The sequence below is a fragment of the Alternaria incomplexa genome, assembly GCF_024043165.1.
Source record: "Alternaria incomplexa strain BMP 0042 chromosome Unknown scaffold_3, whole genome shotgun sequence".
In the NCBI taxonomy this organism is placed as follows: Eukaryota; Fungi; Ascomycota; class Dothideomycetes; order Pleosporales; family Pleosporaceae; genus Alternaria; species Alternaria incomplexa.
The window spans coordinates 769,946-1,013,738 of NW_026249852.1; the positions used below are offsets into that span (position 1 = coordinate 769,946).

At 53.0% G+C, this 243,793-nt stretch overlaps 90 protein-coding genes and 1 non-coding gene across 91 annotated transcripts in view; 47 read left to right on the forward strand and 44 right to left on the reverse strand.

The window, feature by feature from the left end:
- The window catches only part of J4E90_002638 (uncharacterized protein), a gene marked incomplete at both ends in the record, with an annotated part of 1,355 nt that extends 1,230 nt beyond the window's left edge, over nt 1-125 (forward strand). The window contains one exon of the mRNA XM_051432215.1: nt 1-125. This exon is cut by the window's left edge and continues 474 nt beyond it. Within this exon, the coding sequence (XP_051293637.1) occupies nt 1-125 (125 nt within the window).
- Nucleotides 126-915: 790 nt separating this feature from the next.
- Nucleotides 916-2,454, reverse strand: J4E90_002639 (uncharacterized protein; the record flags this gene model as incomplete). Its single annotated transcript, XM_051432216.1, has 1 exon — nt 916-2,454. The coding sequence occupies one exon, from the start codon at nt 2,452-2,454 to the stop codon at nt 916-918; it is 1,539 nt and encodes a 512-aa protein (XP_051293638.1).
- Nucleotides 2,455-5,772: 3,318 nt separating this feature from the next.
- Nucleotides 5,773-6,969, reverse strand: J4E90_002640 (uncharacterized protein; the record flags this gene model as incomplete). The annotated part of the gene is made up of 1 exon (XM_051432217.1): nt 5,773-6,969. The coding sequence occupies one exon, from the start codon at nt 6,967-6,969 to the stop codon at nt 5,773-5,775; it is 1,197 nt and encodes a 398-aa protein (XP_051293639.1).
- An 8,893-nt stretch (nt 6,970-15,862) lies between these two features.
- On the reverse strand, nt 15,863-16,160 carry J4E90_002641 (uncharacterized protein; the record flags this gene model as incomplete). The annotated part of the gene is made up of 2 exons (XM_051432218.1): nt 15,863-16,016; nt 16,120-16,160. 2 exons carry the CDS (start codon nt 16,158-16,160, stop codon nt 15,863-15,865), a joined length of 195 nt encoding a protein of 64 aa, XP_051293640.1.
- A 438-nt stretch (nt 16,161-16,598) lies between these two features.
- On the forward strand, nt 16,599-18,273 carry J4E90_002642 (uncharacterized protein; the record flags this gene model as incomplete). Its single annotated transcript, XM_051432219.1, has 2 exons — nt 16,599-17,066; nt 17,236-18,273. The coding sequence occupies 2 exons, from the start codon at nt 16,599-16,601 to the stop codon at nt 18,271-18,273; spliced, it is 1,506 nt and encodes a 501-aa protein (XP_051293641.1).
- Nucleotides 18,274-18,976: 703 nt separating this feature from the next.
- On the reverse strand, nt 18,977-20,347 carry J4E90_002643 (uncharacterized protein; the record flags this gene model as incomplete). The annotated part of the gene is made up of 2 exons (XM_051432220.1): nt 18,977-19,091; nt 19,152-20,347. 2 exons carry the CDS (start codon nt 20,345-20,347, stop codon nt 18,977-18,979), a joined length of 1,311 nt encoding a protein of 436 aa, XP_051293642.1.
- A 457-nt stretch (nt 20,348-20,804) lies between these two features.
- GRS1 (Glycine--tRNA ligase 1, mitochondrial) lies at nt 20,805-22,931 on the forward strand (the record flags this gene model as incomplete). Its single annotated transcript, XM_051432221.1, has 4 exons — nt 20,805-20,873; nt 20,927-22,396; nt 22,446-22,664; nt 22,716-22,931. 4 exons carry the CDS (start codon nt 20,805-20,807, stop codon nt 22,929-22,931), a joined length of 1,974 nt encoding a protein of 657 aa, XP_051293643.1.
- Nucleotides 22,932-24,607: 1,676 nt separating this feature from the next.
- On the forward strand, nt 24,608-26,082 carry J4E90_002645 (uncharacterized protein; the record flags this gene model as incomplete). The annotated part of the gene is made up of 2 exons (XM_051432222.1): nt 24,608-24,637; nt 25,021-26,082. 2 exons carry the CDS (start codon nt 24,608-24,610, stop codon nt 26,080-26,082), a joined length of 1,092 nt encoding a protein of 363 aa, XP_051293644.1.
- Nucleotides 26,083-26,478: 396 nt separating this feature from the next.
- J4E90_002646 (uncharacterized protein) lies at nt 26,479-27,412 on the forward strand (the record flags this gene model as incomplete). The annotated part of the gene is made up of 2 exons (XM_051432223.1): nt 26,479-26,554; nt 26,604-27,412. The coding sequence occupies 2 exons, from the start codon at nt 26,479-26,481 to the stop codon at nt 27,410-27,412; spliced, it is 885 nt and encodes a 294-aa protein (XP_051293645.1).
- Nucleotides 27,413-27,834: 422 nt separating this feature from the next.
- J4E90_002647 (uncharacterized protein) lies at nt 27,835-28,723 on the forward strand (the record flags this gene model as incomplete). Its single annotated transcript, XM_051432224.1, has 2 exons — nt 27,835-27,840; nt 27,923-28,723. The coding sequence occupies 2 exons, from the start codon at nt 27,835-27,837 to the stop codon at nt 28,721-28,723; spliced, it is 807 nt and encodes a 268-aa protein (XP_051293646.1).
- Nucleotides 28,724-32,244: 3,521 nt separating this feature from the next.
- On the reverse strand, nt 32,245-35,765 carry J4E90_002648 (uncharacterized protein; the record flags this gene model as incomplete). The annotated part of the gene is made up of 2 exons (XM_051432225.1): nt 32,245-33,349; nt 33,400-35,765. The coding sequence occupies 2 exons, from the start codon at nt 35,763-35,765 to the stop codon at nt 32,245-32,247; spliced, it is 3,471 nt and encodes a 1,156-aa protein (XP_051293647.1).
- Nucleotides 35,766-37,804: 2,039 nt separating this feature from the next.
- Nucleotides 37,805-38,668, forward strand: J4E90_002649 (uncharacterized protein; the record flags this gene model as incomplete). The annotated part of the gene is made up of 1 exon (XM_051432226.1): nt 37,805-38,668. The coding sequence occupies one exon, from the start codon at nt 37,805-37,807 to the stop codon at nt 38,666-38,668; it is 864 nt and encodes a 287-aa protein (XP_051293648.1).
- A 719-nt stretch (nt 38,669-39,387) lies between these two features.
- On the reverse strand, nt 39,388-41,120 carry J4E90_002650 (uncharacterized protein; the record flags this gene model as incomplete). Its single annotated transcript, XM_051432227.1, has 5 exons — nt 39,388-39,414; nt 39,516-40,054; nt 40,109-40,214; nt 40,269-40,906; nt 40,976-41,120. 5 exons carry the CDS (start codon nt 41,118-41,120, stop codon nt 39,388-39,390), a joined length of 1,455 nt encoding a protein of 484 aa, XP_051293649.1.
- A 554-nt stretch (nt 41,121-41,674) lies between these two features.
- Nucleotides 41,675-42,357, forward strand: J4E90_002651 (uncharacterized protein; the record flags this gene model as incomplete). Its single annotated transcript, XM_051432228.1, has 3 exons — nt 41,675-41,840; nt 41,892-41,933; nt 42,158-42,357. 3 exons carry the CDS (start codon nt 41,675-41,677, stop codon nt 42,355-42,357), a joined length of 408 nt encoding a protein of 135 aa, XP_051293650.1.
- A 392-nt stretch (nt 42,358-42,749) lies between these two features.
- J4E90_002652 (uncharacterized protein) lies at nt 42,750-43,571 on the forward strand (the record flags this gene model as incomplete). The annotated part of the gene is made up of 1 exon (XM_051432229.1): nt 42,750-43,571. The coding sequence occupies one exon, from the start codon at nt 42,750-42,752 to the stop codon at nt 43,569-43,571; it is 822 nt and encodes a 273-aa protein (XP_051293651.1).
- Nucleotides 43,572-43,748: 177 nt separating this feature from the next.
- Nucleotides 43,749-45,890, reverse strand: J4E90_002653 (uncharacterized protein; the record flags this gene model as incomplete). The annotated part of the gene is made up of 2 exons (XM_051432230.1): nt 43,749-45,509; nt 45,807-45,890. The coding sequence occupies 2 exons, from the start codon at nt 45,888-45,890 to the stop codon at nt 43,749-43,751; spliced, it is 1,845 nt and encodes a 614-aa protein (XP_051293652.1).
- Nucleotides 45,891-46,484: 594 nt separating this feature from the next.
- On the reverse strand, nt 46,485-47,331 carry J4E90_002654 (uncharacterized protein; the record flags this gene model as incomplete). The annotated part of the gene is made up of 4 exons (XM_051432231.1): nt 46,485-46,863; nt 46,915-47,129; nt 47,178-47,248; nt 47,298-47,331. The coding sequence occupies 4 exons, from the start codon at nt 47,329-47,331 to the stop codon at nt 46,485-46,487; spliced, it is 699 nt and encodes a 232-aa protein (XP_051293653.1).
- Nucleotides 47,332-48,308: 977 nt separating this feature from the next.
- J4E90_002655 lies at nt 48,309-48,380 on the reverse strand. Its single transcript has one exon. It is a non-coding gene; the product is annotated as a tRNA-Ala (tRNA).
- A 943-nt stretch (nt 48,381-49,323) lies between these two features.
- On the reverse strand, nt 49,324-50,228 carry J4E90_002656 (uncharacterized protein; the record flags this gene model as incomplete). Its single annotated transcript, XM_051432232.1, has 2 exons — nt 49,324-50,124; nt 50,220-50,228. 2 exons carry the CDS (start codon nt 50,226-50,228, stop codon nt 49,324-49,326), a joined length of 810 nt encoding a protein of 269 aa, XP_051293654.1.
- A 2,961-nt stretch (nt 50,229-53,189) lies between these two features.
- On the forward strand, nt 53,190-54,559 carry J4E90_002657 (uncharacterized protein; the record flags this gene model as incomplete). Its single annotated transcript, XM_051432233.1, has 2 exons — nt 53,190-53,726; nt 53,780-54,559. 2 exons carry the CDS (start codon nt 53,190-53,192, stop codon nt 54,557-54,559), a joined length of 1,317 nt encoding a protein of 438 aa, XP_051293655.1.
- A 1,176-nt stretch (nt 54,560-55,735) lies between these two features.
- J4E90_002658 (uncharacterized protein) lies at nt 55,736-58,331 on the reverse strand (the record flags this gene model as incomplete). The annotated part of the gene is made up of 4 exons (XM_051432234.1): nt 55,736-55,932; nt 55,993-57,335; nt 57,382-57,696; nt 57,742-58,331. The coding sequence occupies 4 exons, from the start codon at nt 58,329-58,331 to the stop codon at nt 55,736-55,738; spliced, it is 2,445 nt and encodes an 814-aa protein (XP_051293656.1).
- Nucleotides 58,332-59,128: 797 nt separating this feature from the next.
- Nucleotides 59,129-59,952, forward strand: YOP1 (ER membrane protein DP1/Yop1; the record flags this gene model as incomplete). Its single annotated transcript, XM_051432235.1, has 5 exons — nt 59,129-59,179; nt 59,301-59,516; nt 59,608-59,671; nt 59,719-59,776; nt 59,826-59,952. 5 exons carry the CDS (start codon nt 59,129-59,131, stop codon nt 59,950-59,952), a joined length of 516 nt encoding a protein of 171 aa, XP_051293657.1.
- A 1,604-nt stretch (nt 59,953-61,556) lies between these two features.
- On the forward strand, nt 61,557-62,666 carry J4E90_002660 (uncharacterized protein; the record flags this gene model as incomplete). Its single annotated transcript, XM_051432236.1, has 1 exon — nt 61,557-62,666. The coding sequence occupies one exon, from the start codon at nt 61,557-61,559 to the stop codon at nt 62,664-62,666; it is 1,110 nt and encodes a 369-aa protein (XP_051293658.1).
- A 1,763-nt stretch (nt 62,667-64,429) lies between these two features.
- Nucleotides 64,430-65,524, forward strand: J4E90_002661 (uncharacterized protein; the record flags this gene model as incomplete). The annotated part of the gene is made up of 2 exons (XM_051432237.1): nt 64,430-64,826; nt 64,920-65,524. 2 exons carry the CDS (start codon nt 64,430-64,432, stop codon nt 65,522-65,524), a joined length of 1,002 nt encoding a protein of 333 aa, XP_051293659.1.
- A 1,392-nt stretch (nt 65,525-66,916) lies between these two features.
- Nucleotides 66,917-67,836, reverse strand: HOB3 (BAR adaptor protein Hob3; the record flags this gene model as incomplete). The annotated part of the gene is made up of 3 exons (XM_051432238.1): nt 66,917-67,592; nt 67,675-67,771; nt 67,824-67,836. 3 exons carry the CDS (start codon nt 67,834-67,836, stop codon nt 66,917-66,919), a joined length of 786 nt encoding a protein of 261 aa, XP_051293660.1.
- A 250-nt stretch (nt 67,837-68,086) lies between these two features.
- J4E90_002663 (uncharacterized protein) lies at nt 68,087-69,305 on the forward strand (the record flags this gene model as incomplete). The annotated part of the gene is made up of 2 exons (XM_051432239.1): nt 68,087-68,542; nt 68,595-69,305. 2 exons carry the CDS (start codon nt 68,087-68,089, stop codon nt 69,303-69,305), a joined length of 1,167 nt encoding a protein of 388 aa, XP_051293661.1.
- Nucleotides 69,306-70,690: 1,385 nt separating this feature from the next.
- Nucleotides 70,691-71,553, reverse strand: J4E90_002664 (uncharacterized protein; the record flags this gene model as incomplete). The annotated part of the gene is made up of 3 exons (XM_051432240.1): nt 70,691-71,199; nt 71,276-71,402; nt 71,479-71,553. The coding sequence occupies 3 exons, from the start codon at nt 71,551-71,553 to the stop codon at nt 70,691-70,693; spliced, it is 711 nt and encodes a 236-aa protein (XP_051293662.1).
- Nucleotides 71,554-72,628: 1,075 nt separating this feature from the next.
- On the reverse strand, nt 72,629-74,593 carry J4E90_002665 (uncharacterized protein; the record flags this gene model as incomplete). The annotated part of the gene is made up of 1 exon (XM_051432241.1): nt 72,629-74,593. The coding sequence occupies one exon, from the start codon at nt 74,591-74,593 to the stop codon at nt 72,629-72,631; it is 1,965 nt and encodes a 654-aa protein (XP_051293663.1).
- Nucleotides 74,594-75,710: 1,117 nt separating this feature from the next.
- Nucleotides 75,711-76,121, forward strand: J4E90_002666 (uncharacterized protein; the record flags this gene model as incomplete). The annotated part of the gene is made up of 3 exons (XM_051432242.1): nt 75,711-75,761; nt 75,815-75,874; nt 75,924-76,121. The coding sequence occupies 3 exons, from the start codon at nt 75,711-75,713 to the stop codon at nt 76,119-76,121; spliced, it is 309 nt and encodes a 102-aa protein (XP_051293664.1).
- Nucleotides 76,122-76,330: 209 nt separating this feature from the next.
- On the reverse strand, nt 76,331-76,780 carry ROC1A (RING-box protein 1A; the record flags this gene model as incomplete). The annotated part of the gene is made up of 3 exons (XM_051432243.1): nt 76,331-76,429; nt 76,477-76,626; nt 76,682-76,780. 3 exons carry the CDS (start codon nt 76,778-76,780, stop codon nt 76,331-76,333), a joined length of 348 nt encoding a protein of 115 aa, XP_051293665.1.
- A 761-nt stretch (nt 76,781-77,541) lies between these two features.
- On the forward strand, nt 77,542-79,188 carry J4E90_002668 (uncharacterized protein; the record flags this gene model as incomplete). Its single annotated transcript, XM_051432244.1, has 1 exon — nt 77,542-79,188. The coding sequence occupies one exon, from the start codon at nt 77,542-77,544 to the stop codon at nt 79,186-79,188; it is 1,647 nt and encodes a 548-aa protein (XP_051293666.1).
- A 989-nt stretch (nt 79,189-80,177) lies between these two features.
- Nucleotides 80,178-81,596, forward strand: J4E90_002669 (uncharacterized protein; the record flags this gene model as incomplete). Its single annotated transcript, XM_051432245.1, has 3 exons — nt 80,178-80,199; nt 80,291-80,404; nt 80,455-81,596. 3 exons carry the CDS (start codon nt 80,178-80,180, stop codon nt 81,594-81,596), a joined length of 1,278 nt encoding a protein of 425 aa, XP_051293667.1.
- Nucleotides 81,597-82,025: 429 nt separating this feature from the next.
- On the forward strand, nt 82,026-82,796 carry J4E90_002670 (uncharacterized protein; the record flags this gene model as incomplete). The annotated part of the gene is made up of 1 exon (XM_051432246.1): nt 82,026-82,796. The coding sequence occupies one exon, from the start codon at nt 82,026-82,028 to the stop codon at nt 82,794-82,796; it is 771 nt and encodes a 256-aa protein (XP_051293668.1).
- A 1,155-nt stretch (nt 82,797-83,951) lies between these two features.
- Nucleotides 83,952-85,097, forward strand: J4E90_002671 (uncharacterized protein; the record flags this gene model as incomplete). Its single annotated transcript, XM_051432247.1, has 1 exon — nt 83,952-85,097. One exon carries the CDS (start codon nt 83,952-83,954, stop codon nt 85,095-85,097), a length of 1,146 nt encoding a protein of 381 aa, XP_051293669.1.
- A 375-nt stretch (nt 85,098-85,472) lies between these two features.
- On the reverse strand, nt 85,473-87,759 carry J4E90_002672 (uncharacterized protein; the record flags this gene model as incomplete). Its single annotated transcript, XM_051432248.1, has 3 exons — nt 85,473-86,493; nt 86,559-87,547; nt 87,604-87,759. 3 exons carry the CDS (start codon nt 87,757-87,759, stop codon nt 85,473-85,475), a joined length of 2,166 nt encoding a protein of 721 aa, XP_051293670.1.
- A 1,914-nt stretch (nt 87,760-89,673) lies between these two features.
- On the forward strand, nt 89,674-91,917 carry J4E90_002673 (uncharacterized protein; the record flags this gene model as incomplete). The annotated part of the gene is made up of 7 exons (XM_051432249.1): nt 89,674-89,806; nt 89,948-90,029; nt 90,113-90,426; nt 90,480-91,048; nt 91,099-91,702; nt 91,756-91,831; nt 91,893-91,917. The coding sequence occupies 7 exons, from the start codon at nt 89,674-89,676 to the stop codon at nt 91,915-91,917; spliced, it is 1,803 nt and encodes a 600-aa protein (XP_051293671.1).
- A 447-nt stretch (nt 91,918-92,364) lies between these two features.
- On the reverse strand, nt 92,365-94,730 carry J4E90_002674 (uncharacterized protein; the record flags this gene model as incomplete). Its single annotated transcript, XM_051432250.1, has 5 exons — nt 92,365-93,449; nt 93,500-94,156; nt 94,388-94,537; nt 94,596-94,625; nt 94,688-94,730. The coding sequence occupies 5 exons, from the start codon at nt 94,728-94,730 to the stop codon at nt 92,365-92,367; spliced, it is 1,965 nt and encodes a 654-aa protein (XP_051293672.1).
- A 952-nt stretch (nt 94,731-95,682) lies between these two features.
- Nucleotides 95,683-97,816, forward strand: J4E90_002675 (uncharacterized protein; the record flags this gene model as incomplete). The annotated part of the gene is made up of 2 exons (XM_051432251.1): nt 95,683-96,072; nt 96,221-97,816. The coding sequence occupies 2 exons, from the start codon at nt 95,683-95,685 to the stop codon at nt 97,814-97,816; spliced, it is 1,986 nt and encodes a 661-aa protein (XP_051293673.1).
- Nucleotides 97,817-98,516: 700 nt separating this feature from the next.
- CEL6C (1,4-beta-D-glucan cellobiohydrolase cel6c) lies at nt 98,517-99,855 on the reverse strand (the record flags this gene model as incomplete). Its single annotated transcript, XM_051432252.1, has 4 exons — nt 98,517-99,034; nt 99,090-99,317; nt 99,367-99,539; nt 99,587-99,855. 4 exons carry the CDS (start codon nt 99,853-99,855, stop codon nt 98,517-98,519), a joined length of 1,188 nt encoding a protein of 395 aa, XP_051293674.1.
- Nucleotides 99,856-102,605: 2,750 nt separating this feature from the next.
- On the reverse strand, nt 102,606-103,636 carry J4E90_002677 (uncharacterized protein; the record flags this gene model as incomplete). The annotated part of the gene is made up of 2 exons (XM_051432253.1): nt 102,606-103,158; nt 103,209-103,636. 2 exons carry the CDS (start codon nt 103,634-103,636, stop codon nt 102,606-102,608), a joined length of 981 nt encoding a protein of 326 aa, XP_051293675.1.
- Nucleotides 103,637-105,387: 1,751 nt separating this feature from the next.
- J4E90_002678 (uncharacterized protein) lies at nt 105,388-107,194 on the forward strand (the record flags this gene model as incomplete). The annotated part of the gene is made up of 5 exons (XM_051432254.1): nt 105,388-105,546; nt 105,599-105,669; nt 105,720-105,916; nt 105,971-106,461; nt 106,523-107,194. 5 exons carry the CDS (start codon nt 105,388-105,390, stop codon nt 107,192-107,194), a joined length of 1,590 nt encoding a protein of 529 aa, XP_051293676.1.
- A 645-nt stretch (nt 107,195-107,839) lies between these two features.
- On the forward strand, nt 107,840-109,739 carry J4E90_002679 (uncharacterized protein; the record flags this gene model as incomplete). The annotated part of the gene is made up of 2 exons (XM_051432255.1): nt 107,840-108,121; nt 108,174-109,739. 2 exons carry the CDS (start codon nt 107,840-107,842, stop codon nt 109,737-109,739), a joined length of 1,848 nt encoding a protein of 615 aa, XP_051293677.1.
- Nucleotides 109,740-109,853: 114 nt separating this feature from the next.
- Nucleotides 109,854-111,309, reverse strand: J4E90_002680 (uncharacterized protein; the record flags this gene model as incomplete). The annotated part of the gene is made up of 4 exons (XM_051432256.1): nt 109,854-110,259; nt 110,308-110,753; nt 110,805-111,048; nt 111,104-111,309. 4 exons carry the CDS (start codon nt 111,307-111,309, stop codon nt 109,854-109,856), a joined length of 1,302 nt encoding a protein of 433 aa, XP_051293678.1.
- A 657-nt stretch (nt 111,310-111,966) lies between these two features.
- On the forward strand, nt 111,967-113,283 carry J4E90_002681 (uncharacterized protein; the record flags this gene model as incomplete). The annotated part of the gene is made up of 1 exon (XM_051432257.1): nt 111,967-113,283. The coding sequence occupies one exon, from the start codon at nt 111,967-111,969 to the stop codon at nt 113,281-113,283; it is 1,317 nt and encodes a 438-aa protein (XP_051293679.1).
- Nucleotides 113,284-114,166: 883 nt separating this feature from the next.
- Nucleotides 114,167-115,111, reverse strand: J4E90_002682 (uncharacterized protein; the record flags this gene model as incomplete). The annotated part of the gene is made up of 1 exon (XM_051432258.1): nt 114,167-115,111. One exon carries the CDS (start codon nt 115,109-115,111, stop codon nt 114,167-114,169), a length of 945 nt encoding a protein of 314 aa, XP_051293680.1.
- Nucleotides 115,112-116,163: 1,052 nt separating this feature from the next.
- J4E90_002683 (uncharacterized protein) lies at nt 116,164-117,039 on the forward strand (the record flags this gene model as incomplete). Its single annotated transcript, XM_051432259.1, has 2 exons — nt 116,164-116,350; nt 116,405-117,039. 2 exons carry the CDS (start codon nt 116,164-116,166, stop codon nt 117,037-117,039), a joined length of 822 nt encoding a protein of 273 aa, XP_051293681.1.
- A 918-nt stretch (nt 117,040-117,957) lies between these two features.
- J4E90_002684 (uncharacterized protein) lies at nt 117,958-118,791 on the reverse strand (the record flags this gene model as incomplete). The annotated part of the gene is made up of 1 exon (XM_051432260.1): nt 117,958-118,791. The coding sequence occupies one exon, from the start codon at nt 118,789-118,791 to the stop codon at nt 117,958-117,960; it is 834 nt and encodes a 277-aa protein (XP_051293682.1).
- Nucleotides 118,792-120,190: 1,399 nt separating this feature from the next.
- J4E90_002685 (uncharacterized protein) lies at nt 120,191-121,309 on the reverse strand (the record flags this gene model as incomplete). Its single annotated transcript, XM_051432261.1, has 1 exon — nt 120,191-121,309. One exon carries the CDS (start codon nt 121,307-121,309, stop codon nt 120,191-120,193), a length of 1,119 nt encoding a protein of 372 aa, XP_051293683.1.
- A 350-nt stretch (nt 121,310-121,659) lies between these two features.
- ZEB1 (Zinc finger E-box-binding homeobox 1) lies at nt 121,660-123,391 on the reverse strand (the record flags this gene model as incomplete). Its single annotated transcript, XM_051432262.1, has 2 exons — nt 121,660-123,097; nt 123,147-123,391. 2 exons carry the CDS (start codon nt 123,389-123,391, stop codon nt 121,660-121,662), a joined length of 1,683 nt encoding a protein of 560 aa, XP_051293684.1.
- Nucleotides 123,392-124,507: 1,116 nt separating this feature from the next.
- On the forward strand, nt 124,508-125,883 carry J4E90_002687 (uncharacterized protein; the record flags this gene model as incomplete). Its single annotated transcript, XM_051432263.1, has 7 exons — nt 124,508-124,655; nt 124,712-124,737; nt 124,787-124,823; nt 124,876-124,946; nt 124,996-125,018; nt 125,073-125,336; nt 125,382-125,883. The coding sequence occupies 7 exons, from the start codon at nt 124,508-124,510 to the stop codon at nt 125,881-125,883; spliced, it is 1,071 nt and encodes a 356-aa protein (XP_051293685.1).
- Nucleotides 125,884-127,603: 1,720 nt separating this feature from the next.
- Nucleotides 127,604-128,485, reverse strand: J4E90_002688 (uncharacterized protein; the record flags this gene model as incomplete). Its single annotated transcript, XM_051432264.1, has 2 exons — nt 127,604-128,115; nt 128,167-128,485. 2 exons carry the CDS (start codon nt 128,483-128,485, stop codon nt 127,604-127,606), a joined length of 831 nt encoding a protein of 276 aa, XP_051293686.1.
- Nucleotides 128,486-130,357: 1,872 nt separating this feature from the next.
- Nucleotides 130,358-131,379, forward strand: J4E90_002689 (uncharacterized protein; the record flags this gene model as incomplete). The annotated part of the gene is made up of 2 exons (XM_051432265.1): nt 130,358-131,092; nt 131,152-131,379. The coding sequence occupies 2 exons, from the start codon at nt 130,358-130,360 to the stop codon at nt 131,377-131,379; spliced, it is 963 nt and encodes a 320-aa protein (XP_051293687.1).
- Nucleotides 131,380-132,277: 898 nt separating this feature from the next.
- On the forward strand, nt 132,278-133,406 carry J4E90_002690 (uncharacterized protein; the record flags this gene model as incomplete). The annotated part of the gene is made up of 3 exons (XM_051432266.1): nt 132,278-132,427; nt 132,519-132,805; nt 132,866-133,406. 3 exons carry the CDS (start codon nt 132,278-132,280, stop codon nt 133,404-133,406), a joined length of 978 nt encoding a protein of 325 aa, XP_051293688.1.
- Nucleotides 133,407-133,674: 268 nt separating this feature from the next.
- On the reverse strand, nt 133,675-134,684 carry J4E90_002691 (uncharacterized protein; the record flags this gene model as incomplete). Its single annotated transcript, XM_051432267.1, has 2 exons — nt 133,675-133,789; nt 133,855-134,684. 2 exons carry the CDS (start codon nt 134,682-134,684, stop codon nt 133,675-133,677), a joined length of 945 nt encoding a protein of 314 aa, XP_051293689.1.
- Nucleotides 134,685-135,325: 641 nt separating this feature from the next.
- J4E90_002692 (uncharacterized protein) lies at nt 135,326-136,213 on the forward strand (the record flags this gene model as incomplete). Its single annotated transcript, XM_051432268.1, has 1 exon — nt 135,326-136,213. One exon carries the CDS (start codon nt 135,326-135,328, stop codon nt 136,211-136,213), a length of 888 nt encoding a protein of 295 aa, XP_051293690.1.
- Nucleotides 136,214-136,415: 202 nt separating this feature from the next.
- Nucleotides 136,416-138,322, reverse strand: J4E90_002693 (uncharacterized protein; the record flags this gene model as incomplete). The annotated part of the gene is made up of 5 exons (XM_051432269.1): nt 136,416-136,555; nt 136,614-136,977; nt 137,029-138,033; nt 138,090-138,179; nt 138,230-138,322. 5 exons carry the CDS (start codon nt 138,320-138,322, stop codon nt 136,416-136,418), a joined length of 1,692 nt encoding a protein of 563 aa, XP_051293691.1.
- A 3,906-nt stretch (nt 138,323-142,228) lies between these two features.
- J4E90_002694 (uncharacterized protein) lies at nt 142,229-142,873 on the forward strand (the record flags this gene model as incomplete). Its single annotated transcript, XM_051432270.1, has 2 exons — nt 142,229-142,277; nt 142,332-142,873. 2 exons carry the CDS (start codon nt 142,229-142,231, stop codon nt 142,871-142,873), a joined length of 591 nt encoding a protein of 196 aa, XP_051293692.1.
- A 515-nt stretch (nt 142,874-143,388) lies between these two features.
- Nucleotides 143,389-144,020, forward strand: J4E90_002695 (uncharacterized protein; the record flags this gene model as incomplete). The annotated part of the gene is made up of 2 exons (XM_051432271.1): nt 143,389-143,789; nt 143,840-144,020. 2 exons carry the CDS (start codon nt 143,389-143,391, stop codon nt 144,018-144,020), a joined length of 582 nt encoding a protein of 193 aa, XP_051293693.1.
- A 2,179-nt stretch (nt 144,021-146,199) lies between these two features.
- On the reverse strand, nt 146,200-148,073 carry INDA1 (Amino-acid permease inda1; the record flags this gene model as incomplete). The annotated part of the gene is made up of 4 exons (XM_051432272.1): nt 146,200-146,454; nt 146,508-147,631; nt 147,688-147,745; nt 147,798-148,073. 4 exons carry the CDS (start codon nt 148,071-148,073, stop codon nt 146,200-146,202), a joined length of 1,713 nt encoding a protein of 570 aa, XP_051293694.1.
- A 4,416-nt stretch (nt 148,074-152,489) lies between these two features.
- J4E90_002697 (uncharacterized protein) lies at nt 152,490-153,270 on the forward strand (the record flags this gene model as incomplete). The annotated part of the gene is made up of 2 exons (XM_051432273.1): nt 152,490-153,026; nt 153,082-153,270. 2 exons carry the CDS (start codon nt 152,490-152,492, stop codon nt 153,268-153,270), a joined length of 726 nt encoding a protein of 241 aa, XP_051293695.1.
- A 418-nt stretch (nt 153,271-153,688) lies between these two features.
- J4E90_002698 (uncharacterized protein) lies at nt 153,689-154,812 on the reverse strand (the record flags this gene model as incomplete). The annotated part of the gene is made up of 2 exons (XM_051432274.1): nt 153,689-154,647; nt 154,788-154,812. The coding sequence occupies 2 exons, from the start codon at nt 154,810-154,812 to the stop codon at nt 153,689-153,691; spliced, it is 984 nt and encodes a 327-aa protein (XP_051293696.1).
- A 672-nt stretch (nt 154,813-155,484) lies between these two features.
- CYP51B (Sterol 14-alpha demethylase) lies at nt 155,485-157,165 on the reverse strand (the record flags this gene model as incomplete). The annotated part of the gene is made up of 3 exons (XM_051432275.1): nt 155,485-156,624; nt 156,674-156,871; nt 156,920-157,165. 3 exons carry the CDS (start codon nt 157,163-157,165, stop codon nt 155,485-155,487), a joined length of 1,584 nt encoding a protein of 527 aa, XP_051293697.1.
- A 1,712-nt stretch (nt 157,166-158,877) lies between these two features.
- J4E90_002700 (uncharacterized protein) lies at nt 158,878-161,071 on the reverse strand (the record flags this gene model as incomplete). The annotated part of the gene is made up of 5 exons (XM_051432276.1): nt 158,878-159,566; nt 159,613-159,760; nt 159,806-160,398; nt 160,451-160,964; nt 161,030-161,071. 5 exons carry the CDS (start codon nt 161,069-161,071, stop codon nt 158,878-158,880), a joined length of 1,986 nt encoding a protein of 661 aa, XP_051293698.1.
- Nucleotides 161,072-162,273: 1,202 nt separating this feature from the next.
- On the reverse strand, nt 162,274-163,758 carry J4E90_002701 (uncharacterized protein; the record flags this gene model as incomplete). Its single annotated transcript, XM_051432277.1, has 2 exons — nt 162,274-163,073; nt 163,122-163,758. 2 exons carry the CDS (start codon nt 163,756-163,758, stop codon nt 162,274-162,276), a joined length of 1,437 nt encoding a protein of 478 aa, XP_051293699.1.
- A 180-nt stretch (nt 163,759-163,938) lies between these two features.
- J4E90_002702 (uncharacterized protein) lies at nt 163,939-164,687 on the forward strand (the record flags this gene model as incomplete). Its single annotated transcript, XM_051432278.1, has 2 exons — nt 163,939-164,087; nt 164,141-164,687. 2 exons carry the CDS (start codon nt 163,939-163,941, stop codon nt 164,685-164,687), a joined length of 696 nt encoding a protein of 231 aa, XP_051293700.1.
- Nucleotides 164,688-165,047: 360 nt separating this feature from the next.
- J4E90_002703 (uncharacterized protein) lies at nt 165,048-166,801 on the reverse strand (the record flags this gene model as incomplete). The annotated part of the gene is made up of 5 exons (XM_051432279.1): nt 165,048-165,391; nt 165,446-165,953; nt 166,013-166,219; nt 166,278-166,595; nt 166,649-166,801. 5 exons carry the CDS (start codon nt 166,799-166,801, stop codon nt 165,048-165,050), a joined length of 1,530 nt encoding a protein of 509 aa, XP_051293701.1.
- Nucleotides 166,802-168,064: 1,263 nt separating this feature from the next.
- J4E90_002704 (uncharacterized protein) lies at nt 168,065-169,471 on the reverse strand (the record flags this gene model as incomplete). Its single annotated transcript, XM_051432280.1, has 4 exons — nt 168,065-168,267; nt 168,344-168,909; nt 168,955-169,284; nt 169,332-169,471. The coding sequence occupies 4 exons, from the start codon at nt 169,469-169,471 to the stop codon at nt 168,065-168,067; spliced, it is 1,239 nt and encodes a 412-aa protein (XP_051293702.1).
- A 1,538-nt stretch (nt 169,472-171,009) lies between these two features.
- Nucleotides 171,010-173,901, forward strand: J4E90_002705 (uncharacterized protein; the record flags this gene model as incomplete). Its single annotated transcript, XM_051432281.1, has 1 exon — nt 171,010-173,901. The coding sequence occupies one exon, from the start codon at nt 171,010-171,012 to the stop codon at nt 173,899-173,901; it is 2,892 nt and encodes a 963-aa protein (XP_051293703.1).
- Nucleotides 173,902-179,274: 5,373 nt separating this feature from the next.
- J4E90_002706 (uncharacterized protein) lies at nt 179,275-181,143 on the forward strand (the record flags this gene model as incomplete). The annotated part of the gene is made up of 1 exon (XM_051432282.1): nt 179,275-181,143. The coding sequence occupies one exon, from the start codon at nt 179,275-179,277 to the stop codon at nt 181,141-181,143; it is 1,869 nt and encodes a 622-aa protein (XP_051293704.1).
- Nucleotides 181,144-182,036: 893 nt separating this feature from the next.
- On the forward strand, nt 182,037-184,775 carry J4E90_002707 (uncharacterized protein; the record flags this gene model as incomplete). The annotated part of the gene is made up of 1 exon (XM_051432283.1): nt 182,037-184,775. One exon carries the CDS (start codon nt 182,037-182,039, stop codon nt 184,773-184,775), a length of 2,739 nt encoding a protein of 912 aa, XP_051293705.1.
- A 1,103-nt stretch (nt 184,776-185,878) lies between these two features.
- On the forward strand, nt 185,879-188,181 carry J4E90_002708 (uncharacterized protein; the record flags this gene model as incomplete). Its single annotated transcript, XM_051432284.1, has 2 exons — nt 185,879-186,293; nt 186,344-188,181. The coding sequence occupies 2 exons, from the start codon at nt 185,879-185,881 to the stop codon at nt 188,179-188,181; spliced, it is 2,253 nt and encodes a 750-aa protein (XP_051293706.1).
- Nucleotides 188,182-188,580: 399 nt separating this feature from the next.
- Nucleotides 188,581-194,457, forward strand: J4E90_002709 (uncharacterized protein; the record flags this gene model as incomplete). The annotated part of the gene is made up of 3 exons (XM_051432285.1): nt 188,581-188,585; nt 188,640-192,711; nt 192,757-194,457. The coding sequence occupies 3 exons, from the start codon at nt 188,581-188,583 to the stop codon at nt 194,455-194,457; spliced, it is 5,778 nt and encodes a 1,925-aa protein (XP_051293707.1).
- A 728-nt stretch (nt 194,458-195,185) lies between these two features.
- On the forward strand, nt 195,186-197,130 carry J4E90_002710 (uncharacterized protein; the record flags this gene model as incomplete). The annotated part of the gene is made up of 4 exons (XM_051432286.1): nt 195,186-195,356; nt 195,458-195,814; nt 195,871-195,961; nt 196,085-197,130. 4 exons carry the CDS (start codon nt 195,186-195,188, stop codon nt 197,128-197,130), a joined length of 1,665 nt encoding a protein of 554 aa, XP_051293708.1.
- Nucleotides 197,131-201,746: 4,616 nt separating this feature from the next.
- On the reverse strand, nt 201,747-202,965 carry J4E90_002711 (uncharacterized protein; the record flags this gene model as incomplete). Its single annotated transcript, XM_051432287.1, has 3 exons — nt 201,747-202,279; nt 202,331-202,742; nt 202,813-202,965. 3 exons carry the CDS (start codon nt 202,963-202,965, stop codon nt 201,747-201,749), a joined length of 1,098 nt encoding a protein of 365 aa, XP_051293709.1.
- Nucleotides 202,966-205,329: 2,364 nt separating this feature from the next.
- J4E90_002712 (uncharacterized protein) lies at nt 205,330-206,761 on the forward strand (the record flags this gene model as incomplete). The annotated part of the gene is made up of 4 exons (XM_051432288.1): nt 205,330-205,707; nt 205,781-206,023; nt 206,079-206,600; nt 206,651-206,761. The coding sequence occupies 4 exons, from the start codon at nt 205,330-205,332 to the stop codon at nt 206,759-206,761; spliced, it is 1,254 nt and encodes a 417-aa protein (XP_051293710.1).
- A 471-nt stretch (nt 206,762-207,232) lies between these two features.
- Nucleotides 207,233-207,526, forward strand: J4E90_002713 (uncharacterized protein; the record flags this gene model as incomplete). The annotated part of the gene is made up of 2 exons (XM_051432289.1): nt 207,233-207,263; nt 207,315-207,526. The coding sequence occupies 2 exons, from the start codon at nt 207,233-207,235 to the stop codon at nt 207,524-207,526; spliced, it is 243 nt and encodes an 80-aa protein (XP_051293711.1).
- Nucleotides 207,527-208,169: 643 nt separating this feature from the next.
- Nucleotides 208,170-208,748, forward strand: J4E90_002714 (uncharacterized protein; the record flags this gene model as incomplete). The annotated part of the gene is made up of 1 exon (XM_051432290.1): nt 208,170-208,748. One exon carries the CDS (start codon nt 208,170-208,172, stop codon nt 208,746-208,748), a length of 579 nt encoding a protein of 192 aa, XP_051293712.1.
- Nucleotides 208,749-210,165: 1,417 nt separating this feature from the next.
- HIS1 (ATP phosphoribosyltransferase (ATP-PRTase) (ATP-PRT)) lies at nt 210,166-211,311 on the reverse strand (the record flags this gene model as incomplete). Its single annotated transcript, XM_051432291.1, has 3 exons — nt 210,166-210,404; nt 210,454-211,113; nt 211,167-211,311. The coding sequence occupies 3 exons, from the start codon at nt 211,309-211,311 to the stop codon at nt 210,166-210,168; spliced, it is 1,044 nt and encodes a 347-aa protein (XP_051293713.1).
- A 1,074-nt stretch (nt 211,312-212,385) lies between these two features.
- Nucleotides 212,386-213,354, reverse strand: J4E90_002716 (uncharacterized protein; the record flags this gene model as incomplete). The annotated part of the gene is made up of 3 exons (XM_051432292.1): nt 212,386-213,087; nt 213,167-213,261; nt 213,336-213,354. The coding sequence occupies 3 exons, from the start codon at nt 213,352-213,354 to the stop codon at nt 212,386-212,388; spliced, it is 816 nt and encodes a 271-aa protein (XP_051293714.1).
- A 598-nt stretch (nt 213,355-213,952) lies between these two features.
- J4E90_002717 (uncharacterized protein) lies at nt 213,953-215,753 on the reverse strand (the record flags this gene model as incomplete). The annotated part of the gene is made up of 3 exons (XM_051432293.1): nt 213,953-215,374; nt 215,424-215,653; nt 215,708-215,753. The coding sequence occupies 3 exons, from the start codon at nt 215,751-215,753 to the stop codon at nt 213,953-213,955; spliced, it is 1,698 nt and encodes a 565-aa protein (XP_051293715.1).
- A 777-nt stretch (nt 215,754-216,530) lies between these two features.
- Nucleotides 216,531-217,724, reverse strand: PXR1 (telomerase inhibitor; the record flags this gene model as incomplete). Its single annotated transcript, XM_051432294.1, has 3 exons — nt 216,531-216,557; nt 216,609-217,647; nt 217,702-217,724. The coding sequence occupies 3 exons, from the start codon at nt 217,722-217,724 to the stop codon at nt 216,531-216,533; spliced, it is 1,089 nt and encodes a 362-aa protein (XP_051293716.1).
- A 286-nt stretch (nt 217,725-218,010) lies between these two features.
- On the forward strand, nt 218,011-218,695 carry J4E90_002719 (uncharacterized protein; the record flags this gene model as incomplete). Its single annotated transcript, XM_051432295.1, has 3 exons — nt 218,011-218,247; nt 218,361-218,473; nt 218,527-218,695. The coding sequence occupies 3 exons, from the start codon at nt 218,011-218,013 to the stop codon at nt 218,693-218,695; spliced, it is 519 nt and encodes a 172-aa protein (XP_051293717.1).
- Nucleotides 218,696-219,037: 342 nt separating this feature from the next.
- On the reverse strand, nt 219,038-221,644 carry J4E90_002720 (uncharacterized protein; the record flags this gene model as incomplete). Its single annotated transcript, XM_051432296.1, has 2 exons — nt 219,038-221,125; nt 221,177-221,644. 2 exons carry the CDS (start codon nt 221,642-221,644, stop codon nt 219,038-219,040), a joined length of 2,556 nt encoding a protein of 851 aa, XP_051293718.1.
- A 1,997-nt stretch (nt 221,645-223,641) lies between these two features.
- J4E90_002721 (uncharacterized protein) lies at nt 223,642-224,595 on the forward strand (the record flags this gene model as incomplete). Its single annotated transcript, XM_051432297.1, has 1 exon — nt 223,642-224,595. One exon carries the CDS (start codon nt 223,642-223,644, stop codon nt 224,593-224,595), a length of 954 nt encoding a protein of 317 aa, XP_051293719.1.
- Nucleotides 224,596-225,136: 541 nt separating this feature from the next.
- Nucleotides 225,137-226,878, forward strand: J4E90_002722 (uncharacterized protein; the record flags this gene model as incomplete). The annotated part of the gene is made up of 2 exons (XM_051432298.1): nt 225,137-225,444; nt 225,501-226,878. The coding sequence occupies 2 exons, from the start codon at nt 225,137-225,139 to the stop codon at nt 226,876-226,878; spliced, it is 1,686 nt and encodes a 561-aa protein (XP_051293720.1).
- Nucleotides 226,879-230,031: 3,153 nt separating this feature from the next.
- Nucleotides 230,032-232,305, forward strand: J4E90_002723 (uncharacterized protein; the record flags this gene model as incomplete). The annotated part of the gene is made up of 1 exon (XM_051432299.1): nt 230,032-232,305. One exon carries the CDS (start codon nt 230,032-230,034, stop codon nt 232,303-232,305), a length of 2,274 nt encoding a protein of 757 aa, XP_051293721.1.
- A 1,794-nt stretch (nt 232,306-234,099) lies between these two features.
- Nucleotides 234,100-235,494, reverse strand: J4E90_002724 (uncharacterized protein; the record flags this gene model as incomplete). The annotated part of the gene is made up of 1 exon (XM_051432300.1): nt 234,100-235,494. One exon carries the CDS (start codon nt 235,492-235,494, stop codon nt 234,100-234,102), a length of 1,395 nt encoding a protein of 464 aa, XP_051293722.1.
- A 317-nt stretch (nt 235,495-235,811) lies between these two features.
- Nucleotides 235,812-236,198, reverse strand: J4E90_002725 (uncharacterized protein; the record flags this gene model as incomplete). The annotated part of the gene is made up of 1 exon (XM_051432301.1): nt 235,812-236,198. One exon carries the CDS (start codon nt 236,196-236,198, stop codon nt 235,812-235,814), a length of 387 nt encoding a protein of 128 aa, XP_051293723.1.
- A 3,510-nt stretch (nt 236,199-239,708) lies between these two features.
- CWF14 (G10 protein) lies at nt 239,709-240,215 on the reverse strand (the record flags this gene model as incomplete). The annotated part of the gene is made up of 2 exons (XM_051432302.1): nt 239,709-239,852; nt 239,910-240,215. The coding sequence occupies 2 exons, from the start codon at nt 240,213-240,215 to the stop codon at nt 239,709-239,711; spliced, it is 450 nt and encodes a 149-aa protein (XP_051293724.1).
- A 1,120-nt stretch (nt 240,216-241,335) lies between these two features.
- RPC19 (RNA polymerase subunit AC19) lies at nt 241,336-241,884 on the reverse strand (the record flags this gene model as incomplete). Its single annotated transcript, XM_051432303.1, has 4 exons — nt 241,336-241,457; nt 241,509-241,585; nt 241,638-241,729; nt 241,780-241,884. 4 exons carry the CDS (start codon nt 241,882-241,884, stop codon nt 241,336-241,338), a joined length of 396 nt encoding a protein of 131 aa, XP_051293725.1.
- Nucleotides 241,885-242,220: 336 nt separating this feature from the next.
- Nucleotides 242,221-242,925, forward strand: J4E90_002728 (uncharacterized protein; the record flags this gene model as incomplete). Its single annotated transcript, XM_051432304.1, has 1 exon — nt 242,221-242,925. The coding sequence occupies one exon, from the start codon at nt 242,221-242,223 to the stop codon at nt 242,923-242,925; it is 705 nt and encodes a 234-aa protein (XP_051293726.1).
- Between the last annotated feature and the right edge of the window lie 868 nt (nt 242,926-243,793).

Sequence of the window (243,793 nt, forward strand, 5' to 3'; positions counted from 1 at the left end):
ATCAGAGTTTCATGATGGTAAAGGCGGATGTGAGTTGTAAAAGATTAGAGAAACCCGAGAAGAAGAAGAAACAGCAGCCTAGGTCAAGAGGTGGCAGTAAGGGCTTTGGGCTGTGGGGGAAGTGAAACTAATGGATGTATGAGATGAATATTAACACACCACTCCGCTTTGAACACATGACCCTAGCGCTTGAACATCCGTAATGAAAACACAGGTGGGCTGCTTTACAATCTACTCAGTCAACTACTACTTCAACCTCAATACCAGACTCTCCCTCCTACTAATACCCAAGATTCAATCTAGTCTCTGTCCCGAGATCATGAATCGTTTTATCGAAAAGCCACGGTCTCGTACTTCGAACAACGAGACGGTCCAGCCATTCCGGCTACTTGGTCTCCCGACCGAGATACGTTTCATGATATATGAGCACCTCAGTGAGTGCTTTGTTCCCATTACTAGTTCCCTCACCAACTCATCAAAAGTTGTAGTTGAGTATCACAGTACTGATAATTCGCTACCACTGCGCAATTCGATTGGAATTTGGGTTCGGATTGATCAAGGTATCTTGCGCACGTGTCGCCTTGTTGAGGCTGAGGCATCACCCGTGGTAAAGCGATTGTACGCACAGGCGCAGCTGGTGAATATGCGCCTGATGGCTGAAAAGCGTGGTTGGGATGCCTCGAGGACTACAGTGCATCACTTTGCCTGCCAGTGGTATGAATTGTTTTTTCTTCGCTTCTATTGATGGTTAAGTGGAAGAACGTCTACGGAGAGCTTAGGGAATGGACGGTCATTGGTATAGGTAATCTACCATGGAGACAGAGTGGATCAGCTTAAGGCTTGGTACCGCACAAAGAGGTGGATAAAGCATGTTTACTTGCTGTAATATTATAGTGTTACAAAAAGATGCGCAGCCTACTCCGACTTCGGAACAGTGTGAACCTCCCAGTCAGCGCCGTCCGGGCCCTGGACTTTACCATGTGGTTTATCGTGTGTGAAAGGCCCTCCAGCGTTCGTGACACCACTCTCCAAAACCCCCTTCTTCTCGCCCGTCCGCAGGTATTCTAAGAAGGCGACCGAGGCGTCGATGTACTCCTTGAGAGCAACCTTGCTACTTAGCGTCGTACCGGTGACCATCTTCATGATCCAAGGAACGATAAGAGGCGCATCGGTACAAGAGGGGTGAGCGGTACCCAACAAGGTCATGAACCACCCCTCCTTAACGTTATCGATGATATTCTTCACGGCCTCAAAGTGCCATCCTTCGTCGTAGAAAGCCGTCTGCTTTTCTGTCCATTCTCCGCTCTGCATGACCAGTATCGGTACGTCGATGTCCTTGTTCAGGGGTCCAGATCCCTTGCCGGGGTCTAAGGCAATACCACCATTGATAGGCATTGTCTTTGAGCCAGCAGATTTCAGTGCTTGCATAGCCCCCGTCGCGCCGTATGAGTGACCTCCGACTGTGACTGCTGACAGGTTGAGGCGGTTCTTGAAACCAGGCAAAGCATTCCGCGGTGAGTCGGGCTTGAGGTTCACGACCGGTGCGTCACCTGCATTGAGTTGCGCAAAGAGTTTGATGGTTTCGCTGATCTCAGCTTCACGGAAGTTGAGCTGTGCGGCCTTGAGGTCGAGGTCGGTCATCGGCGGATCGGCTTCTAGGTCCTTGAGCTTCATGTGCCAGACTTTTCGCTCCGTACCATCAGGATGGTGGACGATGGTACCGGGTCCGCTACCGTCACGGTGTTCGACGGCAGCGACTACGTAGCCGTGGCTTGCAATGCTTCCCAGGTAGTGTGCATAACTCTGACTCATTCCTGCCATGCCATGCGTAAAGACAACGCAGGGCAAACTTCCAAGACCGTCGCCTCGTTTTAACTCTTTATGTTCTTGCTCTGCTGCGCTCATGATCTTTCCAAATTCGCCTGCACCACTACCATCTTCGCCCAGAATTTGCTCAGCACTGGAAAGGATTGGTGCATCAACGACACCTGGAATGACTGTGCTTGAACCAAGGAGCCAGAGACCGAAGGTGAAGACCGAAGATAATTTCGACACTCCGGCAAGACGAGCATAGCCTTCGCCAATAAGCGAGACAGGTTGAGGAAGCCACGGTCGTGCCCATGGTCGCTGGCTAGGCGACGCTAGAGGCAGAGAGGATGGGTAATATAAGGTGATGGCCAGCGTATCCAGTTGGAAAGCCTTCTCCCCAGTCGCTTTCAGTATCGCGTCATGGATGGTTCTCTTTTGGACCTCTGTCTCAACATCCAGTATGCCAACCTCATGGGGTCCGGTATAAGGCGGAAGCGGCGAGGTAATTGGGGTCAAGCTAAAGAACAAGAACCAGAAAAGTACGCCCGCAGATGTGATGAACAAAAGACGCCGCGGTGTGAGGCGTGAAGGCCTGGGTACAAAGCGGGCAGGCCCGGGTACAAAGCGGCTCATCCGGAAGGCCATGATGCGCGGCTTGTATTGCAGTCTACCAAAGAACTTGAGAGGGCGTGCAAGGTCTAATGAAGGGCGCGAACTGTGACCAGAAGTGATATTTGGGGTTCCAGATATATCAAGTAGTAGGCGCGGTCCACATGGCAAGGCGTATGAAAGTAGAGTGTCGCGTCGCGAAAGTGTTGGCCACTGATGACGTATGCGACATCGGAGATAAGACCGCCCAGACGCAGCACGCAACTAGTTGACACTTAGATCTTTCTGACACTCACGATACACGTCTTTGAGAAGCTGAACGACATCCCGCCGGCTACCTTACGACGTGTTCCGCTATCTTTGAATAAGACTCATCGATCCGAATCTGTCGAAAGTTGGGTCGATTGTTGATGACAAGCGCTGATGTCTGCGTACCTAGGTAAGGTTCGCAGTGCGACATATCTACCTAGGTATTTCTTCCAGGATTGCCTCAAACCCTCACCTTATTAGACGAAAAGGAATGACGATAAGACTGAGTTGTGTAGAGACGGGTCTACTAGCGAGGATGAACCTACGAGCCCGACTTGAACAACGCAAAGAAAGCACGACTGCAGGCTCATACTGTGGTGTAGTACTCGAGGAAATATTAGAACGAACGCCCCATCGATGTTATCACCTTGGAAGGCTGTCATGATAAGTTGGCGTATAGATGTTTCTAGTACAGCATGCTGTATCGGCAGGTCATTGAGTATCAATCGCAGTAACTCTACTATTATACTGCGGCACAGCTGCGCGGCCTTGATGTTAGGATCTTTGTTACTTAATCATTACAACTTAACGTGTAACTATTGTACAGAAGCTGCTTTAAGCTGGACTAATATCTAAATTGACACTAAAGCTAGCTGGAAGTTAGAGAGACATACAGAAGTTGTTGGAACTGGTGCGATCGTCATGGTTGCCCTGGGCGAAGACAACTCATCAGATGCAATGCAAGTCAAGGTACTTACTCTTCTGGAGATGGACATGGAAAATGCAGCAGCTGTCGATCAAAAGAGTAACCGGCGAAGTCCATACACCTCGCATAGGCTGAATGAATGCCTCAGGAAGCCTCACAAACGTTCCACCGCACATGAAACAGCATCTCGAACGATATTCAGGCTAGTCGTTCCGTCTCTTTGTGGACGATCACCGCGCTCCTACCCTCGATTCGTCACAATGTCATCCTGAAGTCGCTTACACGTGCATATGCATGCGCACGCTTACTGATGCGTGCGGAGCACATAAAACACAGGTCCCATGTAAGAGCACAACCGACTTCGCTTCGAGCACGTTCAGCGGCACGGGTAATTCCAAACGACTTCTCTATTACCCGAGCCACACACTCTCTACGCCTTGGCCCATAGTAGGACCTATAACGAACGTCCCGCTCCGTGTGTATGCCCTGGTAGTTGACTTGCATGTGGCCGGGGTCTCTGAAGACCTTTACCCGGACGATCGTCTTCGGTTCGGTATCGCTATGGACTTGCGCGCATTTCATTCCGGGGTTCGGATGGAGGACGATGTGGTTCCTGCATTTGCAATCTGTTGGTATTAGGCGCGGTTGGTTGCGCATAGAGCGGCAGTATAGGTAGAGGACCGGATCGAGTCTATGCTCCGGTGAGCAGAAGTTCGTCAGTACTCATCTTCAAAATGGATGCTTTGGTGGAGCTGCCATGTGGATAGAGTGGATCGTTCCCGGACTGCTTCCTATTTCAGGATCCTTACTATTACCACCCCAACATTAAGGACATGGTATTTGTCAGATCAGTATGTGCGCTTTGCTGCTCGCCTCCCCAGTTTCTGCGATACGCGGGTGCATAGGCGAACAGAGTGCAGGGTAAAAGCCCTTGACGCCGCGGCCATCGTAACCATTTTTAACATGCTTTCCCAAACGGTCGCGTGTCCGCGGTGGACTGACTATCTGATCGATCTGATGGCTTCCAAAACCGTCAAAGGTCCTTAGAGGGCTAGACGCCGATGACCCACCAACAGCTAAGTCACCTCCGATACCAACACAAAAATCTCCACTGCATGTGTCTGTCGTTAGTCATTCGGTACCACGACACCGGTCTCTTTGGGCGACTTCATTGCGAAAAGTCCGCCTCGAGGCATCGGCCCCGTAACCAATTGAGACGGGAAACCCACTTGTTTACATCCCCTTCAGGACGACGCGCTGCGTCTCGCCACATGCGCCTATACGCTGCAGCCGCCAACATTAATTGCGGCGTTGCGTCAATCTGCACCATTTCGTAGCCAAATGAGTTTCTGGGTAACACGGCATAGATGGAAAGCACGCGACAAAAGGCTGGAGAACGGGTCCCGTTGCGCAGTTCACGTTAGACCAGTTCAAACCCATGCTCTATCAAGGGAACAGGTGTTGAACTATCCGGACTACACTGCACGTCTTCTCGCGGCTATGTGAAACTCTCGTGTTGCTCATTCAGGCTTGCGCGCGTTCATATTGATGACGTGACGTCGCGTCGCGCTCAAGTGACGGTATTGCTTCCAAGGTTTTCCCTGAGTTCCCGTCCAACCTGCATGTACTACGCCAATGGCGCGGGCGGACAAGCTCATGCAGGGCGGGCCTGCGAATCCGATGGAGAGCTGCGGCGCGGATCGTAAGGGTCGGATCTGTGGATCGTCGAAACGGTGGCGACGAAATCACAGGGAGTTGCGTATGTCAGGGTGACGCACCATGTACGTACTTGGTCCAGCGCAGCTGAGTATAGGCAAATGACAGGCAGAAGCGTTGAATATCACAAATGTAAAAGTGTTGAATTGTTTGATTTGATTTGTACTGCAACGCTCGCAAGCATCTTTCAAAAAGAGAGCAAGATCGACTGTGACAACTGTCGAGTGTGATGATTCCAAAAACAGCTAGTAATTACTTCTCGCGCTCTTTGCGAAAGTTTCCTCTCCTCTGTAACATAGGAGATAATTTGTGCGCGGATATGGCAAGATAGGTCTATGTAATGAGACAAAGGTGCGCCGAAAAATGCATGCTATCGAGCTGGTGAAAAGCTGACGCAAAGGGACCCGAAATGCGCGAAACTAAAAAGAGACCTTCCGACTTTTAGTCTTCCGTCAATGATGGGACTGCTAGTAGATATGTAAGATGGGAGAGAGCATGACTCGTCAATATGTACATCGAATGCAATTGTGTGTCGTTGATAGCGTGACATGAAGCATAGCCAGCCATGCTTCATGAGCCTCCTGGGCTTCGATTCAGGGACGCGGGGTGGATGGAGTTATTACTGTGTGCGTCGTGGGTGAGGTCGCTGATGGTCATGGCTTGATTTACATCTGCGAAGTATTTTATATGTTGCGTGGGGGTGTCGGGAAGAGAGACAACATAGGGGAGCGAGACTGCGCGGTGGTCGCTGCGCGGTTACGTGGCTTGGTTGGTTGATCCTCCTTCGGAGCAGAGACGGAAAGGAACTTGGCGGCACCTTCAGACAGGGCGGGTTTGTGCTGGCGCGCTGGTGCACGGGTGGAACGCTGCGACCCTTGGCGCGCAAGGTCGAGCGACGACTTGAGCTCCTCTTCGACAGTAGAGTGATTGGCACGCTGTGAGCCACGTCGAGCCAAATCAAGAGAGGCTCTGAGCTCGGTCTCAATGGAGCTGCGAGATTGCTCCTCATCTTGAGGCGCTTCGTCGTCTGAAGCGAAGAATGTTCGCCCTTCCAGGGTACGCCCTGGTGGCGTAATGTCATCGTCCTCTTTGTCTTCGTTAAGGAACGCAATCTGCTCTGAAAACTGATCAGCTGCAAGACTGAAGCCAAGCGACTTGCGGCTACGACGGGACGGAATCAGCTCTGGGACACTGCCGGCAGAGCTTGCCGAGCGCCTCACAGGGGAGCTCCAAAGACCGCAGCTCTGAGAAGAGGACATGAGGCTGCTGTCATAAGAGCTTCGCCTACTTAGTCGGACGTGACTGCTACGCGCCGAGCTCGTCGTACTTCGACCGGCGTCGAGCATTGGAAAGTGCCGGTCGGACGCGGCGTACTCGTCAAGCAAGTCCTCATATGTGACTTCTCGTGTTTCCTTGTATTCCTGCGGGACAAGAAGGGACGGGCTTAGCATGAAGCCAGTGTCGCCGCTAAAACGGTTGGCATGGAAGAATCCTGAGGGTGTCGGTGGCAGGCCAGTGCTGAGGGTGGATGTGGATATCGCAGAAGTCGGAACAAGTTCTGGCACACTCGATGTGCTGGGAACCAGCAAAGATGAGCGGAAATTGTCAGAGGCGAAACGCTCTCGATCAGCGGAGGTGATTCTGGAGTTGCGACGATTGGCTTGCTCAGCAGAAGGAGTGTCGCAACAGCGAACACCGTCATCAGATACTCGATCCCATTCGAAGTCACAGTCAGCTTCTAGAGCGTTGTCGTAGATATAGTCGACATCTTCTTCCCATGACTCCTCTATTGCGCGCCATGTATTTGACTGGCGACGCTGATAAGGTTTTCGAATAGACATCCTCCTCGGCATGCCAAATGAGCCCAGCGTGTCAGACATTTGCGATGAGGGTCGTGAAGCTGAAGGCTCTGCCCTTGGTGAAGCAGGAGACTGACCTCTACCCTGTGATCTAGAGGTAACGGGAGATCGCGGATTTTGAAAGGAAAACGATCCAAAGTAAGGCGATCTCGGCGAAGTCGGGGACTTCATTGGGGGCTGTGGTGCAGGTCTTGGGCTGACGAATCTTTCTGGTTCCTCGACAACATCTGCGAGACTAGGACTGAAGGATGGCGGTGTGGTTGCGTGAATGGCTGAATCATCAGGCGTCGTGACTGCATGGCCAAAGTACGAATCTTCTGATATCTCAGGTAGTATGTCCGGGGTGGACACAGCAGAGAGAGCAAATGAGTCCCAGATACCCGACTCTCGCTTCGACCGCGACAACCTACGCGGACCAGAAGTAGGCTCTTCGTACGCGAACTCAGGTGTACCGAAGGCGGGTCCCAAGGGAAGATGAGGCGACTGTATCGACGATGTGTGCGTATGTTTCCGAGGGCTAGGTTGGGAGAAGCTCTCTATAGATCGGGCTAGGCGAAGGGGTCGTCGCGATATTGGGAAGTGGGGGACAGTTTCGGAATCGTGACGAGGTTCTGGGCTACGAGGGGGAGATGTGAAGCCTAGAGCAGACGTGGATCTCTCTTCTCCATTTGCCAGGTTTTCAGAAGAGAAGTTCCTGAAATGGACGTCATCGGATGGTGTGACGGGCAACTGCTGTTCGAGAGCAGCTATTTGATGTCGGTCGGTGTGAGAAAGGTGCTGGAAGTCGAATGGGCTCGAGATACGGCTAATCAGACTCGTACCTATTGTCACGATAAGCAGAGGGCCTTGGACCAGGGAAGATATCACTTACTAGCATCCTCGCTTCTTTTGCCCTTCCGTAGGATTGATGATCGTCTTTCGCTGACGTCCCCTTCAAACTCATCGACGTTTATCATGGGCGTCTCGCTCAGCCTCTTGCCCTTCTTCCCGCGGAACAACGACCTCCTAGATCCGGTAGACTCTTTATGACTCTTGTTGCTGGTGTGTCGATGTCCAGGTGGTGAGCCATGCCAAGAAGCTTCATGATCAGCCATCTCGGAATGGCTGAGAGACAACAGCGAAGGGGTCATAGATGTCGCAGTATTGCTTCTAGACCGTAGATTGAACACGGAACTTCGTCTAGCCGGATGGGCTCTGTGTTGCTCGGGCGAATGCATGCCAGGATGAGTTGAATGTGTGGAGTACTGCTCTGACCAAAAGTCTGAACTTGCGGTAGGAATGGTAGGCCCAATGGCCTGAGAGTCGACGGATGACTGTCGAGACCGGGAGGCATCGGTTTTATGGAACGAAAACATGGCTTGGGAGCCTGAACGAACCCCAGAAAAATAAAGCCTAACGCAAGCAACGCGAACCGAGCAATGCTAGTATGGCGTGTGCAGGTCCCCACAAGTGGCCGGCAGATGTAGTTATGGCAACAACCATTGAAGTTGATGAGATGATCTGGGGAAACCTGTCTCGCGCACGCGAGCTCGGATGTTGTGAGTTCAGATGCCCGGGTTATACGCCTGCTGGAGGCGTTAGTGATGTATGCGAACGACTTGCCATTGGTACACAAGACCTGAGTTGGAGGGATCGAGGTTGGACGAGGCGAGATGACTGAACTTGGGCCAAGGCTAGGATCCAGGCGTGCCAAATGAGGGTAAAGGTATAGTTGAGATGCAATAGCAACCAAAGTAATATATGCGTACCTGGTCAAGTAGACAACTTATTTGCAGGGGAGGAGAGAACGTAAGAGCCTGAACACGGACCACTGCAGGGCAACGGCTGATGAAGGGGTTCTGCCCTCCGTGTGGGAATAACACGAGGATGCGGTCAAGGAGTTAGGGTCGAGTAAAGGTTGGCGAACTGCACAGACCGAAGTGAGACAAGCGGTGGTTGCGAATGAGAGGGAGTGGTGGACGGTCCAGGTAGCCGAGCAAAGATTCGAGTAAGGATTGTAGTTGCTGGAGAGCGATCATTGGCATATGCCGCAGTATTGCATGCCGTGACACGGGAACAAGAAGCTTTGTGGCCGGCAAAGTAACAGCAAATGTAGGGATGATCTCACTATGTAGGAACATGGCCGGCTTGGACGAGCAGCGGAGAGTATGTGGAGAAGATGGAAGGTGCTCAGTGTGCTCCACCAGGTTAGTGACATCCAGGACGAGCCAGGACAGGGCTCGCTGCGCGCCAGCAGGAGAGAAAGACATGGGTATCTGCCGCTGAGCGACGGCGCCTGAGCATCTGTTAGTGGCTGGGGGATGACGGAAACAGGGGTGCAGGAGACGGGGGATGCCCGACTTCATAAGGCTTGTGAGCCACTGACGATGAGCGCGCAAGTGAACGCGGCCCGACAGGTCGGCCTGCGCAATATAACGTTGCAGGGGCAGATATAGCGGGCGCTGATTGGACGTTGCAGCGAAATAAACGGTTAAATCTGCTGCATATCTGCTCTGACCACGTCCAGGCCCGCTATGCTACGAGGCCGTGAGGTCCAATTTGCTTGGAATGTCGGCCGTATGTTGTTGTGCATCCGAGAGGATTTGGCAACGCGTCGAAAGACGTGTCGTGGCTGGGAAGGTAAGCTCTCGCTGCTGTGTTCGCGGACAACGAAGCTTTCGTAGCACAGCACGCGTAAGATTGTGCTGACAATACGAGCGGGTATCCTCAGTCGGGGAGAGTATGATTTTGGCAGCTACGTACAGCATTTGTGCTGTTAGTGCCGAGTATGCCGGTTCGCGATTTCAGGCGGGCACGGCGCAAATGCGTGCAGGGTTAGGCCTGGTGCTGGGGGCACATGGGTACGCATAAGGCCTAAGCATCAACATGTCTGCCACTTTGGACTGGATCTGTGGCTAAGCTTGTCGACAAGAAGCGCAACTCTAAGTATTGACGCATGTCGTCGTCGTGTGCTGGCGCGGAACAATCAAACTGTCAGAAAGGGATCGCGATAAGCGTCCGAGCAGAAGACGAGAGGCTAGAGCATCGTCCCATCTGCAGATCTTCGCTCGTGAGACGGCGGAACCTGAAACAACCGAAGAGAGCCCCTACCATGGCCGACGATGTGTCCAAGGACTCGATACCCCGCCTCACTCAGACGTCTCAATCTACACAGGGCTCGTGGGCGGATCGATCTGAAATCGCGAACAGCCCTCGTCGAGGTCAAAGTCCATGTGGTGATGTCTCGGGCCCGGTAAGTTCCAAACATGTTTCAGAGCCCCACGACAGCGATGACCGGGTGCTGGCTATCGTGAGTTGTGAGACCCCTCTGATGTGCCTTCCTGGCTGTCCCCAAGAGACTCAGCATGCACAGAGCGCCACCTTGGCGCAGTCGCACCGCCAGCGTAGCATAGCCTTGAGCTTGCGACGGTTCTGGGTACGGCGGTGTTGTAACACGGTCCTTCTGCTCGTATCATGCTGTGATGCAGTCGCGTACAACAGCAGTAAGGGCTGTAGGCCCTCGCATCAGCCGCTGTACCACGGCTCCATCCAAGATTTCCACAAACATGTGTGACGAGCGCCTATCTCTACGCTTTCTTCTTCTTGGGAAATGCGCCTGTAATGAGATCCAATACTTGAGGCGTGAGCCGTGTGGGGGTGGTGGGCCGTCAGCTACTACACCAGCTGCATGGACGCAATGTGAGCACACCGACTGATGTCAAAATGTCCGATGATGGTGTTACCGTCGTTGAGGTTCTTGTGCAGATGCATGAGGGTAGCCGGTCGTCGGCTTGTGATTTCCCCGAGGCTGGAGGTGAAAGCGTGCTCACGTGTGCTGTTGTGCCAAGGCTGCCTACCTGAGTAGGCCCATGGACTGGAAAGAACGCCCGCAGGTCCTCGGGAACATCCTCCACCATCACCACAGCTGTGCACACGACTGTGCACGCCAACTCCCACCGACGCCGGAGCTGAACACGTCTCTAGTCTCGATAGTCCCAGTGGTTCCTGGCCGCTGCGTGGTTCCCCTTGTTCCTGCAGTGGTCGCTGGCGGCTGGCCACAGATCGGCGAGAACTACTCGGTACCTCCACCTTGCTGCTGCTCCCACGCACCGGCGGCCCACGTCTTACGCACCACACCTCTGCGCTCCAACGAGCTGCTCCTATCAGTCGCCTCCCCGTTGTGTAGATGACGTTGGCTGCATAACAACTGCGCTACTCCTCACGAGAACCTCTCTAGCGGGCTCCTATGTGCTAGGCTCGGCGCCCGAACCTCCGGACACAATCTTCACCGGTGTATCCACACGCCCAGGTGGCTATCCATGCGCCGTAGTCCGCTTTCATGGAGACCGTTTGCACACAGGAATTACCTCATCGAGTCCAATTATAGGTGTTCGTCTTCGCTCCACTTTCTATTCGTTTCGAGGCATTGGGCAGTGAATTCGAGCTTCTCCAGGAACATGCTGGCATTCCCAAAGATCAATGACGGTACAACTCGTACCTCTTCTGCGACGTGTTCAGGTTTGCATCTTCCGGAGGTCTGTCCATGCTAGAACCTTGTTTCCTGTACCTGCAGGTCGCAATTCTTGCCGTCTAACCCTTTTCGTCCCACCGGCAGACTTTAGCTGAGCCCCACCTAGTTGTCTTGCCCAATTCAACTTTAACTAGGGCAATTTGCAAGCTGAAGAACATCTGCTACAAAGCCGAATGCGGGTTCAACAAAGCCGATGCACACAGCAACTCGGAAGCCCTCCGGATCCGCCCTCGCTAGGCTTTAGACTTTGGTTTCACCATTAAGGCGTACGGGATGCAACGGCTATTGACAGCGGTAGCCACGGTCTCGCTGTACTGAAATTCCAACAACTGTAGGAGATCGATCCGGAACCTTAGGCTTTCCCTGACGGTATCGCGTTTCATATCTGCCTGTAACGTCTGGAGCCGGTTCTTGAAAGACTTTGACAGATGATTCAGCAACTCTTGTTGCATGTTCAATGTTTTAGACCATCTGTACCAATGTTTTCTTTACAACTGCTGATGTTGTCTGTAGTGGATAACTCCGAAATGAGAACCATCCCACCAATGGAGTGAATGTGGCGTCTTCGCTTGCCCACCTTGGCAACTGGCGGATATACTATCCCTCCATCCCGGTGGTTCGAGGCGGGCAAACGCAGCCACAGTCGTACCCTTCTCAACAAGAGACGCTCTCGCCTTTTCATGCAACGGGACACTGGCGGATCTATCGAACTTTATCTCACATTTTGTGGAGATAGCAGCGGATGCAAAAGTACGAGCACCTGTCCCATCAGCCTGATAGGTCAACCGGCGAGTACTTCAAAACGCGGTCAAGCTCCGGTCGGGACGTAAGATTCGCTTAACTCTAAGAAAGTCCTTGCAGGTAGAACTACCTAGGTACCTGGTTGTCGGTTGAAGAGCAACTCCCACATCTGGTAAGCGACCACTGCTTAGGTACAGCAGTCTATCGATAATCCTCACTTTAGCCTCTCTATGGTGTGAGCGTGGACTGAATCTGAGGTCCAGACAACCGTCAGCTTCGAATCTTGAATGGAGGCGTCAAGCTCACCATGCAAGAATGCTCCCAACGGCCTATCTAAGTTCCGGCCCGCAGTCCTGAACCTTACGCAACATCAGAATTTTCTTTGATACATGGATTCGCAGTGCTACCACGGCATGTCTTACATATCGTCTCGTCATACACGTACTCTGAAGTCAACAACTTATGGGTGGATCATTTCGAGTACTCATGCAGCTCTTCATTTTGTTTCTCCATGGGCGACTTGCAAAAAAAGAGGGGTAATATGCATGGACGGGAACTCCACCACTGCTCAACAAAGCTCCAGCCTGGGTTCAGGAGATCAGGACCCTTTTTTACCTTCTCATTGACGCCTAGATTTTAGGCTTTTGAGCAAGTTCGGATGCAAACAGTCTCTGAGAGCCATAGTATGCCATTGGGGACGTGAACAGCTGGACAAGAGCGGGGGAATCTTGAAAACGAACACTCTTGTGTTCATACGCCGGATCAGATCGTACGTGTGCTTTGCAGCACTAATGGGTCATGTGGTGGTGAGAATTGACAGAGAATGCGCCAGCCGACACCGAGTGCGTACCATTGGCGCCTCATTGGCTATCTTCCAATTGCTATTATTCCGTCTCGCTCTTCACCATAGTACCGACAGAGAGAGAGCAACGACATCTTCTCTGTGCCAGGCTCATCTCTTAGGGGTGCGCTGGTGGCTCACGGGCCGTGAAACATGGATTAGAATCCTTCGGCTGGCGATCGAAGGGCCACCAACACCACTATGAGCCGCCCCGTGGCGTGAACTGCAAATTTCATCACTGGTCAAAGCGTTAGACGCACAGCGGTCCCATGATGCACATTCCTCTTCGGCTGGTCCCTCGAAGGGGCAGGTGAGGGAGGGGCCAAAAGGGTCATCTTTCATAACCCTGGAAACCATGTGGGTATAGACGCCATGCGTGTCGCGCACACCGAATAACACAATACTGTAGTCGAACTGGGCTGAAGTGCCGACCGCCTTTTGCTTGTTTAGTTCATTCCGTCGAATAGGCCATACATTGGGATGCTGAAGTCAAAATCCGATCACACTTGACATCGTCGTCCAACAGAATTGAATACGAAAACCATAACGTGTGCATCTTCGAACAGATCCTATGACGGATCAGCGCTCCTTCTAGTTCGCAAGGATCGAGACTAGTTTACTAATGTTGTTGCAATGCCTACAACTGCCGGTGGTCAATGCAGTAGAGAAAAGCAAATATATACAACAAGCCACCATACGAGCCTAATCTCGTTTGCGAACAAGGCAAGCATCGCAACATGCACGATGGTAATCTCAAGCTGCAGGTACGATCGAAATGCTGGCACACCGTGTCCAGGCCAGTCTGTGTCGGCGGAAAGAATAAGCAAAATGGCCCGGATGGTTTTGCTTTACATATCGAAATCAGGTGACTTGCATGCCAGCGCATGTATCTTTACATGAGAGAATGATAGAACTGTGGATTTGGTAGAAGAAGCATCATAGAAGACGGTTCCAGAACACCGATTCCACCCTGCGCTCCGCCCATACTAGGAGGTTTTTCATCAACTTTGTTTTGCCGCCACTGTATCACTGAGACAGATAGTCTAGACAACACAATGGAGTACACCTCGCGCCGAGAACGCAGTCTGCTTGTTCATCAACTTGTTGCACGAACCAGGGCCAAGCGGTAAGCTTGTAGCGCTGAAACCGTGAGTCGGCGTGAGTGGTGGTCAAGCCAAGAAGTGAACAGCCATACCCTACAATTCGGCCGAAGACCACACCACCCCTAACCTCCGCACACGCTCTGAAGAGAGCCCATCATGCCATGTTACAACTCCGTGTATGCCTGCCGCGCCGATCACGGCACATCCCAAGCACCACGTCGCAACCATACTTCCGCAAACGGGCTGACCCCCCCAATCAAGCAACAGATCTACGACCTAAACATTACCCCAATCGAACACACGGCTAGATGAAGCCGTTCCCCAAGGCCGAAAAAGTGACAGAAGTGACAGCACGCATGTACAAAAACGTGCGCGCCGTTGCGCGAGTCCGCGTGCACCGAAGAGAAGCCGTGGTATTACACCGACTGGATGATCGCTTTCGCTCCGTTTTCTCGACGTTGACACGAACCCTCGCCTCCCCCTACCTGCCCTACCCCTCCCCTGTCGTGAACATATCTCCCGTGTCCCGAGTGTGTGGTGAGTTTGAGATCAGAGCGCTGAGGGCTTACGAGTTCGATATGGTTTTGAGATGCAAGTTCTAGATGTATGACGAGGCGCCGAGTGGTGAGTCTGGCCGTCTGAGACACTGGCGGGGATGCGGCAGGTTCCAGTTGGGTATACTTACGTCTTCGGTGTGCGTACCTCGTATGTCGTTGTTGCTTACCCACGCAGGGAACCTGAGGGGCTGCCGGGAAGTGGAGGACGAGCTGACGACCATCTTCTTGTTGGGACGAACAGGCCGGGGAGACGATGGCTCGCTTGCTGCTGGCGCTCGTGATCGCCTTGCTGTGGGCAAGCGAGTGAGGCCGTGGTTTCTTCGCACTGATGGTCCTTCGAACCCGGAGTGGTGATCTTCGGATACTAAGACCGAATGTGAACGCAGGGTGGAAAGTAAGGCTGACGTGCTCGTTGGGGAAACTTCGGGCTATAGGTGATATGTCATGAGTGTATCAATGCGCACAATATACCACATTCTTTGATAAGGGTAAGTCGTGAGCTCCGTTTCGAAGACGACTCCCTTGCTGCGATAGAAAAGGGGAGAGGACTAGTCGTACACATCGATCGCCGATTGAGGAGTAACATCAAAATAACGCGGTTACTACTGAGACCACTAGATTGGAAAATATGGCGGTTTTCGTATATATGATTCTTCGCGTAAGGTCCAGGATATCTGCAGCGTTTTGCTTCCACGACATTTCCAGAATTCGGCAAGCTCTCGCGTACTTGCAGTTACGAATCGCGCGATCGATAGCCTTGGAGCAGATGTTCGTTTGATAACTCAGCGTCCATCCTGCGATTGTTAGCGCGTTGTCCCAGTCCTGTAAATTGGCCGAGTGGGAGTACGCTTCCGTGGGCTTCACCAAAACTGCGGAACATAGACGAGCTGATGAGATCAGTTTGGTTCGTATCTTTATCCATGCCTTGTTGTGATATCTCCTGCGAAGATTTCCAGGCAGCTGAACATGTTGTGGAGCCCAAACCTCACTGGCATCTGTCGCCGTCCATCAGCGATCCAGCAGCTCAACAGGGTAACCGTAGATGATGAAAGTTTTTGTTTGCTCGTTCTGTGTGATATTCCATATATACAATCCCGCAGTAACGAAGCCTGAAGCAACCGGTACGCCCTCGTCTATATGCGCTTCCTTTCAACACCACCTCTTAATGTCCCTCCTCGTGGTGGCCCTTATCCTCGAAGAACAGTTGTTCGGCAACGAGATATCCAGCGAATGCAACTGTGGCTATGCCGAGGCCGGGGAAGGAGCCCTTGAAGCGGTTGAAGCGGGTGAAGGGTCCGGTGTATCGCCATTGCTCACTGGGAAGGTAAGTGTGTGTGGGATGGGGCATGTCCGTGGTATAAAGCGTACTATCGTGCCCATGGGTCGCCCTTGATACCGTTCGCAGAGGCAGCGGCGAACTTCTTGGGGTCGAAGCCGGTGATGGAGGGGCGTGGTGCCATGGTGATGGAGCTGGCATAGTCAGCAATTGTTGCGCGCAGGGAAGAACATATCAATTGAGCGCGTGTTGTTTGCTTACGTACTCTATGAGCCTCGTGAGCAGCTGGTGTGAGGCAAGGCGGTTGTGGGAGCTGGCGTCGGTGGTTCCTGGACCATCGTCAGTCGCATCTCGACATGTCTTGGCGGCGAGCGATCATACGCACGGCCTCCGCACGTCGTCAACTGCGGTTGCTCTCCCCACACACCATTCACACATCGCCCGCACCCCATCGCTATCACCACCCCAGACGCGTTCGTACAGCCCGAGGATACCCACGACTCTCGCGAGCTTCATCTAGGCATCCAAGAAGATCCATCGTTCCGTCACCTGCACGAACATCCACGGGATTCACCTTACCCACGCACACGCGAATCGTCGCAACCACTACAGCAGCTTCACAATGCCGCCTCACGGGGGCCGCTTCCCCGGTCACAACCTCTCGAATCCCTTCGCGCATCTCTCGGGCCCAATACCACAGCAGCAGCAACAACCGCTGCACCAGCAACACCAGCAGCAGAACATGCAACATGGAGGCTTCGGCGGCGGCAACCAGGCACACAATCTGAACCTCTTCGGCCAACATCAGGGCGGCTTCCAATCAAATGCACCGCTGGGTGGTGGACTGGGCGGAGCCGGGCTCGGGGCAGCAGCAGCAATTGGCGGGGCAGGCGGAGGCACAGGACTCGACGGGCATGAAGCGCGTATGAGATTTGCCCACGGCGCGCAAATACAAGAGAATGCTGCTCGTGGTCAGGACGGCGCTAAAGGCATTGCAGGACAGCGGATACGAGAGGTCTGGCGGTCGAATCTGCACCAGGAGATGGACATGCTGCGCTCGCTCATCGACCAGTACCCCTACATCAGCATGGTCAGTATGCCATTTTCCTACCAGCCGGTCGGACAGCTCTTGCTTGGGAGCTTTGTCTGATGCGTGTAAAGTCAGCCGTCAACGGTGGCGCAACGTCTTCTTTCGATGGGGTAGTTTCCATTCTACCTCTCCCTCTCCTTCATGGACTTCATGCTCACTCTCTGAATAGGACACCGAGTTCCCCGGTGTTGTCGCGCGGCCTATCGGAGACTTCAACTCGAAAGCCTCATATCACTACCAGACCGTGCGCTGCAACGTCGACTTGCTCAAGATCATCCAACTCGGCGTCACCCTCTTCAACGTACAAGGCGACATCCCGCCATCGCATCTCGACATTACAGACCTAAACTACAAGCCAAAATCGTTGCAGCGACATGCAAACAACATCGTCGTCTGCCCATGCACATGGTCCTTCAACTTCCAGTTCTCCCTCGAAGATGACATGTACAACGAGGAGTCAATACAGATGCTTAAGAAGTCTGGCGCCGATTTCGAAAAGCACAAGGAGCTAGGTATCGACCCTGTCGAGTTCGGGTCATTACTCACCACATCGGGCATGACTCTGTCGGAAGATGTCAACTGGATATCGTTTCATAGTGGTTACGACTTCGCATACATGCTCAAGATGCTAACCTCACAATCGCTACCCGAGGATGAGGATACGTACCGCAAGCTCGTCAATGTCTTCTTCCCCAAGTTACTCGATGTCAAGTACCTTTGGCGACATGCGAACAACCTTGTTCGGCGCGGTGTTATCGGATCGACTGCGACCAATATACTCAACAATCTAGGCACAAAGTCCGGCCTTCAAGATCTCGCCGATGAGCTCGGCTGCCAGCGTGTGGGCAACTCACACACAGCAGGATCCGACGCATGGCTGACAGGAGTCGTTTTCTGGGACATGAAAAAGAAGATATTTGACGGAACCATTCCCGACGAGATGAGCGGCCATATGTGGGGTCTTACTGGTGTCGGACCACCAGCCAGCGCAACAGCGCAACAAGCTGTAATTGCCGCACAGGGGGCTTCGCAAGGCTTGACAGGCTTCCAGCAGGGTGTCAACAACACCTTCTATCCCGGAAACGCAAGGCACGGTGTCGACGGCCCAAGCACACCCACAAACCACCCAGCTGGTCTGGCGTCGAATACTCCTGGACCCACAGGCATGATGACCCCGGGCGGATACGGCGGCTACGGCAACAAGTAGGATAGTGGCCATTTGCGGAATGAAGGAGAGTCTTCCAAATCTCCCCTTCTGAGCCCAGGCCGTGGTGACTTGTCATACAGCGAGTTTCTGCCAGGCAAGAATTCGCATGGTGCCGGTGGCCATTGGCATCTTGAAAGATAGTATCCCGAATGTTCCTTTCTAAAGCCGGCTCTTGCTCGTCAGCGACACGATCGCTCATCTGGTGGCCATTGGTATGAGGGATATTTTTATCCCGAAAACCTTTTTCTGAGCCGGCATCATCGTGGCGCATCACACAACAGTCACTCACCTGGTCCCTCTCATTATCGCGGTCGCGGACATCATTCTTGAACTGGCTATCGAGGTGGCGGCAATATGGGCGTGCCACATAGTGCTTGAACGATCAGGGTGGCTCACACGGTGGAGAGTAATTATCCTCAGCTTGGGGTGGTTTAAAAAGGGACTCGGACGGGGTGGCGTAGGATAGTATTGTACGATACCCGGGTTAGTGTGTAGCGAGTGCGGACCGTACTAGATCGTATGGTCAATGTTATTCTTGCATTCATTGACCACTTGTATATAAAAGCGCGTGGCTGATATTGAGTATCCTCGATTTTCAGGAGGGTGCCGGCAAAGATACGAAAAACAAATTGTGAAAAATGGTTTAGTATTTGCTTGCAACAAAGCAAGAAAGGTGTTGCAGACATTCTCCAATGTGAGACATCTACATGTTGAACCTCGTCCTCTGCTTCTCCATGCGGCCCTTCCACTGCCACTCCTGGCCACTCTTGAATTGGATACCGCGATCTATCCTGCGGAGTTTGAGCGTCATTCGCGGTCTGGCCATTTACGTTAGCAGTCTAGTCCTGAGGATAGTCCAAAGATATAGCAAAACTTACCCAATCTCCTGCATACCCACTTTAACATCCTCCACACCCGGAAGCGGCTTGCCATCCGACCCCACGATAGGTTTCTCAGTCTCGCGCTTATCCCTAAACACATAGCGATGTCTCCTCACAAAGATGTAATCGCGCTGATTGTGCAGCGTGAGGACCTGGCGCCCTTCCAACTCTGGTTTCGCAGGGAACATGTTCTGGAAGAGGTGGGCTGTGAGGATACCGAGGGGAGTTTTAAATTGGTTCAGGATGAGTTCGGGGTAGTGTCCTGTGTCGTTTGCGTGGCGGGGCAGCTTCTTTCCCTCGACCCAGTTTGTGAGGGAGAAGTGGAAATGCGGTCCGTCGGGCAGAGTGACAATGTCGAGGCCGTCGGGCTTTTTCTCGTGCTCGGCTTGCATGAGGATTACGAGGGCTGTGTAGCCGCGTGCGCTGGCGAAACCGGCGATTTCCTTGACACTGTATTTGTGCGCGTGGACGTGCTGGGTCCGTCTTATGTAGGTGCTGTTGGGGAAGAGGGAGGTGAGGATTTCAGCTTCTTTGTGGAGCGTCGAGTTGATGCTGGTTGTGATGAGGATCTGGGGGTCGTCGGTGCGCGGGTTGAATATCGAGGGGAACTTTTGCTTGAGGAATTCGGGCGAGAGTTCGAGATTCGTTGCTGTGGATGTGGCGCTGGGACTGGAGGCGCGTTTCCCGGGTTTGGAAGAGGCGGTGTCGGAGTCTAGGTCGGAATCGTTGGAGTCGAGAGAGGGTTCGGATTCGGAGTCGTCGAGCATGCTGTCTGCTTCGTCGTCCTGGCTGTCGTCCGAGTTGTCTCCACCTGCTTTTTGGTCGCGCTTCTTCAGTTTCGCTAGTATGCCCTCGTCCTCACCGTCTTCGCCGTCCTGTTGTGCCGCTTCCTCTTGCTCCACCTTTCTCCTCTTTGCCAGTCTCTCCACATCAATGGCCCAACCCAGCGCATCTTCTTCGTCGCCGACTGGTTCATCCCATACTCGCTTGCCGTCGATGGTCGCAGGCTTGTTTTGTGCTAAGCGCTCCTCTCGTAGCGCAGGGTTCTTCTCTTCCTCGCGCTTGCGACGGAGTCTTGCGTCTCGTTTTTCTGATTCGCGCGCCTTCTTGATGGAGAGATGCGCCGCCTGTCTGCGCAGTTTGTTCTTGGGCTTGATCCCAGAGGCGACATTGGGGCTCTTGGAGAAGGCCATGTTGGAGCGGGGTCACGTTACTGATCCGTATTGGAGTGTGTGGTCTGGTGTGTGTCGCACTGGCCGTGGAGTCCGCAACACGGTGCTGCTCAACTTTTCGGTGGAGCCGCGGCCTGTGCTTTTCCGTAATCTTGGCGCGCCACACATCAGCAGAGCCTCAGGCGTGTCGAGATTCGAAGCATCGCTTTTCTTGGTTTCCGTGCCCGAAGTTTGTAGCCCGTTTGTACATTAGACCGCGTCGCTCATTAGTGTTCTCTTGTCGCATGCAAGAGAGGAGCCGTAGTATATGCGCCGCCTAATTCCAGTGCGCGTCCCCCAACTTGCTGCGCGTCTGCCTCTACGTAGGCCCGTCCAATATCGTGCCCCACCTCCGCCGACTCATCCCACCAAGCACTTCTCGTCCACACCACCCCTCTTGCGATACAAGGTCACCCTGCCCCAGCGGAAGAACGTCGCCATGCCGAGCGATACCACGACCCACAAGGGCAAGCCCTTCGAGCGCGCTGCCTTCGAGCAGCTTATGAAGGTGAGTGCGACGGCCCAAACACTGTCCAATTGTGCTAACAGCAGCCATTGTAGCACAAATACTTCTACGCGCCCTCGTTCGACATCTACGGTGGTGTCGCCGGCCTCTACGATTACGGCCCGCCCGGCTCGGCACTCACCGACAACATCGTCGACATATGGCGCGAGCACTTCGTCCTCGAGGAGGACATGCTCAAGGTCGAGCCCACCATCCTCACCACACACGAGGTCCTCAAGACCTCCGGGCACGTGGACAAGTTCGCCGACTGGATGTGCAAAGACCCCAAGACGGGTGAGATCTTCCGAGCCGATCACTTGGTCGAAGAGGTTCTCGAGGCCAGGCTGAAGGGCGACAAGGAGGCACGCGGCCAGAAGGTCGAGGCCGAGGAGGAGGACCCCAAGAAGAAAAAGAAGAAGGTCAAGAACATCTCGGCCGTCAAGCTGGAGGACTCCATGGTCAAGGAGATTGAGGAGGTGCTGGCCAAGATTGACAACTACAACGGCGAAGAGCTCGGCCTCCTCATGAAGAAGTACGACATCAAGAACCCCGCTACCAACGGCGAACTCCTTCCCCCCGTCGCATTCAACCTCATGTTCCAGACCTCCATCGGCCCCTCGTCCAATCTTCCCGCATACCTACGTCCCGAGACCGCCCAGGGTCAGTTCGTCAACTTCCAGAAGTTGCTAGACCACAACAACCAGCAAATGCCCTTCGCCTCTGCCTCCATCGGCAAGTCGTTCCGCAACGAAATTTCCCCGCGACAAGGTCTGCTACGTGTGCGAGAATTCCTCATGGCTGAGATCGAGCACTTTGTCGACCCGGAGGGCGGCAAGAAACACCCACGCTTCGAGGAGGTCAAGGATGTTGAGCTTGAGCTGCTCAATCGGGACGTACAGCTTTCAGGCAAGACTACAGTTGAGACCACCAAGATTGGCAAGGCTGTCGAGACGGGTCTGGTCGACAACGAGACACTGGGTTACTTCTTGGCCCGTATTCAGCTGTTCCTGCTCAAGCTCGGTGTCGACCCAAAGAAGATTCGGTTTAGACAGCACATGGCCAATGAAATGGCCCATTACGCCGCCGACTGCTGGGACGCTGAGCTGCTCACATCCTATGGCTGGATCGAGTGTGTCGGTTGTGCTGACCGTAGCGCATACGATCTCTCAGTCCACATGAAGAAGACCGGTGCACCTCTTATTGTCCGTGAAACACTAAAGGAGCCGAAGAAGGTTGAAGAGTGGCAATGCCAACTTGACAAGAAGAAGTTCGGTCCCACCTTCAAGAAGGATGGTAAGACTGTCGAAGCGGCCATCGAAGCACTGTCGCAAGATCTCCGTGAGAAGCTATCTCTAGACCTAGAGAAGGAGGGCAAGATCGTCATTGACGTTCCTGAAGTTGGTGATGGCAAGGTCGAGGTACCAAAGGAGCTCATCACCATATCGAAACAGACCCGAGTAGAACACACACGGGAATACACACCAAACGTCATCGAGCCGTCATTTGGTATTGGCCGCATATTCTACGTAAGTACCGATGCGTTGAGAGCTATGTATACTTTGCTGACTGAACCAGGCTCTATGTGAACACGTTTACTGGACCCGTGAGGACGACGAAGCCAAGGCTGTCCTGTCCTTCCCTCCGGCCGTCGCCCCAACCAAGGTGCTTATCGTGCCGCTCAGCTCAAACCCAGACTTCGATCCGTTTGTACGGAAACTGAAGGACAAACTGCGGAAGATTGGTGTCTCCAACCGTGTCGATGCTTCCGGTGCCTCAATCGGCAAGCGCTATGCCGTAAGTACTCCTTTTACACTGTATTCTCGATCAGAATCTAACACGCCCCAGCGTAACGATGAGCTTGGTACACCTCTCGGCATCACCGTCGATTTCCAGTCCATCAAGGACAACACATTCACACTCAGAGACCGAGACACTACTGGCCAAGTGCGCGCAAGCCTCGAGGAGATTGCTCAGGCCGTTGCGAACATCGTGAGGGGTGAAGAGACCTGGTCAGATGTTGCCGCACGGTTACCCAAGTTTGAGGGCCAAGAGGTCGACTGATTGTATAGAGCGTGTCTATAGAAGAACTGCGTCCTAATGAGAAACGTAGCCTGTGTATTAGAATTGACGTCACTTCGATATTGAATCGGAAAAACCCAGCGTATTCCGCTTGCCAATGTTTTCATTCGCTCCTTCCGTGTATCACACCGTGAGGTGTAATTCGCCCGCGCCGCAACTGTGCGTTCCATACTTTAGCACACCGCACTTCGCGCCGCCTTTCAGTCTCACCTTTTTCTCCACAGACAACTCTCCTGTTTACTCTGACCCGCTATGTAAAACTCCCCTCGGACATATGGACGCGGCACGGATGCGCATCAGAAAGAGTAGGGGGCCTGCATATCAGCCTCACTCTGGTTGCACCTCCCGGGATCCGGGTTGTCCGGCACCTTTCCCGTATACTGCAGGATCGCCCGACCGAATTCACAGCTGGAATGCTCCTTGATAGGCTGGTCGGTCATTGCTGTCTATCACTTGCTATGTATGGTTTTTGATGGAGACAAAATATAGATTACTCCTACCAGCACCAACAGCTTGATACCCTGGCATCCCTGGTCGCCAACCCGTCGATTCTCTGGTTCGTACATACATCGGGCGGCACCCGCTGCATCTGCTAGGATCAAACATGACCAGCAATGACTCGTCCGCGTCGAGCTTACTCCTCTGCGTGCTAGGTGTGAAAAGTCTCCGAGGAGGATGGTCTGGGATGAAGCAAAGCAAAAGGCCTCGAAGCAAATGTGCCCTACACATTGTGCAAAAAGCTACAAGACGGTGCATTCACTCCCGGCAGTCCGGTTGACGATCTACTGGATCCGCTCCGCTGGCGCCGGTAGCATGGCCGCACCGTCAAAAAGCCCGGCGCCAAAAGTCTGTGCCTAGAGCCCAGCTGAGACGTCTAGGACTCTGCTCTCCGCGGTAGTATCAGCAAGAGGCTGCTTCAGTCTGGTTCTGGACTTGTGCTACGACCTTTTGTGACATGCTGCAAGCCGGCAGCAGGGTCTGGGTTCCTACGCGCTAACACCTGCGAACACGTAGCACGAACCGGAGATTGCGTTGTAACATAGCGATGGACGCATTCATGTCGCCAACGGGTTGACTCAGTATCAGCGCATCCCTTCGTCAATCATCCCGCCCGAAGGTCGAACATAGATAGCCTGCTGTCTAAAGCTGGGTTGGTAATTCGTCCGTGTCAGAGCCAACATGATTAGAAGTCAGCGGGCAGCTGAGCCTGCGTACCGTTTTTGTGGCTGTTCAGAGTCTGATGAGCATCGGTCGAGGCCTAATTCTTAGCAAACAGAGGTATTGGCGGTCCTGACCACCTCTTACTAACGTGCTGCAACACGTCTACGTCGGTCGCCCGCGTACCATCAACTATCGCGTCAGTCACCCACATAGCGCGATTTCCTCTACCGCCTGCAGATCTTCTCGCCGTAAGTCGCCCGTTTCCGTTTACGGTCCAGCACATGTAGACCGTATACGCAGTACCCACGCGCCCCCAGCATCAAGCGACCATCGCTTAGCATGCAGAACCTCAGCTTTTAGCACCCGTTTGCTAGGGTACTACGGATGCAGCACATACCCAAGAGACGAATGATTTCTACTTCTTCCGTCTACCTGTCATTCTTGTCTTATTTGTTTAACGAGAACTGTTAGATCTTTTGCATCGGCTTTCCGAGACCATGGACGAGGGACAGCCACCACCCGGCGACGTGGTTGCCCCTCTCACAGGCGCTCCACTCAAACGCCGACGGGCTGACTCGGAGAGTATCTCGTCGATCGAGTCTAAGTACGTTGCTGTCTTCTGTTCTTGCAGTTATTTGCCACTCTGCGTTGTGACGTGGTCGTTGGGGCACCTGGGTAGATCCACTCGGCAGTCTCCAAGGATCAACAACGATTGCTGTAGCCTTACGGGTGATCAGCCACCACATACCATCGCACGGTGTATAAAGCTGACGCCTATCTCGACAGTCGCTCTGTCCGCACATTAGCTTCCGACGATCTAGAATATTTTCATGAAAATGGACGAACGTACGGCAATGAAACGTACTACCTACCATGCGTGTACAAGCAACATAACGACTTCGTAGAGCAGGATCGTTTGTCTCTGCAGCATGAAATCTTCGTCCGAGCACTTCATGGCAAGCTTACCACTGCGAAATTACTGCCTACTACCCGAAGAATACTCGACCTGGGCACTGGACCAGGTCACTGGGCTGTTGCCATGGCGCGTCAATACCCGCACGCAGAGGTTGTCGGAATTGACATGACGGAATGGGATATAGACACCACCGAAGCCACGTTGGGCGATGCCAGGGTGACATGGGAGCTGGACGACCTTGACGTCTGGGGAAAAGAGATGGATGTCGACCAGCTGATCAACCAGCTCGCTACTCTAGATCTAGCCAATGAGTTGGCTAATCGGACTCCCATCGACGCGCTGAGGAAGCCCAAGTCAACGGTCGATCTCAGTCAGCAAGGAAGGGAGCCTACGCCCGAGGAGCATTTGACTATTGATCTCTCAACACTTACCCCCCAGCCTGAACCTGGCTGGCACTTTAGCGACTCCTTTGAGCTCATACATTTACGGAACATGAAGGGCTCTTTTACGCACTGGGAAGACGTATATGCCGAGATCTACAAGAGCCTTTCACCCGGTGGATGTATCGAACTCGCAGATTGGGATCTCGGCCAAGTGCCTATGGGCCCAGGGGAGATCACAGCAGCAAACATACCCATGCCTACCCTACGGAAACTCTACGTGGCGTTCATGGAAGCATCGTTCAAATCTGGCCGTCCACTCGGCCTCTTCTACATGCACCACACCTATCTCGAAGAAGCAGGCTTCGAAGACGTCCAGACGACCCAAGTCAACGTGCCAGTCGGGCAATGGCCAAAGGACGAAGCGCAGCGATCGCTTGGCAAGATGATGTTTGTGCTTGGTATGGAGATGTTTGAGCCGGTTTGCTTGAGGCTGTTGACGCAGTGGGGGAGTAAGACAAGGGTTTGGACGGCGGAGGAGTTGAGAGCTGATATATTGGTCGCGCAGAAAGAGATTTATGATTATGTTGAGCGGTCGGAACGGGGGGAGGTGGAGGGCTGGTGTGCAAGCTTCAAGTGGGTTACCGCTAGGAAAAGCTGGCACGCGGAGAAGTGACCTCGGGAGTGATCGGCTGATGTGTCTGTTGATACTTGCATATTTGGGGAAGGTAGTAATGTGGATTGGATGTCGGTATAATGAGGCACGACTACTTTGCGAAAAAAATCTCCGCTACAATGCACATCGACTGATACCGCGCTTGCCCGTACTTCACCGACACAATGGGCTTTTACTTTACAGAACCCGTCCTTGAGTTTTTGAGTTTGCATCGATGAACTGCCAAGGAAGATGGAAAGGGAAGTCACCACCCATCATGCCAGCTGAGCGCGGCAAGCACGCTGGTCGTACAGAAATCATCATGTTCGGAAGGTGGAGCCGTAGCAGTGACATGTATTCAAGTAACGACGCCACAAGGCCGCATTTGCAAAGCTTCCCACCCTCGAACGTCCAAAGATGTCTACAAACCTCTCAGCCAACGAGCTCTTCAACGTCAACGGCATAGTAGCCGTCATCACAGGAGGCGGAACTGGTACCCCACCCACATACCAGACCCAACAGCACTCCTCTAACAACGCCAGGCATTGGATTGATGATGGCCAAAGCCCTAGCAGCCAACGGCGCCCACCGCATCTACATCGTAGGCCGCCGTCCAGACGTCCTCCACTCCGCCGCCAAGTGCATCAACCCAGAAACCGTCATCCCGCTACCCGGCGACGTCACGTCACGCGAATCTCTTCTCTCAATCGCAAAGCACGTCGAGACCGAAACAGGCTACATCAACCTCCTCATCTGCAACGCAGGCATCATGGGCCCTAAGCCGCTCAAAGCAGCACCAGGATGCGCCGCGCCGTCAGTCGCAGAGTACGCAGCACACGCGCTCGAGACGCCCATGGCCGACTTTACCAACACGTATGCGGTGAACAACACGGCGGTATATTATACGGCGCTGTCCTTCCTCACGCTCCTCGACGCGGGAAACAGCAGGAAAACCGCGCACGCTGATGTCCGTTCTCAAATTATAACGACATCGAGTATTGGCGGTTTCTCGCGTTTACCGGGCGCATCGTTCGCTTACAATAGCAGTAAAGCGGCTGTTACACATATGACTAAGATGCTGGCCACGGCGTTTGTGCCTTACGGTATCCGTTGTAATGTACTTGCACCGGGCATTTTCCCGTCAGAGCTCGCGATGGGTATTATAGGGTCGTTGGAGAAGGGACCTAATGGGGAGGTGGATAGGGGCGTTGTACCGGAGGGGAGGACGGGCAAGGAGGAGGATATTGCGGGCGCGGTGTTGTGGATGGCGGGAAGGGCTGGGGGGTATTTGAATGGGAGTGTGGTTGTGGTTGATGGGGGGAGGTTGGGTATGTTGGCTTCTACGTATTGATGTTGTTAGCAGGAAGGTATTGAGATGGGATGGGTTGCGTCTTGCATAGTCATTGTAGAATCCGAGATGGATATAGTCTAGGGACGGTGCATGGTGCTTACATTAGGCGTGTACCCTGAGTGACGCAAGCCGCCCCCACTAGCGCGTTTCTCCCTGCATTTGCAGAGTTGAAGACACACCTCCGAAGACGCTTGCCAAACCTCGACTGCCATGCGCGTGCTGACCACGCGACCATGCCTGCTCCAACACACAGGCTCAATTCCAATGAGCTGTTGAATTCGCCTGGTTTCCTCGGCGCGGCCGCGCGCTTCTGGCAGGTGAGCGAATTCACAATGAGGCGTGGTTTACGCATGGACAGAGATAGCTAACATACATCTGCAGCGCTCGTATGCCTCGGATTATGTTGGCATTGCCATCTTAGTATGCGGGTACATACTGGTGCGTAATCACAATACCAGAATGACCCCTCTCGGTTTCAACAAGAAAGCAAGACTGACAAACTAGGCACAGATACAATTCCTCGCCGAACCCTTCCACCGCATGTTCTTCCTCGACAACCTCGCCATCAACTACCCCCACGCAGAACACGAACGCGTTCCCGTCTCCTGGCTCTTCATATACGCCGGCGCTGTGCCCCTCGGCGTCCTCATCGCCTGGGCCCTTGTCCTGCGCCCCGGAACGCACAAAGCGCACGTTACAATTCTCGGCTGGTTCATCAGCATGATCCTCACCATGTTCATTACCGACGTGATTAAAAACGCTGTTGGTCGTCCTCGTCCCGATCTCATCGCTCGTTGCAAACCCGCTCCTGGCACGCCAGCACACCAACTAGTTACTTTTGACGTCTGCACCGAAACGAATCATCACGTTTTACACGACGGGTGGCGCAGTTTCCCAAGCGGACATAGTAGTTTCTCCTTCAGCGGCCTCGGCTACCTCGCCCTCTTCATCGCAGGCCAATGCCACGTCTACCGCCCGCGCGCCGACCTCGCCCGCGTCCTCCTCGCCCTCGCACCCCTGCTTGGCGCAGCACTTATTGCGATTTCGCGTTGTGAAGACTACAGGCATGATGTTTATGATGTTAGTGTGGGGTCGGTGCTGGGTATGGCGGTTGCGCATTACACGTATAGGAGATATTATCCTGCGCTGAGGAATCGGGGGTGTGCGGAGCCGTTTCCTAATCCCGCGGATGAGAAGGGCTGGGGGAAGGTTAAGGGGGATGAGGAGAGTTTGAGGAATGCGGAGGAGTTTGAACTGAGTGATCTGGAGGAGGGGGATGAGGAGGGGAGGATGTTGAATGGGCGGCGGTAAGGGATATGTGCAATCGTCTAAAGAAGCTATACTGGGGTCTAGAGATTTGTATTTCAATTACATTCTGTGCAAGTCGCAGGGGTGCAAGTTGCTCAAGGCACTTGTGTGCCATTCAATCCCCGCAGCTCGTCCAAAAGCTTTATCCGATCAAGCTCATATCGTTGCTTTTGTGTGTCATCCGTAGCAGATGCACCTCTTTTCTCTATCTGATCAAGCCGGCGATTTTCTGCTTGATCTAGCTGGCTGATGAGAGTAGGTATCAGCTTGGCACGAGCTTGCGACGTAGCATCGTTTGGTCTCGCTGGAGTCACTGCAGCTTGTCAGACAAAAAGACGGTGAAGAAAAGCTGGGCTTCTGCTGACCTGTACTTGCAGCGCTAGACGAAGATGCTGACTTTGAGAATGCTGGGGTACACTGTGACCGGATCGAGCTGCTCCATTCTTTGGTCTTTTTGCTCACTTTGTCGCTCGCCCGTGCAAGAGAAGCGTCCACGGAGCCTAGGTGGATAATTGGAGATATGCTGGGTACAACATCAGGCGCATCCGACATGAACTCGACGAAGCCATTCTTGAAGACATCCAAGACATCGCTTGTTCTTTCGTCCAGGAGCACGTCGAGCTGGAGGCACTCCAGAACATGGAAGCGAATCCAGTCAGGTCTCAATCCTGGCTTCGCTCTCCATTTTGACGCAGATATCGACGTCGACCTCTGTTCCCAGTGGCTGCGATCCAACACACTAATTCTGGCGTATGCGAACCCGCTGGTATATTCAAGTGAGCCATCAGCAAGCTCGAGCTCTTCGCTGCCATCTCTAATGATAAACCCGCGTCTTTTAGCATATATGCCACTGACCAAGGCGATCTCAGATCCAGTGTCCGCAGCGGCTGAGATTCTTCGCCCCTCAATGATACACGAAACTTGATTTGTCGCATTCCCCATCGAATATAAACGCAGCGAGCGCTTCCAGGTTCCGGGTAGGTCTACCATGCGTGAGGTGTACTTGGTTATGGTATCTGTGGCTCTGAGGAAGGCCATGCCGATGAGTACCGGCAAAGCCAGCTTCTCGAAAACGTTGAATCGGCATATCATAGGGGACGTATCTGATCCTACGTCTCTAGCGGACTGAACCATGATATTGACATGGCCCATAGGCTTGATGATCTTCCCGTTGGGGAGTTGGAACCAAGCATCGAGATTGGGGCTCGGCCTGACGGTACACCCCATTTCGATAGCTTTAGCATGAGATATGTGGTTTTCGTGGGTTCCAGTGTCGTAGCAGGTCATGACCTCTTTCAGTTCATCGTGAACGCTGAAGAGTAGAGGAAGACCTCTTCGATGTCCTCTTGGATGCATAGCTTTGGCAGCTAGCCTATCTGGTTCCTCTGGTATCTTTGGTGACTTCGGCAACTCTGGTTCCTCCAGTATCTCTGGTAAGTCCGGTACCTCTGGTTCCTCCAGCAGCCGATTTAGACGTGAATTTCTAATCCGTTCCCATCGCCCATCGCGGAAAATGGGCCAGATTTCGGCGTCATCCTGACGATCTTCTGGGCTTCGCGCTTGAACTTGAAGTCTTTTCGCGCGGGACTTTGGTTGTGTACGTTGGTGGGTTGGTAAGCCGATAACGGTGGTTTCATGCTAACGATCTCCAAAGTAGTTCTTTCATGTTTTCATATGAGTGTTTGTATGATAAGATTGTAAAGTGAAAGTGCCATACCAAGCGGTCATGTGAAATATTTCTCGACATGAGTACTGTATATCACTCGCGCGTTTATCCTAACAGATTAATAGCCCTTGCTTCCGAACGATGCATTCTAAGAGGACAAGAGACTCTGGGCCGAGCAGTCAAAGTAAAGCGTCCGCGCAATATGTGCGATGGCCAACATAAGAGTGAGGAGGATGCGGTAATGGTAGAGCGTGAGAAAAAACGAGAAGATCGTTATCAGTGATTTAGGAATCATGGTTGGCTCGCTGACAAGTCACTTCGCATGGGATGCGGGGTTCTTCACCGGTCTGTACTGTCAGCGAGGCAGAATCGGAACAGGCTTTTGTCGCGCGCCTCCTTCATCGCCGCAAGTCAACAAGACTATCGAAGCAAAAATGCCTACCTCACTTGTCGCTGGTGATGTAGAGCTGTGCCATGATGTCAGGCGGCCATTGGATGGCTATCCGTCACTTGCAAAAGATATCGCGAGCGACCCAGACCGGACGTCCTTAGTGTTCAGGCGTTTTGATCAGCTTGCTGTGCGTAATCTGCTTTACTTGCAAAGTGAGCTGGTTGAACTCGAGGCAATGCAAGTACGCACTTCATCAGTTCGAAGTCTTCGCGACAATCTGCTGATATTGCACCCCACCAGGAACAATTAGATAGCGAAGATCGAAGCTACGAGCATAGTGATCTCGCTACCGGAAGATGCGCCATGAACTGGGAGGCGTTCAGAGATGCTGCAAATGACCCTGCAAACATCAAACAACGGAATCGGATGGATCTAATGGAAACCATACGGAAAAAGATGGAAGAGTATAGTAATATCTCATGCCGGTCCAGACTCTCAAATAAAATGCTGAGAATGTCGAAGGAAAGGCACTGCTATCCGAAAGCCAAATGGCGCAACTTGGACCGCCTCCAATACGCACATTTGACGCTGTTCATCATGCCTCAACACGCTTCAACAAGGTTGCAAATCAGCGAGATCCAATTTTCGGGGGCCATAGTGCTACCCTGTATCAAAGAAACGATGATCTGGTTCTCCTAAAACAACCCGCACACGAGGACCGTGTCACTACATTCGTGCAGCAATATCTCCCGGTACTGTTTTTGGTGCGTATAACCCAGTCGTTGCTGCCCTAACGGCGAGCTGAAGCAGAGTGCAAAGGCAGAGAGAAGAGAAAACGGCATGGCGTACGTACCAGAAAAGAGAATCGCGAGGTTCGTAACGATCGTCAGTGTCATCATCGCGGTCGTCCTGCTCTTCGTCGCAATTCTGGTCCTGTATTATGTCGAAAACCCCACAACGAAGCTGATCATGATCGGCGTATTCATGTTGTTGTTCGCTGGAAGCGTTAGTATCTTCACTGCTGCGAAGCGATCCGAGGTCTTCGCAGCCACGGCGGCGTAAGTCTAAAGGTCTCCATCTCTTTTTCGAAAGCTAATTCTACGTCAGCTACGCAGCGGTGTTGGTGGTGTTCGTAAGTGGGAATCTTGGGTCGAGCAGTTCTGAGGTGCCACGTAGGTAGCTGCGACGGCGGGTGCCTGACTCAGTTCCGCATCGTGCATCATGATATTGGGTCGCAACAGCGTCGGTGTTTTCTGCATATCCCATCAGTGCAGATATAGATTTGTCGGAGGCGGATGTTTTGAGGTGGTGTATTGTCCTAAATCATCGTTTTGAACTTGAATTAGACGCTGTAGTAGTACAAGGACCTTCCCTACGCAATGACGCGTGCCAGGGCCGCTAGCGCGTTCCGAACGCGTTGGACCCTTCCTCGTGGTTTTCACTGCTCCTTGGAACAACCAACATCATTCAATCTTCCTCTGTCCTGCTCTGAGCGCCTCTGGCCCACACTCTATGGAGTTCCGTCGCCATTTGCGTCCCTATGTCTGATGAGAATTCTTCTTTCAGCTTCAACACGATCTGGCCCGCTGCTTCCAGTCGCGGAGACCCATATTCGAAAAAGCCACCTCCGTCATTAAATCTTTCGTCGCAACGAAACAAATTCGTCGGATCCAGGTGGTTGAAGGGCGAGCTTTCCGCATACTTGCGCGATAGACATCTCGTCAAGATCAGCCTCATACCCTCTACGGACCTTAGGTAGGCTTCGATGGCAGGCTCGAAGCAAAGCGGCCGTTGACGGGCAAATTCTAGTACTAGTCCCGCAATGCCGGCAGCGATGGGAGTGGCACAGGATGTTCCTACCATTCTCTTCCACCCCTCCTTCGGATCCTCAGAAGGAAGGTGTATAGGGTACGTGGACCTTACTGCTTCGCCCAGGGCAGTAAACCTGGCTTTGTGGCTGAGTTGTGGAGGATTGAACTTGGACGGGTTACCATGAACATCTGCTGCATCGACGGCAATAACCTCCAAAGCTCGAGCTGGATACGACATGCCGGCTTTCGTTCGGATACCTTCGTTCGAGCTCGCCGCGAAGAGTAGAACATTGCTAGCTCTAGCATGTCTAATCGCCGCTCGAAGTTCGTAATCACTGTCCTCGTTCCAGCCTAGACTCATACTGATGATGTCGACCTTCTTCTTCTCGACAGCGTCATTGATGGCCTCCGCCACGTACTTTCTGTCGATCGCTTCGTTACCTTCGCAGACCCTGTACACATACACATCTGCGTATGGACAGACAGTAAGGATTACACCAGCGGCATGGGTACCGTGGCCTTTGCTATCGCTGTTCCAGGGCAGGGCCGGATCCAGTTGCTTCCCCAGCTTTACTCGTGGACTCTTCATCAGCGGCGGGACTGGGCCTCGAGCAGTGCTCTTCGCAACTCCACTGTCGAGTACAGCGATCTTTACACGTCGCTCGGTCTTCTTCTGCTTGAAGGAGTCATCTTGGTATCTGTCTAGCAAGACGTGTGCATGATTGCGCAGGTTCTCGAACCAACTGTCGGCTATGACCTCACTATGCGTCGTTAATGAGATGTTCTACATCCAAATTATCGCAACACTTACTCTTGAGCAGTCCAATTTTTGATGGGGGTACTAAGCGATGTGGGCACGCTTCTCTTCAAATCACCAACGGATGAGGCACGCTTGTGTTTTGCGTCTCCCGTCTCTAATACTCGCAAGCTACCTTTGCTCAATAGGTCGTTGGAGCGCACTTTCCTCACTTTGGGAACGGGCCCTGGTTCATCAAAATCGCGATGCCATCCACCAGGCACGAAAGCATCTCTTCTCTCAGCCTCGAATATCTTTGCGCGGATGACTGGAACAGATTCGGATCGCACATGAGGCTCAGGTTGCGTTTCGATCGAAGGTTGAGCATCAGACGTGCTCTTTTCTCGTTTTGATCCTTCCATTAATGCAACAAACTCTGGGGTGTTTAAGGTGGGCGTTGAGGCCCACGGTGGAGTTGTTGGAACAAGCAGGTCAACAAACTGCATCGTCTGCCTACCTAACCAGGACATTGAGGTGCGGACTATGTGGTCTTTTGCAGGCATGCTCTCTGTCCCGGAAGATTGCTCCACGATTGGCTCGGATTGTGTTGTGCGTCCCAGTATCTGATTCCCAACCGGAACCTCGGACTTCGCGGTGGATTCCGGACGAATACACTCTGCTGATAGCACTGTTTGGAGGAGACATTCTCCTCCAGGTGTTGTACCTTGCTCCTCAACAGCCGTACTAGCGTTACCCAACTCTTCGTTGTTATGTGTCTCTAGCCCTTTTAGAGTTTCTGCAAGCGCATCGAGTTGTTGCAATATCGACTTGGCCTCTTCTTCCTGTTTCCTTTTGGCCGCCATCTCTCTATCGCGCGTGGCTTGCATCGCAAACTCTTCATGTTTTCTCTCGTCTTCTGCCTTGCGCGCTTGTACATTTCTTGCTTCCTCCTGTTGGGCTTCCATCTCTTTCTGGCGCGCTTTCTCAGCGGCCTCTCTCTTTGCGTCTTCGTCCTCTTGTAGTCGTTTCTCTTCCTCCTTCCTTAACCGTACTGACTCAGCCTCCTCTTGCCTGTCTTTGGCCTCTCGAGCTCGTTTCTTCTCAGCTGCTTCCTTCTTTGCAGCCTCTTTCTGTTTTCGTCTTCTCTCTTCTTCCTCTTGCAACTGTACTAATTCAACTGCCTCCCTCTTTGCGTCTTCGTCCTGTTTCCGCTTTTTCTCTTCTTCGTCTTTTACCTTGCGAGCCTGTGTTTCTTTCGCTTCCTCCTGTTGAACCTTCATAGCTTGCTCATGCGCTTCCTTAGCTGCCTGCCTCTTTGCATCTTCATCCTGTTTTCGTCTTCTTTCTTCCTCTAGTAACCGTACTCGTTCAGCCTCCTGTTGTCGGGCTTTCTCCACTCGTGACCGTTTTCGCTCGGCCTCCTCTTCCCTGGCTTTAGCCTCTCGAATTCGAATTTCCTCAACTCTCTTTATTCTGAGCTCTTCTTCTCTCCTTCTTCTCTGATCCGCTGCCGAGGCAGCCAGCTGCCGTGCTTTAGCTTGCTCCTTTTGGTCTGCAGCCTCTTGTAGACGCGTCTTCTCGGCTTCCTGGGCTTTGACCTCCTCCTCCTTCTGTCTTCTTTCTTCCGCTGCCGAGGCAGCCTGTCGTCTTGCCTTTTCTTTCTGTCGGACAACTCTGGTTTTGCAGTTCTTGAGCGAGATCTCTGCGTCTCCAAGATAATCTTGGTACTCAGGCGACGACCTGGCTTTACATGATTTCAAACGGAGGATGTCGACTACCTGGCTAAATTTCTCCAGGGCATCGTCGTACTTCTTCAGATCACGCAACTCTCGGCCCAGGTTGTATCTAACTTTTACGGACTCGATGTGGTCTTTTCCTAGACTCGCCTCCGCTCTTTGCAAGGTCGTTATATTGAGATTTATTGCTCCCATGATGTCGCGATCTGTACCAGACGCGTACATAGCCGACGCCAGATCGACTCGATCTATACATCTTTGCACCGCTGACTTCGGTGTGGTCTTATCGTCGACCACCGCTTGGAACCTTTGAACCGCATTTGGATAGTCTTTGTTTAGTAAGTAGGTCTTCGCAACTCGTCGTTGAGCCTCCAGGTGGTTTGCTTTAGCGGCCTGTGCTGGGGCGCTAATCGCACGAGAAGGGCCCTGAAGCTGCTTGTAACGCTCGAGAGTCCAGTGCTCATTTTTCAGTTCGCACGATATCGCCCTGTGGAACTTCCCTGCCTTGGTAAGGCTGTCGGCCAGGCGCTCACGTAAGTTTAAAGTCTCTTGGCCAAGATTCCCGTGGTGTTGTTCGGCGAGCTCTACTGCCTTCTCCCATATCGTGATTATATCCGGGTACAGAGTCTGACCTTCATTTTCAGCTCTGATCTCGAGTCCTTCCCCCTCAGAAATGAGTTTGTTGATTTGGTCATCCAGCGTCATTTCAGGAGAGGGGCCTTCCGCCACTCCTCCTCACTCGTCTTCGCGCCGTATCGGTTCTTGATTATTAATCCAAAGATGCGTTGTACCGTTTGACCAAAGGTGGCGACGCCGTCTACGAGTGTTCTGTCGTCGTGCGAAGTCAGGCTCGTTCGATCGAACCCCTACCTGGCGCAATACTCAAAGTGTTGGTAACTTGGCACGCAAGATAAGGAGGGAATATTTGCGTGCTTCCTCAATCCGGGCGCATTATCGATGTGCAAGAGATCTCAGCCGTTCTGCGGGCCGCACGAAGTCATCCGGGCTGCGGCGAGGTGGGGGCTGAAGGATGATGGCTCGCCTGCATACCCAACCTGGGCCAAGCGGATATGCAGATGCTCAGCGTAACGCCGGGTGTACTGACCGGTTTGAACCACGCCCCGCCTTGATTTGCGGCACAGTCGTATCTCGATAGCAGCCAGCCTTCGCATTTCGGCGCTTCTTTGTACCTTGGGCAGGCTGTGTAGCTTCAGCCTTCATCACGATGCGAACTAGGCTTCCCACATGCCCGCCCTCAAGCTTGCGCCTCAAAGACAGTCATGGTTGACAGCACAACCATTGGAATGCTCAGATCAATCGCAAGCGCACGTCGTCTGTGTGCTTGAAGCGTCTCCAGCCGTTGCTCGCCGCTGGACCCCCACCGCAGCGGCCGTCGAGGAAACTGGCCCTGTCAGCCCTACTCTTGCGCGACCATCTAGCATAGTCATTGGAGGAGCGTTCGTTGGAGCATTTCTTGGTCTACTGATATTGCTACTACTGATATGGTGTTGTTGCTGCGACCATCGTCGTGGACGTAATGGTAGTGACAAGAACTCCTCCAAGAGCTCCTCTACAAGCTCCTCGACACGCAGCCCACCGTCATCACCAAGAGCGCCGCCACCGCCACCGCCGCCTCCTGCTCCAGTTAGACCACCACCTAGTGCCCGTGGCTCAGTTCCAGTAGTAACCTCACCATCCCGTCCACCACCTGGTTCAGCACCTGGTTCAGCACCCGGTCCAACACCTGGTCCAACACCTGGCCCAACACCTGGCCCAGTACCCGGCTCATCACATGGTGTGATACGGCGTCCACCACCTGGTTCGGCACCTGGTTCAGCACCCGGTCCAACACCTGGTCCAGGACCTGGCCCAACATCTGGTCCAACATCTGGCCCATCATCTGGTTTGATACGGCGTCCACCACCTATTGCAGCGGCTCCTTCAGTTCGTTCGATAGCTACAAGATTTGGTCTTCAGGCTCCTCCTGCACCATTTAATCGGGGATATATCCCAGAACCTGCTCGACTCCAGGCCCCCGAACATGAGACAGCAGCACCACAAGTATTATACGAAGCAGTATCCTCTCAAGCAGCAGCGCAAGCAGTACCTCAGGCAGCATCCCAGGCGGCACCCCAAGAGGCATCCCAGGCATACTTTCAGGCTGCCCAGGAATATTACCAGCTTCCTGTCGAACCTTCCCGGCCTTCTAAACATCCGCATCGATCAGCAACTTTTAGAAGAGAAGAGGATGGGAACTATACGCTAAGGAAGAGTCGAGGACCACCGCGCCCTGAGAGACACCCTAGAGTAGAGCTTGATTCGATGTCTGGTTCTAGCGGCAGCCATAGGGAAAGGGTATTTTCTCCCCTCTCAGTCTCTAAATTGCACATACTAAACCACGACAGTCTGCCCCTCGCACACAAGGCATGGCGAAGATGCTATTCATGAAGCTCTGATCAGCGAAGCATCTGTTGCGACCTCTCAAAGCCGATTTTGAATTTGTGGAGTGGACACTGCTCGGTGCAGAAGTGAGCCCACCAGGATTGGACAGTAGCTGCATGCGCTGCTCAGCCCCACGGGTCATGCATCCACACGTAACCCTGCATTACCATGCATACTTCGACTCATGTCTAGTACATCTGCACCTAGCGCTTCACTATATATATGGTGCCTGGTCACCATCACGGAGTCGCCAACAGCGTCATCACGATTCAAGAGTATCTTCTCACAGTACCACACAAACCATGGCTACCCCCAAACCCACATACTTCCTCACCCCACCACGCCCTAGTCCCCCCGATGGCCCCATCCGCCTCGGTGCTATCATCCCCTCCCCATCCCAACCGGATGAACCCCTCCACCTCCCTCCCCTGCCGCCCCAAACCGACACAAGCACCTTCACGGAACATGACTGGAGCGGCACGCACACCAAATCCACATCCACCACCTTCGGCATCTGGACCTCCTTCCTCGAATGCGTCCTCGGTGTCGGCGCAGACATAAGCATCAGTAACGACAAATCCGTGTCCCAAACCTGGCAAGTCGAAAAAATGACAACGCAGACTTTCCAACCCAGTCGCGCGTTTCTGGAAGACGTGGTGAGGCATGAGGATGTTAGGGATTACATCACTCAGCACCGGTTTAGAGAGAAAATCTACATCATAACGGGTGTTATGATAGCGTCGTCAACCACGCTTTCCAGGGAACGGCTCCAGGAAAAAGGTGTCTATGTGCATGCGGGTGTGGATGCGACAGCGTGGTCTGGCGTACCGATTTCGGTGGGACCGGAGGGGAATTGGAAGAGGAAGAGCGGGACGAGCGAGCAGAGTACGAAGGCGGAGGACTTTGTTTTTGCGTATAGGATAAGGGAGGTTAAAGTGAAGAGGAAGGGAGGGGTCAAGTCGGATAGGCTGTTTGATAAGGGTGCGTTGTTTGATACGCAGGTTAGGAGGAAGGTTGAGGACAAGGGTGAGGTGGTGGTGGATGGCTTGGGGGAGGAGCCGGATGTGGATGATGTGGAGTCGGAGAGTAGGGAGGTAAGGCAGAGGGTTGGGGATGACGGGGAAGAGGAGGATGCTGTTTGTGTTTTGCCGGAACCGCTGGACTGAGTACGTAGGCGTGTATGATACGTAGGCGCAAATAGAGGAAAGTGGAAACTGCTGCCAGCACACACGGTAATACTGGTAACTGTCTATTATGGCCGAAGCCAAAAGGCGTCACTGCTACACGATCGTACATGAACCGCCACCTCCTTCCAGTCCTCTCCGCACGCGACTTCTGCTCCTTTCGTCATTGCAGAAGGTCGCTGGTATAAGCTCCCGAAATGCATGCAAGTCTCCCAAGCGGTGGTATCCTCAATGCCCCCAACCCGTGTTTTACGCCGTAGATAGATGGTCATGAAATGCAGCCTCCCCCAAACGCCTCGCGCTAAGTTTCCTTGACGAATTAGGAAAGAGATGAGTGTATGATGTAGAGAGCTTCACTTCATCAGCCTACGCAGGATGGCCGTGGCGCAACGGTCCGCAATATTGTGAACGGCCTAAGTGGATGATGTGCTACCTCGTCTGGTCCCCGTTATTCTGCCCTGCGATCCCGAGGTGGTATTAGCGGATGAACAATACTCATACATGAGTGGAAGATACAACAAGAACGCGCAACATGTAATTAAGGGGAAGAAGAGCCCAGGTAGGTAGGGTAGGAGGAAGTACCCTGTCCAGGATAGCTAGGCCGCGAAGCAGGCTGTGCTGGTCGATAGGATTGATACCCATGGCGTGGTGGAGGTGTAGATGGAGGCCGGGAGTAATCAGAACGCATGCTAGCAGACCCACTATGGTAGGTTGGTGGCAGTGGACGACTATGGGCAGAGTGACTGCCGAGGGGAGGTAAATGATACCGACGGGGCGGATCAGGAAGGCTATTGGGGGTAGTGTACGCTACCTTTTTCGTTGGTCTTACTGGCTCATCATCATCGCTCAAGGTCAGATCCACTACTTCGGATTTTCTCTTCTGGCCAGACCGGGGGGCTGTGGATGTCTCGCGAGAAGGCAGTGGAGGGGTGCTGAGCGAAGTGGGTGTCGGCGCAGCTTCGGTCTTGATAGCCTGTATACGGTAATCTGGTATCTCGATGAGGTCATCATCACTATCGTCATGATGCCCATTGTGCCCGTTTTGTTTGGGCTTCTCATCCTTTTCGGTCGACCATTGTCCGCTTGGCTGGATGGTGACCTGGTCCGTGTTCTGGGCCTTGTTGAGGATTTCCTCAACGTACTGGTCGACGGCCAAGCCTTCGTATGATATGGTCTTGCTGCATATTGGGCATGTCCATGTGGGAGCTTGCTCCTGGAGCTGCAGAAATGAGTCGGCGTCAAAGCATTGATTGTGTGTGCACACAGTCGACCTGCATGGGGTGACAATGCGCAGGGTAGAGATGGGGTCCTTGAGCGACATGACGCTGGAGCCAACTTCGATGTCGGGGTCATTGGCCTTTTTCATCACTGTTACAACATTAGTCATGTGAGAGATGTTAGCTGCCGAAGGCCACTACATACTTTCATTGAGCACAGACTGCCTCGTGATGACATGGCGCTGCTTGATGCGCTGTGTGAGCTCGTCGACCGAGAACTTCCTGACCAAGTAGACGAAGAGGTTGTACTTCTGCATTGAGAGTTAGCTCAGAGTCACGCTTGGGAAGCTGATGGGATAAGAAACCTCCGACCGACTTGCCTTCTGAGTCAGGGCGTAGGTGATGAGGATGCTGTTGCGCTGGTTGGCGACCTTGGTGCGGACGAAGTCGGTAATGTCGGCGGGGCGCGTAGAGCCTGGCTTGTTCTTCAAACCCTTGTAGTTGGCCTTTACCTCGTCGTCGTTGACCTTGACCTCAATTTGAGATGGGAATGCGATATCGAGACGCGAGAAGGGCGCCAATGGCTGTTCGAGCGCAGAGAAGAGCAGCAGGCGCAAAGATGGGTCTGTCTTTAGGCGTCCGGACTGGCTTTCGTTGAGGGTGAGGTTACGCGATATGGTGGCACGGTGGGTCGGCGAAGCGTCCAGAGACATATTACTCAGTATCAGCTCGCGAATCTCAAAGAAAGGGCTCTCCTTGAAGAAATAGGTCGGACGTGGCGGCATGGGTGGCTGCTGGGGCTGTTGGTATGGCTGGTATGCGCCGCTGTTTTGGAAGCCGTTGGCCATGCTGTACCCGTTCGCGATGGGCTGAGGGGGCTGCGAGTACGACGAGGCGACGGGGCTGCTCGTGGCTGGTGGAGGCGCTTCGCCGTGGTGTTGTACGCGGTATTGCAGTCGCCGCAGCAGGTCGGTGTCGCTCCTAGCAACGGCATTGGCGATGACTGGGGAGGGTGAAGTTAGCAGGTGAGCGGCGACAGCAAGCCGTGTTGCTGGGGAGCGGAGATACCTACGGCCAATGACCCGCGCCTGCAGTGCGGCCTTGTTGCCCGTCTGCGAGGTGCCCTCCTCTTTGAGAATCTTTTTGAGGTCGTTGTTGATGAGTGTCTTGGAGCGCTCGGTGATAGTGGCAGCCATCTGCTGCATGCTCGTCGCCATGGTTTTGTGCCGTCGCGGTGGAGAGGCTGGCGATGTTGGAGAGGGAGGTCAAGGGCTACCGGTTCAGTTTTGCTCGCGAAGGCATCTGGGGCGGGCTATCTCAGGCACTCTCTCTCGGGCGGGTGACGTAGGGCGAGGTGAAGGCAGCGAAGGGCGATATCCGGCTATCTGAGGTGCAGTCGAGTCGGACGGGCGTTGGTCGCAACTTCCCAAAGCCCCCAGCGGCGATGCAGAGCGAACAGGACAGGCGGGCGGGACAGTCGCGGAGCAGCAAACAGGCGAGCAGAGGCCGCAATGCGACTTTTCTAGTATTCGGCCGTCGAGGTAGGCGGCGGCTCTCGCGGCGAGCGCATCTCCAGCTGGGATATACCGAAGTCAGCGTCACCTGCAACTAGGCGAAGAACGCGACTAGGGCACGGGCCGGCCTGGCTTGATACGCCAAACGCCTTGCCACCAAAATTCCTCGAACTTTTCCCCACCAGCCGCCGCCGACTTGACCAAGACATACGCCCAAACACCCATTCACCCACACATTCCCCGTCACTCTCTGCACAATGGCCAAAGGCGCACGCGCAAGCAGCAAAAAGGCGAACCGCACCAAGCTGCGCGCCCGAGTTTTCGGCCCCGTCGAGCAGGCACGCGCCGAGCGCCTGCACGCCAGACTTCTCGAGACGATTGCCCAGCCCAAGCCCGAGAGGACTGAGATGGAAACCGAAGAAAGTGAGTCGCCCAACTCTCTCCCGCCATATGCACCCTCTAATCGTGCCCCAGTCAACACCACCGACGATGCCGCCAAGGAGGACTTGCCCAAAGGTTCGTCTCTGCTTACTGTCCCCATGCCACGCTCCCTGTCCGATCCCTCTGCAAGTCCACTTGGCCCCACAGAAGAGGACTGCGAACTCGGGAACCTGTGTTTTCACCTAGGCCTGTGTTCAGACATCCTGGGCTTCACCGACGACGGCCATCTCAAATTCGCCTTTGACCCGCTTCCTCCGCACTGGTAGAGTGAGAATCAAGGGCTAACTTTGACTTGCTAGATATGGACGTCGACGCAACCGCCACCTCTGCGAAGAGCTCGAGCTCGCGCAAGACCAAGGACAAGAGCCAGACCCGGAAACAACTGCGACGCAAGCCCCAGAACAAGGTCTCCTTCCCTACTTCCCGAGGCAAGGGCGCACTGAAGCCCAATGGTGGACGTCCCAGCGGCCCCGGCCGCATCGGCAAACGACGAGCATGATTTCCATCCACGTATATCGGCGTTGTTCCATTGCATTTTCCGGCGTTTAAAATATTGCTCTACAGCACAGAGCTACGGTTTTGGAGGATACCATGTCCATGAGGACTTGCTTGAACAGTTTCGAGAATGTACATTTGTACATGCAGCAATCTGTTGACTGAGATTGCAGCCAGTCTAATTTAAACTACAGTGATTCAGCTGTTAATATTCTTCCTTAATTGTGCTTGCCGTGCTGAACGTATCTATACTTTGCACCTTCCTTACGTGATGCGCTAGGCCCGATATAGTGTACCTGCTCACCTGGGCAGGGAAACATCTCATCTTTCGCGCCTGCCTCTTGATTCTTCTGTCACTGCAGTCGACCCCACCCCACTTCCACCCTCCCCTCCAGCATGGCCAATTCCACTTTCCGCTTCCTCGATCTTCCGAAAGAATTGCGCCTTATCATCTACGAATACATCCCCATTACAACACGCCATCACGTTTGGGAAGACGCGGCAAGACATACTTCTTGGGGCGAGTTCCTGTCTGGAAATACCATTACACTAGTGGTCAAATCGATATCGACCGGGATACTTCTCGTTTCTTCTTCGATCCACGACGAGTGCAAGCCAATTCTCGACCGCAAGCTCAATGCTCTCCAAGTTGAGCCACTACGTCTCATCGTCGATAAGCAGAGTCTGTTGACCCTGACGAGACACAGGAACGAGGTGGGGCCTGCCCTGAACAGCCTTCTTTGGTGTCTGAAGGACTTCATGAGATTGAAGACTGGACAGAGCCACTCACAGTGCTGGGATGAGGGAAACGTTCAATTATCGGGTGTCATGTTCAACTTCAACTTCAATGGGCGAGAACATGCGCGCCTCATCGAATTCCTAAATTTGATAACGGGATTTCGTTTGAAGCGTTTGCCTCGCTCCAGCGTTATAGCTGTACGACACAAAGGCTTCTATAACGAGAGATTGCAAGTGAGCAACGACTTTGTCAACCCTGCGCGGCGTCCAATGGTCGGGTTTCCACCGCCTACTTGGACATACTATCCTCTGAAGCAGGATATGCAGCAAGACGAGTACAATATGAGGGACGACTTTACGGAACTGATTCGCGTATGCGGCAATGACCCCCACTTGAACTTTATCAAGTTCGTTGAGCCTGGAACGCCGGAAGAATGGGCTAGAGATTGGGAGGAGGGCGAATGGGCGACCTCGACCTAGGTACTATGAGCGATATAGTGACAAACCCGAAAAGGATACCCTGGCTACACTCTTGAGGCACAGAAAGCGGCGCTATGCATTTCCAATGAGCGGGATAGCAGGAGAGAAGAGGACAAATGTGACTTGCAACATTCCTACCGTGCTTTGCAACATAGCACGTCTGGATTTTCCTTGCCTTTATATATCTACAGACAGCTCAGGGTCGAAATCCACGTCTCCCAGCCCGCCAAGCAGTCCCCCGAAAAGACCTTCATTGATGCTCTGCAGTGTCCAATCATCAAGCGCCCCCGCATCGTTCGACGAATCAAGGAACGACCACCGATTGTCCCACTCCGTGAGTGATGACTGTGTCTGGTCAGGTACCTGAGTAGACAGCATCTCCTCAGCCAACGGGATATCGGAGGCTAGCCTGCGCTGTAGGCTGATGGTACCAAAATACGGCAAGTGAAGCTGCAAGACCGCCTTCTCAGCGTCCATGAACTGGCCATCAAATTCCGTCGCCAGCCCATCGTCTGTCTCACTAGCCGAAGTGTTGTAGCCAGTCCCATTTGCCGATGCCGCTTCGGCGTCGAGAAGATACTGTATGATACTCGATAGCTTCATGGCGAGAGCATCGTCGCTCATCTCCCCCAATACCTTGACTGTTAGCTCCATCAAAGCGCGATCGCTCGGACGGCTATGATCGAAAAGTGCTTTGTGCCGAATCATAGATTGGTTCTGCGAATCGATATGGGCCAAACACAGCACCATGAGGGCGACGAAAGCCAGACAATCGACTCCTCTGCAATAATACGGACCGCGTTTCCACTTGCGAAACGCGAGATATCGACTCATGATTTCGCGGGCGGCATGCACAGCTGTCGCTTTACTTTCTTCGCACCTATCGTCGCCCGAAGAGCGAAGAACATACGGTAGATGCAGGCGTATAACGAGATAGAAGTGCGACAGCTGATACATATTCCTTACAACCTCATGCATCGGATCCGAATCGCCCCCGTCCTTGTTGCCAAAGTCTCGAATAAGCCACCAGTCCGACGGCATCAGCTCCGTCACCTCCCTGAACATGTCGTCAATTTCCCGGACCCTTTTCTCCGTAACATCGCGCGGCTCTCCTACTTTACGCGCCAAGATACGATCTCCAATGACGCATTGCAGCCTCGCGATGCGGTCCAGCGGATGGCACTTTGCTATAACTTCAGCGCTCAGCCCGACTGTCTGCAGCGAAGACTGCGGCAGCCCCAGTGTCAACGAGAGGTAGCGATCCATCTCCACAATACGACAGCACAGCTGGTCTGGATCGAGGCTCTCGCGCGTCTTGGGATCCACCACCTTGATAGAAGCTCGCTTAGCGTTACCACGATGCAGACCCAACATCTGAGCTACGGCAACGGCGCGGCGCACAGTCAGCCACGCGCGGTGTAGGTTCCCAGCGTAGTTCTGGGTAATGGCTTCGATCATGATGCATTCGACGCCTTCAACAGAGGCGGTTAGCTCGTCATTTGAGGTCACCAGCCGTGTTGCTGTATCCATGGCATGAGCCATGACTTTACTGAGATGCTCTCGCTGGCTTCTGGGTATACAGTCATCGGATAGTGCGCCCTGCACTATATTGCTGAGTAGAAGGAGTTTCCGCGCTATCAGTACTGGATGTGATCCTGGTGGTGGTAGCTGCAATATCTTTCGTGGGCTATCTGGAACCTGGTTCATCAGGTTTGCAGATGATGTCGTTAATTTCATGTGCATGTGCGTGGAGATGCTGACGGGTAGCTTGCAGATGTAGTCGAGATCTTGGGTTGTGGGCCATGCTGCGACGAGGTCTCGAGAGATGCCAGTGTATATATCGCCAAGTACTGGTTCTGGTTGTTGCGAGAGATCTGCGAGTGTTGATGTGGTTTCTGTGGAGGCGGATGATGTGATCTTGATGTTTTTTGTGTGATCCTTGTGTGTGTCAGAGATGAATGTAGGATAGACCCCAGCACGCTACACATACTATTACGCTCCTCGGTCTCTCCAGGTCTGCATCTCCCGGATACTCGTCAGCAATGTCGTGGCGCCTGTCTGTCGACGATCCAATAAGTCGCTCAAGCAACGTCTCCACCCGACCCAAACGCATCTCTAATCCAGCATCTCCTCTCTTGTTCTCATTCGGTTCATCCGCAAACTCCTGACTAACACAGTCTGTCTTGCGTCGCACGCAGTTACTACATTTGGACTTGGTAGGTGATGCCCAGATACATCGGACTTTCCGTTTCTTACACTCCCAGCAACTTTGAGTACCTTTACGTACTTTACGCCGCTTTGCCGCTCTTTCATCTTCATGGGAGTTGGTTTGAGGTGACGGGGAGGGGGACGGGTGCATATTCGATTGTGTGTTGATGGAGGTTGGGGAGGGAAGTGACAAGAGTGGCTGGTGCAGTAGGGCAGTGGTGTTCGGCCGAAACCTCGGACGAAAGCTCCGGACGGGTTACACAGTAAAGAGAGTACATTGTTCGCTATTAGAAACCTACTACTACTGCAGTTAGTCATCGCCATCGCATTACCCCGAAGACCGGCTGCGCAACATGGTTCATACGACTGCCTCATCACGGCTTTCCCTTCCACGCCTCCCGCAAGAAAGTCCTCACATCCGTGAACTCATAATCGGGCAACAATTGGTTCCATTCGTCTCCCACATCGAAGGCGCCTGTCCCGAACGCCCGAATGAAGCCAGTCACTACCATCTTCGCGAACTCCTCAGCCTTCTCTGGTGGAATGGCATTGTGTTGGAATTTCGGGTACCAGGAGGCAGTCCAATTCCCGTTCTTCAAGTCCTCATTGGAGATTCTTTCAATGGCAAAAGGCCCACCTACATAATCCTATCAGTAAAGATGATGGCAGTGGAATAGCTTATGTGAGCTCGGAAAAGACAAAATACTAACCTCTTAGCTCTTCCCCGAGAGCAATGAGCTCCTTGACTGAGATGCGCGAGCCTCGGATGCCACCTACGACCGGCCATTCGCCCTCGTAATCCACTGCGCGCGCGACCACGCCTGCAAGATCTTGCACCGTGGTCAAAGTGATGGTATCATCATCTCCACCTTCTCGCAAGATGGCCCTACGATTCTGGAAATCCCACATGACATGAAGTGGCGTGAGGTGCTCGGCTGACTTGTACGGCACGGTCAAGTAATTGGAAAAGAGACCCGGCTGGAAAAGACAGTACTCGATGACTTTCTTGTTTTTGTTGATCTCGGCCAGATATTCGCGGATGCTGATTTTGAACGAGTACCAATCCATGTGCTCTGTGGTGCGTCTGGGATTTCGTTAGGATATATCGGATTGAGCGGTGATAGTAGCAACTTACGTGACCCATTCGCTGGGCGCGAAACGCTTTACCCCGGCCCTGATCGAGGCATCGATGAGGTTCTTCTGGAAGGAAACCCCTTCTTGCAGGTCGTGCGGCGCGATGAAAGAAAGAACCACGTCTACGCCTTGTAGACGGCTAGTTAGTTCGTCTAGGTCTTTGTAGTTGGCTTTGACCGATTTGACGGGCGAGTCGGTAGTCTCGACTGGAACGTCCTGGAGAGACGTTAGTATCAAGCAAAATAAGCAACATGTAGTATTGACCTTGCGCGTGAAGATTACAATCTCGTGCTTCTTGCTGGCGAGGAGAGCAGCGATGCACTCTTGCCCTACGTCTGTGAGGATGTTAGTCCGTCCAGTCGGTACAATAAGCGCGACACCCACCTCCAGCACCGCCTGCGATTGCGATTTTGACCATGTTGGGCAATGAGGTCGCGTTTGGTGGACTGGCGTGAAATGGGTGGTGTACTGTTGATTTGGTCGAAAGTAGTTTTCTTGCTAAGTGCTTGTGATATTCTATTGACCGCGCATGTTGTTTCTCTTATACCAGAGAGAAGGCCGACTTTTCGGCCGAATGGTGTAGTGTCTCGCTGGTGCGTAGTTGGTCCCCCGAGAACTCGGTGTAATGATTGCAAGAAAAGCTAGCGACTGTATGCTACTCGTGAGTAATCAATATACTCCTAACGAGTGATAGTCGCTACGTTTTCTCGTCCGATGTTGATCAACGTCTTCCGTATCCTGGCAAACTCCCGCAACTGGAGAATTGAGAGCTTCTCTTGGACTCGGGGTTGCAACACAGTTGCTCCGATCGAAAGTTAGTCGTAGCACAATTCACTCCGAAGTCCGCTCGAGAAGCTGTGCAACCGTGGCGCTGCCAGAACCCGCTTTTGGTGGTTTGCACAGCAGCAATACCATCACAAACACGCCAATCTTCAAAGGCTAAGCCGTATGAAACACTTTGGAAGAAATCCATGGTATATTGAGCATGTTGAGGCTCCTTGCTCTCTTCAACAAGCACTTCCAAGTACCTGCACGACTGATGGCTGGCTTCCAGTCGCGCGATTTCGTTCAAACACCAATGGGCATTTGATTTCCTTGGGCGTATATTGCGTCGAAAAGATATTGGACGTGAACTCGATTGAACGTGGTACGGATTTATGTCCAACGACAGATTTAATCGATTGGTGCCGGAAGTTATGTCCCAGATCCAGAGATGGAGCGACGTATAGCGTGGGTTGTAAGACTGTGAGTAGTACTTTGCTTACTTGCTCCTCAAACCGATGATTTCGTGCACACAATCCACTTACATAGTCAAAAAAATCGAAAATTCATCTTCAGCAATCAACGCCGGCGGCATCATACAGCCACCCCGCGACGGCCACGAGCGCAAAAAGATGGACTTGCAGGGAATCGAACCCTGGACCACTCCCATGCTAAGGGAGTATTATACCACTAAACCACAAGCCCGGTTGTTGAGATGCTGCTCAAATTTGAAGCGAATTGGTGATTCGCTGATTGATGGAGGTTTGCCAAACAGGTGTGTTTATAACTCGCATCTGTGATGGTGACGTGTAAGAACGGCGGCGCCAACGGACTCGCTGGGCTATGTGGGACGAATAGGGGCATCTCTCCCATGCTACGGCATGTCCCGGTAGCGAGAACGTCGGCGATGCGTTTGCCACTGTTAAAGAAAACGACAGATACGATACTACAATCTTAGAGTTGTCATGAGCCAAAATGTTGCTCGTTGGGTACATCGCCATGGCCAATGATGTCCGAGTAGTCCTTCGTGCGGTCGAGCTGATGCCGGTTCGCCGAACTTTCGGGCAAGTGGAAACCCACTGCGCTTGGCTATTTCCAGCTGAGAACGATGCATCCCAACGCTTGCATGTCGTAATGTTTCGATAAAGTCTCCGTGTTCATAAGTAACGGTGGTCGTTCTTGCTGAGCGATCGCACTGCATCCAGCAGGTGCGCATAGCTGTTTGCGACAAAGGTCGACATTCCTTCGATATCGTATACAGCTGGCGTATTCTGGAGAGGCTGTTTGCGCGATACAACGCGCCTTGTAGTAGTCGCGTGCGACGAGCGATCGCGATTCCGATGGAGAGTAGTTGCGTGTGGGATGCAGATGGTTGGTGGACGTCGGGGAGCTAGGTGGATTGGCGTCGGTAGCTGCCTGGCACCTGCCAAGCTCCAACCTTTGAGACTCATCTTCACCACTCACACTTCACCGCCGATAAATAGGAAGCGTGTCTTATGTCAAAAGTCAAATGTAGCCATCCATGGATGTTGGCTTTATGTTCAGACGTCAGATCAACTCTGGTAGCCCATCTAGTTTTCTCTATCTATCGCATTGTCCAATTTCACATTTATTCCACACCCATTCTTTCATCCTCGATTTAATCCAACTACCCATCTGAATCTTCGCTAGACTCGTCACTCGACAGCTCCTTCTCTTCAAACACTCCGTCAAAGGTCTTGAGGCTCCATCTTGACTCCATCTCTTCCGGTTCCAGGTCTTCGCTAACCTCGAAACGCGCATCCTCGAAATCCTGAACAATGTCTTCCACATCCGCGTCAACCTCTTCTGAGCATTCAATTGTCACCGCGAACTTGGGACGATACATGCCGGAGTCGGAAACGTCCCAGCGGGGATTGATGATGTCTTCGATGGCAGAGGGGAGCAGTTCTACAAATTCCTCGCAAGCTGCGTCATGCCCAATCCAGACACCGACCTCGATTCGCTCGTTTGTCTTGAGGTATAGATTTGCGAGGCGCATCCACATCTGATACATAACTGCGCCCATCCGAGCTTGCTCGATTAGGCTTCTGCGGGTGAATACGGTATCGAAATTCTCACGCTCGTCATCTGCCAGTCCCATGTTTGGTGAAACATAGCCTTTTCGGGCATTTCGAACATCGGCAAGGACTTCAGGGACGAAGTGGAAGTAATCACAGTCTGCGATGAGCTGAGCCGGGCCACACTTCTGGGTTTCCTCGTCGATGACCTTTTCAGCTTCGTTTCGGATTGCCTTTGACACAGCGACTATAGCGCGTTCGATATAAGAGAATCTGACGACAACCACCGGTGTTCTGATCTTGTCTCGTCGCGCTATTGCGTACTTCGTGGTACAGTGGAGGTTTTTGTAGACCGCGGTGCGCAGCTCGGCTGGTAGTCTTTCGAACGGAAAAGGAGTGTTCGCCATGTCCTGGGTACTGTCAGCAATCTTTCCAGTGGCGCGCGTGTACTGAAAGTGGAGTGAGGCAAGGTTCGGTGTGTAGTAGGAAGGCGTGGGTTGCGCACATAGATCATCGAAGCCTCCGCGGTCCTTGATGAGCTCGTGCAAAGAAGAACGAATACCACTGAAGACTTACGCGCAAGGTAGAACTGATACAACAGTGGGTAAGCGCGGTAAATGCACTTGCAGTTGATCAATCTGTGTATTAGACACTCAACTTGGTCCCGGTTGGCAGGCTTGTTTATATACTCGAGCGGGGTATCGCCACGAGAGTAGACCGACGCATTGACTCCGCCATTTGGTAGGCAGTCAAGGTATAGTCGTCTTATTCATTCCTGCAGCCCTTGGTGTTCATATGTCTGTCGTGGGTTTGCTCTCCGGCCCATCGGCCGGGTCACGAGAGCGCGAGACTCCACATGATCTTGTCATCGCAAACTTTCGAGATACCGCGCGCTACACTTCTGTTCGAAAGCAGACACCGATAACTCTTTACAGTATCAGACGGGCCAATAAGCTCCCGAAATCAGTCTCTTGTACTATGAAGGAGCAGCGCAACACTGGACAGCCATGAAAAGTGGATTTAGCGTTTCGACTCATATGCCCAGATCTGGAATAAACATCCAACAATACTCTGGAATCTAGTGACAGTTCGTATACTACCTCGTTTCTTCATCTTGTTTGTTCGAGTCATTTCTTATTCATGTCAACGTTCTCCCAAGCGGACGACAAACATTTGTCTCGCACTCTTGATGGTGATGGCAAATTGAGCGCTAGTGATTATCGAAGACGTTACAGAAAGGAGACTAGCCTAGTTCAGGAGCACCACCGGACTCTTTATCGCTTGCGTTGTTCCTCGATCTAGCTCAAAATCACCACTATTGGTAGGAGATTGTGAATGAACGAAATAAGAACTACTGCTGATCTTCAGCCCCGCCAGTAGTAACAGCCTGGGAGTGTGGCAAGAAAGCTAAATAAAGCCAACCGACACCCGAAATTGATAACTCATTATGAAACTCCTGGACAAAAGGAACGATAACGTTGGCTCGATCTCAAGTATTTATAAGGGACTTTCGCAACCATCGCAGTCCGACGGCGTGAAGTGTCGTCGGATGATGCCCGACGTTTACAAATAATATTAGTTCGCTCCCTGATCGACTTCGCCATCCCCGTACCGGGTATCTGGATTACCCCAGAACACGTGGAGGGAGACCTCAAAATTCGGCTCGGTCTCGATCGGCAAAGCTCTAAGCAAAAGCAAAGTGACGTCACACAGCGCAGGAACGTCCAACCCGCTTGATTAGCCTTGCTTTCCCCGTGAAATCCACCCAAGCGCCCATCTGCAGGGGCCACCCGTGTCACTGTAAATAACTACCCTTGATGCGGCTAACGCGACGCTGCGAAAGGGTGGTATTGATACACCTGCAAATCTGCCGAGGCCAACGCTCGACATCTTTACGCCCCACAACGCGAACACGAGACCGCTGATTAACGCTAGGGGCCAACGACCATGACGATCCGGATACCTTTCCACGGAGGAGGTCCTGTAGGCGCGTGACTCTTAGACTATCTTGTTGACCGCAACAGAGGTCCGACTGGTGAAGATGACTCCTAGGCAAGTTACTCGAAACTAAAATCGTCAACCAAAGCGCGTTTGAGACTTGAGCTGATTCGAGGCAGTTGGAAGCATTCTTCCCCAGTCATGCCGTGGAAACTAACAATATGTGGCTGAAGTCAAGAACGAACGTTTCCGGACGATGCTGCAGGAAGCTTGCATATCCGGCTGACGGACGGCTTACAGCAACCGTTAAGCTGCGAATAAGGCAACCTTCCCACAGACATGGCTTGCTGAACTATGTGTTCTCCACCGTCAATACGAGACCTTTTCAGGATGCTAACGCCACAACGGCCCGCTGCGGAAGGACAGTGCCGGCGACCGAATACGATGGCTTATGGTAAGCATATGGGGTTGGTGGCAAGCAAGTCAGACGTAACCCAGTTGCGAGGCTGAGAAGAAATGATAAGTTTGGCACGTCATCACATCGCGTTAACAACATGGTCACGCCTCCAGTATGCATCTGTCCCCAGACTTCCTACCTAAATGGAGAGTAGTCGGAGGAGTCTGAACTAGCGGGGTGTGTTGACAGTTCGAGTAAGGATCCGCGCGCCGGGCCGCTTCGCAGGTCAGGGTGAAGGGCCAACTGCTCGAAAGCCTCCTGTTCTTGGACTTGTTTATTTCCGCCTCTTCTTCTGAGACCGCCTCAGTTCGGCTAAGCCCTTGCAATTTCAACGCGTCCTGCTCTCCGCGAATGGGAGTTATATCTCAGTCTCTGGCCTTCGCACTTGGGATCAGCCGAAAACATTTATTACACCTCCTTCTTCATATGGCCTAAAGTAGGTCGCTGACTGTCCAAATACTAAAATATGTTTTAGCCCCTCATACTCTCCCCGAATCTTACGAAGCTGCCATGGTGTCAGGCGGCAGGCAAACCCCCAGCCAGCGAGCCGTTTCGATCCACCTTGCAGAGAACCCGTGGCCGCCTGATCATACTAACAGTGTGCTATGCATCAACTTCACTACTACTATAACTAGTCTACACAAACGCGGACGAACGATGTGACTTCATTACATGTCCTCGTGCGACATCGTGAACGCTACCCCTGCCATACTCGACTGGCTTACAAGTTATTCGAAAGATCTTCAGACAGAAGGCTACATTTGGGGGCTAGCGACTCCGTCGACTTGAACGCGGGACCGGTGAAGTATCTCGGATTGGGTGACTGGCTTGCGCCTCTGTCGTCAGCTAGGGGCCCCTTTGGCAATTTGCCTCTTGGAGACTCACGATGCAGTGAACTACGTGCCGTCTAGTACGATCAGCTGGAGGCCCGTGAATAAGTTAAATAGTCCTCTGGTCGCACAGTGTAACAGTCAAGCAACTGGACATTCATTCCAGCAGCTCCATTCCAGGCACCCTTTTTCGTTCCAGGCTGGAAAAAGCAACTTCGTTTCTCCATCCAATCATTGCAACTCCACCATAATGAAGAGTTCGTCTCTTTTGGCTTGTTTGTTCGCGGCCGGCGCACAGGCATGGATGCCCGCGGACCGCGATCTTGCTGCCTTCAACCGCACCACCGGCGACCTGAGCAAACGTGCCCTTAATCTTCCTAGTTCGAAGATTCGAGGAGTCAACCTCGGTGGATGGCTACTCTCGGAGCCATGGTTGATGAATCAAGAGTGGTCAGAGATGGGCTGCGGTGACTCCTGCTCCGAGTTTGACTGTGTCAGCAAGCTTGGACAGTCTCAAGCGAATGATGCATTCGACGCTCATTACGCTCGCTGGATCACACCAAGCATGATTCAATCCATGCACGATGCTGGTTTGAACACCATTCGCATTCCGATTGGATATTGGAGTCTTCACAGCCTAGTGGGTAGCAGCGAGCACTTCCCCGAGATGAATCTGAAGTATCTTGACGATATTATCGACAAGGCTGCAGGACTGGGAATGTTCGTCGTTATTGACCTCCACGGCGCTCCCGGGTCGCAAAAGGTCGGCGATGCATTTACTGGACAGGTAAGCTTTCAACACTCCAATATTCCTCGACTCGACTCTAACATCCACCACAGTGTCTCCCTGAAGCGTATCTTCCAGGATTTTTTTCACAAGCCAACTATGACCGCGCAGCCAAGTGGCTTGACTGGATGACGAAGCGTATTCACAACACTCCTTCATACAAGGCCGCAGTCGGTATCATTGAAGTCGTGAACGAGCCGCAGACATCGCGTGATAAGGGCGGTATGCCCCAAGCCGAGAAAGACACTCTTACTCAAAAGTACTACCCACAAGCCCTCAAGGCTGTCCGAGACGCCGAGAAGACTCTTAACATTCCCGACGAACAGCGTCTCCACGTCCAATTCATGGACTCCCTATGGGGCGCCGGTAACCCAAAGTCCAACCTCCCATCAGACTCCAAGGTCATCTTTGACGATCACAACTACGTCGGCGGAGCTGTAACGGCGATCAACCCCGACGCCAAGCAGGGCGATTACATGTACTACACATGCCACACTGACAACCGCCTGACCGACGGCGACACCCCCAAGATCGTCCAAGAATGGAGCCTCACCGTCAACAACGAGTACAGCACCGAGTTTGACTGGAAGCTCGATTCCACAACACAATTCTACAAGGATTGGTTCATTGCCCAGCAGCGACTGTATGAGAAGACTGAGGGCTGGATCTTCTGGACGTGGAGGACACAGCTCAACGATCCACGATGGGACTACAGCTACCTGATCTACAAGAACTGGGTACCCACCTCCAAAGCAGGACTGGATGCTAGCGCCAACAAGGACGTCTGCGCGACGTGGAACCATAGGAGAAGGAGGACACGGGGCAGGCAGTAGGCAGTAGGAGTGTTGTGGTGTCTACTCATGCTCGCGGCGCCGCGCATGAAGGGGTTTAGTAAATATTCTGTTGTCTTCTAGTGCTAGTTAGCCGTACAGGCTACCGTTAGCAGGAATCTTTTCCGTGTAACGAAATCTTACATTTGTATCATACCTTACACAACAGTCCCGTCCTGTCTCCGATCATGATGCATTGCGCTCTTCGGCTGCATTTGCTAACAGTGTCCACGCGAGCACAACTGCAGTGATCTTTCCCCTATCCTAACATATCGCCACAGCACCAAAGGTAGAGACTCTATGCCAAGGTGATCGCGACTCCTGAAACCCAATGAACGAGCGGTGAGAGTCCATCGTGTGATCCATCATCGTGCGACGAACGGTCACGATCGACACACGATTTTATATCAGAGATCGAGTTCCTTCCCGTAGATCAGTGTGGTCAGGCGACTGAGGAGGTCGACGAGCCATTTTGACCGGGTTGCGTTAGCCGCGGCGGTCGTGTGCCGATGTTGACCGTTTTCAGAGGTCAGATGGTTATGTCAGCTAGTGTAACGGGAGAGGAACTACAAAGTACATGTAGGACAGACATCGGGAACAGGCGATGTAGATCTAACGGAGTAAACGGAGATGAGGTTTCTCTTGGTAGGCCGTGTGGTGTTAGCGGGGACCACATTTGTGCTGTTAGCTGACATGAAATCTCGCTGTGAGAAAGTACCTTCTAATTCCGCTGGGTCTTGACAGGACGTGATCGATCGAACTTAAAGAGGCTGGTACAGCATTATGCACTTGTTCAACCTCTCGTTTCAAAGGCGAAAGTGGTGAGCCTTAGTTTCGCGAAGCTCTTGTGGAAGGCGGTTGTGAACGTCTGTAACGATGTAACAATTCAATTCAACACTGCGCAGGGGAACCGCAGAGCTGCATCTAACACCAGACCCAGGCCATAAAGGCGGTATATCGTTCCAAACGCCTGTATTGCAAACCCAAAATGCAAAGATGGAAACGCCGAACTATTTCCGTAAACACCGGTCCGTGAGTGCGTACGCAATCCTAAAGTACAAAGAATTATGAGATATTAACAGGCCATGTCGGGCACGGTTCGTCGTTAGTCGTGACTTCAGAGGCGTCATAAACGCATGGGCAAAAGTATCAGAATATCTGAAAGACAGGGACGTCAGGCTAGCTGACGCTCTGCGAAAGAGCTGAAGATAGATGAGACGCAAACTTGGCGTCAATGCCGTCTTCCTGTACGCCGAGGCCGAGGCCTATACCACTATCGTCATGGTTTGGCTCTTGTTGGGAAGTGTTCATGTCGTACTCGTACTGAAAGCTCATGTTGTATTGTGATGATGGTTGAGTAAATCGTCCAGCATTGACTGATGATCTTGCGTTAGTCAACTACCATGTGAGGCTAAGTTGTGAATGAATAAACTCACCTTCCTGATTTGATCCATTGTCCTGGATGGTGACATGGCTAGCGTTGGAGATGAAGGATTGATCTGGTCCAAAGTCGGCTTCCAGGCTGCTATACCTGCTCTCGTTGTTGCTGCCGCTGCCACCGTTCGTCATGGCCGCATTGAGGGATTCACCCATTACAGGCGAGTAGTTGGACGAGCTCCAGTCTGGGGGCGCATGGCCTAGAAACCCACCTAGTGATGCTAACCATTGCGCCATCTCATCCACGAAGACCTTGGTGAGCCACCAACCTTGGAAACTGATTCCATTCTCGACGGTAATCTCGCGTATGGCGGCCGAACCAAGCGCACTGATGCAGTGCATGATCGTGCGAGCGTGTGCGCCAGGAAAGCGGGACGGCAATTGTGTCAAGAATGCTGCGATACGATCGATGACGGACTCTGAAGGATCTGCGGGTGGGTCGGGATATGCTGCGCGATGAATGGTACCGGAAGGCAATTGGATCTCTTGTGGTAGCGGGCCTAGCATCGAGCGGATCTCGGTAGTTAGGATGTTGTAAACCTCCTCGTGCGCACAGGAGGCGGGCAATTCGTTGGCAATGATGCGTTTGATGTTGACGTGCTCCAGCCAGTCAGCAAACATCTGGGTGCGATGGCTCTCTGCGGTGAGCATGACGGCTGCTGCGTGTGCAGCGGAATTTACACGAAGCATCTGTCGAAGAAGATGTGCGAACAATGTAGCGGGTTCCAGCTTTGCTTCGAGTACATGTATGGGTAGCGGCGCGAACTTGGCGGCAATATGTGCATGCAACGTCTTTGCAACGTTGTCGAGGAATTTTAATACTGCCGGTGGCGCTACCTGAAGGGTGAGCTGGGAAACGTTGCGAATCATCTTCTGGTACATCATCCAGTCGCACTCCTTGATCCATGGAGCCAGTTCGGGCGAAGCGAACAACTTCTGCACTGGCACAGTTAATGTCCCGTGGAAAGTACCAAAGAGGCGGAAGAATTGCTTCTCCTTGCAGTATCGCACTGAGTCGACCAGCGAAACGACATGTGAGCGGTACATGGCGACGAGATTATCGGCGGAATCGGGATCGGTACGCGCTGGTAAATAGGGTTTAATGTCTGGCAATTCGACTACGAAAGCATCTGGAGCTTCGAGGATATCTGGCGTTGGAAACTTGAGCTCGTGCTCGTACGACGTCTTGGTACGCGCGTGAGATGGGTAGAAATTGGAGGAGTAGATGTCGGTGAACAAGACGCCGCGGGACGAGGCTGGAGTGTAGTAAGTGTTCTGCGGCTCCACGCGTGCCTCTCGTGGTGGAAAATGTGCGCTGTCTGCAGGTAACCGGGGGATAGCACTGAAGCTGTTAGCAATTGACACACCAAGTTGTGGAAGTCACATACTCAAGGTTGAGTCTCGGTGTCCCAGAAGCCTGACGCTTCATAGCATGATGGGCAGCGGGGCCGTTGCTGCCCCGACGTGCCTCTTCGCCACTGTCGTTGTCGTTGATGAGTTCGAGATCGACGTAATGGTACTTGGACTCTCCGCGAACACCGAGGCGCCTGGTCTGGATGCCGGGGAAAATGACGCGAACGAGCTTGCCGAAAGATGCTGGGTTCAGGGGGATAACGCGATCGGTGCCGCAGCGCTCTGCGTACTTGGAGTAGACGCGGTTGCGCGGTACTGACGTCTTCGCAACACGGCAGACAGACTGTAACCTGGGGCGCGTTAGCACTGTTCCTGCGTGGAGGCGAAGTACCTACCATAACATGGCGAACAGTTGTTTCGACTTCTCTGCCTTGGATGTTCTGTCATTCTGGATGACCTCAGCTGCGACCTCCTTGAGGTTGCGGCCTTCGTTCTGGTTCAGCAGCTGGCGCAATTCCTTGTCGTTGGTCGCGGCACCTGAGGTCGACGGCCTTTTTTTCTTATCCTCCGTATCCATCGGCGGCGCCATGAAACTGTGTTGCTGCGAATGTTGTGAATGCTGAGAGAGGGAGTTCTGGTAGGCATGGTGATCGGGTTGTGCGGGCTGACCGTTCGGTTGAGGGTGAGACGCGGTTGGGTCGGCTGGGTAACCAAGATACTGCTGAACACTCTCCAGACTCATGTTGATAAGCTGGTCCTGCGCGCTGACCTGTTGCGCGGCTTGGAGTAATGCAGGCTGTAACGCTTCACTGGTAGTGAATGAAGCATGATACTGCGGCTGCTGGGGAAATTGGTTGGGCCGCGTTTGCTGCGGTTGTTGGAATTGCTCGAACGAATGCACGCTCGTCGTCGACGCGCGTGAAAGAGGACGATTGCTTCTCGTAGACATTGACGTATTCGATCGTGACCGGCGGATATCGGTCATGTTGCGGACGCCGGCTGGCAGATTTTCCGTATGTTTACACCAAAACAATGCGATGGCAACGGCGCTGAGGAGGCGGCAACACAGTCGGCAGAGTGTCTAAAGTACGCGACGGTAATCCCAAGAAGACCAAGGTGTCGTGAGTAGGCTGATGGCGCTGCTCGCGTGTAGCTCGAGTCTCAGCTGTTTTCGGGGCTGGCGGGTTTGTTTGTTTGGGCCAGGGACTAGCTCAACACGTTGTTCCGGCAGATAGGATGTCACCAACGTGGTAGAATGCTCCGCAGAAGAATATCCGGCTCCAGCAAGGGTCGTAGGCGTCGTCGGTCGCCCTCGAGCGGGTTTGTTGTGGGATAGGAATTGGATGTTTACGCTTCCGTCTGAACTCGGTCACGCCTGCAGCAACGGAGACTGGCCGGCGCGCTTGGACCTCAACGGTCACGTGCAAGTCGTCATAATGCCCGTGCAATCGCACTACTCTCTAATTGCCAATGTAAAGGAAAAAGAGACAGGTGAATGCGACATTACCAACTCCCGGGATATGGCTTCGTCGAACGGCTGGACCGATGCACGCGATCTTGTCTCATCGGCATGCCATTGCTGCGTTCTGGCTGGCTCGTGAAAGGCGGTGACGTATTTAGCGATGACGAGCCCACTTCCTCCATCCCACAATCTCCAGGCTCCACGTTCCTGCTCCTCTCTACCTACTGAACACATTGCAGCCCTTCTGCTTCTTCAACCACAACCCGTTGCATCCCACCCTTTTGCAACCCATCACACCCAACCTCCCAACAGCCCTCAACATGTCTGTCCAGGATAGAGCCCAGGCCCAGCTGTCGCAGCTCGACAAGGAGGTAAGCGCTCTCGCTTCTGCACAAGGCACAATTGTCAAAATACGCCTTGTCCCGACGATTCCGACAGGAAAAGCAACGGTTTTGATATGAGGCTACGTTCACTGACGATGTCGTGTTCCAGCTGTCCAAGTACCCCGCACTCAACAACTTTGAGAAGCAGACGTCGGTCCCCAAGGTCTACATGATCCTTGGTCTCGCCGGTCTCTACTTCTTCCTGATCTTCTTCAACATTGCCGGAGAGTTCCTCGTCAACATTGCTGGTTTCATCATTCCCGGTTACTACTCGCTCGAGGCTCTCTTCAGCGCCAGCAAGGTCGATGACACCCAGTGGTTGACTGTATGTTTACCCCACTTTCTCATCGCTGGCAGGACAGCTGGCCAAATTATGTCCACAACAAATCTGGGATGGGGCTAATGCGATGCCGCAGTACTGGGTTACCTTTGCCTTCTTGACCGTCTTCGAGAGCGCTGTGAACGCCGTCTACTGGTTCCGTAAGTACACCCATATCGTCTGCATGATCCGCAACTGACGTCCGCAGCCTTCTACTACACCTTCAAGTTTGTCCTTATCCTCTGGATGTCTCTTCCCCAGACTGCGTATGTAGCAGCCCCGTCGCGCACATTAATACAAGCTTACACTCCCTAGTGGTGCCCAGATCGTCTTCCGCTCATTCCTTCAGCCCGTCTTCTCGCGCTACTTCTCCGCGACAGGCTCCACCGCTGCCGACCTCCGTGCCAAGGCCGACTCAGCTGGCAAGCCTCATGCCTCGTAGAGCAGTCGCGAGCATAACACTCTTCTGACAGTCGCACGGCTAGACGATAATGATAAGGACGAAGTTCGGGATATAACCTCTGCTGTGCATGAGAGACCCAGCTTCTCAAGGTGTGCGGCTGTTGCAGCTTGGAAACGCTGTATGGACAATGGTTTACGAGCTACGGATAGCGTTCATGACAGGGTTGAAGTACGAAAGAAGAGGCAGGCATCCTTACGTTTCATGATCATTTGCCCATAAGGGAACCAATCGGGTAGGAAGTTGTGGTCTTTGGCAGTGGGTTTTGGTGAATCGCTTGCGAGCAATAATATGATGTACCGAGTCTGGCTAGCCCTCTGGCTAGAATCAGTTACATATTCATTACCATTTTCAATCAAGGTCTCATATTCATGTTTACGGAAAGGAAACTTCAGTGACTTCCCTGATGACTCAAGTACAAGAGTTGTCTAAACAACCATACGCTATAATGGATGGATCTGAAGTTGCTGGCTATCCGTAGCGACTGAGATCCCGTTATATTATCATACCCAGCAACATTACATTGCCTGCGATAATTGTTGATGGAACATACATTACTGTTGAACAACTACAGTTTGTCCCAGACGCATTTGGCTTTGGCGGCTGAAACACGTGCGGCATCCCCAGATTCCTATTCACCATGAGTCCAAGATGGCTCTAGATTAATTCGTCTTAAATGTAAACAGTAGGCCAGATCTGATAACTTCATGCCTGTTATCAAGGTGTTTGATTGAGTCGTCATGATGTCTACTATCATTATACAGACTACGACCGAATGGGCGCCAAGAGAGCATACATAGGTATAACAACCGCTCAGTCAATGGTCTCAGGCCCTCATGGCGCGCTGATGAGCCAAGATTAAGGATTTCCTCAAATTGTAGGGTCCAGAAATGTGGCTCGTGCAGGTTGGCACCAATAAGACCCGAGTAGCTCTGATTATGTAATGACCTTAGCTCGCGACAGTTGCCTGGGTTCCATCAGGAGACTTGACCGCTCCTCCTGAGACACCTAACCGCCATCCCGCAACCATGAGTGAGGATTCTACTGACGACTCGATGTCCGACAACTCGATTCCCGACGACTCGACTGCTGACGACTCGACTGCTAACAACTCGACTGCTAACTGGAACTCGATCTCCAACAACGACATCCGTTCTAGGACTGCTGCAAAAATCTCTAAGTACGCTGCAATTAGTTCTAAGAACACTGCAATTAGTTCTAAGACTGCTGCATCCCTTTCTTAGACTAATGCATCTTTTTCTTAGTCTGCTGCATCTCTTTCTTAGACAGATGTATCCCTTTCTAAGGCTAAAATATCCCTTACTTAGGATAATGCAATCTGTTCTAAGACTGCTGTTATTAGTTCTAGGATTACTACAATCCGTTCTAAGACTGCTGCAATCCGCTCTAAGACTGCTGTAATCCGCTCTAAGACTAATGCAATCCGCTCTAAGACTAATACAATCTGCTCTGAGACTAATGCAATCCGCTCTAAGACTGATGCAATCCAGTCTCAGACTGAGACTGCTGCACCAATAAGATTACCTAGTAGAAACCCTGGGAGAACCCAGCGTCATTCCCTAGCCATGAACGATACGCCTTCAACATCGTCCGACTCCGAGGAGGGTTCTACATTGGACAACTCTGAGGAGGGTTCTACATTGTCCGACTCTGAAGAGGGTTCTACATTGTCCGACTCTGAAGAGGGTTCTACATTGTCCGACTCTGAAGAGGGTTCTACCATGTCCGACTCTGGGGAAGCTTCTACGTCGTCCGACTCTAAGGAGGAAGAACACTCCGATACCTGCAGCAGCGACGACATGAACGAAGACGAACGACAGTACTACGAAGACCTTGCGCTAAACCCACGTCAGCCCCCGTCATTTGACCGCTTCCTCGATCTACCAAAGGAGCTGCGTCTTATGATCTACGAATATGCCGCGGATTGCCGACGTCGCTTTCGATTCGTGAATCGAAACGTTGCCATCACAAACTACAAATCCATAACGCCCATCCATCTCACGTGTCGAGCAATTTGTGGGGAGGCTGCACCTCTGATGAAATCTATCGTTGAAGCACAGCGAGTCCTCCCGCAAGCAATGCGAGTCCCCCGTATCATCGTTAATGGATTGAAATGCGATGGATTGGACGATAACAGTGAGGTTATCAGCAAAATTAGTAGCGTGTGCGAAGAAGCCAGATCAAAGAAAGTCAGCGTAATAGAGGTGGACATTATCATGCGGGAAAGGGATGAATGCGAATATGGTGAAACGTACTGGTCATACTACGAATACTGCGAGCGAGCATGCGAGGTCTTTGCCAACTTTGCCAACTCCGCGGCCATGTATTTCGCTCGGCACGATCATACGAACTCTCCTTCGTCATCTTTTCCCCGATTGTCCAATGATGAGGTCGTAGTGTATGTCGCGTTGGTAGATACTCCGATTGAAGAAACTTCGGTTCTCAAAGACATAGGATACGAAATGCAACAGCATGTCGGTCCGTGTATGGACTCTACCGAGGACATCCAATGGGAATACTCGGTCATTGGGCCCGAAAGATGTGACAATGAAAAGCACAGAGTCGTCCTGTATGATGTAGGGCGGGAGCCACGGGAATGGTACCAAAGTCCTCTTATTAATGTCTACTACGGTGGCGTTATTGATGAAGAAACATGGGAGCGGGACTGGACATAATGCGCTAGGGAACTATGGAAAGGATCCATTACGGTACGGATGTTGAGAAGGGGGTGTAAAAAGGTTGAACAGCGTTCAAGATGCTCGTGATACGCTTTCGATCGGTACGGACATGGGTGGCACAAACTTGCTCGTGTTTCTTTCAAGGTTGTGCCTTGTTGGTATTATATTTTTCTGCTCCAGAAAGATGCCAACGAAACCCACCCTAGGGCCTTAATAAAACTTTTGAAGATGTCATCTCCTCTTTTCCCACAGAATTCAATTTGCTCACCTATCAGTGTCTGTGCTAGATTGCTTTGCTAGGATTAGGCTCCGGAAGCTCTTCAAGCCATTTAGCGTAATAATTGGTCTCTCCTAGACCATTTTCACTGACGTCTTCCGGGATTGTGATACCCTTGGCACGATAAAGTTTCCCGACTGTTGGTATTGGCGCGCCTTCTAACAATTTGGCGTACACAGGAAATCGTGCATCACGATCAACCTCAAGATACGTGACTAAGACGGACTCGAACAAAGGCTTGATGCAAGCATAGGTGACGCGGCCCTCAAACTTTCAGCAGATGCCAGTCTTCAGACTAGCAGGTTCCGGATTCCTCGCCAGTTCGATGCTCTTGATGTCGTGGATGCTGCTGTAGAGACCGGGACTGCAGAACTTGCCGACGACTTTATACATCTTATAAAGCATGTCTGGCAACTCCTCGTACAAGGACGCAGTAGCTGAAGAGATGAAGTGGCATTTGATGGTTTCGGTCCGGGGAAAGCCACATGGCAGTATTGTGAAAGTCATCAGCCCGTCTTCGCCTTCGTCGGCCCAACATTGCTCTACTCTGACGATGGTGCCGGTGAACATTATCGTGGTCGGCAGTGAGCCTCCTATGTTGACTTGCTCAAACTCAGGGCCCACGTTCTGTGCGATTACCCTGTCCCATTTGTGATATTCCAAAAGTTCCCGTGATCATCTTGTCCCTCTACCATGAGAGCGTCCGCGATGTCATGGGGATGAATCCCCCTCTTCCGCATGGCTTCGCGCAGGGAACTAGACTGCGAGTTGAGAAAGTCATTCGATAAAGCTCTTAAGCCATCGGCTAGGTCGATCCTTGTTTCCATCATGTCTTCATTGATTAGACACCAGAGCAAATAGCTGGGGCTGGTGTCTGCGACTTGTTTGATGGTCTGGCTGCAATGCTTTCCGAAGTCGAACTCGTACACTTCGTCTGATGTGTTTGCTTCACAGGCTTGACCTGCATGTTCCAGGGAAGACTGCGATACGGTAGGTGACGCAGGTAGAATGGTAATCACCGTGACACGTTCAGGGATCCTTGCAGCACACGCTCGGGCCACGTCAGCCCCCACTTTCAAACGGCTGTCACCGCCGTGCGCATGCGAGGACGACTAGTCTCACGCTCCGCATGCGACCCTCCCGAGGTCAAATCGTGTCGCGGTAGTGTCTCCAAGTATTGACCAAAAGTTCCTTGTCGACCTCGTCTCCCATTTGCTTTCTTCAGGGCGCATCACTGTTGGTGGTTTAGCAACGCGTTGTGCAGGTGCTCTACATCGCCGACGCGTTGCGCGTAACTGCGAGCCGCGTACCCTTACTTAAGTTGCGGCAAAATTTCCTATGCATACCGTGTTCTGCGATCGAGATCCCCTCGCCTGTAGCGCTTGACTATTTCCTCTCCAGGTCCGAACTCGACTTTGCAAAATTCTCCTCTTGCCTTTCTGCGATCTCGTATTCAAGCGAACGAGTTCTTTTGATACCTACGATGAGCTCCGGCGTCAAGCGACAGCGGCAACCAGCCGCATCCTCCAATGCCGAGTCCTCCAAGAAGCGACGTACCCAGACGCGCGCAGCACCCAAGAGCCGTGGTCCCTACCGTTTCACCTTTGGCAAATACAAAGGCAAAACCATACAAGAAGTACACGATGAAGACTTTGGTTATATCGAAGACTTCATCGTCTTCGAGGGTATGATGGGTGGAAACGATATACTCAAGAAAAATCCTGCCGTTAGAACTGGTCTGCGCGACCTACCGAAATCCTGGTTGGAACAAGACTCAAGCTTAGAACGACTTCTGGACAACGACCAGCCAGGTGGCCCGAGTATATACGAGTACGAAGCCATGGTTCCGAATCAAGGCATGATGAAGATGAACGAACAGAGTAGTAGCTGCAAGTTCTGAGAAGCGACCGATCGGGCCGTTATCACCGCGTCTCATCAAAACGCACCTACTGTCAAACTTGAAGACTTCGCAGAGGCGCTGGACGATTCTCATTTCACCAAGAGATTAAGTCCGATGCACATAGCGTTCACTGCTACGGTCATACGCGTCGAGCGAAACTTTACAGACTTCGGAGTGGGAGGCTCGGACTTCGACCCTTTTAAGATACTGCCATGTGGTTGGCCATGGGAATCTCCTCTGACCACTGAAGTCAACGTCGTAATCACCGGTCAGGACACGGTGTGGGCAGAGAATCTGGAGCCTCTGGTATACGGGCACTATCGCTTCAGTGGAAGTCTTGGTACCGGATCTTCCCCTCTCACAGGCTGGCCTAAGAGTCTCGACGTTCTCAAGGATCCGGAGACTGTCGAACCGAGCAGCGGGTGCTGCTTTCGAATTGCTGGCAAGGTCAAGGAGGTGAATGGTAGGAGTGTCAAAGTGAGCGTCAAGAGGGATAAGACTCGTTATGCGAATGGCTGGGAGAAGGATGTCAGTGTGGATCTTTCGGAAGGTGTTCAGGAGCCTGAAGTTGACGCGTCATATGTGTTCAAGGGTCATCTCGAGCCGTTCACCAAGGTGTTTAAGGATATCAAGTTCATCGCAGAGACTTATAATAAGACCGGAGAAACCCAGTCTTAAATGTAGCTTCAAAAGCGTCACAGCAAATGCATTCAGCCGAACGCAGAAGTGGCTTATGACCGCATTTGCGGTGCAATACTAATTTCATTTTTGCACAATATCTAGTCTCTACATTATAACAATCTGCTTCACCTTCCCCTCCTCCTGAACTTCCATGCCATCTCGTTTGATGCTTAGACGGCAGAACGGTCAGGCCCTCCACTCCAACAGCAACTTTTCCTCTTCACCAAAATCTCCATCTTTCTCAACAATACCCAGATCCTCCAGCTCGCGCTTAAAATTCTTGGGTTTGTACTCCTTCCTTTCCAACTCTGCGACTTGCTTAGCCAGTGCATTGCGATCGTCTCTCATCTCTGCAAAGAGCAGAAACCAGGGGGTTTCGTGGCTGAGTCCCTCACACTGCAGCCGGCTTCCTTTCCCAGCCCCCGTTCCACATCTGAGAGTTGTCGTTCGCCAAGTCCACCGACATGTCGTGCATTTCCAGTATTTCCACTTCTTGGGCCGGTCACATGTGGTACATTTTTGGTCGTGAGGTCCCATGTGAATCGTCCCTACTTCATCTTCTTTAAATAGGGCTGGACAGTCGACACAATCGAAAGCTTCATCTTCTAAGATCGGGTCTCCGATATTGGATCTCGGTGGCTGTGGCGATCGATATCTCTGTCGTAAGGGCGGTGTATGATCTTCGAACGAGGGCGGTGAATATCTGTATCGTGGGGACGTTGAATACATTTCTTGTGAACGCGTCCAGCTTGCTTCTCGTGAAGGGGAGGAACATCTCCCTTGTGGAGGCGGTAGACATGACCGCAACCGTCTTGGTCTTTCGGTCGAGCGACCCTCCTGATATTCTGGTCCTCTGCCGCGGGCCATTGAAAAAGTAAATTGCGTGATACCAAATGAGGATGTTGTATCAATGATCTTAGTGCGGTGGATGTGTGTAGAATATCAATCAGAAGACCAATCCGGCAGACAATTTATATTATCAATACGTGTCAACGAAGCTGTCACGAGAGAAAGCAAGGGAGTGAGACACGTCTGTGGCGGAGGCTGACTCTTTTACTGACTCCAGACGAGGACTCAATGACTTTGAGTCAGTAAAGTTACGTTGAACAAAACCATTCCACCGTGACCTCTTGGCGTTTCCTGTCACGAAGAGTAAGTCTGGAGACTCAGCTCTGTTTGCATGTCAGTACGGCATGACGCAGTGGAAATAAACTAATCATCATGAAATCGAGCGCCTTATAAAGTCGATGGTTACAGGGAGGTGGAGGCACCGCTGAACTCCCTCGTCTGTCCTTACGCAATCCATTCAATGCCGCAAAACCAACGATTCTGACGCCACAGAAATTATCATGTACCATACACTGAGAACAAATCTTTCTTTCCCAGCTCTTAGACAGTTCCCGCAATACTCAAGTCCCGAATCTCCTGCAGCACCTCCTCCACCCGCGCATCCAGCTCGCCCTGTGCATACTGATCTCTTGTGTTCGCATCCAAATACTGCTGCACTTGCGCCATTCTTGAGTACGCTTCCGCACAGAACCTCAGCTGAATCTTGACCAGCGCCTCGAAACTAGGGTCTAGGTATGGTACTCGCAGATCGATGAGCTGGGGCAGCTCGGTTGTGAGGGTGTCATTGAGTTGATCGTACGCGGCCTTGGCGAGTTGTTCGTCCTTCTCAGCGCGCGGTAGCTTGGTGACATCCTTGTCAGGCTTGTCGGTAAGCTTCCGGACTTGCGCGCGCATGCGGTCGTAGTCCATCTGCTTGTGTTCGCGCTTTGTGATGCAGGCGTTGATGTCGGGGAAGTAAGAGCAGAATCGCTGGATGGGGTCTAGGACGGTTGTTCGGTAGGGGCCATCGAGGGCTTTTATCGTCTCGGCGTCTAGGTCGGTAACGGCTTGCTTGTAAGAGCGCGATACACCGTCTTTGGTGCCTGCGTCGCCGTAGAAGGCGTCGATGGTTTCGGCGATGCGCATTTGTGAGGCGGTCATGGCGCGCAGAGAGTCGAGGTAGCCCTTTGCTTCCTTTTGCAGCTTGTTCGCGGCGGTCTCCATAGTACGGTACCGGCTGGCGTCATGTTAGTCGTGGTACTACGGTGGGATGCCTTATTCTTGTATGAAGTATGCATCTGAAGGATTGGAGAGCCTACCGCTGCTCAGTCTCAAAGTCGCGGTCATTTGTGCGCTCGACTTGGCCAGTCTTCATAAGAACCTGCGTCGTCGCGCGATTGACGCCTTTCTTGAACCCTGCGTCTGGTGAGCCGGCGGCTTCCTGGATGATCGTCGAGGGGCTCCTTACCGGTCCAAGACATGATTGCGCTGTAGTCTCTCTACTTCCGGACGACGGTATGTATAGTGAGGTATGTGAGGCTTGGGATCGTGGGTGGTAGTCGTGGTGTTGTGGGGAGAGTAGCGTGAATGGAGAAGGAGACCGTGGTTGGGCGCAGTCGAGTGGTTGTTGGCGGGCGGCAGTGCCACAATGACGACGCTACAAGGCCCCGGCCGCGCTTTCTGGTGGCTGAGCAACCGCGACTCCGATTTTGATACAACGACCTGACTTCAATGTTTTCACTTCGACCGCTGCAGCGCGCAGCGCCCTCGCCTTTTCGTGTATGTTCAGGCTGCCTGCGGAAGTACTCCATCGCCTCGCCAGCCAGACAGAATGCCGATAAGAACCAGAAGCAGGTGATATTCTCGGGGATCCAGCCCACCGGCGTACCGCATCTTGGAAACTATCTCGGCGCACTGCGGCAATGGGTCAAGCTGCAAGACGAGGCATCTCCGGACACAACGCTTCTTTTCTCAATAGTCGATTTGCACGCGATTACGATAAAACAAGATCCGAGCGAATTGGCAAGATGGCGGAAAGAGATGCTGGCTAGTCTGCTGGCAGTAGGACTTGATCCGAAGAGATGCATCATCTTTGCGCAAAGTAGCGTAAAGCAGCATGCAGAGTTGATGTGGATCTTGAGTTGTGGTGCAAGCATGGGCTACTTGGGACGGATGACCCAGTGGAAGGTATACAACCGCGAAAGTAGACCTGGGAGGCATGATGTTGACACTGTCTTAGAGCAAGCTCTCCCTCCCATCCAATGCATCTCCTCTCGACCCCTCCAACAACAAAGACGCCCTCAAACTCGGCCTCTTTTCGTACCCGGTCCTACAAGCCGCCGACATCCTCCTCTACAACACGACCCACGTCCCAGTCGGTGAAGACCAAGCGCAGCATCTCGAGTTCACGCGCGAACTGGCCAGTGGCTTTAACCACGTCTACTCAGAGTCACAGCCTCTGTTGACTGTTCCACAAACACTTCTGAGTCCCGCGAAACGAGTCATGAGTCTGACTGAGCCAACGAAGAAGATGAGCAAGAGCGACCCCAAGCCGAAGAGTCGCATCTTGATAACAGACTCAAGAGAGGAGATACATGCCAAGTTGAAGACGGCACTGACAGACTCCATCGAGGGAGTGAGTTATGACCGCGAAAACAGGCCGGGTGTATCAAACCTTGTGGATCTGATGTATCATTTTGATGAGTCGCTCGCTGCGTCACCGGAAGATCTAGCGAGTGACTTGAGGATCCTAAGCATGCGGGCTCTGAAAGAGAAGGTCGCTGATACCGTAGATTCGGGTATCAGCGATGTAAGAGAATGTTACCAGGAATTGATGAGTGGAGATCAGAAGGAGCTTATAGGGCATGCAGAGGAAGGAGCGCAAAGAGCAGAGAAAATCGCCGAGAGAACTATTGAAAGAGTCAGAAACGCTATGGGCATCGGGTGGTGAGCCATGGAGTGTTCAGGCCATGAACAAACTGTCAGCCTCACGCACTGTCTTCTAAAAGATCAAGCTTGTAACCATCATCACTGTACAACATCCCACAGACCAATACGCCTTCGAGTCATCGCTAGTATAAACATGTATGCAACGACTTCTGAACTAGTCTTGCATACATCTAAAAACCTGCTGTGCTCTGCAAGCACCGGTCAATATCTAAATCTTCAACACACAATAACCTCCAAGTGGTCGCATGTACCCTTCTAGAGAATAACCCTTCTACACCAGCATCTTTCTCAGTCACAGGTGATACCCACAAACACTACATCAAGATGTCAAATGGATTACGGCGCAAAGAAACCGAGAAACCGCAAAAGACGTCTGAATACGAAACACAACTCGTCGTACCAGCCAAAACACCACCCGAAAAAATTTCCGACGTGGCCGACAGCATTCGCGAACACATAAGCAACAATTCGCCACCTGACCCAGGCCTCAAAGCACGGCTTGATGGAAAGGGTTGGGTCCTGGGACGAACCGCAGCCCAAAGCGGAACGTGGACGTGCAATAGTTGCAAGGAAGCACGGCCTCTGGGGGAAGTCGTGTGCGTTGCAAAACCCACTTGCAAGGGCGTCAGTGCGAAAGGCTTCTTCCAATATCTTTTCGACACGGGTTATTCTCTGGATTATGCTCCAACGGAAGAGTCATGGGGCGACGTGCTGAAGATTGTCAGTGGGGTGAAGCAGGACATCAATATTTCCTATGAAGGCGCGCAAAGTTCTGGAGAGTGATGGAGGCGCATTGATCTCACTGAGAGCGCATCACATGAGCGCTGTCACAAATGTCAGTGTGTACATAATTCATGCATTCCCTAGTCTACGGTCATTCACATGCAGCCACTGCGCCGCCAATTGCAAGCCCAAAGTAGCCATGCCACGCATGATGAAAATATGATTCAAAAACTCCGTTCCTATGCAGTGTAGATGCCGTCCTAACCGTGACCGAACCCTAGGCGTGAAAGCCCGTTGCAGGCGTAACGCCATGAATACCATGCCGAAACCGAACGCCGCGCTTATGATGAAGACGTGGAAGAAAACCGAGGAATGGAAAGTTGGGCAAGGGGGTGAGAGGGCGATGCGCAGTTCCTAGTGCGCGAGTGTCCACCATATCGTTGGACGGGGGTGAGGGGGAAATGGAGTAGGGGCTGCCGAATCGCATGATGACGAAGAGAGGAGTGTTGAGGTAGGTGATGCTATCGGTGAAGGGACAAGGATAAGGGTGTCAGAACCCGAATCCTCTTCAGACGCTGGGGACCCACCCCTAAGTAGCCCTGGCATGCGGATGTGAGACATTCGCATGATGAGGGGCTCAGAGTTGCAGTCCATGGGCAACGTCTAGCGCTTCATGGGGGTATCGGCGTCCTCATCATCTTCAGCATCATCGTCATCGCCTTCGAAGTCGGAATCCATTTCTTGGTCCTCGTCCGGGTCGCTCTCGCTGCCACCAAAGTCCAGGCTCTCGGCATCGCTGTCTTCCCAGCTCATGTCAAACTCGCCCTCGTCCTTCTCTTTCTTCCACGCTGTTTCGTGCGTTGGCATGACAAAGTCCGTGGGGATGTCTGCCTTTGACAGCTCGAGATCCTTCTTGACCATCTCTTTGTACTGTTCCGGCTTATTGCGCAGCATGACTCCCGCGTCGACGTTAGCGGGTGAGGAGACCTCGGCATCGTCCAGCAGAGAGAGGATGGATATCAGGACCGTCTCGACACGCTGCACGGGTGACCAGCGCTCGGCGGCAGTCTCGCCAGACATCTCGTCATCGCCGGGTGGGTGGAGGATGGAGATACATAAGCGGCCGTCGGGGTAGATGTTGGGGTGGTAGAGCGGGCGGATGAACTTGAAATCTGGTAAACCGTTAGCTCCTGCCCTGCGCTTCGCGACTCCTTCCGTCCCTGGATCCGCGTATTGGCAGTGACGTACCTGGCGGGCTATGCGGGTAGTTGCGAGGGAAGGTCATCTTGGCCTTGAAGTAGCCGCCGTAGTACATGGACTCTTCGTTCATGACTATCAGGGCGACACTCCACTCGAAGACGTTCTCGTTGATGAGCTGTGACGTGGTTAGCTCGGTGCTCCTGCATCGCCACTATGATTGTGACGCTGGAGGGAATGTCACCAAGACGCACCTCGATGTTTGTCCACTTCTCCTTGCTGAGCTGCTTGAACTCATTCATGAGTATCCGCTGCGCCATTTCCGCCATGTTGCCTTCTCGGTCCGGGGTCCTTGCTGAAGCGTGTAGTGTTCGTGGGGGTGCAGGAACAGTACTGTATTCGCCGAGGCGGTCGGTTGGGTGTTGTCTACGTGTAAAAGTGAGAGTGTGGGTTGAGAGAACGTCCTGGTGGTTTGTGCAAGGAGTGAGAGAGCGGCGGAAGGGCGAGAGTTTGTACTTAAGGGAGTCGGTCGGCTGAGGCGCTGCATGATCGAATGCTCTCGCCGAAACAAGGATTACTTAGTCCGCCCCTCGGCAGGAGCCTAAGTCACCGCTTCCGAACTCGCGGACAACGAGTGGAACCTTCCTTACTTGGTCCTCATGACTGCAGGGGCTCACCGTCACCACGTTTCTTTCATCGTCGGCACAGTTGCTGTTCGGCGCCTTGGATGCCGCGCATTCTGGCTTTGGCAGTGTTCCTTCCGACCTCGGAACGAATAGGAACGGTACGGAATGTCACCTTGGATGCGTCCCAAGGTTGGCTGCTCGCGTGATAGCACAGAGTTGCGGCTTATCTACGCTTCCATCTATCATCGCGTCTCTGGATGTCATGTGAGCGTATGAGCAAGGTAGTATAAACACGCGCTACCAATGCATGCCGTTTCATGTGATGTCATCATGGGCACTATCGACACCTGAAACAATACTGTAAAGCATTCTTTTGCTTTGTCTATTCGCGTACGCCAATCCCTAGCTTCATGGCTCATCGTACAGGGTATGCGCGCCTTCTTTTTTGGCTTGTCTGGTTTGCTTCTTGCTACCTTCTACCCAAAGCCATACGTAATTGTCGATCTGTGAGATCATCACATATGTGTCCAAATTCATACTCAAGCGATGTGCTGGCAGCAAAGAGCTTTGCGACGAGAACAATACTTTTCTAATCTAGAGTATATCTAATGCCGACATGATCGTGTATGACGTGACCCCCAATTATGACAACCTCCGGTACACCAGCGCTGGCGTTAATACATGTACTGAATGAAAAACCACGATACTAAACATAGGAGAAACAAAGACAGACAGTGTCCAACTGACAAAACAGGGAATTGCCAACCAACAAATTCAATCAAATGTAACGCATCCTCTTAGCAACCCCCAAGCAGACAGCAACGAAAAGGACGATAACACCAATAATGCCAAAGAACCATCCGAGGCTGCCATCCTGACCAGGAACCTTCACATTCATACCAAACAGACCACAAATCAAGTTGAGCGGAACGAGAATGGTAGCGATGACTGTAACCTTCTGAAGCGTAGCGTTGCTGTCGTTGCCTTGAATGACTTGATCAACCGAGATTTGCGCAAGGTAGTTGGAGTGTGCGCGGCTGAGCATCTTCTCGAAATGAGCCAAGTTGGACATCATAGTGACGACGTGATCCTGGATATCGCTGAGGTACATGCCCACGTCACCCCGAGGAGCAACGCTGTACGACTCGTTGCAACGCTTGGCGAAACCCTTGATGACATCTGCCTTGCCGCCCAAGAGACGCAGAAGCTGCATGACGCGCTTGCGGCAGTCGCCGATCGATCGAAGAATGGCGCGAGAATCTTCAATGCGCGCAGTGAAGACCTGATCCTCGATCGCATCTGCCTCATCTTCGATGCCCCGAATGACAGGTGCAAAGCTGTCGACAATGTCGTCGATGAGGGCGTAGCAGATCCAGTCAGCGTTGAGGTTGATGTAGTCGCGAAGACGGCTGATACGCTTGCGCACAGAAAACGTGTGTGGGCTCTCGCAGAAAGTGAAAGTTAGAATGCCCTCCTTGAACACGACAGCATAGAAGTTGACAGGCTCCAAGTATTCCTCCGATTCCTTGTCGGCTTGGAAGAAGGAACGGAAAGAGACGAAGTAGTATTGATGGAACAGCTCCACCTTTTCGCGCGGCTCCTGGACGCAGATATCCTCACGGGTAAGAGGGTGCACGCCGAAAGCCTTGGAGATGGCGAAGACTTCCTCTTCTGTAGGGTTGACCATGTCGAGCCACCAGACGCCGCCGTCTGATGGGGTGTCAAACAGATCGCGGAAGCGTTCGCCAGGCATAAGCAGGCCGCCCAGTTCGGCAGCATGGATCGTGTCGTCCAACTCAGACGAGAAGAACGTCCAGCGGTTGAGCTTCACCTCTGGCGTCGGCTTCTCCGCGAACACGTGTGACAGACCTTCCTCGGCGAGCTTCTCTTGGATCGCAGGGTCTGCATTCTTAAGACTCAAAGCGTCGCTGTCTGTCTTGGGCGTTCCTGACCGGCTGGACTTGGGGCGGAGATCGGAGAAGACCTTGGGCTTTGTCGAAAGGTTGGAAGCGGTGCTCGCCTTGTGACGCAGAGGCTGGCCGATGGGCGTCTTCTCATGAGCCTCTGCGACAAACTCCTCCAACTCTTCGTAGTCGAACCTGGTAGTCTTGCCAGTATCCTCGGCCACAGGGAAGCACACATCCTCCTCGGCAGAGCTGTGCGCAGATGCAACTTCAACGTTGTGCAGCTCATCGAGACGCTCGTCGCTGATTGTCGGACGGCGTGCAGTGCCGCGAGAAAGCGTCCTGTTCAATCCCAGCTCGAGCTCGGAACCAGCGTGGCTCTGGAGGGTGTTGGCACGGTCGCGGCGCCTAGGGCCGGCGAATGCGTCGACAGAGTTGGGAGGGGAGACGGAGCGCGAAGTGGTCGACGAAGCCCTGCTCCTAGTCAGGCGCTCGACTGCCGGGTCGCGCGGGCGCCTGAATGTCTCTCGACGGGCCTGTGGGCTGTGCGCCAGAGAACCGCGGCGGATGTAGGCATCGGGAGCCAAGTATTGGTCATCGTCTACGACGGCGCTTTCGAAATCGCGCCGAGTGATGTCTGCCTCGAGGGCCTCGTTGACTTGGAGGAGTATGTTGGGTCGGTCTTGGCCCTGGACACTTGCGAAAGTTGGTCGGCGCGACCTAGGGGGTGACGTGGCATCGGCTCGTGGGAGCGATACGGGCTGGTGGCGGTGGTCGTCGAGGTCAGACACCGGGGTGCTGAACCTTGTCTGGTTCTCGGATCTCGGAGTGTCAGTCATATTGGCGACTCAGGCGGCGATGAGTAGGACTCCGAATCAGATGTCGTATGCTTTGGTTAAGCCAGGTTGTTGGTGGATTCAGCGACTTCTTGCAGCGCAAGAACCACAGAAGCGGGCGAGTCGCTTGTGAGCGCTCACCTCTAGGGCGTGCTCAACTTGACGATGGCTTCGCGTAGGGTGGTCCCCTACACTAAGCCGATGGGAGACAGAGTCCGGTAGCCAGACTTCCACACCCTGTGGGAATAGGAAGAAATGTAGAGACGGTGATGCAGTAGCGAATGAATGTGTTTGCTGTTAGGGCGAGTTATGGTGGCTTGTGGTCGCCTCCGTATACCCAGGCCTTTGTGCCGAGCAAGGGGCGGATGAAGGAAAGCTTGTCGAGGTAGAGTCCCGCCAACTTGGTGGTTTGTATGTATATGGACGCCGTAGCGTCAGAAGGTGCGGTGTAAGGGGACGGTTGCAAAAACAAAGACCCCTTGAGCGATCAGTCGCGGTGGTGGATGGCGGTCCACGGAGATAAGAGCCGGATAGGTGGAGGGTGCGCGATCGCGACTGCTGGCAGTTGGTATCGTGAGGCGGTTGAAAGTCGATGGGAAGTGCGGTGGGTGGAAGTCCAGGGGACGGTGGGAGTGTTGTTGAAGGGACGGTGCGGGACTCAAATACCGCGATTGAGCGATGGGTCAAGGAAAAAGCTTGTGCAGCGACGGAACCTACTGGCCCGCTCTGATTGGGCAGGCGCGCTCAGAGAACGACAAACGGTCATGCATGTGACTGATCGAGAACTCGGCCGTTGTGGAGAGAGCGAGTGAAAGTGGTGCCGCATATTCCGCGGCCTAACTGACCAAGGTTCTTGTCGCACCTGGATGGCGAACCAGGTACCAAATGCTGTTGTTGCGTCAGTGTTGGGCGTAAATCAAGAGGCGTCGTTAGTGAAGGCTAGTGCGGCTGCGGACCCCTGCCTTCTAGATGTCCCGGCTCGTGGTAATGCCACCTCTCCGAGACAGTTAGGCCCGTTAGACGTTCAGTAGAGTTCCAAGTGACATCCGTTCCCGATCTTCACCAACCTAGCCTTCAAATACAACGATCACGACTCGGACATCCAGCATACCCCATCACCATGGCCGACCAGCTTCTGGAGCAGGTGCGCGATGCGGTCGAGGGCCAGATTGTATGCGACAGCGACGCCGCTATCTGACTTGATGCATGTGCTAACACGACCAGGACTTTGAGGGTCAGCGGCTTGCAGAGATGCTGAGCACTGTCCTGCTTGGTGCGGCTGGTGTATGTGTTCCTCGCCCGCCTGATACACTTCAACAAGCTGACAACACAGATCATCGCATTCATCGTTGGCTTCCTGCAGCAAGACATTCGAATGGCACTCTACATTGGCCTCGCCGGCTCCGCGCTCACATTCCTGGTTGTCGTACCCCCGTGGCCTTTCTACAACAAGAACCCCGAGGACTGGCTCCCGCCGCACAACGCGACATCACAGTACAACATCGACGTAGACGGGCAGAAAGTTGGATAGTCGCGCTGGGACACGGAAGGGAGTCGCATGGTCAGGACACTTCACGATCGTAATGGAATCTGATTCGACGATGATAACCGCCTACGCTGCTACTTCTCCATGCTCTCATAGCCCTTTTGTGAAGGCCCTACTAACGCCAGACGTCCGAATGAAACCAAGACCCATGTTTGTCCCTGCTGAAACCAATCTCTCCACGGCTTTGCGAGCGTCTATCGGCCGTACTTTTGGAACTCCCAGTCTCGGTTGTCTAGCGGGCAGACTTGTCTGGTCTTGAGCCATCGTGAAATGCAGTGGAAGTGGAAGGCGTGCTGTCATGTGTCAGTACGGGTCAGTGCAGTGTCATGATAGAGCGTACGTTGCAGATGCCCCAGGCGACTGTGCATTCTTCGCTGGTGGCGGAGGCTTGGTTGGCCTGGCACTCGATGCACAGGTCCATGATGTGGTTACGGCAAATGGCGCAGTTGTCGACGACGATATCCCAAGCCCAGAGAGCAACCGCGTTCCACTGCGTCATGTTAGCTTCAATCTCTATGTCCTGTCCTCTGTCGTGTGATGCTGACCTTCTTGACCTCGAAACGTTTCTTGTCGCCCTCTGCAGCACTGGCCTTGCCGGTCTTGGTCTTCGCCGGGGGCGCGTCTGCCATGTCGACATCCGCCATGATTATGTGATGTATCGGGGTGGTGGGGTGCGCGGGGAGTTGGTTGGAGTGGGAGCTGCTGGGGTTGACGCAGCGCGGTGGTAGGCGGTGTACGGGCGGTTGCAGTTGGAAGGGAACAACGTGCAGCTCGCAGAATTATATGGCGGTGGCGAAGTTTTGTTGCAGCGCTGCCACTGTGTTTGTAGGTGAAGGCGCAGTGTGCAGGCGTCAGGCTCCAGCTACGAGCTCCCGAATGCCAAGGCCAGGCCCTGTGTACCAACCTTGGGACGAGGTGCCAGGTGAAAGGGAATGCACATTCTTTCGCTAAGCGTCCAAATCTCCTTCGGACGAGCAAACGCCACAATGCCACCGCTCCTCGCGATTCAAAGACGGGCGCCCGACAGCCTCCCGCTTCCATCATACCCAACCCGACCTCTCAGCCCTACGCCGCCGCAACCGTCAGTGCGCCTTGCCGAGATCAGCCTCGTTGGATCACAGCCACCTCCGCGCCGTTCACCGTCGATGCGACCGACTCTGCTCACAACACCCTCACTCTTCGCCCTATCTCACCCAACGGCGCGTGCCTATCTATACCCCGCGAATCTGGATATGATCACTTCAACATCTAACCCTTGCACATTCCCACCTTATCAGACAAAGACACAGACCGCGTCATCGCGCATCCAACCCACTACCTCATCACGAACCAAGAGCGTCCGCCTGCGCCCTACCAGATAACCCACCCCCATCACAATACAACAACTCCACAGACAACGCTTCACATGTCGACAGTACAGACGACGGCCTCTCCACGCGCTCCCCGGGGCAAGCCGCAGAGCCCAGCTCAGGCAGCGCACACCAACGCCGGCCGGCAGTCGCAACGCAAACCACGAGGCAACCGCGCTCACAATGGCTACAGCCAGAACCAACACAGTGCGGCAGGAGCGTCCCCGAGCAAGATGCCTGCTGAGCTCGCCCACGCGGAAGGCGCGTCCCACTCAGGTGAGGACGCGCACATGCCCTCTGGACCGCGCAACATGAGGAAGCCCAACCAGTCCCATCCCTCCATCGACCGCGTCTTCTCTCCTCCTGAATCAGAGCCTGTTCCGATCAACTCCTCTGCTACCCCGGCTAAGATCCAGGCCGCCTATGCCGGCCCGACCTTCCATGCTTCTCCGGCTCCTTCTGCTCTGCCTATACCCAAGTTTCTTTCTCGTTCTGTGCCGGCCAAGACACGTGCTGGTCCACCAACACCTCCGCCCGAAGATAGTTCTGATTCTGCTTCTCCAAGTCCTTCTGCTTCTCCTTCCCGCGCCCCGGTGGCCGTTCCTCCTCGTAATGAACAATCTCCATTGGACCTGCTTTTCAAGGCGGATGCGGCTGAGAGAGCCAAGGGCAACCATGGACGCCCAGCCTCCCACGGACCTTTCAACCCAATGGACACTTCCAGGCCACAGCATTTGAAGCATGATTCGTCACACTCGATGAATGGCGTCTTTCCCATAGAGCTTGACGGGGAAAGCAAGCACGCACACATGTCTCCCCCACCAGCAGCCTCGCCCGCCTCGCATCGCTCCGTTACAGATCCCACCAAGATTCCACAGCTCAAGGATATGCAACAGCACGGCAACGGCAACGATGTTATGAACGACCTACTGAATCGTCTCTCAATGTCACAGAAGAAGCCTTCGGCAACACCGCCTCGACCGGATGCGCAGGGTCCACAAGGATTCATGATAGGTCAAACACCATCACCTTTCCATGACGGTCGCCCTCCCCAGAACCCTTCTGGACCCACCACACCGCAGGCACCACCGCCGAACCAAGACTCTGAATTTTTCTATGGCAACCGTAATCTTTCTCCCTTGTTCAAAGCCGCAAAGGGCGATTCTGCAAAGAAACGCAACTCTGGTCTTCGTACCGAGATCTCGGCTGAGTCTCCTATGGTCGGACCGGGCAACTTCCAGAGCTTTCCTTCTGTTCCTCCCACTCAGATGATGGACCCCAACGCCTTTTCCCGAGATCAGCCAGGCAACGGTAACTCAGGCTTTGCCAACGGGCCCCGTCCATCAGCACCCCATGTACAGCCCTACCAACAAAGTCCAAACAACCGCAGGAAGGCGCCTGGCCGGCAGCCACACCAGCCACACCAGCCTCGCCCCGACACTTACCAGAAACGAGGCAATATGGGTGGGACTGGAAATAAGGCGGCCAATGCTCCACCAGCATCTGCTCCGAAGGCCCCTACCAGCATGATGTCCTTTGTACCTTCATCAGTCGCTGCGAAACAACGCAAGACCTCAGCCCCCGCTGCCACTGCTGGTGCCTCACCCATGAAAACCGCCACCCCTTCCAATACGTTGTCTCTGGAGCAGGATCTCAAACGCTTGCTCAATCTCAGCCCGGCTGGCGAGTCCAGCGTCAGGTAGTCGTTGTTTCTACGAGACCTGCCATGTTTGGGCATGGTCTGGGCTCACTACATTCGCTTGTTTATATGGATTTTCTATTTGTTCCATGTTTATGGTTCATGATTGTATTGCCACTTCATTTGGAGTTTATGGCGTTATCAATGGCTGGTCGCCATCTTTTTCGTGGAAGTAGTGAGCATTGACGGGCATGTCGTCTCAGGTTCTTTGGTCCAGCGCAAGCGTTTCTTTTGTCACTGTTCATGAATGGATGCATGGACATGGGATTTGAAGAGCTGGAAATCAGGCGTTTTCTTGCACCATGTTTCATGTTCTGGTGCATAGGCACTTTAGGGAATGTCTCGACTGGCTATGAGAAGTGAGCTTCCTCCGACAATTCTCTGCTGTCCATGATCTGGATCCAGGCACGACTCAACTCGACTATCACTACATCACCACAAACCACAAGTAAAAATCAAGAAAAAAATATAAGGGCATGATGCTCGGCTTCGGTGTCTCCCTCGGGAGGCATGAGGTTTTCATGTCCAAACAAGGTTTCCGTTCGGCACGACTTCGTGATGGTGAGCTGCTTCCCTATATTGTTTCTTCGTTTGACTTTGATTTCCACGTCATCTGTTCTGTCTGCAAGAGAAGTATATGACCCAGACAAGAGCATGGGGTGGCATACTAATTGTTGCGCGAGCGAGGGTTCTCCCTGTGTTCGGCTCATCACGGGAGTGAACTCTCACTTTCACCATCCCATGTCACTAGCGGAACGTGCCAGTGCTGCTTGGCACTGGTCGCGGTCTACCCTGAGTGAGCACTTCCAGTGGGCGCAGGTTCATTTTCCTGTTGTTTTCTCGCGCCTGTTTACGCACCACCAATCACACCCCCGCTCGATCGCTTTGATTCTTCTTTGCAGGCAATCACGCGACCTTTGCAACACTCGCCCAACCTTAAGTACTAACACAAAATCGAATTGTCATAACTGCCAACTGCCGCAACTGGTCAGGATGAAGAGTCTTCGGAGCAAAGGTAGGCTCTTATTCTCTCCCATAGGCAGCGTTGAGCCCGGGATGGATTCACTCGCTCCACAACCGCAAAAGCTTTAGCGTTAACATATAAGTAGCGTCGCACTTCTTCAGAGATAGCCCAAGTCGTGATGAGAAGACCGCTATCGCCGACAGTTCGGACATCGACTTTGACGCCGGGATTCAGGACGCGGGTATGCGGAAAAAGCGTAAGTCACTGTCCTGCATGTAGGCGGAGACACACTAAAACCATGTGCAGCATCGCGATTCTTCGGACTCAAGAACGACAAGCTGAACAAGCCACTGCCTACTCTACCTTCCAATCCCAACTCGTCCACGCCACTTGCCCCAGTCGCTACGCGTGTCACTCTAGGACAGCACGGCGATAGCTTCGAGAACCTACCCAACTACGAGGATCTGGAAGAGGAAGAGTGTCAAACAAGCTCACCGGCTCTTCCGCCAGCTTCGCGCAGCCTCTCCGCCACTCCAGGGCACAAACACGCTCGCGGTGGAGAGCCGCTCAGATCAAAGTCGCGACCCAACTTCGCATTGCTTAGAGAAAAAGGCATGTTTTCCGCTATTCATGCACATGTCGACTCAATCTTGACTCGTATTCTAGGCTCTCGTCTCTTCGGCGGCAGCAAGAACAACGACTCCACGCAGTCACCAACCCCTCCGCCTGTTCCACAGATACCTACTAGCGTTCCTCTCCCCAAAGCACGCCTTCCTGGCCTCACACCATTGTCAACAGCACGCGCATCGCGCGCATCTCTCGTCAAGACTCAAAACCGCAGCGTCTCTATATCCCGCCCTCAGCTCATGGCACAACTCTGCAGTCCACCCATCCCAGAAGACCACGTCACGGTACCCTTTGAAAAGCGTCCCGGCCCACCACCTCCGCGCCCTCCCCGTCCTGATAGTCTCGATGAGGAGACTCTAGCCTTCATGCGCGAAAGCGGTACACGTATGGTCCTTCCCTCGAGCAACCGCGGTAGCACCAGTACAGCGACAGCCTCGACACCCCGCAGCCAGGCTAGTTCCATCGAAGCGCGTCTCGGTTTCCCCTCTGGCCACGGCACTCCACGTACTTGCTCCATTGAGTCTCCTCTCGCAGCGCGCTTCACACCCGATCCCAATCAGGCCCTTCCTGTCCGTGACAGCAGTGGCGATCTAGTGTTAAGTCGCTTTAGCGAGTATATTCGGTACCAGCAACAGCGTAGCCATGCGGTTGATGGTGTTGATGCTGAGGATAGGGAGGTTGGTCCTATTGAGCTGTGGGATCCCAGTAAAGAGGGTGATTGGACGCTGGAGAAGCGGATTAGTCAGGGTAGGGATGGGAGGCCCGGTGGTATGCTATTTCGGGATAGGTGGGGTGGGTTTCATTTTGTTGCTGATATCTAAGTTCTGGGTGATTGACAGTGGGATACATGTCGTTGTTTCGATATGAAAAGTTTGTAGCTTTTGCTTTGCACTAAACGAAGGATGGGCAAGTGTGAATGCGTCTTGGATGCATACATTGGCTATTTATTAGGCGGGTGATATTGATGCCCAGCACCGATACCCTTACTTGAAACCATGCATTCGCGACTGTAAATTTGAGGTTCCAGCACGTGGCGCACCTTCCGTTATCGTCTCTCACCATGAAGCTCGTCTCCACACGTCACTCACCGTACGCGTTAGTGGCTCCGATACTTATATCTTTATCGCGACCTAATTTCTCCTTCTCCCTCTTCTTCCAACGTCAATTTGGCCTCACTCGCACACACCTCATCTTCCACTTGCCTTCACTCTCAACAACTCCAACACTCCAGCGTTTCGCGTACGGTCGCCATGTCAGCTCCACCATTCCGCTTCCTGGATCTCCCGGCTGAGCTACGCTGTATGGTCTACGAAGCTATCGACGTGGCGACAAAGAAAGGAAAGTACAAGCCCACGAAAGAGTACGAGCCTCCCCACGTCCGCATGAATCGAAATGATGACTCTTCGAACGACAATGGTAAACTTGTCCTGTATCGACGCGTACTGCCGATGTCAATCCTGGCAACCTGTCGCCTCGTCAATCAAGAAGCTTCACCTATCATTGCTCAAAAACTCGAGAAAATGGTAAAGGAGCCAGTGCGTTTTCGCATCGACTGGACAGCTGGCAATTGGATCCAAAATGACTTGTACGACTGCTTCACCACTTCACCTGAAGAAGCGCTCGCTGGTGCCAGATCTTCCGACCCCATGTGGCAATTCGTTTACACCTGCAGCTCGTATCTTGCGGAGATCGCTCGTTTGCGCCCAGCCGACACTGTTTCTGCTGATGTCGAAGTCACCGTTGCGACATGCCAACTGGATTATCGCAGTATGGGGTGGGATCGGGAATGCATCTCAAATTTCGTTGAGGGTCTCTGCCAGGGCTTCGGCATTCGTTCTATTGTAGATTCTGGCGTCGATCTTCGTATCGATGCGATAATCAGCCCACAACCAGAGAAAGGTTTCCGGTTAGACAACTGGAGGATCGTTCCAGGACAGCCATCAAGTTACGGGAGTGACGTGGTTCACGATATGTCTAAGGGCGAATGGGAAGAGCACGTGCAGATGTTGAAAGAACTCTGATTGGGTACGTACAAGGCTCAGGAATCGAGGGAGATAATAGGAAAGCTCGTCATGGATGCAAGTCTAATACCTTTACACGGAGGAGACATCGGAGTGAGAATACGACGAGAGAGAACAAAAGCAAGCATATGAAAGATTCGAAGGTCAAATTGAGAAAGCCAAGGTCATTACAAAACTTAGCAAAGAATCTACATCAAACATACCTGGAATATCACTGAACAGAGCGATAACACATGTGATGTCTTACCCCGGCAAGATTTCGCATATTGGCTGGCTGTGACGGAACGAATAGAGTGCACCTTTGACTCAGATTGCGGTCTGGTCTTAGTTCGGGCTGGTCATTGAGATGGTACTTTGGTATAAGGTATGATTGCGATAGCTTTGATGTACTGGCTGTGACGTCGATGTTCTCGTATATTATGAGGCGGAGCTCTACGAGAAGGTGAAGCAAGCGGAACTGTCGGGTTGGATCGCGCAATATCGCTATGTTCGTACGCTTGGTTGGTTGGTTACTTAAGACGGTAGGCAGGTTAACACCTACCTAGGTAGGTAGACAGGTCTCGCCTTGGATAAGGTGCAGGAGCGCCTTCAGTATTAGACAAGGGCGACCCGCTTCGGATCTCAGGGTCTATCACCCAGTAGTCGTCTTGGGACTCAAAAGGCGCTCATGCTCAACTTCCCAAAGGGACGGGGCGTTATCTTCTATCGCCTTGTCCGGCAGTCCAGAGGGATACTCGGGCCTTCTCAGCCTTGTGCTCGCCTTGCTACGATGTCAAAGTGGAAATGAAGTGCATTTCGTATGCGGATGTGTCGCATTAGCTCACAATAAAGAGTCTGGCCTGGCGGTGTCTAACTCTTTTGGGGACAGATTTAGCGAGGCTGGATTGGTGGCTGCTCAGCCGCACCCATAGCGCGACCATCTAGAACCGAATTCGCTGGCACGAGACTTCACGATGTACTTACGCCGCATACCCCTTACGTTCGAGTACGAGATATGGCTGTTTTTCAGCTGTATTCCTTCACGTGGCGCTCGCGCAGACCGCGCGGTACCTTTATATAAGGACATCTTGTTAGGGTATCTCTTAGCTATCTCACGCTCCTTCTCTGTTTGTCGTATCGATTTATCGCTCATAGTTCGTAAACGAAATCTATATAATGCGTTCATCCTTGCATCTACTTGGCCTCGCCGGCTTCGCCCGCGCCCTCGTATCCGAACCACAGGCGGTCACGGACATTCCTGGTTACACCACCACTGCTCTAGGCAATGCCGCCATCCGAGCGCCTAACGACTGCAATGGCAAAGGCAGTTACATCAACGTCAAGACTTTTCCTGCTGATTCACTATTCGATGCACAACGCTGCGCTCAAGCCTGCAAAGAGGAGACGCAATTCAACCTGGACCACCTCAATGGCCGCGCCATCTGTCGGTTCTTCAACTCCTACCTAAGTTTGAAGAACGGAGAGCCAGTCGAACAGATCTGCGCGCTGTATACTCAGGCCTGGGATGCTTCGTATGCCGATGAGACTGGCCAATGGCGTGGTGACGACCACTACACCATCTCGAATTCCTACTCCTACGCCAGCAACACCGATGCGTTTGTCGCACCTATCTGCCCGTCCGACTTGAGCCAGCTGAGTACGCCTGAGAACCTCGACTTCTGTGCTAGCTACATCGGCTACGTTCCCCCTGTGGAAACTTCCAACATCGCCGCTACAGTCTCCACCCTTGCGCTCACCACCATTACCGAAGCCTCTACCTCTATACCACCTCCCGTGACCGTGACCAGCACCGTCATCTCCTCTGGAGAAACAACAATCATCGTGGCCACTGAGACTAGACTGGTGACCGAGACCGTCACAGCCGCTGCAAGGAAGCGAGCGCTGGAGACCCCAACCCTCGTCTCAAACTGGGCACCCGAAAAAATCTCAGCAGCATGCAGCAAAGTCGCGATCTTTACGAAGACTACTACCCTCACCACCGCCACGGAAACAGTCTACACGGCAACCGACGCTTTCACAACGACTCAGATTAGCGTTGCCCCTGCACCTACTACGACGCTTGTTATTACCTCTCCGCTCATCAATACCGTGAGTGCGACCTTGACCACTCTGGCAACTGTCACGTCCCGAGTCGCCGCACCGGCTCCTGTCTGTACGCCTTTGTGCTGCGCAAACATAGCCACCTGGTCTACGAACCCCACTGTCTGGGGCAACATCTGCGGATACTTCCCCTTGACAGGACCGATGGAATTGATAGGAGCACGATGCATTCCTAGGCCCGCTTCTGGTATGTATCTCTAATCTTTCACATCTAACGCTGGATTGAATTACCGACTAACAGATGGTTACAGGTGTATGTCCCGCTGGAACGAACAAAGCGTGCTGCAAGGGAACAGTACCTGGGCAGTGCGCACTGGGCACGAACTGTGTGAAACTGTAGATGGCTTCGGTATCGGATGAAATCTCGCAATCAAGTCAGTAGCTGCCTGTGGGGTCATGATTGATAATGTAATGTTTATTCCTAGAAGCATCCACACTTTGCTACACAACCAGCATAACCTCGTAGAACAAAAACCGTGAATTTGTGATTATCATCACAGTCTCAGACGAGAGCATTACATGGTATGCCCATCGTGCTCATCGCCCATTCATAGCGCAACCCGAAGACACTCGCAATTAGTTCGTCAAGCTCACATTGCGCACCAAGATATCCTCATCCTTCTGATATGGAATACCCGCCTTTTCCCTCGCCATATCGTTGATCCATCGGCCGTCAGGTGCGACATGCTCCCCCTTGGATAACTCATCGGCCAGATACAGCCAAGCCAGCGCATTGCCCACGGTGCTGACCTCGTCGCTAACATGCTTACTCGCATACTCCGACATAGTCGAGTGAAGTTCGGAATCGGTGAAGAGATCAAACAAGTGCTTGGCAACAGCGTCGTGATCACCAGGCTTGACCAGGAAGCCGGACTTTCCATCCTGGACCTGCAGAGGGATACCGCCAGCGAGAGTAGCGATGATAGGTGTGCCCTTGTGGAGCGCTTCGCTGACCTTGACTTCGAAGCCTTCACGGGTGGAGAGCTGGAGGGCGACGTGAGCACAGGACATGAGTGCGTTGAGCATCTGGTCGGATGGTCCGATACGCATGATGATGACGTCGTCCTTGAACTCGTTGAACTCCCCGTTGAGAGCGGTCTCGGTTTCCTTGAAGATGCGTGTAGCATCTGGATCGTCGACGGCACCATGGCCAGCTATGACGAGCTGGGGGATGTCTACGAGGGGCGTGTCTTTCATGTACACCTTGCGAAAGAGTGCGTATGATGCGAGTACATCTGGGATGCCCTTCGCTGGGTCGAAGCGAGCGATTTGAACGATGTATTTGCGATCCGGATGAGCGAGCTGACGCATACCAGCTGAAAAGCACTGGACCTTGAGCTCGTGGATGTAATACTGCTCGTCCCAGGGGTGCATGTGCTTGTTCAGGCCATCTAACCAATCAGTAGTGGCAGGCAGGTAGCCTACTTTCTCTGGTGTTACAACCTCGGGTACGAATGCTCGCACGGGATGGCTGACGAAGACATCACAATCTTTGACGTGGTTCCAGATCCAGTTCCATACCTCGGAGGTAGCGGTATCTGCTTGGTCAGCGAGGTCAGCTCGGACCTGGATGTGGCTGCGAAAAATGACTGGGCGACTAGAGGATAGAGTTAGTATAAAAAGCATCTTGGATCAGTTAGTAAGCAATTCGGGAGTACATACCTGGAGTCTCGCTCCTTCGCAATCTTGACAAGGCTCGGCATCTGAGGATCATCGACAATGATCACGTCGGCACCACCCTTCTCGCGAGATGAGAGCGGGCCGCCGTGCTCGACCCAACGACACTTGTCAGCCTCTTCGATGACCCAGTCATCAAGATCGGCCATTTTTTCCTCGGTCAAACGCTCGCCTGCTGTGGCGACACCCTGAAGAATATTATGGTTGTCTTTGGTGATCCTGAAGATGTTGGTCTTTCCGTATGGAACGTACCATTTGCAGTCGACACCGAGAAGAGCCAGATATCTCATCAGAGCGTGCCTCATGAGAGCGACACCTCCGCCTTGTGCTGTGCTGTTGAAGAAGGCAATCTTGGTCCTTCTCTTCTTGAGCGAATTGGCGTAATGCATCGTTGCAGCTCCTGTAGTGTCCATCCTGACAGTAGAATCGTAGCTTTCGCGCTCGGCGATGTGCACGTGGTTGTCGAGATCAACCAAAACCTGACGACGATGACCCATCTGAACGGGTAACTCACCCTTGACGTTGAATTGCTTCACTGTCTTTCTCGCCATGCGTTCGGCTTCTTGATCTAGGGGTATCGATGGCTCTTCCTTCTCTTTAGCGTCGGCCGGAAAGATGAATGGTATGATGTCTAGTTCAGTCCATAGGCGTACGGCCAGGTGTGGACTCAAGGTAGCCAGTTGTGTGGTCAGAGTAGCACCCATGGGCTTGGAAAGATTCTCCTCGCGGTAGTCGTTGAGAAATCCGATGAAGGCTTTTGACAGAGCTTCGGAAACATCTCCTACAGACATGGGTGTGGAGACCCCTGATCCAACTCGCGATGATTCGTTCGATGAGTTGCCTCCGCCTGCGTCTCCGGACAGCTCCAGAGATTTGCTCTCGCAGTTAATGGTGTAGGTTCCATCATGCAACGCAATGCAGTAGCGAAAGTCGCCATCGTCAGACTGAGCGACAGCAAAGCCTGCGTAAAGGGGCTGCCATGTCCACATGTTAATCAAAAGGTTTGCAATTGAAGAATGGTAGTACTGACCTCGACAGCAGCCTCAAGAGTACCCTTCTGTTCCTTGAGTTTGTAGAGTGAATCCGAGGACTTGAACGCCCCAATGCTGATCTGACGTCGCTCGGCAGTCGCTAGACGTCGGTAAGTGGGCCGCTGCTCGGCAATCTCATCACCCTGTAGCGACATGATGAACACTAATGTCGGGGGGCGTCTGAACAGAACGGTAGATGATAGTTGAGGTAGTGATTAGTTAATTGATAGCAAATAGCAATCAATAGTAATGTATGAGGAGGAGGAATGTCGATTTGTATTGGAAAGAAGCAGGTAGGCAGCTTATATGGCGAGCATGGGGGCTTCACAATGCAGTAGGCGGTGATTGCCACAGCCATTGAAGCATTCATGGCGATTGCGTGCATGCTAAGCGCATCATGAACATCACACCGGGTATAAGTGGCGATTGATGGCGGCCAGTGAGTGACAGGCGCGCATTGAAGGAACGCATGGCGTTGGCTGTTGGAAGCGGTGACTAGGAAGGCGGAAGATCACAAGGCGTGTTAGGCGTGGCAGCCAGCAGGCAAAGGGAAATACACGGGAGAATGGCGTGATACGACGATAGTCCTGGTTGCGGGACGAGATCTGGTGAGGTGAGCATTCCGCACGAGATGGCTTACGCGACAGCGCTAGGGACTTCCCACGCGTCGTAACTACGAATGGAAGGGCTAGCAGCTACGGTTTCGTCGGGTAGCCATGACACAATGGCCACAACGACGAGGAGGACCGTGATGCTGGATCTGCCGTGTTGTTCTCGATGCAGTGGATGAGTGCGTCGTTTGACATGAACGAGTTTTCTGTGGCTGTCTGGGGCGAATCAGACATGGTACCACCGGCAGCGCGGGGGTGATCGAGTGGCCCCGTGCCATGGGTATAATTCAGCCGCCAAACGCGTCGTGTAGTCGTGTAACCATCGTGATTATATGTGAAACCAGCGCTGCTCGTAAGCCAGAAATGGGGGACGACGTTGTTCAGTGTGAACAAGTGGTGCTGCGGGCAGAAGGAGGAATGCAACATTGAAGACGAAAACTAGTCTCGGGCTCTAACAAGTTGCATGACTCTGGAAGCCACAAAAACACCGAACGATGTATGCAGAGTCGATCTTCCGAGGACACTTGCAATGAAACAGACGCACAACTGGCTAGAACACATCGTGATGCTCATGCCACGATCACTAGCCCGTATGCGCATGCAACACTTTTTCCGTGTAGTTCAATTACTCAAGCGCAGCCGCTAGGTGGACTAGGCCTGATAGTCCCGCTATCGCTGAACGAAGAAGAAAGCATCGTGGGGGTGGCAAGTCATTGTAGAGACAAGGCCGCCTGAGTGTACGAATGTGAGTGCTGATGTAAGGTGGGAAAGAAAAGCGATCGCGGCCGAAAGAGGACAAACACGTGCGATATGCAGCTTGGCTCAATGCAGTGTAGCGCGGCGGGAACGGCAGCACTAGCGCGAGCAAGCACAAGGGTCCGGCTGGATGGGGTGGAGCGGAGCGAGCGACGCGGATGGGAGAAGGGATGCTGTCGAAAGTCTTGGGCGGAGTCATGCAAGTTTAGGGGTGGAAAAGAGAGTATCGTGGATGCACATGCCGATGTCGACGTCCTGGGAACAGAGAGTCGTAGCGGAACTGGTGCCATGTCGGCGCAAGCGCTCCAGATGGCCATGTTTCCCGCCTGCCGGATTTGAAACGCCTCTTCCTCCGTGCAAGCCAAGCAAAAGCACCAACCACGGCGACCCACCCATCTTGCGCTCAAACCTCAGCGATCTCACAGCCACGACACCATCTCACCCGTTTGCATCCCTATCTGCCCCCATCCACCGTTTATCCATCCGACACCCGTCGCGCCCACCAGAGGGCCGGCCCCGTAGACGTGTACCAGCCCAGATAGCTCGTGCCAGCTGTGCGCCCACAGCCTTGCGACCGCCAGGCTCCCACCCGACGTCGTCGCATACCGCGCCCTGTTGCTCGCGTCTCAATAGCGCACAACGCGAAGCAGACGGCCAGCCCATCTTCGCACCCTCTCCCGGACGCGCGACCCCGCCGCCAGCATGAACCACTACCCTCCCCGGGCGGTCATGCCTCCCCAGACGGGCCCAGCCCAGCGCCTCAACGAGCTGCTCGACAACATCAAGACCGAGTTCGAAGCCGAATCCCAGCGCAGTGTCGATGCCGAAGGCCAAAGTGAGTCTTGCACATGCTATCCAGCCGCGAAGGGAAGCAGTTGCCGTGCGGTATCCAAGGACCGGGCGAGCAAACTTTCTGCGCATGGCCTCGACTGTCTTTTGTCGCATCGAGCTCACAGCTGCTAACTAGTCTTCGCAGTCACGCGTCACATCCAAGAGATTGAGTTGATTCGCGGCAAGGTCTACTCGCTCGAGCAGTCACACAACCAGATGAAAGCAAAGTAAGCACCTCGCGCACGTCGCCCATACACCATGACTCCGAGCTTCCCTCAGGCTGCGCTTTGGATGCTAACCCCCGTGCTAGATACGAGGAGCGTATCGCCCAGCTGGAGCGCGAACTCGAGGCTCGCGGCGGCCCCAGCCAGAACTCGCAGCACCACGGCCCCTCGCAGCCTCAGCCGCCTCAGATCGGCCACGGGCCTAGTAACCTGTTCGGCGGCATAATGGCAGGCAGTGCTGCCCAAGGTGGTCCGGGACTGGCGCCTCCTCCACAGGAGCCGCCCCAGGGCCATGGCATGCCGCCACAACTGGGAGGACCCCAAGGCCCCCCAGGACTGAACCCTGCTCCTGGTCCGCCACAGCACTTTGGTGGCTACCAGCAGGGTCCATCTGTCAATGGTAAGCGTCAAAGACTCCATGCTTCCGCCCTCGTCTTGGCTAACACATCGCAGGTTATGGTCAGCCTCCACAGCCCACTGCCTCACCTGGTGCTAAGCGTCCAGGTCCTGCCCGCGGTCCCCCCAACGGCCCACCCAATCCCGCCACTCCTCAGCAGAACAACCCGGCACCCTACCCCGGATCGCCTCAAGTCCCGCGACCGACTCCTCCTCCCCACCATCAGCAGCCGAGTGCGTTGATGGCGCCCAACCACATTCCTCTCAGCCAGAGCAACGTCTTGGCTGATCTAGACATTGAGCAGTTGCCAGAGAACCTGAAGAAGGAGGGCAGCGATTGGTTCGCGGTCTTCAACCCTCGTTCAAGACGTGTGCTTGATGTTGACTTGATCCACAACCTACCCCATCAAAGTGTCGTCTGCTGCGTACGCTTCAGCTTGGACGGAAGGTGGGTTGCGACAGGTTGCAACCGTTCAGCCCAGATTTTCGATGTCGAGACTGGAAACCCTGTCGCGCATCTTCAGGATGGAAGCCTGCCCGAGGACGGCGATTTGTACATCCGAAGCGTCTGCTTCAGTCCCAGCGGCCAGTACCTTGCAACCGGTGCTGAGGACAAGGTCATTAGGGTAAGTTTGATCCTGACTCGCTCTATCAATCATGACTAACATTGAGCCAGGTCTGGGACATTGCTACCCGCACCATCAAGCACCAGTTCACTGGACACGAGCAGGACATTTACTCCTTGGACTTTGCCAGGAACGGCAAGATCATTGCATCCGGTAGTGGCGATCGCAGTGTCCGTCTCTGGGACCTCGAGTCCAACATGCAAGTCTCCAACTTCTCCATTGAGGACGGTGTCACCACCGTGGCCATCTCCCCCGACAACCTCTACGTCGCCGCTGGATCTCTCGACAAGAGCGTCCGCGTGTGGGATATTCAGACCGGCCAGCTTGTCGTCCGTCTCGAAGGCGAGCACGGTCACAAGGATAGTGTCTACAGTGTGGCTTTTGCTCCTTCGGGCAACAGGCTCGTCAGTGGCAGTCTCGACAAGACGATCAAAATGTGGGAGCTATCCACCAACAACCGCTTCGTCCCAGGCGGCCACCAACCAACCGGCAAGTGCATCCGCACTTTCGAAGGCCACAAGGACTTTGTGCTCAGCGTTGCCCTTACCCCCCACGGTGACTGGGTACTGAGTGGTTCCAAGGACCGCGGTGTCCAGTTCTGGGACCCTCACACTGGTGTCGCGCAGCTCATGTTGCAGGGACACAAGAACTCCGGTAAGCTTGATATATCTTTGCGTCTATCGTGTTACTAACGTTGCCTTTTCCAGTTATTTCCGTAGCTCCCAGCCCCACAGGAGGCGTCTTCGCTACCGGTAGTGGCGATATGCGTGCGCGTATCTGGAGGTAAGTCACTTGTCCAGTCACATTTCCCTATCCAAAAGCTCAAAATGCTGACTTGCATTAGGTTTGACAGGTATCCTGGACCTTAGGAAGGTCGTGGTCTCTTGATCAAGGGTGAATACATAACGCCATTCACTTGATTTCATCATTGATCCATAGAGAAGGCAAGTGGGTGGTGGGTAAAATCGGCAAAGGGGCTCTGGAGACAATTGTGTTGTTTTATTATTCTCGTGTTCGGTTTGGAGAAATCAGGACGTTATGAGGTATTTTTGATTCCCAATCTTCCTTTACTATAGTGAATATCGTTGGTATTCGACTTCGAACTCGCTCTCTCCATGCACCGTGATGTGTGTTATGATTTCAGTCTACATGAAATACAGTTCGACTCTGAGAACCAAAGTAGCGGTGACTGCGCTCCATCATGACTCAACAAGTCATGCTACGCTATGCGCCAGGCGATCAAAGTCGCTAGCTCCTAATCCCAAAGATGACTCAAACGCCACGAATGCTTGTTTCCCATCCGTCTACTCATACAATCAAACATTACCAGGCCCTGGACCTTTGCCTTGGTCTAGGAGCAGATGTGGTTTGAGGAAGCCGTCATCGATCTGCTTGAAGGCGTTTGCAGGATCGTGGCTGATCTCGTTGAAGAGCTGCTTCACTGCACCTGTGGCAGTCGCAACCCTACTTGAGCCCTCGGCCGCCGAGCCGACCGGTCTTATGCCTGATGTCGGGTACGGGGATGGGTCGCCCATTAATGGCGACGGGCCGCGATTCGGCGAGCGGCGTGCGCTGGGAGGAAGGTCAAGGTCGATGTCATCTTCATCAGCAGAGCCGCTATCAGCTGGGCTGAGGAGACTTTGGTCTGCGCCGTCTCTAGCACGTGGATGGCTCGAGTTGCGTCGCATAGCGCCGTTTGGTCGTGTGGGTGGACTACTTCGACTAACGGATCCGCTAGAGTATGTAGCGTCGGGTCCGTTGACATTGTTGAGTGAGAAGCCATTTTGGCCGGGACGTGGGGTGTTGCCATAAGCTTGACCCTGTTTGCGTGTGTAGGTGCCGCCATTAACGACCTCAATGTCGAACTCATCATCGCTGTCAATCTCTTCGACTACACCAGTGCGGATACCCAAAATCTCTAGCATGCGTGCAGTGGTACCGCCGAAGATGATGACAGTCAGAACGACTACGACAAGAACTGTGGCTCGCAGTGTGTCGCCGTTGTTACCTGTGAGACCTGCAGCAAGCGCAACACCTACAGCACCACGCAGGCCTGCCCAGTAGATCATGACCTGGTGAGGATAAGGAATCTCTTCCACAACTTCGTCGCCGCGACGGCGCTGGCGATATCTTGTGACAGAGTTGATGAGCCTTGAAAGAGGAAACACTGCGCACCAGCGAGCGGCGCAAATGCCGAATACGGTAATCAATATGAAGAGGGGCTTGTAATCGAGCTTGTCATCAGTGAAGAGGGACAAGCCTAGGTAGATGAAGATGAAGTTCTCCGAAATCTGGGAGGTGACCTGGAAGACAAACTTGGTGGTTAACTGGGTCCGTCTTGACATGTTGTGGTAAGCGTAATGCTTCATGCAGATACCGCAAAAGAGCAAAGAGACGATACCTACAGGATGATTAGCAGACGGCCAGAGAAGGAAGACGGTGAAGACTTACCAGACATGTGGATAGCATTGGACAGAAAGTATGTCAAGTATGCGGTGAGTATGATGAGACAGCTCTCAGTCTTGGGGAAGCGCCTAACATAGGTGAACTTGAGCATCAGAGACACGCCGATGCCGACCATGACACCTATGAACAGACTTCCGAAAAAGACGCCGAGGAAAATGCCTACGGCTTCAAAAAGGCTCATGAAGCCCAGAGACTCAGCACCGTCCTTGTACTTTTGTGCAGTCTCGAAGACGACGATGGCGATGGCATCGTTGAGAATAGACTCGCCAAAGATGATGGTGTATAGCTTGGGCTCTACTTTGTACGTATCGAAGATGGCAAGAATGGTAACGGGATCAGTGGCCGAGAGGGTAGCGCCAACAGACATGGCCTCGACGAAGTTGATCTTGAAGCCATCGAGAGGTATCCTGGTCCACAGGAACAGGATGATGCCAAGGACTAGGGCGGATATGAATGAGCCAGCGAAGGCAAAGGTGAGAATGGTTCCAATGTGTCGGAAGAAATTGCCTTGGTGGAGTTCATAGCCAGCCGAGAGGATGATGGGAGGCAGGAGCAAGTTGAAGAACATCTGGTAGTCGAAACTGACGACATCTCGGACGGAAGCGACTGCTGTCAGGCGCAGCAGCAGGCCAACGACCATGCCTGAAGGGCGTTAGCGAGCATCATAGCGCGATTGGATTACGAGATGGACTAGGCGACATCGCAGGTGGATATTGCAGGTTACCCCACAATTAGTCGGGTGATGGGCTTCGGGCTGCAAGTGATCGGAATTTGTGGCCTTGCCCATGCACACTACGCCGAGCTTGTCTCAACGGACGCCAAGCTTGCGGAAGGGCCCAAGCAGCCGCGGAGGGTGGTGTGGGAACGACGTACCTGCAAAAATGGACAGTACTGTCTCATGGACGGCCTGGATCTTCCGCGTGTGGAGTATGTAGCTCGTGAAGAGGGCTATTATGAGGAGCATAATCAGGATGGACAGGGCCCACGATGTGAATATCTCCTTCTGGCCAGCCTCTGGCTCGTCTGTTGGCGCGCATTAGAGATGGGATCGCCGTGTGTGTGTGTGGAGCGGGGAACTGACCGTCCGGGTCTGCGTCGGATGCATCGCGCTCTGCCGTCAACAGTCAGTATGTATGCCGGGCGTGTCAGACTAGAAGAGTCGAGGGCGCATACTGAGTAGCTGGCCGACTGCCCACCAGCCCATTATCGACGCCATGGTGGAATCAAGGCCGGGCGGTCATCAACAGCGCGAGCGTGTGCGGTATCGCAGGAGGATTGCGCGGGGGTTGTGGGCGTATATGTCGAGGTTACAGGTGGCCGCTGGGCGTTGGATGCTGGTCCTGGGGCTGCCTGGATGGGACGGGGCCTAGGGCAACGTTGCGCAAGGAGTGGAGGCCGGAGCGGCGTTGGGCGTGTCCGGGCAGGGCTAGGCGCGCTGGATGCAGGTCTGGCAGCGTGGAATAGCGATGCGAGGCTGGCGATATGGCGATATGGCGACCTGGTGAGGCTCTGAGGCTCCTTGCAGACGCGTCGCTGCCTTCGCACAGCGTCCAGGTGTCTCCATGTCTCGGCTGCCGTTCCAGCGAGCACCAGCCTTGATTGGGCCTAGCGCCATCGACGAGGGTCTCAGAACCGCTCATGGGGCGACGTCATGGCACGCACACTGGCTAGCACGCCTGCATGACATCTACCCAGAATCACCTGCAAGACCTGCTAGACCCTTCACCAAGCCTACCGCACACGGCTGGCACCCACATGACCTACACCGCCTCGAACCTGATCGTGACTCCCCGCCCGTTATAGACCTGCCTGCTGCCCGCCCCTCCGCCGTCTCTTTGAGCAGCGCCGATTGTGAACTTTGGTCGAGATTCGAGATCGATCGCCGCCGCAGCCCCAGCGGTCCCACTAGCGCCTCTTTCACGCTCGATACGCTTTGGAGCATGGCCTGAGTCCCACCGCGCCACTCGCCTTTTGTTGATAGTCTGCCTCTCACCACATCTCTCCACCGCGCATCCTCGCATCCTCGTACTTACCCACCTCGCTGCTGCCAATCACAATCTCGCCGACCCTGACAGCGAGTCGTAAGCCACCAGGGCTGACCACGTCGCCCGCGCAGGCCACTCCACGCACTCTCCCCAGATCAGGTTGCGACTGCCACCTGCCCCATCATGTCGTCCTCACGGCCCAACGGCGGCGACTCGCGCTCCTCTTCACCTCGTGCCTCTCCTCCCTCCAGAATCGACACTTCCGCCCGCCCCAAGCCACGCCCCAAACTCGTTTCCTTTGGCCGCGACTCGCTCATGGGTGGACGACCAGACACTGAAGGTCACACCCACGTCGAATTCATCCACGAGAACTCGCCCACCATCATCCCCCAAAGAATGTCCTCCGAAATCGACCCGCTCCTTAAGGAGAGCCTGTCGCCCGACGACGACGACGATGACTGGATGGGCGAACAACAGGTCGAGGAGACAAAGAGCAGTTGGTTCTTGTTCTTGCTCACCTTTGGAGGCCTCGGCCTGCAAATAGGATGGTCCGTAGAGACTTCCAACGGATCGGTAAGTGCTTTTTCTCGCTGCAAATCTCCATGAGGACGACATGGGCCCTGCATGCAGATCCGGCACTGAGGTCGTGTGAGCCATGCATGCACGACCCGTCGGACCACCGCAGCCCACCTCGACCGCGAACTATGCTAACTGTACGCAGCCATACTTACTATCGCTCGGTCTGAGCAAGTCGATGCTTGCTCTCGTGTGGATTGCCGGCCCTCTCTCCGGAGTACTTGTCCAGCCCTATGTCGGTCTCAAGAGTGACAACTGCCGTCTGCGCTGGGGAAAGCGGAGACCCTTCATTATCGGCGGTGCTGCTGCGACCATCGTGTCACTCATGGTCCTCGCTTGGGCAAGGGAAATCATCGGAGGTTTCCTGGGCCTCTTCGGCGCTGACCCAGAGTCGTCTGGGGTCAAGACGTGCATCATGCTCTTCGCCGTCTTGTTCGTTTACGTGCTCGATTTCGCTATCAACGTCATCCAAGCTGGTGTGCGAGCATACATCGTCGACGTGGCCCCTACCCATCAGCAGGAGTCGGCCAATGCATGGCTGATGCGCTCGGCTGGCATTGGCAACATCTTGGGTTACCTAGCTGGTTATATCAATCTGCCAGATTACCTTCCCTGGCTCGGTGGCACACAGTTCAAGGTCCTCTGCGCTATCGCCTCGTTTGTCATGGCTATCACTGTTGGCATCAGTTGCTCAACCTGCTCAGAACGCGATCCCCAATTTGACACTGCACCGGCCGAGCAGCAGGAAGGTGTCATGGCCTTCTTCAGGGGCCTCGCGCGCTCAGTCAAGAAACTCCCGCCTCAGATCAAGAAGGTCTGCATGGTGCAGTTCTTTGCTTGGATTGGATGGTTCCCATTTCTCTTCTACATCACTACCTATGTTGGCGAAATCTATGCCGACCCCTACTTTGAGGAGAACCCCCACCTGCCAGATGGCAAGATTGACGAGATCTTGGAGAGCGGTACCAGGATTGGCACCAGAGCGCTTTTGGTGTTCGCTATCACCACCTTCTTCTCCTCTGTCATCCTGCCGTTCGTCATCCCTCCGACGTTCCAAGCCCCAGAACCCGACCGTCCAATAACCCCGGCAACGCCTATGACACCGACAACCCCACATTCCATGGGTGGCTCTGGCTACTTTGCTCTAGGTCCGGCACGCAGGGAAAACCCAAACACAACTATGGAGAAGATCGCCAAATCGTTGGAAACGTTGCAAGTCAAATCGCTCACTCTCCGTCGATCCTGGTTCATCTCACACATTCTCTTTGCCGTCCTCATGGTCCTCACCTTCTTTGTTCGTAGTACGTTGGGAGCTACAGTTCTTGTCGGCGCCATCGGTATTCCTTGGTGTGTGACCAACTGGGCTCCGTTCGCCATCATCTCCTCTGAGATCTCCAAGAGAGACGCCATCCGTCGCGGTATCATCAAGCCTCGCGACCGCGAATCTCAGCTCATCGCCGAGGGAGAGGATGACGGTTCTGGCGCCGATTCTGCTGGTGTTGTGTTGGGTATTCACAACGTCGCCATTGCAGCGCCGCAGGTCATCGCAACACTTGTCAGTGCCATCATGTTCAAGCTCCTACAAAAGCCTAGGGGCACGGCAGGTGACACGAGTGTAGCCTGGGTGCTGCGCTTTGGCGGCATCTGCGCTCTGGTCGCTGCGTGGTTAACGCTGCAAGTTAACGAAGAGAAAGAGGAAGAGGAAGAAGAAGAGCCTTTCAGAAGAAGGCGGATGTCTTAGAACGACTCCGATGAACAGTCTATTACGCGCCTAAGACGCGATTTGGAGCGATCTCTTAGCCGACAGCATTCTTCCATTGAGAGTACATCAAGTCCACAAGACGATAGAAACGAAGAGAGGATTGGAGATGAATGATTTGAACGATTCAATATGCGCTACACTATACGGAAAGCCTCACGGCTTGACTCTAGCGTTACAGAGTACTGTTTGGACTGCGATGCATCACGCGGCGAGGTCATGGCGTTTTATGGGGTTTGAGCGAGCGAGCATGCCTTAGTTTGTGAGCGCGCACGCGGAGTTTTGGAAAGTATACATGGGTCGGCAAGGGGGAAAATTCATTAGGCGCACTCTTTTGGGTAAATTTACATCTTACTAGTCAAAACCGCACGTAGTCATGGTGGTTGAATGAGCAAAGTTGACGACTCTCGCCCTGGACAACATCAATGCGACTCTGTGTTCTACTACTTTATCCCTCAAAGCACGAAGATGTCGGTGTGGATTTTGATCAAACGAGAGTTCCATTTCTTTATCCGTAACTACGTTGATGTATAAACAATTGAAGCGAAGTTTTCGAACCGCAACTTCCACCTGTCGACTTCTTCCCCACCGACCGATCAATCTATATACAAGGCAACACCACTCCCCGTCCTCGAACTACCTCATGCCCTCCTCCAATGAGACTTGATGTAAACCCACCACCTTACAAAGCAGGCTTAGCATTCTTAACCAGCATCTCAAAGTACGCCTGGTTCCACTGACCAGCCTCAGGACTGGGCTGGTAGGCATCGGGCTTTCCGCAGAAAGAATCGTACCTAGTGGCCGAGCTATCACTCGTACCATCGCTCTCACCACCAGGCTTAACCCAGACGAACGAGTCCACAAGCGAAGAGCCCGTGTTGCTCGTAGGACGAACACCGAAACCAGCGCCGTTGACGTTGCACCAGTTGCCCCACTCCTCACGCAGGCCAGTGACGCCGTTGCGGCCCGTGTCGACAATGGCTTGGCTGGGCATGCCTGCGGACTTGAGCTCGGGCGAGAAGAGCTCGATGTACTTCTTCTCGTTTTGCGCTTTGTTGTACTGCGCGTCGGAGGAGCCGGAGAACTCTCCTGGGGAGAGGTCCCAGGCGTTCCAGCCGGCGACGTTGGTGGCTACGCCGCGGACTTGCTTGGGGCTGCCTGCGGCCTTGTAGACTGTTGCTAGTTCTTTGGCTCCGGGCTCTGGAAAGGGGTGGTTAGTGATGGGATGGGGTTGGGGGGATGGGAGGGCGCTTACTTAGGTTGTCGTTCCAGCCGAGCCAGCCTCCGTGACCGGCATCGATGTACATGGCGATGTTGGGCAGGTTGAGCTGCTTCAGAGCGTATGCGACACCGTCGCGGTAGCCAGAGGCGGAGTCCTTGCAGGTCTGGAGGTCGGCGTTGGTGACCAAGTTGGGGAGCGAATCGGGCTCGATGACGAGGGCGATGGCAGTGTTGGGGTACTTCTTGAAGATGGCAACGATGGCTTTCGTATCGTTAGTAAAGGCTGTGATCAACAGAAATGATACACTTACGGTCAATGTACTCGGACTTGTACACGCTGAGCTCGCCAACAGCAAGCTCACCGTTGGAGGCCTTGGCGGCACAGTCACGACCGGGCAGATCGTAGATGACTAGTGCGGCAATCTGGTTGCAGGGGACGTCTTTGATACCATCCTCGACGACGGAGATCTTCTCACGGGTGTCGCTGATTATCTGTCAGTTGAGACTTGTAAGGACGAGCAGATTACTCACATCCACAAGAAAGTTCCAACGTCAGCAACCTTGAGAGCCTTAGCCGCCAAAGCAGTATCGGTCATCTGAGCAGCCGCAGAAACGACCTCGGATGAGTAGAACTTGTTGGCGTAGATGGATCGGGACGCAAAGGGGTTGCCAGACAGAGTGACGGGAGTGGCACATGCTGCAGCCTGGCGAGCAGTGATGGGACCGTTTTCCACGGGAGATGGGAGAGCGAAAGCGCCAGTGATGGCCGAGGCCACGGCGAAAGAGAAAAGACCCTTCATGTTGACGTTTGAATGTAGTTGTTTGGTTGCGTTGGTGCTGGAAGCCTTGGGGGTAGTGGGACCCTCTTATATCGGCGTTGGATCGTATGCTGCTAGTATGGCGCCAACTCAGCACTGAGGTACCGTCTCATCAGGAAACAGGCCCGGAGACTGCGGACGTTAGCTTCTGGGTTGGGTCTGTGCGATCAGCGCTTGAGATATGAGGCTTAGATGAAGATTTATCAATGGCGGCATGGTAGTATAGTAGGGGTCCACTGACATAGCACCAGCTGAGTGGGAGGCAAAAGCCTGGTCTCTCGAGGTGGCGTTGCTTTACTAGCTATGAGCTTTGGATGAAGAGTTCTTTTGTGGAACGACATTACCGCCTCATGAGACTGCCATTAGGATTATGCAGTGGGATGCTCTCTTTGGGTATCTTCCAAACTTCCGAATGTCATATTCTCTTTTCGTTGCTCAAAGTCGTCTTGATAGGTCTCCAGCCGCTTGGACCCTGCCTACAGGGTAGATAAATGAATGTTTACATGAGACGTATTGGGGTTGCGGGGGTGCTTATTGTTCGGGTCTCCTACCCCGCGATCTTAGTCCTCAGCCTCACTCGTGATGACGATGATTGGCAGTTTGCGACATCATCTACGTAGCCCGTAAGCTTCCCATCGAGATATGAAAGAGTTTAGTATCGTGGGACAGCTGATCGGGTCATATGATACGGGTCATGGAGAACCGTCTTCCGATTGTTGTTGCAGGTGAACTCCTCGCAACATTTAGAGTCCCCATGAAATCTTTGGCAATGCACGAGTGATCAACAAATCTGCAGTAAAATGACGCGAGTCCTCTTCCCCGACAATGCTGTATTGAGGGTTAATTGGGCTCGGCCCGATGTAAAACGTAAGCAGGTACACGAAGGCAGCCCGGAAATCTTTGGCTAGAAAGCTTCTCGAAAGGCTCGAATGTACACATGACACTCGAAATTGATGAAGGTCGATCTTGGAGGCTCTTTAATTTTGCATTTATCCTGATGCACTCCACATGGGAGGTTATGGCGAACGAGAGACCAGGTCGATAAGACAGCCAAGCCTCGCTACCGACTTGCGATGCTGGTCTGGAGGTCGTGTGAGGCAGGACGAGCGCTTGCGGTAGGCTTCTGGAAGATGAGGATTGGGGGAACTCCCGGGTATATGCGTCTGCCTAAAACGAGCATATGAGAATACGACCGGACAGCGCAATACGTAGCATCTGCCTGAAGGTGCGCGGTATCGTTGCATTTGACCGTCTTTGTGTCAAATAGTCTTGGATATACTCTTCTTTGCCGCACTGGACGGCTTCTGGTACACGATGGCATGATACGAGTGGAGCCTGGTGCTACCAATAACATCACAGCGGATTTGATCTCGTTACTGGTGCTATACGCGTGGAAGGCGGCAGACCACTTCCGTCTGGTCTTGTGAGCGCACGGCATGCGTATCGGCGCACGGCCTGCGCTGCTGCAGCTAGCTGTGTGGTTCGGACCGCGTTGTGAGAGAGTGAAGGTAACGGAGAGTCTGAAACTGATACATAGTGGTGACGACGACGCTCGGAAGGATGATCTGAGTGGTTGATGTGAGTGACGAGGTTCGCGTTCGCAGATGCCAGAGTGGTCGGGTAATTGAAGCTTGCCCACGCTAATGACGAGTCTATTCCCCTTCCAGCGTAGTCCCAATATGGAGGCCATCTAATGTACCTAAGCTTCACGCCATTGCCTCGCAAGCCTTGCGCTTGAGGAGAATTTCTGAGCTTGTGTGAACGTCCGCGATTCTCGAGAGGATAGTTAGACTTTGGTAGATTCGTGTGCTCTGAAAAGGGTGGGCAAAGAAATCACGATGCCTCTTGCGATCCACGCTTCGGCGGTGAGACCTTGCTCAAATTGCGTGAAGATTCGAAGAGACCTCTGCATACCCCTGCGAAGGCGCATCTGGACATCAGCCATATATCCATAGCCATTCGATATTGATGCTACCGACTTTTGCGATCGATCACGTGGCCATAGAGAGGCAGGCATCCATGGCACTAGATGCCGGCATCCGACTGGCGTTGGATTCCTACGTTCATGGCTCCCGTCTCCGGTACTTTCCAAGTCTCTTACTTTCTCTTGTTTGAATCATCTCAGCAAGTATAAATCCCGCATCGCTGCTCGAACACCAAGAAGAAAAGAGTACAATCATTCCGATGTACGAATTTCGGCTATTGAGCGTCAAAGTTCTGCGGATAGTGAGAGCCTATCCCTTGTGTTGCCATCCAGATCTCGTCATACTTTGTTGTATTCGGAAGGTTGATCCGATGGAGGAAATGAAGTCTGAAAGACGCGATACAAGTAGGCGACACATCGTCCCTACGCGCTTGTCGTCTGGGAAGCGGACTTTGGATGGATCTTCCGCGATGGCAAATCCTGAATGTAAACAAAGCTCACAGTTCGAGTTTCTCGTGCAGACTATGCAGATTATTGCGTACGTTGATGGGTAACGGTACGCCTGGATTGCTGAAGTCGCAGGCATAATGGTGCGTCTCGCTGTCGCATCGCAGTTGAAAATGGTCCAACGCACGGAGCATTTGTTCAGCATATGGGTTCGTAGGCGACGCGACGGGCGGTAAGCCCTAGTGAGAGCGTCAAACCCAGGCGATAGTATACCGCATGAAGCCATGATGCAATCGCAATCCAAGTTTTTTAGCCTGCTATTTCCCTTCGATTGGGTACCATGCTAACAAGTGGCGACTCTTCATTTGTCATCCTGGTCTATCGTGGTGTCTTGCTCATAATGAACTGAGTACTGGACTTCTTGTCGTATGATGTTGTTTTTCAAGCTCGCATCATCCACTCGCTCGTCATGTAAAACCAAGTTCTGCGGTGCTGACGAGACTATCGCTGTGTTTTGGAGTGCTTCAGGCCTCAATTTCATCTGCGCGACTCGAGGGTCAAATCTAGATAGGGGCAGAGCTGTCGTGTCAGATGACATCGTGTCCATAGAGATCTCAGGCTCGTCCGGGCGAGATGCCTGCTTGCGTGAAGTTTTCGCTTTCCCTGGAGCAACACCACGACCCGACAGCTTGTATCCTTGAGATGGCGCATGAACCCGCATAAGCTCGCCATGACCGAAACCAGTGTTGAGCGACTCTGTGAACCGCTTGAGCGCAGCGAGCGTCGCGGCCGCTAGAGAGTATGATAGTTCCACAGCCTGCCAGATGACCACTGTGGCTGCCGTGAGAGAGACATCTGATGTAGTCGTAAGTTGATGTATCTCATTTTGGCGAAGAGCAGAGAAGATTAGGGTTCTACCGCGTGATCAGCTAATACAAAAGCACTGCTGGCGAGCGGTACGTACGGTAGTCGGAGCCAAAATGACGATATGACGATGAGTTTGGTTCGGAAGGCCATACGTAGACCCCACACCAACTGAATGGGCAGGAAGAGCAGGAGGACCTCGGTCATGACGTCCAGAGCTGTGAGAGCAATCCATCGTCGCTCACTCTGGGCACATTCGGAGTGCGCGGAGGTGATGTCCCACGCAAGCACACGGTGGACCGAGCAGTCGACATTCAGAAGGAGGACGGATGTGAGACATTGAGCGACGATTATGGCGCTTACGCCGTACTGGAATCTTCTGTGGAATCTTGTCTGTGTCGTGCGCAATAGCATGGCAACGATGGCAATCTTAGAGACGCATAGGGATATGACCCATAGGATGTTACCAGCCGTTGCGTAGTTGTTGAGTTTCTCGATAGCGGATGAGAGAGTAGCCAGCTCGGTCATAGGGCGCCCGAGTCCAGTAGAGATGGACGCAAAAACGACACCAAAGAAACAAAGCGCCAATACCTATTCGCATGATTGTCAGTAACGGCCTCTCGTCGTGCTCAAAATTGTTATGAAGACACCACGATGTACGTACCCCTGATAGTAGCACGATCAGATCATCGAGACTATAAGCTCTCCATCGAATATAACCTCGAAGGCATGCTACACATAGTGTGTAGCATAAGCAGAGACCGATGGTGAATTTCAACGTAGCTGCACGTCCTGGATCTCGTACGACTGCTTCCTCGTCATGATCTGCCATGATACTGCTCGTGAAAAGTACGCGAGAACTGCTCGGTAGCCTTAAGTTCCCACGGCAGGGCGTTAGCACACCCGTGTGGGTCGTGGCGTCGTCTCCAAAGCTGCGGCGCGGACAACCGTCTCATCTTATCACCGTACCCTGACTCGAACTTCGCTGTTTGTCCAACGGCGAAACCAGCTGGGAACTATTTTGTGCTGCGCGCAGTGAATGTATCACATCACCCCTTCAGCAGGCGCGTGGACCGTGTTGCGGCTCTCCAAGGGCCATTCGTCCGCATTTAACCCATGGCTGGGACCGGGCTTCGATAGGCATACAATCCTCCAATCCTGTAGCGCTCTTTGGTTAGAATGTGTTGCATCCGTCCTGTTGCTGATTGCATGCGCTGAAGATCGGAGAGGTCATTACGGGGTGCCTTGAACCTTGTCAATAACAGGCTGCCCCGTGACGTGCCAGAGCTTATCGCTTCTCAACAGCGTGCCTGACTGCAGCATTTACCGCTCGGCACTTGATCGTACATAGACTGCTGTACTTCAGCTAATCAACTCTTGTAGCTAAGATTGATCAAGTTGGCTACCTACAGTTGGTTTCCTCGACCTCTCGACGCTCTGACAGAGGAGAATTTGCGCACCTGCCCATGCTGGACTCCTACGACCGCCGATCTGCGACACCACCAGCCTGTAGCTAGCCTTTTTGACGATGAAAGCACGGTAGCACGCAGATGCAGGTTGTGACAGCGAGCGTGATTGATTGGTGCGCGGTTCGGGGCCCCGGGAGGTGTGTGGTGCTGCGGAGCAAGCTTGGACGACAGACACCTCGGCTGTTTGATTGCGGGCGAAGCGTGTTTCTGGTGGCCACGGAACGGCCCTAGGAGGGTCCTTCTCCCACGTTCCCTTCGATAACACGTACCCTCTGCATGCTCTATCAATGAGTCGCCGGTCGGCTATTTGGCCTCGCGACACCAATAGCATGATGCGCGACGGTCAAAGAGCATCAACAAATCGAACCTTTCCAGTACCTGATAAGCTTACGCTTGAGTCTCCTTATTATGGATACATGGTATGGTGTACATGAACCAACACAAGACATTGCACAGGCCCCCACGGATATCATACATTAGTGTCCTTGCGCAATGCACACGGCTCGAGAGCCCTGTAGTCTCAAGCCGCTCTTCCAAGTCCATCTCCTTAATTACTCATGGCTGATTCGTCAAAGCCTGTCACGATTTCAATGGCACGCCACATAAAGCGGTGATGGGCCCAAGAACGGCAGCTAGTTCCTAGCTCTAGGCACGGCTTGCAATCAACGTGTATAGTAACGGCTGTAGAGTTTGCATCTAGATCGCTTAAGCAGCGTCTGGGACGAATTCCCCCACTGCACCTCCCTCTTCTTTCAGGACATCCCTTACCTCCGTTGATGGCCGTTGTTCTGTAGTCACGTACTCTGTACCATGGCAGTCGTCGGAGAATCGAAGATTGTGAATGCCGAGGAGTACGACGCAGGAAGCAATGGATCCGGCGAAGCGGGTAGGATGCATGCCAGTGCTCTGGGAGGCACAGCCCACGACGCCGAGGACATGCAGCGGATGGGCAAGAAACAAGAACTCCGGGTAAGCCCTTATTGCGACATATATGCAGGAACTCTACTAAGTGTTCAATTAGAGAAATTTTCGCCTGATTTCCATCATTGGGTTCGTGGTTGTCCTACAGTCAACATGGGAAAGTGCGTTACTGTAAGTTCTTGTTCCTGTGCCGATCTATCCCCTGCTAAGTAAAAGCAAAGTTCAGCTTATTTTGGGCTATTCAATGGAGGCACAGCAGGAGTCATCTGGATGATGATTATCACATGGATGTTCGTCCTAGCCATGATTGCGTCGCTTGCCGAAATGGCCTCAATGGCCCCAACTGCCGGTGGACAATACCATTGGGTCAGCGAGTTCGCCCCGCCATCATTCCAAAAGTCCCTTAGTTACATCGTGGGTATGTAGTTGAATGGTCTAAACATCTAAAGTCTCGTACTGACACCATGTTCAGGATGGGCTGCGGCTGTCGGGTGGGTCAGCGGGATACCCGCCTGTGCACAAATGCTTTCGAGTCTCGTCATCGGAATGGTCCTCCTCGCGTACCCTGACGCCCAGATTGGAGAACTATGGCATGTCACACTGTTGATGATGCTTTGGCTGTTCCTCATGATCGGTTTCAACATCTTCTTGGCGCAGCATCTTCCCCTCGCTGAAGGTGTTGTGCTAGTCTTGCATGTCTTTGCCTTCTTCGCGTTTCTGATTCTATTCTGGACCATGGCAGAGCGTCTTCCGGCGGAAGAAGTTTTCACGACTTGGACAAATGGTGGAGAATGGAGCTCGATGGGCGTGTCTGCTCTGGTTGGCCTCTCAACCCCATTGTGGTGTTTTATTGGTCCAGACGCGGGCGCACACATGTCTGAGGAGTTGAAAGACGCCTCCGTGGTGCTTCCGAAAGCTATGATGTGGGCTGTTTTCTTCAACGGCATTTTCGGATGCATTATGGTAAGCACGCCTGAACTATTCTGGATGAAAGGCAGATACTGACTACGTACGCTCGTGTTAGATGATTACCTTCGTAATGTGTGGCGGTGCTCTTGATTCGGTTCTCGAATCGCCGACCGGACAGCCTATACTTCAGGCCGTTTACAATGCGACAGGCTCTATCGCCGGCACTGAGGTCATGGGTGCTCTGCTCGTCATCCTCGTCTTCTTTGCAGCCGTGTCCGTTACCGCTGCTTCTTCGCGCCAGATCTGGGCATTTGCACGCGACAGAGGACTTCCGTTCTCCGCATGGATCGAGCGAGTGCCAGCCGGCTGGGACATTCCCGTCAACGCGCTACTTGTCTGTCTCGGATCCTCGCTCGTGCTCGCATGCATCAACTTCGGGTCGGACGTTACGTTGAACGCCATCGTCTCCATCTCAAACGCAGCTCTCATCTTCTCCTACATTATATCGATTGGATGCGTGCGCTTGAAGCGTTGGCGAGGAGAGCCATTGCTCCCTCGACGCTGGAGCCTAGGCAAGTTTGGAGGCATCGTCAACGACCTAGCTCTTGCCTTTTTAGTCGTTTCCTTCATCTTCTCATTCTTCCCTATAGTGCCAAACCCTTCGGCTACGGACATGAATTGGGCGGCGCTTATGTTTGGCGCGATGGCTATCATCGCCACGGTCAACTATTTCGTCAGCGCACGGAAGAGTTATATCGCGCCTGTTTCGCTTGTTAAACGAGACTAGACGGCGAACGCATCACAGCAATCATTCATACCATAGACAAATGTATCACTATGCTGCGCCTACCGCATTCGATTTTTGTTCTGAACCCTTGTCCCTAACCCTTTTTGGACTAGCGTTCTCGTGTTCATTCCTTAACGAAAACCCATTTCCCATCCCCAATTCTTGAACATGATGTAGAAGGCTCGATCATATTTATAGCCCTCGACAACCTTGCGATCTACGTATAGCTTATTCTTTCTATTTGTGACTCTTCTAGATTATCTGTTTCCTTTTTTCGTACGCGATGATGCGGGGTATGGAAATGTGAATGGTCGTTCTATTTCCACCCGCGCAGACACTATCAGCTTTGCACCTGGCAGACTGGAAGAGCCCACGACAACGATGTCTCAACCTCTGAAAGAAGCCGACATTTTATTTCCGCACCTTTCCAACACACCAAATCTATCCAGCACCCTCTCTTCTCTGCGCCGCTCAACACTATCAACGCACAACCGCCTTAATTCAATCATCTCCGACAGCGATTTCGTCAGTTCAGTCGCATCTGCCTACGATCTACCTCTTGTAGCCAATGAACGTTGTGGAAGCTGGTACATTCCGCCAACCCAAAAGTCTGGATCTGTCTACTTCAAGAGCACGGACGGTCACATGGGCGAATGGAGCTTCAGTCTGAGAAGACTAAATCTGCAACTGTTGGATATCGTGGAAAAGTTTGGCGGCGCCGTGGTTGTGGACAGCACGAGGAGGGGCAAGAGCATGCCGGACGCGCTGAGCAAAACCATCCCGACATGGTGCTGTGTGATCAACAGGGCTGTATTCGGCACACCTAGGAAAGACGAGATGCGATTGTTTACGCCGCCACAAGCCGTGGGAGAAAGCGAGCATGCGCAAATGGAGAAGAGGATAGACGGATTTGTGCAACAGTTTCTGGTGCGTGTCTTATCTAGGCATTTCCGAATATATTCGCTGATATCGAGACAAGGATATCTGCAAACCTAACATCGTGGACCTTCGCAGTAAGCTGAAGAAACCCCTGCGGCCGATATGGGTGACCCAACAATCATCTCTTCCGGACAGTCCGCCTTCTTTCCCCGACTTTCACCCGATCGTGCTCTGCACAGCATCGCGACGGGTACGCGGTGCCGAAGCATCGGAAAGCGGGTATATCCAGGGTGCTGCCGATGACCACGAAGCATGGTCTTATGGACTCACTCCGACAGTCTTCTGGAAGAACAAGGACGTGATGATGAAGTCGAGCGAGGAAGATGCGCCAGCTCTGATCGAAAAATTGCTCAACGAAGACGGAGGTAGTAGCGCGATCGCAAGTCTGATCAAGCCAACCTCAAAACTGTACATCTCTCCTAGTGACCAGATGAAGCTCGACGGATTCGACGTTGTGATTAGTTGCACACCGGAGCCCTTCGCCCCTTCGATGCTAAAGGACGCCGGAGTCAAACACTACTTGCACCTCAAGTGCCAAACCGGCAAACTGGGCTCGCGCGACCTCCGCACCCAACTGCCCCGAATTCTATATTTCTTCTCGTCCCTGTCAGATCCAACGACCGGAAAGATTCTCGTGTGCTGCCCAACAGGCAAGGATCTATCCGTCGGCACCGCCCTAGCAGTACTATGTCTCTACACAAACGAGGAGGGAGCGATAGACACCAGTGCACCAAAGGAGACAAGTGCCATCGGAAAAGCCTTCATCAAGCAAAGGCTCAGTTGGATAACAACAAGCAACCCCGCGCTAAACCCAAGTAGAAGCACGCTCCAAAGCGTCAATGCCATCCTGCTAGAAAGTCAAGACCCAAAAGCTTTCTTGCAAACCAAGAGTAATGGCACGGACACTGGCATCATCACCTCAATACCGATTCGAGAAACAAGACCCCTGCCACAAGAACCACAAACAGACGACTCTTCCGAGACAGAAAAGCCGAAGCCCAGCTCTCCTCCGCTGCCTACTTCAATCTTTGAAAACCTACGCAACTCCCCGGACAAACCATGGAGCTTCACGCGTCAACTCCGCTCTACCCTACCGACCCATCCCTCGGGCACAGTGACAGGAACAGCGACGTTCACGTCCTGCAAACTACCAGCCTCCTTTCCACCAACTCTGCTCTACGCCGAAGAAGGCGAATTTGCAACAGAAACGGGTCTCAAGTTCAACGCACGCAGGAAATACGTGTACCAACTCAAAACGTCGACATCAGAAAGCACAGACGAGAAAGCAAGAGGAGACTACATCGCCGTCCGTTTCTTCGACGATGAAAAGATGCCGCACGCGGATATCAAGGATGGCGTGGGGAAGAACGGGGAAGGGGTCGGGGGGTCATTCGTCGACATGGGTGATCTGCAGACAAGTGGAAAGGAGGTGAAAGCCAAGAACAAGGAAACGCATCTTTGTGCCGAAGACTTGTATACGGCTAGTTGGACATTCGGACCAGGTGTTGTCAACTCGGCCACGGAGGATGTGTGGTGGGAAGTGCGATACGATGTCAAGGGCCCAAAGAAGGATTACGTGAGTACCACGAGGTACACCCTCATGTGACGGACAGAGAAGAGATGAATATAGGGTATCAAAGCCGATCTACATAACACAAACGACCACGCGCCAGACACTGCGAAACAACATGTTTGCCGCCAAGTAAGGAGTTTCCTGATTTCATGACTTTGCTCCCGTCACTTTCGTTACGAGATTCGCAATCTTCAGGAATACATTCACCACGAGCGCAAGCGCGGCGCTCGGTACGAGGATTTGTAGCCACTCGTACCACAGCTTCGGTCGGACGTCTGTCTCGATCCAGCCAGCGCCTTTGAGCGGTGGCCCGCCGTTGACATTGGGTGTCTCGCCCTCGTCGGCTGGGAAACGCTGGTTTTCGAGGAAGTATTGGAGCAGGTCGTCCTTTTCGCGCCATCGGGCAAGGAGCCAGTCGCTGAAGAGCTTGTCGTCGTGGAGGGGGATGTCGGCGATGCCGAAGCGGCGCCAGTACATGTTTACGGACTTTGGAGGGCGTCCTTGGAAGTAGGTACTATAGAGGGTGAAGAGGTCTTGGCCGTATTGGCCAGCGCTGTTGTGTGTTAGTATCTGAAGAATATGGATGGTAGGCTAGACTTACGGAACGCCCTCGTATGCCATTGTGCAGTCGTAGAGGTAGTCTACAGAGCCTTGCAGCTCTTGCAGACAAAAGGAAAGCCCTGTGCTTCGCGGCAGCAGTGCATGTCTTAGATCCTCAATCTGGTTCTTTTCTGCCCATCTCTTGCTCGATGCGCGACCATTCTTGCTAAGATTTGTGCCTTCGGGGAAGATGAGAAGCCACATAGGGTCGAGACCCTTGGAACCGGATAGTGGGCCGTCGTGACTTCTGCTCAGCTTCCTCAGCCTATGTTGGAAGCGCTCCTTGTCCGTGGACCACTTGCGGGACAGGAAGATGAAGCCGAAGAGCCTCATGCCCCAGCCGAGGATTGGAATGTATTTGAGCGACTCCTTGAGGATGATGTAGAGGTGGCCGTGCATGGACGCGCTGTATGCCATCCACCAGAGATAGACCCAGTCAGTGTAGATCTAGTAGGTGTCAGCTCATTGTTCTACAGGATGTGGCCTGGCCAACCGTACCTGGTGGTTCGAGACGAATACCAGCCTTTCTGGAAAGTCGCATTCGAGCAGGCCATCCTCCTTCTTCCTCATCTGCCCTCTTATGCTCTCGTCTCCACTGACGCGCATCGTGACGGGCGCCCACCAGTACGTCATGGTGGTGACGGTCATGCTAAAGTGCTGCTTGGTCATGGCCATCCACGCGTAGAAGAGGTCCTTGCTATAGAAGTAAAGCGGCAGGCCGATGTATTGGGTGATGGCGATGCTGAGACATGACGTTAGTATCCTATGGGTGGTATTAGCCTTGAGTGTATACGAACGCTATGATGCTGCCGTTGAAGTACGCTGCAAAAAGACACATGCGCAGAAACTGCACAACAGGCCCATGTTTGACCTTGCCGGCTGGATGTTGGGTTGGATCCGGGAGTTTTGGGCCGGAGGGTGTCTTGGTGCGCTGCGCCTTCAGCTTCTCGATGACGGGCACCGATGCGGGCGGCTTGCGCTGCCGGATGTCTGTGGTGGACATGATGCTCGTGGTGTGGGCAAGCATGGGGAGTATGCAGGCAGATCTGAGGAATATGATAGAGAGAGTGTGAGTGCGCGTGCACGCAGGCGGGCGTGGGCGGATGCTCAGGCGGACGAGGGAACTACGGATACGGCCCAGGCATGCGGCGGGGGAGAGTGGGACAGCGCGCTGCCGTCTGCATTGGGCGTCTGGGGGTGAAAGGGCGTGCGAGCGTGGTGTGGAGGAGCAGAGGGAGTAATCAGGCCGCAGCTTTCGCGCATCGTGTCTCCGGGCGCTGGAACTTGGTGCTGCCGATCCGCAGCTTTCCCTCAAGCATGATGACAGCACGGCGGTTCACCCCACTCGTTAGCTCCAGGGCTGGCCTGGTGCGGGCGCTAATCATATCCGGACGCGTTCACTCGCAACTTTCACCTCTTCCACCAGAGGCCCACGTCCACGGGTCGCACCCCTCTGCATGTGATTATGGAGTTTAGTCGCTGCACTTGGACTATCTCCGCGCGTTAGCATTCACTCCGCCCCTAGCATTCACTCCACGCTGTCTGGCATCCTACCGCGGTTCGACTCGTCATCATCCGCTCATATGGCGCCCACTCACCCCTCCAAGCTCTGCGCACAGCTTCGCCTAGCATTTTGGCCCTAGCTTCCTACTCTCTCAAGATGTTTGTACCCCATCGCGTCTTGCCATGGCGCCTCCTGGCTCTACCGGCCCAGACACGGAGCTTCTCTTCGTCTCTACGCCGTCTTGAGATAAGGCAGATTTCAGAGCTTCCCTCGCGCACGACGCCGTCATACATACAGTCGCCCTCGAACACCCTACTGAGCCTGCAATGGCCGTCCCCACCGCGCAACATCCTCGTCACCAAGAAGAAGCGCACACCAAACATCACCGAGTCCGTGATAGAGTTCACGTCCCACATACGCTCCACCTACCCGTCGATAAACGTCATTTTCGATCCCGAGACTACTGAAGAGCTTCACGAGCAGCTTGCGTTTCCGGTATACACATACAAGCAAAGCCAAGGCGCACCGCAATACCTTTCGGATAAAACCGACTTGGTCTGCACGCTTGGAGGCGACGGCACGCTGCTGAGAGCTAGTAGCCTGTTCAGCCATGCTGAAAACGTACCTCCTGTACTGAGCTTCGCCATGGGCACCATCGGCTTCTTGGGCGAGTTCAAGTTCAGGGAATACAAGAGAGCGTTTCGGGAGGTGTACATGAGCGGCGCGCCAGACACGTACGCTACCCTCTCCGACTCGCACGGGACGATTCCACCCGCACCACCCACATCGCCCGATGACCCTCTGGACAAGCCACTGAGCTACGCCGACATACGAGGCAAGGCTATGGGAAGCAACAGAACAGCGCGCATCTTGTTGCGCAACAGGCTGAAGGTGGGCGTCTTCGGGCCTGATGGAAAGAGAATCAGTGGCATCGAAGGCGAGGGCGACACGTACGCCCTGAATGAGGTCACGCTTCACCGTGGCTCCAGCCCGCACCTGAAGATCATCGACGTCTACATCAACAATCGGTTTCTGACTGAGGCAGTCGCTGATGGCATGATCATCAGCTCACCTACTGGATCCACGGCATACTCGTTGTCCTCTGGAGGAAGCATCGTACACCCCCTCGTACCGTCGATATGCCTCACGCCTATCTGCCCTCGATCGCTTTCTTTCAGACCACTGGTGCTGCCAGCTCAGACGCCAATCACACTGCGGCTAGGCAAGAAGAATCGGGGTCGCGAAGTCGAGGTCAGCATTGACGGAAATACCATTACAGAGAAACTGGGCACGGGTATGGAAGTCCGCATAGGTGGAGAAGAGGTCAAGCGGGACGCTCGTGGCTGGGAGGGTGGCGTACCCAGCATCGTGCGTGGCACAAGTGGCAAGGAAGACATGGCTGAGGACCACTGGGTCGGTGGACTGAATGCTCTCCTCAAGTTCAACTATCCGTTCGGTGATCAGGAGCCCTGAATTTGCTACAACAAACATCACATGGCTTCAGACCGCGGTGGTCATATCAGCTGGTAAAGACAGCAATCATATCGGCTATACATAAATACCTACATCACCCCTTCTTCAGGGTCTCACCGAACCTTCATCACATCAACCTATCATGGCTGGACAAAGTTCGCAAGTTCCTACCCAAGCCCGCCAGTATGATACTCCATCCGATTTACGTGTAACAGTCTCGCAGAGAGGCTTCATCGCCAATGCCGTCATCAGGCTCCAAATAGGTTACAATATTGACGCTTCAGACTCAGATGAAGGAATCTCCAGAAATCTTTACAAAGAGTGTGGCGACTGGCTTGGTGCCTTGCACGACCTTTCCAAGCTGGAGGAAGTGAAGAAAATCGAGCTCTACTGTCAGCCCGCTCCCATTATGCAGTGGATGGAGATGCGTGACAACTTCGTGGCAGCAATTGGATTTTTTGAGCGAGGGGTCACGAAGGTGGGTGTATGGGAGATTGTATTTCTGAACTGATTTCGATGCTGCTGTAGCTCATTCCATGAAATTGCATGAAATTGCATGACATTCTTCATAACTAGTTCACAATCAAGACTGTGAGTATCGTAGTGATATCTAGGTAGAGCAGCACGTATGAGGTTCTGATCTAGCTGCATTCATGCTAGCTCACGCTAGGTCGTAAGATCCTCCAAGCGCTGGCCCGGGGGGCTGGAAATCAGCGCTGCGGCATCGACCTCTGAAGAAGCTCCTGCTCCTTCCTCACATGCGCATCGATGTTACGGATTGTTGCCTATTAGCGACCTTCGTTGATGGCGTTGGCGGACACGACACCTTGCCTGAGCCGACAACAGAACGACGCGACTCTGGAGTATGATTCGAATTGGCCGTTCAACGCTCGCCGCCGTGGCTGTTCTTCCACGTTCCAGCGTAATGATGCGTCACTAACTGTGGTGATAGTACAGCTTCCTCTTCAGCGCTGTATCTGTTCGTCATCGGTGCAAAAGAGCGGCCGGGCATGAACAGCACATCTGCGACGAGCTTGGGTTGTAGAAGCTTCTCCACGTCACTTCCCGCCAGATTGCGGTTCACCATGGCACCCAGACTCTTGTATACCGCATACGTCAGACGCCTTGGGCCTGTGAAGTCGACTACATCTCCCATCATCTCCATGGTAGTGTCTTCGACGGCTACGCCATGTTCGGCGGTCTTCTTAGCCAGCTCTTCCAAAACGTCATCTATCGCCTGCATCAGATGCGGTGACCGTGGCTTTGCCATGATGGCCCATATCTCCATCTGGTGCAAGTAATTGTCCGGCCAGCCATGGTCGAACTCCCAACCCACAACCAGACTTGTGTTCGCTTTGTACTCCGATGGAATCCAGTCGTCGATGGGTATGTTCTCACAGGAGACGTCCAGATCGAACCAGATGCCACCTTGATCCCAGAGCAACAAGTAGCGAAGCAGATCTGCCTTCCATATAGGTACTGGAAGCGCAAGGTAGTTGTTGACGATATCCGGCCTTGATGCAAAGGCGGTCCGAACATATTCGTCGCTACTTTCGTCCGTCATGAAGTGCGCTTCGTACTCTGGGTTGGACGTGATGCAGCTATCGGTCCAGTTTCGGGCTTCCTCCGAGAGGCCACGAGGACCCAGCTTGTACCATATAACCCTCGGTATGCCTTCATACTTAGGCGCTTGGACGGTTTCCTGGATGGGCAGGGCGATGTCATCGTGGGCGGAGCGGATGGTGTAGATCTGGTATATGAGAAGAAGGACGCACAAGGCAAAGAGCGACTGATAGCTGACGAACTTGAATTGCAGCCTTGCTAACATACTGAATGAGCAGAATGCCGAACGAAAGCTTGCTGTAATGTGTCGAAGCAGAGTGGTTGTAGCTGCTTCATCATCCACATCAACCTTCATGAGGCTGAATCACGACCGCTGACATTTGAGTCTTTGCAGTCTAGACACCAACGCAAATCTAGGCTTTGTCTTAGACAATCCTTGACAGTTCCGGAAATAAATGGCGCGGATGACCCAATGCCATGGACCCCACGAAAACCTTTGGTGTCAAGAGGTAGTACAGCATATTCAGGCACGTGCGCAACAAAGAATCCGCATTCCTCAACCAAAGACGGAAGTCTTACTGGCTACCAAGATCCGTTGCTCATTTCGGGGATCCGCAGCCTTACGCCCCACCGTGCGTAGACATGCAGATACTTAAGGCCACGACAGGTCTTGGCCCCAGACGGCTGGTGAGGTTGTGTCCTGTCATCCAATGATGGAAAGGGTATGATATGTCTCAGCCCGATTGTAAACTCTCTAGGGTAATGATTCATGAGGGACGGCGATGAAGACCAGTGAACGATCAGTACCAACGACAGATAACAATCATCGTCCGTGACACGTGGTTTGAGAGGCGTATCCCAAGCTCAGCCGCATGCACGAGATAACAGTTCCAACGCTGATCAACAGGAGTTCTCGCGCGCAGACCGACGACCTCCAGCGCCACGCTTCTAGCCATGACAGACTCGTCTTGGTATGGGAAAAGCGTACCACGCCACAGACCACTCTAATCGCCCAGCACTTCCAGGCTGCCGTCGTGACTGTCAGCTCGTAAGCCTCAGGCGTCACTGCACAGGCGCAATCTCAGACTCTCGTCGACTGCTTGAGGTACCGCTCCGACACTTCGCCTGCTTCAACCTTAGGTGCTTACCTCGTTCTGGGTAGCCTGTTCTTCACTCGCTTGAAGCTTACAGACGTTTTCAGACCCGAAGTTCTTTCTACCATCTTTTCATCTTCCAGCAGACGTGTTCTTCTTTTGGTCGTGCTCTAGTCGGATCTTGGGCTACTATAGTTGGACCTTTGTCCATGTCCCAGCGCCCATGGAATTCATCCTCCCGCCATCGCTTGATGTCGCACTGGACATGAGCAATGCACTCAACTACACTATAGGCGAGAAGATTACGGTTTATTGGACGGAGGCACCGGTCGGTACTGCAGTCTCTATAATACTGTGGCAAGCAGATCCGAAGACCGGCGTATCGATTAAGAACATAGAATACATCATACGTATAGCAAGCACTGTCAAAACCTAGAAGACCACTGGCTAACGATATATAACAGAGAGTGTAGTAAACAGAACGAACCAAGAATGGATTATCAGACCTGAGATTAATCTCAAATTGTCCAACCTGTTCCAATTGGCGCTCTACCAAGAGGGCGCAACAGAACCAGAAGACTTCAGCCGGTATTTCTACCTTGAAGACAAAACCGAATCGACAACAAAATCGTCCCTGTCGCTTTTGCCTTCCAGCTCACTGGGCTCAGCGTCTACCGCGAGCTCCACATCCTCCGCCACTGCGAACTCGATACCTACTAGCACACCAACGACAACACCACCATCCACACCCGCACCCGTACCGATATCCAGCGTAGCACCGCTTGAGAACAGCTTTCCCACATCAGCCAAAATCGGCATCGGCGTCGGGATACCTGTCGCACTCATAATCGGCCTCGTCGTTGGTTTCCTCCTATTCCGTCGTCACAGAAAGAAAGACGTTACCCCGTCACCGATGCCTGACACGCAGATCGCTGAACAGTACAAGACCGGGCCTAATCCTCATCCATTCAACAACAACTCTGGTCACTACGGCCCTCCTCTGAACGAAGCACCACCGGAGAGCTTAGTGGAGTTGGATCCACAGCACGCACATAAACCGCCGACCGATGGGGCAGCGCCGGCGAGGTACGAGATGTAACTCTGAGGATCTTCATCAGAGCAGTATATAGTTGAGTACACAGAGGGAAGGCATCAATCTATTGCTCATGTGCCTTTTCACTTGTTGTCAGCGATCGTAGTTTATCGTCATTGCCTTTCTTGTAGCATATTTCACATGACGTTACGTCTTCTCGTCCAACATACTAATTGCATCATCTACATTCCATGCCAGCGACTTGACATCGGCGAACAGCCTTACCGACTTCATGGAACCGTCAGCAGTTGGTGTACCGTAACGCTGTGCTTATTTCCGCCCTCTTGGTGACATACAACAGAACTTCCACGACTTGCTTAGCCGCCTTACCGGCCAACGCGTTGCTCACCGGTCCGTTCTCGACGTCCGGCAACGCCACTAGCCCCCAATGTTTTTCCGTGTAACAATGACTGCATAGGCGGAAATTAGATCGATCCAAACCCCGCCACATGTGTTTGAGCTTGGGTTGGGTATGCACTGTATCACTTCAACTCGACCGCAGTTAAAGTCAGGCGTAAAGTAAAAGGCTGGATTAGTTGGACACCCGGATTCGCGACAGCGGGGCAATGCTATGACCGGGCGGCATGCATACTGTTTTCCGATTTCTCTGCACAGCAGTGACTAATGGACGGGTTTCAAGTGATGTGGCTTGCATTGGGGGCTATGTAAAAAGTAAGAACGCATGCTATAGACGGTAGAGGACGATGGAATCGGGAGAACGGGCGGAGCCGACGTGCGCTTGAGAGTAACCATAGCTTCCAGAAGGCTCAAACACGATAGAACAGGTATCTACCTGGCGCCATGAGAATAAAAAGTGAACCCAGGTACAGCAAACGCGACGACACAAGAAACTGGGGATGAGAAACCAAAAACCACACAGCGAACCAACCGCGTCCTCACCATGAGCCTCAGCGCAGCCTTGCATCAAGCCACCGCATGACTAGATCCCCAAAGCGAGTACATGGGAAGCGGTTCGGGCCGCTTCGTATCGGAAGAACGCTGAGGGCTGGGGTTTTCCCATTTGACGTCCTCAAATGGCCCCGCCGCTGCAGAGTCGGTCCTCGCCAGGCTATCTGTATCAGGTGCTTTGATGGATTCGAGCTCAATGCCCTCGTCAGCCTCGTTATCCTTTGACGTGTTCGTGGTTCGATCGGCTTTTCTGATGCAGGCCATGACCAACAGCATGAGGAGGATGTAGCCGAAGAAGCTCGTAGTCCATGCGAGGATGATGGTGCTGAACATGTAGACGTCGCCGGCGGGTGGGTTGGAGATGAGTATGTTACTGATGGCTACAACACTATGCTCAATTGAAGACGGGAGGCGGGCTGCTTTGTTAGCAGACCTTTTCGTAGGGCCGACAGAATCCCTTGAACCGCCAACCGAGTGAGTGTCGCTGTGTTTCCAGTAGATGTCGCCGCGGTGGCTGTGGAAGTTCAGTCCTAGTGTGCTATACACGGCTGCAGCTTTTGTCCAACCGCATAGTTGATCGTTCCCCAGGTCGAAAAGTTGGAAGCCCTTGACTGCCAAGGCGTTTTTGACGATGTCGGGGTAATAGGTAGTGTATTTGGTGACGACGGCGTAGTCGAACATATTGTTCTCATGCGGGTTGCTGAAAGCAACCACTCTGCTGCCGAAGCCGTCGTGCGGAAGGCATATATTAGGCTTCGTGTGGATCTCGACGTTGTCGGCTCGAGGTATGGTTTTGGCGAAGAGTGAGGTAGGTAGAAGTAATAGGAGGAGAGTAGACATCAAGAACATGATTGCGATGCGAGACTAGCAGTCTTGAGGTAAGCGATCGGATGCTGCCTGATATCGAATGTTTGATAGTAAGAGCTGCGGCGCCGGAAGAATGGTATGGCGTAGTAAGAGTAGAAATGGTGGGCGCGTGATATCTTATAAGCAACCATGGCAGCATGCAGCTTCCGCAATGTAAGAGTGGAAACGAGGGTCGAGGTGTTGTTGTGGTCGCCAGAAGGTGAGAAGGTAGCAGCGATGCTCGCACGGTGCAGTCGCGATCGTCCACCGAGTGGGACCAGGAACACATGAGGCTGAATATTAAATGGAAAGCTCTTGGTGCGAAGCGACGAGGCAAAGTCTATGAGCAGTGTAGCATACAAAGCCCTACAGTTAGACTAGCACTCTCCAAATGAAGTGCAACTTCTCCTGCCCATTACCCCCAAGTGTGCAACTAGTACCCTTCCACGGTACCTCTAGTCCACGAGTCCTTCTTCGCATTCATCCCATATAATAATCATGCCTCGGATGCCTTGGAAAACATCAAACTCTGTCATTGAAATCGATCCAGGTGGTACACGGACGGTAGTGCGGAAGTTGAAACCACCGTAACATGCTATTTCTGACAGCATGTCTGCGGCATACAAGTCCACATCCGGGAAATCAAGAACAAACTCAATATTCGGAAGTGCTCGTATCAGTCTTTTGAAGGCAGACAAGAGAGGTTCGTTACCAGGTAAGCTGAGTTTCGCATAAATCGACGTTGATCCGATCAAGTTCCAGCGTGCGTTGTAAATTTTCCGGTAAAAGATGTATAAAATCATGACACTGCGCTTGTCCCATCTTGTCATCACAATGCGAATGGGTATTGACGCTGCGAGTGCTTGTTTTCTCTCTATGATCTCGATGACCTCCGTGTGTATTTGCCGACACGTACTAAGGAGGGCGATTCCCACTTGAGCGATCTGAAGAGACAAGCCGGGCTTTTTTGTAGCAAAGATCTCTCGGCATTCGTGGCGGAAGACTTCGTTCGGGATGTGCTCGTATATCATCAGCCGGAGTTCGGCTGGAAGGTCGAGAAACCTGAAGGTATCGGGACCGGGAGAGGGCAGGCGCGACATTGTTGTTGTATATAGCTCGAAAAAGCTTGAGGGTGTTTGGAAGCAAAAATGAGAGGTGTTCGAAAGCGAAAGATGCAAGAAAGATTTGATGAAAATATTATAGCTTGGTGTAATTGAAAGACTTCGGTCCTCGCATGCTGACGCCCGTGGTTGAAGCGACCCGTGCCGACTAATCGTCAACTTGCTAACATCACTATGACCCTAGCAACCCAGTCATAGCAGCGACCAATCAAATCCCAAAATGCCATACGGTCGATAGGATAACTCTGAGCTCGGACCTTTGTCTAGCGTACCCTAAAGATCTACGATCTACTTGCGAGCTTGCGCGGTTGACCTTTGGGTTTCGGCGCTGAAGTAGACTCTGTGGCATCGTCGTCAGGCTTTGAATCCAGTTCCTTCTCACGTTGAGCTAGGGCCTTTTCTCTTTCGTCTAGCTCTGTCTGTCGTCGATCAAGTTCGCTCTCTCGTTGGTCCAGTTTCTTTTCTCGGTCGTCCAGATTCTCCCCGTTTTGTGCATCGGAGTTCTCGCTAGGATTGGTAGCTTCAGTAGCATCGTTGCGCATACTGTCTGTCTGGGCTGATTGGGCTTCACTATCATTTTGCTTTGCATTCAGCTTCCGTGGCTTCTTGCGACCTTCAGCGTCGCTCTTTTGCGCTGGATCTTCACTTGATGGCTCTTCAGGCTGATTCGCACTGGGCTTCGAGTCCGAGTCTCCGCCCGTTGCTTGCGCACCAGCCTTCGCAGCGTCTGACACCTCTTTCTGATCTGGCATCATGCCCTTCGCACTCTCCATCCAACCCTCATCAATCTGACCTCCACCTCCCTCACTCTTGAACTTCTCAAGCTCTTCATTCCCGGGCATCTCTTCTTCGTTAGCTTGTCCCATCATCTTTTCCAGCGTCTTCTTCTGCTCTTCGCTCGCTGCCCATTGTGGGAGGAAACTTGTGAGTTTCTTCATCCCCTTCCCTGCTACTTTGCCCATGTTTACCCATGGGCCGTGGAGCGCACCTGTCGCTCCACCTACTCCAGCACCTATCCCACCAAGTAGAGTTGAAGAGATGCCGCCAACCAAAGTCCCGGTGATTGCGCCTAAGGTGGCACCGGGCGCGACACCAAGGCCTGTGCCCATTGCCATGCCCTGAAAAGCGCCCGAACGAAGATATTTTGCGGTCTTTCCGAATGACTCAGCCTCGATGTGTGCATTCGTAGCTTCTTCTGTCAGCCTTTCCCGTTCGTCCGGATCGCTGGCCGCAGCTGCTGCATCCTTCAATTCTTTGGCTTTCTTTTGCGCGGCGAGGGCAGCATTGGCGGCTTTCCCAGATTCCTGCCGCACCTCTTCTTCGGAAACGGCGGGCTTGTTAGACTCTTTGTTCTCTTCATCTTTCTTGCCCCCATCTTTGTTCAACTTTTTAGGAGGCATGATTGTTAGTTGGTTTTCTCAGAGTTGTGGCGGCTGCAGGGTATCCCCTGGTGTACGTCATTGACGCTAGCTTCCCCACTCGAGAACCTGAATTGGACGCGTTCAGGACGCGCTACGACCTTTCCATGTTTTCAACTGCACACGCGTGCTACCAGCGTTGTGGAGATGACTTCTATCATAAAGACTATTAATTTATTCAATCCATCGTCATGCAAGAGGGATTGCTTGAGCCGATGATGGCGGTTCCACACGCGAGGTCTATGATGACCTGTTCATCAGTTGAAGGTTGGTATCAGATGGACGAGACTTGTCTGCATTTTTTCATATTAACACAGGACAGGAACTAGCTACTAGGCGCGGCACATGCGACCGTCAGTCCGAACAGTCCAGGCTTCGCTGCCTACACCAACAGTGGCGTAGAATAAACTTGAAGGGTCCCACTTCTTCTTGATCGTCAACAACCTGGCGTAGTTCTGGCCCCAGAACGTCTCCTGGAAATTCGGCTGACGGAAATCGGCCTCGTTTACGTACGATCCGCTACCAGGCGTCGCGGCTTCAACAAGCGGGATGATCTCGTTCGTCATCTTGTCCTGGGTTGCGAACGCCTCCGACCACGGAGCTGTGAAGTTCCATGGAAGTGTCAAGGTCGCGTGCACGATTGCCTTGCGCCAGGCCGGGTGGACCGACGTTGTTTTCTCCGAACCAAACGCTTTCACATCTGTTCCGACTCCGATCCAGGTCACTCCCTTCTCTACGACAGCCTTCCAGTTTTCAGAGATGTTGCCCACAACACTTCGTGGGATCAAGCGAGTACCGTACTGGGCGATGCCGACCTGGATGTTGCCGAGAGGAAGGGGGCCGAAGTACTTGTCGTAGTGCTCATAGTACGTGTCGAATTCGCTGTATTCAGCGGTGTACTTGACGCCTTTGGAGTCCAGCCTAGCGACGAAAGGTGCAAGCATGGCCTTGACTTCGTCTTCCGTCTTGTTGTAGGCGTTAAGCGGGGAGATCATGAAAAACGAAGACGTGAAGTAATGGACCACCATTGCTCCGGCATCTACCATAGCAGGTAGCTCCTCGTGGAACGCTTGGATAGCGTCGTAGAACACGTCCTGGTCGTTTTCCGTGGTGAAGAACGACAGTGAGGCGCCGCCGAAAACAGCTTCCTTGTGCGCTTTGACAGTCATCCCTACCACAACGCCGTAGGTGCTGCCACCGCCGCCGTTGAGAGCCCAGTACAGGTCTGCGTTTTCTTTTGTATTCGCATTGACAAGCTTTCCGCTTGCTGTTACGACTTCCCAATTCAGTACGTTGTCGGCAGCGAGGCCGAAGCTAGTACTGATAGCGGAATGCCCACCACCCTGTGTGTAACCGCCAGCGATGCCCACAGTAGGGCACTCGCCTCCAACCACGACCAAGCCCTTGTCTCGGGAAGCAGCCATTAGTTCGAAACCTTGAACGCCGGCACCAATCTTAAAAGCCGGGCCATTATATTCTGAACCCATGAACGTCGGAACATGGGTGATTTCCTTGAGATGGTGTGTCCACACCGCTAGTGAGCCCGCGCCTGTGGAACGACCGAGATAATCATGGCCCGTGTTGCGGATGACGAGACGAATGTTCTTGGACGCAGCAAACGCGATCGCGCGCTGTACATCTGCAGGTCCTGACGCATCCACAGCGTAACGGACATAATTTCCAAGCTCACATGGGCGGTCTCGAGGCTGGAAGGGATCGCAGCTCTGGTTAGCGAAGAAAGGTGCCATTACAGATGAAGAGGATTCATAGCTGACTACACGTTAGAGTGAGATCTTCAAAACACATGTGTGGAACATACTGAATCTTCTCAAACTGCCAATCCTTCTTCAGACTTTCACAAGTCGCGTCGTCGAAAGTCGGAACGTGGCAGGGGGCTCCGAGTGGTACGGTTGCCACTAGACGTCCGCCCACTGTCTTGTTCAAGCTGTTCCACTCTGCTTGCGAAGGCCATGACTTGTCTCCTGGGAACGACTTGCATTGATTGGGGGTTGGGTTAGCAGAAACGACGCCAAGAAGCGCGAGGACCAGGGTGTAGGAACGCATCTCCAGGGCATGAAAAAAGATAAAGTTCTGCGACCTGAAAGATGTCAATCTCCAAGACGTACGGATTAATATAAACAGAAATTCAGGCTCCCTGCATGCGCCGCGCTTGACGGTGGCGAGCAAGCTAGAGCAGTTGTGGGACTAGAAATCTAGTGTCCGGTGGGGTGGACCGTCCCGGGATGATACCGCGACCCCATTTTATGGCCGTGGCGCCGATTGTCTTGGATCTAAGTCTACGTGAAAAAGCCCTCTCGCGGAGTTATGCAGAGGACCACAGGTTGTAGGAGGAGAGCACGCCTCATCATGAACACGTGATTGATGGATAGCTGTCGTAACGTCGGAGTCACTCTGCTGGTACGGGGACGGCGAGTTTGCCATCGATTGGAAGCTGGGGTTTGTACTGGCCATTCGGCATCTATCAACAGGGATCGCGCACGGCTTTTCTACATTGAGAAACCTCCGATGCAACCGAGCACGTCCACCGCGAGGGCGGGTCGGCGGCTCTCCAGGCGAGATGCAATCGTCCCATATCGTCTTTCTAGACCCTTAAAATTAGGAGATTTCTCACCGAGCAGTGCCGAACCCGTTTCCCGTTACCGTTACCAATATGCCTTGGTATTATTTGGTCTAGCTCTAAGAAGAAGGTCTTTTGTGCCGGCCAACACTTGGGCTGCATTGCAACCATGTGCGTTAACTGTTAGGCTACTATAACTTCGGACAATACTGGGAATATTTACAGGTTTCACCTCGTATGAGAGTCTCCTTTGCTTTCGATCAAGGCATGCTTTCCTGACGGGGTTATGATAGACCGGGTAAAGGCCGCGCTGAACCCCACGCGGTTTCGTCCTCTTGGACTGCCAATACGCTGGAAACAGTCGGAACTGTGTAGACGCTGAATCGCAATGCCTAGTATTTTGATGTGTTCTCTCCCAAAGGTGACAAGTCTACCACCTCAATCAAGGGAATTTCGAACACCCTCAGACCTACATCGACACTACGTACTCTTGTTTGCGTGTCATTGTCCTAACGTAGGCCTCAGGCCTGTTCAGCTTTTCCTTGTGCGAGGTGCTACTCAACCACTACTTTGAACGAAACTCCCTTGAGCAAGCCAGTGCGATGGGCTGGACCTACAACACTCCCGATGATATCGCCAACGAGGGGCCGCAAATCACTGCAATCGCAATCGTTTTCACAGCAGTGTCACTGTTGGTTCTGACCCTTCGTTTCTACGTGCGCGGCTGCATAACCAAAGCCATTGGAGCTGGTAAGTAGGCACAGAGCTGTTCCTCGACACATAGCTAACGTATCTATCGTTGCTAGATGACTGGATACTAGTTGTGACTTGGGTGAGCAACTCGACTCTCTGCTGTAGCTGTGGGACTGACAATTGCGCAGATAGCATCTTGTGGCTTCGCCGTTGTGACTATCGTTCGTACGTTAGCTGCACAGTGTCTGTGGCATCAAGACTGACGGCGCAATGCTAGAAACCAAATGGGGACTTGGACTCAAGCACCTGAAGGATATGCCGGATGAGAATCTCTTCAACTTTGGACTTGTAAGTCTCGCCCGCTCAAGTGAACACATTTCGACCCTGACCAGACTAGATACAGTACATGGGTGCACCATTGTAAGACAACAATCACGACACGACCACGATACGCCTGTCTAACATTCGCGATAGCTACATAACAAGTATACTGGGCTTCAAACTCAGTCTACTGTTGACCTATCTACGTATCATGCCAAAGGGCGCGTCGCGCAACGCTACCATCACCGTAATAGTCGCATGCATACTCTTTCACCTCTGCTTCCTGGTTGTACAAACCAACCTCTGCCAGCCGGCCGCGAAACAATGGGACCCTTCCATCACCTGGGGCCAGTGCCTGCCAGCCGTGCCCTTCTACACCAGCATGGCATCTTTGACCATTGTCTTCGACATAGTAGTGTAAGTGCCTCCTTCGCGTCTGTCAGCAAAAGCTTACCTCAACAGCATGTTCCTACCCTTCCCCGTCCTCCTCAAGAGCCACATCCAGAAGCGGAAGAAAATCGCCCTGTTGTGCCTCCTGGCCCTAGGCACATTCATCACGATCATCCAAGTCCTTCGCATCCGAACCGTTCGAAACCTCGCCAACTACCTCGACTCTAGCAGTCTCATTATGTGGTCGACTGTTGAGAACAACTTGGGTATAATCGTCGCGTCCGTACCGACACTGGCACCCCTCTTCAAGTCATTCGTTGAGAAGACACAAAAGAGCTCATATGGCAACTCGGCAACAAGATCAAAATCTTTGTACGCCCTAAGGTCGAGACGCAGTACCAGGCAAGGTTCTATCCCACTTGGAAGCGGTGTCCATCAAGCGACGCATGTGTCTGGGCCTTTTGAGAGAGAAAGCGAGGAATTCATAATGGGCGATGTCGCTGCTATAACAAAGAGAACCGAGGTGACTGTTTCTTCTCGTGTTCGGGAAGAGTTGAGCGGGCCAAATAATTAGTCACTGTCTTCGCATTTGGTTCAATATCATACTACCGCATTGATGATCTTCCCTGGGGGAAGCCTGTACTCTATGTGTTATTACGATGCTTGAGCACATTGCAGGAAGGCTGAGTCGAAATCTGCACAGTCTCATACGGTGCAACGTAGCAAAGCTCGCTTCGACAATTGGTTAATACATCATGAACAATTTATGCATATCTACGTCATGTTTAGTCTAGAAGTCGCAATGGTAGTACTCGGTTGCGGGGAAGCGTCGCCTTCGATGAGTGCAGAAGGCGCAGTGCCCCGAAAACGAGGAGACTTCCTCGGCACATATTGGGCAGGCACGCAGGAGCGGTAGGCGCCGCGCAGCAGTGGCGAGCAAATGACAGCGCTTTCTCGACTCAAGGAACGCTTAGAAACTTGCTAAACAAACGTTCTGAGCACCAACATCGTCGTCCAACTTTTCCCGTTCTCACGAGGCACACTTACCGTACCGTTTTTGCGTCTCGTAGCGTTTTCAGTCTCGTGACATTCCCTTTTGAACTACACAATGCAGTGCTGCGAATCGGACGACTCCAGTGTCTTCTACGCATTAGCACCCGATCCCTTGCGATACGCATACACCAATTCCAATACGTCGATTCGCAAGCCTAGAGCTATCAAATGCCTTCACAACCGCTCGACTCCTCCGTCGAGTTTCTGCGCGTCTTCTTTGGCCATCCTCGCATACCTATAGAGGATGAGGAGCCGATGCGAAGACAGATCGTCTACGTAGATGAGGAGGATACCATCTCGCACAACCCTGAGGCATACTACCTCTCATCTAGTATGATAGAGTCGTCTGAAAGCGAATCGCCGCTTAAAAGAAGAGCTGAGCGTAGCCCCAGTGGCGAGTCACACTCACCTAAGAAGGTGCATCTGCGTGGAGGAGATGGCATCTCAACGAAGCCAAGATGACGCATATATGATCACGAAAGTGCGATCACGGATCGCAACTCCGATGCCGACGGCACACAACTGCTTGATGATCTTCACTTCACGCAAGCATTCACTATTCAACTCGCAGCCGAACAGCAGCGTGGACTTCCCCAGGGCGAGATGAAAAGCAAACTTCACGCGATGAGCATGATCCGCCAGTGACAATAGCGGATGACAACACCGGAAGCGCAAATGCGCTACACAAGTCGACAGACCGAAACCTGGCACAAAATAGCAGGATCTTGTCATCGCCTGACAAGGACGAAGTGGAGATGATCGAGGAGAGGGGTGAACACAGTGCTTTAGACCACGAATACTAGGAGAGCAAGTTGTTTAAACCTTTGGATTACCTAGAGTATACCGCTGGTGAAGCAGGACGTATCTACTAGGCAGTCGATGCGTGAGAGATATTGCATACGTCAGAGACTGGCAGTTTGTCTGGGATGACGGGTGCGTAAGCTGGAAAAGATAGCATAATGGGTATGTAGGAGCAAGAATCTTGCCCAGGCCGAAACATTGATGAAGGTTCCAAAAGAAAAGTAAGCCGAGTCGCATCGATGCAGTCAGAGTACCATGTAGGTGATCTGCAAAGTGGAATGAAAAAAAAGCGCTGCCATTACAAAGGTAGCGGTCGTTACAAGGGCATGATTGGAGGCATCGGGCACATCGGTACAACGCCTCTACTGGCAGTCACAGATGCGTATCCTTCTTTGATCTGATGAAGTTAGCGATGATCCCGCGACATTTCGGATCTCCCCTCATACCCTATCGAAATGGGTGGTGGTCCGGAAAGCGCCACCATTTGTTTCAGGCCCATCGCTCCAATAAAGACGTCTCAACCACGCGTGAAGACGCGGATAGTCCAAACGTATCATCTTCAAGTTGCATTTGAAGAAGGGATAGTACGCCACGTCGAAGCGGATGAGTGTTGTGTACAAGCGAACGTCGGCCTCGGTGATATGTTGCCCAAAAAGGTAGGGGTAGTGCTTGGGTTGTGAAAGATGATCCTCTAGACGATCCAGCGACTGGAAGAGCTTGCTGACATGTTCATCATAGGATGCCTGCGATGTCGCGAAGCCGACCTTGTACACGCCGTTGTTAATCGTGTCGAATACCCATAAGAGAAGGCAATCCATCTCTTTCAGAATATGCGGGGGTCTGAAGGCAGCCACACCCTTGTTGACCTCGCGACGCTCCGGAGGAAGAAGAGGGTCGAATGCGTCGAACAGGATGCGGATGATGTCGGCGCTATCGTTGTTGACGGCAGTACCTAAACGATGTTAACCCACAATCTATTTCTCCAACCTTCAAACTTATTTACCCTGGCGTTGATCCCACAGCAAAGGGATGGTGATTCTCCCATTGAAGCTTGGGTCCGCCTTCAGATAGATCTCTTTCAGGCATCTCGCGCCAGACACGGGGTCTTTCTTGGGCCCGCTACGCCCAGAGAAGAACCAGCCATGCGATGCGTCCCTTGCATCGACCTCGACCAAGTCTATGACATCCTCGAGCCCCTTCAAAGCGTGTACGATGGTGGTTCGGTGTGCCCAGGGACAGACGTAGTTGATGTACAGCACGTATCGGCCCTTTTCGACAGGGAAGCGCTCGGATGGTATGGTATGTCGGAACTGCGAAGGCATATGGTTCCACTGCCCGTTGGCATCAACAGTGTAGCGAGGTATTAGCTATGCAGAGAGGTCAGTAAGCGTGGGGTGAGCACGCCCAGGAGAAGTCTGGAGAAAAAATGCCTAATCAAACCTTCGAAACCATCATAGCCGGTGGCTTTACGACTCCCTCGCTGAAGCTACGCAAATTAACTCCGAGTACATCTTGTCCGCAGAGGACAATGCCATAGCGCTGTTTTAAGGGAACCAGCTTTTTCCATTGTAACCTGGTGATTACAAAACAGTAGGAGGCGGGCAAGGGCGACTCTGATTAGTATAGCACACCGTACGCGAGCGGCAGCTTCTTCGGGTTGGCGAGCTGCCAAGTGATTACCGAAGCGCATCAGGCGCTTCGACAAGCCTTGTGGCGATGGTGTTACAGATGGTCGATGGTTTTTGTCAAATATCAGAATGGCTTCATTGCGATGCGGTCGACGAGGGCATGTGAGGGTTGAGCTCGTGCCATGCATCCCGCCGATCAGCCGAGGCCTGCTTAAGCGATGGTTTAGCTTCAATGCGGCGCACGCGATCCGTCTGTCTTCCTCAACCACCCAACCTGCGTCGCACAGCGTGCAGCTGTACTTCCTTTTTGTGATGTCTATTACATATCCCGATGACACCGAGACTTGCGATGGGTAGAGCTGCCGCTGGTGTAGCGAACATGACTGGCATCGTATCGATGCGACAGCAGGAGATGGAATCGCGGAATCTCGGCCGTTCAGTCATCACGCTCCTCGACGACAATCTCTCAGAGCGCGCGCGAGATGCGATTGGCTACCACGTTTCATAAAAGCACCGCTATACGAAGTACGCGTTGTTCACACCCCCCGAGCATACCCGTCGGAAGGAAGCGGTCGCACCACTGTTAGCTTGTATACGTCAGTACAAAGACTAGCCTCCTAGCACTGCCTGTGCTTAATGGACGTCGTTTGGAAGCGCGACACGTCGGCTGGATTCGCGAAAGGCCTTGAACGCAACGCGTTCGACAGCATTACATACATGGCATGGGGCTGAAGGACGCGTCAAGTTTTCATCGTCGCATCCTCTATACAATTGCCAAGAGAAACGTCACCAGTCATCGTGCGAGCTGAGCTTCTCAGACTCGGCCTATAGAGCAATCTGCGGCTCTTCGGAAGGACACAATTGACCGCCATCGCAGCAGGTCCGAATCGCGACGTCTGGCAGGACATGCACACGTTTTTGCACGATGACAATGAAGTCAGGCTAAACTGCTGTTCCTCGCTGCTGCGTCAATGGAACAGTACGTGGTTCGGGCTCATACATAACCCTTGACATGGAGGTTTACCTTCTTTCGCGAGAACTTCATTCCCTCTCTTTGCTATAGGTCTTTGATGCTTCTAACGTGTTGTGCATGACACCTTGGCCAGAGTCACAGTTCTTTGGCAAATGAAGATCAGAAAACCTGACCGCAGGTCTGAGTGCTGATCTTTTGCGAAGATCTGGGTTCCCAGCGGCTATATTGAGCAACTAACGAAACGCTTGCCGCGGCTCAACTCATCACCAGTTTATTTACCGAAGTATCATCCGAGACTCTTGGTCCCCACTAACATGCATTCGATTTCCCCAGATTTTCTCCTCAATCAGTGTTTTGCCAATCAACCATTAATCTACTTCGGTCTCCTTGGCGGTCTTCCCCATCTATTCGAGTATCGTCAATGGGTCAGATCGACCACGATGCGGCAAACCTGACAGAGTGGGCTTTGCGCAAAGGACTAGTATTGTGCATACGCATACCGCTAGATCTTCATATATAAGATGGGTGTATGAAAAGGACTGCCGCTGAAATAGCGACCACGACTCGATGACCCACCTGGACTTGCTGCCGACATGCTGAATTCCGCCCTGCTCTCACTGTTTGGCCTTGTGCCCAGCGTCTTGAATGTCGCTTTGGCACAGACGTTCACGCCCGCACCTGGAAACTTCCCTGCTAAAGGTGATGGCGACTTCGCAGGCGGTATCTTCTCGATATCCTTGTCCGAGCTACCCAAATATACCGGCGCTGGTGGAACCGGCCCTGAGTCCCCCAAAGGAAATGGCGCGAAGACGTCTGGCTCGGGACCCTACCCAGCGCAAATGTTGACCGACTCTACACTACCGAGACACACCATCTTTGCACCCAAGACCCCTCCGACTGGCAACCTTAGCCTCCCTTTTATCGCATGGGGTAACGGCGGATGCGGCCTCAATGCCGGTATCTACGAGCGGCTGTTGGTAGAAATCGCCAGCTATGGATACGTTATCGCTGCAGATGGTACACCTGACGGCTCTGGATTCCAAGCTGGTCAACAGTCCAAAGTACAAGACATGCGCGATTCTCTGGACTGGGCATTCGCCGGCAAAGCGAAGAAATACGGAAACGTCGACTTGACTAAAGTCACGACAGCGGGCCATAGCTGTGGAGGTCTCGAGTCCATGTCGACAGCGTATCACGATAACAGAGTCAAGAGAATCATGCTCTTCAACATTGCCATCTTCCAGGATGACAGGAGGTACCTACTCAAAGAGCTCAAGGTGCCTATGGTGTACTTGATAGGAGGACCGAAAGACATGGGGTACAATACCGTGAGTCTACCTTGAAGACCAGACAGTTCCCGGTCTCTATCAATGCTAATTCTCGATAGTCGGCGAAGGATTACGCTCTCCTGAACACGGGTACTCCCAAGTTGAGGGCCAACCTCGATACTGGCCACGACGGCACCTTTGCAGCTACGAATGGTGGAAAACAGGGCAAAGCGGCTGTCGCATACCTGGAGTGGCAGTGGAGGGGCAATGCGACTGCTCAGGCATACCTACTTGATGGCGGTTTGGAGAAGGATAACTGGGTTGAAGAGCATGCCAACTGGTCTTGAGATGCTGTTGTTGTTGCGTGACAGACGGATCATAGTGACAGAACTCGCTGTGTACACACGCTAGGCGAAAGAAATCTATGCGCAAAGAGAGTGAAAGTCCGTTGAAGCATCAGCATTGTACCGGTGAAGAATCCTGTGGTGGCGCGTTTCTCGAGCTGTGGTGCGATGCCTAGGCGGAGGCTGTGAGCTGCAAAGCTGAACGAACACGAGGTCAAGTGTCTAGGCAAGGCACATTCATCGATTAAGGAATGCGCAAGCGTGAATGAATATATGTGAAATGCACGACATATTCGCAAGCAATAACACCGCAGCATTGTTCCAGTCTCGCAGTGCATACACAAGAGTCGCCCAGACAGAGCCCACGTCATCGCCCTCACCCATAGCAACCAGCGACCAACGCCAACGCCAAACGGTTCAACCAGGCACGCCCATCCCTAGCCCTTAAACCGCCTAACTCACTCGGTACCCGTTCTCGCCCTCTATTAATATCCACCAGCGTCGCTGCAGTGTGGTTGCCGGGTTAGGCACAAACCCTGCAGAAGCGAAGAAGCGGGCTGCGCGGCGGGAACGCGACTGGGCAGTTTGGCAGGCTTGCGGGATCCACCAAGCAGTGAGGCTGAGACTCGAACCGTGTCTGACATCGACGCTGCGCCCTTCCATTGTTGTCCGAGGAGACTACGACATTCTTTCGCGGCTCTGTTTTCGCATCTCCTTACGCATACGAATCCAAGACGTTGTTTGTTGTTTAGCAATTTGCGTGACGCAGAGAGCAGACTCGGTAGAACCGGAGGTTACCCGTATTGACGTATCTCTGTTTACGCTCACCCTTCTGGCCTTTCCGCGCCCTTCCACGCATACTACGACTTTGAGATCGGGGACATAGACACATCCACACAAGATGCGGATACCGCAGTCGTACATCCAGAAGTGCAAGGTGGTGGCACATGTCTTCCAGGCCATCTTCGTCTTCATAGCCGCGTGTCTTACCATCGCTGTCATGACCAAGGATGGCCCCGTTGAGGGACCTACAAAGTACTTCTTTGCTATGGTAAGTTGCACTCTGTCCTTATTATACAGTATCATTTTCAAGATGGTCTCTTACGTCAATATGGACATGGCTGACAAAGGGTTGCTCGCAGTGCTTCGTCTCCATTCCCGCCATAATCTACCTCACAATGGTACCCATGTGGTCGCGCGCCCAACGCTTCGCCTCCGCCTACGCTTTCCTCGCCGTCGACGCTTTATACACTATCCTGTGGTTCGCCGCCTTCATCTCGGTGGCCATGTGGAACGCCCACGGTATCAAAGAGGGAGCCAAGAAGGAGAAGATTGCAGATGACGACCGCAACTGCACAACATTCTTATACGGAGATGAGGCCAAGTGCAAGGTCAGCAAGGCCGCTGTAGGCGTCGGTGTTATGGTCTTGTAAGCACCCTTGCAACCTCGGTGTCGAGTAGATCAGAACGTCTACTAACCCTCATACAGCCTCTTCTTTGCCATCACAACCGGCGTATCCGGCTACTACCTCCACAAATACCTCCGCGAAGGCGTCATGCCCTACCAATCCTCTTCGGAAAATACCCACTACGCCTCCGGCGACTCCGCCTACAATAACCCGAAAGACGCAGCCTGGTCGACCGAGATCGAGACCGCAAACGGCCGCGACTCCTCAGACTCGCTCGATCGCCGCACCGACCGCGGCGGGAACCAAGAAGAAGACGAATACGCGTTGCTGCACAGCACGGAAACGGATGAGGGGAGGCACCCCGGCCGGCCACTGAGTTGGGGCGAGGATAGGAACGGAACATATGGCAGCGGTGGCAGGGGAGCTGTGCCTCCGTATGCAGAGTACAGAGACAGCAGTGCGAGCATAGCTGCCGGCGTGGACGCGTTGAGTCCGGGCGGATATGAAGAATTTAGAAGAGAGGCTGCTGCGGGGCCTCTTGGTAGTATGGGTATGGACAGAGCGCCCAGCCACAGCGGGAGTGGGTATAGCTTTAGTGGTGGACCGGAGCGGTTGAACTAGAGGTAGACTGTGGATAGGACAGCAACGTTGCATTGTTTCTGCATATGAGCGCTTCTCTTGCTTTCGAGTAGGTCACCTTGCATTGGGATTGCGGTTGGGCTAGGCGTTGTCTCTTGGACTTGGTTCATACGTTGTCTGCGCTTTAGCGAATGGCTTCTATATACGAATACTCATCTCTTCGCATAGCACTCCACAACACAAAGCCTCGATATCTGCCATGACACCGTCGTGAGTGTTGTGCTGGGCTCGAAGAGCCCGAGGTATTGCATTACCGCTTCGCGAAGCGTTGGACAAGTTCTAAGTCGCGCTCGTGTTGCCCATTGATCGTATAGAACCAATATGCTTCTTGCTTCCTCCACCACCGGTTGGGTAGGTATGCTTCCCTGGCATCTTGTCAACAAAACTTGCGCCTAAATGCACATATGATATGGGTGATTAAATGACTTACAGCATATAATACTCATCCCGCTGATAGGGAAACTCCAGACTCGGCGGTCCATGTTTCGCCAAAAAGGCATCCGTCTCCTGCGCAGCATCTGCTTCCGTCATTTCTACATGGACACGTTTATTCCCTCTGTTCCTCGAGTGCCGTCGTATAGCTCGCGTGGTACTTTCCAGGTGCCGTTCTAGAATTGCCGCGTGCCATAGCGAGTTGTCTACCGCTTTGCGCGCTATACGTGCGTTGCGCGCTACGAGCTCTTGGTTCCAGTCTGGTGACTGCCCGCGCGGTATGATGGGTATCGGGGTGCCTGTGTCGAGGTGGTTCTGCCAGTGCGCAAAGTCTAGGACTAGGCCTAGGTTATTCCACGTTAGGATGCAGGTCAGACATGTGCACAGCTGGCATGGATCTGGCGATTGTATGTGTTGGTATGGACGGTTGTGTATGCTGAGTTGCTTTTGGCGCGCGGGGTCAATCAGGAGGGTCTGTATCGGTGCGTCGACGTCGGCGAGGAGTCGGGGCGTGGGGAGGCATTTGATGAGGATGTTGTAGCGGCGTGCGATGATGGCGTCGCCAATGACGTTCGCGTTGGCCTCGACGATGCTATGGAAGCGGTGGTTGACGAAGCTGAACTCGAGAACGTCGTGGGGACGGAGATATTTGAGCGTCTCGAGGATGAGCTCGGTCGGCAACTTTGTGATGTTTACGATGGCGTCGCGTTTCTGCTGTCTCGTCGCGTTCTTGCGCTTCATGCGCTCCGTCTTCTTGTTCTTGAGCGTAAGAGCAGCCGTCTTGTCCTCGAGTGGTTCGTCATCGTCGCTAACGGCATGTCGTGGCATAATGGGAGCACCACATAGAAGAAAAAAACTGAACAGGTCTGCAAACTACATCAGGACAAAAACTTGCAAAGAAGGTGACCCAACATCAACGTAGGCTCTAGGCTGTTCAGTTTTTTCCTAGGTTGGCGTGGGAGAGGAGACAGAAGTTCATCGGACAGTGACGGCACACGTGTTGAAGCCGAACTGAGGGTTGCGGGGAAGTCGCCTTCAGCCAATCGGGTATAAGAAAAGTCCGCACAGTCTGGATGTAGCCTATTACGTAGCATCGTCTTCGCCACCAAAGCACGCGACTGCTCACGACGATTTCACGGTCGGCGTGAAGGAGAAATCTGATTGGCTAGTTCATGAGCACATCGGCCAAACTTCAGTATGGCGTCATGTATCATTTCTAAGCAGTGGAGCGTACATAAACACCTGCAGCATCAGCTCCATCTTGCTTCTCAACTAAGAACCCCACTCAACCTGATCACGATAGAACCACGCTTATGAGCGTTGCCACAAGACTTGCGACTTTCACAAGAGCAGCCCGATCCAGCTACAGCCACCACTTCCCAAAGCTACATCAGACAGCTTCCTACACCCCATACCTGGGAAGCCACGCGCAAACTCGTCTTCTCCGATCTGAAGCTCAAACATCCAAGATGACCACAGCAAGCTTCTCCCACATCGACACCGACTCCTATTCTGGAAAGCCTTGGGCCAAGGTAGACGGTCCCGGCACCAGTTTCTCGCACAAATGGCACGAGCGATCCGTCCACAATCTACGAGGCCACGAACATAAATTCAACACCGACAACTCCGGTTTCGCCGTCTACCAATATCCCGCCAAAGAGAAAGCCTTCACAGACGACGCAGCAGTACGAGAAGGCTACTACGCCGAAGTCGAAGCCTTACTACGCAACAAGCTGCCAGGCGTGAAAAAGGTCGTCATCTTCGACCACACGATCCGGAGACGAGACAAGAACTCACCTAGGCAACCAGTCCAGCAAGTCCATGTAGACCAGACCGAAGCCGCCGCAGAAGCACGTGTACGCCGCCATCTCTCACCTGAAGAAGCCGACGAATGGGTAAAAGGCCGCTACCAAATCATCAACGTCTGGCGACCTATCGAAAACCCTGCTTCAGACCATCCCCTCGCCATGATAGACTGGAGAACAACATCGCCACCCGATTTCGTTGCTACAAACCTCCTATACCCTAAGCGCGCCGACTCCATGGACGTCGACGATAGGGGTAAGGAAGTCCTTCCTGATCCAAATAACCATACTTCCACAGACGGCTACGAGGTCAAGGGCGAAACTATGTCGGTGGCAGCGAACGACCAGCACAAATTCTACTACCAGAAAGATATGACGCCTGAGGAAGTTATTTTGCTCAAGTGCTATGATAGTTTCGGGGAGGGTATGTCTCACGGCAAGAAGGGTGTGGCTGTTAGAACACCACACACTGCTTTTGCGGATCCGAATACGCCCGAGGATGCACCGGGTCGGCAGAGTATTGAGGTTAGATGTTTGGTATTCTATGAGTAGGGTAGCTGTGTCGAAATGAAGACAAGCTAGCTGTTCAAAAGTCATCACACGCATGTAGTTGTTGAGCTGTATGTCGTCAAGTTTATATTTAATTAGTCTATCTAAGCGAATCTATAGCCGCAATCACACTAAACTTTGGTATCGTAAGACCAGGAACGGCGTGCAAACGATCTATCGCGCATACAACAGTGAGAACATCCATCTACGCCTTCGTGTGGGCTTCAACGCGTGCCTCGGTAGATTCCAACTCAAACGAGTCGGTATCCTGGGGCCTCCAGAACTTCTTGTCGCCCTTCATGGCGCGGATAAACCAGGGTTGAGCGCGTGGCGAATCTGAGCGGACTGGAATGAAAATGTTAGCGCAGCTTTTGGGAAGGAATCAGTACATGGAGAGACTTACAGCTCCAGTATTCCTTGTTGTCATAGTCGGGTGGAAGTAGGCGTCCGCCTGAGATGGCACCGAGAGCCCATGTTGTTGTATTTATGATGGCGTAGCACATGATTCCAGCGATGAGACCGTACGCAATGGAGTAGGAGAAAGGCATGAACATGAGTGTGACGAAGGCGGGGATAGAATCGCCTGGATAGTTCCAGTTGATGGCCAAGACACCGCGCATCATCATGCAGCCGACCAAGATGAGTGCTCCACCTGTTGCCCAAGGCGGGATGGAGGCGAAAATGGGTGCGAAAAAGAGGGAGATGAAGAAACAGATGCCCGTGGTAATTGCTGTGAGACCTGTGCGACCGCCTTCTTGGATACCAGCCTGTAGATATTAGTATGGAGGAAACTCAAAGCAGTCAGATATGGTACTTACACCAGACTCTACGAAAGCGGTGACAGGCGAAGATCCAAAGAGGGAACCGATGGAGATGGCAATAGCGTCCGCTGAATACGCAATAGTCGAACGGGGAAAGTCGCCCGTGTCAGGATCGACAACGCCCGAGAAGCGAGCCATGGAGTACAAAGTACCCGTCGCGTCCAAAATATCGACGTAAAGCATAGTGAAGACGGCCAGAGCAAACTGCCCGCCCACGTTGGACAGATCCCAATCCTGTGCCAACAAAGTGTGTTTGATAGGATGGAAAGCGACAATGTTCTTGAAGAACTCGAAACGGCTGTCACCAACTGTTGTGCGGGGGAAGTAGGTGATTGAAGTGTCGCGAGGCCAGCAGAAGATCGAGACCAGTGCAATACCAAAGATCATCGACCCACGGATTTTGTACGTCATGAGAAGTGCAGTGAAGACACCGCCCACAAGGAAGCCGAGCCACATGGTTGGGTTGGTGGCTTTGTGAGAGAGACAGGAGCCAGTATCCGGGTCGAGGTATTCCGTAGGGCAACCTCCAAGGTCAAGTGGCGTGGCTTTAGCTCCTGTAATCGCACCGATACCAGCAGAGTATGAAAGTCCGATCAGTGTCAAGAAGAGACCGATTCCCGCACCACATGCGACTTTGATGCTAGCAGGAATTATGCGGGCCAACCATTGGCGAATACCAGCGAGCGAGAGGGCAACGAAGATGAAGCCTTCGACGAAAACAGCGGTCATTGCGACACGGTAGTCGATGGGACCAGTGCCGTGGAACCCCACGATCTGATACGCCAGATACGCATTAAGGCCCATAGCCGGTGCGAGCGCCACTGGAAGGTTTGCAAGGAGGCCCATGAGGAACGAGCCGAGCGCTGCGATGGCGGCGGTAGCAGTGACAAAGTCGCGGTTGATTTCGAGGAGGCAGAGAGAGTAGGCTTCATCGTTGATACATGTTGGGTCGACAGGGTCGTTGCAGACACATGTCGCACCGGAGTCTGTGAGGACGGAGGCCTACATGTGGTGGTTTCGTTAGCACACGTACCACTTTAACAGCATGGTTGACTTACGTTCACAGCGATAATGTATGCCATGGTGAAAAACGTCGTCAGTCCAGCGCGCAGCTCTGTCGTAAACCTCGCATTCTTGATCTCATTGGGCTTCAATGGTCAGTATTGCGTGCTATGTTGGAAATGCAAGAACGACTTACATGCCCTGATCCGTCAAGATGAAAATATCTGCCCACAAATGAAGCGGAAACCACATCATTGAGAGCAGCTTTGTTTCGTTCAATGAAACCCATTTTGAGAGGCCAAAAGCAAACCAACGGGTGTGATAGAATGGTGTAGCACTACGAGACCATCGACACCCCAGGTAACGACGGAGATCAATCCCCAGATATACCTGCCGTGCTCAAAGAGGAAGATACGGAGACTACACCTAGTGCAGGGGATGGAGCGTAGCAGGCTCGCTCGCGTCATGCAGGTGCCCGCAACGATCCCGTAATGAGTTCGCGGTAAGCCACATAAGGCATCCTCCGTGATCGGAGATGGATTCTCGTTAAGCGAATGTGGAAGACACTATATGCCTAAAAATCTGCCGTTCCGTTATGGCAGGTCGAACGGCTAGGTGTGTTGCTGTTTCATCTTCTCATCCAAGCCGTCCCTCGGTGGGATACAACCGCGCATACGCCACTGAAGAACCGTCCGCCTTGGCTATGTCACCTCCACTAAAATGTGGTCGTCGGATTCCGGGTTGTGGGCCGCACCGAGTAATCCACTGGCATTAGCACAGTGTCTAGATAACTTCAACTGAGCCAGGAAGCGAAAACGAGTCAAGCAATCGATACCTAGATACGTAGTAGTGACGTCGGGTGCCATGTACGTGTATGCTTTGCACCACCTCCTTCAACATCTCAGCGGTATTAATTCCATAGCTGCCGAGGCTGACTGTGTGCGGTACATGTCGCAAATAAGTCTAGCCGTTACGAAGTTGCGGTCTTGAAGTCTAAAGGGTCGAAGACCGATGGCGCATCGGCAGAGGAATCTGACTTGGTTACTGGACATCAGGAACGAAAGGTACCTGACTGTCGGGTCTTCCAAGAAGTTCTAACGAGTCGCAGAATTCCCAACGATGGCTTTGACGTGCTCGATCCAATGGCTGCTGTGCCGCTTCCCGGGGCTTTCATGAAGGGGGAAGGTAAGCGGTCATCTAGCAGACGCTAAAAGTGGCTGGTGGCGCACATGTGATAAAACCGTCTTCATGTGCCTCCAGAGTACGCGTCGGTGCTGCATAGGCGGTAAGGAGTGACATGCTTGCGCGAGTGTGTTGTTGCGATTTGCAGGAGGAGGGAAGATCTTGGTACTATCATCGTCCAGTACCCCTCTGGTTTGGGTTGTCAGTTCCGAAAGTGTGGGTTGGGAAAGGTCACTTGCGCTGATCATCATCTGCCCTGTTATCGATGGGGACCTCCGCACTAGTTTCGGCGCTATTCTCGGTGGGAACCGGGCGTCCTGGTGTCGCTGGCCTGTAAGGCCACCAACCACCACTGACTTGGAACACCCAACACCAAACTGCAATCATCACGCTAAAAACGCTAGCCGGCTCAGTTGGCGAGATTGAGACTATTTCCCGCGAACGGGCTGGCCTAACAGGTGGTACGTGTTGTGACATGCCGAAACGATGAACTATTATCGAGCGAAGATCCCCGCCTGGAAGGCGATGAGGGCACCGTATCGAGATAGTCGACATGTTTCCAACATTTGATGTTCCTCCTCAACATGCCGAGACAGTAGGAGCTCGCAAAGCAAGAAGAGCAAAGGAAGATGATACGACCAGACGGTCTTTCTCGGCAACCTCGCAGTCATCCGGGAGCACGCACAGCAGCAAACGTCAAGATGCAACGAGCTCGTCAGACTCAAGATCAGGAGGAAAGAGTGGTCTCGGCGGTTGGTTCAGCAAGAATAATAAAAAGGGCATCCAGGAGATCGCTCCGCTGTCGACATGTAAGGAGACACAACGTCCAAAAGAGCTGGCGATGAAGCCAGAGTCTGAACTCGTACTTGACCAAGGACCGGCACCACCCACTGCTCCTCTAGATACACAACATCAAGTATCCCAGAGGCCGCTGTCCCAGCGTTCTGATCAAACATCCCGAAAACTCCAGCCGCCATGCTTTCCACCCCCGCTGCCATCTCCTCCTCCGTCTGGTGCACTGCCTCCTACGCCAGGGATGCTTAGCCCTGTCAGTATACCAGGTACGTACAAATCGTCTTCTTGATACCTTAGCATGGGGTTTCGACTACCATGACTGCGTATGTAGTCTCCTGGAGTATACATGTACGAGCCGTGATCTCACGCGGATAGCATGCTTACACACGCTGCAGATAGGAAGTCACAGTACTCCACTACTTCTCGCGCTTCATCCAACCCATCTAGCGTCACACACTCAAACCACAGTGTCTTTTCGGGCGCTTCGGGGTACGAGACTGCTCTCTCGGACGATGCTTTCGATGACCCTCGCCCTTCTAAACCTTCATTCAAGCCTCAACCGGTTTCACGACCACCTTATTTCGAACCAGTCGAGCGCGGTTCACGAACTGGCAGTACACATAGCAGTGAACGTGTCCAAAGTGTCAAAGTCGCTCAAACGCCGTTCACACGGGCGCTGACGAAGATGGAGAATGCTGGTACTCGCATCATGTCTGCTCGGTTAAGCGAAGAGTGGGACGGCTTGGACGATGACGAGAGCTTCCAAGAGATTATGTTCGAACAACGGCTATGGGCACTAACTGCCTATCAACGATTGACGCAGAACAAACCCCTGCAGTCACCTGCGCATGAGTTACTGAGTAATAGTCAACCAGCAGATCAGAGGAGGGTACTCCAAATACATGGTTCTCTAGGTATGTCTGTCCTGCAGCTTTGCCCCGCTCGAAACACGCATTGATGCTGACTGCCGCAGCGGATGGATGGATGCTAGCACACCATTACCCTGCAGTGACAGTATATACGCTCTCTACCACCAAGACTCAGCCAGCTACCACGTACCCTGCGCCTCTCAACCATCATACACTATACATTCCTTCACTTGCATCCCCAACGCCGTTTCCCGATAACTACTTCGACGCCGTTATCTCGCGTTCCGTCGCGACAGTTCTTCGAAACGACGATTGGGCTCGGTCATTCTTCGACTGCATGCGTGTGCTCAAGCCCGGTGGACAAATCGAAATACTCTCAGTGGATGCGCACATGAGCTGCGAAGGGCCCAAGCTATCATCATGGGTTGACGAGCATCTTTCCTGTCGGCTGGAAGCTCACGGCGTGAGCAAGCAGGCTTCAGACACTGTCCTCGACACAATGGAGATTGTAGGCTTCGATAACATTCGTCGCGCTCGCATCGCGCTTCCAGCGCATCCACCCAAGGTGGCAGCTAAAGTGGCGCCATCTGCATCACATACTTTTGGTGCTGCGATCCCGGCTCCCACACCTCAAGATACTCTAGATACGACGAAGATGATGGCTTTCCTCGGCCGCCATTTCTATCAGGATCTTTACAGCAGGTTCATAGACGTCAGACAGGGAGATGAGTGGTTCTGGTCGGATAAGGAGATTCGGGCGGAATGTGATCTCTACAAGACAAAGACGGTACTGACAATTGCTTGTGGGCAAAAGTCTACAAATATGTGCCATACCGGGAGTTATCTAGATGACTAGATCGTGTCCAACCCGTTCTTTGATCAAGTATAGGGAGATCGCGTTGGGCTGTATCCTAGATGCTGTTGTCGCTTCCTTTCGTTTTCATAAGTGGAGGAAGTTAGTGCGGCTGAGAATGTCGCAAACTGGGCCAGCGCTAGACGGTTCTGCCCATCACTCGTTTCACACTCATGACCTCAACAAGGCTTAGATATACGAATATACGAAGTGAATATGACATGTGCGCAGAATTGAGGCAAGCCAGCTAGAACAAGAATGGTCGCGCTTGCACTTGCGGAAGGTGCCACCTGGGCAGGTTCTCATTCCTTCCCGTGCCTGCTCTCACATGACCCACTTATCCAGGCACAAACACACTCACCTCCATGGGTACTGCTTACTTTAACCACACTCTCTCCGACTACTGCAGCGCCGACTGTTGATTCAATTCGACTAATTGATAATCGCTCTCATCAACCATCTCCAGCCCGCGATAGACACGCATTCTTACCCTGCAATGGCTACTTCCCAAATCGGTCATGGCCAGATTGGCAAGATCATTGAAGGTATACAGAATGCATTCAGAATCTGAGAGTGAGATTGATACTGACATCGTGTAGACATGGAAGAACTCCTACCTTCGGAAACCATCGATAGGGCTGACTATCGACGCTGTCGCACAACCTATGGCCTTTTATCCACGGCATACAAGCGCGCGAACCATTCCGACGAACCGGAGAAAGATTACAAAGAGTTGCAGAAACTCGAGAAGACTTTGCGTGACCGTCTTTCCAACCTTGACCCTGCCAGAGGCCTTCCGCGCAAATTCCAGGGTCCACTCGACAATCTCAAAGCGGGCATCGACGGTGCTCTCGAGATGGGCGTAACGGTCGAATTCCTCATTGAAGGTCTCAAGGATATCTTGAACGAGAAACCAGATGCTACACCTGCGCCAAAGGTAGAACCGACTAGGCTGGTGCCTGAAAAGCGCCTTCAAAGGTATCTAGAGGAGCTTCGCGTCGAGAAGGACAAGAATCGCAAACTCAACGAAGAGAACAATCGCCTCATACTGGAGCTCAAGCAATACAAGATGCGAGAGGATGCGAGCTCCAGTTGGCCGCCTCTTAGTGAGCCGCCTCTCAAAAAACGTCGCGTTGACTAGAATACTGATGATTCAGCCCAGGGTAATACACACGGCGGGCAGGCTTCTACTTAGGTTTCGAATGAGTTAAAAGTTATGTACGTCCAGTCTTGAGTATACCGTCATGCTGCGGCACGTTGACAGGAGTGCAGGTCGGATTAGATGTTTGCTGGTGGAGAGGGCAGGAAAATGGGAAGGAGTTGTGTCATGCGCAGTGTGGGACAGCATTCTGTCATAGTCCTGTTGCTTATGCAGGCAGGTGGTCTGTATGACGACTGTATCATGAGACTTGGCTTGCAACGGCTTGGTTTCTAAATGCTTAAATAATTCCATCGCATGGCGACGTTCGTGATGGTAATACTGTGATGTTCCTTTTGCTGCAGCTGTCGCGGGCAGCGGATGACGTATGACGCAGCCTTAGAGTGGGGCTTCGCGAAGAGGTTTAGCGCTTACCGCTCGACGCGACGCGTCTTGTCTGAACCCTGTTGGGATGCCAGACACCTGCAGAACGAGACGTCTCCTTTGTGCGAGCCAACATGCCTCGGCCTAAACGAACCGCGTCCGTATCGCAATTCTCGCCTCCGAGCAAGCGCGTAGCCAATGACGCTGCGCGACATGAGTCTTCACACCCGCTAGGGTCACGACACGCCCCAGTGGAGCTAGACTCGAGCCCGGAAGCGGAAGCCAGCACGCACACAGAGCCAGCAAGACCTATCAACCCACCCGCCCAAGCTGAGCCTCCTCTAAGCAAAGAGCAACAACGAGTTGTTGATCTTATCGTAGACGGCCATAATGTATTTTACACAGGATCCGCCGGCTGCGGCAAGTCAACCATTTTGCGGGCCTTTGTCAAGGAGCTGAAGTCGCTCGGCAAGGTCGTCCGTATCTGTGCGCCGACAAACCTCGCCGCTTTGAACGTCGGTGGCTTCACGCTTTGGTACGAGGTAAAGCCCCACATCTCTGGACATCTGATTGACGTCTAGTTAGGTCTTACGCTGGCTGGATAGTGCCTGATGTAAACAAAGATTTGGACACATTGAGAAGAGATGCTCACAGGAAGCAAGTCTGGAACAGGATGAACAAGACGGATGTCCTCGTCATTGACGAGATCAGCATGGTCGAGAACAACTTCTTCACTCGGCTGAACGAAGTGATGAAGGCGGCATGAGGTTCGAGCCAACCTTTCGGTGGCGTTCAACTTGTGGTTACAGGAGACGTAAGTGTAGTAGCGACTTTGGGATATGCAAAGACTAACGCGATACTAGTTCTGCCAACTCGCCCCAGTGAAGCCTTTCCAGAACTGTTTCAACTGTGGAAAACCTTTGAGGGAGGACGATTATGATGACCAGTATCACTGTGATAATCGGAGTTGGCCGGAAAACGTCTTCCACGACGTTGACAAATGGGCATTTCGTAGTAGTGCATGGCAGGTAAATCTAAGCCTTTTTCCCATCAGACAGGGACTACATATTGACTATCACAGGAGTGCAGATTCGTAAATGTCAATTTGACCAAGATCTTTCGACAAAGCGATCGCAAGTTCGTCGAAATTCTGCAGTCAATCAGAAGAAGTAAACAAGCTTCAGAGCCATGATACAACTCTTGTGCTGACAAGTTACAGATGTAGACATCCCTGAGGATGATGCGTACACGCTTCTGAACCATGAGTGTTCAACAGAAGGGGCAGTGGAGATATACCCACATAGAGCAGACGTCCTTCGCATCAACAACAAGTGCATCAATGCGCTCCCATCTCAACCTTGGCGGTTCGCTTGCAAAGACTACTTCAACTGAAACCAGACCACCGTAAGGCGAACCCAGAGTTCAAGAAATACAACTTCAGAAACAAGGATGGTACGCTGAAAGAGCTGGTGAGTCGCCACTTGTCGCATACATAGACATCGTACTGATCTTTCCTCCGCAGGATCAACACAGGTATGAATCAGTCTTGCAGTTCAAAAAAGACATGCGAGTTGTATTGCAGCACAATCTGGATCCTGAAGCTGGTCTGGTCAACGGGTCACAGAGGGTCATCGTAGAATTTGAGGAATATGACGAGAGAAAGCTACCCCGGGCCCGTAAGGAAAGTGAAGAACGTGGAAGCGATGGGTCAATTCTCGCTGGATCACACGCCGCGTACGAGCACCATGAGATCCGGAGATATGCCGAAGAAAACAATTACCAGCCTTGGCCGGTAGTCAAATTCGATGACGGTCAGACAAGGACAATTTTCCCAAATTGTTCGAGCCTCGAGCTGGGCGACACTACGCCCTATAGCCTCTTGTCCAGGACTCAGATCCCACTCATGGCAGGCTATGCTATTACCGTCCACAAGGCTCAGGGCATGACAATAGACAAGGTCAAGGTCAACCTGCAGAAGGCTTTTGATCCAAGCCAAGTATACGTTGCTTGTACGTCAAACCATATCTACCCCAGTGATACCAAGCTAACAGCGAACACAGTGAGTCGAGCGAGATCATTGCACGGTCTGGAAGTTACGACTCTTCCGAAGAAGCATTTTGGTGGTCAAGCGCCAGAGGTGAAGGAATTCATGGATTCCTTCTCCTGATGTGACCTATTTGATTGGGGGTCGGATATTTCGCGCAATTCTCGAAGCGTATGCGGTACTCACACTCTGCGAAGTAGCGACTAGCAACAGAATTCGCATCTTTGATACTGTTTTACCCATCGCTAGCAAACAACAAGTCTCGTAACTCTTGCCTTGTCTCCAAACTTCCAAGCTCGCATGTGATATACGTCTGCTGTGTGTGTCTGTGCAAGACCGATTGTACAACGCGATCATCTCATACAAGGCAAAGCTGAACAGTTCTGCAGACTACACTTGGATGAGACGAGCAAAACAGAACAACTTGTAGTAATGTACGCTCCATGGTGTTTAACCTTTCCTTCGTTGAGGTGCAGTCACAACAGAAAAAGAAAGAAACTTGGCTACTCTGAGCAGCGGAGCCGAGGCGATGATCTTGGAGCTAAGAAGGTTGGCAGCGCAAGACCATCTCAAGATAAGAAAGCTTCATCGGTGTGGCGCGCATGATGAGAAAGCAGCCAAGGGGCAATACTTCGTCGTCCAGTTACAGATGGGAAAAAGCCGGAGCATTATTGATTAGGCTACTGTATGAGTCGTTGGTAATCACAAAATATCTCAGAGTAGCCATGGCTGTCACGGTAAAACAACGTTGAAAGAAGGGGTATATTAACATTTAAGATCACCTATATGAAAGGCGAACATGATGTATCAGTCGATAATGGAAAAATTCATCGACTGATAATCAACTCAAGGACACTTGAACGGTCCATAGACCGTACACTAAACTCATGCAAAGACAAGCTTAAAAGATGCGGTTCATGAAACGCTTCCATGCGGGCCAGGTGGCAATCTCGGCACGCTCCGCGTTGATGAGGTCCCAGTCGAGCTCACGACGACCAGTGTCAACGTCCATCTGGGCAGTTCGGAGCCATCCCTCACGCTTCCAGAAGTATCCGGCAACCCAGAAAGCAGCAACGACGAAGATGGCGAGGTATGCCTGGAAGAAGTCGGTGGCAGTACCAAGCCTCTTTCCAATAGGGGAAACGGCAGTGTAGAACTGATGTTCATGTTAGCAAAATGCACTACAAAGGGGATCAGATGAAGTCTTACCTGTGCCATCAAGACGATGACGATAATGAAAATACCGATCCACGAGCCAATGACACCACCAGCGGCCTTGAACGGAATCTCATCCAGGGTGTGTCCGTGGTAAGCCCAAGCCTTGCGGAAGCGAATATGGGCGAGGCAGATGGAGCCCCAGGTGAAGAGAGCGGCAAGTCCAGAGAGAGAGACGAACCAGTTGAAGATAACCTCACCGGTTGAGGCCAAGTTCATGTAGGCGAGGGGACCCCACATAAGAATGAAGGCAACGGACCAGAGAGGACGTCCGGCACGGTCGACGTAGGTGAAGAGCTTGGGAGCGTAACCCTGGTCAGCGAGGGCAGTGAGGGTACGCGAACCACCGTAGACACCAGAGACACCGATGGAGACAACGGAGACCATAATGACAACGTTCATGAAGCTGTCAAATCCAACCAGACCAGCGTTCTTGCCAGCAATGACGAAGGGCGAGGCGTTGGCGTCACCAGAGGAGTTACCGATGAGACGCGTGTCAGTGTGCTCGACAAGCAGACCAACGAAGGTAAGACCAAGGATGTAGAACAGGGTGATTCGCCAGAAGACCTGACGGATAGCACCGGGAAGGGACTTCAGAGGGTTCTTAGTCTCCGCGGCAGCGAGACCAACAAGTTCGGTTCCGGAGAAGGAGAAAGCTGCGGTAACGAAGACGGTGCAGAATCCCTTGAAGCCGTTGGCGAAGGCACCGGGGCTGTACCAGGTACGCGCTCCCCAGTATTCAGAGTACATGCCGTTGCTGGGTCCTCCACCGAGAACCAAGACCAAGGCGATGATCATGAAAACGACGGTTGCACCAAGCTTGATACACGACGACCAGAATTCTTCTTCGGCGTATCCCAGGGTACCCCAAATGTTGATGAAACAAATGAATAGCCAGAAAGCCGTGATGAAGACAGCGACGTTGACTCCCTTGGCCCCGTCCCAATATTGAACTGTGAAACCGGCGACGAGAAGTTCAAGTGGTAAGACGATGGCCCATTGGAAGACGTAGTTCCAACCCATGGCGAAACCCCAGGATGGATCAATGAAGCGAGAGGAGTAAGTATAGAAACCACCGGAAACGGGGTACATAACAGCGAGTTCACCGAGAGCGTAGACTGCAAGTCGTGTCAGTTTTGCTTGTGTGCGCAAAACAAGTGTCATCTCTACATACCGACGTTGAAGATCATTATACCCATGATTGAGAAATCAATGAGGAGCGTGGCAGGGCCCTGAGTGGTTGTAAGTTCATATTCAGAAGTGACCGTGTACTGTGCAACTTACACCCCTGGAAAGAGCACCACCGGAACCGACGAAGAAACCAGCACCGATGGAACCACCGATGGCAATCATGTGAAGATGGCGAGTCTTCATGGACTTGTCGAGTACGACCATAGGGCCCTCTTGGGGACGACGCTGGAAGGACTTCATGTTCAGACCGTTGCGGGTCATGAAGTCCTCCTGCTCGCGCCAGTCGGCGGAGTCCTCACCATGACTTTCGACAGTCGGGTGAGGGACGGTAGTCTTCTCATTAGGCGGAGTCCCCTTTTCGTAGTCCATGATGGGCGGTTGGACAGGTCAGTGCTGGGGGTAGAAAAGACTGATGAAGTCGAGAGAGACCCTGGGACCGGCTGCTCTTTAATGTCAGATATGGATCAGCGGAGGGGGAGGCAATTGACATTTATCCAGTCCAGGTTCGAGATGGCTCGCGGAAAGAGCGACAGGGACCCCCGTTCGTTGATGCACGAGGCGCACGAGCCGACAGCTTGGCACCCCTCCATTACAGTGAAGGGCCAGGCTGACGAAAGATAGACTGGCGCCGTGTTTGGTTGGCTGGTCGTGTGCACCCAGAACAAGCGTTCGCCGCAAGCGGGTAGAGCTAACAAGGACGGTGAATTGGCGCCCCGCCGCGGCTCTTGGGATTAGCTTGGGACCTCCCCGCAACAGCAAATCGGCCGGTGGCGCATAGGGCTTGGTGTGAGCTTCGAGGGGGCCCTTGGTGCCCTTTGGTCAGACCCGGTCGCTGGGCGGAGATTGGTCCCAAACAAGACTGATAACGAATGCGCGACCTGCGAGTAAACGCGAGGGACAGATTTAGCAAAGTTCTAGCAGGCTTTCTAGAACGCTGATTGCAGTGCTGGGCTCCCTTGGCTACCGCGGTTGTCTTCGGATCCAACGCCGCTTTCCTTGCCAGCTGCCCCAATTGGCGAATCGAGGTTGGTGCATACCGGCCGTCTTATCTGCAGCCGGATGGTTGCGCTTACTTGGTGTAGTCTGGAGAAGCCTCTCACGTGCCCCACCTCCATATGCACCTGCCTGGGCCGGTCTAGCGCACTCGCTTCCGTCATCTCCGCCTCGGTTAGCCCGAGACGCGATGCCTCTCCAACATTACTGTTTGTCAACCACTCCATCGGTGGCGCTCCGGGGCGCTTCAGTCTTGCCATCGCGAAGTCCGCGAATAGGCAAAGCCAAGCGCTCGTGATTGCGGCGTGTGTTGTGTTATCGGGCGTAATGGGCACCGCAGTATTGTGTTACATTGCCCATCTAACCTCGCATCCTAGCACGACAATCCCTCGCTCGTTTCAGTTTCCTCGATAATTAGGCCCGTCTTCGCTCCATCACCCGCTTCAAGAAGACCGTTATCACTGCGTGGGGGAACCACACAACCAAATCCTCTCCATAAGAGGTGCGACGTCGCGTGTTTGACACCTCATGGCCAACGTTCCTATCCAACGGCACCGGCTCCAAGATCCACCGTGCTGATGCCCGAAAAACCACAGTTATTTGCCCCAGGAATCACAGCCAATCACGGAGTCAGGCTCAGCTACTTCCCCAATCGTCTTAGTGCAGTATGCCAATGCTGCTTGGAATTTCTTGAACGTCTTGGAAGCGTTGCGTATCGGACCAGTCGACAAGTCAAACACAGCACCTTGATCCAGCAGCCTGGCCACTGTATACAGGCCCGCAGAAAATCAGGGTCTACAGAATCCTTTATCGCGATATTGTCAAATTCGAATTGCAAACGCTCCCTCGTCTGCTCTTAGCGCGACTCCACTGATAACCACCTGTCTGAGCGTCGTATGTTGGGGTGCTTCGATCCGCGCCTGGGACCACCCTAGGATCCACTGTCATCCACCGGCATCCACTTGGTCTCGGAACCAGATAACCTCACTCCTACCACGGTCACGGAGCCTGACGTCGCTCCCCTGGCATTCGCCTGCCATGGCGAATGTCACAATAGTATCATCCAGCGTTCCAGCGGAGCCAATAGCCAGTCTGGCGCGGTCTGACCACAGTGTGCCTTACGCTAAAGTCTGACCGACCTTTTCGCCGCATAAGCGGCCGTGACACTCAGCACGACAGCCCACTTGCACCGAGCTGGTGGTTTCTCAGCAGTATCGCCGAGAATTACGCCTCCACCCGCATTACACGCCTTTATCACGGTGGACCCTGAGGTTTGCGCATAAGGTGTTGTGTCGCAAATAATATGTCCAGCATTGCTCAACAATCGCACTATCTCTACTCTAAAGATGTTTGCTCATACGCACAACTCGGTATCAACGGCATCTCGAGCCCGCTTCGCGCCACAAATCTACTCACTGGGATTACTAGGTTACACGTCATTGATGCTCTATGGGTTATCGCAACGACTTACTCACAAGGTCCTCTACAAGCTGATTTGCCTATCGGAAAGGATGACATCTGGAGATTCTGCGTCGAGCGACCTCCGAGACACCCGTGGTTCGCAACACGTTCTTCGCTAGCTCTTCAGCGTCCCGTTGCCACTATCTACCATTGAACTCCACATCCGCGCCAATGATTCACTCAAGCCTGTATCATTCGATCCGTGGATACTTTCTAGTCAGCTTGATTCCTGTATCGAACTGACATCTCAAAAACTGTCGTTTTAGTACGAAACACGGCATATGGGTGTTCTTCAAACTCACGGCAGGCGACTCTGGAGGCACGTTTTGAATCATGCAATAACCTCAGGTAACAACTAAACTCCAAACACAAGGCTCTGAGGCCTGGATATTCTCATGCGATCCACACCCAGTACAGTTCTACTCTTTCCTCCGACTTCCCGGTCATTTCTGCCACCAGTCAATCGTCTCCATATTCCCTTTATCGTCCATTTGGTCTTCGCTCCCTTCTTCTCGCTCCCCGAATGACCACCCATCTCCTTTTGTCTTTTCAAAAATAGCGACTGGTAGAATTCCGACTTCATCATCTCTTGCATCCTCACCATACTAGCGACGCTCCCTCTCCTCTCTGTGATGTCCTTCACAACATCATATACGGAAACCCTTCTCTTCCCCATCGTACAAGGAGGCGGTGATCGTGGGAGCAAGAAGCGGGGGGATATATCTGGAGAGGCTGAAAGAAGAAACGTCGCTTTGGTTGGCGAAGGGGTGGGTGTACGGAGAAATGTGACTGCCATTGGCGACATTGGACTGTCAAAGATTGATAGAGGGGAGGCCGGAAGGAAAGGTGCTGCCTTTGGGAAAAGGTGTTGCTGCTCTATTGGGGACTTGGGCGGAGCGAGGAATGGGTTCACTGGTGAGCCGAGACTTCTGAGCGGTCAGACGCCAAAGGTGACGGCGTGTCCGGATCCCAGTAGGATAAGGGAGGCACGGGAGGGATTTCATGGTTGGCGTTGACCAATGCAGACATTGATGGATATGTTGCGCGTCGTGGTGTAGGGGGATGGATGGCGCGCCATGGAGCTGGACATTTCGTGGAGATGTTCAGGGAGATTGGGCGGGGACGAGTTTGCTGCATAGCGAGCAGTCGGTCTCAGGCAGAGGGCAACAGTAGGGCGTGGAGATATTGAACCCCGACTAGGCAGATCATTCATTTGACGGGCTGACTTGCTACAATAACGAGACTTGATATACTTCATACATGTCACACCAAATCGCGGCATTGGCCTCTGTTCAGAGACATATGGATTCTCCGTGGTCACAGACTGAGACTCAAGCTGAGCTCCTACAATGACAACCTGCATGTCTTTCCGATTTACGTTGTCCCAATGATTCAGACTCCGGGCCAAGTTCACACCAAAGCTTTTGCGCGGTTGACAAGCCGCAAGCATGGCACCAAAAGCAGCTAGATCGTCCCCAGTCGCCGAGGCATAGTGTACAGGGATATCATAGCGTTCCAAGGTTGTGGTGGTCTCGCTGAACGATCGACCTACCCGTGTCCAGACCCGTGACTATCGAGCCACACCGGTGGGGGACAACTGCAGGTACGGGTACTGAACCATGATTCCCAGAAAGGAAGGAAAAGCCTAAGGAATGGAGTACGTATCCATTGGACCGGTACCGCTGTGCGTCTGTATTGTTTGCGTGGCACGGAGACAAGGGTGAGTATTGAACGTGCGTGTAGCAGGCACAACTCATGGGGTTGCCCTTAACAAGGCCTGACAAACAAAGTGTTGATCAGGTGGATCTGAGCTTGTGAAGAGGCACACTGGACATATGCCCTCGCCTCTCATTGCCAGATTCTGCACAGCTCTTGCGGAGGGGCATACCACTCGTAGCTTGCCCTTGACAGCTGGAGACGTAACAAAAACCGAGCAGACGTGCTAATCTGAATCATGAAGCTCATCATGTGTCGTGAGACGTCAGGAGACTAGACAACGTAGAAGTTTCGAAAGAGACGGTCGTGACCCATAGTGTGGAGAAGATGGCCGACCGGATGAGTCAGCAGCCTCCGAGCAAGATGAAGAAATGACGTCTCGCCAACGTTGAGCGCATTCGCAAAATCCTCCGTATCAAGAGCTGCAACAATTCTTGGGTTGCTGTAGAACACAAAGCGCAGGGCAAACTCAATCCGGCGACGACAGTGCAGGACGCTTCTCCGCAATCGCCAAGGCCCGCAATCTGCAGCTACTGACATCTATCGAAGCGGAAAGTTGGCGGTACGATTGCGACCTCACGACGCCGCCCCACGGTTGTCCACGACACGTCCACGATGCTCACACGAAGTGCACTGTGCCCCGCGAGGGCCTTTGCCAGCCGCTTCCCACCCGCGATCCTGGCGCCGTCATCCACCGCCGCCGTGACTTCCTTCTCCACATGCACACGACCAAGCAAGCTCCCACAACAACAGCGCACCAGCCCGAGCACCGCCTCTCGCACCACATTTCCCAGCAGACTGATAGTACGCCATGCATCGACTGCGCCCGCACAGCCCGTGGCCAACAACTCGCCCGGCGCACAACCCCAACTCACATGGAACGCCTTCTTCGCCCTACGCCGCACGCGCCGGAGAATCGGCCAGGCCTGCTCGGGAGTCGGCGCCGTGGGCGTGACGTACTTTGGTCTCACCACCATGATCAACAATGGCTATGACGCGACCCTCTCCGCCCAACTGGGCGGCTTCGATCCCTTCATGCTCATGGGACTGAGCACCTTGGGCATGATGGCTGTGGGATGGCTCATTGGGCCTATTTTCGGCAACCAGGTCTTCAACCTGGCTTACAGGGGTGTGCTGGGCGAATTCACGCGGGTAAGTTACGTCTGGGGAGTGATGAGATGGCGAATACTGACGGTAGTGTGTGTAGAAAGATTCAGCCTTCTTCAACCGCATCAAGCGTCACCGCGTCGACCCTACTGCCTCTTCGCTCGCGAACCCCCCACCGGACTACTACGGCGAGAAGATTGGTAGCGTGGCTGGATACAGGCGGTGGTTGAAGGACCAGCGTGCCTTCAACCTCAAGACGGGCAGGTACCGGGCGACCAAGGCTTTGTAGAGTGTTCCGAACGGCCGCGGGCTGCAGATTGTACAGCTCGAGTATCAAATTACCAACGTCGAGCCACATACGCATCCGGTGCAAGAATACCCGGAGTACAGGAAAGAGCAGGCGGGAATGGAGCATGGTTTTGGGGTTATGTGCGTGGCAGCCGTCAGGAGTATACGAGCGAGCAGTTAGTAGGTGGCATGCTCTTCTATTTCTTACCATGTATCAAAATATCCGAGCGACGATTCCATCATCGCACCCTCGCATCTCAGCCCACTATGTGTTTTCATACGTTCCACGAGAGAAACGAACTCCAGACATGCATGTATGTATATGTACATTCCACCTACCAGATGAATCGCATCTCCATCTTAGGAACCCACAAAAGAGGGCATCAGGAAGGCCGCAGTCCCGTTCTTCCTCCCCTACTCTACAGCCTCGCCCTCCTCCCCACCCCCTCCAGCACACCCACAACCCCCTCTCTAACCTCCCTCACAACCTCCCCAGCCCCCTTCACCTCCCTAACCAACCCAACCCCACTCCCCGCATACGCCGTCATCCTGCCCCCACTCTCCCTCCACCCCTCATCCCCCTTCCGCATCTCCTCCCGATACAACCGCGTATTCTCCTCCTGACTCATCCCCTTCTCCACAGCATCCACATAGCTCTGCGTGATAATACCGCGCGCATTATGCGTCTCCGCCCAGTTCGTGCCGCGCAGGGAATCGTAGACTTTAGTGCGCACGGTGCTTTGTCCGCCGTCGGTGGTGCGCAGGATAGCAGAGCGGTACCCAGTGCTGATGGCTGCTTCGGGGGTGGCGAGTAGACGCGTCCCCAAGACGCAGCCTGAGGCGCCGAGAGTGAGGGATGCGGTGAAGGTGCGGGATTCGGATATGCCACCTGCGGCTAGGAGGATGGGTTTGGCACTTTGGGTTCGGTGATGGAGGGTGTCGATGGCGTCACCGACTTCAGGGAGGAGGGTGACGATACTTGCGCCTTGAACGAGACCATGACCTCCCGCGTCTGTGCCTTGGACGACGAGGACATCTGGGCCGATTTGTTCGACCACTTCCACAGCATCTTTTACACTGCCTACCTGAACCCAGATCTTCGTCGAGGGAGAAGCGGTTCTACTTGCTTCTGCCCATTGCACGAGGGATGCTGTTGATGAAGGCGCGAAGAACCATACTGCTGCTGGATGGTGTTGCGCGATGATGGGTATGGCCGTTTCGAGATCTGCGCCCCAGTTTATGAAGCCGATGCCGATGGGAAGTGTTCTGTTTTTCGTTGGTAGTGCGGTAGGTGTGTCGTTCAGGAGTGTTTTTGCGTGCTGCATGTGGGATTCTAAATCTGATACGTCTGTTCCTGCGCCTATGAAGCCGATTCCTCCTGTGTGGGTTGGTTAGGATGATGTTGGAGTATCAATGCGTATTGTGAAGCATGAGATGAGATGGAGGGGCTTGACCAAGTAGTTATCCACTACAGAAACCTAAAGGAGAATTGATGTGATGGTCTCTTCTTCAACTTACCGGCTTTCGATACTTCAACAGCCATGTCCGCTAGAGCGATCAAGCGCATCGGCGCGCCTACCACCAGCGGCGTTTGAATCCATGGGTAATCCACTTTCAATCTTTGCATGTCATCCATCATCAAATCTTCCCTTCTAATGGCAATCTTTACTCGTCTTGAATAGTCTTTAGTCTGGTTGTCGGACAGCTTTGTGGAAACCAAGTGTGAGTAAGTAGTTCTGGTAAATGCTGGGTTTCCAACTCTTTTCTACCACTCCGGTACACCGCAAAATGAATCTCTTTCAAATCCGAGGTATGTGAAAAGGTGCAACGTGATGACCCCAGTCGGATGCGTGACTAGGAAAGATGACGCGCTCCACGTTTAGAGGTTCCGGTAGACCTACCGAAAGGCTATGACATGTCCTCGGCTATGCACTATGGACCTAGTCGGCCTTATCCGGCATGGAACCTCTACAACACGACTAAACTCGTATCAAGGCATGTTACTGTTATGTTCGATTCTCATTACATCTTTTCCTCCTAGATACCCAAAAGTATTAACTAATATACTAATCCCAAAGTCTATGTTGGCATGGAACGGAACCCAGAACCTCATGCGCGCTCATGCTTGTAGAAAGCAGGATAACCGCCTGTATCTACATGCACCCATCATTAAAAACGCAAAGCTTCATAGAGCAATGAAGGGTTGTAAAGTCCTCTACAACTCCTTCTCTCTCTTCTCCCACTCTACAACACCGGGAGCCAACGGCCTGGAGAACAAACTCGAGTAGTCGGTGTTGACAATGTCCTTGCTGCCGCCCACATTCCTGAGCTTGAACTCGCGCACGAATGCTACGAGAATGGTCTGCAGTTGGAGGTAAGCAAATTGCTCGCCGATGCATCGGTGCCTTCCAGCGCCAAAGGGTAGGTAGGGAGAGTTTGTTCCCTTGGAAACAACACCCCAGCCGTAGTCAATCTTCTCCTGGTCGGCGTCGTCACGCTCCTCGTCGTATTGCTGGTGCTCGGCGTCCCAGCGATGCGGGTCCCAGACGGAGGGGTTGACAAAGTGGGTGTCGAGCTGAGCGGAGAAACCAGGCGAGGACATAAGCGTGTGGGAGGTGGGTACAACGTAGTTTGTTCCATCGACGACAAGAGGTTGCTTGACCTTGCGCATGATAGAGTGGATCGGGGCGTGGATACGGAGGGTCTCCTTGACGACCTGAGTGTGGAGGGGTAGCTTCTGGAGGTCTTCGTAGGTTAGCGGTGGGAGGTCCTCACCAAGAGCCGACTTCTGCTCAGCAAGGAGCTCCTCGACCAGGTGGGGATTTTGTGCCAATCGGAGTATGATCCAGGAGATGGTTGATGAGGACGAATGTTGACCAGCCATCAGCAGCGCAATCATAATTCCGGCAATCTCGTGCTCGGGTACCGGTGTGCCGTCCTTGTACTTGCAGTCCATAAGATGCCAGATCATGTCGGGAGAGTCCTTCTTGACCTCACCCGATCTCCTCTTGCGAACGACCTCAGAGTATAGTTTGATCATCGTCTCACGCGCGTTGTCGCGTGCGCGGTTGTGGGGAAGCGGGGCCCAAGACAGCATGAAGTTGATGGGTGAGAAGCCCATGTCGAGGTCGTGGTATAGCTCAGCGAACTTGGAGTCGAACGAGTTGCGGATTTCCTGGCCCTGGAGCGAACGAGAGGCGGTGTAGATGGTGAGTTCGGCCATGACCTTGGGGACGTCAAAAGTGCCCTTCTGTCCCTTGAAAGCCTTGTGGCGCTTGACGAAGTCTTCGCATTCTTGTGTGATGAGGGTAACGTAGGAGCGGAGGGCGTCTTGGGTGAGACCGAACTTGACGAACTGTCCTCGCGTTAGCCATGGGTCGAGTATGAGACTGGGTGGTGCGCACCTTTTTCTGCTCCATGAGCTTCGAGTTGGGGCAGTCGTACACGACATCCTTGCCAAAGACCGGTGTGCAGAGCGGGGAGTAGATCTCCTCGGCGTTAACGTCCTTGATCTTTCCGTTGAGGATGAAGTTGTTGCCGGTGGTGTCGAGGCACACAGTCATCTTGCGGCCGAGGAGGATAAAGGTGAAGACATTGCCATACTACTTCCAGTCAGTCATGTTCAACCTGCCATTGCATCTCCTACACACCTTCTTCTGGTTGGCGAAGAAGAACGCATACGGGTCCATGCCATATGTGACGGTACTGCCAATCACAGGCAGCCAGTGGAACACGAGGGGCGGCTCATTGGGGTTCTTGAGCAGCAGCTGCTTCAAGACATTGAGAACGACGGCCAGCAGGATAAAGGAGGCGAAGCCGGCGGCGACGAGGACGGGAAGCGACGAGGTGGAGGTGAAGTTGCCCAAGGGGCCGGCGACATTGGCGAGGAGACCCATACTGTGCGACAAGAAGCAACAACAGAAGTCAAGGGCGTGAGGGAAAGGCGCTGTTGACGGGGACGCGCCTCAATAAATTTCCCACGGGTTGAGGCTCGCGCAGGGGCCAGGCTATCCAATCATACTATAGCCGTACAGGGCGGCGTCTGAGTGGATGAGTGGGCTGGCGGGCGGTGGGCGGTGTCGAGAGCTTGGCAGGGACCGGCTTGCGGATCCTAGCGCACCCGTTCAAAGGAGAGAGATGGCACCACTGACAGGCCATCCAGACCAAATACCCTCTCATCGTACATCGTGCCATGTCATTGGCCTGAGGGATACATCACCTTATCCACAACCCGAAGCAGGCAGTATCGAAGTGTGAGTTTTCACCCTTACTACGCTACCTAGGTACCTGCGTATGCTCTATTATTTCACTGCGCAGTACATGTACTTATCCCTAGCCTATTCCGTTACGGCTCTTGTTCCATCAGGTGTATAAACATTACTGCGCTTTGGGTTCGTTGTTGATGATATTTCGGCTTGCCTCCAACACGGCGTCGGCATAGCTGCAGCACATGGACCCGTACTCCCGAGCCGCCGAGTCGCCGCAGCTCTACGTGCAACCTAGTGGCACATGTCTCTCAATGTAAGACCGTGCGTGATGTATATGGTGTACCTACTAAGCAGTCACAGATGTCAAACAACATGGACTTGGCGGAACCCGAAACGAATCGTCGCAATTTATGGACACGCTCATAGAACCGCCTGTCCTCAATATCACTGCGTACAAAAGCGAAGCGAAGAGCCTCGGGGGCCAAGACTCTCCTGAATCATTAGACGTAACTTGGGTGAGGGGGAACAAAACCTTCGATCGCACGTACATGGAGCTCTACGGCAAATGTCAGAACACGGGGGTAGGTCGTCACTACGCCTTTGAGATATTATCATTTCATACTAAGCTTTTGGTCTAGGACTATAAATGGGGATTCTCACTTTTGCAGCTCATCATCAGCATGGTACTGCTGCTCGCATGGACAGTCGGGATCTATATAATGTGGATTTATACACATTTCACTATTGCGTCCAACAATGCCCAGTTCGAAGAAGTCTCTGGCGAATATCGCGCAGTCCTCAAGTTGGCAGCAGCTATGAGGATTGAGCTCGATATCGAGGACACTGATCTTTCAGTGCTTAGAGAAAAACAACTGAAAGAAAGGGTCGACAAAGAGATACAGGGCGGCACAGTCTTCCACGCCTATCCTGACACTGGGCTGAAAACTCATAGTATTCGAAACGGCCTCAAAACTTGGTTCAAGAAGGAAAAATGGTGGTTCTTGGCTATGTTGGGTACGAGTCTTCTTTGCTTGATCGGATACTTTTTCTTTCCCGAATTTTTCTACTCCTGGCTCTTTGGAGTTTGGGCTGGCCAATTTTGGGCTTTCTGCATAGGTAGCACTGTGGGCAGTCGACTTCTCATTATCCTGTTTCCCAGCCTTGTGGCTGGACTTACTCTGGGCATTATGATAGCAGTGTAGAACGGGTGGGGTCATGGTGCAAAATGTCATCTTTACTACGCTATGCTCTGTAAAATGACTACCTAGGTAGGCCGCAGTATGTGTACTGGCCCCTAGCCCACTATTTTATACTTCTGCCTGTGCTGCCGTAGAACTCCCATGACCCGTTAACCCTCAGAATACGCCAGACGCTCCGCTCGAAAGAAATACCACACCATCTCAGTTCACCTGACCTTTGCTCTGTGCGGATGCAAGGCTTTGGTCAGTCGCATAGCGGGAACCGTCGTCCTCTTCCGAGTACAGAGTCTGATCGCCTTTACCGCCCATCTCGACAAACTCGTTGGGATTTCGCTCATCGGCAGGCCTTACTTCTGCAGCACCATGGGTCTTGCCGTTCATCTTTGTGCCGTTCTCAACTCCATTCTTTGCGTAAACCTTGACGGGCTCCTGGCCTTCAGCGGCGTTGATGACACGAGTGACCTTAACATCATTAATGCTACTAAGCATAGTGCGCTCCCGTTGTATCTTGCGCTTGGAGAAATCGAGCTTGGATATGGCCCCCGTAAGACCGTCTGTGCTGTCGGTGACGCTTATTTTGTCTTGCGTAGTCCACGGGTGCTGCAGGCATTCATCAATCGATATCCGTTTCTCAACATCGACTGTGAGCATCTTGTCGATGAGATCCAGCGCAGGGTCGCCAACGGAATCCCAGTACGGTGACGGATAGTCGAAGCGGCCCATTTTGATCTGTTGCGATAGTGTGTATGGGTTGTCCTCACTGTACAGCTCGTCTGAGAAGGGAGGAAACCCACACAGGCAGATGTACAGTACGACGCCCAATGACCAAACGTCTACAGCTCTGGTGTAGCGGCGGTGGTTGGAATTTTCCAGAATTTCGGGCGCAACGTCTGGAAAAATTAGCGTACTGTCGTACTTTGGAACAGGACAACATACATGACGGAGTTCCACACAGTGTTGTTGTGAAAGATTCTTCACCGATAATTTTGGCAAGACCAAAATCAGCCAGCTTGATCGACAGATCCTTATCTGTGAGCAAGATGTTCTCGGGCTTGATATCTCTGTGTACAATGTTGCGCTCATGCTGGTATGTGTTAGCGTTGAATCAGAAGGATATTTGGGGACTTACCAGGTACTTAACCGACTGAAACAATTGCACAAATACCTTGCGCGCCTCCGCCTCGGTCAACTTTTGTTTCATGACGATCCAGTTGAACAACTCGCCCTCAGTCGCGAGCTCGAGCACGAGGTAGACACCATCATCCTCATCAAATGTGTCCTTGAGACAGAGCAGCGCCGGATGGCTAACACTCATAAGCACGGCAATCTCTTGTTGCAGACCCTCGACCTTGGACTTCTCACCAGGACCAGAACGCTTCTCGAACTTCTTCACTGCGTACCGTACGCCGGTCGCTTTCTCTGCGCAGAGGTATACTGAAGCAAAATGACCCTTGCCTAACTGCTCCTGCATGGTGTATTGTTGTCGGAATCGGTGGGTGTTGCGCTTCAACGGGTATCTGAAGACATAGCGGGCTTGGTCCAAGATGGCAATCTCGTCACCTTCGCGCAGCTCGCGTCGCTTGTTCCGTCCAACGAAGATGTCGTTGACAAATGTTCCGTTTCCAGACAAGTCTTCGAGTACAGCGACAACATCGCCGCCCTTCTTCTCAGTGAACAGCAGACAGTGCCGGTTTGAGACGGTAGGTGAACTGAGGACTCGATCTGCAACGTGTCAGACAAGCGCTCTTTCGCAGGGACTATTACCGCGACTTACCGCACTCTCTGTGGCGACCGATGAGGTAGCCACCGGCTGGTACACCGCGCTCCTGCTTCTCCTTCTCGTACCTATCCTCCTGCTTTTTGTACTCTTCTTTGCTTACCCGCTCTGTTCCTTCGGTCTGGCCAACGAGTGCCTGCGGAACGGGACAGGCCTGTCGCCGGCGCAGTACTAGCACGTCTTTGTCCCGGCCATCCATAGGCACCAGGTAGCCCCAGACCTCTTCTTCCTCTTCATCTTCTACGGCGTACGTCCGGCTGTCGGGCGGGTAGACGAACTGGGAGAAGGGCTGGGTGTCGGATGGGGGCGACGAGAGACCACCGCGTGCCTGGCTTGGCTTGCTGGGTGGGGGGCTCTGTGTGCCTTCTTTGTAGCCTTCCGAAGCGTCTCCGGTGGATTCCTTGTGGGTTACAGGCGAAGGCAACGGTCCCTGCTTAAGACGGCCGTTGGGAGGCGGCGACAGGCGCGAGTGGCGAGTGCGCTTTGGTTCGGCCTCTTCGCCCTGCGAGTACTACAGCAATTGAAGCGTCAGCGCCCGCTCCCAGTCACATACTTGGCAGTACAACGGCTACCTACGCGGTTTCGCTTGAGCTGGCTTTTCTCAGTCTGGGCCGGCATCTTGACAACAAGGGCGAGTAGTGGAGTCGAGACGGAGACGGCGACGGAGACGGGGTCAATGCTGGCGCGGGTGTGACTGTCTAGATAGGCAGCATAGTGTTGCGAACGATGGAAACGAATAGTAAGGGCGGGCGAGTCTGGGCCGCTAAGCTGGACTGAGATTGAACGTCCGCAGGCCCTCGAGCCTTGGACGATGTTGCAGGCAGCCAAGCTCTAGAGCCGGGGAAGTCGCGTCGCACCCCTGCCGATTTGCGCGTGGCGAGCCTGCCGCCCTGTTGACTGGCCCGGAGCGACGCACCGGCTACACCTATGGGCTGCCCACTTTGTCGGCTTGCAACCTGCGTCAACTGCCATCCATGGACTGTATCGAGTCACCCTATGACAGCTTCCTCATTTGCATTACTCAGCCCAAACAAAACCACGCACAAGCATGCTTCCAGGTTTTCCTCACCTCGATGCAATTGAGTTTGAGCAGGCCTGCGATGCGCTGCAGCGATGCTTCCAGCTGAGAGGTAGCGCGCAGCACGAGTGGCTTTCCGTGGAGAAGAGGCACCGAAATGGGTCCGTATATCTCAACATTACTACCCATCTGCCGCTCTGCGCAGATCGACCTGCGGTGCGTGATCGGGACGCTATTGAAGAGGAGGAAGTAGTAGACGACGACGAGGTGGGTGATGCCGGGGCCCTGATCTGCCAATACGAGCTCAGTTCAGGTAGGAAGCTCTTCACGACGCCGTAGCACCCCAGCCAGTTGTAGACTACGATATCGTCCTATCGGATGTCTATCGCGTGCCCGTCTTGTACATCAGCATTCGTGACCCTGAGCACCGGTATCCGCCGACAATGACTACGTTGTACGAGCACTTGGTCCCGCCACAGTTCAAAGCTCAGACAGAGAATGTTGGTGTCATTGGAGGCATTACCATTGCTGTGAGAAGTGTAATCTCATGTATTGGATTTAACTAACCATCGCAGGAGCACCCGCTCACCAACAGACCCGTCTTCTTCATTCATCCATGTCAGACGGCTGATGTGATGGAGGCCAGTGTCGAGAGCGTCATAACAGCAGATAAGTATCTGACCATATGGATAGGGGCCATGGGAAAGGCCGTTGGTCTGAATATGCCGTTACAACTAGCAATACCAAATGATACTTGATATTGACATGCTTGATTTACAATTCGTGTCACAGTATAATACAACTACAACCGCATCCGTACACTTGCTTTCTCTAGCTCGCCAATGTTGCCCATACCCGCCAGGCTCCACTTCTCCGCCACGAAGCCCTCATTGACTTGGTGTCGTAGCATCCCGCTTTCGGCGTAGTACTCCATGATCGATCGCGCCTCTTCCTTGGTCAGCCCGCCGACATTAATAATGTCAAGCCCCTTGGAGTCGCTGTGGAGATCCTTGAGAGCCTCCATGACGCGCAGGTCTACGCTCTTGTAGGGGTTCCATTCTGGCAGTTTGTCTGCAGACTTCTGACGGGCTTCGGCTGCTTCGATGCAGTGATCCATCGCTGGCGACGTAGGGGCGTTTGATCGTGATGTTGCGCCGAGCACCACGCCGCCGTTGGGTAGTTTCCTTTGGCCTGAAAGGTGATCGACGAAGTGGCGTACAAGAGTCAGGTCGTGAGCGTGAATTGGCTTTACTTCTGCAGACATGTACTCGGAGTGGCGCATGATATGCGACAGACCATCGAGCGCAAGCAGAATTTGTGGACGGCCGGGCAGAGATAGTTCATTCCATAACGCAACAAAGACTGGCCATGATGCCTCGGGGTTGGCCATACCAAGCGCCGCCAGCTCTTTCAGTGTAGCACCCGCAGGAAGCGGCAGAGGCAGTTCAGGCTGCGTGCTCAATTTTGTGGCAGCAAGGAATGGCCCGTTGGACAGGAGGATTTGCTGGAGAAGATTTGCCGTGTACGTATCTTGAGTATATTGCATCGGTTCTGAGTTGGGAAGAGGCGCATAGTCTGTGTGCGCGTTGACGAGGGTTTGGGCTGAGAGTTGTCAGTGGCACGTTTCTGCCTCGAAACCACAGTCCATACCTTCTGGGATGTTGATCACAAACCAGTCCCGTATAAAACCCATGGTAAGGCCCTGAAGTACCAATGTGCTCTTCCCGCTCATTCTTTGTCCGCACAGTATCCGTCTTATCGTCTTCTTGGAGCTCTCGGCCTCGTTGAACAGCCTCGCGAGTTCAATCGCCTCCTTCCTCATCAACACAGCTGGTCGGCGGAACAGACCCCATCCCTGGCTTGTTTTGAATGCCTCGACGGCTCGCAGCGCATCCACTACAGTCTCTTGCGGTAGTCCCATGACCTTGCCCTCATTCTGTTCGCTGAGCACATTGTCCTTGGTGAGGTCCCGCAGCGAAGATACTTCAAGTGCGTTGTCGTTGCTCAGAACGATGCGCTTCCGCTGGGCTTTTCGCTCTCCTTGGGCCGGCCGCTTGCCCGAGTCACCTCCTGATGCTCCTCTGCCCTTCTTCGTGTTGAGAGACTTGACACCCTTCTTGGGGGCGGCGGTCATGCCCTTCTTCTTGGGTCCTGTCACGGCATAGCGGGCGGACGACGTGGAAAAGCAGGCTATCTGGGGGCGTAGCACGCGCGGTGCGATGCATCCATGGGCGGCGGCATCAAGCGACAGCTGCGAGAAGCTCCGGAGACACGTGGACGGCGGCATGACGGGTGGTTGAGGCTCTGGCCCTCCGCAATGGGGCGAATTGGCGATGCGAGAGACGAATTCTGTGATGGTCGCAGCCTCGGGAGTCCGCCGCTCGTGCACGGACTCGAAATTTATTCTGAACTTTTGGCAGCAGGCGCGCAAAGTGAAATTCTACCAAAACCACTCGACCCTCGCAAAATGTCAGACACCGAAATGGACGGCGGCGTCGCGCTTGGTGGCACTTCGCCCACGCATTCTCAACTCGCCGACGAAATCAACGGAGGCGCCATGGACGTCAAGTCCAACGGCGCACCTTCCGTCGCAGACTCGACCATCTCCAGCCGACTGTACGTCGCATGCTTGCTTTGTCCTCTACCACACCGTTGCTGACTCAACCAAGACCTGTCACGGTGAACAAGCCCACACCCTTCACCTTTGACCTGGGCAACCTGCTCGCAAACGACCCCAACCCCGTCCCCGCCGGCGCCGACGAAGCCACCCTCGCTGCCACTGCCCGCGATGCCGCTCAAGCCCTCATCAACCAGCTCCTCTCGACCTGCGAAATCAAGTCAAACTCAGAGGGCGTCCACCTCGTGCTCCCCGCGCCAACAACACCCCTCCCCCGCGAGAAGCCCATTCCCGAAGCCAAGGAGCCCACCAAGTGGGACAAGTTTGCTGCGAAGAAGGGCATCAAGAACACGAAGCGCGACACCAAGCTGGCTTACGACGAGGCCACGGGCGACTGGGTACCCAAGTGGGGTTACAAGGGCAAGAACAAGGCGGGCGAGAACGACTGGCTGGTCGAGGTTGACGAGAAGATGGAAGCCAAGACCGGTGAGGCTCACGACCAGAGGGCGGATAATCGGAAAGACCGGAAGGAGAGGATGCGCCGCAACGAGAGGAAGGAACGCGCGAACAGCGTCAAGTCTCGAAAGGTTGGTGCGTGAGCTGGAGCACTTGACCTTTACCTGAGAGAGGCCAATTTATAAAACGACATGCATTGGGCGGCGTTCATCTTACGGCATGTATTCGACTTACGGGCGCAGGGCTAAAAGCTTGCGAACTTGCACTTTATTGATTCTTTCCGAGGCTGCAACATTGTCTCCCAGATACCATGAGTAACCACGCCGTCGAATATACCATTTCTGCACTTTATCGCGCTACGCATTTACTATCCAAGTGAAATGAGTCGGAAGTTTGGAACTTTACTTCAATAAGCCAAGGTTCAGAAGTTTTGACTGGGCCAAGTCTATTGCGATACGCCTAGAGTCCGCTCTACTGTCCTGCCCAAGCTTCAATCCTACATTTTAGAGAGTATATAAAAAGTCTGGCCGCTGGTCCCCCATCTCTTCAATCTCTTTTTCGCTCTTACCCTCAATCCAGTGGTCCCTCGCTCCCTGCCTCCTCTTCTTGTTCTCCCACGCAAGCAGAAAGCGTGTCACGATACTACCGCCTAGTAGCCACAGCGTCAGATACGCCAGAACCACACCATGTCCCAGGAAATAGCGCGGCTTATCCCTGCTGCGGTAGATGTTCGACGAAACGACGCCATTAATGTTGCCCCAGCCTATCACAAAGCCAAGGGTGACACCCCGCTTGTACACGCCCTCGACGTTGTTGGCGGCCCAGGATATGGTGTTCGCTATTGTTGCTAATGGAGCATGTTAGAACCAAGCGATCCATGTTGCTAGATGACTTCACTTACGGTAGATACCCACAGCCCCCAAAAATGTACCCGCGTACTGAACATTCGGACTGGCAGACCCGAGCAACATGGCAAAGCCCACGATACCAAAGAGCGAGACTCCCATGTTGCAGTAACCCCTCTGTTGCGTGCGATCAGCAATGTAACCCACTAGCACCGTCACCACAGCTGCAACTGCATAAGGTGGCACGGAAAGCAGATTCGCTGTCGTAGATTTATAGCCCAACCCAGCTATGATGGTAGGCAGGAAGAGACTGAAGGCATAGAGCGAACCGTCTGCACCCATGTAGATGATGCTAAACATGAGCGTCTTCCAGTCCTTGACGGATTGCCAAAAGTACTTGGTCTGGAACTCTTCGTGCGCAGCTGAGGCCTGTTTATCGGCGCGTAGACGGCGGAGAACGCGCGCTCGGTCGTCAGGAGAGAGAAATGTGGCTTCGGCGGGGAAGTCGTGGACCATCCAGTAACTTGCTATTCCTACGAAGATGGTGACGAGACCTTCAAGGATCTGGGGTTATTGTCAGCAACATGGTCACAGGTAAGAGGAAGCGTTCAAGTTGCACTTACGAAGATCCACGCCCAGCCTGGCTTTCCGCCTACGCCTCCCATCTGCGCAATGCCAGCGGCGAGTAGGCCACCAAAACTACCAGCTAGAGCGGCAGCCGAGAAGAAGATTGCAGCTCGAATGCCGAACTCGGAACGTTTGTACCAGCAACTCAGGTAGTAGTTTACTCCAGGGAATAGTCCTGCCTCAGCACATCCCAGCCACCACCGCTACGCATCGTCAGCAAAATAACCCTTGGTACCAGATCACCAACCGCAAAAGACTCACCGCAGTCATAAGACCAGCATAATTATGCACCAACCCCATACATGTCATACAAATCCCCCACCAGATCATGATAAGTGGTAAGAAGATACTCGGGCGTAACTTCTTCAACAGCACATTGGTCAGTGGCTCAAAGACGGAGTAGCTGACGAAGAAGATGGTCAGACTGGCATTGTACTGGCCGTCAGTCATGTTGAGATCTTCTTGCAAGCCATCAACTTTGGCGTTGCCGATGTTCGTGCGGTCTAGGAAGGAGATCAAGTAGAGGAAGGAGAGCCATGGAATTAGTCGGAAGTCGAGTTTGCGCAGGAGGGCTTTGTCCTGGTGGGTGAGGTTTTAGTATGTTTATGGCAAGGAGCTGAGATGTGGCTTACATGCGCAGCGCGTTCTTCTTCGCTGAGACCGGCGTCGGGATCAGGTAGGTTCTCGATCGTGTGGACATGTTTTGCCGTCTCAACATGCTCCTCGCCGATAGTCTTCTCTTCCTCGCTTGACCTATCAATCGGCCGCTCTACTCCAGAGGCCATGTTGTTGACGTAGATACAGGGTGTGAGCTAGTAGCTGGGCAAGATGTCAAGCCTCGAACAAGCCTCTTAGTGAATGTCAGTGCCCAGAGCGTTTAAGAAAAGGGTTCGCGCAAGAACGTCAAGCAACAAATCGCGGTCCGAAAGAATCACAAGCCAGTATTCTCAACCATGGAACTGGGAACTTGCTTGTCCGGAATTACCCCTCGATCAGCGAGCGAGACGCTGTCCCTTAAGAACGTCACCAACTGTCGAACCACTGGAGAAAGCGGCTGGGGTATCGTCAGCCCGAGGCTATTGAGCCGCCTATCATCTAGTCCACTCATGATGATCTTGTTCCGATGACGGCAGGGACTGGTGTGCATTTCTCCAGGATCCAATCCCCACCATCCACTCCCTAGCGCTTGCCGATCCCTGGCTTCACCACCAGAGAAGCTTCTCCCGCGGAGAGTCGGGGTTCAGAAGTAGGAGCGAAGTGCCGTTTGTCTGAATACCTGTCTGTTTGTATGATGCTGCCGAAGTTTTGTTTGCATATTCTCAGCATTTCTTCGTGTCTCTAAATCTGTTCATACTCGTAGCGGTAATGCGCTGTGGTTGTGATGAAGAGGCTCGTGTCGCATGTGGCCCACTATTCACATCCCCCGCTAGTGGCCGTCTTGAAGATACGATACAGCGTCGACAGAACGTATTTGATGCCGCCACATCCTGTGAGGCAAACGATGTGCACATTCGTTTCAGGTCTCAACGGCGCAGCATTATCGATGCCGAGCATTGAGGCGTCGCATGCCGAGCTTTCAAGCGTGAAGGGCGTTGCAACGTGTGCGGGGGTCAAGATGCGGGGGACGGCTAAGCTTCCACATAAGCATGCGCTTGTGACGTTGCTTGCTTAGACATCACCAAGTGCTTATCTGCTAGCAATACGGATACAATCGTGCGGAATTAAGCACTTCTCGACACCGTATGTCGAAAAATGTACAGCCTTTTAATCCTTCTGGCCGGAGAGTGACATTAGATCCCATGAGGGAGAGGCGCGGATTGATGCGCTGAAGCAAGGCTCAATACCTGTCCATTCGGTGCTTCCTGCCGGACTTCCCTACTGCGGTAGTGCCGAAATCGCTAAATGCTTCAGCATGGAGCCACCATGATAGTATCCACACAGCGTCTCGTGATCAACAATGTGGATATACCGTAAATTGTTCACGTTCGTTTTCCAAGGCACGCGCCCGCATTATCATCCGGTCTGTGTGTAGCCGCGATTTCAGAAGCCTATTTCTCACAAGTATCTTGAGCCAGCACTCCACTCGATGCGGGCCCGCTCTGGTCGATTTTAGCCTCCACATACTCATTCCCTTCTTTCCTTTCAGGTATGAGGCCGAATAGCCCGGATCGCTTTCTGACGATGGCTAAAATGACCGCGACGATGACATTGAGTCCTGTGAACGCCAGCATGACTTGGAACTGCCTATTGTCTGGCATGGTGGTGCTAATCAGCATGTATGTCTCGTATAGCTATATTTCCAGGGAATTGAAACCTACAGCTGTTACCAAAGACAACACCAACACGATCCCTCGCCGCATCCGGTAAGTGCGCAATCAACGATGTCGAACTTTGCATTTCCCTGATTTCCTCGCGACTCAAAAAATTGGACAGCCCTGTGTTCAACTGCTCGCGATGGATTGCAGAGCAGATGGCGACGGCGACACATCCGCCAAGCGTCCGCACCATGTTGAGCGCTCCGGTACCCACAGCGATGTCCTTTTCTAGAATTGAGGTAGCGACAAGCACGAAATATGGCGGACTTGCAAGACCCAAAGCAAGACCAGTAATAATTTCGTAACCGTACAGTCCAGGCCACAGGTGAGAGTAGGTCGGCAAACTACTAAGAAGTCCAATACCAACGCATACGATCGCGGTCGAGCCAATCAAGACAATCTCAACTGGTGCCTTCTTTACTGCTAGTCCAGACGCCATAGCACCAATCGGAGTCACAACGGTAGCAGGAAGCAGAAGGATACCGGCACGCTCCGCGCTTGTAAAGTTCACTCCCTGAAAGCGTTGTGGCAGCTGGACGAAGGCAACGTAAAAGGCGAATCCTAAGAGAAACTGACTCCTGTCCCGCTGTTAGCGGAGTCCGACTGCAGTGTTCCAGACTTACAACAGGGTCAACGCCATGGGTGCATTCCGAAGAAATTGTACGGGAAAGATGGGGGCTTTCTGCGTTCTGGACGATATCCAATACTCATACAACCCAAAGAGTACTAGGAGAGCGACTCCAGCTACCAGTGGTCCGATGATGACACCACTGCCCCAGGCATGCGACACACCGGCTTCCTGAAGGGCGTAGATGAGAGGTATAGGCCAGCAGACAGACAATATGCCACCATAGATGTCCAAATGGCGTATGCGTTGCAGATTCGTTCTACCGTCGTCGAATGCAGGCATCGAGAAGAACAACATTGCTATTGCGACACCGATGATGGGGCCACTAATGCTAGTCAGCTCGCACATCTCAATAGCCGGCACCTTGCATACTTCATGAAGAATATCCATCTCCAAGTTGTTCGATCAGCGATGATTCCACCAAGTAGAGGCCCTAGTAGGTTTGCCAAAGCGAATACCGAGCTTACGATCCCAGAGTAGAAGCCAATCTTCTCAGGGACAATCATCTTCATGATGGCGACGAATGTCAAGCTGTAAAGGCCAGATCCTCCAATGCCTTGGAAGGCGCGGAACACGATTAGTTGAGTCATCGTCTGCGCTCCGCCACAAGCCATGGAGAATACCAGGAAGATTGACGCGCAAAGTAAGAGGAGACTCTTGAGGCCCCAAATGTCGCTCAGCTTTGCTGTGATCATCAAGAACGCTGTGTCGTTAGTCCGGTGATGAAGCTGCGATGGATAAGTCTTACAATTATAGGTCAGTAGATACGCGGTAATCAGCCATGCTGCCTGCTCGAGAGCACCGAAATCGCTTAAGATTTTGATGAGCGCGGTCGTGACGATGGTAGTATCTAAGGCAGATAAGAAGAGACAAAGCCACAGTCCAGTAATAATGACGTGGAATCGACGTGAGCTGATGTTCGGTACGATTGGCACAGTGGAGGGTGTGATGTCGCCCGTAACCCGGCTACTGTCATCATCAACCATGATGTTGTCAAGGTCGAGACACTTGTCCGTTCTCCGTCTTACTATAAATTACCAGCCACGTTCGGGGCGCAATCATATGTGCGAAGCATGAAGCCCCTGCAGCAGATACAGGGCTCGCACGGATTGAGGTCAGCTGTAGAAGGCTGCATCCGTCCCAATGGAGTGCATGCTTCTAGGCTGCAGCGGGGTAAGAAACGGAGAGCGCAGGCTCGAGAGCTGCTGCATTACGATGCGCCAGACTGCAGAAGGTCCGCATGCCTTTGACAAGTAGGACGCCCTGTCCCTATGCTGCGGTCCTTGCGTGTCCAAAGCGCGTTCGCTTGGGGTAACGCGTGGAGGAGAAGCCGCTCTTCCGAATTTTCTCCCCTTGAATACAGCACCTTCAATAACCTCTGCATCGCTTTCCATCTCGCAACTGTATGGCCAACCGAAAAGCATGGGAACCGGTTCTGGGTGAGTATAGTAATCTTGGGATGTACAAACGCATGCATGCAGGCATCGATGCGCCTCACAGCCACTGGAAGCCGTGACGAGCGGCCGCGAAAGCTGGGAACCCCCCTATTTTCTTGCACCCCCTTTAGTCGTCCTCAGCGATTTCCTTTAGTCGCAGCGCTTTCTTTTGAATGTAAAGTGCAGGTAACGACTGTTGGTTGGTGTTCGTGGTTTCAAGCCCGCCACGCGAAACTCGCGCGCGCCTGCAGCTGTGACGTCAAACGCCGATGGGACGCGACTTCCATCCTAGCAGTACCGCGCTCTCACTTCCTTAGGTGCATTGCCCGCGTCCACATCTTCAACGACACTCCGCTATCCTGCTCGTGTAGGGCGAAAAATGCTAATTCCATTCTCTTCTACTTTCCTTTATCGCAATGACTTCAATCTCGTTTGAAGCTGCTCTCAAGCTGCCCGACAACGACGCGTCCAATTTACGCCTCTACAAACTCGTCTCTGCACGCGACTTCAGCAGCTCGAGTCTTTCTTCAGTCGCGCAGGACTATCTGACTAGTTTCTGCGATCCTGGTCTTTCTTTAATCCGGCGGCGATGGATCGGCATTGCGCTCGCAGGCATGCTGGAAATGCCGGCGGTGGCCACACACATCGGGGCATCGACTAAGCGTCTACGCAATCTGGGAGCCATCATTCTGAGCGAAACTGAACAGGAGCAGATCAAAATTATTGCTGGTATCATCATACGGCAGGCACTGGAACAAGGGATCGAGTACAGCAGGTTCTGGTCCACGGGAAAAGTCGGACACAGCGCGCCGAATTTTCCGCTCCAGGCCGATGCCGAATGGATGCAGAAGTTCCAAGGCTTTCTCGATATTCTGAGCGACCTGGCACTCGCGAGACCAACCAACGAGCCCTCTGTCATGTACCTAGTGTCACTATTCGCCACAGATGGGTTCAAATGGCGGGAGTCAAGCGCTACGTTCCCTATCGCGCTCATTGAGGCTGGAGTGTTGACCATTATCGCGCCCGATGAGTACCTGAAAGACTGCCAGTTTGTAGACATACCAGTCGAGCACATTCTGAACACGCGATCAGAACCGTCGAAACTACACAACTCACAGGCTCAGCGTACAGAGCATGAACCATGTGATCTCGTCATGACACTCACATCCGAACCCTGGAGCTACCGTCTCAACTCCACGCAACGCATTGCGACTGATCTATCGCTAATGTTCAAGCATTCCGGTGATGCAATAGAGTGGGAGAGTTGCATCAAAGCCCATCAGAAAGAACGCGAACCTCGTTCGAGAGTGTCTCGAAACTTGCCTATCGATGCGAGCTCGCCTTCGATCCGACAGTCAAACGCAAGAAGATCGCTTCGAAGTGGCTCCCAGACGCTTCGGACAGAGCGTGTCACCTCCAAGAAACGTACGGCAGACAGTAGCGATGCGACAGCTCTGCAACTCCAGTCACAGCATCCATCGTCGACATCGAAACGCATGTACGGCAAAGGAAAGCTACCCCGTGTATCTCAGGCCACCAAACAGAATATCTTCAAAAAGCTCAACTCGGAAGATGAAGCTCTTGATATGCTTATAGAAAGCAAGAGGAATACCCACACTACTTCTTCGGACAAAACAAGTGTTGCTTCATCTCCCCAAAGAAAATCACGAAGCTCGAAGACTGTCTCGGACAAGGAACCAGCCAAGACTAATACTAAGGCACGCACATCGCACAGTAAGGATGAAGCAGACGACGATGAAGATTTCATACCAACTCAGACGAGGCCGAAAAAGAGGACAAACCCCAAACGCAAAGCAACACCAGACCCCATGGCCGATGCCAACCCGAGAAAGAGATCCCGTAAAGAGCCGAGCAAAGGTACGAAGTCGACTGTGACCGGCGTGAAACAACAGGCGAAAACTCTTCCGCTGGCGAAACCATCAAAACCTCCATCATCCGTCCCTTCGTCACGACACACCTTGATCGGAGGACTTCTGGGTCTTCAAAGACCTGCCAATATCTCCGAGAGCCCGTTCAAGAAGCCAACATTACCTGCAAGAGTCGCTCAAACACCGTCAACTCCTACCAAACTGAGTAGAAAGCCTGTGGGAGTACCAGTGCGGCCCCAAACCCCTGTGGAAGCACGGAGATGTTCTGGAGATGATGCTTTACACTACATGGCATCGTCACCGCCTGTGGCTGATGAGGCCGAAGAGAATGATGAGTGGCATCATGCGATTGCTGTCGAGGCCGCAATGCTCTCCAGTAACAGCAAACCTACCCCCGCGTCACCAAATGCAGAATCAACAGCGATATCTGGTCACGCTGATCGTGAGGATATAGCCTCGGAGAAGAAGACAGGAGATTGGCAGACCGCGAAAAGCGACCCCTTTGGCCGACGATCTGCTGGGAAGAAGGCCACATCGTTCATACGCCGACTGACTGGAGAAGGTTCATTGAACGAGGACATAGCCCCTGAGATTGACGTTTCAAACCAGCGGCCTTTGCTAGTCGCCGGTTCTAACGCAACTGAAGCCTTACCTTCAATTGCAGCGAGTCGACCATTCCTACAAAAGACGCCTTCGGGTGGGAAAGAGGCGACTCTTACAGAAGGAGATACGAACAAGGCGCACCCAAATCCCAAGGTTGCGAGCCTTTATACGGGCACAACAGATCATCAGACACAAGAGTCGAGAGATCAAGGAGTGCAACAAAAAGACGACACAAGGAGACATAACGAGCAGGCTGGCACACATTCAAAGCCCACAGCGCTATCCAAAGAGAAGACAACGACCCGAAAGGTACCCGGAGATGCGGTAGGAAAAGAGACGACTGTACCCACCTTGCCTTTCAACTCGCGGTTCATCGATACTACTCAGCCAACTGTTCAGGCCGACCAAGAAGCCACTGAAAGTACAAGGAACTTGCTCGAAGAGACTCGGCAGATCGTGGACCAACCGCAACAACTCAACGAAGGGATCCGGCAATTGAACGATGGTGGGCCTATCGAGCAGGCGTATCACGAGGACGATACTCTGATCGGTGGCGGTGAAGACAATCAGGAAGCTGACAATGACTTCTTCGACGCTTCGCCAATACATCTCCAATCCTCCCCGCCACACCTAGGCTCTTCTAGTAGCCATAGCTCGACCTCTGCCGTACGCGAGCCATTAACGGACCCACCTCTACCAACATCACAAGCAGAAGAGATGGACTGGGAGGCGAGTCTGCAGCCGCACCAGCGCGATCTTCATGAACTGATGATAAGGACTTCCAAGCGGGTTATGCAGCACATTGTCGGCAACGAGACTAGTGTAGACGACATCGCTGAGATGTACGCGCAGGATGGCGAGCATGTACTGAGCACCCTGATCAAGCGACACGACACCGACTACGAGGATGTCTTCCAGGGTATGGAGAGCACAAAGGGAAAACTCCGGAAAGAGCTTCAGCGAGCCGCCAAGCAGATGGCGAAGGACAGAGAGAGGGTCGCTGCTATTGCTTGATTCTTGTGGAGTTCACCATGCAATCTTATGAGAGAGATCAACGCTTAATGGGGGGGGTGTACCATGCAGGACATGAAAATGTATGATAGTAGAGAAGCCTTTTTACGAGCAGGACGAACACATGACAGCGAAGCACAGGACTTTAATAAGTAGGCATCAGTAGTTACCAGCACCACATATGAATACGATATCTTGTCCCATACAATGGTCAAAGGCTCCCTCAGCCAGTATAAGACGCGCCATCATGTGTCGAACTCTCACGAGAGTTGCGCCGTGAATTCTGTTATTTACTCTTCCCCGTCTCAACAATATGTCTCATAGAGATGCCACCCCACGGCAGACCCGAGAGCACCTGTCTTGCATCCATCTTCTCTGGTTCAGGCGATGCGTATGCGCTTCCAGCTTGTCGCTGATTCTCATCGTCTCGCTCCGTCTCCTCTTTCTGCTCTTTTACTTTGTCGCCTGGTTTGTATTAGAGTAGACCGAATCGCTATTACAATTGGTGCTACGAACGAAATCTTCTTTGGGCGAGTTTGTTTTGTATCTTGCGTCTTTCGTTCGGGTCTTTGATGTCGGACCAGTCGTTTGGTCCGGCTTCTAGAGAATCGTCGCCAGTTACGACGGATTCCCTTTTCGAGGTGGCTTGTTGAGGGCTGGGTTGTTGGTCTCGAGACATGCTTCTAGGGATGAAGTCGCAGTGGGATTAAGGAGTCTGGCGAGATGATCTTTATTGACGCGGTGCCTTCTTGAGAGAGTTTCTGGAGCGGTAGAGACAGTGTTGATGGAAATTTTGCGTTGGAGTGGTCGCGACTCGCAGTTGTTACATGTGTTCAAGACGGGTGTCTTGTAAAGGATGATGGGCCGGCTGGAGACGTGCTTAGTGCTGGGAAGTAGCGTATGGACGTAGAACTATAGTACAGGAATTTCATTTCCATCTGTTAGGCTGTTTCATAGTCAGTATCTCTATAGTTACGTGATTTTAAGGGATCCGTCTCTCAGCCGCAAAACGTAATGCCTGATGAAGGAGCGCGTTGAATGATCCACCGCACCAGCATACTCAAGCCAAGCCGATGAGAAGTGGTGGCCTCGAAGCAGTGGAGTCTTTCATTAAAATGATGACGCTGATATGAAGGGTTCATGTGCAAAAGGGCGCGGCTGAAGTTTCGAAAAGCACCGAAGAGGGTCGCTCATGATGTTCGGTGAGTAGCTGCGCAAAGCTAACCAGTTTTGACGCTTGTCATCTTGCATTTTCTCGGCCCGCCAGTTATAATGGAGCTTTGAACGTTGAACTAGCGTATAGGATTTACTGCATAGAGACTCACAGCGGTAAGAAAGACCATTTACTCTGAGGCTCACTCGTCAGTACGCTCCAACAAACGCTATTGGTGACTGCTATCCGAGTACCTGTACATAGTATTAAGGAGTTTTCAGTTGAGGTGAGAATCCGTTCTACACAGTACCTGCATGCACCAAAGCGGGCGCGGGATGACCGAGCCGTTGTAGTCTTGCCGTTGGGCTGAGGTGTCAATAACGCTCTGTCGGGTGGGCTTGTACAAATAGCGCATGTATCATTAGGCTACCTTCTGGACATTACATTCCAGCTCTTGATCTAGAGGCTCACCGGTAATCCTTTTCGCGGGGACAGCCAGTGAGACAAGAGGGTTGTTGACCGTACTCTACGGGCCAGCTTGGTATACGAGATGTGCCTTGAAATCAACCTTGGGACGGAAGGTATGTGTCAATGAGTCATATTAGAGTGGGGGCATCGTGAGAACAACGACAGAGTTGCAACAAAAGCGAAGATCCCATCCTGTCGGCCAGCGATCTCGAAAGCTGGGAAGCGGCATTAGAGATGGGGCAAGCAGCAGTAGTTCCTGGGTGCTGTAAACCAGAGATGCGGTCGGCGCAAAGCTCTCTAGACCTTTTTGGGTAAGCTCAAATCGCGTACCTGCACCTCATTCGTCAGATCCTGCCAGCCACGGGTGGCTCAAGGATGTATTGACCGCTCTGCAATCTCATACACCATAGCTTGTTACTCTTGAACGTTCCTTGACAAGGAAGCGAAGTTCAAATATAGTATCGGTTGCGCGTTTATTCGGTGCAGCTTGCGACCTTCCTCATGCCGACCTCATGCCCGGCTCTGCCGCATCGGCATCCTCCACTATCCTGCGCATATTGTTCCAACGCATGCAGAACTCGATGTCAGAGTGTGGGGTATCTCCTGGGTCCTAGACATATCTGTCTAACAGTAAGGATATTCGGTGATTGTGCGACTTGTCAACATATGTTGCCTCGTTTGAGAAAGCATCAAATGTGCTCACGAGTGACGTGAGCGGACAAGAAGAAAGTCTGCTGCGTTAGACTATACAATTTTAGTAGGACTGGTTCGCAGGACTGTAGTCTTTAGCGAACACAGGTCGAAGGATTGCGGACCGATTCCACCGCCCTGTAGTCGTCGCCGCAACTTGACAAGAGCGGAACTTTGTTCGGCTCCATTATGACGACAGGGCCTTTGACGAGTTCTTTGCCAATGCGGAGCGTTATAAACGGGATATGTCCAGCGGCAGCGTGCTGCGGATGCTCGGGACGTGTCTGGTATTGTACCACGATCAATGATTTGATTGTGGTTTGGAACGTTTTCGTTTCAAACTTGAAGATTAACTTGAACGAGCAACCATCTGATCGATGGGAGGGATTGCGAATGCATCGCTGCCAGCTCCATCCTTCACCTACGTGAGACGTCTGAGGGGCGAGGCTGAGCAGCCTTCCCCCACAGCTCGAATATGTTCACGTAAGCTGGAACGAGAATACCAAGGGTGATCGTCCTTAGTAAGGATCCGCTCGTGGGCCACGATTGGTAAAGCGTGGTGCAACACCAAGATCGATCCCTTTGGTACGGCCCGTCTGAGGTCAAGATGAGTTAGTTCACTCTCGGCTACACAACCTTCCGGTATTTGCGCTAAGCCCTTTCCCAATTCTATGGCTTAGCCGCCAATGGATCAGTGTAATAATCAGATCGAAGTCAAGACTCAAGCCAAGCCAGTTTTCGGGGAACGTATCACATACAGTGTTGAGCCAAAGGTCAGATGATTCACCGTTACCTGCCTGCTGACGGCTTTAACATCTCCAACCTACACAGTTTATCAAATACACCTTGCTGTTGGCGAAGAAGGTGGCTCTCACTCTTGGTAAAGACTCGAGAGGAGCTCTGGTCCTCGGCAGTACCACTGGCAGGTGCCCTGCATACTGGATACGACGGATCATTCGACCACTCGACATCGTCTTCATGGGAATCCCTTGTTGTTGAACCTGACAGCTGCTAGAGCCGTCAGTCAAACTCTTTCTGGTTGGTCGATACAGCTTCCTCATGCTCTTTAGCAGTCGGCCTACGAGGTCGTATGTTTCAGCAGTAGTCCAAATTACCTACAATGGCATTCTTCGTAGACCATATGCAGGCAGTGGCCGTCCTTGGTAGAAATCTAGACGTTGCATGTGTTGTGAGGCAGCAGTATATGCCTGACATAACATCTAGTTCTCATTCTGAGATTGACGTTCGCGATCAGCATGTAATGCTGTAAAGTGAGTGGTCTGGCCCAATGACGGACCAGCGATGGCAATATCCTAGCTTTTCCATGTGCTGTACAGGTGGCGGGAATCAAAGTCGATCATACAAAAGAGGAAGGTAGATAGTGAGGGCGATCCGGCGAATCTCGTCGACGTGTGTTGCTCGCAATGTAAAGTGTGGCGAGATCATCGTGTGGCGGGTGTGGCGTAGTGACAAGTGTTGCTTTTTGACAGGTGTGGGCTATCCCGGCTTGTCTGCATCGAGGCGAAATCGCATCAAGGACTGGCAACGACCATGGGCGTCAACGGTGAAGTTGGATGCGATAACCTGTTTTGCGCTGCGGGCGGGTACCCAAGCCGGACGTACCTGACGATCTATAGGCGGTCTTCGATGCGTGGACCCATGGTGGTCGTACCGAGCAAATAGGGCGCGGCGCACATGGCAAACAAGGTCTGGTGAGAAATGACGCATGTCACGGTGGCTGAACAGAGGGGCGCCGTTGGTAGGACGGCAATAAAGTCGAGCGCAGCAGTCTAGGCTGGCAGACGACTTCAGCCTGTAGGTCATGGATCGGCGGGCGCTGGCGGCGAGGTGTCTCGTTGGAGCAACACTCGGCTGGTTTGGTGTGTCGGCAAGAACGGGTAGGCTTGGGGAAGCAGCGAGCGGCGGTAGAGGCAGGCGCGAGCAGGATGGGCTGCGCCACCACACCGGCTCAATGCTGCTCGTCGCGTCTAGCCCGACGCAGGCTGGGAGCATTGGCAGGCTCAGCTCAGGTGCGCGCGCCGTCGCGGAGTCGCCATGGCAGAATCTTCCTGGAGGGAGGGCGAGCCTCGTCTCGCGGAGCGTGTGGCGTCGACGTGTCTCGTGTTGCGACGCAGTTGTTTGGAGAGGCACGTCTTGGATGTTTGGCGGTGGGTCGTTGCAGCGCAGCGTGGTTGGCCGCGGCGATACACAGCCCCAAAAGGCTTGCGTTATTCCGTTGAAGCCGCCGCGCTGCACTGAGGCTACCTCTTGTCTGCTGCCGAAGTCCCAAGTCCCATCGCCGGACTGTCTTCTCGTCTCCTCCAAGTGTCTGCACCCATCGCGCGCTCCATTGCACGGCAGCCGCTCGAGACTGAAGCGCCGCCGCACCCAAGTCCCGTGACTGTCTGCCAGCGTCGCCGTCTTCGAGCGCACGCACGCCCGCACGCCCGCCTGCTTACTTAGCCCGGACTGGAACCATCATCAGCCACAAGAGTCCCCAACGGGCCCTCGTCATCGGCACCTTGACTACCAGACGACCTGCACCCTACGACCCTGCGACCGCTTAGTTGCACCACGTCCAGGATCGCGATTGTGCTCCCACGTCCGCCTGCACGTCGCACATCGTGCCGACTGAAGACCCCTCCTCCACGGCCACGCCTCATTTATCGGCTTCCTCGAGCAGCGCCTCTTCACCCGCCTGCCTCGCGCCGCCGCCGTGCTTGCGCGTCCCGTGGTTCTCGTCTGCTCGGAAAATAGCCAGCAGATCGCCTTGGTTGGCCCGAGCCGCAATTTGCGACCGAGGGCACATGCGAGCAATCTAACGTCCGTCAATTGCGAAGCTGGCGCTTTCCACGGCCCAAGTCTATCTGGAGTGTTGGTAGACGACGGCCATCTGCGCCCTCACCAGAGGCTGCATCCACCCAAAGGTTAGCCGACCCATGCATGCGCACCTACTCCGTCTGCATAGTCGAGACGGGTGACGCGCATGCTGTCATTGGAAAGAGAGAAGCCATGCTGACCCATCTCAAAGATACGCTCATTGAACCGTCTCGCCGCTCTACACCATGGCTGCCTCGACGCGAGCAATCACGCCGACGCCAACCGGCCCATTCACCACCCACAATGGGCCTAACACCCCAGGTTCTACCGCGCGCAATGCCAACGGCGGAGCGACCTTTGGCACCCATCTCACAAAGTCTCCCGGCGGCCTGTCGCCTCGACTCTCGCCTCAGCCGCTCACTGGAGCCGCCGCCATCGCTGATGAGCGCCGCTTCCGCGAACAGTCCGCGAGGCAGACGAGCCCTAATCCCGCTGTCGCCGCGCTGCAAAGTCTGAACGGCACTGTCCAGTCCATGAGCCACCCTTCAGACGCTCCGCAACAGCCGGCGCCGATAAGCAACAAGGCTGACAAGACGACGAAGCCGCTCATCATTCCCGACCAGATCAATGTCACGGGCGACAGCATGCAAACGAGCCCCGTCAGCCTCTCGAGTTTTGGCGATGGTGACGCGCCGAACGCGCCGGGTGCTTCTGCTGCGGAAGGTGCTGCCACCGGCAATCCAGGCCGGGAAGGCGCGCACCAGCAGCAACCACAGCAGCACCACCACCAACATCACCACCAGCTCATCGCACCGAATCCCGGAGACAACCCAGGCAACCGCGCCTTTACGTTTCCTGGGCCTTTGCCCCCGGAGCCGGATCCACGTGCCCCGGCCCGCCAAATGAGCCTGCCTGGATACGGCCAGAATACGCCCAAATCGCCCTCCACCAAGCGTCACAAGTGCCCATACTGCTCAACCGATTTCACTCGCCACCATAACCTCAAGAGCCATCTACTAACGCACAGTCAAGAAAAGCCTTATGAATGTCCCACGTGCCAGGCGCGTTTCCGTCGTTTGCATGATCTGAAACGTCATACGAAACTCCACACCGGCGAGCGTCCGCACACGTGCTACAAATGTGGCCGCAGGTTCGCACGTGGCGATGCGCTTGCGCGACACAATAAGGGTCAGGGTGGCTGTGCGGGCCGCCGATCTAGCTTCGGCATGGATGACGATCTCGGAGACAAAGGCGACGAGGGCATGGACGGTGTCATCTATACTGGTGAGCCTGATGGTGAGGGCGACGAAGATGAAGACGGTAGTCGGCGAGTCAGTGAGCCGGCACGCAAGCGACAAAACACTGGGAACTCCACCCAAGGTTCGTATTCTCACCATTCCAGCACATATCCGCCTATTGCTGCGAATCGAAGCTCGAGCAGCCAGAACAACTTGCGCCCTTATTACCCAGGGTCTTCTGCGCAGCCGACTAACGTCTCGCCCAAAGCAGCTCCCACTAGCATCTCGTCGATCCAGAACGCAAATACGCAGTCCAATGTCTTCGCCCAAGGTGGCATGACGGAGAGTCCCAGGCCGTTGTCGCCAGGGCAGCAGGAACAGCATCGCCTGGGTGCGCCAGAAAATGGTCTCCCGGGCTCGCGATCCCCCAGTCTGTCGCATCACTTGCATCAGCAGTCAAATTACACTCGCGGGCGGGGGACACCTCCTGTTGGTTTAGCTCCGCCCAGCACAAGCAGCGGGCCTCACCTGCCATCTCTCCCTGGGCTCAGTCCTATGCCCCCTAAGCAGGGCTCTCAAGGCGGCAAAAGCAATGGCCCTAGCATGCTGCAACATCAGACCATGGCCGCTCCTGGTAGCAGCTCGCAGCCGGGCAGCATGTCAAGCCACGGTGGAAGTGGCGGTAGCATGCGCGAAGTCATGGGCAGCCAGGTCGATGTGTGGCAGTACGTTCGCGATATAGAGTCTCGCATGGCGAGAATGGAAAAGGAACACAACGACAAGATCGCCACGCTGCAGAACGAGATCACCACGCTCCGGGCCCAGTTGGCTCAGCAGCATGTCAACAACACGCAAGCCCACCAACAGGCTCAATAGCGTGAATGGTGACGTTGCTGCTGCATGTTGTCGCTGTGGTGAGGCTTGCACTGCTTTTTGTGCTTGGATAACGGAGGCGTTCTACGGAGTACAAAACCCAAGATTGAGCAACAGAGAGATTTCGGGCTTCTACATGGATCAACATACGTCAAGGATCACGACGAGCATGTTACAATGATACCCCATGCTAAGATTACTCGCGATGTTTGGCATTTCCCTACCTTGTTCTGCGGTTACTACCCTTCACACCTGTATATTAGACTAGTTACCATCATGTCAATGTTTCTTTGCTAGAAGGTTCCCCGTGACGGTCATGACTTGCCGATCTTGGAGATGTGACGTGACCTGCCACGCCAGCAAAGCGTGTGAAGCCACGCGCCCAGCATCTTCCTGGCAGTGCGGGTAGCACAATGGACAAAGTCGAATAACAAGGCGGTTGCTGTTGTTGCTGCATCGCATGCTAAAGCGATGCCGTGCATGAACCAGTTCCCACGCGCAGTCGTTGCCATGGTGTTGCAGCAGTGGTGATCCATGGGTGAGGGTGCCCAGGTGGGTAAGGAAGACCCTTCGGGCTAGACAGGTGCTAAGGATAGCCCGCAGTCAACACTGCGCCCAGTCCCGAGCCCGGCCCACTTGGCTGCTACACGTCAGAGTACTACAACCCAAAACTCCCCCTACAACGCACCCAAGACCGTAAACCCCTCACCGCACCCTGCCTTGATTTGTGTAGATGGATGGCGAGCTGCTGTCCTGATAGGCGCACCCGCGCAAAGTGCCCGCACCCGACGCCCAATTGAAGCTGCCCATAGCCGCGCTGGTGATCGCACCCGCAGAAGCCCGTCCAGCGTCCCGGCCCACAGTCACACCAACGAGCTCCACGCCGCCTCTTCACCATGGAGACGTCGTCCAACTCGCACCGCCGCCGCAGCAAGAAGGACCCGGACCGCGAGCGCAGCACCCACCGCTCCAAGGACAAGGATAGGGACCGCGAGCGCCATAAGAGCACCCGCTCCCGCAAAACCCGCTCGTCGGCCTCCAAGGAAGACGACGCTGAGAACCCGCCGCTGCCCAGGCGCCCGTCGACGGAACGTGTGCGCAACTCGACGTCCACCTCGACCTTGTCGTCGTCGCAAACGTCCAAGTCGCACAAGATGGCCGTCGTGCCCGAGATGGGACGCCGCGGCTCGTTGGGCTCCGACAACACATCGCGGATCAGCTTACCCTACCCGTCGCACTCCAAAACATACGCCAAAGAGAGCATCTATTCCCGCGACGGTGTAGAGAAGAGGAAGTCGACCTCGACGCCAGAGGCCACAGATGGCGAGGCCTCGCCAGGCAGGGACGGCGAGCGGCCAGTCGCACCGCATCCACCAAACCGAGCACCACCCCCGCCTCCACCACGGGCACCACCGAGTCCCCCGCTCACTGAGACCACAGGCGCAGATCTTAGGAAGACGGCCAGTGTCAACAGCATGCGAAGGAAGGACCCTGACATGATCGCGCGAGAGATGGAGGAGGGTCGCCAAAGCGTAGACAGCGGCACGCGCATGACTTCGACGGCAGGCCCGCGGATCGCGTCGCGCTCAAGTGTCAGAGACGAGGATACGTTCGACGGCACAGACCTCACTTCTACCACTGGATCGCAGCCTAGCACCATCCGTGCCAAGTCTCCACAATTGGAGACGAGAACGAGGACCGTGAGTCCATCCAGCGCTCGGCCCCCAGGCAGGACATCGACCCCGAGCAGAACGTCGACACCAAGCAGGACGTCAACACCTGTCAAGATGAAGACGAGAGCGCCCTCGGAATATACACTCGACTCAGACGCCACTTCAGTCGTACAAGATCGCAACTCTTACCGCCGCAGCCAATCACCCCCGCGTTCCGATGTCTCGCCTTCTTCTGTGGTCGATTCATCACCACGTACACCTACCCAGCACTCCGTTCTTCCCTCTGTTGTATCTTCTGTCAAGGATGGGCCGCCCATGATCGAAGTTATGACAGACCCCATGTCGCGCACACAATCCGTAGATCCCAGCTATGCCCAGTCCCCAATGACCCCACCACCCCCGCCTCCTCCTCCAGCCATGATGGAAGCTCCTCGCGTCGACTACCTGCTCCAGAATGGCGGTCTGGCCAAAGCTATCCCGCGAAGTCTACTAGCGGCTATTGATGGAGTTCCAGCCTCTGCCTATTCTCAGTACACTACACCAAGGCTATCTGGAGCACAAGCGCACGATGTCCGATCTTTCTTCAAGCCTCTGCAGAATGTACTCAACAGCTACAACACCGTCATGGACACAAGCGGATCTTTGGCGGTAGCCACCGGTTATCGTTCGGTTGCGCGGCGTCTTCTCGATCGTCTCGAGAACGTTTTTGCTCGCAACATATCCTCGGAGCATTGTCAGTGCATGATGTGCTTCGAGCAGTCGGTTGTGGAAGATTCTGCAGGTGTCAACTGGGGAGAAATCTTAGAGCTAGTGTCTGGACGTTGCGAATTGCCGACTTGGCCACCTTATGAGCAAGGTGCCGAGCCTGGACTGGGCATATCGTCTGATCTTGAAGCACCATGTCAGCGCATTGATGTTGATGTACCTGAGCAATACCGCGAGCACTACGAAAAGCAGTCGAAAAAGACCAAAGTTGCCGTGCAGTCTTGGCTATCAGACCAACAAGACGGTGTCCCCGAGGACGCTGACGATGAAACGTTGACTTTTATCATGCTCACCCGATTGGAACAGCCACAACGACCACTCTTCTATGCACTCTTATGGGGGTTGGACAAACTCCCAAATCCTCGCACTCAAAAGCCGGACAGTGGGACGCCGCCGTACTTGGCAAAAGCTGGTTTGGCGCTACAGCGTCTATATCGACTCTACACTCCACCGCGCGACCAGCTAGTGGTCATGTATCTCATCCGCCATCCAGACATGCACAATATGCTTGCTACCTTGGCAGCTGTGACCAAACACGAATGGGAGATTCTCGTCTCTGGACGCTTCGATGGCTTCCTTTGGTCAGGCGTCGATGACCTACCTGATATGAACACAACACCTCCCCGATCAGGCTCAAGAGCAGGACAGGTCCGACCCGGCGATGGACCGCAACGATTTGCATCACCAGTACCACCGAACCGGTACGGCAGCTTCAGCCCAAGTCCGTACTCTCGACCGGGATCTGCCCGCCCTGGGTCTGTCCGTCCGCCCGGCGGAGCCCCTGTGCAGATCGATGAAGAGACCGAGATTGCCGTGCTTGCCGAAATCGAGCGCGAGATTTATCTTGGTATGGAGGCTATGGAGGACGCATTTGAACAGCTCCACAACCAAGCCGAGACTGTGCGCCGTCGTCTGCGAGAGCGAGCTGCAGGTTTGTCCATGGTGGCGCAGCAGCGTAGAGGTGCTGGCATGGGTGGCATTGAAGTCAGGTCTGATACGCCAGCCAACATGCGCGACCCTGATGAAGGAATCGATGATCTGAGAAGCGAGGTTGGACCGGATGACTCGGCCAGCAACGTCAGCAACAACCGGAGAAGAAAAGCACATCGTGCACGCGAACGGAGAACACCAGCACCCGTGGAAGAAGAGAGCGAGGAGGATGTAGCGCTTGCGGAGAGGATACGTAGACGTTTCTAAGGTAATAGGGGGTTTGTTGGAATATTTGCATTTGCGTTGGGGTCTATTTGCGGCGTTTGTTATTCTTTACGACTTGGGAACCATGGCTGATACGATTTATGGCTTCCTAACGGCCGAGATATATGGATACCCAGTTTGTGAGTGCGGAGATGGACAGGACACGCTTTCTTCCATTGTAGTGTGGCCGCGGAGCAGTTGAACGTATACCATTTACTAGGATTATATTTACAATGACGTCACATGTATTTACTTCAACATGTTGATTGGGCCTGCAGTGCAAGTGAGTTTCCGTTGTGAGCAAGACTAGGTTTGGAACGTGGACGATGGCGAAACTTGAGGCTGTTGATGGTACTCCAATCATCTTAGCCTGTCCGACAGGCGATGAGACGCATAGCAGCAGACGACCTCGCGCAACCACATTAGAAGCCCTCGAGAAGTTTGTGTGACGCGACCCATTGGTAAGGATGGTAGGATACCATAGCTGAGGAGTGCCTGCGTGCATTTGATGCGATGCCGATGGTCGTCATTATACGGATGTTTTGCTTTTGGTTTGGAGCTCATTAGTCGAACGCGACGCATCCCTGCACGTTGACGCGCCGGGCATGCATGTCCCTCTATGACAACAGAGCGCGAGCGGGACAGTAAACAGGCCAACTCTCGCTCGGGCGGCCCATACAACAACCCAATCTCGCCGGATCTGGGGTTTCTGGCTCGACTACACCTGCCTCCCGATTCGCGCAGCTGCCCACCTGTTCTCGCTCCGCTGCGGCCCCCGCCATTCGCTGTTGCCCTCGCAATTGGGTGTTTACGAAGCAACCGCTCTTTGGTAGGTGCAGACGACATCGCCTTGTTTGGTGGTCGACTGCCACGGCCTGCGTCTCTTGCCTTGACACTGACTGACGCCTTTCTTCACCAGATCCGGCCACCAGTCTGCTCGATCCGCTCACCGACCGCCCCCGTCGCTGTCGAACCGAGTCCTTCGCTTTACCCCGGGCACCGCGCATGCGCATATCCTCAATCCGCTCGTCTTAATCGCATTCTTGCTCTACGTCCAGTCCGTTTCAACACACAGCCCTTGACGCCCCCGGTGCAAGGTTGCGCACATGGCCGAACTAGGCGCGAACGAGTCGGTCGATCCGAACACCCTCTACACCAAGCAGGAATGCATCGGCGGCGGTAGCTTTGGCAAGGTCTACAAGGGCCTTGACCGGCGGACAGGCCACACAGTCGCTATCAAGGTCATCGACGTCGAGAATGCCGAAGACGAGGTTGACGACATTATGGGTGAGATCATGATCCTCTCCGGCATGAACTCGCCGTACGTCACAAAGTACTACGGCTCCTTTCTGGCCGGCTCCGACCTGTGGATTGTCATGGAGTTCTGCTCAGGCGGAAGTTGCGCAGATTTGATGAAGCCAGGCCAGATAGCAGAGGCTGAAATTGCAGTCATACTGAAGGAACTGTTGATGGGTTTGACATATCTCCACGACGACCACAAGCTGCATAGGGACATCAAAGGTACGCCCGCTGGTTCGGCTGTATGCGGGAGAAGACTAACGTAATAACAGCGGCAAACATCTTGGTCAGCGCAAATGGCCAAGTCAAGCTCGCTGATTTTGGCGTCTCTGGACAACTATCGGCGACCATGACGAAGAAGAACACATTTGTTGGAACGCCCTTCTGGATGGCCCCTGAGGTGATTAAGCAATCTGGCTACGACGGCAAGGCTGATATCTGGTCTCTGGGTATTACCGCGCTGGAACTGGCAAACGGCGAGCCTCCATATGCCGACATCCACCCGATGAAGGTCCTCTTCCTCATTCCGAAAAATCCACCACCAACACTACAGGGCAACTTCTCACCCGCTTTCAAAGAGTTTGTCGAACTCTGCCTAAGAAAGGATCCCAAGGAGCGTCCGAGCGCAAAGCAGCTTCTGCTGACAAACTTCATCCGAAAGGCTGGTAAGCCCGCCCGTCTGCAAGAGCTCATCTCGAGATATCAGGACTGGAAGGTCAGATATCCGAAAGAAGCAGCCGAGTCAGAAGATGAAGCCACTCCCGTGAAGAGGAAGGAGCCTGTCAATGAAGACCTTTGGGATTTTGGAACTGTGCGGCCAACAGGAGGTGGCCGGGGACCGGCGCTCGCCCCAATGAACGATGCGGGTGCCAATGCGAGGAACCCTTCGCCACAACGCAAGCCTGTTACACAGAACAGCGGTGGCTACGGCGATGAGAACGACGACACCCTCCGACAACCACCATCGCCGACTAAACGCTTAGCGCCATTGCAAACACAAGGCTCACCTGGCTCTGTGAGGACCGCTGCTCGGATACCGCTGCCAGCATCACCAGAGAAAAGATCAGCTCCTTCATTCCCCCAACCAGCCCTAGAGCTTCCACGAAAGTCCCCTGTGCCTGGCCTTTTCCAGCCTCCACCCAACAGAGGGCTAGTCACACCAACAAAGCCACAGGCCCCGCAACAACCCAGGCGACAAACACCACTACAGCACACTTATGACGACTTCGTACAACGGGAGATTGCTGCAGAAATGAGGAGTGTGGAACTCACACCACAACAGCGTGTTCCAACTCCAAGCCGCGCTTCGGTTCTACCGCAGATGACTATACCCGAAATACCGCCATTTCGTGGACAGTCTGCAAGTCCTGGTCAAAGCAGTTCGCAAAGCCAAGCACCGAAGCCGTTGCAAAGTCCTATTCGGGTACAACAACAAGCACCGACCCCGGTGCAAGTTCAGAAGCCTCTACCACCGCTCGTTGGTCAGCAAGGACTACCGTCTCTGGCAGGGCAGAAGCCACTTCCGCCAACACAACAATCGTTCACATCTTTCAGCCCAAGTTCTGCATCCCGACCTGACTCATCGTCATCGTCGAACGACCCATTTGGCAGTCCAATGTCGTCAAATTGGCAGTCACAGCCAAGACAGCAACAAGTTGCCCAATCACCCCCTCCCCCTCCACCACACGTCACCAAGCCTTCGCCCATGTCGCGCGGCTCCTTCGGTAGACCCAAGCCGACGTCAAATCATCCTAGCCTCGCTCAAACGCAAGGTTCTCCAGCGGCGCCCGTCGAGATCACAGCACTCAGCGGTGTGGTGATACCAGCCCTTGAGGCTGCACTGTCTCGTCGTGCCTATCATCTTAGCGTCAGGAACAAGCAAGAATCGGCTCGGTCGCTGGATGATGCGCAGGGCTTCATTGAGCGCAGACGGCAAAGGCAAGAATGCCATGAGAAGGTCACTCGCCTAGTTAATGACATAAAGGGGAAATTTGAAGAGTTGGATCACTGGGACGAGAAAGGAGAGGTGGGCATGGGTGGAGAGGTCGCAGGCTTCTTGGAGGGTTTCCTTGAAGAGGTGCTGGTTCGTGTTGAACCAGCAGACGATTGAGGTGCATTTCAGTGTCGGCGTTGACTTTGGTGCTTGTGCATATGGAAGGCCCTTTGGGGTTTCACGTCTGTTATGCGATCTGGCAAGGCGTTTATTGATGGAGGTTTCTTGGGGCATGTGACCGGAGTGTAGAAGAGTCTTTTTACCCATATCCCCGGATCGAATTGAATCATTTTTCTGCCCCAATGTATACGTAGTCTTCATGTGTGAGCTGTTCGACTTGATAGCTTTGGGTTAATGAGGAAGTATTGGTGGTGGAAGCTACAACCAATCAGCACCAAGGAGGTAGCTCGGAGGTCCGCGGTAGTTTCGTCACTCGGCCAGGGACAACTCATAACCACGCGTCCCTATACCGCGCTACACCAAAGCGCGGCGGAGACATCAGGAAGCGTCTTGAAGATGGCGTAAGTGCTGAAGCCCAATAAGGTATACAGGCAGCTGACATCGTATTGCTATAGACGCACCATCCGAAGCAATGCGCTCGAGAAGCTTGCCCGTCTGTCCGCGCAGTCGCCGTCGGTAGATGCCACCCATTCCGACTTTGCGAGGTTGTTCAAAAGATGCCCGGCGGCAAGCTCCATGAAACTGCAAGAACTGGAGGCTGTTCTCGCCCTATGCAAATCCGCACCCTACATCGAGTCGATCGACGTCGCTGAGAAGCTGCTGACACGCCTCTCCCCATACCTTATCGCATCTCACGCGCAGACGCTTGCGCCCTCGCCCAGCCTACGCGCCTTCGAGCCCGCGCCGTACGAAGTTCTTACCTACAACCTCACGTGTGCCGTCCTCTCGCTCGGCCTCCGGCATGATCAGCTACGGACGCAAGCTGCCACGGCACTCGGTGCTTACCTCTCCGGTTGGGTCGCAGCAGCAGCGGAGCTCTCGGGGGAACAATTCGTCGACGATGGGGCCGACGACTACGCTGCCGATGGCGAGCTGGCGCGCGTCATGACACACAATCTCTCGATGCTAGGCTTCCTGAGTGCTGCTGCTGAGCACACCCACTTCTGGAATGCATACGAGAGACTCCAACTTATTCAAGACGTCCGAGCAGCTTTGACAGAGAACTTCCTCATCGCATTCGAAACCGTGCTGTCGATTGTGCGTAATGCGCGCTCCCACCAACACGGATTGAGGGAGTGGAGGCGGTACACGAAGCATTATGCTGCTACTGGACGACCACTTGGCGCGATGATTCTGCACGACTCTTTTCTGAAGGTTGTGCTGGCGTCTGCTTCGCTGCTGGTTGGGACCAGTGCGCACCTCACTTCGCAAACGTCTATTCTTGATCACCTACAGACCACGCTCCACAGGAAGAACCACCAGATTCTTAGGGACTCGGCTGAGAACTCGCTGGCTGAGGGGCTGGCTAAGATTGCAGGGGAAGAGATGGAACGTCTGGAGAATGATATGGATTATCTACAACGGGTTGGATCTGCCTGGCAGCAGCAACAGGCCTCTTCCGTCAAGGCAAAGGTACTTGTCACGTATCTTTGCTGTACCATTTACGACGACGACACGGATGTCACAGACGCAGAAGTTTTGACTACCTGGCTCGACAATGTGCTCAACGATCCGGTACAGAGCGCGGACCATGAATTGGCTTCCACAGTCCTCAAGTCCATGGCCATCCTCGCCAAAGTCTCGCCGCAGCTGGCGTCTAGCCTCGGTCGTTCGCTCCCTCGAGTCATTGTTCAAGCCAACTTCGACCATCGAACAACTTCCGTCGCAGCTGAGTCGCTCGCCGCTGTTCTAACTCTTCTTCCCCAGGATGCCATCATTACGACACTGTACAGCTTGGGCAATGTCATCAGCGTCGCTCCTAAACCTGACCGCAACCCTTCTTCATCTCCCACCTTGAACGGCAACGGCAAGCCTGCACGTACAGGTGGTGTCTATCAGAACCAGAACGGTAGCACCATCTCACTCACACCAAGTGATGTGGATGAGCCGCACCATGTACATACTACTGTCGTGGAGACCATCGTGTCCGTCGCAAGAAACTGCAAAGATCCAAAGATCACGGCGCTGGCACTTTCGATGCTTGTCCAGAAGGTCGGCCGTTCTGGAAAAGTTGTAGATGCGAAGATCATCACCGATTCAGCTTTCCTGGGTGTGCACAGTCCGCCTGGAGAATTTAGAAGTCTGCTCAAGGTCTACACTAAACTCTCGCATGATGCACTGGTTTCAGACGATGTGGCTACACTCGAAGCTGTCATGGCTGCGCGTCTCAACCTCTCTAGGGAGATTTCTGCCGATGAGCCTACCTTCGAAATTTATCTTACACATCTGCTAGACACCATCGTCAGCAAGGGAGACGCCCAGGAGACTTCGCATCGCCATCTGAGAGATACTGAGCTCGCGGCTCAAGAGATTGCGCAGATACTAAAGCCTCTCGCGCTTTTGCTTGAACGAAATGCGGAACGAGCGGAGTTCTCCGAGCTGGATGATTCCATCATTGGGCTCCAGCGTGATGCTTGGTTCAATATCGTTGTTCATGGCTTCGATCTGCTGTCCGATCTTGGCAAACAACACAGGGAAGAGTTGCGCACTCTTGCACGGTTCAGCAAGCCCCTCATCGCAGAGGAGCGGCCCTTCCTTTCGGAAAGTGACATCGAACTCAACACGGTGTTGCGTCGCGGTAAGTCGCCTGAACATACAGTCGAGCAGAAGAAGAGGCTTGGGAAACTGCTTCCGTCATGTGAGCCCGACACCAAGTCCTTGAGTTATCAGGAAGCAGTGTTCCTGAGCACTGCATATCTGGTCGAAGATTTACGCGCAAGTGCCGGTGATTGCACCAAGGCGCTTGCGTACTTTCTTGATCCAAAGCTGCGAATTGGCGCAGTGGGTAATTGCATGGCTGCCATTGCAACAACGGCCGTTCGAACCTATCTGGCAAAGACGCTGTCGGGTCAATCCCACACATTCTCGACCCCGTACCTTGCGCGCCAGCTAGCAACGATATTCTCCGCGTGCTGTCACCGTATTGCCCGCGTTCAACAAGCGGCAGCTACCTGTGCAGATATCATTATCCGCGAAGTGCCATCTACGCTATGTCAAAAGAGTGCGCTATTTGCCCTCTTAGAGCTCCTTTCGATGATGTGGTACAGTTGCCTTGAAGGCGAGACTGATGATTATACCTGGAAGTCGACCTTTACATCAAAGCGGTCCAATATAGTGGTTGAGCTGTCTGATGACTACGCTTTCCGACGAGCGACTCTCGAGGCGTTACACAAGCGTGCAATCGCTTGGGTGAAGGGAGCGCTCGACATTGCTCCACTCGATGTCAAAGGGCTTCTTCAGTCGTATCTGTCCGAATTCGATGATGAAATGACGTTTGGTCATATATCGCTCGGACGATCTTTTGCGTTAGAGATGGGGTCCGTCATTCCGTCAACTGATCAGCGCCTTGGTGCTATTGAACGCCAGGGCATCAACATCAACACTGCGTCGGACTTCATCACTCAATATACCACGAGACAGGAATACAAGTTTCTCGAGGGCGTTGCTGATCAAGAAGAGGAATGGCTCCAGGGTGCACCGGCTTCTGGACGGAAGTCGACATACCTCTCACGAAGCTTACACGAAGCGACGAATCTTCTAGTGGACTTGGAGAACCGCACCCTTAATCACAAGCATGTGACAATTGCTGAGCTTCGCGATATATTGCGGAGAGCGGCTGCGCTTCTATGCAGGGTGAAGACGGACCAGTCGCCTATCGTTCAGCATCTAGTCGGAATTCCCTTCGCCGTGTTCTCGAAGCAGTCCATTAAGCTGGGTATATCACTGTGGACGAGCGTTGCCAAAGAGAACCCTCGTATGGAATCCCGCATCCTCGTCGCCATTGCAGAAAATTGGGAGAATACGGTGCGCAAGCGTCGTGGTATCTTCAGCCCTGCACTGAGACACGAAGATCCCTTCTACGGAAAGCAAGAATTCGCTGCAACAGACAAAGAAGCACTCTCAAAACGCCAGCAGCAGATCTACAATCTGATCGCTCCGCACTTCCGCCTACTGCAGTTCTTATCTAGCCACTTCAGTGCCTCGAGGTTGAGCAGAGCGGACGTTGAGCGTGTTTACGTTCGGCTAATGCACATCACGCTCGATGCCATGAGTGGTGGTTGCTCGCAGCCCCTTGCTCGCGAGTCGTACTTCCATATCGTTCTGCTTGGATTGCGCATTGCACGTCACTGTACCACATTGTCGGCGACCATTAAATGGCGCCTGACGGATCGCATACTGACTGCTGCTCTGGCGTGGTTTGCGAAAGCCCCGCAATGGTCCTTTGGAGGCAACCGCCTACAGATCAAGGCTGAAACACATGTCCTTGCAGACGTGCAGGCGCAGCTTGACCTTATCGGAAAGGTCACAACTGTTACTGAGATTGGCACGAAACTGAAGGCAAAGCAAGATCTCCTCTCCTTGCTGCTCTCAAATGAGCAGACCCGTCTCATGGTGTGGTTGTTCCCACTCGATTACGGCAAGAAGCACCACTTTACTTCTGGGCGCCACAACAATACACTTCCTGATGTAAGTCATCTGTATACACGAATCGATAGGAGCTAACGTAACTAGACTGCCGTGTCTGCTCATCTAAAGACCGCGTGGACGGAGAACCCTGCCATTGCTGTACACCTCCTCAAGCGCTTCCAGTCGCAGCGCCTCAACAACGAGGTTCGATGGCAGGTACTGAACTTCCCGCACAAGGTTTTAGATGAGCCTGATGCTCTAGAGATTCTTCTAGGCAATCTCTTACCGAGCGACGTGTCATTCCAGCTTAAGTATATGCTCTACTGGAAGCCTGTGAACCCTATCACGGCCGTCACGTACTTCCTTCCGGCTTATGGCAACCATCCTTTCATTATCCAGTATGCGATGAGAGCATTGGAGAGCCACTCGGTTGACGTCATGTTCTTCTACGTATATCAGATTGTACAAACTCTTCGATACGACGTCCTGGGCTACGTCGAGCGGTACATCATCGAGACGGCCAAGTTCTCGCAGCTATTTGCTCACCAGATCATCTGGAACATGAAGGCAAACGCGTACAAGGATGAAGCATCCGAGGTACCTGATCCCGTCAAGCCCACGCTTGACAAGGTCATGGGTAGCTTGGAGTCTAGTTTCTCTAAGGAAGACCATGCCTTCTACGAGCGCGAGTTCGCTTTCTTCAACGAGGTTACAGGCATCTCGGGTACCCTGCGCTCCGTCCTGCATGAACCCAAAGAGGTCAAGAAACAGAAGATCGAAGAAGAACTTCGCAAGATTCAAGTAGAAGTCGGGGTTTACCTACCCTCCAATCCAGATGGTCAAGTCATTGGTATTGATCGCAAGTCCGGCAAGCCCCTACAAAGTCATGCAAAGACACCTTTCATGGCTACATTCCGCATCAGAAAGACGAGGCCCGATGATCAGGATCTGGAAGATCAGGAAGACGACAACCGCGATATTGCGCGTCAGCGGGACAACAGCTACGAAACGTGGCTCTCTGCGATCTTCAAAGTCGGAGACGACTGCCGTCAAGATGTGCTTGCACTACAGATGATTGCTGCTTTCCGCGGAATTTTTAATACCGTCGGTCTCGACGTCTGGGTCTTCCCCTACCGTGTCACAGCAACCGCACCGGGTTGCGGAGTCATTGATGTACTCCCCAACTCCATATCACGAGACATGCTCGGTCGTGAAGCCGTCAACAGACTTGACGACTACTTCGTGTCACGCTACGGCAACGAAGACTCGATCCGCTACCAAGAAGCGCGCTCCAACTTTGTGAAATCCATGGCCGCCTACTCCGTGATCAGTTTCCTTCTGCAATTCAAGGACCGACACAACGGCAACATCATGATCGACGACGCCGGCCACATCATCCACATCGACTTTGGTTTCTGCTTCGACATCGCACCCGGCGGCATCAAATTCGAACGCGCACCCTTCAAACTCACAGCCGAGATGATTGCCGTCATGTCTGGTAAAAATGCAGCAAACCCGTACCAATCGCAGGCGTACCGCTGGTTCGAGGAACTCACTGTCAAGGCTTTCCTCGCTAGCAGACAGCATTGCGAGCATCTTTGCCACGTCGTACAGGTCATGTTGGATAGTGGACTACCGTGCTTCAAACCCGAGAGTATGAAGAACTTCCGCGATCGCTTTGTGTTGGATAAGAGCGAGAGGGAGGCGGCTGATTACATGAGGGGCTTGATTGAGAAGAGTAGGGGGAGTTACTCGACCGGAACGTATGATCGGTTCCAACTTATTACTAATGGAATTCCCTACTAGGCGGATGAGGGCGAGACGTATGGAGGCTTTCAGTCTGATAGATAATATCGTTATTCTCGTAGAGCAACTAGAATCACGTACTTGCCTCTTGGCCCTTGTCAAAAAGCAACACATCCGCATACCACTTACGCATACCCCATCTCTTGGCCCTTTTGCACACCGCCGTATCCCAGGCGACACTCCAATATGTCCCAGTCATGCATCTGCATATACTCACGCAGTATGACTCCATAACACACAGAATAAGCAATACTAGTCTACCTCCATCTCAAAAACACTCAACATCTCACCTGGGCCTCTCGTTTCCCCCGGATTCCACGCGCAAGCGGCTAAATCAGGTATGCATGTCGGCATGGAGCATGCATGGTAGGGCGCGTCTGGTCTAGCCCGTATAGGAAAGTGAGGTGATTAGTTCGCCCCACCTATACACTCCGATTGGCGGGAGGCGTTGGCGGTGACGCGGTGAAAAAAATGGGCTTCTTCTTTGCGCTTATGGCTAATAGACATTTAGATCTCTTTGCTCGTTGAGTAACCTTCCCTCAAGCCAGGTCCAGTTAGCTGTTGAATGCTCTGGCTATTGGAGTGGAATCTTCCAATTGTACATTCGGCGCTTACTTCCTTGGAATCGTTATGTTCGTATTTGATTATTAGCCCGACATAGTGGTTCCTAACTTTGAGCGCAACCACGCGTTTTTGGGGTCCGACTTATATTCACCATGCAGCAAGAGATGGAAATGGATATACGGAGGCTACCTGAGTCAACCGAGACGGGGAAAGACGAGGTAGACATGGTACAGAAAGGGCAATTGGAAGCAGCGGAAGGAATGGACGTCGAAGAAGAAGCCCAAAGTGGAAAGAGGAGTAGGTTGAGAATGGTGGCTATCATCACTGCGCTTTTTGTAAGTTTGGACCTACTTACCTTCTCCATGGCATCTTCGATGAACGAAATGCCCAATCTCCCTACAAAACCCTCACATGCAACACACTAACCACCACCCAGCTCTCCCTCTTCGTCTCAGCCCTCGACGCAACAATCGTCTCTACAGCTCTTCCCACTATATCCCGCGACCTCAACAGCGCCACGGGCTACACCTGGATCGGCGGCGCCTACCTGCTTGCCAACGCCGCTTCAGGCCCCATCTGGGCCAAGTTGTCTGACATCTGGGGCCGCAAGCCCATCATGTTGGCTGCACTTGCCATTTTCTTTGCCAGCTCGGCGGTTTGTGCGACGGCGAAGACGATGCAGGAATTGATCATCGGGCGTGCGTTCCAGGGTACGGCGGGTGGCGGGTTGATTCTGTTGGTGCATGTTTGCATTAGTGATTTGTTTAGCTTGAGGCAGCGGAGTTTGTTGATGGTGAGTTGCTTGGCAGGTGGTATCGTGGGAGTGGTCTGGCTAATTCTTGTGTGCAGGGCTTCACCGAAGGCATCTGGGCGCTGGCTGGTGGTATCGGACCGGTCTTGGGCGGTATCTTTGCTAGTCTGGTCACTTGGAGATGGTGCTGTAAGTGACATCTCTCTCGCGTCTTTCCCACGTCTTTCTCTACGAACATGCGCTAACTTTGATCCTTTCAACACCCAGTTTACATCAACTTGCCTATCAGTGGGTTTGCTGCCGTACTCATAGTCCTATTCTTGGACATTAAGCACGAACATACCTCTTTCATCGATGGTATCAGGGCCGTGGACTGGTTCGGCATGTTCACCTTCCTTGGCTTCACGCTCATGATCCTTTTGGGTCTCGATTTCGGCGGCGTGCTCTTCCCCTGGGACTCCGCGAAAGTCATCGCTCTACTCGTAGTAGGCGGAGTGATGATCTTTGCGTTCATTTACAGCGAGGCAAAAGTGGCCAAGTACCCGTTGATTCCCATGACGGTGTTCCGTCGGGGAACAAATGTCGCCGCTTTCCTCGTCGTGTTCTTCCACGGCTTCGTCTTCATTGCAGGCGAGTACTATATGCCGCTGTATTTTCAAGCCGTCCTCGAAGCTTCTCCGTTACGGTCTGGACTGCTCCTTCTCCCTTTCATCGTCACAGGTGCGATTGCCGGAGTCCTCTGCGGCCTCATCATGCACAAGACTGGCCACTTCCGTGAGATCATTTGGGTGGGCACACTGCTCCTCACCATTGGTTTCGGCCTCTTCATCTCCTTCGACGCATACACATCGACTGGAAAGGCGGTAGGTTTCGTCATCCTCGGCGGTCTAGGATCCGGGATACTGTTCGAGGCACCAATGATTGCTATTCAGAGCCAGGTCGAACAGCAAGATGTTGCTACCGCTACTGCGACACTATCTTTCGTTCGTAATATCGGCGTCGCAATATCCACCATCATCGGCGGTACCATCTTCCAAAACTCGATGAACGGTCAGGCTTCTTTTCTTCGAGACGCTGGGCTACCGCAGAATCTACTGAGTCAACTTGATGGCGACAGCGCCATGGCGAATGTCATGCTTCCTGCCACGTTCGAGAATGCGGCATGGGAACTTGCTGCGAAACAGGCCTTTGCCTCCGCGATGCGCAATATGTGGATCACGTATACGGTACTCGCTTTCTTGAGTTTTGTCGCAGGTCTTTTCATCAAGGCCGCAGTGCTGGGGAGGGATCATGTGGAAACTGTCACTGGATTGAAGAAAGAGAAGGTCACGGCAAGAGTAGAGACGGATAGTTCGTAGGATGTAAGACGCGCTGTGGCGTGCACTTGCGCGGGAAGGTGTGAGGTAGTCGTTGAGATGCTCGCGGAAGCGACGATGACGTCACGCCGCTTGGAAACAACCCGTGGGCATTGCGATGGGAAACCATCTCGACTCGAAATACTCCAGACGCCAGCTATCTAGATCAAATTCCGATCCCTGGCCCAAGTTGCCCTGCTTATCGCTTACCTTCCATGGCTCCATTGTGATCTCTGTTCTCGCGCACCGTGCGGCACACCGATTGGAGGAAGCTACCTACGTATAATTATGCGCGATGGTTTGAAGCTTCGGAATCGCCGTCGCCGATATGATCTGCTTCCTAACGCTTGACATACTTGCATCTTGCATCGTACTCTTCTGGTATCCCAGACAAATTCTGTATAGATGCTGTGTGATGACGTGCGGGTAAGGCTGGCAGCGTCGGACAGGCCGACCCCGCCTCGTGGTGGCTGCAGATAGTCATCTCGCCAGGCTAGACCCCCTGTGAGTAGCGCTCGGTGTAAGCGAGGCCTCAATACTACATCACATACAGATCTCGGGAGGTTTTCGTTATAAGAGGGTCGCAGTGCGTTCAGTTCCTGGTGTGAAGAGATGGAATGCGTCATCGAGGTCTACAACTCTGCGATGGCCGAGACCCAAGAAGCGCGTTGTCTTATCGTCTAGCAAAAATACAGCATCCGATCCGGCAGTCAGGGTAAGATTAGATTTATCTGGGGTGTACGGGGTGGGGTGTGGATCAACATCCGCGATAGGTGCGCGAATCCTGGCACGAGGTTCGTTGACGCCGCATGCGTCCGCGTCACACGGCATGTCGATTTTCCTGGAATACCATTGTCCGTATTTTGCAACACGTCCGAGAAAACGATCGATCTCACAACTTCAAAACACACCGCAATATCAATGAAGAGTAGGGATGCCATTCCCTGAACCATACGAAATAGGATTTTACCGCGCTGTCCGGCATCACTGACCCCTCTTTCTGGCGCACAAGGCTTACTTCCGGTGAAGAAGAACGTCACAGCTCCTGAAGCTTACCGCTGTTTAGTCTGACTTGCGGTGACGCCCGCGACTCGTCGTTTACTGTAGGGGAACGTTTGGGTGTTTTTGCGCTGGCAGCGATGGTTCTCTGCGATCACAACCATAGCGCAGTAGTTTCAAGTATCTGTAGCAGCCGCTTAATCATACCAAATCTCCTTAGATTATGTTGACTACACCGCTATGTACTCCTAATCTCTCCGCCAGTATGGGCCTGCGGTAACAAACGAGGAACACGCGAATATTCTCATGTCATCTGCGATCTTTGCTTCGCTGCTTTCGATCTACGGATGTCTTCACTCATGCGCAGAGCTGATTTAAAAATATCCGATCGCTCTCGGTGTTACCCATGTATCTTTGCATATGCAGCCACCACCCGCTGCGATGGGCTTGGAACGGCGGGACGGATGAACTGCACCACCATCGTGCCATTTGCATGTGCACTTCAACAAAACAGGGCAGTAGACTTATGCGAGGCTTGCAGACTCATGCTCAAATCCACTAGTGGGTAGTTTCGAGAGGTGAATGCCTCAAGCATCACCTCACTGCCGACCACGCGCTATTAGGAAGGACTGACCATGGTGCGCTCATTACGCTAAATAACCAAGAATTCAAAGCTTTCTTGATGTCATCTTACGTGCCCATAAATTGCCGGCCGCGGCTTCTGTACAAGCAGATAACCCCATGGATGATTACTGCCATCCACACGAGTCTTGGCGCGGACCGACCGCTGGCCCGGTAGATTGGAGACAGCCGAAGCCACCATAGTGACGTCTGAAGCGGGTATGACACATGTTACCAAAGCTTCGAGGGCGTTGTCGTCTTGATTCGGCGCCGCCGTTGAAGCCTTACAATCGGGAACATACAGGTACTAGCGTGTTGTTGTCAGACAGCCGCTCATCACATGCGGTAAGCTTGAGCATTTGAAGACGGTACGGAAGATAACTCTACTCTCAAGCCTCGGCTCTAGTTGATAATTTTACGGCATCCCCGACTTTATGCATCTGTTGTTGGTGATTCCGTGGGAAGTTGATTTGCATTGGTGCATTTTGACAGGCAAGACTCGGAGCGAAACTGACTGTGGATGATGATGGGGAAGACCACGGCACATCGCGCAGCCTACCACAAGATGTGATTATATATATACTCGTCGTTAGCCAGTCTTTTTGACGGTTCGATAAACATACTGAATTATACCTGGCTTCAACAGGCAATATCATTATTCTCCGCTCTTGTTTATCCCGACCGATGATCCTTTCGCTTTGCCGGAAACTTGCCACCGGTCCTTCGTCTCACCTTCAGTTCTTCCACTCAAGCACTTCTCGGCCTGCATAATCTCACCACATGTAGCCAGTATGTCTTCCAGGAGCGGGGACTCGGACATCTATCCAGATCGCATCCAAGCCCGCGAGGACCAATACCGTCGCGATGTTCAAGCCAGGTCTCAGCCTCCAGCCACAAAGAGAATCATCGATGTAACCGACTTCGACGCCATCGGTGCCCATCTTGATATGCCTGAGGACGAACCTTGGCCTCATAGCCTCGAGCTCACCGATCACAACGCCCTGTCTGACGGGCCCATCCTCACGACGATGACTAAAGCTACTAGCATCGATTTATCAAGAGATACAGAAAGCGGGACAGCAGGTGGCTCGCCCATATCTCGCGCATGCACTCCGAAAAAATGCGTCCCGTACCTTCCCATGCATGAGTACGAGGAGCTGCAACGACAGAAGTCAGCCAGCAGTAAGACTCTCCATAGTATCCTCGGACGATCCAATGTCTAATCAGTGCTATTGATTGACATGCGTTGGGCAGAGTTCATGCTGACGTATTGATAGAGCGACGCCGAATCTCTGTGTCGACCACGGTTGAGCCCGGAACACAGGACGAACATGATGAGCATGACGAAGACCACTATATCGAAATGCACAACACACCCTTCTCCAACCATACCCCATCGCAAGGCTCCCGAGACTTGACGGACAAAGAGGGTTGTAGTGTGAAGGATGTGGGGCTCAGTCCTTCAGAACCTTGGTCGCAACTCGGTCGAACTGTCGGAAAGAGCGTCTGAAGTGGCCCACAACCGTATGCTCTGCACTGTGAGGGTTTCGCCGAATGAATGACCGTCACATGGAGGTTCACAATGATGGCAACGCCACTGATGAAGGTTTTGCGATGAAGCAAAAGAGACAAAGTCTTCGTGACAAGACCTGTGGTCTCGTCGGCATCGGATTGCCTTCTGTCAGCAGCCTTGGTAATGGGGATTTCTGTTATCATTGGTTCCTTGTCGCTATCGATCTTCGGCTGAACGTTTTTGCTCATTTGACTCCAAGATTACATCGTGCATTGATAGTCGCGAGCAAACAAGGAATGCATCATATCCACCTCTTCGTCCACGCCTTCTAGTCACTGGTCCCGCTGACAAAAATTATCGAAAGCGGCGCTCAATTACTTCGAGATGTAAAAGCATACGAGATCTGATGCTGCGTTGAATGTTCAAGTGAGATTGGATCCGGCCCAGGAAGAACGTCCTAACGAAAGAGTGCTACCCATCTGTGTAGAACTGCGGATGATCTGAAAGTCGATCTGCATCTTGCGCGAGCAAAAGAAAAGGAGCGCACCGTATATGCGCCGCCGTATAGCAAATTTCTGCGTTCATCGTCCAGAAGCCCATGAAGCCCCTTGAGCTAACTAGGTAGGCACGGATGTCGCTGCTTCCGAGTGGATAACATAATGAGCTGGCGGGGAACGTATCGTTTTCAGACTTTGTCGCAGCGCACTTCCTGCGTGTCTGGAAATAACGCGTTTGAAAAGCAAGATCAAAGAGGGGAGAGTGGGATCTGCACATAAGAGTGATGCGACGGCAGCGGCAGCGCCATGACCCCCGCAAGTTTCCGCAGGGCAAAACTGCGGGGCCGCGAAACGCCCTCGGGATGCAGGTGAGCCATAATCGCAACCCCATTGAAACCTGAATCAGACACTTCTCAGAGATATCAGGGGTCTTGCAAGTTGCTAGTAGATCGGTCGTCATGCTTTTGTCGGAATGGTGTTAGATGGTGGTGTGGAGATCTACGGCTGTCAGCTGCCACGGACCCTCTGCGCGCTCCGCGCAAAAGCAAATTTCGTGCGCCTTCGACGTTCGCAATCGAAAAAAAGACGTTTACCGTTCATGAGCGGGGTCTTACCCGTGGTGTTGAGTAATACTAAGAGCATTCTAACTTTCTTAGTCTTTACGTGCATACAGTGATTCGGTGGGCTTAAATCTTCAAGGGCTGTAAATGCATGTTTGCTAAGATGTACTTCTCCGTCAAGAAGTGAGGGGCGGTAAGTCTATTCAACGTAAATCTACACGCTGTAGTACATCGACGCACACTTCCAAGCAAGTTGTCAGTAGCTGTATTGTTGTCGATAATCCTACTGTCAATCTCACAACAAATATGAGAACACAATGATTGAGCATTGCAAAAGTGTTCGGCCTGTTCGTGACGTTACAAGTAAGTAACTTCTATCAAGTATGTGATGGTAGCAAGTACTACTATATCTACACAAATCGCTTTTGTTCATACGAAATCGTCCCTCGAAGTGACAGTGGTGGTGATGGTGATATCGCCCGGGTCCTTCGGCTCATGGTTCCAAGCGTTGTTCCCATGACTCTCCCTGAGTATCGTCTCCTCGCTTGCTGTATCACTCCCCATCCGAACTGTTGTCTGTAAAACACTTTCCCCAGGACCCATGTATATTTTATCCGACTTCCTACTTCCATCCATACCACGGCTGCTCTTGGACTTGGAGTACTCCTTGAGTGGATAGGAGTTCTGGCCTGAGGAGTCGCCGCGTGAACCGTATTTGATGCGGACGTAAAGTGGCCGAAGAACGGGGACACACGCGCAAACAATCGTGAGGAATACTTCGGTGGAAGACCAAAGAAGCATACTCGCGGTGTCGTACACATAGTTCTCCATTGAGGACATGGATCGCAGTTCAATGGTACGGACAACGGAGCAGGCACCGGCAAAAATGCCCAAAGAAAGACCAGATGCGATCGTGATCTTATCCTTGCGTTTCATATTGAGTCCCATGATAATGTGCCAAGCTAAAAAGGGTCAGTGTCTACTCTGGAGTGGTACGCAGCAGGGTAACGTACGAAGGAGAGCGAGAACGAAGTCCATAGCTGCAGACCAAGCGCCCATCGTTAGACCGACCTCGGTGAAGTTCAGCCAGCAATAGCCGCCTTCGATAGTCTGATCCCATAAGAACGCCGATGGTACACACTGAGTGTACAGAAGCGTTGTTGTGATGATGCAAAGCACTGTCGTACTCGCTATGCAAAACCAGAGGATAGCAATGTGCCATCTCTTGAGAACAATGCGCAGGAGAAACAGTGCAACTGAACCCTTGGAGGCAGCTATTCCCATGATGCAGATGCCTTGACCGATGGCTTCCCACATGATCGATTTGGAGTAGTTGAGGTCGAGTCGTACAATGTCGGCCGTCTGTTTGCCAACACCATAGGTGATGCCAACAGACACGCAGCCAACATAACCGATGAAGGTAGCCTTCGGAAGTTAGTTCCTTGAGCGTTTGACTAACCACCAAGTTGAAGTTTGTGAAGAGGTGTAAACGTACCAGGTTGACCAACATCAGTACGTCGTCCCAGCCGAGATTTCTCACAATATACTGTCGTGTGTACATTCGCAATGCAACAAGCACAGTGCCAAGGACGACTTGAGACCACATCACCCCATTGAGTATGTCCGCGAAATCCGCTGGCTTGCCCATCTTGATTGCTGGTATCAGGGTATGGTTGAAAACCTGGGAGGGGCCTCTCTCCTCGTCGTTTGCTATTCAAGTGTGCCGCTGATGAGCGTGTAGGCTTGTGTCCAAAGAAGAGACAATTATGGATGAGCTGAAGGCAGCCCTGTGCTCTGCGCAAAAGGTTTTATGTTCAGATCAACGACTCGAGTGGTGGCAAGGAATGTCAGGCTGACGCATCTATAACCTCAATTGTGACCTCGAAGACACCCATGCTGAAGAGCAAACATACTTGCATGTACGTCTACGGCCCGAGCGCATCATTGCAACCCCGTTGTGGCTATGGGAAACTGAAGGGGGGCCGGGTTTCCAAGCCAAAACAAACCGCTAATTCTCGGGACCTGCATAGGCAATCAAACAAGGCATAGTATCAAAGCTTTGTTGCCGTTCTTGTCGCTCTCATTACCCTGCAGAGAGGCGCTATGAGTGAGGTTTCATGCATGCGAGGCCTCGAAAAAAAAGCAGTCCTCCGTTGAATCCTTGTGTAGCTTGACGTTGGTAGACTGTTTTTACTTTGCCGCCAAACTAGTTCCCGTCTTCTGCTTCACTTCTTCCCAGAGTAATTCATTCTGCATACCCAGGAGAGGTGTTGATCACAAATCCCTCGCAACTACCGGAGCAAGATACCCCGTTGGCGCTTCATGAGTCAAATTGTCTTGTATCTTGCAGCTTGCATAGCACGAAGGAAGAGATGAAATGCTTTTTCTTTTGCTTGCGGGTTGCGCAACAACCTGCGGTCCAACAGGACCTGTTGTTCATGGGTCCGCTTCGTCTGATTCGCTGAGGGCCAGTTATCCGCGTGATGAAGATTGGCCCAGGTTGAGCGCTCAGGTGGAGTAGGATGGTGTTCCTTCACCGTTCAGCGATGAAGCTAAATGTATCAGGACCAATGAGTGTCCAAAGCTCGGAGTATGCGACTACCGGTTATCCACTGTCCCCGAATGTGGATGCCTATCCGGTTTGAATCTCGTAACATCCCGTCTCTGGAATGCGGTGCTGTGCACTAGTCAACTGGGCCATGTCCTTCGCGAAACCTTGGATCGTTCATGCTACGCAAGTGGCTTCGAAATGGCATTGCGAAAATTTGTTCTTGCATGCAGAATTCGATGATCTGAAGTTGTACAGGAACGTTTGGCCTTTCCGTGACGGGCCGTTGCCCGCACTACTAATCGTGAGGGTCAGCTGTGGGCCACACCAGACTCGGCTAAGCGATCTTTAGTGGCGTTTCAATCGCACATCCGACGGATCAACCTCGGTCTAACCAGCAGCGGCGTGCGGAAAGGAGTGAAGGAGCGAAGGAGTCAGATCCTACGAGGCAGTTTTCCAGGACTGTGGAACGCAGATAAGCGTGTTCATCTGCGCCGTTCTCCGGGGACTGTCAAGAGATGCATCCCGAGGTCGCATCCAACATAGGAGCTTGATGCGGTTGGACCTGCAAATGGAGCGAACCTCACCTGCCTCACACCTGCTCTGCAGGGCCCGGTCAGTCCCCACATGATTAGCCTGTGTTAGTACCCGTGAACCGTAAAACTCCATACCTCCCGCTGTCACTCCGTCATTAGTGCAAGGGACCGCTTCCCCGACATTCGCGATGGCTGGTACGACCAATGGCTAAGCCTAGGATTGCGATAAAAAGGTGGTGGGAAAAAGCAATACACGCCATGCTTGTACGCAAGCGGCGCCTTGCCTCGCTCAGGGCAAGTTGGACTTGGCTTCACCAACACCAGGGCGACCAAGCGAAGGGGACTCGATTCTGGCCCCGTCTTCGTACATATGCTAGACCGATACCTGAACATGCGGCTACTAGGTGATTGGCAACAATCTGAAGCGGGAAGGCCTTGTCACCTGCATTACCATATTCAATCCTCTTCCCACTCCTGGGGTTGTGTCCTTTTTTCCTTTTCAGAATCACATTGCATGTACGGAGTTAAGTGACAACATGGCATTGGCAGGGTTATTCGTGAAGGCAATCGGCCTCGGAACAGTCCTTCTCATCACTCGATACGTTCTGGCTTACTTGCAATCCCCGCTCAAATCTATTCCCGGTCCCTTTCTAGCCAAATTCTCGGATATCTGGCGTTTCCTCAATCATTATGGGCAAACTCATATCGAGACCCAGAGGAAACTTCATGAACAGCATGGCGATATCGTTCGTCTCGGTCCCAATACCGTTAGTGTTGCTGATGCTAGTCTGATCAAAACTATTTACAACACTCGTGGGACGTACTTGAAGGTCAGCGCATGGAACACAGCTGCTGTTGAAACGACTGCTGACATTACAATAGAGCGATTACTACGTAAGATATAGGCAGTCGTCCTTAGAAGTGGATCATGCTAACCCTCCTTCGGTCTATCAACGACGCCCTACAAGATGGGCATCTCATTCAAAACATCTTCAGTACGCGCAGCAATGAGTTCCACTCCAAGAATGTTAAGCCAGTTCAAAAGCTGTACAGTCTTCAAAATGCTCTCCAGATCGAGAGTATTATGGACGACAATCTTCGTACCCTATGCAGTCAACTGGACGCCCGCTTTGTGGAAGGCGCCAACAAGGACCAGACGTGCGATATTGCTGACTGGATCTCGTTCTTCGCATGGGACTTCTTGGGTGATATGACCTGGAGCAAGCGTATTGGCTTTATGGAACAGGGTATGGATGTTGGCGATATGCTTGGAACCGCTGAACGTGTCATGCGCTATTTCTCAGTGGTACGTCCTACGTTGAGTCAAGAAATTCATTATAACTGTTACCATTGCAAAAGTTCTTACTGAAATTCGATAGGTCGGCCAAATGCCTGCCCTCGACAAATGGCTCGGAAAGAACCCTAAGTGGCCCCGCTCGCTCTATAAGTTCGATGATTTCTCCGTTGCTGCCGGCTTCTCCGTCGAGCGCTTCATGGAGCGTATGCAGAACCCTGAACTTGGAAACGGAAAGAAGGACTTTCTCAATGGCTTTCTCGAAGCAAAGAAAGAGTTCCCGGACCTTGTCACCGACAATGAGGTTATTGGATACATGATCATCAACGTGAGTGTTTCATGGCTGCGCTGTGGCGTGAGTAGAACTAATACCGCTCCTGTAGATTCTGGGCGGTGCCGATACCCTTGCCATTGTGATAAAAGGTATCTTCTACCACATCCTCAAGTCATCAGCATCCAAAGAACGACTCGTCAACGAACTCCTCTCTGCACGTCTCTCCTTCCCTACATCATATACTGGCATCGAACAGCTACCCTACCTGGATGCATGCATCAAAGAAGGTCTCCGTATGCATCCCGTCGTAGGTCATATTCTCGAGCGCGTCGTCCCTGCAACTGGTCTTGCATTGCCCAACGGAACGACATTGCCACCAGGAACAATTGTCGGTGTGAATCCATGGGTCCTTCATTACAAGGAGAGCATTTTCGGTGCGAAGCCCCATGAGTTCCGTCCGGAGCGATGGCTGCACAGTGAACGCGAAGAGTCTGGCGCGTACGAGGCCAGGATCAAGAGGATGAAAGACGCAGACATGTCGTTCGGAGGAGGCAACAGGATCTGCCTTGGTAAGCCTTTGGCACTGGTAGAGGTCTACAAGGTGGTTGCGACAGTATTTGGAAGATATAAGGTACGTTTTGACTTCTTCTTGGTGTGGATGTGAGTGCTAATGTCTCAAAGATCGAGCTTGAGGATCCAGAAAAGGAATGGGATCTACACAAACAATGGTTCGTATGGCCGCATGACATCAAGGTCAAGCTGAGTCCACTTGAAAGCATCAGCGCGCCATGAGTATCCCCATGCGGAACGGCACCTAGATGAAAGTGAACGAAGCATGCGACACACCCACACACAGTTTCGATCTTACAATACTACATTACCAAGGGAATTTGCGTTGTGTTCATGGTGTATTTGCGATCTTCGCGTGTGGAAGTTTTTGATCAGTGATATTGCGTGCCCCCATGAACTTCGTTAGACATGCAAACATCTCGAATGTATTGTCGTCCTCATTTGAGCATGCTACGATGCGCGGAAGCGATCCAACATCATCGAAATCGTCATCAATCAAGCTAACCTCTTCGGTCTTAGGAGCGCGGCCCTTCGGCTCTGGCTTCGTTCGCCGCCATTCGTTCTTGCATCCCAACGTCGCCAACGTGCGTGACTATACATCTTGTGTCTTTTCAGTTGCTTACGACATCTTTACCTGGCCGAGATGGTACGATTGTCGGGACTTCAAAAAGACGTCTTGTCTCTCTACCGACAATGCCTAAGAGCTGTGAAGCAGAAACCAACGGTATGTCAATTACAACACTACGGTTACAAACACCTACTCACGCAATTATAGGAGACGCAGTCGCATTTCCGGGACTTTGCAAGGTGCGATCAAGTCAAATGAACGACCTGCTGCGACAGCTGACGAGTAGCTCCAGATCCGAGTTCCATAAGCACCGGGATGTCGGCAAGAAGGACTTCGGTACCATCGAATATCTGCTTCGAAGAGGAAGAAATCAGCTGGAGACATGGTCTGAGCCGGGTATCCGAGACATCCACAGGTAGCGGGGGAATACAGGATCAAGGAACGAAGAACGAAGCGGCGCACCAGTAGGCGAGCACCCAACGTCACCGTGATACAACCTGTTAGATGAACATCACGCAATACATGACCGAATTGCGGGGTACACGGGCCTTGTGCAGCAGATGCCTCACATGTCGCTCCCAAGGCGTTGGATACTTCGAGCGCGGGCATCACGTGATATGGTCTGAGCCACCACCCCGAACTTTCTAGTGCCAACTCGCCCCTCACCGAAGCAGGATCGACCGGGAGATCGCCATGATAGTTTCCCCCGGCAAGAGCTGGAAGCTTCTCATCTCACGATTTCGTCTGATCGCGTACGACAACATGACGACAAACGTCGTGTTCGAAAGCTCTAGAAACTCCCCGAGCTATCTCCGAGGCTTCTCGCAGCATCGTCGTCGACGCAACACCAATGCCTCTCCGCAGTGCGATCATTCCAGAAACTCATCTCTCGGGTATATATAGCCTTCGAGGCGTCTCTCAAAGCTCATCATCAGAACAACAAACAACGAGTCTTCTATGCAATCAATCCGCTCTACAATCCAACGAGTTCCTCGACAACTCAACCGCATCACCAAGCCTACGATCACAACCACTCGACGCTTTTCCAACGCACCAGCAACAATGTCTCTCTTCCCACGATTCACTCAGGAATTCGCTCCTATCTTCCGTCTCTTCGACGAGTACGATAGGCAAGCCTTCCGCAACCTCGACCGCGAATTCACCAACGTCCGGTCCTTCACTCCCAAGTTCGACGTGAAGGAAACCAAGGAGGGCTACGAACTCCACGGAGAACTCCCCGGTGTCGAGCAAAAGGACATCAACATCGAATGGACCGACAACAACACCCTGACCATCTCGGGCCGCCACGAGCACGTCCGCGAGGAAGGTCAACGCCCTCAGGGCTTCATCGAGAACGGTGAAGCTTCCCAGCAGAAGAAGCTTCAGCCCAAGGTTGAGGACGACCCCAGCGAGTCCAACAAGGTCGCCAAGCAGTCCGAAAACAAGGACGTCTCCAAGCACGACGAGAACAAGGCCAAGTACTGGGTCAGCGAGCGCTCAGTCGGAGAATTCCACCGCTCCTTCGCCTTCCCCGCTCGCGTCGACCAGGAAGCCGTCAAGGCTAGTCTCAAGAACGGTATTTTGAGCATCCTTGTTCCCAAGGCTCAGGCTCCTCAGCCCCGTAAGATCAGCATTGAGTAGATCGAAGCAGCCTGAACGAACGACTTTGAACGACAACTTCCCTCCTTTATTGAATCAGCGAGCGTGGCATAGCAATGGAGTTTGCGATGGGTTATTGTAGTGTTTTGGTTCAGTTTTGTGCTTGTAATGGTGGCAGCATTCACTCTCTTGGTCGGACAGTGGTATTAGGAGTTTGTATGTAGCTCATCGCAATGTAACAAGTTTACATTATTCCCCGTGCCGGTTTTGGTGATGGTCTGGTTGGTCTTTGGCACAGTCTCCTTGGTACCAACTCACTATCCACTATCAAATGTCCACTATCCAATGTCCAAGTTGTGACCAACACCTCGGGTTGAGATAGTGCTAGACCGACTGGACCGTCGCTGGGGTCGACACGGGGGCTATCGAACTCATCGCTTTTTACCATCTAATGTCGATGGTGATGCTTCGTTGATCTTTGAACTACTCTTAGTGTTCTACGTGTTAAACAATGAACTGAATTTCGCACTAGGCGCATCGTGTGTGTTGTTTTGCTGTCTTTCCTACTACATGATGTGCTTAAAATGACACCACTGATGTGTACCGAGGAGAGCCATTGTGAGACGCGTGGGTATCAATATCCACAACAACTACTACTACCTTATTCAGAACGACTTCACCCTTATATCCTCAACGAAAGCATGTCCTTCCCTCAAACCTTGCATTACATGCAGCATCGCACACCTGCTCTAAGCGTAGGCAAAAACATGATCTCTATGCGTCGCATGCTGACTCGTCTCAGCGTCAAGACGATGTCTGAGCAAAAAAAAATGATCATCTCGCAATTGTGGAGAAGGATGTTATGCATCCTCCGGGAGCTGGAGAGGCTGTTAGAATGATGTTGGATGATGTGGAAGAGGAATAGAACGTACTCGAACCCGGGCCAATTGCTTGGAAGGCAATTATCCTACCGTTGGACCAAGAATGCTTGATGGAGGTTTGCCAAATCATAAAATTTATAGACTCGTTTCATCGCTGCTACAAAACAGCTTGAGCAGCCACGCTTCCAACAGTGTTCACGATACGGACAGTCTTAAGCTGCAGTTATGATCTTGTGAGTAGGGTCCTGCGAGACTTAGCGCCGAACTACTTGCTACGTCGTCTAGACCGCGACCCACAATTTGGCCAGTTTGGTAACAGAGGTCCATGATCCGCAAACGTGCGGTAAGCATGCGAGACTTCATGGCAGACCTCATAAGGATATTCCACCACGCGAAGCTTGTTAGACACGAGAGATACGGCGCTTGTACTTCCATAGCATTCAGCTACAAATACAAGGAGCGGGCTATCCAGCTAGTATACTAAAAGCTCTCTACATAGTTCCATTCTAACAAACGCATCTGTTGCGCAGGAAATGTAGACCAGTGTATCCACCCAGATCCCATGCGCCATGCGTCGCTCAATCACCCGTTCTCGAGTTCTCGATCTTTGTTACGATGAGATCGGTAGCCCCGACCTCCGTCAATTTGTCCATGGCAATAGCGATGTCTTTCCTTAGCACCATAGCCTGTACAGCCACCCAGCCATCCTCTTCCAACGCGTTGACGGTGGGGGCGCGACGTCCGGGGGTGATCTTGCGCGCGATATCGAGTTTCGATCGGTCGATGTTGTATGTGCACAGAACGTACTTTTGTGCAGCTGCGAGAAATTAGTTCTGCTAATGAATGCGGAAGTCGATGCGACTTACTGATGACACCCTTTATCCGAGCGGTGATCAGCTCAACCAATTTGGGATCTGATGGGTGCTTTGACTTGATGAGGATGGCGCTGGAGTCGACGACTGTGGAGATGGCCTTGAGGCCTGCAGCGCGCATTGTCTCTCCTGACTCCACCAAATCGACAATACCGTCCGCGACACCCAATGCGCATGCCGCTTCAACACTGCCGCCAACGTACTTGATGACTGTCTTGAGTTTCGCATCGCCATTGGCTTCGCCGTTTGTGTTTCCAGCTTGCTCGGCCTCGAGTTTCCGGAAGTACTGCTCAGCCAGGTTGGTGAAGCTGGTGACAACGTTCTTGCCGATCAAGTCCTCTGGCTTGGCTAGGTCGCCCTTCGCGGGGACTTGTACCTGCAGACTGCATTTTCCAAAACCTAGATCGAGGACCTCCTCTACGCCGCTGGTGGCAGTCGGTGGTGCAACGCACTCATGTTCTGCGACTTGATCGCGCCCGGTTATGCCCAAGTCTACGCGACCTTCTCCTACGAAAGTCGGGATATCGGCGGCGGGTAGGAAGACGAGAGCGAGAGGGTGGTTCTTGACGAGTGCGATATCGAGACGGGAGTGTCGGTGGAACTGGATGTCCGAACCGTGGAGAAGGTCAAGACATGCTTGGTGGAGGCGGCCCTCTGCGATGGTTATTAGCCTATGAGTCCAGCCAGTAGTAATGTAGGCGACGTACTCTTAGGCACCGCAAAGAGGAGACGGTCGTTCAAGCTGTTTCCCAAAAGGTCAGTCATGAACGGAAGACTCCTGCTGCCCTGACGCGCTCTTTGCGCGATGCGCTCGATCTCACTTGCGCCATCATTTCCGTTGGTGTACCCCATGGTCATACAAGAAGCTATCAGAAGAAGGAAAAAGAATGGGGAAAAGAAACAATCGGAACATACGAGTTGACGAGATCCATGGCTATGAATCAAGCACGCAATTGCTAGGGTTTGTAGTATGCAGACGCGCGCTGTGCACCCTCTAACAAAGACTTGAATGGGGAATTCTGCTACGGGCTAGGCCACGAGTCCCACGTCGGCACTTGCAATTGGATGCGGGCTTGCTGCCGTGGTGAGGGCTAAGTGCGCGGGCGGCGTCAGACCAGATATGTGGGCTCAAGTGGGTGGATGTGTGTGTCGTTTTGTAGTGTACAAGATTGAGGCGCGTCTCGAATGAGTGACTCAATGAGGGGTAAGAGCTACACGTGTAATGCGCCAATGGCTGTGAGCCCTCAAAAGCATAGTAACTGAGCGCGCATATCGATGGTATCGGGCTTAGGAATTCTCTGGCTCACATCATCCCAATTGGTGCAGGAAATTTGGTAGCCGTGACTGACTGGCGCGTTCAATTTTTTTTTGGCGGAATGACGTTCCATCAACACAAGTTGCCCCGCGTTGCGATGCGTCGGAGCTTGACGAAGCGGCATTGGCCGGCACCAACTCAATCTCAAGATGGCTCACTATCGCGTCTGGACTGTGGGCTGACAGTAGTACCTCCAGTTCCTGTATTCACCGCTGGTGGAAGAGAGCTGATACACGTGTCACCACACTAATGTTATGCTGTTGGTGTAGAATGTTTCAACATTGGGTAGGAGAAGATACCATGCTCAGATTGTAAGAACCAGACATCTACTGTCTACGCGCGTCTATCTATAATGCACTACATATGCATTAAACCTATGTCGCTTCATCTCGAAGCACAACCGTGAAGCAGACACGTCAAGCGCGAGACGCCATGCACGCATGTTTCCCTTTTGATCCTCCTTGAAATGACCAACCGCGACTCCAAACTGAATGATGAGGAATGAACTCCAATATGAAAGGCGTATGCATGGGATGCCTCGTCATGCCTCACATGAAGTCGTCACTATAATTTGTTAGCATCTGTGAAAGCCAGACAGGCTCCAACATAACTTACTCGCCAAAGTCGTCGTCATCGTATGCCCTGGTATCTGCCCTGACGCCGACGTCTCTGCTCGCATTGAGTGTGGTCTTGGTCTTTGCAGCCTTGCTCTTCTTTCCACCCTTCTCAGCAGCCTTCTCCTCCTTCATCTTCTCGTTGCTCAGTGTCGTCAGACCAGATGCAATCTTCTTGATCTGCTCACTCGGCAGATCCTTAGCAATCTGCTTGGTGAACTCCTGTAGGAACAGCGAGTACTGGCCCTTCTTAGAGTTGCCAGCAATCAGAGGTGTGAGAGTTTCCCGGAGCTTGGTAAACTGGTCCTTGGTGTTGGGGTTGAAAATGGCGAGGGAGGAGAGGTCGATGGCGTTGCCCGGGTCGGACTCGTCGGCAATAGTGATGGCTTTGCCAGTACGGGCCTTGGGGGCGACGCTCAGGTCACCAAAGAGTTCCTCAGCTTGGGCGCGCGAAGCGTCGAGTTCTGCCTGGCGCATTCGTTCGCGGCGTTCAGCCTCAGTCTCTTCTTCGTCGGTCTCGCCATCCTCTTCCATCTGCCGCCGACGTAGCGCGGCCTGCCTGTGCTCCTCGATCCTTTGCGCCTTGGACTTGTGGTTCGCCTTTGCCTCTGCCTCCGCCTTAGCCTTTGCCTCGGCGGCCTTCTTTGCCTTCTCGCGTTCGACTTCGGAATCCTCGGCGGCGTCCCATGAATCTAGTACCTATTGTGTCCAATGTCAGTACATTTGGTCGTGGCGGGGCTTGAAGTATTCAAGCGCGGGGCATGGTGGGCTGACGCACATCGTCGTCTTCTTCTTCATCGTCGAACTTGCTGCGGCGCGCGATAGGAGCCACCTGTGGGGATGTGGGAGGAGTGCTACCCTCATCCTCGTCGTCTGCAGAACATGTCAGTCCCAAGTTTTTGCATGACCATCTTGAACCGCGCGCAGTGGCAGCGAACATGACGTACCCCACTTTCCTGGTGCCATGGTTGCAGTTATTTGTGAAAAGGTATGGGCTTTGTGTTGTTGGGAGTAATGTATCCAAGGGTTCCGACGGCGGCGCAGGGTTTTATGGGCGAGTGGTGTGGGTGAAGGAAACGATCAAAGGTTGACTATGGCGCAAGACAATGGTTGGGCTTCTGCAGGTGTCGCGCGTGGCTCGCTTGATCTACCAAAAATTAGCTGCCCAATCACACATGGTACGCCACATTCACTCTTTGCATGCACACCTCAATTCGCTACGACCCTGTGTTTATTGTAGGTGGATCGCAGACTAGAACTCGCAGTACAATGAACTGATGCATGAGGAACTCTGAGATTCCATTATTGCTGTCCTGCTCACGCTAGGCCATGCTTCGGCCGCAGGCGCCTTGCAGCCAGATTGTATCAGCCATCTCATATCTACAAGACATTACTTCTTTAGCCTTTTCCTTGACGCCTGTCAAGGCTTCAAGTACAATGAAATCCCTATATCTAGCTAAACAACAAAGAAACAAGAACAGAAGATGAAACTCGAACCCAACCAGGACATTGCCAGAACATGTTGGAAGCAGACGAGTTGTTTGGAACAAAAGACCCGAGTTTACTACTCGGGAACCTCCCAGGGTCTCCAGAATTTCCAACCCTCTCTAACCTCTCTGGGACCCTTTCGTTTCGAGCTGGACACGCCGACCAGTCTTTCGATACCGACTGTGCCCTCGGCCCGAAGGAACTTCTCTTGATCAATCTCCTCTCCGCCTTCCTCTTCATTCCCGTTGTGTAGGACAGCAGGCCAAAGCACACCTACTCCGTCACCAGCAAGCGTCGTCTCGAACTTCTCGAAGCCTTCCTTCTCTAATTTGACCTCAAGAGAGTCGAGAATCTTGTACTTTAGCTTTGTGCCGTTGGATATTACGGATGCGGCGCCGCCCCCGTCCGCTTCGGAAGAGGCGTCAGATTCGTCTGATGAGGTATCGTGGTGCGCGCCATTCGCATGACCGTTGGTGAGGGCTGGTGGTTGGGGCTTAAGGATAGTAATAGCGCATCCTCCGCCTCCTGCACCTGTAAGTTTTGTCCATCCGATGCCCGTGTGATCGATTATCTCGCGGATACGCTCAAGTTTGGGATGTGAGACGCCCAATGAGACGAGTAGCCCGTGGTTCATCGTGACGAGCTCACCGAGATGTCTTAGTGAGTCTGGAGATGTTGCATCGAAATCGGGAGATGTGAGTAGTTTGTGTGCAGATTCCGTCACTAGGCCAATAGCATTGAGGATGTTTTCTGTGAGGGCGGGATGCACCTTGAGAAGGTTGGCGACCTTGGCGACTTCTGTTGCCGTGCTGCGCGATTGCCGTGTGTTGACGAGCAGCAGTGGGAGCTCGGGGAAGCTATGCAATGGTATGACTAGAGGTGGCTTGTCGTAATCCCTCCGCTGGAAGAGAACCGCTTTGCCGCCCGAGGAAACGGTATTGTCGACACCTGAGGGGTTTCCGTGGATGCACATCTCCCCAACGAACGCCCAACGGTTGATTCGCTCGATGTTGAGCTCACATTCTTGCGGCGGCTGGTCTTGGTGGGGTCCGCTGAGTGCGCGTATCTGCAGCAGCATTGCCGTGCTGAGGCAGACGGATATACTGGCGCTACTGCCCAATCCAGCACCAATGGGAATGGTCGATCGTAGTGTGTAAACGCACGGAGGGACTTTGCGCGACGCGAGGGAAAGGAAGAGGTATAGGAAGGAACACGCAGAGGCGTGGTGGATTTTGCGTATCGACTCGGGGGCTTTCGGTGATACTTCGTCGATGAAGGGCTGGATGGCGGCCATGAGGTCGGGGTCGAGCGAGGTGACGAGGTCGTAGTAGTACTTCTTCTTGCCTGACTTGGAGAAGCTGTCCCATGGCAGGTCATCGATATTCCACGTGTGTTCCATCTGTATGTCGGGGAAGCGCAGTTTAACGGTCCGATTCGATTTGGAGAGGAACGAGACGTGGAGGTAGGAGCGGAGCGATATGGCGGCGGCGATGGCAGCCTGCAGACGGTCAGCACATGTCCCGACCTGGTTGTCCTATTGATCCTACCTTGCCGTGCACTACCGCGTGTTCTCCGTAGACGATGACCTTGCCGGGTGCAGAGACCATGAAAGGAGGCATCATGGGTGACGACTGCTTGCGGAGCAGCGCAGGCGCGCCGTTCGGCTTCGATGTGGAAACGAAAGGCATGTCAGAGGCCAATTGCGCGGGCATGGAATCTATAGGCGAGGGTTCGGGTGTTTGGGTGGAATGCGACGATGTGCGCGGGTGAAGGCTCGCTGCGTACGGGTTAGCCATGCAGGACTTGGACAACATCGGAACAATTGCCTTACCGGGCGCGTCGACGGTTCGTCTGCGCATGCTGCCGTTTGCTGCCATGCCTGGTGGAAGAAGAAGAAGAAAAGCAACAGGTGGCAAGTGAGCGTGAGTGAATGGAGTAGGGAATTGGCCGTCAAGGAGGCGTCGTGCTCAACGGGCGGGCCAAGTACCAAAGTCGGGCGAGGTCATTATACATGGGCTAAGTCGGCGGCGGACTAGTGATCAGCTCCACCATGCAGGAACTGACGGGGGTAATCTTGCATCCCTGTTTCTGGAACCGCCCTATGGCTGCCGGTACATTTCCAACAAACAAATGTCCCGCCATCGCCCCGAGTGGCCTCTCTCCTCTGTGACGCAACCCAGTCCTCACCGGTGGCGCCGTCATGTCCCATTAACCTCAGATGCTTGGGCGCAGTCACGCGAACAATATCAACACTGCCCCTTGCCTTTGCGCACCCGTCCTCTACAGCCGCAGTAAGCTTGACGAGGGTCCCGGTGGCTTAATACTAGGACCGATGGTTCAAACGCGGGGAATATTAAAGTCTTATCAATGTAAAGCCCTATTAGGCCCGACATGACCATGTCTGCCACGCAATCGTCGGGCTCCGACTGTCCGTTGTACGAAGCTTACAGCCACACCACGCCATGCAACGCGACGCAATCGACTGACAGAAAGATCAAGATCAGAGCCAAACTTGGTGTAGTGTAACAGGGCATCTCTATGCTCTCTATCGCGATGGCTCGGAACTTGAGAATACAACCCGGCACGTGCATGCTAAACCAAAAACCCTGATAACTCCTCGCTATGCATGTACAGATCGGTTCATCAGGATGAGTCTACGATGGCGTCTTGATCATGAATATCTATGGAGACGTTAGTGGAAAGCACATCAAGCCATGGGAATGCAAACATACCTCTTTCATCGCTTGTGCATCCATAGTCGCAGCCTTCTTCTGCTGGATCCACTTCTGTCTGACGGCATGCATGCCCCTTGGAGTGTATGATAGGCCGGCGGGAACAGGCGTAGATGTCTTTGATACAGGCACTGATGAGATCGTTGTGGGCGCGCTCTCGTCTTCCTCACTTTCTGAGCTCGAGTCGTCTGAGCTATCCTTTTTCGCAGCCTTCTTTGCAGCCTTCTTCAGTGCCTTCTTTGCCTTCTTCTCCTCCTTGCGTGCCTTCTTCTCGGCCTTCCGCCGTGCCTTGTCTGTGAGCGGTTCTGGGTCAGATGCCGGAGCGGCGGCGTCGTCGGTAGAAGATTCGGCATCAGATGAAGATGCCCGTTTTGATTTCTTCGACTTGTCTTTCTTCTTGTCCTTCTTATCTTTTTTGTCCGTCTTGTCCTTCTTTGACTTGGAGGAGTCGCCCTCCTTCCGTGCTTCATCGCGCAAATCCATGCTCTTCTTCTTGCGCTTCACCTTGGGCTCGTCTTCTGTGCGCTCCTCTCGCTTCCTCTTTTTGTCCTTCTTGGCCGATGCGCCATCCTCGCTCTCCGACTCAGTCTTAATCTCAGTTTTGATCTCCACTTCCTTCTTGATATCCGAGCCCTTGGTAATCTTGTCGCCCACCAGGAAACCACCGCTCACAAAGTTCATCATGCCGTATTTCCGGTAGACAAAAGCCCTCTTCTCAATTTCCTCTCGCCTCTCCTCTTCCTTCTTGACCTCCGCCTCATTGCCATTCAAACGTCCAAGAATGCTCTCTAGTCCTGCAAGACCAAAGTTCTCGGCGCGCTCACTTCCTCGCTTTGCGCCCAAGCCAAGGTTGTCGTCTTTGAGGAATACTCGGATGTGCGATTGCGAGGCAGCGGTATAGTGAGCGGCGTGGGAGGCGTCTGTCGCGCCCAGTGAGTTGCCGGGCTGCCATCCTTGCGATGTCAATATGCGATGGCCGAAGCGCGACGTGTTGTTCGCCCAAGTGGTGTTTTGGGGATCGTTGGAGATCTTCGATCGACTGGTGTGGCGTTAGTTTGGCAGGAAACAGCCAGAGCCAAACTGGCGAACGTACTTCTTCGGCGCTGCGAGACCCATGCTGAACACTGAACAGACTGAGCGATTTCGTGATTGTTGAAGAGAAAGCGGGAGTCCGCAAACACAAGCCCGAAAAAACTGTGGATGCACGCTAGCGCGGAATCTTGGCGCCATCCATGTGGGGAAGCCATGCCTCGCCGTATCCAAGCCTCCGACTTTCACCCTCTAACTTGCAAGTTTCCATCACTTGAGCCACAACGACTTTCGCAATACGAAGGTTTCGGTAAAACGATTGATCACCACTTTCACTTACACCACTAATCATCAGCACTTACCAACAGCAGTCATGGCACCACCGCGCACAACCAAGAAATCCACACTCACAAGCCCCTCCACAGCCACAACTCGCCAGAGCGCAAGGCATTCACGGAAACAGGTCATCAACGAAGCAGATGATCTCGAAGATCTAGACCAAGGAAATAGTACGATCGACGATGAACATGCTGGAGATGATGAGGCAGAAGCATTGCAGCGCACTTCCGATGGTCCGCTGGAACAAATGATGGTGAAGATGGTAGACGACGTATGTTGAGATGGGCCCATCACCAGCAGACTGTCGTCTCCATGTTTACGTCTATGACCCACACTCGCCTCGTCATTCGGTTGTCGCAGATATGAGGCTAACCTCATGTGCAGCGACGCAAGTATCATGACATGTCGAAGAAGAATGTAGGTATAGCTTACAACAAAAAGAAAGAGGAGTTGGAAGAGTCTATCAATGCAGTCTTCGACACGCACGAGGCAGAGGCGTAAGCAACGTAGTCCTGGAAAGTCGATCAATCACAAACTAACAGTACCTCAGATCAGCAGCCCATCAAGCACAGCTCAAACGACTCCAAGATCTTCTCGGCCAAAAGATCAATATCGAAACCGCCATGGGCAGGCAGCTAGCGAGCTTGCAAAAGATACACAACGCGCACTCTCGTGATCTCGAGACAGTCGTCGAACGCCGACTACGGGAGATGAAGTGAGCCCTAGAACTCTGGGAACGAAGAGAAAGTGGTGAGCTGGGCATGCGCAAAATGTTGCGGGCCTGTCGCAGGGACAGTTCACCACTATAAGAGTCACGAATCTCGTCTCGAGTGCTACAGACCAAGTCATGGCGGAACAAGCAGGCATTGTCTTCTCAAAGTTGAGGTCTCAGGTATCAAAGTAATGTAATATAATTCAAGGATATCATAAGAGTAGACCAACCAGCTATTTCCTGTAAACTTGCGTTTCGAACAGATTCCCGCATAAGGTTCCGCTGTGCGCAACGCTCATATCTATGCATAGTCACGACTGAAATACCACAAACGCCATTGTCATGCATGTCACCTCCGGTACTCCGGCAAGGCTTCGCTTTGCCGCCTGCTATCTTGCGGCGCACCCTGCGTACTTCGACCTGGGCGTACAGCACCCACGAGATCTTCGTCTTCGTCGTTTAGCGCAGGCGCCGAGGGTACCAATTGTAAGCTCCGCATTCTATCGAGTGGTGGCGCTGAAGGAGTATGTGAAGACTCTCCATCTTCATCATGATCTGTGGGCGGTGCACTTCTTTCCATTTCCAGTCTACGTCGCTGCATTTCCTGCTTGTCGTCGGTAGGTTCGACATGTGATGATGAACCAGCGACGTACTCTGGTGCGGAGCCTTGTGCCGTATGCGGCGATTGGGGTGGTAATGGCGGTAGTGGTTTTGATGGGTCGTTGTCTTCGCCATTAACGGGTGGCTCTGATCGACTGGGATGTATGGTATGCGAGGACTCGGTTCGGATAGTTCTCGTCTCGTCATCTGTGATGTTCGTAACACGGCGCTGTAACGATGGTGATGATGTCATGCGTGACGACAACATTGGCGAAGATGTCGCACGGAACGGGGGCGGAGGATGGGCTGAAGTCGAAGATGATGAAGCTACTGCGACGTAAGGAGGGTTTGGATCATCATCTTCTGGCAACACAGGCGCTGATGCAGGTATGCCATATTGAGCACCTCCTGAAGGCGTGGAGGATCCAGCAGCATCTGGCGGTTGGGAAGGTAGTAAGCGTTCTTCTGCTCGTCGCAACCGTTCTTTCTCCGATATTCCCTGCTCTTCTTGAGGAACAACTGCAGGCACAGGGAACCCTGGTGCCCTGCCTGCGCTATGCTGTTCATATCCGGGGACGTCGTCATACGTTGGATCGTAGTTGTAATCGTAGTATTGCCCGTTCTCGTCCTGCTCGTAGTAGTACTGATCGTAGCCCTGCTCGTCGCTGTATCCTCCGTAGGCGCCATTGTCATCAGCCGGCTGTTCCTGTATTTGTTTCTTCTTGCCGTTCCTGTCGCTGTCTCTGGTACCGATAACAACTTCGAACAAAGCAGAGATGATGCCCTTCTCGCGGCGAATCTGATCGGTGTCGACAAAGTTGCCTCCCCAAGTCGAGAACATGCTGCCGCTGGCATCATCACGTGTCATGGCAGAGGTGCCTCCAGCTGCAGAAGGCAGATTGACAAGCCCAGCGTTGGACACCATTCGGTCGAGGCCTGTGAGCTTGCCTTGTATGTCTACAACGACCTCGACGTAGTACTTGAAGGATATCATTGCGCCCGGTACGTTTGATATTGTGGGGAAAGCCTCATCTGGTACGCGCACCGCACACTTCACCTCGGCCATGAGCGTTCTGGGGTCGACGAAAAGTGGTGCAAAAGATTGACATAGATCCTTCCGGAACAAGTGACTGGATCCAGCTGACGAGAGAGACAAGCCTCCCAGGCCAGTCCTCGATTTCGGATAGTAATCTTCTGACTTGGTCTTGTCGCCTTTGCTGTTTGGTACGACAGGCAGTGCAGGATGCATGTCAACTCTCGCTTGACGATACAACGTGATGATGATACCTTTCAAGCTTCGTATATGCTTCGTGTGATTCACAGTCACTTTGATCGGTATTTGGTCGCCTCTGAGAAAGCCGGCCTTGAGCACGTCGATCGTGGCTGTGATTGTCTTTCCTTTCAGTGTCGCTCGACTTCCATTTTGTGAGTTTGACCCATCTGTAGCCGTGTTGATCGAGCGAATGCCGTACTCCGTTCCGGAAGCGTTTCCACTACTCCTTTGACTCTCATAGCTCACATCGCTAGGCGAGGGACTCCGTGGACCCTCCGTCTCATCGATGGTCTTGGTTGCTTCCAATACAGGCCCCACTGACTGAGGCTCCGAACCAGAGGGTGTATGCGGCGTTTCCTCTATTGGCCTCTTCCGCGTCGACCTAGCGCGTGTTCGTCTAGATATGGGTTCCAGAGAAATGACACGGGGCTTCAATTGCGGTACGGGCGCGATGTCGATCGATTCGGTGAGGTAGACCTTTGTGTCGCATGACGCAGTCGGCGACATAGTCGTGGGGCGTGTCAAGGTAGCATTGAGCATGTAAGATATCGTTCCGCGCTCGAACTGTGATTGGTTGTTAGTAAGTCTGTCAGCCGCAGACGAATCGCTACTCACGTCAATACTGCTGGGTAAGCCTTTGGAAGGGAACTCGAGCTCGAAGTTGAAGTGGTATACACCCTCAGCCAGTCTTCCCTCGCCGCAAAGCACAACCTCGTCCTCGAACAGCGAAACGAATCCATTGCCAAAGTAGCTCACTGCTTTTTTCCCTCTCCCAGAGCCGACTGTTGAGCAGTAATTCTTGTAAGCGTCTCCGGGAGTATTTGGATTCTTGAAAACCTGCGCATAGCCGTGCAAAGATACGACCAAATGAGTGATTCTCAGGGGTTTGACGATCTTGATAATGACAGTCCCACTGATAATGTCGCCCGGCGTATAATGGCGATGGGGGTCATCTGATTGAATATAGAATTCGGTGTAGTTGCGAGACTTGGATGTCAAGGGTGATTTGAGCCGAGAGAGAAACGACCGGCTCGACACTGGAGAGGACGGAGTAGCAGCTGAACGTGTCTGGCTGGAAGTCATACTCCGTGTACCAGGCACATCATGCGGCTATCCGCAGTATAGACGGTCGTCTCCGGGAGCCCACGCGATTCTACAAATGTGCCAGTACAAGCTAGTCGCTTGGGCCGCCGGGACGAGCTGTTGCGTGCAAGCACCGGTGTCGGGAGGCGCACGCGACCGGCGGTAGGGGTATCGCGAAAATGGCTTTGCGTGGCTAGTCAGAACAATAGGCGCAACAAGCACGGCGGCGGACGCGGTCAGGTGTCCGGTATATGGTGTTGTGGTTCTTGGGCGATCGCTTCGGGGCTGGCGCACGCAACGGCGACGCGCAACTGTCTCAGATGGACGGGGGGCTGTGGTGATGGCGATGGACAAGGTCGGTGACAGGCAACTGGATAGCGCGCACCTCTGGTCAGCATTGCGGTGGACACGGCGTAATCGTGGCAATACGGTGATGTCTCGCGGTCCCACGCGGGGAACGACGATGGTGATGGTGGCAGTGCTCTCTAGCGTGAGCAAAGACAAGCCGTCGTGCACGGCGCCGCAGCCCCATGGATGCTAACGTGACGGGCACGAGGCGGACAGCGAACAGCAATCGGGACGCTTGTGGGGCGCGAGGGAAGGGATGGATGTATGATGGATCAGCAGTTACGTACAGCTTGGGTCGCGCAGAAGGCTTGTTCAAGAGCCGCAAATGCTCTTGGCTGCCAAGTCGTCAAAGGAACACAGGGTCTGTCCACGGTGGAGAGTGGTTGAGCGGGGGCTTTTGGTGGGTGCAAAAGTTCGGTCTCATCAGCAGCACCTGAAGAATGTTGTTTAGTTGGAGTTTGGAGGCCCGACGACGTGTTATGTACGCAAGGGCACGAAAGCACTGCCTGGGTCGTCGCCAGCTATACAAGAAAGTTACCCGCGGAGGCAGACACCGTGCTCGCTGCAGCTGCACACCATGCGCGGGTGAACCTACGCGGATCCCCGATGCTGGGTCGCTAGGCTGTTGCGTTGCGCGATTCTTTTTGTCTGCCCACTCGGCCTAATCACATGCGAGTTGCGTTGTCTCTCGATACCGCTTGCGAAGCTTGCTGAGGCTTCTCTTGGGATCAAACCGACTAAGGTGGGCACTGGAGCTTGCGAAACAGCTAATGTCATGGGAGTGACCCATACAGTATCGAGTCTGTCTGCAGCGCTGATGAAGTCTGGCGCCAAATGCTATTATGTTTAGCCATCCTGCATCAGCGAGGGGACAGGCCCACTGCGGTCTCGATCATGCCGTCTGCGTCCTAGCGCGCGATCGTAGCTAAGCTTCTCTGCCAAGCAGGTCATCAATGCTTGTGTCGCGCTGTTAGTGCGTCACGGTCATGGACATCCTTCACGTTTTCAGGAGTACAGATATCATCACCTCCCCGATTCTCGCCGCAACGACATTAGTAAGCTAGAGCATATCATGCTAACGGCTGCGCACTCATAGGTGGGGGGTAGCTTGGTAGACGCGCGAACGAAGTACCTACCTAGGTAGGTATTTCCGAGGTCTGTTGTGGTCTACGATGAATCGTGACGAGAGGGCCCTTTCTTCTAATCTTTGCGCCTGCGCTCTGATGGATCTCGACGATAAATTTCTTCATGTAGCTTGGATTGTTCTCAGGTACAGACATTTGGTGATGGAGATTCTGGATAGCCACTCACAACCACTGCATTTCAAGCAAGACCTAGACGAAAACACAAAATCGGGTATGCGAAACCACGGTTGTAAACTGCCCACAGTAAGCTTATTACGTCGCTACTGAAACCTCTTTTCTCGAGCTACGATACAGTAGAGTCCTTCAATCATATCTGCATCTCTTGAGGTTTTACCTCCAAACGACGCCACTCTAAGATTTGCCGTCATTGAGAGGGTCAAACTTCGACAAAAAGCCATGAAAGACCACAGAGAACCTGCAAGTAGGAGACGAAGGCCTACTACGTATCAGCCCACCAACGTATCAATAGCCAGAAAGCAAAAAGCTATGAGCATTCACCCTACTATGGACTCAAAGGACAGACTCAAAACTGGCTTCGCCGCGCTCCCAGAAGAACTTCACCTAGAAATCTACAAATGGAGCGCAAATCGTATGGTCCTCAAAACTGTTCCTGGGATCAAACATGTACGTTGGGTGGCCACTACATACAATTCTGGCATCACTGGAGTCAGCCGGGAGATCCAGCAAGCTGCCGGCGACACATTGTATGCGCTCGACCGAGAGAAGAAAGCACGCCTTTTCGTGCACTGGAAGGGCATCAAGCAGTTGCCTCGCCTCTTGCAACTACTCGCACATACGTATACATGGGGTAAGCGCTGGCTTGAAGCCAATCCACCAAACGCGACAGATGGTCAGCAAGATTGGGTGCGAGTCAAAAAGTCAACTTCGCATGATCTCAACGCACTACTTTACGAGTATCTTAATCCCAGCCATTATAAGAAAATTTTCAGCGAACTCGGAGATCCATCACGATCACCTACGCTTTCCGCACTGGTACGAGACTGGTTTAGTGATATTGCTACGAAATGCAATACCGCCGCCCCGATCCCCATGGACACAACGGAACGACGTCTCTTGATCGAATTTCTGGAGATGACAATGGACAAATTACGGAACCCAAACACGAGGGGAGATCTCGAAATATCTATTACCGTCCCCAAAGCAGACACCAACTATGCAGACCCTGACGACCAGACCAGAAGACTGTATCTTGACGACGTAGTGGAATACATGTATCAACTTTTTGAGACTTTCCGGACGCATTTCCGAATCAAATTTCGGTTCCTTGCTGTCCTCAACACCCCAGCAGACGAGTTCAAATGGATACTGGTCGGTGGATATTACGCCGAATTCGTGGAGCCGTCCTATAATCTTGTGCAAACGGAGGGTACTGGTGGGTTTGAGGTCAAGCTTGGTAGCATCGCGCGTGTAGATCACGAGGCACTCGACATGGCTTGATTGTAGCTGGTGACGGGTGTTGAGGTGAAACAGAGTGCTCCAGAGGTCTCCTCCGCTCGAACGCGAAGCTCCGCATGGGAAATCTGTCACTCACTTGGGTATCGAGACGTTACGCCTACAGCTGGCGAATGAGCACGCCAATCGTTCAGAATATGGTGGTGTTTGTCAGTAGGGCGGGCGTGATCTAGTTCGGAGGATGGCTGACTCAGCGAGCGGTCGCAGAAAGCACAGACTGACTCGGGGCGCTGAACTTTTTCTGGCCGGAAGGCAAACTAAGGGTACGATCGCTCTCTGTATCCACAACCCCTCGGCGTGTCTACTTTTCTCTAGTTTCTCAGTGCGGATTACTTTGTATGTACGAATGAAGATAATGAAACTAGTTTCACACACTCTCTCATCTCGCCCGTTCGCTCTTGCTCGTCTCGTTCAGCCGCGCTCTCTAGCAACTAATACAAGACATAGCCTCATCTCGACAATCCCCTTCACACCCAACCGCACCCAACACAGACAGTACACTTCACTTCCAGCACCAGTCACAGACATGTCCGCACCACCGAAGCGCAAATGGACCCGCGGCGGCAGAGGAGGAGGCCGTGGAGGCGGCGGCGGTGGCGGCGGTGATCGTACCAACGGCACACCTGGGCGAGGACCTGCGAACGCTCGCTCGGCCATGTCGCAACAACCAAAACGTCCTAGAGTCGAAGACACACTGCCGAAGCCAGATGCGGGCGTCGACGTACGACAGATGTACAGCACTGCGGCCGGCGATGCGGCACCGAAGCCCTTCGCCGACCTGAAGAACAAGCTACACCCAGCGTTGCTCAATGGCTTGGACAAGATGGGATTTGAGTAAGCATAGCCCTTCTTACGTTACACTCTCCCAGCACGGTCGCTGACTCTTACAGATACATGTCCCCTGTTCAACAAAAGGTTCTCACTGAGCTGCCCAGTTCCTCCTCCGACTGTGTTGTACAGGCGAAGACAGGTACGGGCAAGACCGTGGCCTTCCTACTGCCTGCGATCCAAAACCTCTTGGCCGGTAACATGCCCCGGAAAGGCAAGGTCGCCATCCTCGTCGTCTGCCCTACCCGCGAGCTGGCTCTACAAATTGCGAAGGAGTGCAACGGTGTCACATCGTGTCTGCCCCAGAAGATGGAGTGCCATACTGCGTTCGGTGGTACTTCTCGTGCCTCGAACCTCAAGGCCTTCATGAACGGCAACCCTACCGTCTTGGTCGCTACTCCCGGTCGCCTTGACGACATTCTGGGTGAAGAGGAAGTTCGCGAAAAGTTCAGTGATCTGAAGACGGTTATCCTCGACGAGGCTGATCAGATGCTCGATGCCGGTTTTGCACCTGCGGTCAAGAAGATACTCAGGCGCATCCCCCCAAAGAACGATGGCTGGCAAGGAATGTGTTTCTCTGCCACACTCCCCAAGGAGGTTCTTGACATCGCCAAGATCGTCTTATTCCCTGGTTACACACATCTTTCGACTGTCGACCCGAACGAAGTGCCGACCCACGAGCGCGTACCACAGTTCTTCTTCTCTGTTCCTACTGTCGGTCAGACTTTCCCTGCGTTGTCAGCCCTGATCGAGGAGGAGTACAACCAGAACCCCACCGGCTTCAAAGCCATTGTTTTCGGTACCACCGCGAACGGTGTCGGACTGCTGTATGACCTCTACCGAAATGCGCTACCCCAGTTCAAGCTATTTGAGCTCCACAGCCGCATGTCTCAGCCTGCACGCACACGCACTACCCAGGAATTCAAGGACGCTCAAAGCGGTATTTTGTTCGCATCCGACGTCGTCGGGCGCGGCATGGATTTCCCCAACGTTGGCCTCGTCGTTCAGCTGGGTCTCCCCTCCAGCACTGACCAGTACGTTCACCGTGTCGGCCGAACAGCTCGTGCCGGTAAGGATGGACGTGCCGTCCTCGTTCTCTTCGAGCAAGAAGCCTTTTTCCCAAGGATCAACAAGACGCTGCCTATCAACCCTTACCCCGTCGACCTTGTGTCACGTCTACCCTCGCACCAAGCAAACATTGACCGAGCCTTCACCAATGTCGATGAGCAATCGAAGGCAAAGGCGTACCAGGCGTTCCTCGGCTACAACAAGACTTTCGTCAAGAAGCTGCAGATCTCTACGGCCGATCTAGTTCGTCTCGCTAATGATTACGCGTACACGATGGGCTGCCCCGAGCCGCCCATGTTGGAGAAGTCCACAGTCGGCAAGATGGGCCTGAAGGGAATACCAGGTCTCAGGATCGGGTCTCGAAGGAACTAAATATTTGTCGGGCCTTGAAGCAAAGATTCTGAAGCCGATGAACGATGTCTTACTTTGTCTGGAGTTTTCACATAGATCATTTGAGATTAGACATTGCTAATGAGCATGTCAGCATTGTTGGCGGAATCAAGAGATAGACATAGACCTTTTTTGGTGCACTAAGTTAGTACCTAGATACCCGAATATTTTCTCTTCGATGCAACGTTGCATGTCAACATTCCCATCATGTGTTTGTGTCACACCCAGCATGCTTTATATGCCTTCAATCGCAGAACGCATTCTAGTTCATTTCCCGCACCATAATAATCTACCACGGAAGATGTTCTAAAGAATGAAAGTTCGCCCATTGTATCGTGGAACACAAGTCAATTTGCCCGTCAGGAATAGAAGAGATAGAGGCAACTGTATTTTCCATTGCACATAGGAGACCACGGTACATTATCGATGACTCTTATAGCCACTCCTCCTAACTCCATGTAACTGTGCTGATTCAGTTCAAGTAACATCGGGCTAATGAAATGCCGTCCAACAGGCTTTGGGATGACTTGTAGCATTCTCAAAACGCTTGAAACATGGTCCGATGTCTGTACGGTCGCTAGGCTAGTATGTGACGACAGCGGCGTGAAATTACATAGTCAAATGACCTTACTGTAAAGACTCTGACAAGTTCAACTACCCGAATGTATCCAGTATATCCATAGATCATGTACACCCTTGTGCATTCCATGATCTTCACTAACAGCTCATGAGCAAACATCCATCGACAGTCAGGGACAAGATTAGTGTGGATATGTACATTACAGCGTTACATGCCTAGTAATGTGACCCTTTGCAAACTTTCCGATGGTGATCTGGTCGGGTGTCGCACTCAAGTGCCATGCCCACAGGCTGTACCTTGCAGAACCGCAACAGCACATTATCGCAAGGGTAGCATGAGCTCTTATCCAGGTACATTTTAAGGGTCAAGGGAACTTCCCCGGCACAGAACACGCTCGCAGCTCATGACAGGTCGCGTGAGCGCTTTATTGCCGGATCGTTCATGTCATGAGTTCAAAGCATGACAAGTAAGTCTTAAAGCATACGTCAGCTTTGCGATCAGGTGAAAAGGTTGGAATGAGCAGACACGGGGTTGTAGGGCGTGTAGAATTGAGTGAGGCCCGGCGTTTGTCCATTCAGCCTTACCATTTCCTCGACTGATGGTTTGTATACGGTTTCAATTTCACGGTCTTAGAATTCAGGTAGGCAGTTTGAGATTAGAAAATGATACGATTTATGTTTTCTCTGATTGGCCACAAAACTGTATTTCCGCAAGTACCGGCCTGAATTTTGGGCTCCGATCCGACAGCACTGTCAACGTCGGGCGGGAGATTTGACGGACGGAGTGAAGCACGCAGCGAAAACGACCTGTCGGCGCCCTCCGCTTTGGAAGCATACTTCCCGGTTTGGGTACACAAGCCTGTTTGCGGGTTTAAGCGCACGAGAGAACAGACGCTGTTGAGGTCGAAGTTGCGGCTACCCGCTGATCACCATGATGAGCCGTCCGCCCCACGCTGCTAATCACGGAGGAGGCTCCGCATCGTGATCTGTAAAGACTCGCTTAGGAGGTTATTAATGGAACCACAGACGTTGTTGACGGGAACCTAGCCGGCACCTGAGCGTTGCGCCTTTCAACAGGAGCTGAGCCGCATGATGAAAGAATATCGTAATGGGCAGAAGAAAGAGCAAGAGGTGTACAAGTCGGTAGACCGGATGCGGCATATGCGATATGACTGTTGAGTGGGGTGCAGTACTGGGGTAAGCTGACACGCAGGCATGGTAGCGAAGGCTTCCGCGCATGAAGACGGCATACTCGGAGCGCACTACGACGAGGTACCCGATTTTCACGTAGTGTTCCAAGATGAGTTTTCGCGCATGTGGTCGACCAGATGACAGTTCATCTCCTTTGCGAGTTTGTGATCGCGATGCAGGAGAAGTTCCGTGCGCTGGAGTTGAGATCGAAATGAGATGTCGGTGGTAGCCTCGAGAGACCCTTCTGGACCACGAGGGTAGCGATGCAGCGTGGACTGCGTACCCCTGGGATGTGGGCGTGTGGCTTTAGTGGTTGAGCTGAGCTGCACCTAAGGCCAGGGTGCCGTTTGTCGAGTTTCATGCGCCCCTAGTGTTCGGATCAGAGTGTGCCACCGTCTGGCACTCGATAGGCTGTGCATTGCGCTCCGGGGCGACTCCCTAGGCATACGATAGCTGTTATCCACCGGCTTGCAGCATAGCTGGCTGCGACGGGGCAGTTGTTTCACCGACGCGTTGCACTGGCGCTTGCACGTCGGTGGCTCTCCCAGTCGTCGCCACAGGCGTTGGGTGCTGGATCCCACGGCGGGCAAAAGCAATGGGTTTCAGATGGGCGTCAATGGCAGCAGCCTTACCGTGCACGCCCACTGCAAACAGCTGGCTAGTGTAATTGCCGGCGCGAGGTTGTTCCTGGGCAAGATGGGCATGACGTGCGATCGATCAGAGGGAACCCGTGCTCGGACCCCCTCATTGGCCACGCTCCCTTGCTCCTTCCTTGTAGGTGCGTTTGCAGTGGCAGCCAAGGAAGGTGCGCTGCAGCTGCCTCCAAGCCTGCCTATTGCCCTGTTGTCCTGCCCGCTTTCTCTCCGCGCTCCAGCAGCGGCCCAAGATCTCCTCTTCTTGTTTCATCGCCCACTTTGTGTCTTTGAATCTCTCCCGCCGCATTCCTCCATTATTTGCTATCAGAAGAAAACGCACACCGCCCTCCCGCTGCAGATCCGGCATTACTGTCGTCAGAGGTTCTTTTTTAGCGCCCTTAAGCGAATTGCTCCGCTGCCTCATCCCATCAGCACAGGTTAGATAGCAGCCCACCCTCCCTCAAACGCGCTCCTTTCTCACAAAGTCACGTAGAATTGCACCGCACATGACAGGCAGCATACTCCCTCCGACAATTGACAGCCCACACCTTACCGCCCCTTCAACGACTCACTTGGCCGTCGTCACCGCAATCTTAGTCAACACCGCACCCGCCGACCGTGCTTAGTCGCCTCGACGGACCCATTTTGGATTTCTAGACGCGACTTCACGCGTCAAAGCGTCTGGAGAGACTATACAAGGCTGTTGGTGCCCTTGTAGCGGAGTCTCGCCATGGCTGCAGCGCGTCGACAACACTCCATGCAGATTTTTCAGGACCCTGTACAGCCTCACGACCACCACCAAGCAAACGCCTTTGATCCACGCGACCTCGACGCCTTCACGTCCATCACCGACGTGTCCAACAACTCGAACACCCTCCTCGCCCCTCCCGCACCCTTCACCGCCAAAGCATCGCCCCGCAAGACCCGCCAAGTCTCCAGCTCGCCTCCACCCAGCGCCCTTACCGAGAAGGGTCTCAACACGGTCAAGATACCGCCGCCGCAAGAGCAGTGGTTTCGCACCGACGCGCCCACCAAGAAGACCCAGGCTGCGCGTTCGCAGGACTCAGATCCAATGGTCGGCGAACTCCAGTACTGGCCCGGCTATCCGTCCCATATGGATAAGGAGAACGCCTACTATTCTGGCCCCGTCATGTCCGCCATGTCAGCGGCAGAGCCACCTATGAAGCAGGGAAACAAGCGACCACTGACGGACGCCGCCCCGCTACGCGACCGCACCAATATGAACATCACCAAGAAGCAGAAGTTCGTCAAGGACATCAAGATCGAAGACGTGGACGGACCGCTACCCAACCCAGACCAAATGCCCACCGTTGAGGACGACGGCAACAAGCCTTCTTACAGCTATGCGATGCTCATCGGCATGGCTATTCTAAGATCACCGAGCCGTCGGTTGACCCTCGCGCAGATCTACAAATGGATTTCCGACACATTCGCTTTCTACCGCAACTCCCAAGAGACTGGATGGCAAAATAGCATCCGCCACAACCTTAGTCTGAGCAAATCGTTTTCCAAGCAAGAACGCCCCAAGGACGACCCTGGAAAAGGCCACTACTGGGTCATTAATGCTGGATTCGAGAAGCAGTACCACAAGGTCAAGCCCGTTCGCCGACCGGCACCTCCAGAATCCCTTGCTCCGGCATATGCTAGTGATCTCCCGCGTCCTTCCACATCCATGTCGGCTAGCTTCCCACCCATGAGTTCGACAAAGGGATTTGACTCGAGCAAATTTCCGGAAGAGGCCGAGCTACCTTCTTCCGAAGCTACCATCCCTTGCTCTGACCCTGCTGCGCATGACGGCCATGATCCTATTAGCATGCCACCACCCCGTCAGATGCCATCTTCGCCTCCGCCAGCTGACATCCACTCATCACCTCCTCCTCCTGTCTCTCGATCTCGTTCAGTGCGTGAGGACACACCGCCACGCGCTCCACACTTCGCACCCAACAGCCGTTCGGGCGGACGCCGGCGCAAGTTCAACGGTCTCGGTGACAGCGGTTACTACTCGTCCATCGAATCGTCTGCAACCAAGGGTAACCCAATGGGACCTTTACTCACTTCCGAGGCGGATCTCGATCGTCCCAACCTTAAGCGTGGACGTGCTGAAGAAGAGATTGCCCGGATACGTGGCTCCTCTTACGATTCTCCCACCAAGCCTAGGTCTCACAAGCAGTCTACCATCTCGTCGCCGGTCCGCCAGGGTACCAAGGTTCTCGATCCTCTTACCCCTGCTATTGTCTTCAAGCGGCCTGCTCTTCCACCCGCTTCTGCATCGCCCAACACCAATCTACGCAACCATCGTAACAAGATGCGAGAACTAGTAGGCGGCTCACCAGATAAGAGCCTTGCTATGTGGGTTGACACTTCCTTCCTTGACAACAAAGCTTGGAGCCCAGCTGTATCTATCCCCAACGAAGAAAACGTCAACCTCGTCGGACATGGTTTCGAGAGTACCTTTGACATCTTTGGGGACTTTGGCTACAATGAGAGCCCCCTCAAGCGTTCAGCTAAGCGCCCCCGCCTCGAACGTGCCGTTACCACAAGCGGTGTTCTCGCCGACATTACTGGCGCCAAGGGGAACATGACCAACTCACCTACTCCCAACTGGAAGATGTCATCGTCTTTCCTCAACATCCCAGACCTCTCGCCTGCCAAGAAGATGTCGCCCATCAAGGCTCCCGTGCTGAAGTCTAATGTATCTACCCCTCTGTCCGAGTTCGCTCTTCCCCAGCCGAAGAAAGAGAACGCACACACGGGTCTCACGCCTCCTCAATCCTTCCACGTTCCCTCAAAGCCGCAACAGCCACAGCAGGATGACGAGGACATTTTCCATCTGTTGCACAGTGACGAGTCTGAACCAGGTATTGACCTGCTTCAAGGCTTTGAGAAGATTGGAGCAAGGACCTTGGCCGTCGCTCCCAACGGATCGCCCCAGAAGAAGTCTGCGAGACCAAGCTTGGCTCGTAGTTCTACTACTCGATTCTAAATCGACTACCACCCCGTCATCATAACTGGCTTTTGGCTCAACCTTGCTTTTGTACGCCACCCCTGGATCTCATCATCTGGATCTGGATACCTCATTCTTCGCCATTCTCGATACCCCTCATCTTGCGACTACATCTTTTAGCTCTTACCTCCTGGCCTTCCATATCAAGGTGCCCAAGATCATCACTTCGACTCCTCCTACTTTGGATTATCCATTGGATAACTCCGCCTCACGATGTAACGACCAACGATACCCACGATAGCAACGGCTGGCCCTCCTACTCTTAACGTCTAATTCGACATATCTTCTTATTGGGCGAGGCGTTGTAAGGCCACGCGGACGTACATATTGCCCCTGTCATTGTCTCTACTACGGTGTTCTGGGTTCCTGTTTCTTTGAGCGATGCAAGCGTAATGATCTATTGAGGCGGCTACTGTACTCGAACAGAGATGGTCATTTTTACATGGCATAATTATGATATCGACGAGAATGAGAACATGCCTGAACGCAGCGGATTCGATAGTATTTCTTGCTCAGCAAATTAAACATGTTACTTGATTCTAAACAATGAGCCTGCCTACTTCCATCCCAGTTCATGAGCTGCTTAACTTGGTACCGGTTACAAACATGCGCTTCCGTCAATCTGATTTTCATTCGCATATTTCTGACCAGTCTGCCTCCAATAACAGAACTCATATACCAAATCACGATACGTGGACTGCCCATACACACTAGTACTTCGCGTCGAGATAATTTTCCGTGACCTTTGCTTTTCCCATGCCCTCTTCTCCTAACCCCCTCCCAACGAAAGCCAATTCGTCCCAACAATGCCCCTCCTCCCGCAAAAAGGAACTCTACTTCCCCTCTCTATGCAGCAAGCATAGCGTACCCTCGGTCCATCGGTCTACCGTTCACCTACTCAAAATCCGGAACACTAGCCACGATCGTCAATGCACCTGCATACGCAACGCAGCTCTCTAGTCTGTACTTGCCCCACAAACGGACCACGCAGCTAGACCCTAGGGCACGTATGTCGGCAGTCTCGGTAGGTCAGAGCGATGGCGTTCCATGGAACGGTATACAGTCGCTTACCCGATCGACAGCGGTAACCAATACTAAACGTGCATGGCGAGGCGGGGCGGACATGCGTGCATGCATGGTCGCCATGTAGGCGTCGTATGTACAGGTCTTCGTACATACATACCCGTAGCGTCCCACGGCAATGTTGAAGTAATCAGAGTTGCAAAAAGAAGTAACGCCGCATAGCAACGTGGTCTGCGCTGTTACACGGCTTCATACGCATATACGTACGTGCTTCAGTGTGAACCTTGGACTGTCTGTCTACTCTGAGGGGAGCCGGATGTACGCATAGGGCAACTCTCGCAGGATATACTCTTTCGAGCTTTATCGCGCATACTTTACCTCCTTTAGATTCGCGCACTATGGGTTGATCCGGAAAGGCAGAGGCGTAAGCTTATGTTGGCTCCAGTAGCTTGAGCATGTGCAAAAAACATACAACAGCGATTATACGCCAGTGGTCACCCACCTGACTACTAGTTCGCCGGTTAAAGGTTTATCGTGTGGAGAGCGAACGGGATCCGGAGTAGTCCTTTGCCTGTGGTCGTATGTGGCAGTTTTTGGAATTTTGGATTTGGTATTGACAGACAAAAGTTCACAGGATCGTGATCCGCAGAAAACTTGGGCATGGGCAACCACAGTACGGAACATGATGCACGCACACTCCAGCTGCGGTAATAGATGAATCGCTCAATAAAATTTCCTATCTACATCTCCTCATGTCCGGTAATCACCGTTGATAGTGACATACTCGTGACTGAAATCACATGTCCAGAAGACAGCCTCCTCGCCTTCCTTCTCACTCAACCTGACCTTGATCTCCAAATCCTCAGCCTCTAGAATCTTGGCTGCCCTGTTCTCATCAACTTGCTCCGGCTCGCCCTTGACAAGTAGCTTCAACTCCTCACTGCCGTCCGTGGGGACAAAGCTAACGCTCGTCTCTTCGGGAACAACGGAGTCAACGCCTTCGGCGTAACCCGTCGCGCACAAGATACGGCCCCAGTTTGCGTCCTTTCCGTACAGGGCTGTCTTGACGAGCGGTGAGCGCGCAATGGTCGAGGCTACGCGGTGAGCATCCTTGTACGACGCGGCATTTGTCACCTTGATGGTGACAAATTTCGTCGCACCTTCGCCGTCTCTGACGACCAGTTTCGCCAGGTCAATCGAGAAGTCTGTGAGGACTTTTTGGAAAGCGGCAAAGTCTTTGGAATCGGCCGAGGTAATGGGCTGTCCGCCGGCGGCACCGTTGGCTAGGATAGCAACTGTGTCGTTGGTGGACGTGTCACCATCGATGGAAATGCTGTTAAAGGACTTTCCAATGGCGGCGACAAGTGCTTGACGGAGCAGGTAAGGGGCGACGGGGGCGTCTGTGCAGATTATGCCTAGAAGCGTGGCCATGTTGGGATGGATCATGCCTGCGCCCTTAGTCATACCCGCAATGTGGTATTCTTGTTGAGTACTCGGTAACGAAAATGTCTTTGAGACGAGCTTGGGGAATGTGTCGGTTGTACAGATTGCACGTGCGGTGCCTAGCCAGTGTTCGTGCGTGTCTCCGAGATTGTAGTATGCAGTGGGTATCTTCGAGGTAATTTTGTCAATGGGCAGGCGCTGGCCGATGACACCTGTGCTCATGACAATGCTCCGGCTTCCTTTCAGGTCGTCTTGCCCGTTCTTGTCTTGTATGAAGCACTTGTCGGTTTCTTGGCCCATGGATATAGCATCCTCAATACCTCCACGTCCCGTCACTGCGTTGGCGCACCCTGAATTCACTACGACAGCCCGTATTCCCTCGCCCTTCCTCTTCTTCAGCATGTCCCTGCTGACTGTGACTGGAGCAGCTTGGAACTTGTTCGTTGTGAAGACGGCCGCTCCCGCGCATGGTGTGTCGGATGCGATGAGAGCAAGATCGTCGAAGCGGGTGTTGGACGCCTTGACACCAACATGCGCACTTCCAGCCTTGAATCCAAGCGGGTATGTGCCTGAAGTCGGAACATACTTCTTCTTGGCAGGTGGGATCACGCCGTCGCCCGGTGCAGCGTATGTTCGTATTTGCGAGGTGAAGATACGGTTTGTGCGGGCGAGGAATCGCGGGTTGGGCCGTGTGAGGGGCATTTTGGGATACGTAATGAGCAATCAATTGCACTGTGTGACAATGTTAGCTATGTTGACACTTGAGTCGTTGTTTGCGACTACTGCGATGACACAGGAACTCTCGCGGCAGCAACGGTCGAGGGAGCCCAATGCTGGGACCATACATACCTGATGATCTTTTTGTATCCCTTGTCTTGTCTGACTCACTCAATTGACGTCCTGCGCCCAATGAGTCTTGCGATGGAAGCTGCCCAAAAAGTTGGAGGATGCGCTTTCCCGCCGTTATCGCTGCCCGCCGATCCCCACGCGAGCCACGTTGAGTCAAAACCCCTGCGCGTCTAGAGCAGCAACGCGCCCAGCGTCGACCCCATCAAATAACACACGAGGATCGCGTACCGCGTCATCACAACCCGCTCCTTCTGCACCAGGTACGGCGCGACAATGAAGAAGATGGCTGCTGTGGGCAGGCTGGCTGGAATTGACATGCGCAGGCCGCGCGCGAGCTGGGCCAACAGGGCGTAGTAGCGGCTGTCCAGAGCCACGGGCACGAGGCTGTCGCCGCTGTAAAGTACCAGGAATTGGAAGACCGTCAACAGCAATGTTGATACCAGCAATGCGTACTCGATGCCTTCGCGACGGCGCTGTTCCATGTTCCTGACATAGGCGTCAAGAGTGCGTTCGACGACAGGGAGTAGTGGCGTTTTCTCAGAAGTAAAGGACATCATGATTGTGGTTTTTTTTTGGATTTGGCGAATATGAGGTTTCTGGATTGCGAGGCCTTCTACTTGTTATATGCCAGCCATGCGCTCGGGCGGTACACTCTTTGTTCGATACCAATGTTGGTAGTCTTGGAACGCGCCTTGTGAAACAAGCGGACCCCAGTTGTTTGACATGGCATCTTGGCCTCACTCTCGGCTTCGGTCTTGTTGCGGCAGCCTTGCTCCCTTAAGATTGAGGATGACGAATGGGGAGAGCCCCAGTACAACCCACTCTTTGCAGGCTGTGGCCATCAGCGTTGGCAAGGCATCGCTTACTGAGAACCTAATATGTGAGCACTCACTCGTGCGTATCAGGATGTGTGGCGTAGCGTAAACTACATCTTGACAAGGTTCCGCTATGTTTGATCTTTCCAAAATAGCTACTAACATCAGATGTGATGTCTTGGCCAGAAAGCGGCTGTTTCGCCAACATTGCGTCACTACCTAGGTACCGAGGTGATCGTTCACCGAAATCGACAAGTCGTCATGTTCCGTTGAAACAGCATGTGTCTGTCCCGGCTACTCATCGCGTCTCAAGATAATCTGCCCTAGCAGCCTTGCCCATCGATATCACAAGTCCGTGAAAGGTAATATAGAGGATGGGGATACTGAAAGCAATGATGGCATTTGACGTCGGCGGGTTTCATATAGGTAGGTAGCCTTCCCAAGGGTACAGTAAGACAAATCTTAGAGCGATACTCTCTAGAGTACATAACCTGAACGCTGCTGCACATAATACTCGTCATTTCTGATTTGCGCCGTGAACACAGCATCGCAGAAGCTGATTTTCTGCCACAGTGCGACGATCCCTTCTCATCATATCACAGCTGTGGAATGCTGCTTCCAAGGTTGCGTCTAGAACCTGTGTGACCGGTCGAAAGTATGCTTGCTTATAGCTTTTCAGACTCCACCTTCGATGAGCAGCTCTTTGTGGCGTCTAGAACTCATGGTTGCACAATATGAAAGAGAGGACCCAAGGATGCGATTACTACAAGGGCGGCCGAAGGGAGGAACACTAGCCGTGAGTAGTCTGCTAGAGCAACATCTCGCTATCGCGCAGATTGGCTTTGAAAGCGAGTGATGGGCCATGGGCTCCGTCTCCCCAAAAGACTGGCATTTTCCACGCTGTGTGGGCGCATATATATCAGCTCTCTATCTTCGTGCACGCAGGTGCGGCGAGAAACGTGGGGAAAGCTCGGGGATCATCTCTGTGTTGTGTTTCAGCCAGCAAAAAAACACCATGAGGAGATGTTCTCCGGCTGTTCTGCCAGAACGACGAACAAAAGACTGTCGAGTATATATGGGCGTTTGAGAAGCCATGCTCAGCAGCCTTGTGAGAGGTAGGCTGGAAAGAAGAACAAGGAGACGCTAGAAACAGCGCAAGTGCATTACGCTAGCCATTCCAAGATCCCAACCATCCATGGATCGGTGTTGAACTGTTAGACCTTCCGACTTCTTCGAGTATGTGGCAATTTGATATCAATCAGCGTGTTAGTCGTGTTGATCTCATCTTTGCGATTGTCTGAGCAAATGAGAGATGAACGGGATGATGGCATTTGTTCGTTTGGGTTTAGACGTTCGCATGTGCTGAGGGGAGTCGGTACTTCACGAGAATCTATGCGCGCAAAAGAAAGACTTCCAAGGTTGTCATGTTCATGCGGATGCAAGTGTTATCGTATGGATGTATTGATCCTGCCTGTACCAAGAGCTGTAAAATGCAGGTGTGAACCCCTCTTGTGTACTTACCGGTATAGTAAGGAACGACGCAGCAGTCATTGGCTTCACCACCTGGGCAAGTAGCAGTTGCATCCGAATTCAGTGCCGTACGACTATGGTCGGGATAAATTGCGTCTCATCATAGACCACCGGGGGACCAAGCGGAACGCGCAAATCGATAATCATCCCGTGGTCAGTGTGGTGATTGTCTTCGAAAGCACGGTAGGCGGTGCTTGACCGTGCTTCCATTGTATTCTACAAAGGCACCTTTATCTGCTTGGTTTCAGGTTTGCGTTCGACATGCGATGATAGAGACACCTCGTCGGCATCACTAATTCACTCACTAAAAAAAGATATTGGACATAGCATGGCCATTTCTTCTACCTTCGTTCTTTACCACACCTAGAAACATTTCTTTACTTCGTTTTATCCAACACACATCGACACCCAACATGAGTCCTATCATTAATATTCCCCATGTATGGGCACGCGCAAATACAGCAAGTCCAGTAATGTCAAATCTCGAACCCAACACTCCAAGCACAAGGCCCACGCACCCTTCAGCGCAGTCTGCATCGTTACCAAGAGCACTCGTCGTAGACTCGTCGACACCACCACTGCCGCCGCCGCCGCCAGCGGTCCCATCGGCCATGAAAAATGAAACACCGTCTGCACACTCAATAGCACGAGGGGGACCAGGAATGACTCTCGGGACAAAAATTGGCCTTGGAATGATACCCGTCATGATCGCCTTTTGTGCGGTATGTATCTTCACCGCATTCTGGTGGCGCAGACGAAAAGCGCGGAAAGCGAGGCAAACTCTGCAAACACCTCCTCCGGCCCCAGAGAAAGACTACATGATACGTTTGCCGTCATTAGACAGCACCCGAAGAGGAAGCAAGATTTTCAACATGTCCGCATTCAGCACTCATGTCTCTGACGGCCGGCACAGAGAAGCCCAGGTTCTCGGTCAAAGCAGAGAGTACATTCGAATGGTGAATCAAGACCAAGAGGATGATGGCGCGACACCAAAGACACCCGCGCGCAGCATATCGGAGAAGGGTTGCTCCGGTCGAGACTCGCCAATTGATGGGGCTAGCCCATTCCGACTGACACACAGCGAATTGGCCAGGAGGAGTTTGGGATCCGAGATATCAGAACTATGGCCCTCTCCACCACCGACAGCTTGGGTTCGGCGACAGGGCATTTTAGATTCCCTACCGGAATCGCGATTTGGCCGGGATATGAGCCGGAGATCATCACAACGTAGTACCAATTCCAATTACAAGCGGATGAGCGACGCAAGCTCGGCCTTCTGAGTTGCTGGAGTGGCGTTTTGGTTAATAGATTGCGGGCAGGCGGATATCAAACATAGACTGGGTCTTCCCTTACGACTGGACGACTTGCGTAATGGTTCAAGTATACCCACAGGTTGCAGGCGTCCAGGTTGGGGACACCATCATTCACTCACTTTTCTCTGTATACAAGTTAACATTTGAATTATTATGTTCCGGTCAATAGACACACCCTATGCTTTTGTTGTGACCGTGTTCTCAAACTCATCTTGGCGGCCCATTCGATATGAGCAGCCAACTTCAGTATCTTGTAGCAGTCTACCTGCTGACTGCGCCTGGTTCTGTCGCGCGCGCTTGATTGCGCTTCTTTGCATCCTCCCTGGCAGTATTCGTAGAGTGTAGACAGCGTCTATCGCTATTGATCAGAGTATGGGTCTGTCCTCGCAGTTGCTCCTCGTCATACTGCTCAGTCGCTGGAGGCGCACCCTCTGCAGCCGCAGTTCACGCATTGAATCTCCTGGTTCTCCTTGAGCTGATCCCTGGGGACACGGCAAATGCAGGTCGAGCGGAAGTTTGTCTCCTTGGTCTGGATGCAGCGCGTGCAGCATAGCTACTCGCGAGTTAGTTTGATTCGAGCTAGGAGGTTGCCTGTGTAGAATTGACTTACCTTCTCATAGCCTTGCTTCTTCCACTTGGCGATCAACATGGCATCTGCATAGCCGTTCTTAAGCAAATAGTCGTAGAGCTGCTTGCTGATGGCCTCCTTCTCGTAGTATAGGTCGTAGATGTAGCGCGAGCGTTGGTGGGTGATTTGGAAGATGGGCCACGTCATTTCGTACTTCTTCTTGCCCTCGTGCGATGCGTTCTCGGCGTCCTTCATCTTGTTCTGGAATTCTAGGAGGGTATCCTCGATGTCATCGAAGCCCTCCGGCGGGGCCTTGCGCGAAGCGCGTGCGGTACGGACTGGAGGCATGGCTGGGCTGGTTGTAGCAGGCCGAAATCTGCGAATTTGGCGCGAGGTAGAATGTCGATTATGGCGACAGATGCGTTCGAGCTTGGAGTATGCTGCAAAGACGTTGAGGGTATTCGTGGTTTCGAGAGAGAAGCCTTCGATAACTTCGCGACTGCGCCGGGAGTAAAATCCGCGCTAACGCCAGGCCTTGGCATTCCACTCCCGCGAGCCGCATCGTCACTCCAGCTCCGGCTTCGAGACGACTGGAAGCTCCCCAACACCGCCAACATGGTCATCAACCCCACCTACCTCGCTCAGCGCACGCGCTCCTGTTAGTCGAACACGATCAAGGAACATTGGAGGAGTGGAAAAGCTAATGCTGACACAGCGGTCAACTGGACTGATGCGAAGAAGAGGGTCATTCACAGCTACCGGGACTGGCTGCGGTCGGTATGTTGACTCCATGAATTTACAAGTCCTTGGGAGGAATTCGGGGCCTGGGGACAGCATGTGTACGGGAAGAGCTGGAACGAGGGAGGGAAAGCATGGGATGCGGAGAAGCGGGCAGCAGGACGTGGAACCTGGGCTGACAATGACCTTACAGGCTCCCGAAATCCAGACCATGTACTCGCTGAACATGCCCGTATCCACGCTTCGAACGAAAATGCGGCAGGAATTCGAGCGGCATCGATACGTGAATCAACTCAAAACAGTAGATGTGCTGCTGTTCAACAGTCATCAGGAGTTCCAGGTACACCACGGACCAACACGCTTTGATAGTGGGGAATGTACTGATATTCGTACAGGAAACACTCAACTTCTGGAAACAACTGTCACACGTTCTCAAATACTTCCGCGCGGAAGAGGATCCCAAGGCCCGGCTACCAAGCAACTTCATCAACGGCTTCTTGGAGGTACGCTTACTCTTTGCGTCAATACTCTCGCGGAATCATATGCTAATAGGCGTGTATAGGGTCGGAACTGATTTGTCCATTACTACCAATGTCCGGGGACAACCAAGAACAAAATTCGGTGTATATAGCTGAAGACAATACCATTTTCCTTTCCTTTCGCCAGTTGATCATGCTATCCTTGAACGCCAGCAATGCAATAATTTCGTAACTATAGGCGCGTTACGGCCCTACTCTTCCATCTTGTTCACAAAGTCATCGCGTGCAATTGTGAACTTCTGCTCGACGACATCACACATGGCCATGAGGTCTTCAAGGCCCTTCTCCAGCACGGTGTATACGCTGACGCCATCTAGTTAAGTGTTAGTTGCCAGATTAACGTAGTTTCGCATGCATGACCTACCGTATGTCTGGATGCGCAAGTTCATCTTGGCTTCTGAAGGATGCGGAATGGAGTAACCACAGAACTCGACATCGGGGCTATCGAGCCATTAGCTGTTTACTCATCTATGCGCCGAGACGTTTGGCTTACTTTTTGTGGATGATGTATCTCAGCGCGTTGCCTAGCGTGTGGTCCTCGCCATCAAACTGGAAAGATGCTGCCGTCTCTGTCGCACCGGACAGCTAGGGCAAATTAGATACGCGTTTTTCTATATCATTCAGATCGTACGTACGACTCTGATCCTGTCGCGATCGATCGCCGGATCAATCTCCTCGTTGTTCTCGGAGGTAGGATCCAAGATTGGGACCTGCGTGGGTTCTTCTGTTGCGCCTGGCATTTTGGCCTTGTTCCTTGCTCTTAAGTTAATGAATAGCCGATGTCGGTTGAGAGATAATGCGTTTATGTGACTGCGTCTGAATGACGATCCTGTGTTCGAGACGTGACTTTGCGATATCAAAATTTTGGGGCGGACTTTGGTTCGGCGATTCGTTGGTTGGCCAGACTTTTCCAGCCCTATATTGCTTGGCGCCATGACGTGGGGCGTGGGGAAGCCCCTCTGCATCCGCTTCAACTTTTTGTCCCTCGACTTTACCACCATCATTGACCGCTCTACAAGCTCCCAACACCCCCCCGGAAGCCAGCCGAGATCAACCTTACGCACACGATCGTCACCATGCCGCGCGCCTGCTGCCTCAACCGCGATACGAACGAGACGAAGATCCAAGTCTCGATAAACATCGATGGCGGCGACCTCTCACCCTACGAGCACAGCGACTTCTGGGCAGCCTACGACAAGAAGAGTCTCAATGGCGATGGCGAGAAGGTAGACAAGGACCACGCTACCCAGAAGTCGACATCTCAGGAGATTTCTGTCGACACCGGCATTGGCTTCCTCGACCACATGATCCACGCCATGGCCAAGCACGCCGGCTGGAGTCTGCGCATACGGTGCAAGGGCGACCTGCACATTGACGACCACCACACGAGCGAAGACACCTTCTTGGCGCTAGGCACAGCCTTCAAGAATGCGCTGCAGGGAAGCACGGGTCTGGCCCGCTTTGGACACGCATACGCACCGCTCGACGAGGCGCTGTCACGGGCTGTCATCGACCTGTCGAACAGGCCATATAGCATCATTGATTTGGGTCTTAAGCGGGAGAAGATTGGCGATTTGAGCTGCGAGATGATCCCGCACTGCCTCCAAAGCTTTGCGCAGGCGTCGGGCACCACCCTCCACGTTGACTGCATACGCGGTGACAACGATCACCACAGGGCAGAGAGTGCCTTCAAGGCGCTTGCAGTCGCTATCAGGCATGCGACAACCGTGGTGAAGCAGTGGGAGGGTGAGGTTAGGAGTACAAAGGGCGTGCTGTATTGAAGTTAGGCAGGCTATGAAAGAATTTGTCAGCGTAACCCTGCAACCATGCCGTGAAGCCACACAAGCTACTACCAAGGGTACAACAGCTGTTAGAACCGCCATGTCAATCTATCTGTGTACTAACACGTATATCGTTGGGTTGTTGAGTCATTACCCAATTGAACCCGTCTTCACCGTGCTCTACAGTCCATATGCTACAGCCACGTATTGACGCGGCAAGATCCTAGAACTGGGGGTTTAGATTCTACTCCCCAGCTCTTATAGGCGAAGGTGCTGTGAAGACTGTGAAATTCGATACTTATCATATAGCGTATAGCATGCACATGCATACCGACTTGCCAGCAGTATCTTCATACCGTACTGCATCTGCTACAAACTGTGCTGAATCGTGAAAGCTTTTACAGCCTGTACATGTATTGAATAGACTACAAGCCCGTTCGAAAAGTTGACTATCAGGAACCACATCGTCGCTTCGAACATCGTCTCCTCCCATCCAACTCAGTTTGATTCAGACGCGACGCCAACCTTGATTCGCGCGATTCGAAAGTAAACATCATGTTGTCAGGGCAAGTTTATTGCGCCTCTCTCCCCTGCCATCTCGTAAACCGTATTTGCTGTGCGCAAGTAGTACCATTACAACCTGCTCTTGCTCAGGTACTGATGGTAGCCACTCTGGTGCCGGTGTGTTTTCTCTCTCTGAACATCCAACCCCTGTCATTAGATGAAATAAAACTGCGGCAGCGCTAAGTTGGAAAGTTACAGTCGCTCGATCTGGTACTTCCTGTTGATAGCCCGTTCCAGAACCTGTGAATGAAGGAACGATTCGATCAACCTTCTCAATTCGCTCGCTCATAGTATAGCCAAGCCA